This window comes from Capra hircus, chromosome 18 (genome assembly GCF_001704415.2).
Source record: "Capra hircus breed San Clemente chromosome 18, ASM170441v1, whole genome shotgun sequence".
NCBI classification, from domain to species: domain Eukaryota; kingdom Metazoa; phylum Chordata; class Mammalia; order Artiodactyla; family Bovidae; genus Capra; species Capra hircus.
In genome coordinates this window covers 55,341,497-55,558,553 of record NC_030825.1, presented here as the reverse complement: position 1 = coordinate 55,558,553, position 217,057 = coordinate 55,341,497, and the positions used below count along the sequence as shown (strand labels likewise).

At 53.1% G+C, this 217,057-nt stretch overlaps 8 protein-coding genes and 1 non-coding gene across 16 annotated transcripts; 6 read left to right on the top strand and 3 right to left on the bottom strand.

Moving 5' to 3' along the window:
* On the top strand, nucleotides 17,402-32,891 carry ZNF541 (zinc finger protein 541). The gene is made up of 15 exons (XM_018063283.1): nucleotides 17,402-17,708; nucleotides 17,794-18,037; nucleotides 19,812-21,627; nucleotides 23,823-23,881; nucleotides 24,129-24,288; nucleotides 24,441-24,614; nucleotides 25,340-25,664; nucleotides 28,462-28,525; nucleotides 29,134-29,276; nucleotides 29,661-29,764; nucleotides 29,907-29,982; nucleotides 30,475-30,563; nucleotides 32,060-32,200; nucleotides 32,405-32,586; nucleotides 32,723-32,891. Exons 1-15 carry the CDS (start codon nucleotides 17,402-17,404, stop codon nucleotides 32,889-32,891), a joined length of 4,053 nt encoding a protein of 1,350 aa, XP_017918772.1.
* Nucleotides 38,317-64,494, top strand: NAPA (NSF attachment protein alpha). Its single transcript, XM_018062678.1, has 11 exons — nucleotides 38,317-38,697; nucleotides 50,087-50,166; nucleotides 53,626-53,742; nucleotides 58,361-58,407; nucleotides 59,538-59,615; nucleotides 59,777-59,832; nucleotides 59,923-60,007; nucleotides 60,801-60,905; nucleotides 62,187-62,255; nucleotides 62,666-62,716; nucleotides 63,739-64,494. The coding sequence occupies exons 1-11, from the start codon at nucleotides 38,600-38,602 to the stop codon at nucleotides 63,838-63,840; spliced, it is 888 nt and encodes a 295-aa protein (XP_017918167.1). The 5' UTR covers nucleotides 38,317-38,599; the 3' UTR covers nucleotides 63,841-64,494.
* Nucleotides 68,196-76,973, top strand: KPTN (kaptin, actin binding protein). The gene is made up of 12 exons (XM_018062677.1): nucleotides 68,196-68,527; nucleotides 68,906-68,988; nucleotides 69,093-69,177; nucleotides 69,269-69,323; nucleotides 71,048-71,123; nucleotides 71,258-71,331; nucleotides 71,552-71,661; nucleotides 71,876-71,953; nucleotides 73,116-73,191; nucleotides 74,137-74,272; nucleotides 74,634-74,816; nucleotides 76,573-76,973. The coding sequence occupies exons 1-12, from the start codon at nucleotides 68,302-68,304 to the stop codon at nucleotides 76,699-76,701; spliced, it is 1,311 nt and encodes a 436-aa protein (XP_017918166.1). The 5' UTR covers nucleotides 68,196-68,301; the 3' UTR covers nucleotides 76,702-76,973.
* SLC8A2 (solute carrier family 8 member A2) lies at nucleotides 79,870-120,149 on the top strand. 3 transcript variants are annotated; one of them, XR_001919534.1, is made up of 11 exons: nucleotides 79,870-80,180; nucleotides 84,485-85,178; nucleotides 89,635-90,299; nucleotides 96,740-97,162; nucleotides 103,209-103,312; nucleotides 103,458-103,475; nucleotides 104,889-105,013; nucleotides 105,319-105,418; nucleotides 109,791-110,069; nucleotides 112,303-114,605; nucleotides 119,822-120,149. XR_001919534.1 is itself a non-coding variant. In XM_018062676.1 (10 exons), exons 2-10 carry the CDS (start codon nucleotides 84,501-84,503, stop codon nucleotides 112,677-112,679), a joined length of 2,769 nt encoding a protein of 922 aa, XP_017918165.1. In that variant the 5' UTR covers nucleotides 79,870-80,180; nucleotides 84,485-84,500; the 3' UTR covers nucleotides 112,680-116,102. The 3 variants fall into 3 exon arrangements, 1 of the variants encoding a protein (XP_017918165.1); XR_001919533.1 differs by having other exon boundaries at nucleotides 119,812-120,149; XM_018062676.1 differs by lacking the exon at nucleotides 119,822-120,149 and having other exon boundaries at nucleotides 112,303-116,102.
* On the top strand, nucleotides 128,739-139,739 carry MEIS3 (Meis homeobox 3; the record flags this gene model as incomplete). The annotated part of the gene is made up of 13 exons (XM_018063194.1): nucleotides 128,739-128,901; nucleotides 130,573-130,747; nucleotides 130,956-131,115; nucleotides 131,220-131,270; nucleotides 132,476-132,526; nucleotides 132,705-132,854; nucleotides 135,667-135,778; nucleotides 135,965-136,113; nucleotides 137,046-137,122; nucleotides 137,352-137,410; nucleotides 137,508-137,591; nucleotides 138,161-138,230; nucleotides 139,295-139,739. Coding segments are annotated over 12 exons (1,281 nt in total), but the record flags the coding sequence as incomplete, so codon positions are not given.
* On the bottom strand, nucleotides 150,785-181,711 carry DHX34 (DEAH-box helicase 34). Of its 4 annotated transcripts, none has more exons than XR_001919531.1 (18): nucleotides 181,636-181,711; nucleotides 177,725-178,714; nucleotides 176,471-176,782; nucleotides 174,538-174,792; nucleotides 172,030-172,132; nucleotides 170,341-170,558; nucleotides 166,537-166,711; nucleotides 165,020-165,213; nucleotides 164,259-164,360; nucleotides 161,650-161,892; nucleotides 161,281-161,454; nucleotides 160,824-160,941; nucleotides 158,607-158,713; nucleotides 157,200-157,487; nucleotides 155,956-156,132; nucleotides 155,605-155,743; nucleotides 154,712-154,950; nucleotides 150,785-150,978 (listed from the first exon to the last, which is right to left on the bottom strand). XR_001919531.1 is itself a non-coding variant. In XM_018062673.1 (17 exons), the coding sequence occupies exons 2-17, from the start codon at nucleotides 178,427-178,429 to the stop codon at nucleotides 154,817-154,819; spliced, it is 3,444 nt and encodes a 1,147-aa protein (XP_017918162.1). In that variant the 5' UTR covers nucleotides 178,430-178,714; nucleotides 181,636-181,711; the 3' UTR covers nucleotides 154,685-154,816. The 4 variants fall into 4 exon arrangements, 2 of the variants coding, with proteins under 2 accessions (XP_017918162.1, XP_017918163.1); XR_001919532.1 differs by lacking the exon at nucleotides 150,785-150,978 and adding an exon at nucleotides 153,312-154,111; XM_018062673.1 differs by lacking the exon at nucleotides 150,785-150,978 and having other exon boundaries at nucleotides 154,685-154,950.
* On the top strand, nucleotides 162,095-162,166 carry TRNAE-UUC. Its single transcript has one exon. It is a non-coding gene; the product is annotated as a tRNA-Glu (tRNA).
* C5AR2 (complement component 5a receptor 2) lies at nucleotides 184,487-190,220 on the bottom strand. Of its 3 annotated transcripts, none has more exons than XM_005692667.3 (2): nucleotides 190,046-190,220; nucleotides 184,487-186,237 (listed from the first exon to the last, which is right to left on the bottom strand). In XM_005692667.3, the coding sequence occupies exon 2, from the start codon at nucleotides 186,220-186,222 to the stop codon at nucleotides 185,209-185,211; it is 1,014 nt and encodes a 337-aa protein (XP_005692724.2). In that variant the 5' UTR covers nucleotides 186,223-186,237; nucleotides 190,046-190,220; the 3' UTR covers nucleotides 184,487-185,208. The 3 variants fall into 3 exon arrangements, with proteins under 3 accessions (XP_005692724.2, XP_005692722.2, XP_005692723.2); XM_005692665.3 differs by lacking the exon at nucleotides 190,046-190,220 and adding an exon at nucleotides 188,999-189,192; XM_005692666.3 differs by lacking the exon at nucleotides 190,046-190,220 and adding an exon at nucleotides 188,103-188,472.
* C5AR1 (complement C5a receptor 1) lies at nucleotides 197,804-211,678 on the bottom strand. Its single transcript, XM_005692663.3, has 2 exons — nucleotides 211,502-211,678; nucleotides 197,804-199,873 (listed from the first exon to the last, which is right to left on the bottom strand). The coding sequence occupies exons 1-2, from the start codon at nucleotides 211,502-211,504 to the stop codon at nucleotides 198,818-198,820; spliced, it is 1,059 nt and encodes a 352-aa protein (XP_005692720.2). The 5' UTR covers nucleotides 211,505-211,678; the 3' UTR covers nucleotides 197,804-198,817.

Below are 217,057 nucleotides of genomic sequence, written 5' to 3'. Positions count from 1 at the left end.
ACAGAAAGCCAGCTTGCCAGAGACACAGAGAGAACATCCTGCGCCCCCTTGAGGTCTGTGATTTCTCTGGTTCAGGTTAACCCTGCTGGACTGGCTGGGCAGTTTCCTCCTGCTACGTTGTTCAGCTGGCTTGGAGAAGGCAGATGCCTGGAGTTTGGCCAGGTGCGTACTTCAGAGGATGAGAGGGGCAAGGGCTTCGAGAATGCTCAAAGGAAGTGAATTCAAGGGATGAATGTGAGGACAGGAAAGTCAGGAAGGCAGGAAGGAGAGACGTGTGGCCAGGGTGGACCTCTCACACCTTCTGCAGAGCATCTTGTTTTTGTTTTTTAATATTTATTTGTTTGGGTGTGCCAGGTCTTAGTTTCGGCATGTGGGATCTTCCATCTTCCTTGCAACATGTGGGATCTTTAGTTGCAGTATCCAGTTCCCTGACTAGGGATCAAGCCCGCCGCCCCCCTCCACCCACCCCGTATTGGGAGCAAGGAATCTTAGTCACTGGACCACCAGGGCAGTCCTCGGAAAGCGTCTTTTCCCTTCACTTCACTGGGGCTTGATTTTTCATTGTTTTCCTTCCACTTCTCTGCTTCCTCTTTTTTTCAGCAACTTCACTGATCAACTTCTCCTCAAATGCCTGTACTTTCCTGAGTGCAAATCTAGGCACCCCTTCCCCACCTTGACCCTCCTTTTCTGCCCAGGCTTCCTAAGCATCTTCACACCTTCCAGAGGTTCAGTGACCAGCTAACATTTCTGCTCCCAGTATCAGAAGCACTGTTGAGAACTGTTGAAAGGATCAGGTCGGTGGTCTTCATGCAAGTCAGGCAGTGGTGGGAGGTGGAGAGGACCATGGAGGCAGCTTTATCTATCAATGGCCAAGGAAGAACGTGATGAGGACTTGACTTTTTAAAAAACATATTTATTTACTGAATATATTTGGCTGCCCTGGGTCTTAGTTGTAGCATGCAGAATCTGTAGTTGTGGCATGTCAACTTTTAGCTTCTGCATGTGGGATCTAGTTCCCTGACCGGCGACCGAACCTGGGCCCCCTGCATTGGGAACACAGAGTCTCAGCCACTGGACCACCAGGGACGTCCCAGGATTTGACTTCTGAGATGGGCAGGTTTTCCTACAGTCACAGTAGTGATTCTCAAACTTGGCTGCATACTGTGATCACCTAGGGAAGTTTTAAAACCAAACAAAGAATGGATAATGGGCTTGTCAATTAATTCATAATCTCCAGGCATGAGATACTGCACTTACCATCATGTTTGGGACTGGTTGTGTAAAATTGGGTCACACCAAGGGGAGAAACTATTGGAAGACGCTGTTTGCCACCCCTTAAAGTTTTATTCTTTGCAATTATGTGTGATCAACCTTGTTAGTCACTCAGTTGTCTGACTCTTTGCAACTCATGGACTGGAGCCCACCAGGCTCCTCTGTCCATGGAATTTTCCAGGCAAGAATACTAGAGTGGGTAGCCATTCCCTTCTCCAGGGAATCTTCCTGACCCAGGGATCGAACCTGGGTCTGCTGCATTTCAGGAAGATTTTTATCATCTGAGCCACCAGGGAAGCCCTTAGGACAACCTTAGGACAGCTCTAATTGTTACTTGGAATATTATTCATAATAATATTGCTAAGGTGAGAATTTGAAGGATGAGTGGGAAATCTGAATATGGACTATATATTAGATTAAAATTGCTAAACAAATCAATGTTTTGTGGATTTCTCCTCTAGCCAAGCCTAACCCAGAACCATATATGGAAGGGAATTCTGAGAAATGTGGCTCCAGGTTAGCTAAAGTGTCACAATATGGAGCCACTGCAGGCCCAGAGTGACATTTTTGAAAATGTCCATCCGACTGTGCCTCTCCCTGCAAATAACACTGCAGTGGATTCTAAAGATTTAACAGAATACCCAAACTTCTTCCCAGAGTCCCTCAGGCTCTGCGTGGACCTCATCTGCTTCTTTAACCTCATCAGTACCCCTGAGTTGCTTGCTGTGGCCACACTACTCCTCTCTGACAGTTTCTTTTTTGACTGCGTTTTGCAGCATATGGGATCTTAGTTCCCAGACTGGGGATGGAACCAGTGCCCTCTGCAGTGGAAGCACAAGTCGTAACCACTGGACTGCCAGGGAAGTCCTCTAGTCTTTTTTGAGCTTCTCAGACCTCTACTTGGTATCATGACCTTTGTATCTGACACTCCCTTTGCCTGGAAGTTTTGCTCTAGACCTCTCCTTGACCATCTGACTCTTAACTTTGAGGTCTCAATTCAAATGCCACCTCCTCCTAGAAGTCTTCCTGGATCATGCTAAGGCAGTGCTTCTCAAAATTCAAGGTGTACATGAATCCCATGGGAATTTTGCTATTAAATTCAAGACCTCCTGCCTTAGGAGGACTGGGATAGGGCCTGGTCTTCTGCATTTCTAACAAACTGGTGGTGCTGCTGGTCTGGGGACCGTGCTTTGAAAATCCAGCTTCTCAAGCATCCAGATCCTCTCCGTCACATCACTGTGTTCATTTCTTTCACAGCTCTCATCTCCCTTTGGAATTCACTTGTTATTTATTTCTTAATCCATCTCTTCCCTTATTTTGGTACCTCTTTCAAAGCACAGCACCCAAAAGACTGTCAAGGATTGAGAGGAAATAAAAGGAATTACTTGAATTGTTCCAGAGCCCAAAATCTTGCTTCCACAGCTGCACCCCCAAATCTAAAAAAAATGTTGAGCTACAAATGCTTAAACATTTTAATATAGTTAAAAAATCAAATATATCTATATTTTAAAGAATAAAATGAGTGGGCCCACCATAAGGGAAAAAAATCCATTTCCTCTGCACTTCCCTTATGGGCCCTTCTCCATCTCAATTCATTTCCCTCACCTCTCAGGAGTAACTACTTTGTTAAATTTTGTGTTTCTCTTTCCTTTGCTTTTAAAAAGCCCAATTCACTTTATCTGTGTCCCTAAACTGTATATTGTGTATTTTGGCCTTATGTTTGGAAACTTTATAAGTAAATGGAAGCACATCTGTATTGTAGTAATTGAAACTGTCACTGCTATAAAATATTCCATTGAATCACTATTCTATACCACAAGTTATTCAGAAGAACATTTTTTCTTTTTCCCAAACTTTCAATTTTGGAGTAATTTTAGATTGAAAAGATTTTTAGATTTGCAAAATGTTGGAAAGACATACACCTCCATAGACCCCTCACCCAGATTTTTCTGTCACCTCTGACGTTACCAGAGTACATTTGTCAGAAACATGAAATCAACCCTAATCCACTACTATTAACTGAATTTCAGTTTCTGAGATTTCACTAGCTTTTCTATTAATGTCCTTTTGCTGTTCCAGAAATCATCCAATCCAACTTGATTTTTTGTTTTTTTTGTTATTACAGACATTATTGCGTATGACTATTCTTATGTCCATCTCGAATGCATATGAACAAGAGTTTGTCTACCGTCAATCCCTGCATTGCTGGGGCATGGGACACAGCACATCTTTAACATTTTTTTGGCTGTGTTGGGTCTTCGTTACTGCATGCGGGTTTTCTGTAGTTGGGGTAAGTGGGGGCTACACTCTAGCTGCAGTGCGTGGACGTCTCATTGCAGAGCACCAGCTCTCGGTAGAAGGGCTTCAGTAGTTGCAATTCATAGGCTCAGTCGCCCTGCAGCACATGGGAGTTTCCTGGACCAAGAATCACACCTGTGTCCTCTGCATTGCAAGGAGAGATTCTTAACCACTGGAGCACAAGGGAAGCCCAATGTTTTAAATTTTATTCAGCATCTCCAACTTGTTATCCAATGTGACTACCAATTTTACCCATGACCAGTACTGTGCAAGTTCCCCTTGCTATGCCTGACAGAAAAAAATGTTTAACTTTGCCGAACTGGTGGGTGTGACCTAATATCTGTGGCTTTAATTTGCATTAAAATCTTGCAATTGTTAGGTCATTTTTCCTATTTTTTTCTCTTGTATGAAATGCCTCCACATACCTTTATTTATTGGGTTGTGACATTAATTTGCAGTCTTTTAAAATAATTTCTGAATGCTCTTTTTGGTGTTGTGTGTTGCAAGGATCTTCTCTGGCCATAAATTGCTTGGTATTTGTCAAAGGACAGAAAAAATATCACTTTCATTCAGGACCTTAAGGCTTGTTCTTAAAACTCTCATCTACTCATCGACCAGGGTACTCGTTTTCTTCCATCAGGAGGAGAGATCATACTGCTGAAACTCAGTATCTTTTAATGTTTGCTAAGTAAACAAAGAAACCCTCCTAAATTAAAGGCAGATGCTTAATGCCTGTCTTTGCATAACCTACACGGTTCTACATGACCTGCCGCGAGTTTACTCTTTGCGTACATGGTTCAAACCACCGTGGTCTCTGAAGATGGATCCCACATCTTCCTACCTCAAGGCCTTTGCACTTGCTCCTCCCCCGCAGCTAGTTTGTCTGCACCATGCAGCATCCTGGATTTTGGTTCCCGACCAGTGATTGAACCTGGGCCCCCTGCCAGGGAAGATCAGAATCTTAACCGCTGGACCGCCAGGCAAGGTGTGTACTCCGGCCTGCGCCCCCCTGCCTCCCCCGCCCCGCTCCTGTCCATATTTTTATAGCTCCCTTCCTTACCGCCTTCCAGTTTCTGCTCAGTGTTACTTTGCCAGAGAGGCTTTTACTGACCTGTATAAAATAGCATCTTCTGACACACTGTAGTGTCCTTCCTTACATTAAAAAAAAAAAAAAACCACAACCCTATAACTACATTGTATTCTAAATGTCTTTGCCTGCCCCCACTAAAGATACGCCTGCTGTTCGGTACCTAAGCCACACGTTTGGCTATATGGAACCCTTGAAACGTGGCTAGTCTTAATTGAGATGTCCCGTCAATGTAAAATATACGCCAGATTTTAAAGTCACCTCCAAGGTAAATTATCTTTTAAAACTTTTTGTACTGATTACATGTTGAAATAACATTTAGGGTTAAATTGTATTATTAATTTCCCACTTTTTTCTAACTTTGAAAACTATGGCCACTAGAAAACAGAAAGTTGTGTGGCTGGCACTTAGTGCTTGTATTATATTTCTATCAGACCGTGCTTCTCAGGAACATAAGCCAGAGCAGGGCTGTTTGACTCATACACTGCAGTATATCAGAACAGAAGCTCAATAAATATTTGCTGAATGAAGGAATCCAAAGGTGGAATGTTAGTCCTTTTCCTCTCCTCTGTTCTACCAACCCCAGGGATCACATTTTTTAAAACATAAAAACTTTACTATAATTTACATGAAAGTCACCCATGTAAAGTGTACAACACAAGGATTTTTAATAAAGTCATCACGTTGTGCAGTCACCCCCTACAACCTACTTTCAAAATACTTCCATCATCCCAAGCAGATCCTCTTAGAGTTTCGAAACTTAGTCTCCATCCCCATCCCCACCCCCCGGCAACCACGAATCTGATGTCTCTCTAGGTTTTCAGCGCACAATTTCTAAGGAATTAAATCCCTAAGTCGTTGCAGGGTTCAGAATTCTTGACCGATCATCAACCACCCCAACTCCCAAGCCACTGCTGCTGCCGGTTTCCTCCTCTTTCCCGGTCCGGAAACACAGCTCAGCTCAGAGCCCGATCTACAGACGGCTCAGGACTTGGCTTTAAAAAGGCAGAGGAGATCGTGTCCCGCTTCGTGCTTCTCCAGCCCCACGTCTTCCCAACCCCTTGGCAGGAAGAGCTCGGTGGCCCCAAGGGAGCACAGGGGCTGCCAGGAGGGCCCCACGACGCTGCGAGGGGCCCTTACTCTCACACCGACGCCCCTCAAACACACACCCTCTGAGGCTGCAGCTTAGAGCGGCCCGCGGGGAGCCAGAGTTCCCCATACTGCGTTCTAACGCCGCTCTCCATGAACAATGGCCGGAGACGCCCGACTCTCCGCCTCTCTGTGTGGGTCGTGGGGCGCCGGCCCCTCCCCCCGCGGTCTCCTTCCCTGAGCGCCTTCACACTCTCCCGCCTTCAACCGCCCTCCTCCCAAAATGGCGACCAACTGCCTCCTTTCCCGCCTGCCGCAGGTCACCTGACCGCGCCTGGCCACGCCCCCGCATGGCCCCGCCCCCTTGGCGACGGCCGAATAGCCGCCGAGACTGCGCGGCCCGGCGGCACGCGCTGGGAGCCCGGGCGGCGCGAGGCGCGCGCGAGGCCGCTCTGGGCGGCGCGAGGCGGCCCGCGGCCACGTACGCGGGGCTCTCCAGGGGCGGACCCGGCTGCGCGTGCGCGCCGGGCTTGCGGGCGGCGCGGGGGCAGACAGGGGGCCGCTGGGATGCCCGAGAGGCGCGAGGCCCGGCGCGCGAGCCCCCGGGGGCGGGTAAAACCCGGTTGCTGCTGCCCCTGCCCCCTCCCCTTCCTTCCTACCCCGCCCTTTCCCGCCCCTTCCTCATTCATCAACCCCTCCCCCTTTTAAAATCTAATTCGTTTTTATGTTTCTTTTTTAGGGGGGCCCAGCTCCCTTTCGAGAGGCGCAGCAGGCGCGGCGAGCGCCCCCCACCCCGCGTCACGCACGCACCTTCTGCACCCCAACAGCTCCGGGCCCCGCTGCATCCCCGCAGCCCCTTCCCCCTTGGAGAAGACTCTCCTCAGAGGCCCCTGGCTCGCTGCACCCCCTTTTCTTTCCTACCCCGCCCCCCAGGCCCCAACTGCCCCCTCGCAGCTCCCCAGCTCGCGCCGCGGGCCCTACCCGACCTCCGCACTTTCTGCATCTCGGCCTTGCATTTGCCCTCCGCTTTTCCAGGCCCTGGTGCTAAAAATCCGCTTTCCTCCCCAAAATCCCCACTTTAGAGGACCCAGATTTGTTTCTATTTAGGATCTTCCAGCAAAACCAAGAAAGCCCGCCTAGACGCCTTGAATTCGCCCCTCCCCCTCCTCTTAGGAACTTCCTCTAGCGCAAAAAAAATTTTTTTTTTCTCCATTGAGGATCACTTTCCAGCAAAAATTCTTTCTTCCCACCATGAGTCCCCCTGTTTGGAATATCTTTCCACTGATAACAAACCAACTCAGTCCTTCCGTTTTCTCTCTTGTCTAATATTTTTCTTCCCAACTCTTCCCCAGCCATCCCAACACAAACCCCTTTTCATCACCTGTTCCACCTCAGTTAGGCTTCTCCCAGCAAAGCTCTCCAGGTTCCTTTCCAAGGGGAGGAAAATAAGGAAAGAAAGAAAAAATAACTCCTTGAACATCAAAATCCGTTGTCTTACCTAGATCTCCCCAGTTTAGTATTGCTTTCTTCTTTTTTCCAAAAATTACCAGTCGCCCCCAGTTTCACACCTGTGCCCTTGCTTCTTTGGGGACCCAGCTTCTGACAGCCCCTTCCTTTCCACAACCTGCTTTCAGGGCAGAAGAAGTTGAATAAGGGTCCTGAATTTACTATCCAGCGTTCCAGGAAGAAATAGCCAATGATCTGACTGTCACCGGAACCCCTTTCTCTGTGGGGCCTAAACTGGGCCCCCTGTTCCCTGGGGACTGATTCACTCACTCCTCCTCCTGGTGAGTTTCCTTGCTTTGCACTTGTTGGAGAATGTCTCCGTTTTCAGATGGACTCCTTTTTCTCAGAAGGGTTTCTGATCGGTCCAAGGGTCTCTGTATCACTGGTGAAACCATTACGGAAGTTGCTGCTTTAGGAGATCAGATAAGGAAAGGGATCACTTATTGTACATTTTGACTGACCTGGAGAATTGCAGACATTTATTAGATTGATGTAGGTTTCATTATTTACTGCAAAGGAATCTCTTTCTTCTTTAGCTCAGCAGTGTAGATGCCTACCAGGGATGGGCAGGTAAAGGTCCAGAGTGTGGTGAAATAAAGATTGTGTTCCCCGTCTAGTGATGCCAGCCGGTGGAAATGGCCAAGTAGAAATGTCACAACAGTGTTACCAGAAGTTTTTGTTTTTGAGAAGAAATCATAACGCTGTCTTTATGTGAAATCTTTTGATCAGTAAATGTTGAGAACTAATTTTAACAAGTTTTTAAATACAGTGTGGGTCCCTTGCGAAACGTGTTTGCTGGCCACCAGTTTGGAATTTGGGGTTTAGGTTAGATACACACATATATATCTGTTTGGGCCATGCATATGTGCTGGACTCTTTCCCTTCAGAGCAGCAGTTCTCAAAATTTTTTGTCTTCAGAGCCCTTTAGACTTAAAAATTATTGAAGACCCCACCCAGGGTGTTTTTGTGCATGTGAACTGTGGTTGGTTTGTTGCTAAATTGTGTCCAGCGTTTTGTGACCCTATGGACTGCAGCACACCGGGCTTTTGTGTCCTATACTATCTCCTGGAGTTTGCTCAAATGCATGTCCATTGAGTCATTGATGCCATCCAACCATCTCATCCTCTGCCACCCCTTTCTTTGCCTTCAATTTTTCCAGCATCACAGTCTTTTCCAATGAGTCGGCTCTTTGCGGCAGGTGGCTGAAGAATTTATATCTGCTGATATTTGCTGTATTAGGAGTTTAATAAATTTTTAAAATATGAATTCATTTAAAAATAGCAATAGTAAACCCATTACATGTTAACCTAATTGGCATTTTTATTTCAAAAAGCAACATTTAGTGAGAAAAGTGGCATTGTTTTCCAATTTTAGAGTCATCTGGTGTCTTATATCTGCTTCTGCATGCAGCCTCTTGAGATAAATCCTCTAAAGTTTCACTGAGTGTTAGAAAAGCAGATAACATGTAAATATTATTATGAAAATAGTTTTGACCTCACAGACTCCCTGAAAGACGCTTGAGGACCCCAGGGGTCCTCTCATTGTCCTCACTGTGAAAATGTTCTAGATTTTAATGATTATCTGCATTTTCTGCTAGGATCAGCTTGTGGAGTGAGAAACTTTGATGTCTCTTTTCTTCATTTACTTAATTCTGTGTGAGAATTCACTCTGGCAAGTGCAGTCATAGCCTTCTGATTCCTCAGTGTCTTTCTCTTTTCCAAAGAGTGATCAGTGGAAATGAGTTAACTTTATAGTTAAAATTATATTGGTTACATGGCTAGAGGAAGATTTTTCCTTGATTGTTCACCTTAAGAATGTAAGTGCAAAATATAGGGCAGGAGTCCCAGCATCGAGTGTGGAATCACAGCACAGTGGAATGGTGAAGTGGGCTTTGAAGGGCTTTGGAGTCAGACATCCCGGGGTTGAATCCTAACTTTGATTTGGTACAAGTTACTTAACTTCTCCGCACTTTTATTTACCTCATCCATAATATAGGGTTAATAATATAGTTTATGCCTCTAGGGTCGCTGTGGGAATTAAGTGATATATACGTGATTGCAGTAGAGCCTGGAACATGATAAATCTTCAGTAAATGTGTGCTACTGTTATTATTATTATAACGCAGATGATTATGGGGGCCAGGCAGGAAGATAAGTGAGGACCACGGGAACTGGAACCCAGTCCAGAGATGGCCATTGCCCCTCGTGTGTGCACGCACAGTCATTCAGTCGTGTCCAGCTCTTGCCACCCCATGGACTGTAGCCCGCCAGGCTCCTCTGTGCATGGGATTCTCCAGGCAAGAATAGTGGAGTGGGTTGCCATTTCCTAGTCCAGGGGATCTTCCTGACCCAGGGATCTAACCCATGTCTCTTGTGTCTCCTGCATGGGCAGGTGGATTCTTTACCACTGAGTTACCTGGGAAGCCTCTTGTCCCTCACTCTATCCTATTGTTAACTAGCAGGGAATATCAAATCTAACCATCTTTAAGAGAAGCCAGAAATTCACATATCTAGTTGAGATATTCCAGATGAAACATTAAAAAAAATGTTGCTAATCTAATTTTTAAAAACACTGTGTAGGTCGAATAGAATAGGCCTAGAGTTTACAGCAGTGTTTGGTGTGGAAAAATAAAAAAGAATTGGTTTAGGTAGGGTAAAAGCTGGAAGTTTCTCCCATCTTTCAGCTCCCAACAACCTGATGTTACCCAGACATGCTCACTGTCTCCCTGGTGACCCTGACGCAGAGAGAGAAAGAGGAAGTGCCGCTTGGGTGGGGCAGGGGGAGAGAGGGAAAGCCGGCACACTAGCAGGTTAGGACTTTTCAAAGGAGGCAAGAGGTGGCACAATGGAATCCTGTCACTCATCAAGGAAAGGGATGCTGAGAGCTCCTTTGATCAGCGTTCTGTGCCCAGCAAGATGCTGTGAGAAGTATCGATACATGAGGCAGAGTTGGAAGTCATGCTGGAGAAACAGAGAGAATTAAACTCTAAGGTCTTTTGAGTTAAATGTTAACTGGATTGTCAGACACTTGCTTATCAGAGTTCTGATGAGGGAGAAGTAATCTCTGACTTACTTATGTTGGGAGGATTCTTCAAAGTGGAGGGGCCGTTTCGGTCTGATTTTGAAGGGTTTCATTTGGTAAAGCCGAGTGGAGAGAAAGTGGTCAAGGGAAACTGCACAAGTCAACCATTATAAACTCAAGTGTCTTGGGACACCTGACTGGTCCGCTGCCTGGTGGTCCAGTGGCTAAGACTCTGTGTTCCCAGTGCAGGGGGCCCAGGTTCAGCCCCTGGTCAGGGAACTAGATTCCACATGCCGTAACTAGGAGTTCAAAAGATCCTGCATGCTGCAGCTAAGACTCAGCACAGCCAAACATAAATATTTTTTAAAATGCAGATGTCTTGCCAGGCCCTCTTTAGAGGAGCCTGGCAGGCAGGTAAATGAGGGGTGGGAGGCTGTGAGCGACCAGGGAGTGGAGGGGACTGGCAGACTGGCGAGTGTACTGTGTCTAAAGGCAGCTGTGAGGACTTCCCTGGTGGTGCAGTGGTTAAGACCGCACTCCCCCTGCAGGGGGCGTGGGTTCGACCCCTGGTTGGGGAAACTAAAATCTCATATGCTGCACGGCACAGCGAAAAAAATAGAAAATAAATAGATAAAGAAACGCAGCTCCAGCCAGTTGTTGCTTTGTAGACTCAGCGTTGACAGAGCATCAGATTTTTCCCCCAGGTTTTTAGGTGGAAGTTGGAAACATTCTCTTAATGCAGTGTCCCGTGTGACAGCCACTAGCCACTCGCTGCTGCTGCTGCTAAGTCACTTCAGTCGTGTCCGACTCTGTGTGACCCCATAGACAGCAGCCCTCCAGGCTCCCCCGTCCCTGGGATTCTCGGGCAAGAACACTGGAGTGGGTTGCCATTTTCTTCTCCAATGCATGAAAGTGAAAAGTGAAAGTGAAGTCGCTCAGTCATGTCCAACTCTTTGTGACCCCATGGACTGCAGCCCACCAGGCTCCTCTGTCCATGGGATTTTCCAGGCAAGAGTACTGGAGTGGGGTGCCATTGCCTTCTCCAGTCACTTGCAGCTAACTTAATTAAAATTAGGTAAATCTGTCAGTTGCACCAGCTACATTTCTAGCTGCTTGTGAGCTACATGTACCCAGGGCTTGTCACTGGACAGTGCAGATTTAGAACGTTGCTACCAGCGCAGACAGTTCTTTCAGACCATGATTATCTGCCCCAAAGAGAAACCTCGGTGATGCAGAGGTAAAGAACCCGCCTGTCGATGCAGGAGACGCAAGTGACGCAGGTTCGACCCCTGGGTCAGGAAGATCCCCTGGAGAAGGAAATGGCAACCCACTCCAGTATTCTTGCCTGGTGGAAATCCCATGGACAGAGGAGCCTGGTCGGGCTACAGTCCACGGGGTCGCGGAGTCAGACAGGACTGAGCACCAGCACATTTCACATTTCATTTTCACTCTGTCCGAAAGAACGCCGACAGATTTTTCAACCTGATAACTAATTGGAAAATAATGAAATTGACTGTGGACCAAATAAAACATCTTTGTAGACAAGTAGATATTCAGATTGTTCCCTGCCTCCCTGCCAAGCAGAGCTGCTGTGGATTTTATTTACCTAGTTAGCTGTGGACTTATGGCTGCTGTCTGCAGTCTTACAGTGGGTTACTTTCCCCAGAGGTGGTCGTATTTCACAGGAGACTCCCTTTGTCATTTTACCCCCACCAGTCGTGGAATGATGGGTCTTTTTAAAAGGCAAAACTTAAAATTGCCTTGGATCCCCAGTGTTGTTTTAAATTGTTGTGTTATTTTTTTTTTAACTAATGAACAAAGCTTAAGTGATGATAAAGTGTACAAGTTCCTGAAGCTTGCAGCTCTTATGCCCCTGTAGAGCCAAAGTCAGCTTGCAAATTAAATACAAACAAAGCAACCAAACTAATGTAACTCGTATTACAAATGTTAATTTAATGAGAGGGATGCTATTTTGCCAAAACTCAACTGCTTCCTTGAGACAAAGACTTTTGCAGACTACCACACCGGGCCCTTTGGGGTTTAGCACACCCTGTGGTGTCTGAGATCCCCTATCCCTTTTCTCAGTTTCAACAGCAGCAAAACCTCCACTTGTACCATGATGTCTGTTGGCTTTAGTTGAGCCCACAAGCGTTATCATGAGCCAAATCCACCTCTGTCCTCTTCTCATTAGCCTGCAGCAATTACAGTTGTCCCATTGGGCATTACTGGTGTTGGTGCAATTATAAACCTACCCTGGGGCATTGAAACCAAATGGTAGTAGTACAGGTGATCGGGGGCTTCCGCAGTGGCGCAGTGATAAAGAAGCCGTCTGTCAGTGCAGGAGATGCAGGTTCCATCCCTGGGTTGGGAAGAGCCGCTGGAGGAGGAAATGGCAACCCACTCCAGTATTCTTGCCTGGAAAATCCCATGGACAGAGGAGCCTGGCAGGCTTCAGTCCGTGGGGTTGCAAAGAGTTGGACATGACTGAGCACACTCTTGCGCACACCTTAGGTGATAAAGTAGTAATCCAGTAATCCATGTATAAAGATGCTCTTCTTTTAGGTTGTTCTCGAAACGAAAGCGCAAAATATCAGAACTCTTGGAAAGAGTAGTTGGACGTTTGGGAATGTCTCCAAGGGACAAGACACACTGCCCTACAGGGCCTAGGAGGGAGCTCTCTGCCTAGCAGGTGCTGAAACTTGTTGAATTGAATTATCTGTTGACAGAGCAAGAGCAAGTTCACTATTGGTTGAGTGGGGGTTTGCTTTACTCTCTGGAAGAGGATGTAGGTGTCAAAGCATGGCCTCTGGACTCTGGCATGCCTGCCCAAGGTTGCACCCAGACCAGTGTATTGCATGGAGTGTACCAGTATGTTGGAAGGCAAGTGACTGGGCACTGGGGAAGTCAGATGCAGCCTGTCTCCCGCCCCGCCCACACCCTGTGCCTTTCATGTTTTCTAGTATAATTGGTGCAGTGCCGTCTAGAGTTTAGCTTACAGGGAATCAGTCTTGTGTAGCAGGTAAGAACACAAGCTCTAAAGTCCAAACATCTGGGTTTAAGATCTGGTTCAACTCCCAGTTAGGTGTGTGACTTTTGACAAACGAGTTACTTGCTCAGAATCCCTTTTCCTCTCTGTTAAATGGAGGTGGAAAAAAAAAGGAGTCGGGGGAGTAATAATAGAACCGATTTCCGGGATGTTGTGGGGAGTAAATTCGTAAACGTAGAACACTGTGATGTCTAACAAGGAGAAAACACTTAGGATTTGACTTTGTAAGATATTGCTTTCTGTTTCTTTGAAATACTGGTGTATGTTTTGTATTATTTGCTCATTTTTTATTGATGGGAGGTGAAAGCAATGGTTTTTTTTCCTCCTTGTTGTGCTGAGAATACTTTATAGCAGCCCTGCAGAAGCAACTTTGAAACTGGCAGAGAAATCCCCTTTGTCCTGGAATATAAACCTCTGTAATCCACATTCTCTTGTCTGCAATTTAGAATCCCCAAAAGCTCTGAGAACGCTGAGGTGGCTGCAGCCTCATTTGGTGGCCATACCCGAACTCACACGTTGCTCTTCACTGTCTTTGTTTCATTTACTCTGAGTGGTCAGGGAGTAGGGGTGGTAGTTTAGTCACTAAGTCAGATCTGACTCTTACGACCCCCTGGACTGTAGCCCGCCAGGCTCCTCTGTCCCTGGGATTCTCCAGGCAAGAATACTGGAGTGGGTTGCCATTTCCTTCTCCAGGGATCGAACCCAGGTCTCCTGCATTGCAGGCAGTTTCTTTACCAACTGAGCTACAAGGGAAGCCCGGTGGTCAAGGCATCGATGAGGAAAGAGTGACGTGGTCACCAGGTGCTCCCCGGGGCCCCCGGGGGTTGCTCACCCTGTGGCGTATGCATTGCTTTACCTTTCTAACCTCCCCCACCCCAGATTCTGAATTCTGAGACTCACTTGGGCCCCTGAGTTCTGGTGCAGGATTTCTGACCTGCACTGAGCCTTAATTCGAGGGCCCTCAGTAGGCTACTTACACAGACACACAGGTGGACACGCAGTGTGACACTCAGACGCTGAGGGTGCAAGCGTTCTGTTACATTGCATCATGAAAAGTTTGAAAACAGACACGGCCTAGGAAACTAGACCCAAACTCCAGTTTTTCTAGGATCCGGTCCATTTGTCATCAGTGAGTCATCAAGTGTGTATTAAATGTCTCACTATGGACAGAATTACTCTTGATAGCTCAGAAAAACCCAAATACCCACCCACAGATGAACGGATGGAGAAAATCCGGACAGTGGAATAGTGTTCATCCATAAACGGGAATAAAGTGATGATTCATGCCCCGGGGGGAGTCAAATTAAAAAATGCTCTGCTTAGTGAAAGAAGCCAGGAAGAAAAGGCTGCATGTTATTTGATGCCATTTATAGGCAATAGATGCCCTTCTCCATACTTTGTTGGCATGTGTCCTAATTTTTTTGTTGAAAAACTAGACATTTTGATCATTATAATGTATGTGGTGACTCTGGTAATCAGATCCCCCCATTCCAGGCTTTGCTGATGCCCACTGTGTGTTATAATTGTTTAGTGGCTTTTCTGGGCTATTTTTATAAGGACTGTACTTTTGGTTGTGTGTGGTCAGTGAAGTCTCTCTTCTGTTAGTTGAGAGTTGACAGAGATTCCCTTCAGTTGTCCAAAGGGAATACAACCAAACAAACCCCACCTCAGGCAGCTCGTAGCCTTTGCAGCTGGGCTCTGGGTGAGAGTTGAGACGGGCCTTTGACGTTCTGCAGGCAGTTCACAACTCTGCTCCCCACGTTAACTTCCTGCTTGCACAGAACCCAGGTCAGCCGGCAGTGACAGCTAGAGCCTTCTCAGGCCTTTGCTGAGCTCTGGCCCGCCCTGGGCATGCAGCCTTCGAGATTCCCTGGAACATGGAATGTGTGAAAGGTTTTGTTTCGTGTTTTTAAACCAGCAGAAGTGCCCGGTTTGCCCACTCCTTGTATTGTGTAGCTCTGTAGGTTCTGACTGACATGTGATGTCGTGTGTCTCCTGTTACAGTCCCCTGGAGAAGGGAATGGCAGCCCACTCCAGTACTCTTGCCTGGAGAATCCCATGGACGGAGGAGCCTGGTGCGCTACAGTCCACGGGTCCCAAAGAGTCAGACTCGACTGAGCGACTTCACTTTCATTTTCACTCTGAAAATCCCTCCCCTGCCTCATCTCTTCTTCCCTCTTTTCTGCCCCCGAACCCTGGCCACCACAGATCATTGTAACGTCTCTTTATAGTTTTGCCTTTTCCAGAATATCATGTAGTTGGAATCATAGAATGTACTGTCTTTTCAGACTGGCTTCCTTCACTTAGCGATACGCATTTAAGCTGCTTTCTTCCATGTCTTTTTGTAGCTTACTCGCTCCTGGCTTGTTATTGGTGGATGACATCCCATTATATGACTAACCACAGTGTATCCATTCCCCTATTGAGAGACATCTTGGTTACTTCCTGTTTGGGGCAGTCATGAATAAAGATGCTCTAAGTTTTTGGCTCATTGGAATGGGTATCTAGGAGTGGGATGGCTGGATCGTATGGTGAGACCATGTTTTATGTTTAGCTTTCTAAGAAACTACCGGTGCAGAAGGACTTTCCTGGTGGCTCAGCGGTAAAGAGTCCACCTGCAGCGCAGGAGCCGCAGGAGATGTGGAGTCGGGAAGATCCCCTGGAGAAGAGCATGGCAACCCTCTCCGGTATTCTTGCCTGGAGAATCCCATGGACAGAGGAGCCTGGTGGGCTACAGTCCATGGGGTCACAAAGAGTCAGACGTGACTGTGGTAACTTAGCACACACGCCAGTGCAGAAGTCTTTCGAAGCCCTTTTCCCCCAAAGCATCTCACTCTCCTTTCCTCCTGGTCTCAGTAGTGTCTGCGGTCAGTCTCGGTTGAATATCCTGTGGCCCCGGCTGCAGTGTCTGGTTCCTTGCCTTGAGTGTTGTTGACAGACGCCTTCTCTGTTTCCACTCTTCTCTGAGCGAGTTCTGAGTTAGAACCTTGCATTTCTAGAAGTTTCATTTCTTCCTTTTTAAAAGCACCCCTGCCCCTTGTGTCTTTTTCTTTTCTCTACTGGGTTTTGTTGTCTCTCATCCTGTTGTTAACTAGTTCTTGGAATGCCTCTCTAGACTTGTGCGTCGGGTTGTTTTCTTTTAATTTATTTATTTTTCCCGCGAGCGGCTTGACTCTTCCAGGGCCTCAGCTCTTCCCTGTGAACTCAAGGACCTGTTTCCCCTTCCATCTGTCTGCTACAGCCTCCAGGATAGTGCTCTCTAATAGAAATATAATATGAGCCAGATAATGTAATTCAAAGCAATCTCATAACCATGTTAGGAAACAAAAATAGGTAACTGAAATTAGTTTTAATATCATATTTAAGCCAGTAGATCCAAAATGCTTTCATCTCAATGTGTAATCAATATGAAAATGAGTTATTTTTGGTACTGAGTCTTCCAAATCCAGTATGTAAATTACACTCCCCACAGGTCTCAGTTTGCGGCCACATTTTCAAGTGCTTCATCACCACCTGTCACTCACTGGTGGACGTCATATTGGAGGATAGCTCCAGGCCCCATATAGGAGACTGACTTCACCTTGGACCCACTCGTGGGCCAACTCACACCTCTGGCTTTGGGTTTCTTCATTGTTGCTGGCACCTGGGGTCTTACCTGTCTCTTGAGCCTGGCTCCCTACTAAAAATTGTCTTGTATCTCATGAGTTTATGGTTGGAGAAAGAGATCAGTTCAGTCCACCATGTCGCCAAAACCTTTTTAATTTATTCCTTACAACAGTCTCATGATGGAGATATGCTTATGCTGAATTTAGAGATGAGGCGGCTAGGGCTCGTGGTGCTTGAGTGACTGCCCAAGGTCACATGGCTGCTGAGTGGCAGAGAACAGACTCCAGTACGCATCTGTGTGAATTCCAAGTCCACACTCTGTCCACCGTGCACGTTGGCTCCTCGTAACTGTGGTTCTTCCTCGTTCGTTCTCAGGAATTGGATACCATCAAGGCCTGCTGTCTCCTCCCTGACTCTGCACACAGCCCTGCTTGTCTGGAGAGTAGCTCTTGGCTGAGCCCTGGTGGTGGAGAGCCATGGACCAGTACAGCCTGGAGGACGAGGGTGCCCTTCCCTCCGAGATGCACCTCTCTTCGTATCCTGAGAACCAGGCGCTCACCTGCAGCGACGCCGTCAACCGGGACCTGGGGCCTGGCACACGGGACCTGCTCTACGGTGGCCTGAGAGGTCTGGAGCTGGACCCCAGCTTCCCGGCACCTGACGCACCCAGCGAGCCGCTGGAGGACAACCTGGACACCCTGTCGCTGTACTCAGGGAAGGACAGTGACTCCACGAAGCTGCTGGAGGAGTATGTAGATCCCGAGTCTCAGACTTCCTTACAAGGTGAGGTCATGCCCCCGGGGCCCGGGCCTGGTGGGCTGTGGAGGTCCCTGGAGGTCTAGAGCCGGTGCCTTCTCCCTCCATCTAGACCTGGGGCTGGGCACCCTCAAGGTGCCCAAAGAGGCGGAAGAAGGAGGTCGGGCCACGTCGGGGAGCGCGCGGAAAGGCAAGCGGCAGCACAGCTCCCCACAGAACACGCTCCTGGACTGCAGCCTCTGCGGGAAGGTGTTCAGCAGCGCCAGCTCCCTGAGCAAGCACTACCTGACGCACAGCCAGGAGAGGAAGCACGTGTGCAAGATCTGCAGCAAGGCCTTCAAGCGACAGGACCACCTGTGCGTAGGGGCCGGGTCAGGATGTCTGCTCAGGGGGCTGGGGGCGCGCCGGGCCTCAGCACCCCTCCCATCAGCCCACACCCCGCCCTGTCGAGGCCCCCAGGGGTGTGCAACCTGTGCTCAGACGCAGACTGGTCTTGAGCTGCCAGGGTTCCTGGGGCTAGACCCACACGGCCCCAGCCCCCAAATCCACTCCAGAGAGGAGAGTGCTGCTGCGCTTGGCAGACAGGACCCTTGTGGTTTAAAGACACACCCCAGGGGCAGTTTTGTCCTGGAGGGAATTGGGCTAACTCTGTGCAGAAAGATTTGGAGCAGGTGCCTGAAGAGAACAGATCTGTGCTCTGTGAGGGATATGCATCGGGATAAGAGGCTGTGAGAGGCTATGAAATGCTTGGAATGTTCACTCTCCCCCCCTTTTTTTTAAATTCTTGATTTTAAAAAGCAAGCCCAGTGTAAGAGCAGAATTACCTTTGTTCTCATACCTTTGAAATGATAAGGTTTTCTTGCTACTGAGGAAGGAAAGACAGACTTTGAAACAGAAAGACTTGTAAGTGAGAAGGATGATCCGTCACCTTTGGTAGCATGCCCAGGCTTACCAGGAGAGACAGTGGTAAAGAATCCACCTGCCAATGCAAGAGACATAGGTTCAGTCCCTGGGTCAGGAAGATCCCCTGGAGGAGGGAATGGCTACCCACTCCAGCATTCTTGCTGGGAAGATCCTATGGACAGAGGAGCCTGGCGGGCTGCAGTCCATGGGGTCACAAATGGTCGGATGCGACTGAGTGGCGGAGGAGCACAGCCTGCACAGAGTATCAGTGAATCCCACTTTCATTCTGTCCTCACTGCCTAACCCCCTGCGCCCTGCCAGGGATGGGAAGCAATTTGCTCATGTCACAGGAAGGTAACAGTTAGGGCTAGGAAGTGGGCCTCTTGACCCCTTCTCTGCTGCTTCCGTCAGATGGAAGCTAAGGGTCCACCTTTGGGGGGAGAATTTTTTTATTTATTGTGCCACATTTATTAGAACCATCCAGAGTAGGGCTGCTGGGAACCCAGAGGGTGATTTACCCATTTGCTGATTTCTATAATAAATTAATACAAGTGTGACATTAGACATTTGTATTCATTCATATTTGCAGAAATTATAGCAAATTTGGCTGTTTTCTAGAGAGTCTTTGCTGACTGGGCATCTGTAATTTTTTTCTTTCTGTTTTGCAATGGGGGTCACAGGTGGCTCTCTAGAGGCATCCTATGGGAAGGCAGAGATTCCTTTGTTCAAAGAAGGAGCACCCCCAAGTTAACACTTCCTTGCGTGCATTCTCCGAACTCTGGTTCTCAGGGATGCTAAAAGGGGCTCTTTGAAAAAAAGTGATTCTGTGGGCAAATAACTTGGAGAGACATGGAAAGTTAAGCAGGTTCGCTTTATCTACTCTATGGCTTTTCACTTTGCTACTATGAACATCCAAGAAGTAAACAGTGATTTGTCAAAACTCACTTGCCAGCTGAGCCCAAGTCCTCAGGGAGCAACCCTGGAGACTGGTGTTGCTTTGGGGAACTCTGACTTGGCTCCCATGATTTTTTCTCTGACTAGGAGTTTGCTTAAGGGTGAGGGAAAGAGCCCCCGTTCCAGGTGACTTTGACCTTAGTCGGGGGGAATCTTTCCTTGTGGGGTCTGAGCCCATTTTCTGCCCTGCTGGCCCCTGGAGACGTGCTTGGGTTCCTGTGACGGGCGACCTGCGCCAAGACCCCCCATGACCCTGTCCTTGTGTGCTTCCAGGACCGGACACATGCTCACCCACCAGAAGACCAAGCCCTTCGTGTGCATCGAGCAGGGCTGCAGCAAGAGCTACTGCGACTACCGCTCGCTGCGCCGGCACTACGAGGTCCAGCACGGCCTGTGCATCCTCAAGGAGGTGCCCCCAGAGGAGGAGGCCTGTGGGGACTCGCCCCACATGCACGAGGTGGCAGGCCAGCCCGCGCCATCCGGCCTGAGGTCGCCCGGTCCCCTCCTGCCCAACCGAGACCTTCTGCGTTGCCTCGTGAACAGCATCGTCCACCACAAGATCCCTTCCCCGGGGCCGGCTGGGCCTGCGGACAACGGCGAGGGGAGGAACGTGGCCTGCTCCTGCCCATCCTCGTCCGGGTCCTCCTGCTGCGGCCCAGCTGGTGCCCTGGGGACCCTGGGCCCTGATGTTCTCGAGGAGCCGAGGCCCCCACGGAAGGAGCCCGCCACTGACGTGTTCACGGCCATCCACTCACGGGCGGCGGAGAGCAGCAGCCCCGACCCGGCCGAGCTCGAGCCACTCCAGCTCTCGTCCTCCCTGGAGGGCTGGCCCGAGGGCGCCCCTCTGCCCTCCTGCCTGCCTCTGTTCCGTGGCCAGACAGTCCCCACCAATGGTTCCCAGCCATCAGGCCACAGTTTCCAGTGGCTCCAGAACCTGTCAGGCTGCCCCAAGAGCAAAGGGAACAGTATGTTTGTTGTCCATAAGCCACCATCCCGGGAGGGCTCTGAGCCTGGCCCTGGGCTCAGCAGCGCCTCCCCAGTGGGGGAGCCCTCGGCTGGCCTGGGGCCTGGCCCAGAGGACGTGCCGCCTTTCCCTCCCGTGCTCCTGAAGGCTCCTGGGGAGGCCTCAGGGGACCCCAGATTTGCCAGTGCCAGCGGGGATGATGACTGCTGGGCTCCCAAGAAGGGCAAGTTTGACTGCGACTCCTTCCGGTGGCCCGGGGACCCGGGCTCGCAGGACCCTGGCTCGAAGCCCAGCAGCCTCTCGTCAGACACCACGCCGCTCTTCCGGCAGCTCTTTCTGAAGTCACAGGAGTCCCTGGTGAGCCACGAGCAGATGCAGGTGTTCCAGATGATCACCAAGTCCCAGCGGATCTTCTCCCATGCCCAGGTGGCCTCCGCTTCCTCCCAGCTCCCCACTCCCGATGGCAAGCAGGGCCCCCTGAAGCCACTGCAGGGGCCATGGCCACAGCAGCCCCCGTCTCTGACGCCCGCTGTTGACTCTCTCCACGCTGGCCCCGTGAACCCTGAGCCAGAGGGCTCCCCAGCCCGCCGGAGAAAATCCACATCCACTTTCCCTAGGGAGGCCTCACCTGGCAGCATAAGCCGGGATGCAAAGGGCGGGCCAAAAGTGGCTGCTGCTCCACCAGCCCTCACAGGATCATCCCTAGACCCTCCCGGGAACCCAGACATCTGTTCTCTGGCCAAGCAGTTGAGATCCTCAAAAGGGACCTTGGACCTGGGCGATATCTTCTCTCCCGGGGGCCTGCGTCAAACCCAGTTAGGAGGGGACGAGCCATCTGGAACCCACCTCCCAGGGAAGCAGGCCCAGGCCGAGAATGGCATGGCCTCTGGGGCCACGAAAGCCGAAAAGGGCCCGGCCTGCTCCCGGGGTGGAGGCTACAGGCTCTTCTCCAGCAACTCCAGAGCGCAGCGCTTCTCAGGCTTCCGGAAGGAGAAGGTGAAAATGGACATGTGCTGTGCGGCCTCCCCGAGCCAGGTGGCCATGGCCTCCTTCTCGTCGGCCGGGCCTCCAGCAGACCCCGCCAGGGACTCCAAGTCCAAACTGACGACATTCAACAGGATCCAGGTACCAGGGCCATCTCACGGACCTAACCATACCGGAGGCAGAGTCTGGTCCTTACCCATTTCTGGATTTCTGACTTGTCCAGGCACCTTGTTTAACCTCAGCACTTCCTCAGATGCAGTTGTACAGAGAGGGGGAGGGAGGGTTCAGAGAAGAGGGGGCCCCTCCCATCATCCCCCACCCCGACCCCACCGCGCACACGTGAAGCAGGGCTTTCGAGCTGGGAGAGACACTCGGTGCCGCGTTGCTTCACTGCCCGCTTTCTGTTTGCTTCCTCCCTCCCTCTCGCTTCCTTTTGGATTTGCCTCCTTCTCGTCTTCAGAGGATGTAAAGGTAGAGCTCCTCAGCCCTTGACGTTGCTGTGTGGAATGCCCTGTCTGGTCGTGGGTCATGGGTCACGGGTCTGACTTGGCCCCCCGCTGCTGGCGGTGTGCCGGTCCGCCCTCGTGGAGCGGTCAGGTCCTCCCGCGTGGCGCCCACGAGGTCCCAGAGGAGAGGGCTCGGCCTCACCTCCTGGCGGCGTTCTGAGGTCCAGCATCCTTCCTGTCAGGCCACAGCTATCTCATCCTCTTCTTTTTTTATTATTCTTGACAGCTTTAATATTTACATGCTATCTCACCATTCTGTTTATTTTTTGAGATTAAGTTTTCAGTTGTATATTTGGTTATTTTATTTTGGCCACGAGGCATGTGGGATGTTAGCTCCCGACCAGGGGTTGCATCCATGCCCCCTGCATTGGAAGTATGCAGTCTTAACCTCTGGACCACTAGCAAGTCCCTGACTCACCATTTAAAAATGTGCCATCCATTGGCTTTTGAGCATGTTTACAAGGCTGTGCACCCTGTATTTCACTGCTCTTTGCCTAAATACTTTGCTCACCCCCAAAAGATACCCCATGCCCTTAGCTGTCTGCTGCAGTCTCTCCGTCCCTCCCAGCCCCTGGCGACCAGGAGTCCACCTTCTGTTGCCATGGATTTGCCTGTCTTGGACACTTCCTGTGGTTGGAATCATACACTGTGTGGCCTTTTGTGTCGTTTGCTTCTTCCACTTAGTACGATGTTTTCAGAGTCCATCCGTATTGTAGCGTGGATCAGAGCTTTTCCTTTGTATTGCTCAGTAATCGTCCGTTATACGCATACACCGTGTGGTGTTTGTCCATTTATCAGCTGATGGGCATCTGGGTTGTGTTCACTTCTCGGCCATTGTGATAGTGCTGCCGTTAACGTTTGTTATTGTTTAGACATATGTTTTCATTTCTCTTGGGAGGTAACACCAGAATTGCTGGATTATAGGGTAATCCTCTCTGTTTCAGAAACTGCCAGACTTTTCCAAAAGCCGTCTTACCTTCCCACTCAGAGTCTGAGGCCCCCAGCTTCTCACCAACACTTGTTATTGTCCAGCTGTTTCCTTCTAATGCAGCCAACGTAGTGGGTGGGAAGCGATAACCTGATGATGGTGTGATTTGCATTTCCCTGATGGCTAACAGTCTTGAGCACCTTTTTATGTGCTTATTGGCTATTGATACATCCTCTTTGGTTAAGTGTCTGCTCAGAGACTTTGCCCATTTTTAAGTTGGTTTGTGTTATGACTCTTGAGCTGTGAGAATTCCTTATGTATTACAGATACAAGACCCTTACCACATACATGATTTGCAACTCTTTTTCTCCCATTCTGTCTTTTCACTTAAAAAAATTTTTTTAGTTTATATTATAGTTGATATACAACACAGTGTTGGTTTCAAGTGTAGAGCAAAGCGATTCAGTCACACATGTACACATATCCATTACTTTTCAGATTATTTCCCGTGTAGGTTATTGCAGGATGCTGAGTAGAGTTCTCTGTGCTGTACAGCAGGTCCTTGTTGGTTACCTGTCTTGTATATAGTCGTGTGTTTCTGTTAATCCCAAACGCCCTCTCCCCACCTTTCCCCTTTGGTAACCATAAGTTTGTTTTTGAAGCCTGTGACTTTTCATTTCTTGATGCTATCCTGTGAAGCACAGAAGGTTTAAGTTGTTTTTTTTTTTAAAGAAGGTTTACGTTTTGCTGATTTATCCTGTGTTTGGTTTTGAGTCACCAAGAGACTGCAGCCTGCTTCAGGGTCGCTAAGAATCACACCCGTGTTTCCACTAAGCGCCTCACAGCTTTCCCTCCTGCCCCTCATTTCTGAGCTGCTGGCTCAGGTGCGCTTTCATCTCCAGGGTGGAAATATCTACCGGCTCCCCCACCGGGTGAAGGAGGAGAACGTGGCCGCTGGCTGGTAAGTGCTGGAGCCCCTCCCTGCCCGGCCTGGGGAGCTCAGCACCCCCGGGAGTCCCCTGCTGGCTTTGACCTACCGCCCAGGGGGCGAGCTGTGGGTGCTACCCTCCTGAAGGGGTGAGCACCAGGCTGTGGGGGATTGGGGCATCGTCTCCATTCCTTCAGTTCGCCTGGAGCTGTCAGGGTATCCGGGCTTGGGGATGGAGCCCCGTTCTCCCTCTCCTGCCTCCTGACACGTCTCCCCACAGTCACCAGCACAACAGGGGCCCCACAGACTGGGCAGAGCCAAGGAGCACGTACGTTTGCAAGAACTGCAGCCAGATGTTCTATACAGAGAAGGGGCTGAACAGCCACATGTGTTTTCACAGCGACCAGTGGCCGTCACCTCGAGGGAAGCAGGATCCCCAGGTGAAGGGGCGTGAGGCTGCGTTCAGCTCGCCGGAGTTGGGGAGAGGTGGGGGCCTGGCTGGGGGCTGGGAGCCAGGGCGGTGCTCCTCTGGAGGGGCCCTTGCTCCCACCCTGCTCTTTCCCTTAAAGGGCTGTCTCTTTTCTGTGTGTAGGTGTTTGGCATGGAGTTTTGCAAGCCCTCAAGACAGGTGCTGAGGCCAGAAGGGGATGGGCAGAGTCCCCTGGGAGCCAGAAAGTGCCTGGACAACCCAACCACAGCCTCTTTGGGGGTCCCTGTGCCGGTGCCTGTGGCCCCAGCAAACCGTCCCCCAGGGAGCAAGGTGGGTGCTGATCAGTCCACCTCCATCCCGCCACTTTCCACCTGCCAGTGGGAGCTGTGGGAAAAGCCCCAAACTCCTGACTCTGGAAGAGCTTAGTTTCAAATCCATTCATTCACTCACCCTCTGCTGGACTTTCTCTGTGTCTGACCCTGTGCTGGGGACACTGCAGCAACCACAGCAGCCTGTCTCCTGGGGCTCCCGGCCCAGTGGAGTGGAGAGCCCCCATCCCCAGACAGTGATACCCAGAGTGGGCTGGGCTGGGCTGGGCTGGGAGGGGAGCTGAGGGAGCTGTGGGAGCCCCAAGGGGGCACCAGAGACCAGCTTGAGCAGGCCAGGGAGGACTTCCTGGAGGAGGGGTTGTTAGAGCTGAGATCTGGAAGATGAGAAGGAGTAAGATAGGGGTGGAGAGGCAGATTGCATGAAGGTGAGAGAGCATACTGAGTTGCGCGATGAGTGAGTTTCCAAAATGGTCTGAGGGAGGGCCTTTCCTTGGGGGTGTGGATGCACGAGAAGGCTCCAGCTTCGCACACTGCCCAGCTCAGGGTCTGGGGTCTGGCGCAGGTGTGGTGGCCCTGCCCAGCCTCCTCTGCTGAGGGCTGTGGGCACGGTCAGGCCGGGCATGCGCCTCTGTGGTCACTACCTGTCCCGCTCTCCTGGCGCTCTTGAGGACTGAGCTTGGGGCAGGTGGCCTCAGGTGACCCCTCGGGGTTCTGAAGCCTCTTCTTGTCCAGGGACAGGAGAAGGGCGGGGACGAGAGAAACAGCAAGGAGAACAGCCAGCACCGAAGGCGGAAGAAGCGCCCCCAGCCCAAGGCGCTGTTTGTCCCTCCTCCGCCCCCCACGTTCGGGCAGCCAGGCCCGGGGGGGTGTCACCAGAGCCGCCTGCGCTCCCCCGTGTTCCTGGTGGACCGCCTCCTGAAGGGGCTGTTCCAGTGCTCACCCTACACGCCGCCGCCCATGCTCAGCCCCATCCGGGAGGGCTCGGGGCTCTATTTCAACACGCTCTGTTCCACATCCGCTCAGGCCAGCCCGGACAGGCTCATCAGCACCGTGCTCAGTGAGTGAGGCTGATCCCCACCCCCTCCAGCGGTCACGGCAGGCCAGACCCACCCCTCCGGTAGCATGCGGTCCAGGCCTATGGCTGCATCGGTCTGGTGGTCCCGTTGCTGTTCAGAACTATCCCAGGACCATCTGGGTCCAGCAGCCTTCTAGGTGCTTATAATTTTGTAGGCAGAAAGAAAACAGAGGCCATTTAACCTAGCCACCCTTCTTCTGCCTGGTCTTTTGAGTAATTTTTAAACAGCTTTGCTGCTGCTGCTAAGTCACTTCAGTCGTGTCCAACTCTGTGTGACCCCATAGATGGAAGCCCACCAGGCTCCCAGTCCCTGGGATTCTCCAGGCAAGAACACTGGAGTGGGTTGCCATTTCCTTCTCCAAGGCATGGAAGTGAAAAGTGAAAGGGAAGCTGCTCAGTCATGTCCGCCTCTTTACTGAGATGTAATTCCCAGATCACAGGGGACACCCGTTTAAAGTGCACAGTGTTTGTGAGAATATGCGTCGGGTTGTGCACCCGTCACACAGTCTGATCCTAAGCACGTTCATCTCCCCAGGAGATGGGCTATATCCATGAGCAGTTACACACAGGCCCCACCGCCCCCCAGCTCCTCAGCCCTGGGCACGGCTCACCTACCGGGCTACTTTCTCTCTCTGTGGGTCTGCCTTCTTTAGATGTTTCGTAGAATTGGTGTCCTGTGACGCGTGACTGTCTGTGTCTGGTTTATTCACTTGGAGTAATGTCTGCAGGGTTCACCCCTGTTGTAGTATGCATCAGGGCTCCATTCTTTTTGTGGATGAATGATACTCCATTGTCTGGACAGGTGATCTTTTATTTATCCACTCGTCAGTTGATGAGCATTTGGGCTGTTTTTGTCCCTTGGCTATTGCCAAGAGTGCTGGTTAAGAACCCTTAGGCATCAGTTTTTGTTGTACCTAAGTTCTGATTTCTCTTGGGTGTATGCTTCAGAGTGGAATTGCTGGTCCATAGGGTAACTGTTTAAGGAACCGCCAGACTGTTTCCCAAACTCATTTGACACTTTCACGAGTTCTGTATGAGAGTTCTTTGTGCTGTTGCGTACCGCTGAATTTCCTTCGTGAAGGCTGAACAGTGGCCCATTGCAGGCACACACCCGCTTCCTGCATGCGTGTAGGTGCCCGTTGGGCACTGTGGTTGTCTGTGGCTACTGTGCATAGGGCTGGAGTGGACATGGGAGTTCAGGTGTCTTTTTGAGATCTTGACTGCAATTCTTTGGGATGAATACCCAGAAGTGGGATTGCTGGGCCACATGGTAGTTCTGCTTTTTGAGATAATTCCATACTGTGTAGTTTTTTTTTTCCTCATTTTTTATTTTATATTGGAGTATTGTTTTTTTTTAATTGGAGTATATATTCAGTTCAGTTCAATTCAGTTGCTCAGTCATGTCCGACTCTTTGCGACCCCATGAATTGCAGCACGCCAGGCTTCCCTGTCCATCACCAACTCCCGGAGTTCACTCAGACTCACGTCCATCGAGGCAGTGATGCCATCCAGCCATCTCATCCTCTGTCGTCTCCTTCTCCTCCTGCCCCCAAATCCCTCCCAGCATCAGAGTCTTTTCCAATGAGTCAACTCTTCGCATGAGGTGGCCAAAGTACTGGAGTTTCAGCTTCAGCATCATTCCTTCCAAAGAAATCCCAGGGCTGATCTCCTTCAGGATGGACTGGTTGGATCTCCTTGCAGTCCAAGGGACTCTCAAGAGTCTTCTACAACACCACAGTTCAAACGCATCAATTCTTTGGCACTCAGTGTTCTTTATAGCCCAACTCTCACATCCGTACATGACTACTGGAAAAACCACAGCCTTGACTAGACGGACCTTTGTTGGCAAAATAATGTCTCTGCTTTTGAATATGCCATCTAGGTTGGTCATAACTTTCCTTCCAAGGAGTAAGTGTCTTTTAATTTCATGGCTGCAATCACCATCTGCAGTAATTTTGGTGCCTAAAAAAATAAAGTCTGACACTGTTTCCACTGTTTCCTCATCTGTTTCCCATGAAGTGATGGGACCGGATGCCATGATCTTCGTTTTCTGAATGTTGAGCTTTAAGCCAACTTTTTCACTCTCCTCTTTCACTTTCATCAAGAGGCTTTTGAGCTCCTCTTCACTTTCTGCCATTAGGGTGGTGTCATCTGCATATCTGAGGTGATTGATATATTGGAGCATAATTATTTACCATGTTGTTTTAGTTTCAGGTGTTCAGCAAAAGTGGTTTGGTTATCCACTCACCTATTCTTTTTCAGAGTCTTCTCCCATGGAGAAGCTCACTGAGTGTGGTTCTCGGCGCTGTCCAGTCGGTCCTTGGCTCCCCTTGGCTCTGTCCCGTCTGGTGGGCTGCCCTGGGCCTTCCTTGCCGTGTGCGGGCTCTCTCTAGAGGCGCGCGGGGTCTGCTCTGCCGTTGTGGTGTGCAGGCTTCTCACTGTCGTGGCTTCTCTCGTTGCGGAGCGCGGCCCCGGGGCGCGTGCACTTCAGAAGTTGCAACACGCTGGCTCAGTAGTTGTGGCACACATGGCATGTGGGATCTTCCCAGATCAGGGATTGAACCCGTGTCTGCTGCATTGCAAGGTGGATTCTTAACCACTGGGTCACCAGGGAAGTCCAGTAGGTCCTTGTTGATTGTCTATTTTATATACAGTAGTGCGTCTATACCATGAAATCTTAAAGAACCTGCTTTTAGCTGCTCCAGAAAGGCAGTCAGAAAGGGCCTCACGGGTCAGTTGTAGCCAGCCTTTTTGAGGCTCTTCTTTACGTGTTTTCCAGATCCCCTGGATGGCTCTTTCGGCATCTGTGTGGTAAAGGACGACACCAGGATCAGCATTGAACCGTGAGTTGGGACAGACTTAGAACCTGAGGGTCCTTCCCAAATGGGGACGCTCTTACCCTCTGGGCATTCCTGTGTGGCTCTGCCAGCACCTTCATCCCGGGGAAACCAGGTCTAGGAGAGAAGTGCTGGGCTTCTCCGGCTGTCCCCCCAGCATTCCATCTGTCCAGACAGACCATAGTCGGCTCCCTGAGGACAGAAGGCCCAGAACACGGGGTTCTGGGTAGAACTGCCAGTGGCACAGTGAGACCCGCGTGCAGAGCCGTGGACTGTGGCTAGATGAAGGGGGCCTTGGGTGTAGGAGCAGGCCACGTATCAGCACACACCTCCCCTGTCCTCGACCCCAGACGGCTGAGGCCAGAAACCTGGCGATGAAATCGGAGGAAGGAATTGAGCCTCCCTCAGGAGGCTTCTGGAACGCCTGTGTGTGTCTGTCGGGGTAACGGACACTCTGTGTGTCTGAAAGACTGCAGAGGGCATCCACAGAGCAGGGCCGTGGCCCAAGAGCAGGGCTCATGGAGCGTCTCTGCTTTACTTCCCACCTTGGTCACGCACTGTACGTAAGTCTTGTGTGTAAGTTTTGTACACCTGTGGGCGTGTCCTCGTTTCAGACACATCAACATAGGAAGCCGGTTTCAGGCTGAAATTCCAGAGCTCCAGGACAGCTCTTTGGCTGGGATTGATGAGCATGTTGCTTCTCTGGTCTGGAAGCCATGGGGAGATGTGATGAGCAACCCGGAAACGCAGGACAGAGGTGGCCGAGACCTTGGGGCCAGGGTCCCAAGGGCCCTCCTCTATCTCCAGAGATTCCTCCTCCCAGTTCACACCCTGACCAAGAAGCAGTGTGCAGGGGTCGGGGGTTGGAGGGTGGACAGTGGCGGCCTTCAGCACAGTACTGCTCCCGCCTGCGGTCCCTGGCCCACGTCCCCTCTCCCCCGGTAGCCGGCAGGCTGCACAAAGCAGGTGCCAGGAGCAGAGTTGAGCCCTTCCTCCAGGTCCCTCCCTTCCCTCAGCCTGCCTTTACTAGAGGGAGGGGATGACAAGGAGCCTCTCCCACCCTAATGGTGCCCTCAGGGAGGCCTCTTCCCTGGCTCGCCCTGACCTTCTGTGTCTCCGCCCCCTCCCCTCCTGGAAACAGTAACAGAGCTTTGCAACGTGGCCTGCTCCAGCGTGATGCCTGGCGGGGGCACTAACCTGGAGCTGGCGCTGCACTGCCTGCATGAAGCCCAGGGTGATGTCCAGGTGAGGCGCAGGCGCGGGTGAGCAGGTGGGCTGGCTCGGCGTGGCCCTGGGGTGGGCGTGGCTTTAGGGCAGGCTGCCCCGGGGTTTCCAAATGAATGAAGGGATGAAGGCGGGCCTCCACCTCCGGTGCCCCCTGTTCCAGGTTGCCCTGGAGACCCTCTTACTCAGAGGACCCCAGAAGCCGCGAACTCACCCTCTCGCCAGCTACCGCTACACAGGTGAGTGGAGCACGACTGCTGGCGTGGTGGGGCCTGGCTGAGCCCCCGAGGGCCAGTCAGTGTCCACGCAGAGCGGCGTTGTCTCAGGGTCTCACCTGCCTCCCCAGGAGGGCCTGTCCTCTCTCCAGGGGACTCCATGGGCGCCGTTCTCTAGCTGGTTCCTACCTGCTGTCCACTCATTTCCTCCTGGGCTCTGCCTGGCCGGGAAGGGGGTGCCAGGGAGGGCTGGGGGCAGGCACTCCAGCCCCAGAGTCCGCCTGCCCTTGGGCGAGTCACTTAACCAGTGGATGCCTCAGTTGTGGCATCTGTCAAGTGGGGATGGTAGTAGCCCCTACCTGCTAAGGTTTCGTGAGGATTGTAGGAGACCAAGCAAGAAAGGGGCTTAGCAGAGATCCTGGCATCTGATCTGTACTGGGTCACGGCAGCCTGAAGAAGGAGGGGCCGTGACTGTGGTCCCAGAGGAAGAAATGCCCCCCGGCTGTTTCTTACTAGGTTCAGACATCTGGACCCCCATGGAGAAGAGGCTCTTTAAGAAGGCATTCTGTGCCCACAAGAAGGACTTCAACTTGATACACAAGACGGTAAGTGCACGGGGCAGGCTGGCATAGAGGAGGTTCCCTCACCGAGCCGAGGGGCTGGAGCCGCAGGGCCTGTCGAGAGTGACTCTCCGCTCCTGCTGTGAGCGACTGACAACTTTAAAAAGCCATCGCTGAGAACAGCCCCAAACAGTACAGAAAAGAAGCCTGTGTTCAAAACAAAGCCCTCCAGACCCCAGCCCACTGTCCACTGACTGTAACCTGACAGGCATTTACTGGCCGTACAGTTTACACACATATGTACACTTTCTCAAAAAATGATGAGAGTGTATATTTGATATCCTGCTGATCATCTTGCTCTTTTTTAAAAAACTGGTCCACAAAACCGCACATAATCGAAGTGTAAGATTCGATGTTTTGACGTAACCATCCCTGGTGGCTCAGCAGGTAAAGAACCTGCCTGCCAGCGCAGGAGACACGGGAAAGGCAGGTTCGATTCCTGGGTCGGGAAAATCCCGTGGAGAAGGGAATGGCAGCCACTCCAGTATACTCACCTGAAAAATCCCATGGACAGAGAAGCCTGGCGGGCTACAGGCCATGGGGCCAAAAGCTCCCTCCTGCGCCTTTGTAACCTCTCCTTCCTGCCATCAACTCCCGTCTGCTTCCTGCCACTGTGAGTTAGTTTGCATTTTCTAGAGCTGTATAGAAATGGAGTGATCCCGCAGCACGTGCTCTGCTTTGGCTTCTTCCAGTCTGCATGACAGTTTTGCGCTTCATCCACGCTGCCGTGTGTGCCAGTAATTAATCAGTCTGCTGAGGAGTATTCCATTGCATGTCCCCTTCTCTTTTTCAAAACCTTCATTCCGGGCTGCACGGGGTCTTCCTTGTGTGGGCGCTTTCTCCAGGTGCAGTCTGTGGGCTTCTCAGAGGGGTTTCTCTCGTTGTAGAGCTAGGGCTCTAGGGTGCGAGGGCTTAGCTGCTCCCCAGCATGTGGAATCTTCCCAGACCAGGGATCAAACCTGTATCCCCTGCACTGGCAGGCAGATTCTTAACCACTGGATCACTGAGGAGGTGCCATCGTGTGTCCTCTTGTGGGCCTCTTCCCTCAGTACTTCCTGTAGGCCCCTGCCCGGCTGTCGCAGAAGCCGTGAGGTACCCACTGCATGAGGGTGCTCTGCTTTAATTAGTCCTGATACATAGACACACGGCTCCACATGGTGTCACAGCGAATGCGTACCTCCGTGTGCATGTCCCTGGAGGGAAGGGTTCCTGGGCCGGCCGTGTTGCTCAGAGTGTGCAGAGCTTAGCTGGTGTGGGCTCTGGTGGTTTCCTCTCTGAGCCCCTCACCCCTTGGAAGGAGTCTGTGATTCTCTGCCCCTTTAGCAAAGGGGCCCGCTAGGCCATAGCAGGAGAGAGTTCAGGAGGGCTTTCAAAAAATGGCAGCTGGCCCCCTGATGGGGAGGGGCTCTAGGGCATCGAGGCCCCACTCACTACTGCTCCTGAGGCGCTGTCCACAGCCACCTTCTGTCTTCCCCGATCAGATCCAGACAAAGACCGTAGCCCAGTGTGTCGAGTATTACTACATCTGGAAAAAAATGATCAAGTTTGACTGCGGCCGAGCCCCAGGGCCAGAAAAGAGAGTCAGGAGGGAGCCAGATGAAGTAGACAGGGCGGAAGCCAAGGTAGGGGGTCTCGGGGCAGGGGGTCTGGAGTTCAGCCCGATCCGGAGGCCTGGTGCCTATCCATGCTGGGCAGGGGTGGGGGTGCTCCCAGCAGGAGGGGCTTTCCATGGGCGATGTTCCCATGGGCTCTGGGTCCGTGCTGGTCCCTTAGCAGGGTGAGGGCGTGGCTCAGCACCCTTTTATCATCTCTGCCCACCCCTGCAGGTCACTTGCAGTCCTCGGGAGAGACCCAGCCACCGTCCAACCCCGGAACTAAAGATAAAGACCAAGAGTTACAGGAGGGAGTCCATCCTCAGCTCCAGCCCGAGCACTGGCACCAAGCGGAGCCCCGAGGCACCCGGGAGCGTGGAGGGCCAGGGCGCCTTTCCCTGCCGGGAGTGTGAGAGGTACTTGGCTCCCTGGAGGCGCCTGCACCGCCTGCCCTCAGCCCCACTCCATCCTCTCAGGGTCCCCCCGCCCGCCTCCCCCTGCTCTGATCCCCACCCCCTGCTCTGATCCCCATGTTCTCTGGTGCCTCTGCAGGGTGTTCGATAAGATCAAGAGTCGAAATGCCCACATGAAGCGGCACCGGCTGCAGGACCATGTGGAGCCCATCGTCAGGGTCAAGTGGCCGGTGAAGCCCTTCCAGCTGAAGGAGGAAGAGGAGGAGGAGGAGGAGCTGGGGGCTGACATCGGGCCCCTGCAGTGGTGATTCAGGGCGGGGTGGCAGCGGGGGCAAAGCTGCAAGTCTCCCCAAGGTGCCCCTCTGCCTCCCCAACCCGTCCCTGTTACCAGGGGCCAGCCCAGCTTGCAGACACGGCGGGCACTGGGTCACGAGCCGGGGACATACAGTCATCTGACCACCGTGAAGGCCCTGCCGCTGTATCGGAGGCTCCATTCTCTTAGGTTCATAGTCTCTCCCCTTCTGTCAGTTCGCCTCTTCCTGGAGCAGTGAGGCTTGGGGAGGGAACAGGTTAGGTCTGGGTAACTCTTCAGTCTTATCCTCCATTTCAGGCTTTGGTTACATTTATTCAGTAGGCCAAGATGTAGAGAATCAGTGGGAATTACCATCAGATCTCCACCGCACCAGGGCCCCTCGCGGAGGGTCTCTCTGCATTCTAGATTCTGCCCCTAGTCTTGACGTGACTTGTACATTGTTAGGTTTGGTTTTTCTTTTTTTGTACGTGTCGACTTGTAAGTCTTATTAAATTGGGTTCTTAAGCAGCTCTCTTCTGGCTTCCTCGCCTATTGATCCCGTGAAGGCTTGAGTCCCTGCCCCTCCAGGAACCACAGGGATGAGTAAGCTGAGTCCCTGCCAGCATTTATTAAGCACCTGCTGTTGTTAGGCCAGACAGTGCCCAGGCCATACAATGGGGACATGGTGACACGGAGGGACAGGGCCCCTCTCCTCACAGAGCTCACAGTTCAGGAGCGGAAGGTAGCAGTGATAAGTCAGCAAAGAGGCCAGTTTAGATATCGATCGCGGATGTGGCTTTGGCCATAGTAACAGAGGAGTCGGCCTAGGTTTAAGCTCTGAGAACACGTGGTAGTGGTGTGAGCAGCTCTCTTGTGAAATTCAGGCCTGCCAGCGGTGACCATCGTTGGCAAGAGCAAGGACCCCCTCCTCCTCCACCAGCACCCCAACCTTCAGAGGACACAGGGCAGACAGCACGTCCCTCCCTGCCTTGCTTCCCTTCTTTAGAGGGAGGAAAGCTTGTGGTGGGGCTTCCCAGGGACATTAGGACATTCTCAGGTGGCGCTAGTGGTAAAGAACCCACCTGCCAGTGCAGAAGACGCGGGAGAGGCGACTTTGATCCTTGAGTTGGGAAGATCCCTGGAGAAGGAAATGGCAACCCACTCCAGTATTCTTACCTGGGAAATCCATGGACAGAGGAGCCTGGCGGGTCCATGGGGTACAGTCCATGGGGTCACAAAGAGTCAGACATGACTGAAAACACACACACACACAGAAGCCCCTTGTAGCAGCGCCCAGCAGAACTCGCCTCATACCCCCTTGGCCAGGACTGTAGCCGTGTTCTTTCTAAACTGATCCCTGGCAGCAGGAAAGGAAACGGCCATTTATCCTGGACACGGGATCTGTCTCCAGGCCTGCAGAAAAAAGTGTTTGCCTCAAGTTCGTTGTCACCCAATCAAAACTGGAATCCTGTTTGCCAGGAAAAGAAGAGGAAGCAGGAATGGCTCCTGTGGAGTCAGACCTTGTGTCTACCCCAAAGTGACACAAGGGAAGGGGCCGAGTTCGAGGGAGTGGCAGGGTGTGGCGGGCGCTGGTGAGTGGATGGGGAGGTGGGGTGCACAGAGGACACCACTGAGGCTGAGACCTGGCTTCCGGGCCAGAGCGTGAAGCACAGACTGCCCCAGGAACCGGGGGAGGTGGTTCAGAGCTCCAGCTGCCATGTGGAGGTGGTGGTGGGCAAGTCGGGAAGCCAGAAGGCTCTAGGGTGAGATGATGGCCTGGGCTGGGGTAGCAGTGAAGAGAGCCAGGAACACAGGCATGAAGGATCAGGTTAGAAGCAGACTCAGACTTGGTGACGGGTCACACATCACATGGACAGCTGGTAAGGAAAAGGAGAGAACAAGGCTGGCACGACAAGTTTGGGGGTCGAGCAGCTGAGTAGACGCTGTCAACTGAGATGGGGAAGAGGGACCCTTCAGAGGATTGACGGCTTCAGGCATGACTGTGTCTGCTGCCTTCTGAGGGACTAGCTGGGGGAACAGGGTAAAGGGTAGTGTCAGGAGACTTCTTGGTGGCTCAGATGGTAAAGAATCTGCCCCCAGTTCAGGACACCCAGGTTCAGTCCCTGGATAGGGAAGATCCTCTGGAGTAGGAAACGACAACCCATTCCAGTATTCTTGCCTGAAGAGTTTCATGGACAGAGTCTGGCGGGCTACAATCCGTGGGATCACAAAGAGTCGGACATGACTGACGAACACACACACAAGGAGACTTCACAGCTCAGTAAATCTGCAAAGGAGGGGAGGGAGAGCAGAGGAGGAAGCTGAGTTTGAAGCAGTGTGGATACTGCAGTTAAGGGAAAGGACCCCGGCATCAGGTGATCCGGGATTGACAGCCTGGCTCTCTGTGCCTCTTTGCCACCTTGGGCAAATTTCACCTCCCCTGTTTGGGTCTCAGTCATCTCCTTCCGTAACTGGGAAATTCCCACCCCCAAGTATCTGAGGATGAGAAATTGGAAATCAGGTATTAGCAGGTGCCCAGTGTGACCTGAGCAGCTGCCACCCATCGAGCGCAGGTGCTGTCGCTGTCCTTGTGTGGGTCCCACCTTCTCAAGTGCGGCCCACTGACTGAAAATGAAAGTGGCTGGCTTCATGGTCTGGTGGTATGTTAGGTATCTATTGCTGCGTAACAAATTAAGCTGAAACTTAATGGCTTAAAACAAATGGAAACTTTTATAGTTGCGCTGCTTAGAGGGGCAGGTAACCCAAACTGCTTGTGGTTATCCAGATTCGGCCCCCCCCCCCCCCGCTCCAAATCTTATCTGTGGTCAGAATGCAGTGGCAACCGCAAGTGGTGGTCCCAAAGAGACTCTGAACTTCAGGAGAGAGCTGGGCAAGGTTTCCTCTGTGTTACCTCCCCTCAGCCAAACTCCACCCTCAGAAAAGAGGGTCTTCTCAACCCTGAATTATCTCCATCCTGATCATTTGGGCGTCCTGGAAAAAATGCACATTCTTATGCCCTACCACAGACTTTCATAATCTGAATCATTGGCAGTAGGGCCCTGGGACTTAAAAAATTTTTTAAGATGCTTTCTTAGTAGAGCAGTTTTTAGATTTGCATGAACATTGGGAAAATGCTACAGAGAATTATCATATACCCCACACCCAATTTCCCCTATTTAAATTTTTTATTAATTTATCTTTGGCTGTGCTGGGTCTTCATTGCTGCAACGCTTTCTTTAGTTGCAGTGCAAGGGCTTTGTTGCCTCTCAGCATGTGGAATTTTCCCAGACCAGGGATTGAACTCGGGTCCCTTCACTGGCAGGCAGGTTCTTAACCACTGGACCAGCAGAGGAGTCCTCCCTTACATTTATCTGACATTAGTGTATGGCATGTTTGTTACAGTTAATGAGCCAGTATTGCTATGTTTTTATTAACTAAAATCTATTCTTTATTCAGATTTCATTAGTTTTTACCCAAGGTCCCTCTTCTGTGCAAGGATGCTCCCTAGACACGACACCACATTTATGTTCCTCTCGGTTGTGACAGCTTCTCAGACTTGCTTTGTTTTTGATGACAGTTATGAGGAGTTGTAGTCAGGTATTTTGGAGAGTGTGCCTCAACTATAGTTAGTCTGATGTTTTTCTCCTGATCAGAGAGTGAGGGAGACAGCAGAGGTGAAGCGCCACTGTCATCACACGTTATTAAGAGTACATAGCATCAGTGTGACTTGTCACTGTTACTGTTAACCTCCGTCACCTGGTTGACGTTTGTCAGGCTTCTACACTGTAAATGTAGCGCCTCCGCCCCCAACACCGTCCTCTGCAGAAGAAAGTCTCTGTGCACAGTCTACATGAAGGAGTGGAGTCATGTTCCATCTTGAGAATGGAATACCCACATAAATTATTTGGAATTATGCACAGAATATTTGCTTATTCTCCACCATTTATTTTTCAGTCATTTATATCAGCATGAGCTCATGGAGATTTTATAGACTGGGTTATAATCAGGTGCTACTTTGTTGTTCAAATTGTTGCAGCTTTGACTATTGGGAACTCTGAGCTCATGGAGATTTTATAGACTGGGTTATAATCCAGGGCTGCTTGTTGCTCAGATTGTTCCATCTTTGACATTGGGAGCTCTTTCGGTTGGCTCTTGTCTCTTTGATATACCTCATCGTGTGTGTGAGAGAGAGAGAGAGAGAGAGAGAGGGAGGGAGGGAGGGAGAAGGAGATTCATGGTGTGTGTGGGGGTGTGGGGGTGTGTGTGGGAGGGTGGAGGCAGAGAAACAAGGAGATGGAGGCCAGGAGGCTTCCCTTCTGGAACTACAAGACGTTCCAGGCTCATCCTGTGCAATGTCCTAGAACCAGCCTTTTATCCAAGGAGCTCTCGTTCCTTTTGTTGGAGAACAAAGAGTATTAAAAACTAAGATCTGGCCGCTAGATATAATTGAACCTAAATTTTTAACAGTTTCACTAGCTTTTTTTTTTTTTAATGAAACCAGTGTTAGACAACCTCTGCTCCCCTCTGCATACCTCTAAGATATTGCAGGTTCAGTTCATAAATAAAGCCAGTCACATGACTTTCCCTTTGTTTCCCAGTGCATGTAAGTTATGTTTACACTATGTGTGTATGTGTGTCAGTCGCTCAGTTGCATGCGACTCTTTGAGACCCCATGAACTTTAGCTGGCCAGGCTCCTCTGTCCATGTAACTCACCAGGAAAGACTACTTCAGTCTATTAAGGGTGCAGCACATTATTTTAGAAATGTATAATTTAAAAATATTTTATTGCAAAAAATGCTAATCATTATCTGAGCCAGTCTTAATAATAACATCAAAGGTCACCAATCACAGGTCATCCTAACAAGAGTAACAAAAAACTTTAAAATATTGTGAGAATTATTAAACTTGGCATTGAGACACTAAATGAGCCAATGCTGTTTGGGAAACCGCACAGCTCTGAGAGAACTGCTTAATGCAGGATTGCCACAAACCTTCAATTTGTTTTTTTTTTAAGTGTATCTTGGAAGGGCAAGAAAGCAAAGCACAATAAAATGAGATATGCAGCCTTCTCTGGTCTTCCCAAACCAATTTCAGCATAGGTCGACAGAGGGCGCAACAAAACGGAGACCGCTTTCCTTCTTACCCACTGACGCCTTTCCAAGTGAAAGAGACTTTCAGGAGGTAATGAGAGGAGGCGGGGACTAAGCTCTGCGCAAAAGAGCTGTCAAACCCAGGCTTCCGGCATGGAGCTATCACGTGACGATTAGGGATCAGCTGACTAGGGTCTAAATTCCGCAGGGAAGTCAGACGGAGCCAAAGGCTGAAGTTGATTGGTGGAGCAGGAACAAGCCCAGGAGGCGGGTCCTTGGCGGTGAGGGCTACGATTGGCTTGTGCGGAATCACGTGGGTTATCAACCCCCGCACCAGGTACCCTAAGACAGATACATGCGCATGCGTTAAAAATTGGATCGCTGATTGGAGGCCGTGAATCACGGGGCGGCGTGCCTCGGCTGGAGAGGGCGTGGTCTGCGGTGCGCACGCCGCGCTACGAGGCCGTTGGTTGGCCAGCTCGAATCACGTGGTTCCTGGCCCCAGGAGGCGCGCGCCGGTGCGACGTCAACGCAGCCCACTAAGCTCCCCCGACCTGTCTCCTGCGACCCGGTCGTATCTGAGTTCTCCGAGGGCAGGGCTCCGGCGGTTTCCTGAGTACTTTTGCGGCCGCTATGGACAACTCCGGGAAGGAGGCGGAGGCGATGGCGCTGCTGGCCGAGGCGGAGCGCAAAGTGAAGAACTCGCAGTCTTTCTTCTCGGGCCTCTTTGGGTAAGAACCGCGAGCAGGGGTCGGCCGGGACCTCGGCTGAGAGGACGGAGGAGTCATGCTCTGGGGCGGCGGTAGAGGCGAAGGGCTCGAGCCTAGAGGACGCGGGGGTTTGCGGGCTTACGGACATGGTCTGAGGCAGCAGAGGGTACAAGCCATGGCCGGGACGCCGGACTGTGGCACTGACAGCATGATTCGAGGAAAGACTGTCCGAGACTGTGGCAGGGCCGTGGGCTGAGGACACCTGGGCCGAGGCGAAACCATCTGGAGGCAGGAAGGGGCCCCAGGCTGGAGACGGGCCAAAGGGCCAGGGGAATACGGCCTCAGGCCTTGAAGGGAATGTGGCCTGCGGGGACCGAGGGAGCCTGGAGGGAAGCCAGGCCAGGAAGCCTTTTGGAACTCAAGGAGAGCCTGTTTGAAAGATCCCAGACGGGAGTCTTGGGGCCTGAGACTGAGGACTTCTGCCCGAGGGCGTCCCTTTTCCGAGACCTGGGGTGATGGACTTATGTGAACTCTGGCCCGGGCGTCAGGGCTAAGATGATCCTACGATTGATGAATCCAGTCTGAGTTGCGTGAAGTGTCTCAGGTGAATATGGCCCAGGTCACAGGTGACTAGTGTAAAGAGACCTGACTGCCAAGTGAGATCTGAACAGAGGAAGCTCTGGGGTGATGGAGTGAAGGCCGAAGAGGGCTGGGAGGCTGGAGACTAAGTGGGAGTGAAGCTTGGTTTAGGAACTGGTGGGATGAAAACGAGAGATGAGGGAGGTAAGAAAACCTAAGGGGCCGGAGGCCTGCTGTGTGATCTTTGAGTAAAGATGGGGCATGCAGTGTGAGCAGGATGAGACTGGCATGCCCAGGTTAGGGCTGAAGGGGGCTGGGAAACAGAATCAACACCTAATGCTTGTGGCAGACATTTCACATGAGTTCATGTTGGCTCATAAGAGTTGTTCTGATGACTGTCGTTTGAGGAATTTTAGTGGCTGAGGAGGATCAAAAGCTCAGGTCAGAAGCCTAGGCTCTGCCATTTCTTGACCTTGGGCAAGCTGTTTAACTTCCCTTATTATGGGGGAGTGGTGTCTCAGAGAAACCTGTCTCAGGCATTTGCCACTAGTATTGAAGTAGGCCACGTGTAAAGGGTGTAGAATTGAGCCTGGGACGTGGTTATCACTCTGAAAGTGTTAGCTACCATCAGTGTCACTTCCGGGAAAGAAACAGGTATGGAGCCTGTTCGGGACTCAAGGGGGGGGTTTGATGGGCGGGACTGATGGGGATCAAGGTGAGGGTTTGATGGGAGAAGTGGGGTGGGGGCTGTCAGAGCAGGGAGAGAGGATGTGATGAGTAAGGAGTTGAAAGGGGTTGGGGAAGGAATTCGGGCCATGGGGACTTGATAGGGTTAGGGGAAGGGGCTTGAGACCTCCGGTGGAGAGAGAGCCAGGGAGGACTGAGGAACACTGTGTTGCTCTTGAAACTGGGAGGAGAGCTGCAGGGGAACAGGCGGGTGTGTAGAGAGTTAGGAGGAACTGTGAGGAGGGGCCATGGAACCTGGCAGCAGAGAGGCCAAGGCTGGGGAAGGGGTTTGTGGGGGAAGACTGGGGCTTTAGGAGAGACGGTGTTAGGAGGTAAGAAATGAGGAGGAGGGTTCTTCCCCGGAGAGGAGATGGGAACAGCTCATTGTTACAAGTGGTAGATAATGTTTACTTATCCACCGCAAGAACTTGAGTAACCTGGCTGAGACCTCTCTAGTGTGGAAAAACATCCGGGGCTGATGGACTGTATTGATTAGGTGAGGAATGTTTTCTTTCAGAGGCTGAGAGTGGGGAGAGCGTGTCTGTGTTTCTGCTTCCTTCACAAGGGGAGAAACTCAAGTGCAGTGCTTTGTGGTGGGGCCAAGAGCTCAGTTTTCAGTCAGGTCATGGTTTTACTGGGTGGCTTTTGGTGTCTGGTCCCTGGGGATTAGTGTACTGTTGGGCCATGCTTGGAAGGAGCAGCCAAGTCAGGGCCTGAAACACTTTGTCACCTGGCTGGGAAGGCAAGATGAAGACTTGCTAACACACTAGTAAAGCAGAATTGTCACATGTGATTAAGGGCTGCATTTTATCATTGGGAGGTTCCTGACCTGAGAGGAAGCTGCATGAGCTTAAGGAACTCCTTGGTGAGGAATGAGCTGGGCCCCTGGGAACCCTGGGACATGCCACAGGAGTGGGGACTGGAGAGGGTGTTCCAGGCAGTGGGAATTGTCTGAACAGAGCTCTAGGGTGAGGGGAGGTTTGTCCAGAAATGATGGGGAACTGAGATCCAGAGAGACCAGGGCTGGCTCCCTGTGGGGAGAAGCCTCCACCTGGGAGGATGAGCAGGAGTTCCGGGGGTGCTCTCTGGTGGGAGAGCACAGCTCCCAACAGAGGAGGCAGCTTGAGCAAGGCCCAGATGTGTGGAGGTCAGTGTCTGAAGGTTTACTGCAGGGGGTTCTGTGTCAGCCCGTAAAGGTAGAACAGGCAGAAGGGGATGAGACTAAACAAGAACCAGGCCCCATCCCGGAGGGCTTTTTGAGACAAGGCTTGGATGTGCGGAGGTGCTGGAGAGCACTGAGGATTTTAGTGGCCTTTTTAGGCTGTTCAGACTGCTGTAACAAAATACCATCAGCTCAGCACCTTATAACCATCGGAAACGTATTTCTCACATTTTTGGATGCAAGAAGTTCAAGGTTGTGGTGCTGACAGGTCTGGTTCCTGGCGAGGGCCTACTGCCTCCCAGACGGCTGTTGTTTCACTGTGTCCTGGTGTCTTTTGTAAAGGCACTAAACCCAGTCACGAGGGCCCCACCCTCATGACCTAGTCACCTCCCAAAGGCCCCACCCACCTTCTCATATCATCACCCTGGAGCTTAGGATTTCCACACACAAGTTTTGGCAGGGGACACAAGAATTCAGTTCACTGGAGGGCCAGTGCTGAAGACCTCCTGTGTAGAAAGGACTCCAGCAGCTAGAGTGGGGGAAGAGTGAAGGCAGTGACGGGAATAGTATCTGACAACACTTATTAAGGGCTCACTCTGACTCTGACTCAGGCCTGGGCCCGGCACTTGCTGTGCATCCTCTCGTGTGGTCCTCACAACGCCCTTCTGGAGGTGGATGTGTAGGGGTCAGAGTTGTGGATCCTTGTGCCCAGTCTTCCACTGAGTGGGCATTGGTGTTCATACCCAGGCCTGTCTCATCCCAAAGCCCTCTTGCTGCCATCCAGAGTTTTTCTTTGAGGCTCAGGCCCATTTCTGGGCACTCCGTTTAGGAGGATGCTGGCAAACTGGGCGTCTCAGGGAGTTTCTTTCCCCTGATTTCCCCGTCTTCCCCACCCGCATGGCAGTTTTCTCCAAATGTCTGAAAGAAAGAAGAGCAGGAGTGTTCACCCCAGAGCCTTCAGCTCCAAGAGCACTTACAGTGGTGCAGGGTTGCAGACGGAGACTGAGACCAGCATGCTGGAGCCTGTCTGCCCAAAAGGCCAGCCCAGGAGGACGTGCCTTGCGGGCAGGAACCGCTTCTGACACTTGGCCTCTGGAGCTGGGGTTGCTTGGCTTCCACGTTTGACAAGCCCCCTTTCCAGGAATGCAGGAGGGAGTGTCAGGGCTCAGCTCATCCCTCCAGCACCCACTTCCCCTTTCAGGAACCTCAGTGATGGCAGCATTCCAGTTTGAAAGGTCTCTGCTCAGATCAAAAGGGCCAGGCAGGGTCGCGTCTGCCTGGGATCCAGGGCAGCCTGGTTGCCTGGGATGTTAAGCCCTTTGCCCTTTGTTGTTTCAGGGCTGCCAGACACTAGCAGGCTTTGGCGCACGAGCAGCCTGGAGGGGAGGCGGTACCAGCCGGCTCTCAGATCCACGCTGCTTCTGTTCCTTCCTTCCTGCTGCCTTCCCCTCCCTTAGCTCCCAGACAGGGCTCAGGAGATGGGAGAGCAGCCCCGACTTCTGCCCTGGAAGCAGAAAGGTGGTGATTTCCCAAACACGGTGTAAGTGTGGAGAAGGAGAGAGGACAGGGAAAAAGCAAGATGCGCTTTCCCTTCCTTCCAGCTCCCGGTGCACCCAGACCTCGTTGCTCCGCCCCTTGGAGATTTCAGACAGTGCTCTGTTCCCCGGGGCTTTCCCCTCCCCCACCTCCCCCTGACTCCCGCTCCCACATCCAAAATAAAAACTTCCTTCCACTCAGACACCAGTGTGTTTAGTAAGTTTCTTCATGTGTGAAACGAAAGTCGGAGAGATACATATTCTCTCGGGTTGTTGTAAGGAGAGACTGAGGTTATGCATGTAAAGTGCTGCGATCCTGGTGGGTGCTTATTAAGTGCTTGTTGCTGTTATTAATATTAATACTAGGTATTGTGTTTAGAAGTTTAGCCTGAAGTCTTGGAGAGCTAGAGATAACAGGGTGCCATGTTGTGTGTACGGACAGCAGCCAGGAGATCATGGTGGCACGGTTCCTGCTTGAACTGTCCTTGGGCACCAGCAACCCTCAGGAGCCCTGGAGGCTGGCTTCCCTGAGACCTGCCTGACCAGAGACGGGCCAAGGTCTGGGTGGGTGTCCCCCAGGTCCTTGGTGCACCTGGGTTGGGAATGATGGCTTCCAGACCGTTCTCCACCTGTAGAGCACGCAGAACCTCTGATGCCGGTGAATTGGGCACTGACTCACCGATCCCTGCCAACTGCCAGGATCCCCGACTCAGCATTCAGCGGCTCTTGCCCAGGTTCAGAGTGGAGGCTTTCCTGAAGGGACCCAAGGTTTCCAAGGAACCCGGCCCTTATGTCTTTGCAGTCTGGGGGTTCTGCCTCTCTTGTTGGAGGTGGTCACACAGAGGTATGGATGCTCTTGTTTAGGCTGGGGCTACTAAGAGGCAAGGGCTTCCCTTGTGGCTCAGCTGGTAAAGAATCCACCTGCAGTGCAGGAGACCTGGGTTCGATCCCTCGGTTGGGAAGATCCCCTGGAGAAGGCAAAGGCTACCCACTCCAGTAGTCTTGCCTGGAGAATTCGGTGGACTGTATAGTCCATGGGGCCGCGAAGAGCTGGACATGACTGAGTGACTTTCACTTCACTAAGCGGCAAGGCTCTTTCATAAACAGTTTGTTGTTTTTTTTAAGTAAATATTAGTTCTGGTTTCTTCCTTGCTGTGTGGGGTTTTCTCTAGTTGCAGCAAGCAGGGGCTACTCGCCTGTTGTAGGGCGCGAGCTCTCAGTGGGTGTGGCTCCAGGGCTCTAGAGCACAGGCTTAATTGTCTTGGCCTGACCCATGGCCGAGTTGCTCTGCGGCATGTGGGATCTTCCTGGATCAGGGGTCAAATCCGAATCTCCTGCATTGGCAGGTGGACTCTTTACCACTGAGGCCCCAGGGAAGCCCCAGAAACATCTTTTAAGAACGAGAACCATTGGGCTCTCTGGCTGGGATGAAGGAAACCTGTTGGGGTGCAGAGGGGATCAGCGCAAGAACCGCAGGAAGGCACCTGGCCCCTGCCTTTGAGCTCATGGTCAGGAGGGCGCTGGGATGTGCTGGGGGTGGGGTAGGTGGGAGGCCCCGGGCTCTCTGGAAAGTGGGGGAGGGGTGCCCCTTGGCTAAGCTGGGGGTGGGGAGATGAAACCCATGCCAAGATGCAGTAGGAAGTGAACAGTAGGAATCTGCTCTCTCCCCCAGCCTGGTGAGGGTGACTCTCTCGTTGGCTCAGCACCTGCTGTGTCATGGGCACTCTCCTGGGTGCCTCCTGTGGGGTTCCTCGTGCCTCCAGCAGGCCTGCAGGGGTGGAGTCTTCTCCCCGCTTCCCGATGAGGAAGCAGAAGGAAGCAGGGGCTGGGGCACCACAAGCCGGCCCTGGAATCCAGGCCTGCCTGACTGCGCTCCCCAGATTTTCTACCAACCCCAAGCGACTCTAGACTTCCTGCTGCCGCCGGCAGCCCTTGGAGCATCTCTCTCCTCCTCCTTATAACAGCGTCCAGTCGTGCACATGCTCCGAGCCCCGCTCTGTGCTGTGCACCAGGTATTGCGTCTCTGTCGTCTCTGAGCCTCACAGAGACACCTCCCAGGTCGGGCTCATTGTCTTCATTTTACAGATAAAGAAACTGAGGCACAGGGCTCGCTCGCCCAAGTCACGCAGCTTGCAGAGTGCCCGGGGCTGATTTCAGCCCAGGTCTCTGGGCCCCCAAGTCCATTCTCTCTCTCCCCCTTGCCCAGCCAGGCATTTCAGAGCTGGGCAGTTAGCGTGAGACACTGGCTTTTTCCCTCCCCCTGGGGCCTATGCAGTCATGGTGGGGCCAGACCCTGCTCTGCGGGATCTTGGCACACTGCAGAGCCAGCGAGGGGCTTAGGGCGCATGGGTGGAGATGCTGAGGGATGACCGGAGAGTCCGTGGCTCAGGCTCTGGACAGCCCTGTGCAGTCAGCAGTGGGGCAAGGCTGGGACCGCCTGCTGCTCCTTGGCCGGGGGGTGCCTTCTCTGTTGTCTGATGTTTCTTCACCTGCTGCACTGCAAGGAGGGCTCCGGCTCTGGGGCGTGGGGAGGGGATTGACTTAGTGAATCCCTTCCCATTAAAAAGCAGAGATATCACTTTGCTGACAAAGGTCCATATAGTCAAAACTGTTTTTCTAGTAGTCATGTATGGATGTGAGAGTTGGACCACAAGAAGGCCGAAGAATTGATGCTTTTGAACTGTGGTGCTGGAGAAGACTCTTGAGAGTCCCTTGGACAGCAGAGAGATCAAACCAGTCAATCATAAAGGAAATCAACCCTGAATATTCATTGGAAGAACTGATGCTGAAGCCCCAATACTTTGGCCACCTGATGTGAAGAGCTGGCTCCCTGGAAAAGCCCCTGATGCTGGAAAGACTGAAGGTGGGAGGAAAAGGGGGCAGCAGGATGAGCTGGCTGGATGGCATCACCGATTCAATGGACATGAGTTTGAGCAAGCTCTAGGAGTTGGTGGTAGACAGGAAAGCCTGGCGTGCTGCCGTCTGTGGGGTTGCAAAGAGTTGAATATGACTGAGCAACTGACCAACCCCAGCCAACAGCAGCATCTACTCCTCAGGTGAGGGGGACCTGAGCAGTGCTGGCTGTTTAATCATGAGGCGAGGCCAGAGCAGGTAGGGGCCTTGCCCCCTGCTCTTTCGAAAGACTCTCAGTCATGGAAAGGAGGCCCCTGGATCGCCGAGTGAGCGGGAGGCTCGGGCCTTGGGCCAGCCCCCGAGCTTCTGTGAGCCCCTGCCGCCTCTATCTCCAGGCCCAGACCTGAGGGGTGACTGTGGGGATCACTGTGCTGTTTCAGGCAGTGCCCAGCTGGCCGCTGTACGGAGTTATGAGGATGGACAGTGGAGAAGGAGGGGAGGGCTGGCCTGATCCCCCGGGCAGCGGCTGAGAATCAAGGTGGGGACCTCCAAGCTGAGGAAAGGACCCAGGGAAGGTGGCTTGGGCACCACAAAAGGACAGGTCTTCCTTGGTGGCTGAGCTGGTAAAGATTCCTTCTGCAATGCGGGAGACCTGGGTTTGATCCCTGGGTTAGGAAGATCCCCTGGAGAAGGGAACGGCTACCCACTGTAGTATTCTGCCCTGGAGAATTCCACGGACTGTATAGGCAGTCCATGGAATCACAGAGTCGGACGTGACTGAGCGAGGACTTCAAGTGGGAGTGACTCCATCTGCATTGCCTTCTGAGGACCCCCTGAGACTGCGGGTGTGTGGGTTGTGACGTGTGACATGTTTCTGGGCTCCAGGAAGTGCCCAGGGGACCGAGGAAGGAAGGAGGGAGGCTGAGATGTTGCCCTGCGGACCCCCTGGCTCGGGTCCCACCGGGCCGTCTGTGCATTCCTGGCATGGTTCCCTCCCTTCATATGGCGGTCGCGGAGGCTGGTGGCCGTGCCTGGGAGACCTGAGACCGCTTCCTCCGCCTTGGGACGGGGGAGAAGGCAAAGCTGAGTGGGGGTAATTATAGACCGCCCTGCTCCAGGCCAGCCCAAACCGGTTCTGTCTATTCCTGGCGTGGCTCAGAGGAGCCGTGGGATGGGAGGTGCGGAGCACAGGCAGCTTGGGGGTTTGTAGGGGGAGAGACAGCCAGCTGCCACAGGCCCCGCCCCCTGGCTTGTCAGTGACGCAGGACCGGCCAGCTGCTCTGGCAGGTGGGCAGGGGTCCGAGGGAGGCCTGCTTTCCTTCCCTCAGGGAATTGGCGGGTTTTGTCGGGGAGGCCGCCCTTGGATAAGTGACGTGAAGTGGCCTGACCTGACTCTTGACAGCCTGGCTCCTCAGGAGAGGAGTCTATAGTGAGCCACACAGATTTGTCACGAGGGAAGGCAGCTTGGAAAAGCAGAGGAGCTGGGGTCTTCTGCTCCTCCTTTCCTTTCCAGAACCCTCCTTGTTACAGGGCCCGGACCCTTCTCCTGGCTGCCAGCCTGGGGTCCCCCGCCTGCCTCTTCAGCCTGTGGCCCGCCACTGCCTGCAGCCTAGGCGTCCCGGCCCCCTTCTCTTCCTTGACCTGGCTGGGGTTGTTCGTGTCTCAGGGCCTTTGTACATGCCGTGACTTCTGCCTGCCATGCCCTTCCCTCTTCACATGGGTGCTCCTGAGTCATCTTTGAGGACTAAGCTGAAAATCTCAACGGTCACCTTTCTCTGACCTGCCCATTCAAGAAGCCCTGACCCCGTCCCCTCTGGCAGGGTCTTGCTGCTGTCCTGTTTACCAAGGTCAGGGCCTTCCCCTTCGTGTGCTGCTGTCCCCGCAGTGCCTGGCACATCCTAAGCGCAGAGATGTGTGTCCCCCCGGTGAACGAACGGCCTCTCCTCCGGAGTCTGCCAGGGACCCGAGGCAAAATGACCTTTGCCTTCAGTGTCTCCACTTCCACGAGGCTGGCGCTCCAGAGAGCCTCCTGTCATCGCCTAGCCAGGGACCTGGCCAGGGCCCAAGCCCAGAGGAGGCCGGCCCGGAGGCCTGAGCAGATGTTAATCCCTCTGGCTCTCCCACCCCACAGTTAGAATGACTGACCCAGCATGGAGTCGGCCCAGCTCAGCCTGGGATCATAGAATTTCAGCCCAGCAGCCAACAGACTCTGTGTCTGAGTCTGCTCCGTCCCGCTGAGCCGCGGGGAGCCGCCTGGGGCTGACTCTGCTCATGGCTGATCATCCGGCTTCGAGCCTCGCTGGGGTGGGACGGGCCATTCCTACTCATCCGGGAGCCTGAGGTTTCTCCAAGGACAGTGGGGTCTGGACGGGACTTCACTGCACCCACTGAGAAAGGAAGGATGCCCTCGGGGATCCGTGGGAGGGGGCAGGCCCGAGAGCACGGTCAGGGAATGCACCTGGTTCTTCCAAGAGAACCTTCCAGGGACGGTCCCCCAGGAGACCCTTCTCAACTCTCTTCTGCCTAAAGCTGGTCAAAGTTCATCGCCTTTCCAAGGCCAGAAGTGGGTTCTGAGGAAGTCACTCCTCACAGGCCCCAGGCCCCCAGTGTGTTGTGCAGCTGAGGGGGGGAGACAGTGGGACCCAGCAGGGCGAGTGTGGGGGAGCACGTCCTGGGGACCGCATAGGGTGGATGCAGTGTCTGTCTAGCCCCAGAGGGCAGAGGGGAGACATTTCAGCTAAAGAAGACCCTTAGCTGGTGCAACTTGGATCCAGGAGGCCAGGATACCGGTCCCGGCCAGCCCGCGCTGGAGCTGTTGCCTTCTGACATCACCTGACGGGACAGGTCACTGGTGACTGCTTCCCAAGTGGTCAGTCTGGGTCAGCTTCTTTCTTCCCACACTCGCCTGATCGGCTGAGTCATCTGGGGTCATCCCTGCAAATCCTGAGTCCAGGCCCTAGCCCAGGCCTCCTGAGTGGAGTCTCCAGGTAGGGTGGCTCCGGCTTGATTGTTGCAGCAGACATCTGACATGAGTCCAAAGTATGGGCGGGCTGGCCCCACTGCACTCGCAATGATGCTCCCCGCACAGCACCCAGGATCACCCCAGACACCCTCGCCGTCTGTGGCTGGAGTCAGCAAGGTTCCAGGGCCAGCTGACAACAGATGAGGGGTGGGAGAGTGAAGACGATTTTGTGTCGTCTCATCAGAAAATACCCACCTGTTCTCTTCAAAACGCAACACTGCTTGATGTCAGGGAAGAGCGAATGTAAAATCCATTTGTTGGGACTCCTGAGTTACATGGGCGGTGGGCGTTGGAACACGGACACTCACACCTTGTGGGCTCAGCCTGGCTGGATTATGGAAGCTGAAACAACAGAAGGACAAGGCGGGGCCTTGCAGGTGAGGTACTAACAAAGGGCCCCCCAGTTCAGGAAGAGGTTTGTCTGTACTGCTTGGAAGTCCGAAAGCTGGGTAAAAGCTGCCCGTACAGGGAGCTTTATTTTTTTTTTCAAAAATATACCTCCCCTGAACTTTCCAGGTTACTACTGTTTCACAGTTGTTTGAAGGTTATTACTTTCCCATTTTATTTATTCACTTATGACCTCGCCACACGGCATGCAGGATCTTAGCTCCCCAACCAGGAACTGAATCCCAGCCACAGCAGCGGAGCACCGAGTCCTGGCCACTGGGCTGCCAGGGAATCCCCATGGTTTTGCCACTTTCAACAGTCTTGTTTTGAGCATCCTTGTACCTTAGTTTCTTGGGATAAATTGCTAGGAGTGTAATTCACTCCCGGACCACGGGACCCAGTGCAAACCTTAATACTTAAATACATGCACTTTTTTTTCTCAAATAGGTAAAATATGTAGATGCTTTCAAAATTCAGACAGTACTAAAAAGGAATATAAGTTTGTCCCCTACACCTGGTACCCAGTTCTACAGACCCGACCTTAGGGAAAAATATGGTAAATGTGTTCTGTGTGTGTTTTTCCAGTAATATGCTGTTTACATGTATATTTCTGGTCTCACTTTTTTGTTTTAACACAAGTGGGAATTTTCAGTGTACTTACTTAAAAACAATATTTCTTTCTGTGTGTGTATTATTACATACCTGCCAAGTCATGAATGGGCGGTGACGTGCTTTTAGGGTTGAGAGGCCTTCACTGAAAAGCTGCAGGGTGCAAGGCACAGGGTTAAGACTGAGGAAGGGGCCCAGCATCTACGGCTGGACTCCTCTCCCAGAATGCTTTGCAGTCTCATGGGGAAAAGGATTTGCAGAAAGCGCAGGAGCCCCCGAGCATCTGAGCAGAAAGTGGAGGAGACTGTCGGAGGAGGGGCTTCAGGAGGTGGTCAGGAAGGGTCCCCGCCATGAGGTCCCCCCCATGGAGGGCCTGGACAAACTGAGATGGGGTGAGGGCTGTCAGCTCTGTCTCCCTTGAGCCCACGCGGAGGCCCGACCTGCAGCTGGACTCGCAAAGCTGGCTTCACAGGGACGTGGGGGCCACCTTCCAGATAAGATCTTTTCCTTATCTTTTTTTCCTTTCCTTTTTCCCAGAGGCTCATCCAAAATAGAGGAAGCATGCGAAATCTACGCCAGAGCAGCGAACATGTTCAAAATGGCCAAAAACTGGAGTGGTACGTGATCCCTGCTAGAGCCCCTGCGTGGCTCTGTCTCCTCCTTCCCCTCGGCTCCCTATCCCAAAGGCCTGTCTGAGGGGTCAGCCTTGCAGGCCCCGTTCTCTAACACCATCACCGGCTCTACAGACCCGTTGGCCTGCCGTCTGGTCGTTTTGAGCTGGGTTATTTTATAGCTTGGGTCCCAGGGCCCGGGAGAGCGGACTTAGATGATAAGGATCAATAATAGATTATTGAATTCAGATAGACCCATGTGGATTGGTGAACTCTTGAAGAGGTTTCTCCTTAAATTCAGAATGTCAGTTTTCCAACAAGGATTGACTGGGCAGCACAGGGATCTATACTCAGGATTTCATAATCGCATATAATGGAAAAGAAGCAGAAAAGGCATACATATATAAGTGAGCCACTTTGCTGTACACCTGAAACTAAGACAGTATTATAAATCACACACACATCTACTTAAAAAATAGAAAAGAATTTCAGGTTTCCCCGGAAGCAGTTCTCTAATTCTTCCATCAGAGTCTGAATTCTGGGCTGAGGGACATTCAGGTGGTCCAGCAATAACATTAACCACGGCTTCATTTACTGAGCACTCCCCTGAGCACCAAGCAGGCGTTGTTTAATTCAGCCGTCACAGGAGCACCATGAGGGTCAGTACCATCCCCATTTCACAGACTTGAAAACTGAGGCTTGGCCCAGCCCTTTGCCCAGCACACCGACACGAGTGAGTGGCTGAAGTAATTCAGAAGCCAGAACTCCGGCTCTGGAGCCTGAACAGCTCCCTGTGGCTTCCTGACCTTTGGAGTCCTGAGTGACTGGCATTTGTGTCCCAACTCAGACTGGGGCCATGTGACCCTGGGGAAGTTACTGGACTCTCCTCGGAGGGCAGCAGGGAAGGTGACAGTCCTGACCCCGCGGGGCCATGGTGTGGGCTCAGCCGTCCCCACGCAGGGCGGCCAGCCCAGCACGGCGGCAGCTCCACTCCTCACTCGTGGCAGCAGCACCCCTCCCTCTGGAGGGGGAGGGAAGGCCCTCTGAGGACTCCGGTCAGCAGATTGGCAAACTGCAGGAGCGCTGACCGGTCCCCGGCCATCTGTGCGCTCACTCCAGCTGGAGCAGGACGCCCGCACACTCGGACAGCGTCATAAGGGCCTCTGCCCGGAAGAGGGCATCCCAGGCCCCCGCGGCTCCAGAGACTCTCAGGCCCGTGTTGGTGGGCGGAGTAGCCCTTCTGATTCGGCCAGGAAGATTGCGGTCAGACCCTGGCAAGGCTGCGGCTTGAGCCGTGTCCCCCGAGGAGAGGCGGGGAGAGGCTTCTTGAGGTCTGAGGGGCCAGAGATCTGTTTGGGAACTACCTGAGGGCCTGGAGGAGAGATTCGGAAAGCCAGTGCTTGAGCCCTTCCGGGGCTAGTGTCATAACAAGACTTCAGATGTCGGCAAGATTGTAACCAGTAAGGACCTACCGTGCAGCACAGGGAACTCTACACAGCACTCTAATGGTCTGTATGGGAAAAGGATCTAAGAAAAGTGTGTGTGTGCGTGTGTGTGTGTGTGTGTGCTTCGATACTTTTGAGTGTGTGTGTGGTGTGTGTGTGCGCGCTGAAGCTCCGATACTTTGGCCACCTGATGTGAAGAGCCAACTCATTGGAAAAGACCCTGATGCTGGGAAAGATTGTGGGCAGGAGGAGAAGGGGGAGACAGAGAATGAGATGGTTAGGTAGCATCATCAATTCAATGGATGTGAATTTGAACAGACTTCGGGAGATAGTGAAGGACAGGGAAGCTTTGCATGCTGAAGTCCACAGGGTGGCAAAGAGTCGGACACAACTGAGCGCCTGAAAAACAATATGTATACGTAATATGTATCACTGATCCACTGTTGTATACCTGAAACAAACATAACATCACAACATCGTAAGTCAACTATACTCCAATTTAAAAAGAAACAGCAAGATTGGATCAAGAAAACCAAGCAAAGACAGTGCTGAAACCCAGGGAGGAACTTCTGACTTCAGACTACAAAGGAAACCTGGGACGGGGCTACAGAGGCGGGTGTGGAGGCAGTGGGCAAAATGGACTCTCCTCCTCTGAGAGTATTTTTGGTTTCCTGAAAATCAGAAGAGTTTCTCCTGAGCTTTCAGAGCATACACTGCGCCTGGAGCCAGATTCTGTGTGTATTTTTATGCTCACCCCAAAAACAAAATACCGTTAAAAGATTTCTTTTTCAATCACGTGGATGTTGCTTTACTTCTAAAATTTGTCACCTCTCTCCCTCCCCCAAATAGTCAAACAAAAATCTTAAGCCATTTCTTCCCCCTAATGATACTACCTTTCTGGAAATTCTGTATTCAAGTTTGGAGCACTTAAAAATAGGAAAGAAATCAGACAGTGAAAACCTGGGTGGCTGAGTTTAGTTTCCTGCTCTAAAGGTAGAGTATAGGGCCGGGCCCTCTTGTCCTCCTCCAAGTCAGGAATTCCATGATTCGGGCTCACCTGGAGGAAGAGGAAGGGCAGGGGCTTCAGGACGGAGCTGGACGTGGCCATTGGAGCTCCCACTTAGCACAGGTCCCACCCCTGGAAGAGGAGGGCTCCCTCTGTCTCCCTTGAGTCACATTAGGAGATGGAGACGTGGGAACAGACCTGTGGAAGGTGACAGGGTGGCTGAGTACAGGACAGCCCGGGCTTCAGGTGTGGTCGCCGCAGCTGCCCTCCACCCGTGGGCATTGTCCCCACGCACTCAAGTTCATAGGGGCTTCCCAGGCGGCTCAGGGGTTAAGAATCCACCTGCCAGTGCAGGAGATGCAGGACACATGGGTTCGATCTCTGGGTCGGGAAGATTCTCCTGGAGAAGGACGTGGCAACCCACTCCAGCATTCTTGCCTGGAGAATCCCATGGACAGAGAAACCCGGTGGGCGACTGTCTATGGGGTGGCTAAGAGTCAGACTGAGGAGCTGAGAACCCATGTACACACTCAAGTTCACGGCGTCCACATCCCCTTTCCCTTTCTAGATGTGAACCTCCTGGGGGCCGGGACCCTGTGAGTTCTCCCCGGGGAAGACTGGAATGTGGACAGAGGAGCGAGGGAGTTAGACCAGAAGGGCTGGGAGCCGTGATGGGAGGTGAAGTCAGACTTGGAAAGGGGAGGTGGTGGGGGTGTGGTGCAGCTGGGTCTTGATTGCCCCTCTCTTCCCCAGCACCCCCACCTGGCCCCAGCCCATGTTGCAGTCTGGAATGCTGGTTCCAAGCTCCCCGGGGCTGGGCGACAGCTTCCGGGTGGAGGTGGGGGACACCGCTGGGATTAGGTGGCCTGAGGTCCAGGCCTGCGCCTCGGTTCCCCCAGGCCAGTCTCCTCTCTCAGGCTCACGAGAGCTCAGCCCCCTCCTCAGGCGTCATCTGGGTGGCTTCCAGAGCCTGGAGCCCCGCTCTGAGGCAGGGCCCACCCTCTTCTGTTCCAGCTGCCGGAAGCGCCTTCTGCCAGGCGGCCCAGCTGCACCTGCAACTGCAGAGCAAGCACGACGCAGCCACCTGCTTCGTGGACGCCGGCAACGCGTTCAAGAAGGCCGACCCCCAAGGTGAGGGCCTCTGTGGACCCCGGGCACCAGCTGAGCCCCTCCAGAGAAGGCCTCAGGTTTCCTCCGCACCACGCCGGGCAGCACTCGCACTGTGACTCGAGCGCTGGCTGCCTTCCGCCTGGCGTCCGTCGGCCTCTCTCTGGCTCCCAGCCTCCGCCTCCCCCTCCCGCTCTGTGCCTGCAGCTGGTGGCGCCCCTCCCGGAGCCCGGGAGCATGTGGGAGTGGGAGTTAGATCTCAGGCCCACCGCGTGCCCAGGAGAGAGGAAAATCTGTTCTGCTGTCAGAATTAACACGCGGAGGGGGCGGGAGGGGGTTCTGAGACCAGCCAGGTAGGAGTCTCTGCCAAAAGAGAAGCGGAAATTATCCTGACCTGGCTTCCCTTACCCCCAGGGTGGGGGGATCGGAGAGAACCAAGTGGAGATGCAGTTGCCGGAGAGTAAGTTCCTTCAGATGAGAGCGTGTTGGGGACCGAAGCCCAGTTTGGGGCTGACTCACTGTGAGAAAACCATGTTTGTCCCCCACTGGGCTCATTTAAAGTAGATGCACGGCCCAGCGGGTACCAGACTGTTGGATCTGGGGGCCTGGAATTTTAGTTTTTTCTTCTTAATTTTGGGGCCAGACATGGGTTGCCAACTTTTAATTTTAACAAGCAAAAGGCTTTTTTTTTTTTTAATGACCATCTATTGTCACTGTCCACTCACAAGAGAATGGGAAATAGGCGAATATTAATTTAAAAAAAAATAGGGAGATGCATCATCTTGGAATAAAGGCTTGTCCTTCCCAAGAGAGGGCAGTTTGCACCAGTGCCCGGGGTCTCTCCAATGATCTGTGAGCCCCAGTTCACATGCCAGCTCGGGGGACATTGGTGGCGAATTCGTCATCGCCACCGCGACGTTTTGGTTCCCAGTCGAGGGTTTGGTGTCTGTGAGGGCCAAGTACCTGTTCTCTGTCCCCAGTCTTGCTGGGCCACTCCTCGGTAGCCGGGTGTCTCTCAGATGTTGGCCTCGGTGGTCACGTGCGCTCAGCCCGGCTTGAACCGAGGGGAAACCTCACGACCAGGTGTGTCCTGCTGACTCTGCCCAAAGCTCAGCGCACCTGGCTGGTTAGCGTTGAGCTGCAGCAGGCCACGTGGTGATGTGGCGATGAGCCAGGGTTCAGGTCACACGGTGATGACTGTAGGTTTGTTTTCAGCTTGAATCACCCCCAGAAAGTCTGTGCATCCTCCTCAGAGGGTCCCACCCCTGCCCCAGTCTGCCGCCTTTCTGGGGAACTGGTCGACCTGGAAATGCTGCCCAGGTACCCGTGACAGACGTTGGGCCACCGCACCCGAGTGACTGGAAGGACAGGTTCCTGGGGTGGAAGCTGAGGCCGGGCTTTCAGCAAGTGCATAGGGCAGATTTGCTGTTTAAACAAGCCCCAGCACTCTGGTGGACAGGCCCCAGCGGGTACTAGCATGTGGCATCCTTTCCCAGCTTTTGAGCTGAGGCTTTTCAGCTAACAGCAGGCTCTGCAGCGTGTGTGGGGGGCACTAGGGCCCAGGTTGGGGTGTGACTCGTGCCTGGCCTCCAGAAGCACAGAGGATGGCTGCGGTGTCTAGTAGGCAGGCTGCAGTGGTTGCGTGTGACATGCCTGTCGTGGGGCACAGAGGGCGACTTGGTTTGTCTCAGCATCAGCCAGCCTGCTTCTCTGCCCTGGATGCTGAGGCCGGGAGGGGGCAGGTTTGGCACTAGGGGCGGCTCTCAGGGAACGGAAGGCCCCATGGCGCAGGGGAGAGCCTCATGGGCAGGGCCGGGGTCAGATGTTCTTTTCGCTGAGCAGGGGGCGATGTTGAAGGGGCTCCCAGCACCTCTGCGTCATAACTGACCACCCCCCCACTCAAGGAGGGTGGGACTCACTGGTCTCCGAGGCCCATGGGAGCCTGTTCCCCTGTGACCTGGGGCCATCAGCAACGTCTTTTGGGTCTCCACTCCCTGGTCAGGGAAAGCAGAGACCACATGTGAGCTAAAGCACAGACGGGCCGAGCCCTACACCAGCGTGAGATAAATGTCTGGAAGGGGTGGCCCCGGCCCTTGTCAGGTGGGGGTCTGGCCTGGCCGCTTGCCTTGGGAATCAGAGCCAGAGGGCCCATGTGGATCCCTGCCAGGCTTTCCCACGCAGGCAGCCAGCTCGCTGGGGCCTCGCTGGCCTCACCTGCCTCAGACACCTCCTCCTGTGTCAGTGCTTCTGCAGGGGTCCTGGAAGCCCCCCACCCGCCCCCGGACAGGCAGCTGAGCCTGTGCCTCAGGGCCGACAGCGGGATTCGGCGCCTGCCTTCGCTCTCCCTCTGGAGTCCGCCCTGAGCGTGGGCCGGGGTGGCCTGCCACCCCCGTGGTGGCTGGGGTGGGGAGGTGCCGCCGTAGCTGTCACTGGTCCCCGAGTTGCCCAGCCGGTTCCGGCGGCCACTGTGAGTAGACTCGGGCCGGGGAGGCCCCTTGGCCGCCCGCTGGTGGCCAGGCACAGGGGTGTGCACGCCACTTGCCCTCTCCTGTCTGCTCCCCTCAGCTCCCTGCCGCTCCCTGGTGTCTGCTGTGTAGCAGGCAGGTGGCATCTTCTTTCACCCATTCCACTGCTTCATGGGGTTCTGCGATTTGCCCCTCTTTTACTAAGAAGTCCCATCTCCTTAAGGCCAGTGCCTTCCCCTGTCTGGGCCTGAGCACCGCCCTCACTTCACCTGCCTCCCGGGCTCCAGGTTTCTGCAGGTGGATGGTGAGGGTCAGATTGCTGGGGTTTGCCATGCTTGTCCAGGGCTGTGTGGGGCTGTCCACGGCTGGGGTCCCAGAGACTGGAGATAAGCTGGTTGTAGCCGCGTGTCAGCAGCTTGTCCGCTAGCGCGCCAGCTGGGGTGTCAGCTGGCAGCCTGCGCTTCCAGAGACAGCTGTCCTGGAGCGAGGGGCCTCAACCCTGTGTGAAGCCACGCTGCCGGCTGTGCCTAAGCCATCCTCCCCCACGGCAGGGGCCTTTTGGCCGACAGCACTCAGGCCAGCGCCAGCGGGCCCTGGGCAGCCGCTGTGGTGGTGGCGGCGGGGCAGGGGTTCCTGTCTTGCCTGGGAGCTTCCAGCCTCTCTGCGTCCAGGGCTGTGACCTCGGCAGGGGCAGCCTTTGACCCCTCGGCCTGCGGAGACCAAGCTGTGCGCCCCAGCATTCTGGGAGTGGAGCCCCCAGTCACATCCAGCCCCCTGGGGTGGGGGGCGGGGCAGGGCGCGGTGTGCAGACCCCGTGCGCTGCAGCCCTGCCGCCTGGCTTTTAGTATCCTCACCACTGCGCTGTTAGCTCATCAGTTGCTTCGGGAAATGCTCTGTCACAGAGCGTTTGAGAGTGTGTGTGTGTGAGAGACAGTAACACTGCTTCCTCCAGCTGTATTTGTCTGCGGCGTTCTCTCCTTTTTTTCCTTCTCTCCTGCCCCTTTTTCCTCTTCCCTACTGCCCCAGGCTTCCACCTGTCAGCCTCACGACCTTCACCCTGTGGTGTACATTCTCTGAATCTTTTGGGGGTCCCCCGAGGCCTTGCACCCAGCCTCCATCCCCCAGATAGTCCCCCAGCATAGCTCTCAGACACCCCCTTTTGGCCAGTGGGTTGGGGGGTGGGACTTGCGGACTCCCTGAAGGACCAGGCACAGGTCTGAGGCTAAGAGCCCCTGCTGATGCGTCTCCCTGGGCAGTGAGAGTCTCCCTGGGCAGTGAGACCTTGAGCCCCCCTTGAAACCAGGCACCGGGCCTGGGCCTTCCTGGTGCCATCTCAGCCCGGTGGGCCCTGCTGACGTTGAAGCCCTAGCGGCAGGCCAGGAGCCTTCTCGATGCCCCTGGCTGCATGAACGCTCAGCCAGGCCCCAGCTCAGAGCCCACCCACCATGGTCTGTCCAGGCTCTCTGTCCTCCTCCCACCTCCCCCAACGCCCTGTCCTCCTGAGATGCATTAAAATGACGTTTAAAAAACATCCACCGAGAGCTCATCTCACTCTGCTAGAAGATGCCTCCCACTCATGCTTCTCTCTCCTCCAAATAACTTGTCAAAAAAAGCACCTTTCTCAAAGTTCCAAATTAACGCCGCGTGAGAGGGTATGACAGAGGCGCCCCGGCGCTTCCTCCCGAGCGCCACCCACTGTGTGTGTTGTCGGCGACACCTGTGGTCTGAGGAGCTGGCAGGCAGCGGTGCTGGGTATACGGCGGAGACCCCATGGCGGGGGCCTCAGGGCACGGCACCCTGCCGCCTCCTGCCACGGTGGAGGCCAGGCAGGGACAGGGTACATGGCTGCTTCAGGGTCCCACCATGGAAGGGTGACGGAAGGACCTTGGCTGCGGCTACCCTCTGTCCCACGGTCACTGGGAAGGTGGTGACATTGTGGTAACCCTGGGGCAGAGGGCAGCCGTATGGACAGGGCTCCCCTGAAAGCACGTGCCCAGCAGGTCACAGCCAGCAGCATGAATGAGTCAGGCCAAGTTTCCCAGGGCTCGGGGGCCCCCTGCCTGCCGTGCGCACTGAGCCCTCCATGGCGGCCCCACGCCTCGCTTCTCTCCTCGGCCTCTGCTGAAACGACTTCACCTTCTCGTTCCTCCTCCTCACTGCCCTTGTTCTCTCTCCAGAGGCCATCAACTGCTTGATGCGAGCGATTGAGATCTACACAGACATGGTAAGGGCCGCCGCGTGTCCTGGCTCCCTCCCCTTACCCCCTTCAAGCCTGCCTATTGCCTGCCCCCCTTCCCTCGCATCTCCTGGCCCCAGAGCAGGCGAGAGATAAGAGACGGGAGGGGAGGCAGAGGGGGGCAGGGGACTGTCACCGGTGCCGGGCTGGGCTGGCTGGGTCCTCACACAGCTCCGTGCCAGCCTGGCTCCTGGTGGCAGCTCCCAGCACATGAGAGGGGTGGAGGTCCTGTCTCCAGCCTCCCATAGGCCATCATTGTCCTCACTTGAAGGCATTACCGCTGTTGGGGCCCTCACGTGTCCATGGAGTTTCCCCTTCCCCAGCCTCCCCCGGGGAGCGTCCTCTTCGACAGATGAGGCCTGGCTGCTGGTCCAAGCCTGGAGAGCCAGCCTGAGGCGCCAAGCCAGGCCCCATCCACGTCACGTCCACGAGGGCCGATCGCCCGTCCTGCCCCGGCGGGTCCTGCGATGCTGTGAGCGTGTCGCCATCCCCGCCGGGTGCTGCAGGAGACACTGCGCTGGGCGGTTCGGTCTCCAGAGCGGCAGGCACGCTGACTGCCGCTGGGTGGAGGCGGGCAGGAGGTGCTCAGCCCCTCTGGGAGCCGGCCGCCTTGGGGAAGGCCCTGGGCGCCTGCGGGGGAAGCTGTTGTGCGGGTGGGGAGAAGGGCCATCTGACCACACGGGAGGGGAGGTCGGGAGGCAGGCTGTCTCTGGGGCAGCAGCGACTCTTGGCGTTTGGCCCAGAGTCCAGGGCTGTTCCTCCCGCCTCTCTGGACCAGTCACATGTGCCGCCAGGCCAGGGCCTCTGGCCAGTCCCGGTGCACGTATTTCCCATGTCACCCCATCTGCTGTGCCCCCATGGAGGCTGGGTGTGGGGGGGCATGCCCGCGGCCACCCAGTCGGGGCAGCACTCAGACCCAGGCCTGTCAGGCAAGAGCCTCCCTCGCAAGCCTCGTGCCTCTTGGGACCCTCCTTGGTGGACCCCCCTCCCATGAGTAGCCGAGGGCTGAGAATGCAGTTTCAGGGGGCCGGGGGCCGAGGTGGGGGGCATGTGGTTGAGCTGGGCAGGGCGCTCGGGACCCCCTCATCGCTGACGGCCCCTTCTCCTGTCTCCCCCAGGGCCGCTTCACCATCGCGGCCAAGCACCACATCTCCATCGCCGAGATCTATGAGACCGAGCTGGTGGACATTGAGAAGGTGGGCGGCAGGGGGCCCAGCCTGGCCAGTGGCGGGGAGGGCTGCTGCTGCCAGTCCTCTGGGACCAGTCTGGGGGCCTGGGGCGTGGCAGAGCTGCCGGGCCCTCAGGCGACGAAGGCCGCCTGAGCCCCTCGCCCTCTCCTCCACCCCTTGTGCCCCAGGCCATCGCCCACTACGAGCAGTCTGCAGACTACTACAAAGGCGAGGAGTCCAACAGGTACCCGGGCGCCCCCTGCCCGCTCCCGTCCCTGGCGAGGGCCCCGGGCCCCGCCACCACTGACCCCCCGCCCCTCTCTGCCCCTCTCAGCTCAGCCAACAAGTGTCTGCTGAAGGTGGCCGGCTATGCGGCGCAGCTGGAGCAGTACCAGAAGGCCATCGACATCTACGAGCAGGTGGGGACAGCAGGGCCTGATCCCCACTCTCTGGGTCGGGCACTGCACCCCACCCTGCTGGCCGGCGCCCCTTCTCCCCACCTCCCACCCTCCCCCGACTTCTGTGCAGCACGCTCGGTCATCCCCACACCCTCAGCTTGGACTCGGCCTGGCTGAGCACCCTCCACGCATGACCCCGTGTGGCGTCATCGCGCTCTCCCTAGACGAGTCCTTCCCACACTGCTCACCAGGGCCTCCCGGGCAGAGCGAGGCCGACTCCCAAATGGGGAGAGAGCGGAAAGAATCCCGAGGCCCGGGATGGCTGGTAGCAGCTGAGGAGCCTGCAGAGAGGGCAGGAGGGGGCGTCCCCTGGGAATGCATGCTCCCTCCTGGGCGGGGCCCGGCCCCCTGGTGGGCTCAGTCTGGCCGGGAGACAGGCAGGCAGGTGGCCTCGGAGGAGTGCGGGGCGGGCGCCGCCTCTCATGTTCTGCAGCCTGCCGCCCCTCTGCCCACTGGCGTGCCAGCCTCCTGTCAGCCTGACAGCGGGGCCGCCGCCCCCATCACCCGGTCGGGTGCCTCTGGGAGCCCACGGACAGCTGGCCTCGGCCCTGGGGCCACACGCCCACCCCCGGCACGCCCCAGTCCTGGGTCTCTCAGACCAGACGCAGACTTTCCCGGGGCTGGTCTCTGGCTTCCTTGCCCTCAAGGTCCTGGGTTCACAGGGCGTCACTGGGCATGGACCTAGTTCCCAGCTGTCCCCCAAGTGCCTGGCAGTGATCCAGCCCTCTGGCTGCCCACCGCCTTGTGCCTGCAGGTGGGGACCAACGCCATGGACAGCCCACTCCTCAAGTATAGCGCCAAGGACTACTTTTTCAAGGCTGCTCTCTGCCACTTCTGCATTGACATGCTGAACGCCAAGGTGAGCCCGGGCCCCCAGAGTTACATACACACAGGGTGAACGGCAGGCCCCGGGGGCCCCCAGAGTTATCCCCACATGGGGTAAAACGCCAAGGTGAGCCCAGGTCCTCGGACCCCCCAAGTTATCCCCACACGGGGTGAAACACCAAGGTGAGCCCAGGCCCCGGGCCCCCCCAGAGTTATCCCCACACGGGGTGAAACGCCAAGGTGAGCCCAGCCCCTGGGGCCCCCCAGAGTTACCCACATACACACAGGGTGAACAGCAGGCCCCGGGCCCCCCAGAGTTGCCCACACGGGATGACCACCCCTGGAGCATCGTGTCTGTCACTACGCCAAGTCACCTCTCTGCCTCTCGGGGGGCAGGTCCCTTGCTCCCCTCTGGCCCTGGCAGCGCCTTCGGGCAGGAAATGCTTGTTCTCACCGCGTTTCTATCCTTTGCGTTTCCAACTCCCGGCTTGCTTGGTGCCAGCCATTTTCTTTTGTGGGAGCATTTTTGGAGTCCTAACTGTAACCCACAAGGTTGGCACCATGGTCATCCCACTTCACAGAGGAAGATACTGAGGCTGAGACAGAGAGTCTCTCGTTCAAGGCCACGTGGCTAGTAAATTGCCCCAGGAGTCCAGACCTTTCTGACTGCTGATGTTTGAACCAGAGCCTGCCTCCCTGCCCCACCCGTCCTCAGGGCCTCTCAGCACGAGCCAGGTCAGGGTTTCCTGGGGTCTCCAGCTGCCTGCCCTCACCTACATGGTGTGCCTGAGCCCCACCCTCACTCTGCCGGCCCCTGCTGGGGCAGGTGATAGCTTGGGCTTTGGAGTCAGGCCGGTTCAGATCCCCAACACGTGTCCTGAGCCCTGTGCAGGTCACTGCCATCTCTGGGTCTGTTTCCCACTTGCAGAATGGAGTCACCGTCGTTTGACCCTCCTTGGGTCCTCATGAGGGTTAGACATGAGGCGTCAGGCATGGCATGAAGTGTGTGCACCTACCCTAGTGGGGGCTGGGTGCAGGGGCAGGCCCTGAGCACCGGCCTGGGGAAGCCGCCTCCCTCCCCGGGCCCCTGTCCGCTGCCTGCCACCCTCCACCATAGCTGTCTGCAGCCAGGCTGGCGCTGATCTCAGCTCTGGGGAGCCTCTCCACCAGGCACAGAGCCCCGTGTCTCTGGAGGCTGGGGTGGGCATGCAGACAGCTGACTTAGGGCTGGAGCAGCCCCAGGTCCCTGCCGCTGCCGGGGGATCTTCATCAGCTTGTTCCCTTTTTCCTTCCCTGCGTCCTCGCTGACCCTCAGCTCGCCGTTCAGAAGTACGAGGAGCTGTTCCCCGCATTCTCTGACTCTCGGGAGTGCAAGCTGATGAAAGTGAGTGTGTGTTGCGGGGGCCTTGAGCCACTCCTCTCCCATGTCGGGGGCTTCGGCTCCAGTTAGCACAGTCATAGATCTGTACAGTGTTTCTCAGGGGGCTTATCCCCCCCCCCAATCTCATCTGCCATCTGGGTCCCCATTTTCTGGATGAGACGAGACTCAAGCGTTGATGGAGCCGGGGCAGAGTGGGGAGGCTGTGGGTTCTCACGCGCGCACGGGCACTCATGCGTGGGTGCTGCTCCATGTCAGTGACCTTCCAAGCTGAGGGCAGGTTGGAGCACAGCCCCTTCCTCCCGCTCAGCCTGGGCACCCCTGCCTCTCACCCACGCAGATACTGTGTATGGAGCTCCTCTGGGTCAGGCCGAGGCCTGCCTGGCTCCTGAGCCCAACCCCCTGTTGTTTCGCAGAAGCTGTTAGAAGCCCACGAGGAGCAGAACGTGGACAGCTACACCGAGGCGGTGAGTGGCCGCGGGGCTGACGGCCCTCGTCAGGCGTGGTCCTGTGAATTTCCTCCTTTTTGTCTCTGGCCCTAGACCCTGGCTGTGGATTCTTTCCTCCTGTCACCCCAGAATCCTCCCAAGTAGCCCCAAGAGGTGCAGGGAGTGGTCTCCCCATCTTAGAGATGAGCTGGGGTTCAAACCCGCGTCTGTCTGTTCCTGAAGGCCAAGGTCTCTGCACCCCTCAGAGTCCCCTGGATGAGCATTGCAGGGAGTCTCACATCGGGTACGCTGGGTGACTCTGGGAGTGCAGGGAGGGAGTCAAGTTGCTCCCCTTCCCTCGCCTCCCAGAAAGCTGGAGGCAGGTGGCCCTGGGGTGCGGGAGAGGTGGCCATGGGAGGCCGCCTTCCAGCGGCTTCTCTGATAACAGTCTCCCCACAGAGATGCTCTCCCTGTCCTTACCTTGTTGCGAGGCATTCTGGAATTGGTAACGCAGCCCGGGTGGATCTGGATCTGTCCAGTGTGACTCTCCCTGGGCGCCCCTCACGAACCATGGACCCCTGAATGATGCCAGGGACCAAGCTCGGCCGGTCCATCTCTCCCCAGACAGCTGGCCGGGGGCGGATGGCAGGAAGCGCCGCAGCAGAGCACAGAGGATGGGAGAGGAGGGAGCCCGCCAGGCGGGGGTTCTCTCTGCCCAACCCCCTCCCACCCGCCTGCAGCGCTCAGAACAGGCCTGTGCCACGTTTCCAGGCCTCAGTTTCCCATCCTTAAAACAAGAAAGCTAGACCTTCTGTTTTTCCAGCTCTAAAATCCTTCCCCGCCGCGGGAGCCCTCATGTGTGAGCCAGTAAAGATGGAAGGGAGAGGCTCTGGCCAGGGTCAGGGCTACGCATCCCCTCGCCCCTGTTCAGGGAGGGGGCGCTGACAGGGCCGTCCAGAGGATCCTGAGCAGAGCCCGTTGGGCTGGGAGCGGGCACAGGGTGGGAGGCGAGGCGGGGCTCAGGGCGGCCGCTCACCCCCAGCCCGTCGCCCGGCGCGCAGGTGAAGGAGTACGACTCCATCTCCCGGCTGGACCAGTGGCTCACCACCATGCTGCTGCGCATCAAGAAGACCATCCAGGGTGACGAGGAGGACCTGCGCTAAGCCCCGCGGCCCCGGCGCCCGTCTCCCCGCCCCGCCCGCTCTCCCCCGGCCAGGCCCTCCAGCGAGGCTCGCCGTGTGAGCCCAGAGCCGGGGGGAGGGGGGGCCCCGAGACCCTGGCTGCGAGACCTTCCCTCCCACCGAGGACTCTGCAGCATCCCCGCGGGCTCAGCACTGCTTCGGGGGCCCGCTGGCCAGACGGTCACCCTCTGTTCTCGCTGCATCCCTCGCCCCCTGCCCTTTATTTAAGCCCCCAGAGCTGCCCTTCTCCACCCGACACACAGGCTCTCTGGCGCAGGCCTGTTCGCTGTGGGTGCTGCTGGGGTTGGAGTCGGCATCCGGCACCCCTCTCCCAGCCAGCTGAATCGTGGAGCCAGTGTCTCGTGTCTCGTCTCCACCTTCTTCCCTGGCTGAGCTCTGGGCCCACTTAGCCACCGTGATTCGCTTTCACCGCTGGGGAGGGGGTGGCTCCTTTCCCCGGCCCCGCACCGGGAGCCCCCTGCCTCCTGCAGCCCCGGCCTCTCAGGATGGACCCAGCCCTGGAGCTGCGAGGGTCGTCCCCACGCCCACCCCTCCGTCTCCTCCCCGCGCTTCCAGGTGTTGGTGGGAAGCCGCAGCTGCCCGAGGAAGGAAATAAAAGACAACACTTGTGCTCGAGTTTCCTCCTCCTCACCTTTCTCCCCCTCGCCCTCAGTCCTGTGTCCCGTCTTTCTGGCCCTCCTGACCACCCCCTCGTCAGCCCTCTTGGGCTCTGGGCACCCTTTGCAGGCAACAAGAGGGCAGGCTTGCCTGGCAGGATGTGCTGGGTCAGAGCCTCCCAGAGGGGAGGCCCAGCATGGTGGGTCTGGGGAGGGGCCATGGGCTTGTGGTCTTGAGGCCCGGGCCCTCTGGACCCTGGCTTCTTCAGCTGGGGTGATGGATGGCAGTGCCCCCTCCAACCCAGAGCTGGCAGGAGGATGTGTGCAACATACAGAGGGGTGGAGGGACTTCCACCCATCGTGGTCCAGTGGTTAGAATCCACTTTTCAATGCAGGGGCCACTGGTTCAATCCCTGATCGGCGAACAGAGATCACACAGGCTGTGAGGCAGCTAAGCCCAGGAGCTGTAGCAAAGATCACGCGTGGCATGACTAAGACCTGATCCAGCCATGTGTTCTTTGAAAACAAGGAGTGGAGGGGTCTTCCCAGGTGGTCCGTTGGTTAAGAATTCATGCTTTCATTGCAGAGAACATGGGTTCAGTCCCTGGTTGGGGAACTAAGATCCTGTAGTCTATGAGGCATGTAGGTGTGTATGTGAGTCACTCAGTCGCTACCGGGGCCTCTCTGCGACCCCATGGGCTGTAGCCCCCCAGGCTCCTCTGTCCATGGGATTTCCCAGGCAAAAATACTGGAGTGGGCTGCCATTTCCTTCTCCAGGGGATCTTCCCAACCCAGGGATTGAACCCCAGTCTCCCGTATTGCAGACAGATTCTTTACCACCTGAGCCACCAGGGAAGCCAAGGCCAAAAAATAAATGGTGGAGGAGGCACACCAAGTCTCCCTGCCTCACGGCCCACGTCCACGCTTCCCTGGAGGGAAGGCCAGAAGCCCCAGAGGCACTGTTCCATCTGTCAGAGGGAGGGGAGGGAGCGGCCTTGGCAGGCGGAGCACAAGGACAGGTGGGTGTGGGGAGGGGGAGCGCAAACAGCAGGAACCCTTTGCCCAGGAAAGGAGGGCAGGGCCCAGCCACCTCCTCCTCCTGATCCAGCACGTGGACCTCTCTGTCAGTGGGCGGTCTGGTGTGCGTGTGCTTCCAGCCGGCCCTGGGCCAGGCCGGTCCTCACTGGGGGTGGGAGGACAGCCGGAGGAGGGCCAGTGCCAGAAGGCGGACTCAGTGTCACTGGCATGACATCAGGATGTGAACCGGGGCTGCCTGGGAAACCAGGGCAGGCTCCCCGGAGCTGCTCCAGCTTCGAGCCTGGAAGGAGCTCGGGAAAGGTTCAGGCTCACCCTGTGTCGAGAGTGGCCTCTGTGTGACACTCTGCCCTGCTCCTCTGTCCCCCTCCGCTTCTCCCACTGCTGCTGCTGCTAAGTCGCTGCAGTCGTGTCCGACTCTTTGCGACCCCATAGATGGCAGCCCACCAGGCTCCCCCGTCCCTGGGATTCTCCAGGCAAGAACACTGGAATGTGTTGCCATTTCCTTCTCCAATGCATGAAAGGGAAATGTGAAAGTGAAGTCGCCCAGTCGTGTCCAACTCTTAGCAACCCCATGGACTGTAGCCTACCAGGCTCCTCCGTCCATGGGATTTTCCAGGCAAGAGTACTGGAGTGGGGTGCCATTGCCTTCTCCGGCTTCTCCCACAGCGCTAATCAATTGATGATGGCTGCCTCGAGCTCAGTTAAGACTCCTGAGACCTCAGATTGATTACCAATGTCTGCCATGGCACTTGCAGAAGGCTAAGTAGTGTAGTGATTTTCAACCCTGGGTGTGCTTTAAAATCATATTAAAAGTGCTCAAGGGACTTCCTTGGTGCAGTGGTTAACAGTCTGCCTTCCAAGGCAGGAGACACAGCTTAGAACCCTGGTGGGGGAACTAGATCCCACATGCTGCAATTAAGACCTGGCACAGCCAAATAAATTAATTTTTTAAAGCCTGAAGAACACATTCTTTAGAAGTGGAAGAACACACCCCTCCTTCCATCTAATCCCTGGGTATCTGTTAAGCACCTACTGTGTGCCATGCCCTGGTGCAGTCCCCGGGGTTACAGCATTAACCAACATAGCTAGACCTGTGTTTGACACAAACTCCTTTCTTTTCATCACCTTCCAGATCGAATCTGCCTTGGAGAACTCTTCTCATGCTTCTTAGGCAGCAGTGTCCCAGGTGCTTGGCAAAGGGTCTGGTACATAGCTTGGGGATCTTAACATATTTACTAAATGCTCACTTCATGAAAAACCTTGTGGTCCAGGTATTGGCGATTTGACTGTGAACAAAGGAGATCCAGTCACTGCCTTCATGAGTTTTGCAGTCTGCACGTGCATGTGTGTATGTCCTCTTTCTGCCTGGAAGCAGGTGACAGAATATTATTCAAGGTGGTCAGGACAGCTGGCCAATTCATGTCTTCTGGAAATACCATACAGAGTCCCCACACCCTTGATGCTCTTCTAAGGACAAATATGTATATACATGAATCCCAGAAGACATCATCCTTTCTCCAGCACTTACTATCACATCAGTCAAGGAATTTATTCTCCCCCAGCCTCCGTTTTGTTTTCTATAAATTGGGGTAATAAACTTCTTTCCAGGGTTGTTGCAAGAGTTTATTGAGATAAATTCATAAAGGATATCTTGGCACAGAGTAAGTGCTCAATACATGTTGAATAAATGAAGGCAGGGAAACAAGAATAGGGTAGCTGTGAGGATTCAATGAGATCATCGGCCAACATGACTGGCATAAAGTCAGCTTTCAGTAAAGAAAGAAAAAGTGAAATGTTAGTCACTCAGTCCTGTCTGATTCTCTGGGACCCAATGGACTGTAGCCCGCCAGGTTCCTCTGTCCATGGAATTCTCCAGGCAAGAATACTGGAGTGGGTAGCCATTCCTTTCTCCAGGGGATCTTCTTGACCAAGAGGTCAAACCCGGGTCTCTGGCATTGTAGACAAATTCTTTACCATCTGAGCCACCAAGCCTTTTTCAGTAGATAAGGTGAAGGTTATTTGCCAGGACAGATAGCTAGAACTGTTTCCTTGGGGTAAGCAGAATGCATTTCACCACTTTAAAGGTGATGGGAGAGAATCCCCTGGTGGTCCAGTGGTTAGGACTAGCACTTTCACTGCCTAGGGTCTGGTTTAATGCCTGATGGGGGAACTAAGATCCCATAAGCAGCACTATGAGGCAAAAAAAAAAAAAAGTTTTAAGTGATGTGATTAAAATAATAAACTATGGCTCTATCTTGTTTGGGTTCCAACACTGCGGCTTCTAACTGATCTTAGACAAATTACTTTGTGCCTCAATTTCTTGATTGGTCAAACATACTATGTACCTCTGTCTGTTGCTGTTGCTGCTAAGTCACTTCAGTCGTGTCCGACTCTGTGTGACCCCACAGACGGCAGCCCACCAGGCTCCCCCGTCCCTGGGATTCTCCAGGCAAGAACACTGGAGTGGGTTGCCATTTCCGTCTCTAATGCATGAAAGTGAAAAGTGAAAGGGAAGTCGCTCAGTCGTGTCCGACTCTTCGCGACCCCATGGACCGCTTAATTTGCAAATCGCAGTCGCCTCGGCCCTGAAAAGGACCAAGCAGGAGCGCGCAGGCGCGTTGAAGCAAAGTATGGAGGGCAGCCCGGCTGGCGGCCATCTTTGTAAAGGGCAGCTTCTTTGTAAACCGCAGCTTCTTCACGTAATCGGTCTGCGCGCCCCGCGGACGCCCGGCGATCCACGGGTAGAGCGGGCCGCTGTGGGGGCTCTGGGAATGAGTGGTTGAGGGACATGATGGGGGAGGCGGCCATGGCCGCAGGGCCTTGCCCGCTGCGCGAGGACAGCTTCACACGCTTCTCGTCGCAGAGCAATGTGTATGGGCTAGCAGGCGGCGCGGGCGGGCGCGGGGAGCTGCTGGCCGCCACCCTTAAAGGCAAGGTGCTAGGCTTCCGCTACCAAGACCTCCGACAGAAAATCCGGCCCGTGGCGAAGGAGCTGCAGTTCAATTACATTCCCGGTGCGTGGCGCCGTCGGGCTGGGGGCTCGGAACGTAGTGTTGAGAAGGTTTCTGAGGCTCTGTCTTGGGCCAGGTCACCATGATGGGCGAACGGGATCAGGGTGATGGTGATTGAAGGGGGTCAAAGCTGGTAATCTGGAGGCACTGGGGTCAGAAGACAGGGATAAATAGGGGCCTGAAGTAGTTCGGGTTCAGGATGACTCAGAAACCAGGATTACTCCTACCCTGGTGATGGTGAACAGGACCCACTGGGACCCAACAGTCATAATTTGTAGTGGTGAGAGATGACTGAGCTGTAGAGGTCAAGGGTCACCGTGGTTGGAAATATTGGGGTCACGGGCCTGCCTGAAATGTGAACTTTGAACTCTCCTCTCCCAGTGGATGCAGAGATTGTCTCCATTGACACCTTCAACAAGTCACCCCCAAAGCGGGGTCTGGTTGTGGGGATCACGTTCATTAAGGTACCCAGAGCCCATCCATCTATCCATTTTCTCCTCCTTACTGAGTCTTCCCCAAATCCCTCTTGCTGCTTCTGCCTTCCCCTGAGGCCAGTCTCCTCTCCCAGGATTCTGGGGACAAGGGCAGCCCCTTCCTTAACATTTACTGTGACTACGAGCCTGGCTCTGAGTACAACCTCGACTCCATTGCTCGTAAGTGTGGCCTGGAGGGAAAGAGGGATGAGGAAAGGGTGGGGGATGCAGTCCCATCCCCGGTACCTAACTGCCTCCGCTCCCCCTGCAGAGAGCTGCCTGAACCTGGAGCTCCAGTTCACTCCTTTCCAACTATGCCACGCAGAGTAAGTAAATCACAGGCTTGATACATTAGGGAGTATATGTGTGCACGTGTGTGTGTGTGTGTGTGTGTGTGTGTGTATGTTGAGAGAGCAGAGGCTGTAGCATACTGAAGACCACAAACCCACCTATAAACAATCAGACTCGTTTGTTTTTTAGAGCATAATGCATTTAAGGTAGCCATGGACCATACTCAGCTAATGGGCTACCATTTTGCAATCCCTGAACTAGATGGTGTTAGTCACTAAGTCGTGTCCAACTCTTTGTGACCCCATGGACTGTAGCCCTCTGGGCTCCTCTGTTCGTGGAATTCTCCAGACAAGAATACTGGAGTAGGTAGCCATTCTCTTCTCCAGGGGACCTTCCTGACTCAGGGATCGAACCTGCATCTCCTGCATTGCAAGCAGATTCTTTACTGTCTGAGCCACCAGGGAACCCCCTGAACTAGATAATTTGAGAGTTAATTGAGTGCTTCATTTCCAGACCTGTAGAACTCTCAAGTTTTGATATTCTAGATTAGGGCATTCCAAGATCCAGAAGTGCTTTTTTTTTTTCCTTGAGTTATTAGCTCTGAGATTCCAAGATCTGAAAGATCTACAGTTTGATGATTCTGAGATACTGTAATATTAAGGTCCTGGATTGGGGGCAGGAGGAGAAGGGGACGACAGAGGTTGAGATGGCTGGATGGCATCACGGACTCGACGGACGTGAGTCTGAGTGAACTCCGGGAGACGGACAGGGAGGCCTGGCGTGCTGCGATTCATGGGGTCGCAAAGAGTCGGACACGACTGAGCGACTGAACTGAACTGAACTGAACATTATCATATCTCAAGGAGACAGAATACAGACCATGAAGAGTACTGATGTGCTAGGATCCCAAAGTATAAGAATTCCATTCTGGAACACCAGTGTTCTAGCACAGGAGTTGCCAAACATTTTCTATTTAGTCTGTCTCACAGCCGCTTAGGTTGGCCACTGTAACAAGAAGGCAGCCATGGACACTGTATGAATGAATATCTGTGGCTGTGTTCCAATAAAACTTTATTTACAAAAACAGGGGAGGGACTCCCCTGGTTGTCCCTTGGTTCAGATTGCACTCCCACAGCCGGGGGCATGGGTTCGATCCCTGGTCAGGGAGCTAAGACCGTGCATGTGGCATGGCCAAACAAAACAGTGAGTGAGATTTAGCCTGCAGGTCATAATTGGCCAACCTCAGGTCTATCAGATGAGAGTTTGAGAAACTGAAGTTTCTAACCCACTAATATTCTGGGTTCTATGATCTGGATAGTCTACCAATTCTGAGTCTGAATACCATGATGGCAATTTCCAAAAGTTCTAGTGTCTTGAAGGAGACAGAAAACAGAACTTCTAGAACACTGGGGTTCTAGGGTAAAGAGATACTAATGTTCTGAGGTTCTGCAGCCCATTCTCAGAGCTCCACGTTCATTCCTGAACCCACATCCAGAATGAAGATTCTAGCAGGTGAGGGCTCTAGAAACAGAAGGTTCTAACATGCTGAGTTTCTGAGATTGGAAAGCTGTACAATCCTGTGATTCTTCAAGAGTCAGTTTCTACAGTTCTGCATCTTCACTGTGGATCCAGTGTCTGAAGCCTAGAATGACAGGGTTCTTGCAAGCAAGAGTTTTTTCAAGAGGAGAGTTTTAAAACTGACGAACTCTACCACACTCAAGGTGCACCATACTGGTGTTCTAGAGTTTTTTGCTTTCAGGGTCCAGGTCGGGGATCAACTGGAGACCGTGTTTCTGCTGAGTGGGAATGACCCAGCCATTCATCTGTACAAGGAGGTGAGGCGGAGGAGGCGTGGTGAGCAGAGCCCTGCTGGGGCCACCGTGGACTGGGGTCGGAGGGTCGGGGGTGGAGGGCGGTATGTGAAACCAGCCACTGACTCCAAGCGGGTGGCGGGTCTCGGTTCCCCCAGAACGAGGGACTGCATCAGTTTGAAGAACAGCCTGTGGAAAACCTCTTCCCAGAGCTCACAAACCTGACCAGTAGGTAGGCGAGCCCCCGACAGGCCAGCAGGGACCGGGGCAGGCGGGCTCCGAGAAATCTGGGTGGTGGGAATTGAGCCCTAGGGAAATCAAGCCCAGAGGAGGCCCAAGGCTCTTCTAGGGGGAGGGGTGGGGTGGATGCTTGTAGGGAGGCGGAGATAGAGGGTGGGGGCTGGGACCTGGTGACGGCCCGAGGGCCCCTCTGTCCACCTGTCCACCCCCAGCGTCCTGTGGCTTGACGTGCACAACCTGCCCGGCACATCCCGGCGACTCACAGCTCTGGGCTGTCAGAGCGGTTACGTTCGCGTCGCCCACGTGGACCAGCAGAGTCGAGGTGATGACGGGGCGGGGCTCGGACACGGTTAGGGGCGGGGCCTTGGGCGGGCTTGGGGGCGGGGCGGGCGCTCCGGGCTTGGGGCGGGGCTGGCAGTGCAGGCTGGGGGCGGGCTTGGGCGGGGCCCGGGGCGCTCAGGGCTGGGGGTGGGTCCCGGGACGGGGGCTCACACTCAGTGCTGAAGGCGGACCCTGAGTCCTCGCCCTCCACACAGAGGTCCTGCAGACGTGGACCATCCTTCAGGACGGCCCCATTTCCCGAGTGATCGTGTTCAGCCTTTCGGCCCCCGAGGGTGAGTTCCGGGCGTGGGCTCGGCTCCCCCCACCCACGTTTGTACCCCTCTCCCTAAACGTCCTGCTCCCATCATTCCTTCCTCCCGTCCTGCTGGGTGCCCCACTCCGGCCCAGGACTTACCCTGCCCCATCTCTCCCCCCCACGCTCCTGAATTTCACTCCCAGCTACTTGGCCCGGTGGTGGTCTAACCTTTAACCTGACCTTTTACCCTGGAGTTGAACTTCCGCCTTCCCCTTGGTGTCTCTAACCTTCACCCCTCACTGTGCCACTTACCCTGACCCCCGTCTCGGGCCTCAGGACTTGTCATTCTGTGTCTTGCTGCCATTCAGACCCAAATTCTTCTCATGGACTCAGCACTGGCCCCGGACTCGCGGTCTCTCCTTTCCCCCAACGTGTTGATCTGTTCCTCTTATTCTGGTCTGTCCTTCTCTCGTGTTTTTCTTTTTCTTTCTTTATTTGGCTGCGTTGGGTCCTAGTTGTGGCATGCGGGATCTTTCCTTGCTACGCACAAACCCTCTAGTTGCGGCGCTCGGACTTGACTGCTCTGTGGCATGTGGGATCTCAGTTCCCCAACTTGCGTCTCTTTTATTGCAAGTCAGATCCTTAACCGCAGGGCCACCAGAGAAGTCCTTGGTGTTCTCTTGGTCTGACCTCTGTGGTCTGTCTTCCATCCCTCCTCCTGTGGTTTACCCCTGATACCCCTACAGTGATCTGAGGACTTTCATATTCTCATCTAACCATGTTCTCATCTAACCTGGTGGTCTAACCTTGAATTTTGTCTTGACTTTGTGCCTCATGGCATGTGGGATCTTAGTTCTTAGTTCCCCAATCAGGGATCAAACCTGCATCCGCTGCACTGGAAGCACAGTCTTAATTCCTGGGCCACCAGGGAAGTCCCCTAACCTTGGGCTTTTTAAACTGTTATCCAACACCTATTCCTCCTCCTGACCTCTGACCTCCATCCTCCTCTCGTGGTCTAACCTCTAACCCTCCACCTGTAACCAACCCGTCGTCAAGCTTTTCTGCTGCTGCTGCTAAGTCGCTTCGGTCGTGTCCGACTCTAGGAGTCTAACCTGTGTTCCTCTCAGGTATGGAGGGGTGGGGAGGAGGGACCTGGGACCTGTCCGCTCACACCTTCCCCACCTCTGTTCCTTCTCCAGAGATGGAGGACAGGCCACAGCGGGAGGAGTACAGCGTGCTGGTGGCCAGCATGTTGGAGCCGGCGGTGGTGTACCGGTGAGGGGCACGTGGAGGCGGGCGGGCCCTGTGCCTTTGCACCACGGCCTAACCTGTTCATTCTCCACAGAAAGTAAAGTTTTGGGTGTGGTGGTTCAGGGCTGGGTAGGTAAAGGTGTCCATGTCCCAGGGAGAGAAGCACCAAGTGTTTTAATCTAGAACTTGTAGGAGATGTGCTGAGACCTCGGGGTGGGAACTGAGACGTCCAGCGCCGCTGGGATGGGTGTGTGCTAGGTTATTCAGTCCGACTCTTTGCGATCCCCATGGACCGCAGCCTGCCAGGCTCCTCTGTCCATGGGATTCTCCAGGCAACAGAATTGGATGGGTTGCCATGCCCTCCTTCAGGGGATCTTACCACCCCAGGGGTCGAACCTGCATTGGCAGGTGGGTTCTTTTGCCTCTGCCACCACCTGGAAAGCTCCTTGGGGTGCAGAACATGTTGCAGGTATTTAACCACCGGCTCTGTGTGGGAGAAAGCCCTGGTTTGTAACGTCTGCCCACGTCAGTGCTCTCACCACGGTGGGATTTCGAGTCACTGACACAATGTCAGCACGCTCTCAGGGTTTCTGAAAATGTCCTAGTCAGCCTGTGAGCCAGTGCAAGCCAGCTGTGCACACCTGGTGGGCCGTGAAGGTGTCCAGTATTGGGTCCAGGCTCCAGAGGACTACGCATGTGTCCAGATTGGAGGCGACAGGGTCCCCAGAAGGAATGGTGTGGGTTTCCACATGGGACTGAGATGATCCCACCTTCAGGTGACCGTGTGAGTGTCCGGATCGGAGATGCCTTGAGCACCTCTGGGTGGATAGGAGGGTGGCCGGCTTGGAGACGAGGGTGTCCAAGCTTCAGCAGGAACAGAGCCTCCAGACCTGACACGTGAGGATCTGGTGCTCGGGGTGGCGGGCACTGCACTTGACCCCAGTCTTCCTGCTGTGTTCTGACCCTCAGCGACCTGCTGAGCCGGGGGCTCGAAGACCAGCTTCTCCTGCCGGGCAGTGACCAGTTTGACAGTGTCCTCTGTGGCCTGGTCACCGACATCGATCTGGACGGGCGGCCGGAAGTACTGGTGGCCACCTATGGACAGGTGGGACCAAGGGGTGGGACTGTCACAGCCCATGCCCTGTGCCGCTTGCCTTCCCCCGTGGGACCCCAACCCCCTCATGTGACCCCAACCCCTCCATGTGACCTTGAGCCCTATGTGACCCTGACCCCCCTGTGTGACCTTGACCCCATGTGACCCCATCCCCCTGTGTGACCGTGATCCCCTTATGACCCCGATGCCCACCGTGTGACCCTGACCACCCCATGTGACCTCAATCCCGTGTGACTCTGATCCCCCTTGTGACTCCGATCCCCCCATGTGACTCCAGTCCCCCTGTGTGACCCTGGTTCCCACCCCCATGACCCCACGCCCACCGTGTGACCCTGACCCCCCACCCCTGCAGGAGCTGCTCTGTTACAAGTACTGCGGCCCCGGGCGTGGGCTCCCCGGGGCCCAGTGTGGCTTCCGCTTGCTGTGGCGGCGGGGCTTCTCCAGCCCCCTGCTGGCCATGGCACATGTGGACCTGACCGGGGACGGGCTGTGCGAGCTGGCCGTGGTCTCCCTGAAGGGCGTGCACATCCTGCAGGTAGCCAGGGGCCCTGAGGCGGGACGTCTCACCCGCCTCAGTGAGGGCGTGTCCTCAGGGGAGAGGGAGCTCTGGGGCCTGAGCCCACCTTCAGGCAAGGGGGGCAGTCTTGGCTGCAGGCCTCCTCCTGGGTGTGGAGGGTGGGGTGTGACTCCTGTTGGCCCAGGAGAAGGGGGCTTGGCTGCGCCATCTGTCACCCCCGTCCCCCTGGCCTCCCTCAGCCCCCCGTACTTCTGACCTTCCATCCCCCTGCTCTGTCTGACTGGACAGATCCGTCTGTGAGCTATTTGCACCCTCCCACTGCCCCCTGACTGACCTCGGCCCTCCCCCTGCAGCCACCCCCTCCTCCTCATGTGTGACCCGCTTCACCCTGCCCGGGGATCTCACTTCCAGCCTGTCTCCGGCTTTCTGCCACAGTCTAACCTTGAGCCCTTCCACTCTGGTCTAACCTCTGAACTTTCCACTGTGGTCATGCCCTTGACCTGCTGTCAAACGGCCAGCCTTCTCCTGAACTTTGACCTCTCACCCTCCCACATCAGCTTCACTGCCCTTATGGTTTAACATCCAACCCATTCCCGAGGTCCAAGGTCCAGCCTACAACCATCCCTTTCTACTTAACCTCCAACGAACATAGACGAGATTTCCCCAGTGGCTCAGCAGGTAAAGAATTCGTCTGCAGCTCAGGAGACCCAGGCTTGATCCCTGGCCTGGGAAGATCCCCTGGAGGAGGAAATGGCTACCCACTCCAGTATCCTTGCCTAAAAATCCCATCGACAGAGGAGCCTGGCAGGCTACAGTCCAGGGGGTTGCAAAAAGTTGGACACAACTGAGCTACTAAGCACAGTGTAGTATAACCTCTGACCTTCTCCCTGTGGCCTGACACCCACCCTTCAGCTATGAGGTATCTCTGTCTCCTTAATCTGCTGTTTGCCTTCCCCCTGCCTCTGGCCTGACTCCAGGCTCCTTCCCCACGTGGTCTCACCTGAGCGCTTAAACTGCCTCCTGTGAAGGTTCTGCTGGGGCCTCTTCCTTCAGCCTAGCCATTAGGGGAATGGTCCAGATTAGACCACATAGAGATAGAGGCTGGGCCCCAGGGAAAAGGCGTGAGGTTGAATCACGGTGCATGGGATGAAGGGTGGGCCCCTGGGTAGACCAGGATGAGGAGGGGTCTGAGGCTGGGCCAGAGTGGGAGGGGCTTCCCCTCCACCTCGCTCTCACGCACTAGCATCTCTTGCCGTGCTCTGTCAAGCCGTTGCACAGTGACCTCCCCACTCTGACCCTCCAGCCCGGGTCTGGCTCCGTCCCTTGTGTGGTGACATATTCCTCTCTTGGCCGCTGTGGTCTGCTCCTTCTCGGGCCTGTGGGCCTAACCTTTTCTGCCAGGGTCTCACCTCTGTCCCCGTCTGCCGTGCTCTAACCTCAGCCTCTGTTCAGTGGTCAGTCCTTGCTCCCGTGCACCTCGAGCTCCCCTTCGTCTTGATTCTTCCCCTTCCCCTCCGTCCCAAGTTCTAACCTCAGACCCGCACATCTGGGGCTGGGCTTTGTTCCTCCCGCTAGAAATTCACAGAAGGCCATGGCCCTGAGTCTGAGCTTCACCGCATCACAGAGACCCGTTCCCTCCGCCCACATGGTGGTCCTCTCTCCAACCTCCGGTCGTGGCTAAGCTTCCAGCTTTGAGGGGGGCGGTGTAATCCTCACCCCTCCAGCTGCATCCCAGCTCTGCCCGCCTCCTTCCTCCTCCTCTCGTTCCCCACAGCACAGCCTGATCCAGGCCTCGGAGCTAGTGCTGACCCGGCTTCGGCGTCAAGTGGAGCAGAGGAGACGTCAGCTACAGAAGCTGGGGGACAGGGTGGGTTCTGGGCCTGCTGAGACCCTGGCTTCCTGAGCACCCACTCGCTGCCCACCCCAGGTCTGCGGTAGTGCCTTAGGGCGCTCACCTTCATGGTGGGGGAGACATCCTGAAGGAGGGGCTGGTCCGCCGAGACCCACCCTCGGGGTGATGGAGCCGTGGATCCTGCTCTGACCCTGCCTCCGAGTGCCCGTGACCTGCACTCCCCTCTCTGTGCCTCAGTGTCCCCATCTGAAAATGGGATGATCTCACCCTCCATGAGAATCGGTCAGTGGCGATGATTTCTATATCCAAAGGAACCAAACTCACACTTGTCTCCATCTTTTGTTCGGCAAGCGTTTGACAAGGGCTCACGATGTGCCAGGCTGAATGTCGGGAGCCGAATTTCCCCGGAAGAACTGAGGGAGGGGACTCTGGGGACTGGGGATCCAAAGTCAGACCCAGGAGTGGGACTGAAGTGGAATAGCAGTATAGATTTCAGAGAAAAGAAAGGAAGTTAGGCCCTCCGAGGAAGATGGAAGTTCATCCTCCAAGGGAAGACTTTGGGGTTAGATGTTTGCACGTAAGCTCAGGGTAGACCCCAGTGGGAAACTCTGGACCTTGGGTGAGGGCTCAGTGGGATGATAAGGAAATTGAGCCTCAGAGGAAAGGAGGTGGCTGGAAAGGACTGTCGTGGGAGACTTCCCTGGTGGTCCAGTGGCTTAGACTCCATGCTTCTGATGCAGGGGGAAAGTGAAAGTGAAGTCGCTCAGTCGTGTCCGACTCTTTGGGACCCCGTGGACTGTAGCCTACCAGGCTTCTCCATCCATGGGATTTCCCGGGCAAGAATACTGGAGTGGGATGCCAGTTCCTTCTCCAGGGGATCTTCCCCACCCAGGGATTGAAACCGGGTCTCCCGCATTGTAGGCAGACGCTTTACTGTCTGAGCCACCAGGGAACCCATGTTCAGTCCCTGGTCAGGGAACTAGATCTGGCATTCTGTAACTAAAAAGATCTTGTATGCTGCAACTAAGACAGCCCAGCCAAATGAATAAATATTTAAAAAAAGAAAAGACTCATGGGGAAGCCACAAGTTGTAACAGAGGGCCTGCGGTCAGACGCCCTGTGAATAATGCTGGAATTGGACACTAGCAATTTACTATGGTTAGACCTCACACCTTCCCTGGTGGCTCAGACAGTAGGAATCTGCCTGCAATGCAGGAGATACAGGTTCGATCCCTGGGTCAGGAAGATTCCCCTGGAGAAGGGAATGGTTGCCCACTCCAGTATTCTTGCCTGGAGAATCCCATGGGCAGAGAAGCCTGGTGTTACAGTCCATAGGGTCACGAGAGTTAGACACGACTGAGTGACTAACACTTTCACTACTTTCGTACCTTACACCAGGGGTCAAAGTTAACACCCTACAGAAAGTGATTGAATTTAGGTCCCCACAGGGGAGTGCTGAGACGAGCCCCAGGAAGACAGGACTCAGGCTATACTGTGCTGGAAAGGACTAAAGGTAGTCCTAATTGAAAGGCCTGAGAATAGGAGGGGGCACCTCGCCTGGTGGCCCAGTGGTTAAGAATCTGCCTGCCAGGGGACATGGGTTCGATCCCTGGTCCAGGGACTAAGATGCCACAACTACGCCCACGTGCCACAAGCCACGACTACTGAGCTTATGTACTCGAGCCCATGCTTGGCAACGAGAGTTTGTGCACCGCAATGAAGACTCAGCATAGCCAAAAACATATAACAAAGAAAAGCCCTGGGGATTACGGGACCCCGTGGCTGTAGGAATTGTCCTTTCTGTGGCCACTTCCATGGCACCAGAGAAGGAATCCAGGCCTCCATCACAGGGACCAGAGGAGGGCAGGGGTGACAGGAGAAATATTGCCAGGAATAGAACCCTGTCCAGAGGGTTGGGGACCCATTCCCAAGCAGGGGAGGGGAGAGGGGGTTCCAGGTTGGTTGGGGATGGGGCACTGCTTCCTCCCTGGCAGTTGGGGAGGGGAGGGGAGACTCTTCCTGGTGGGGAGGGGCAGGCACTACGGTCATTCTGGCCATCTGTCCACCTCCTGCCGTGGAAGTCCACACGTCAGTCTGACCATCTGCACCACCAGTGAAGACCAGGCTGTCTACCAGTGCCCCGCAGTGGGTCTGCAGGAGGCTGGAGCCCACCGATTCTTGGCTGCCCCAGACCTCCTCACCTCCCGGAGCCCAAGCCCAAGCATGGGAAATTGCACGCAGCTGGAGCTGGGTCGTCTCTCTCCCTCCTGGCAGTGAGCCTGAGGGTGTCCAGCCAGGACGGGTGGCGGTGGGCATGGGCCACTGGCCAGAGCAGGGTCTTCCTCCTGCTGCCTGTCTGCAGAGGAGAAATCCTCTATCACCTCCTGTCCTGGGTGGGAGTGGACCCTAAGATGGGATTGGGGGCTTTTACCTAGTGATGTTGTGGCTTCGTGAAGCCTGTGCATGGGTGTGCACGTGTGCATGTGTGTGTGTCTGTTCTCCATTTCAGGATTTGTGAGTTTGGGTTCCCGGTGCTGCAACTGTGTTCCCGATCCTTTGCAACTCACTTCCTGACTTCTTGCCAGCCCCTGAGTCTGGGACGACGTGTGGTGTAGCAGTGAAGGGTAGAAACTGAAGGAGCACTTTACCATTTTGTGCCTCAGTTTCCCTATCTGTAGAATAGGACGAGTAGCATTTCCTTCACAGGGTCTTCAGGCGGGTCCGTTATGTCAACACGTGTCAAGCACTTACTAAACATGTTGTAACAATGTCTGGCACGCGATAAGGGCTGCACTGTTATTATTATTAATGGCTGCCTTTGTGGTTGTTTCTGGCTGGCTCTGTGAGGCTCTGTCTGCAGGCCCGGCATGTGAATTTGGATCTTGACTCTGGCTAAAAACATTTTTGCCCTCCCCCTCCAGTTCTGGGAGCCTGGAACTATTTGTAGCTCTTTCGCCTCTTTGGTCCTTGTATGGATCAGAGACTGTGTTGGTGGGGGGGCGGGGGCATCGTGGACGATGCTGCTGAATGACCCCCAGAACCCCGCCCCCCCAGACACACACACACACACACACACACACACACACACGCCCTACACGCCCTCCGCCGCTGTCCATTGCCTGTGGTGCTGAACGCAGAGGGTGGGTGGGAGGCTTGGGCTGCCTCATCCCCCCCCTTCCCCACCCCTCCTCTCTGTAGGCCCCTCCCCTGCCTCCCGCGCCGGCCTCCCTCTCCCCGCCTCCTCCTCCTCCCCTCTCTCCCCGGCTCCGCCTCCGCCCTCCCGGCTCTCCCCCGGCCCCCCTCCTCCCTCTCCAGCCGACTCCCCCTCCCCCGTGTCCCTCCCCCCTCCTCCTCGCCTCTCCTCCTTCTATCCCCTCTCCCTCCCCTCCTCCCTAGCTCTCCCTCTCAGTCTCCAGCTCTTCTCCCTCTTCCTCTCACTCTCTCTCCCTCTGTCTCTCTCTCTATCGGGCGGAGTCGCCCACCACTGCCAATCCAGTGCTGGGGGAACCTGCTCTAGGCTGTAGCCGCAGGTAAGAGACCCCCAGTGAGAGGAGGGAGGGCTGGGGGGAAGGATGAGCTACCCCAGGTGGGTGGAGGGGGGCGTTTGAGGAGCCGCTTTTTCCTGGGCTCCGTTATGGAGAGTAGGGGGCTGCATATCCTGGATTGCCGGTACCAGGGCCCGAACGCGGAGTCGGGGGGCCACCACCAGCAGCCAACATCCTCAGCCCCTCCTGCGCTTCGGGGAGCGTGGCGGGCCGGGGAGGGGTGCCTCCTGGGCACTGAGGGGGTGCGAACACCCCCGCCCCGTCTGGGGCAGCCCCCCTCCTCGCGTTCTCCGCCTCCGCCCCCGCCCTCCTGTGTCTGGGTCTCGCCTTTCTGTGCCTCCACACCTCTCAGGGTTCTCGGTCCTGCCGAGTCTGCCTGTCTCTCTGAGTCCCTGACTCCCTCCGTCTCACTCTCTCCATGCCTGGGTCTGGTCCAGCTTTCTGTGTCAGTCCTGGGTCTCTCTCCCTGCCTTCCTCTTTCGCCATCTCTGTGTGTTTCCCTGGGTCTCTGGTCTCTACGCTCTCAGCCTTCCTCTCTGTCTCTCTCCATCTCCGCATGGGTCTTCCTGTCGCTCCCCTTCCTCTCTCATCTCCATCTCTGTCTCCAGGCACCTGCTCCCTGTTCCTCTCTCTTTCCTCCCCTCTTCCTCTCCCTGGTTAACTCTGCCTCCTACACACCTTTGTCTCCGCCCCTGGCCAGGGGAGACCTGGAGGAAGAAGATCCCCCACCTCCCCCCCACCACCGCCTCAGAGTGGGCTCGCCCGGGAGGCACGGAGTCCCCCAAACTCCGCTCCCTTCCTCCGCCGAGCTCCCCCACCCCATCCTCCCAGTTGGCACCCGCCCATCCCTCCCCTGAGCTCAGAGCTCCTCTGCTCGCCCCTGCCTGATTTCTGGCATCCCAGGCATTCTCGCAGTCTAACTGTGCCCTCTGTAGTGGAGACCGAACTGGTCCTGTCTTCAGTCTGCCCTCCCATTCCTCTTCCTATTGACGGGACCCCGTCCCTCTTGCCGTCTCACTCCTGTACGTCTTTAGCCGTCTGTCCATTTCGTGACTCATTCATTCTTTGGACAATTACTGAGCCCCTTTCACTGCTCCAGGCAGAGCAATAATAGGTCCTGGGTCGGGCCAGGCCAGTCCTTCCTGCAGTCTTGCCTCCATCCCTCTCCTAGTGTGCCAGCCCCAGACCTGTCTTCCAGAGGGAGTGGAGCTCAGAAGCTTCTCCGCTGCCCCTTGAGGGCTCTGGAAAGGGCCCTTCTGAGTCTTGAGGTCCCTCTTCTTTCCTGTTGGGAAGGGGGGCCCCAGAGGAGGTGGGCGAGATGAGAGGTGTGGGGCTGAGCCTGTAACCCACACTGATGGGGTGAGGCCCTCTAGTGAGTGCCCAGGAGGGGCTCTGGGTGGGTTAAATCGAGCACAGGTTAGGAGCCCCGGGCCTCTGTCCTGCCCATGACTTGAAGCTTCTCGACTTGACCAAGCCCTTTGCCCCTCCCGGTGTCAGTTTACCGATGGATGTATCACAGCCTGAACACCAAGACTGCGTGTGTCTGTGTGGGATCCCCCGGCGGGGACACCATGTGCAGGGCTGGGGGCAGGGGGACCTGGCTCACTCAGGGGCAGGAAGTGGGCGTGTTTAGAAGGCTGTGTCCCCACCGAGGGGCAGGCAGCAGGCACCCCCTGCCCCTGCCCTGAGCGCTGCTTACCGACAAGAGGGGGTCCTACCTGGCCTGCCAGCCTGACCTCCCCACCCTGCTCAAGCTTGCAGTCCCCATCCTACAGATGAGGCGTCTGAGGCCCCCAGATGGGGGCGAGGCAGAACTAGGGCACTCCCCACTGACCCAGCTGGCCACCGGCCCAGGAGGGTGGGGAGAGACAGCCCCAGGGACAGATGATGCCCGCCATCTGCCCTCCGGAGTCCCACCCTGGCCTCCACCTGATCCTTTTGCCCCTGGATACCCAGCTTAGGTTTCAGGGCAGCTGGGGAAACAAGAAAGGCAGAGGCAGGAGTCTCAAGCAGAAGCAGCCCAGCTGTCCCCAGTGACAGGGCTCCGACCTCTTGGTGGCTCATCACACAAGTGTTTATCCAGTGCTTTCTCTCCCTGACTGCTCTTCTTCTAAGGCTGCAGGGAGAGGAAACCAGGTGTTGCAGGAGAAAAAGCCATTGAACCAGGCTGCTTTGCCCAGCTTCGGGGCAAGGAGGGCGGGTGTCAGAACACCCACTGGCTGACCCTGGTTTCCCCTGAGGACCGAGGCGGAAAGGACAGGTGGTTGGATGCGAGGCAGAACTTCCCAGGCCGAGGCCCTTCCCTGAGTGAGGGGGTGAGAGGCTATGGATGAATTCTTGACTCCCAGGTGGCCCTGGGTTCTCCTGAAAGCTAGGGGCTGATGAGGAGGGAGGGAGGAGAGAGAGTGAGTCTTTGCTTTGGATCCTGGTGGGTCTGTAATTATGCCTAAGTCGTTGCTAATTAAGGGGCTGCTAATTAGACGTATCATTAGGGGCCTTGCTGAGGGGGTAATTGTGCGGTGGCCCTTTAAGAATCACCCCTCTACCCCGCCTACACACACACACACACACACACACACACACACACACACTCACTCCTTCTCAGGGAAGTTCTGCCAACATTCTGCCTCCCTCCCCCAGCTCTCAGTCGTGAGGACACCAGTGTGCGTTGGGGGCAGGCTGTGGGCTAGACTCTGAGAAGAACTTTCTCAGACAGAAATGGATGTTATGGGAGAAATGAGGCTGGTGGCCAGGAGAGGGGTCAGGGAGCAGGTGGCCCTGAGGACCCCTCCCTTCCTTTCTGAGGCCTGTTTTATAGGCTACTGGGTTACCACAGCAACACAAGTTTGGGGCGGGGGAGTTGGAAGTCAGGACCCCTCTTGGAGAGAGACACTGGGAGCCACAGAATGGCTGCTGGGGGTCACTGGACAAGTTACTAAGCCTATCTGAGCCTTGGTCAGCTCATCTGTGAGATGGCTGGGGACTCCCCAAAGTTGGGAGGGTGTCATTCCAAACAGTGTGGTCAGGGAAGGTGACCTCTTAGTGGAGAGCTGAAGGAGGAGAGGGAGAGGATATGCTGGGAAGAGTGTCCCAGGAAGGAGGAACAGCAGGTGCAAAGGCCCTGAGGCAAGAACTTGTCCAAAGAGCAGGGAAGAGGCAGTGTGGCTGAGGCCAAGTGAGGGAGGGAGAGAGGGAGAGAAATGAGACCGGAAAGAGAACGAGGGGACCAGATTGTGAGAGACCTTGGACTTCAGTATTTGGAGAGAGACCGGAGCCATGGGGGGCGTGTGGCGGTCGTGGTTCTGATCGGATAGAAAGATGTGAAATGATTTTGCATTTTTAAAGGACACCTGGACACACAGACATAGCCACTCAAGCCCAGGACCAGAGGCAGGAAGATAAGGACTGACCCCACACCTACACATGGGGCAAAAAAACCAACCTGGGGGTCACAATGTCACGGCTTCTAAGGAATCTCCCACTTCCCAGAGGCGCAGGTATACTGGAGAGGGACACGTGCTAGCATTGCGGGGCAGAATGTGAGTGAGAGGCCCGCCAGCAGCCCCTCCCCAGCCCTACCTGAGACAGGAAGAACAAAGAAGCACCTATACAGCCCAAATCCCAAGCAGGAGCCCTCCGAGCACCAAATTGGGAAGCATAGGAATCACCGAATGAGTTGAGGGCCCCCCCCCAGCGCCTTGCCTCACCCACAGACTTATTCATTCTGCGTCCTTCTGTGCCTAGCTTCCCCCTTCCGTGATATGTCTGTGAGATGCATCTGCGATGTTGGCTGTATCAGTTGTGCACCCCCTTTTCGGTGCTGTATAACATTCCACCGTGTGCCTCTTCTGCCCTGTACCTCTCTGTGTTCTTACCAATAGGCATCCAGCTTGTTTCAAGCTTTATTATCAATGAAGCTGCTGTAAACACTTGTGTATGGGTCTTTCGTTGAACCCTTGACTTATTTCCCTGGGTACATTCCTGGGAGTGGAATTGCTGAGTCCTGGGATACGTGATGTCAACTGTAGTTTCTCATAGAGGCTACATGTCCATCAGCAGCGCATGGTGCCTTTATCTTTCTATGTCTTTCTCGGCCTCTGCCTAGCACAGAGTGTCTCTTTGTGTCCCTGTCTCTGAATCTCTGTCGCTCTGTCTCTCCTGGTCTCTCTCCTCCCTCTGTTAGTCCCCAGCTTCTCCCCCATTCTCCGCCTGCAACAAGCCCTGACTCCTGAGCAAGCGGGAGGAGGGGTTTGCTCCCCTCACCCAGACTTCCTCCTCCTCCCCCACAGGACCCTGCCCCCCTCCATGGCTCCCCTGGCCTTGGTGGGGTTTGCACTCCTCCTGGGGACTCCGCCATGCTCAGGGGCGGCCACCCCGACCCCCTCCCTGCCACCTCCCCCAGCCAATGACAGCGATGCCAGCAGTACAGGGGGCTGCCAGGGCTCCAACCGCTGCCAGCCAGGGGTCCTGCTGCCCGTCTGGGAGCCCGATGACCCGTCGCTGGGGGATAAGGCAGCCCGGGCCGTGGTCTACTTTGTGGCCATGGTCTACATGTTCCTGGGTGTGTCCATCATCGCCGACCGCTTCATGGCCTCCATCGAGGTCATCACGTCCAAGGAGAAGGAGATCACCATCACCAAGGCCAACGGCGAGACCAGCGTGGGCACCGTCCGCATCTGGAACGAGACAGTGTCCAACCTCACCCTCATGGCCCTCGGCTCCTCAGCCCCAGAGATCCTGCTGTCCGTCATTGAGGTCTGCGGCCACAACTTCCAGGCGGGCGAGCTGGGCCCGGGCACCATCGTGGGCAGCGCTGCCTTCAACATGTTTGTGGTCATCGCTGTGTGCATCTATGTCATCCCAGCCGGCGAGAGCCGCAAGATCAAGCACCTGAGGGTCTTCTTTGTCACCGCCTCTTGGAGCATCTTTGCTTACGTCTGGCTTTATCTCATCCTGGCTGTCTTCTCCCCAGGTGTGGTCCAGGTGAGCAAGGATGCACGGACATCTCCTGGGTGCATGTGTGTCTGCACAGTCCAGAGGGGTGGCCTCCTGGGCTTGGAGAGTCAATGCCTGTGTTTGCAGAAACGCATGCTCACATCACCCACTCCAGTGTTCTTGCCTGGAGAATCCCAGGGATGGGGGAGCCTGGTGGGCTTCTGTCTGTGGGGTCGCACAGAGTCGGACACGACTGAAGTGACTTAGCATAGCATATGCTCACATCTGAGAGGGCCACCGGGTACAGTTGTCCAGGTCGTGCATTGCACAAAGGCATTGGGCCAGAGAGGGCAAATTGGGGCTGGAGTCTGGTGGGTATTCCCCAAGCCAGGTCTGGATGGCATTGCAAACTCTGGAAAGAGCTCATCCACGCAGAACCAGATGCCATTTCGTAATATGCCCATCTGGAAATGGCATCTTTGAACTCTCTCAAGGGTGCCATGTGTGCTAACAGAGTCCTAGTGATCCGTGTAAGGCATGTGACAGTCTAGTCAGGTATTTGCCAGGTATGGTCACGTGTTTTCCTATACTCCCTGCCTTTCGCATAATTTATTTCCACTTTTGCAATTAGACATCCCCCATTTGCATAATTCATTTTACAGTTGCAGAATCCAGCCCTGTGTTTTCTGACAGTGCTAATTGATTTGAGTAACTTGGTGCAATTCGCATAGTTTGCCCATGGACTTGTATCTGCATAATCTAGCTTTGTATTTGCCAGATAAGCAGTCGTGGTTTGCATAGTTCATTCATTATTAATAATTGATTGCTGACGTTGAGATAATTTATACCACTTCACTGTAATTCATACCCATATCGAGTCTAACCTAGGCATAAACCCAGCCCACTGAAAAGACCACTTTGCATAATTTATTCCAATAGTGGGAAAAAAATTTAGAACCACAGCTGTGTAATTCACACCCACATTCACATAATCACTTGCCTCTCATTTATCCAGTGTCTTAACGGGCCTATTGCTTAGTCTCCTTTAAAACGTTCGCCTAATTTATTTCCCACAGCCCCACGATTGCCACCTATATTTGCATAATTTATTCATGGGCCTGGCTTAATTGTCTCACACACATGCATAATTTATTTGAGGCTACCCAGGATTCCTTTATCCAAGTGTATAATCTACTCAGACATATCTGTCAAGTTTTGCCAGCTATAGTTTCTTTCCAGGAAAGATCTAAAGTTAGAGGTATAAATATTCTTTGCAGATGTTATCTAGGCAGGAGGAAGGAAGAAACCACAGTGAGGAAAAGAGGGAGGTGGAGCACCAGAAGACAGGGATGAGGGAGGAAGGGAGACGGTTACTGTGACTGACTCCTGACTGTGGTGCTGAGTTTCCTGGCTGCCAAGGTGAAAAGTACAGACGATGCTTCCCACGGTCTCAGGCACTATTTTAAAAAAGGATGCTATCCTGACTCGGGTTGTCCCAAGTGATCCGTGACAAGGATTTACACCAAAACTGTGAAATGGATTTTAGACACTGTGGGGACGAGGTGGGATCGGGAGGGAGGAGGTTTCTCCTGAGAAGGAGCTGGCTCCATCACAGGGAAGACAGTGTGAAATGCCGCAGGTCTGGGTGCAGAAGTGGTTCTGGAGGATCCCTTCTGGAGTAACACGGAGACCAGACTTCTGGAATGCTTTCACGAAATAACCGAAAGAATGGGCATGAGATCAAGATGATGCCAGTCCCTCCTAGATGCTCTGAACGGGGGCAAGGAGGAGATGGGTCTGGCTCAGGGTTTTCTCCGGAAATGCTGTGTGACCTCAGGCAAAGCCCATACCCTCTGGGCCTCTGTTTACACATCTGAACCATAGAAGGGGTTGGACTAGACCGTTGGTTCTTCTTCTTTTAAACAGTTTTATGTGTTGGCTGCACTGGGCCTCCTTTGCTGCGAGGGCTTTTCTTTAACTGCACAGAAATGGGGGCTCCTCTCTAGTTGGGCTTCTTAATGCAGTGGCCCCTCTTGTTGCAGAGCACAGCCTCCAGAGCACAGATTCAACAGCTGTGGTGCATGGGCCTAGTCGCTGCGAGGCGTGTGGGGTCTTCCCGGACCAGGGATCGAACCCATGTCTCCTGCATTGGCAGGCAGATTCTTTACCACAGAGCCATCAGGGAAGCCCTTCTTTACATGAGGTCCTCTTTTTTCATTTCTGATTTTAGCGAGGCTCTCTTTTTCTTCAATCCATTAATTTGACTGCAGCACTCGGGATCTTTAGTCGCAGCATGCGAATGCTTAGTTGTGGTATATGGGCTCTAGTTCCTTGAACTGGAATTGAACCCAGACCCCTCTGCATTGGGAGTGCAGTCTTAGCCCCTGGACCACCAGTGGGTGCCCTCACAGGCAGATATGAATCTATTAGAATCACCTTTTGTTTACCTGCAGGGAAGAAAGCAGATCTCAGGTGTTGGAGATCTCGCTTCTGATTAAGAGAGAATCGCCCACAGCGTAGACACTGGCCAGTTCAATGAGCGCAAGGCAAGAGCTCATTTTACAGCTTGCGTGGAAAATTCAGTTTCTTTTCACAAACCTGCCGGTGGCTTTGTGTGGTTGTACTATTTCCAAGTCCAATTTTTTTCTGAACCAGTAAACACAGCAACAAGGGGCTGTGCAATGAGAGCTTAAAGATATTTTCCCTACCAGGCTCATTTTAAAGATACCTCTGGGGCCATCCGATTTGTAAATGCTCTCTAATCTTCTCTTCCTTATCTTTGATGAGAAAGGTGACATATGCATCTTTACATGAATATTTCAAGGAGAACTGTCAGGTATCGGGGGATGTTTCCTGTGTGCCTTCTGCCAGACCATGGGCAGCCTGAGCCGCAGAGTGCAAAGAGCTCAAGATAATAGTAATATAGTGACGGTACTATAAAAGTAGAGATAGTGCATGCGGGCTTAGCCGTGTCTGAGTCTTTGTGGCCCTATGGCTTGTAGCCGGCCAGGCTCCTCTGTCCATGGGACTCTCCAGGCAAGAATACTGGGGTGGGTTGCCATGGCCTCCTCCAGGGGATCTTCCTGAGCTAGGGATCGAACCCGGGTCTCCTGCATTGGCAGGCGGATTCTTTACCACCGAGTCACCTGGGAAGCCCACTAGTAATAACGATCACATTAATTTCACATTTTGTCTATCTTCCATGTATCAGTAACTGACAAGGCTGAGTGCTAGGAGTGCGTGAGCTCATTCAGTCTTGGAACGTCCTCATTTTACACATAAGAGCCTGGGCCAGGCATCCCTCTTCTAGAACCGGGGTCTAAACTCAGCCTTGCCCTGTCTCTCTGGGGAGGTAGCATGTAAACATGAGAACTTGCTTTATGAGGCTGTCAGACGATGAGCCAAACTTGTGCCTCTTTTAGAGTCAGAGTCCAATCCCTAAGGGCCAAACAAATCCTACAGAAGGAGAATCTGGCAAGGGCTGTATTCACTGCGGTGGGGGTGAGGGGGGAAGTTGGAGGAAAGGAAGAGGGCAGACCCTGGGTGATGGGTGGAGTTTGGAGAAGTGGAGGCATCTCGGGTGAGGAGGGGCGGAGGGGCAATGAGGTGGGAGAAAAAGATGGAGAGAGAGACCAGCACTGCCCCTGGACAGGGGCTGGGACCACAGGGTGGGGCGTGTCCCTGACTTGGTGGTGGCTGAGGATGTCTGTGTTCTTTGCACTTGAGCAGCGTGACAAACGGTGGATGGATGGATGGATGGGACCAAGGGAGAGACAAAAAGGGTGAGGGCAGGAGAGACATAAAGACATAAAGAGAGAAGCCGGGGGTACAGGGAAGAATCTCATAGGAGAGAGAGGTAGGTATCTAAAAAAGATATAAAAGACAACGGAGACAAGGAGACAGGGGCCACCAGAAAGGAAGAAACAGAGGAGGAAAGATAGACAACCAACTGACATAAGGACTTCTCCGGCGGTCCAGTGGCTAAGACGCGGAGCGCTGCGGTGCAGGTGGCCTGGGTTTGACCCCTGTCAGGGAACTAGATCCCGCATGCTGCGACTAAGACCCGGTGCAGCCAAATAAAGAAATAAACATTAGTTATGAATAAATAAATACCTTTACAGCTTAAACAAACAAACAACAAGCCAGCTGACATAGAGAATGAGAGGCAGGGAGAAATAGAGGCAGGGAGAAAAAGAGATAAGGACCAACCTAGCCAGAAAGATGGGGAAAGGCAGGGAGAAGCAGAGACGAGAGCCAGAGAGAGGAAGAGACACAGATAGAGGGAGAGACAGAGACACAGAGAAACGGGGAGAGGCTGAGATGAAGAGAGACAGGAGCGAGACAGAGGGAGGAGGCAGAGACAGCAAGAAGGCCGGATGCGGAGAGATTCAGAAGAGGAGCTCGGGTGAGGGCAGGGACCCGGCGCTGGGGAGGTCGGCGGCGGGCGGGCCGCGAGCGCGCCCCCTGCCGGCGCGGCGATCCTGACCCGCGCGGCCGCCCGCAGGTGTGGGAGGCGCTGCTGACCCTCGTCTTCTTCCCGGTGTGCGTGGTGTTCGCCTGGATGGCCGACAAGCGGCTGCTCTTCTACAAGTACGTGTACAAGCGCTACCGCACCGACCCGCGCAGCGGCATCATCATCGGCGCCGAGGGCGACCCCCCCAAGAGCATCGAGCTGGACGGCACGTTCGTGGGCGCCGAGGCGCCGGGCGAGGTGGGCGGCCTGGGCCCGGGCCCCGCCGAGGCCCGCGAGCTGGACGCTAGCCGCCGCGAGGTCATCCAGATCCTCAAGGACCTGAAGCAGAAGCACCCGGACAAGGAGCTGGAGCAGCTGGTGGGCATTGCCAACTACTACGCGCTGCTCCACCAGCAGAAGAGCCGCGCCTTCTACCGCATCCAGGCCACGCGGCTGATGACCGGCGCGGGCAACGTGCTGCGGCGACACGCGGTGGACGCCTCGCGCAGGGCCACCCCGGCCGACGGCCCCGGCGAGGACGAGGACGACGGCGCCAGCCGCATCTTCTTCGAGCCCAGCCTCTACCACTGCCTGGAGAACTGCGGCTCCGTGCTGCTGTCGGTCACCTGCCAGGGCGGCGAGGGCAACAGCACCTTCTACGTGGACTACCGCACGGAGGACGGCTCCGCCAAGGCCGGCTCGGACTACGAGTACAGGTGGGTCGCCTGGGGGCGGGTGGGCAGGGAGGGCTGGCGGTCCGCGGGTCACAGGCTCCGCCGTCCGGCAGCCTCCAGGCTCCTCCCTCTCCTGGCTGCGTCTGGCGCCCATCCTTACTTCGCGATGGGCCGACTTGCTGGATCCATTCATTCATTCATTGCTGAGAGTCTACTTTGAACCAGGTACTATTCTAGACATTTGGCACAGGCTGCTGGACAAGACGGACAGCGTGGCTGTCCACTGACCACCGTGGGCTGCTGCTCCCAGGTCCATGATACATCTGTGCCGTCCTGTGCTTGACGCTGCTCTGCGTTCCTTATTATAGCTCCATACCACACCACTATTTAAGTAAAAAAATATTTTTTAATGAGGTTTTTTTTTTTTTGGCTGCACTTGGCCTGTGTTGCTTTTGCAGCCACTTTCTCTAGTTGCGGCTCGCAGGAGCTACTCCTGGATGTGGTGTGCGGGCTTCTCCTTGCGGTGGCTCCTCTTCTTGTGGAGCACAGGCTCTAGGCGCTAAGGGTTCAGTAGTTGCAGCTCGAAGGCTCAGTGGTTGCGGCACATAGGCTTGGTTGCTCTGGGGCGTGTGGAATCTTCTTGGAGGGATGAAACTCATGTCCCCGGCCTTGGCAGGTGCATTCTTACCCACTGCGCCACCAGGGAAGTCCTAAAAAAGTTTATCGATCACCTACTACATGTGCCAGGGGTATACCTCTGTGAACAAGATGGCTAAGGTCCCTACCTTCAAGTTGCAATAAAGTTATTAACTATGAAACATACAAAACCATCAGGTGATGGCAAGTGCTGTGGGGGAAAACGAAGTGGGGTCAAGAGGAGAGACGGTGTCCGCACTGCCTCTGGGTCTTTGGTTCCACCATAAACCCACCCGCCTTCTGAGCCCTCCTGTGTCTCCCTGCCAGGACCTCTCCTCACCCCTCTTTGAGCAGAACTGTGACCTTAACCAGCTATTCCTGCGGTGCACCTACTAGGTGCCAGAAGTTTTTTAAAATTTTTGGTTGAAATGTAGACTTACAATATTGTGTTCATTTCCACTGTATAGCAAAGTGACTCAGTTATCCATATATATATTCTTTTTTCATATGCTTTCCATTATGGTTATCACAGGACATTGAATATAGTTCCCTATGCTATACAGTAGGACCTTGTTTTTTATTCATCTGCCATTCAGATTTTTTTAAGGGTTCAACATAGACAAGTAAACAAGGTAATAATTTCTGTGTCCTCATGGGACCACAAAATTCTTTATGTATTTGTGCAATAGATCTGTCTATACCACACTCTTTCAAGAATTATAGGTTTACAGTATGTTTTGTTAACTGATGTGCAAGTCTCCCATGCAGTTCAGTTCAGTTCAGTCACTCAGTCACGTCCAACTCTTTGAGACCCCATGGACTGGAGCACTCCAGGCCTCCCTGTCCATCACCAACCCCCGGAGTTTACTCAAACTCATGTCCATTGAGTCAGTGATGCCATCCAACCATCTCATCCTCTGTTGCCCCCTTCTCCTTCTGCCCTCGATCTTCCCCAGCATCAGGGCCTTTTCAAATAAGTCAGTTCTTCCCATCAGGTGGCCAAAGTATTAGAGCTTCAGCTTCAGCATCAGTCCTTCCAATGAATATTCAGGGTTGATTTCCTTTAGGACTGACTGGTTTGATCTCCTTGCAGTCAAGGGATTCTCAAGAGTCTTCTCCAACACCACAGTTCAAAAGCATCAGTTCTTTGGTGCTCAGATTTCTTTATAGTCCAGCTCTCTCACATCCATACATGACTACTGGAAAAACAATACCTTTGACTAGACAGACCTTTGTTGGCAAAGTAATTTCTCTGCTTTTTAATATGCTGTCTAGGTTGGCCATAACTTTTCTTCCAAGGAGCAAGCGTCTTTTAATTTCATGGCTGCAGTCACCATCTGCAGTGATTTTGGAGCCCCCCAAAATAAAGTTTCTCACTGTTTCCACTGTTTCCCCATCTGTTTGCCATAAAGTGATGGGACCAGATGCCATGATCTTAGTTTTCTGAATGTTGAGCTTTAAGCCAACTTTTTCACTCCCCTCTTCCACTTTCATCAAGAGGCTCTTTAGTTCTTCTTCACTTTCTGCCATAAGGGTGGTGTCATCTGCATATCTGAGGTTATTGATATTTCTCCCGGCAATCTTGATTCCAGCTTGTGCTTCATCCAGCCCAGCTCCTGTGGTTTCCTATAATAATAACATGTACCATGTGTCTTTTCTGTGCCAGAAACGAACCTGGGCAATGGAGACCAGCAATAAATGAAAGACGTAGAAATCCCTGCCTGTTCTAACACAGCTGACACTCTCTTAGGAAAGACAGGTCATTAGAAAGTGCACCTTCAGTGTATTAAAATATCCGTGGTGTGAAGAGTAAAGAAAAATACAGCAGGATACAGGAGAGAGTGCTGATGGCTGATCGTCTCATAAGTTTCACTTACTAAGTTGAAACTGAACTGTTCACATCTTTGTTCTGTCATCCCCTAGCATGGGACCCCTTTGGCCACCCATGACCTCCTCCCTTCATCCTTTCCCCTCATCCCACATCTCTAGCCTCCTTCGGCTGAAGAGAAGGCGTTCACCATGTGAGGGCCTGCCGTCAGCCCGCCTCTTCATCCTTCCACTCCAACCCACACCTCTGGTCCGCACTGCCCTCGTCAAAACCCCAAGCCTTTGCAAAAGGAAGTGAGTACAGGTATCACTTGCTGGGATCAGAGGCTGCCTTCTCACCTGCAAATGACCTCGGGAAGGAGATGTTTGAAGTGAAGGAGTAAATGCTGCTCAGTGGTGGAGCCAGAGCTAGGAAGAGTTGACACCTTTCCCTATGTCTCTGCTCTCCCAACCCAGCTGATAGTCACAGGCCTGGCATCACTTATCAAGGCAGCTTAGGTCTAGGGCTGGGAGGGAGGACACGTAAGTTCCAGCCCCAGCTTAGCCCTGCCCCCTGTTCCTGGGGTAAGTTCCTGCCTCAGTCTGGGCAGGTAAGGCTGTCACGTACAGTTGTTGAGGTTGTGCACTGCAAAAGAGCAACATGTCTAAGGAAGTGCTATTCACATAGTGGACATTGTAGAGTTCTGTGTCTATGGCGACAGTTCCAGATTCATGGAAAGAGTGTCTTGAAGAAGGGATACCTTTTTCTAACTTGCCCGCAGGCATCACTAGGCTAGGGTGGTTCTGTGGGGTTTTAGTTTCTCCAAATTAGTAATGACCTCTATGACCCCCAAATGGCACAGCTCTTCCAAGATTCTGAGATTTAAGCCTCTATAATCCTAACACACTAAGGGTCAAAGGTTTTAAGATTTCAGGATTCCAAGGTTTTAGTATTCTAACCTGTACCCCAGCCTATCTCTGATCTGATGGTTCTAAGATTTTTCATCTTCTCAGATTTTGTGCATCCACAAATTGAGTCCTGGGAACCTAGCCTTCTATGATTCTGATACCTGGTTTCTAAAATCCCCATGTTCTTTTTCTCCCCAGCTTTTTATTTTGAAAAATTTCACACCAGCAGAAGGGCTGCAAATATATAGCCTGGCAAACCCTTATACAACCTCCACACAGATATTCACCAATTGTGCCTATTTTGTCCTGTGGGCATTCACGCTTTTCAATATATAATAATAGATTTTTGAGGTGCTGCTTTACTTTTTTAATTTTTTTGAGTATAGTTGATTTACAGTGTTGTGTTAGTTGTGGCTGTACAGCAAAGTGATTCAGTTATACATATGCATATATCCATTCTCTTTCAGATTCTTTTCCCATGTAAGTGATTACAGAATATTGAGTTCCCTGGGCTATACAGTAGGTCCTTGTTGATTATCTCTTTTATATATAGTAGTGTGTCTACATTGATCCCAAATTCCTAATTTATCCCTCTACCCACCCCCCACCTTTCTCCTTTGGTAACCATAAATTTGTTTTTGAAAAAAAAAAATGGTGGCACTTTATTAGGGTGAGGCGCAGACAGCATGACGATTCACCCATCAACAGAAGCATGCGTCTCCTAAGAATAATGACATACTCCCACATCATCCCAACACAGTGATCACACACAGGACGTTTAAGATTGAGTCCGTATTATGACCCAGTCTACAGTCCACGCTTGCATGTCCCCAGTTGCCCTTGTCTAACCCTTTATAGCTGTGTTTTCACTCCCTCCCTCTCTTCCCATCTGATCCAGAAACCACTTGGCATATTTGGTTGTCATGTCTCTCTCGCCTTCTTCAATCTGGATCACTCCCTCGGTCTTTCCGTGACTTTGGTGACGCCAACACTTTGGTCTGAATTTTTCTTTAGGCTGTGCCACATGGCATGTGGGATCTTAGTTCCCCAACCAGGGATCGAACCCACGCCCCCTGAACTGGAAGCATCGAGTCTTAACTATTGGACCGCCAGGGAAGTCCCACTCTGATACTTTGGCAAACGATAGGCCACTTACTCGAACAATCTTCAGTGTGGCTTTGTCTGATATTTCCTCATGATTAGATTCAGGTGATGCACGTTGGCAGGAATCCAAATGTCCTCAGGGCATCATGCCAGAAGGCACATGATACCCGTGTGCCCCTTTACAGATAATGTCCAGTTCCCCTGTACTAACTCAATCCTTATAACACTACCACGAGGAAGACAGGGTTACTAACTCCATTTTACAGATGAGGAAACCGAGGCTCAGAGGGCTGCTGAGTCCTAACTGCCCAAGACCACACAGCTGGCTCAGGCAGCTCGGAGCAGGTTGGCCTGCCTTAGCTACCATGGACAGCGCCCGCTGAGCTGAGGGCTGCAGCCACGGGAAGCTCTTATTGCCTCCATCCAGGTCTTGCCATACAGTTCTACCCCTGCCAGAACCCTGGGGTCTCTCTACCTCTCCCACAGAGGAAGGGAGGGGTAAATGACAGATTTTTGACATTCGTTAACACCCCAGAGTCATTACTGTCCCGCCCAAGTTTCACCCTGATGAATGTCTTGGGCTCATTCCCTCCTCCAGCCCATTATAGAGCATCTCGCTTGTGCTTTAGCAGCTTACAAAGCCAACACTCTTTTAAACCTAAGCCAGTTGATGTCCTTCCTCTCCTCGGAGGCCTCCATGGCTCTCCTCTCACTGGAGTAAAAGCCAAAGTCTTCACCATGGCTCACCAAGACCCCATGACATCTCGCCCTGGTCCCTCAGTCACCCCATCTCCCACCCTCTCCCTCTCTGCTCCCTTGGATGCGGCCACACTGGCATTCCTGATCTTCCTCAAGCACTCCTGCCCACTGCTGCCTCAGGACATTTGCACTGGCTGTTCCCTTTACAGGAACAGTCTTCCCCAGACCTCCTCCACATGGCTCCCTCCCTCAGGCCTCTGCTCAGATGGCACCCCCGCCCCCAGTCAAGCTTTCCCTGACCACTTTCACACAGCTCCTTCTTTGCACTCTGCACCCTTGTTCCTTTATTTTCTCCACATAGCATCATCGCCACCTGACTTTATATGTTTTATTACTCGTCTCCCGCCCTGGAACAGAAGCTCCACCAGGGCAGAGATTCTTCCCTGATCTGGTTTTGCTGCTGTTTCCCCAACACTACGAACAGTGCCTGGCACACAGCAGATGCTCACTACCTGTCTCTTGAGTGAATGGACTGTAATTAAGCCCTGAGATGTATAAGTGCCACTGTGATGTGGCTGTGCCATGGGGCTCTTCCAGTGTTCCCAGCACCGCTGTTCCCATGTTCCCACACTGAAAGCATGTGTCGAATGACTGAATGATGTCAGGTTAAAGACCGTGGATTTTCTCCTGGGGATATCTGGGAGCACAGAATGGTTTTTATGGGAAGTATGACAATGTCAGTTGTGGGCCCTATGTCCCTGTTACTCCAAGTATGGTCCATGTTGCAGAATCATTAGGGTCCTTTGGGCGCTAAGTAGAAATACACAGCCTTGAAACCCCGGAGCTACTGAACCACAGTCTGCATTTTCACAAGATGCCCCAGGGAATTCCTGTGGACACTGAGAGCCAAGAAGCATAGCTGTGAAACACTCCAACCTCCTCACCACCCTAAGATTTTGCATGTGCTGTTCCCTCTGCCGGGAGGTCTCCTGCCCACTAAATCTTCTCCCATGAAGCCTGCCTTGATCTCACCTTCATCACCTGTTTAATGCCCCTCCCCTGCCACTACTCCTGATGAGTTCCTTGGTGGGAGGGAACCCCTCCATGGTTCTTGTTCTCCCTCTGCATCTCCTGCTCGGGAAAAGCCCACCTTCATTCACCCTCGGTATTGTTTGTTTCACGTCTGTCCACCATCATACTTGTAAGGTCTTCGGGTGGTGCGGCCCCCTCCTCCAGGAAGCCCACCCTGAACCCTCCCCCCACCACCTTCCCGGCCCACAGCCCTGAGAGCGACTTCACCCCTTTCTCTCCCCGCTCCTCCACCGCAGCGAGGGCACGCTGGTGTTCAAGCCGGGCGAGACGCAGAAGGAGCTGCGGATCGGCATCATCGACGACGACATCTTCGAGGAGGACGAGCACTTCTTCGTGCGGCTGCTGAACCTGCGCGTGGGCGACGCGCAGGGCATGTTCGAGCCCGACGGCGGCGGGCGGCCCAAGGGGCGGCTGGTGTCGCCGCTGCTGGCCACCGTCACCATCCTGGACGACGACCACGCGGGCATCTTCTCCTTCCAGGACCGCCTGCTGCACGTGAGCGAGTGCATGGGCACCGTGGACGTGCGCGTCGTGCGCAGCTCGGGCGCGCGCGGCACGGTGCGCCTCCCCTACCGCACGGTGGACGGCACGGCGCGCGGCGGCGGCGTGCACTACGAGGACGCGTGCGGCGAGCTCGAGTTCGGCGACGACGAGACCATGTGAGCGCGCGAGCCCGCCGGCCCCTCGCGGGGGAGACAAGGCGCCCGCGAGCGGGGCGGGGCCAGGCCGGGACGCGGTCCGAACGGGGGCGGGGCCTGGAAGTGGGCGCGGTCGAGAGTTGGCGTGGCCCCGAACGCGGGGGAGGCCTCCGAGTGGGAGGATCTCGGAGAGGCGTAGTTTTGGAAAGGGCTTCCCTGGTGGCTCAGATGGTAAAGAATCTGCCCGCAATGCGGGATACCGGGGTTCGATCTCTGAGTCGGGAAGATGCCCTGGAGAAGGGAATGGCAACCCACTCCAGCATTCTTGCCTGGAGAATCCCATGGCGAGAGGAGCCTGGAGGGCTAGAGTTCATGGGGTCGCAAAGAGTCGGACACGACTGAGCGACTAACTCACACTCAGTCTTGGAACGGGGTGGAGATTTGATGGAGCCCTGGAAATGGGGAGGCCTGGGGAGGCGGTAGAGTCCAGAAAAGGGGTGGGACGAAGGAGAGAAGGGAGGTGACAGGAGTGAGGAGTGGGGTCAAGATGTTGGCGGGTCCTGCGCGAACTGTGCTGGTTTGGGGAGAAGAGAGTGGGACACCGGGAAGAATGGCCAAATGAGGAGAGAGGAGAGGAATTAGGGTGGGGCCTGGGTAGAGGGATATGGCGAGCTTAACCGGTAGAATGGAGGAGTGTGCCCTGAGGTCCCTTTCGATTCTGTGGAACAGAGAAGGGGCAGGGCCCAAGGACCTAGGTGGGGTCTGAGTGGTGGTTGTTCAGTCGCTCAGTCGTGTCCGACTCTGCGACCCCATGGACTGCAGCTTGCCAGGCTTCCTGTCCTTCACTGTCTCCCGGAGTTTGCTCGAAGTCGTGTCCATTGAGTCAATGATGCCATCAAGCCATCTCATCCTCTGTCACCCTCTTCTCCTCCTGCCCTCAATCTTTCCCAGCATCAGGATCTTTTCCAATAAGTTGACCCTTCGCATCAGGTGGCCAGAGTATTGGAGCTTCAGCATCAGCCCTTCCAATGAATATTCAGGACCGATTTCCTTTAGGATTGACTGGTTGGATCTCTTTGCAGTGCAGGAGATTCTCAAGAGTCTTCTCCAACGCCACAGTTCAAAAGCATCAGTTCTTCAGCGCTCAACCGCCTTTATGGTCCAAATCTCACATCCTGTACATGACTATTGGAAAAACCATAGCTTTGACTATACAGACATTTGTCAGCCAAAGTAATGTCTCTGATTTTTAATATGCTGTCTAGCTTTGTCATAGCTTTTCTTCTGAGTAGCAAGCGTCTTTTAATTTCATGGCTAGGACGCAAGACAAAGGCTGAGGACAACGGAAGAGGGCGTGCGCTAAAGGAGGTGGGCAGGGGGAAGGAGTGGAGCTCTTGGGTAGGGGGAATGTGGGCGAGGCTTTGGGGAAAGCCGGAGTAGGATTATGGGGGCCTAGGAAGAGACACGGGAAAGGAGGGCTGCGATGCGGGAGACCGAGTCTCCGGAGAGGAGCTGGCTAAGTGCGTATGTAGACAGACAGACAGACCCAACAGGCGCAGCGGGCACGTGCAGACACGCAAAGTCACGGACACAGAGTCAGGACTGTTCTCAAGCCCAGACACCCGGCCACCCCCTTGCGCAGATGCCCGAGTCCCCCGGTGCGTGTGCCGGCAGCCTCACATCCCGGCTCCCGCCCGCTCCCTGCCGCCCCCGCATGCCCGTCTGTCTCCCTCCTCCCGCCGCCCACGCTCACCCCACCGAGCAGAGTCCCCACCGCGCCCCCTCCCTCTCCCCATCCCAGCCTCTGTGGCTCGGCCTCCCGGCGCAGCTGCTCAGTGCTCACCCTGCCTCTTCTCGCTGTGCGTCTCTGCGTCTCTCGCTCTCGGGAGAGTTTGCGTCCATCTCTGGATTTCTGTCCGCAGGATGCAGCTCTCTGACGCGGGTTATATTTCACTCACAGACTCTCCACACCTTTCCATCTCTCTCTGTTCTGACTTGGGTTGAGGGCCCAGAGCACCATTCCAGGCCCCATCGCTCACACCCAAGAGGCAGAGGGCGTGGAGGGAGTTGTCTTTCTGCTCGTCCCAGTCCTGCCAGTAGTCTTATCAACTTTTCGCCTGCGGCCTCGGGCTCCCACAGGGCTTCTCCTCCCCCCGCCCCCACGGCTTCCCCAGGCTGGGACACCCTCTGCCCTCCGCCCCCGCCCAGGCTTCCAGCTGTGCTTTCAGGAGACAGAGAGCAGGAGGCTAATTAGCGTTCAGGGAAACACATCCTTTCTCTGATGGGCAAGCGCTAATTAGAGAGGCTTCGAGAAACAGCCAGGCTGGAGGGCTGACCCCAGGCAGGATCAACACGGAGATGGAAGAGAGACGCCCAGAGATATGGGGTAGAAGGGAGAGATGCGAGAGAGAGAGAGAGGCAACCAGATGGGTGAAAGACAGGGAGACGGGAGAGACCCAGTGAAAGACAGCCAGCGTCGTGGAGAGTGAGAAAGAGAGAGGGCAGGAGCGAGACAGAAAGACGCAGACCTAGAGACAGGTGCCACGAGAGATGTAAGCTGAGAGGCGGAAAGAGGGATTTCCCCGGTGGTCCAGTGGCTAAGACTCTGCCCTCCCAATGCAGGGGCCACAGGTTCAATCGCTGATGGGGGAACTAAGATCCCTCCTGTCACCTGGTGAGGCCAGAACAAAGAGGGAAATAGGGATTGGAGACTGCGATGGAAGAAGACTGAAAGGAATAGAAGTGCGGGGAGGTAAAGAGAGACATTCTTCTCTCTGAGAGGAACCCAGGCGGACTCAGGGGAGGAAAAGTCCTGCTGATGCTACAGAGAGAGGAGTTCAGGTCAGCACGAGAGAATGGGAGATAGGATGAGAAAGAGACTGGGTGTGAAATCAGAGCCTGTGAGGGGTGGGAAAGTGGAGTTTCCAGTGAACAAGGAGGGCGTGAGGATGGCAGAATGTCAGGCTGGGGAGGAAGGCTGTTTCCTTTTTTAAAAATGATCAATTTTAACTGAACTATAGTTGATTTACAATATTGTGATCATTTCAGATGTACAGCTAAGTGGTTCAGCCATATATATATGTATCGGAGGAGGCAATGGCAACCCACTCCAGTACTCTTGCCTGGAAAATCCCATGGACGGAGGAGCCTGCTAGGCTGCAGTCCATGGGGTTGTGAAGAGTCAGACACGACTGAGCGACTTCACTTTCACTTTTCACTTTCATACATTGGAGAAGGAAATGGCAACCTACTCCAGTGTTCTTGCCTGGAGAACCCCAGGGACGGGGGAGCTTGGTGGGCTACCGTCTATGGGGTTGCACAGAGTTGGACACGACTGAAGCGACTTAGCAGCAGCAGCGGCATATATATATATTCTTTTCCAGATTCTTTTCCATTATAGGCTATTACGAGATATTGAATATAGTTCCCTGTGCCATACAGTAAATCCTTGTTGCTTATCTATTTTCTATATAATGGTGTGTATCTGTTAATTCCGTACTCCTAAAGCTGCTTCCTTTGACCTCAGGAAGCCCTACCCTCATCTAGCTCCAGTTCCTCTTGCTGTCTCCTGCCGGTTGGGATTCTCCTCCTTTTGGGTCCCGTGAGGACACACTTGTCAGAGGGCCAACTGGTGTGCGTTGTCACTGGGTGTCAGGGGACCACGGCATGTCTGCAAGCAAATGAGTGTCAGAGGTGTGTGTATCACCGTGTCAGTGTGTCAGCAGCTGTCTACGTGTGTCAGAGTCTGTGAGGAGCATGTGTCAGGAGACGACTCCACCTGGCTGCAGTGTTTCAGCACCATGGACAGCTCCCAACCCACTCCTAAGTTGGGGGCGGGGGCCTGCCATTCTTTCAACCAACAGAAACTTTTAAATGTCTTGAAACCGAGAGTGGGTGAAGGTGGAGGTGCGCGTATGCCCCCTCATGACTGTCTTGTGTGTCCATCTTTGGGTGTCACTGTGTCCTGGGCGTTCATGTGTTTAGATATGTCTGCATGGTTGAGACCCTTTTGCTTAGATTGTGTCGAGTTTGGCTGTTCCATTCAGGCTCTCCGACACTGAGAGGTGGAGATGGGGAGGGGAGAACACAGAGAGAAAGGCAGAGAGCTGGGGAGAGACTGAATAAACAGAGACGCCAGGAGGCATAAAGAGTGAGGTATAAGGAAGGAGACTCTACATGGAATCACAGCAGGGGTCCTACAGGTTGGCATTGTTGCCCAGGCTGTGGTGGGGGTGTTGCGCTAATTGGCATCTGGTTCCGTGAGATTCTGCCGCCGCATGGGGAATGGCTGCGGGGTATGATGGTGTGTGGGTGTGGGCGGTGTGATTGGCTGTACTTCCTCTGCTAGGTGACTGTGTGGGCTGGGTGTTTGTGTTTCTGGGTTCTGGGGCCAAGCCTTGTGGTTCCTACAGCTGAGATAGCTGCTAGTGGCAGAGCTGTGGGTTACTGTGGGGTTGTGGGTCTTCATACTTGCGGCGGGGGGGGGCTTGGTGTACCTGAAGGGGATGGATAACTTCTGGCCGTTTCTCCCCTCCCATTCCCTGGTTACTATGGCAGCCAGGATGCTGAGAAAATCAGTTAGTGCTCAGTCACCCCTGCAAATGAAGACAAGGGGCAGGAAGTTGAGGGTCTTCCAGGCTGAAGAATTTGAGTTAACAGCTGTCTATGGAGGTCACACTATATGCCAGGCACTATTCTGGGCATTGGGGATACAGCAAAGAACATAAATGAACAAAGATTGCTGCCTTGGAGGAACGTGCGTCTTAATCTGAAGAGGCAAATGGCAAACATCAAACAAGATAAACCCATCTGGTGGTGCGGTAGAGGATGATTTGAAACAACAAAGACATGGAGCATGGGAACGGGGCCAGGGCTGCTGGGGTAGGTCCAGGCGTGAATTTCAGTATTAAAGAAGGTGGAGGGAGTGGGTCTCACTGAGAAAGAAGGTAAAGTTTGAACAGGGAACTGGAGGAATTGGGGGAATGAGCATGGGGGAACAGTGTTCTCAGTGGAAGGAACAGCCAGTGCAAAGACCCTGAGGCATGAGCAGGCTTGTTATTACATTCTCAGAACACTGAGGAGGCCAATGTTGCTGTGTGATAAGTGTGTGAGGGGAGAGGGATGAGAGGCCAGGAAGGGAATGAGGGCCAGATTTCAGGGGACCTTGTGAGCCATTCTCGGGACTTCAGCTTTTACTCTCTGTGAGATGGGAACCATGTGAATGTTGTTTTCTTTTAGGGGGGTTTTCTTGTTGTTGGTTTTTTTTTGTTTGTTTTTTTGGTGGTGCCGGGTCATCGTTGTTGCACAAAGGCTCAGTTCCCCGTGGCATGTGGAATCATCCCAGGTCAGGGGTCGAGCCCATGTTCCCTGCATTGGCAGGCAGACTCTTAACCACTGGACCACCAGGGAAGTCTGTGTGAATGTTTTGAGCAGAGGAAGCACCCAGTCTAACTTTGGTTTTATCAGGATCCCTCAGGTTGATACTTATTTTGAGTTTTTTAATTTGCTCTTTTTGTTTTGGCCACACCACACCACGTGTGGGATCTGAGTTCCCAACTAGGGATTGAACCCATGCCCCTGCATTGGAAGTGCAGAATCTCAACCACTGGACCACGAGGGAGGTCCTCAGGTCAATATCCAATACAAACTCGGCAAAGATATGACTCACTGGAAAAGACCCTTTTGCTGGAAAGATTGAGGACAAGAGAAGGGGGCGACAGAGGGTGAGATGATTGGATGGCATCATTGACTCGATGGACATGAGTTTGAGCAAACTCTGGGAGATGGTGAAGGACAGGGAAGCTGGCATGCTGCAGTCCGTGGGTCGCAGAGTCGGACTCAACTGAGCAACTGGACAATAATAGCAGCTTCTTCAGATGTTTCTGAGCTTGTCTCTGTCAAATAGGGATAAGCAGAGAACCTTCCCCCCAGGGTGGCTGTGAGGATGAAATGAGATTACAGAGCCTGAGATGGAGCGAGTGCCCGAGAAACCAATTGGCTAATGGGAGAGTTATTGGTGAGTCATGGGGAGGGGGCCTTATGCTGGGGATTCTGCCTCTCCCTTCAGGAAAACTCTTCAGGTGAAGATAGTTGATGACGAGGAATATGAGAAAAAGGATAATTTCTTCATCGAGCTGGGCCAGCCACAGTGGCTTAAACGAGGGATTTCAGGTGAGGGGTGATGGGTGGGCTATGGGAGAGGTAAGGGGTCCAGGGTTGGGGGACCTTTGGAGATTCAGTTGTGGCCCCTTCAAGTTCATGGATCTGAGCTTCCCAGAGAAGATCTCACCTTCTCCCTGTCTCTGTCTCTCCCCAGCTCTGCTACTCAACCAAGGTGAGTGGAGTTACTTCTGGGCTTTGGGAGGGGGGTCACTGGAGGGAGGGTCTTGGGGGTGGGTCAGGCCTCAAGCTCCCCTCCAGATCAGGTTTGAGGCAGATTGCAGGTGCGATCAATTTGGTGGGACCAGGGTGAAATTGGGGTGACAGAGGCTTAAAGGCCAAGATCATGTTTTGTTTGTAGTTAAGATGGGGAAGAAAGTCCGTCATAGAATCTGATGTGGGTTTGTGGTGGCATCAGAAGGAATCAGGTTTGGGGTCGAATAGAACCGGGTTGGGGTTGGGGTCTGGGGTCAGTATTAGGACTGGGTCAAATCCCAGGGACGGGGGAGCCTGGTGGGCTGCCGTCTATGGGGTCGCACAGAGTCAGACAAGACTTAAGCGACTTAGCAGCAGCAGCAAAGCTAAAATTAAAACGGATATTGGCTTCTGAGTTTGTGATGGGATCTGATTAGAACTGGGGCCAGACTGAGGTCGAAGCTAAGTATGGAATTTGAGGTGAGTTTGAAGGATTTGAGGGTAGAGCTGAGGCCAAGGTCAGAAATTTGGGGTGAGAATTGGGACTAGGGTCAGGGGCTTGGAGATAGTGACTGAGTAGTTTTGGAGTTGAGATCAGAATTGACGTTGGGGGTTAAGATTAGAGATAGGCTGAAGATTGTATTAGTTAGGGTAAGTAATACAAGCTGCTGTAAGAAGTAAGCCCACAAATCCCAATAGCTTAACACAATCAAAGTCACTTCTCACTCAAGCATAGTTTTGAGAATGTTCTTGGTTGGTGGGTGGCTTTCTTTTGAGACCTAGGATTGGGTCGGTGCTGCGCTTGGAGCAAAGGGTCAGTATAATATATATATATATACATATATATATATGCTATTTAATCTATGTAATAAATATAAATCTATTTTACATATCAATATAAATTTATATAGATAGATAATATATTTTCTATTATATATAATTATATAAAACCTCTTCCACAGGGTGGTAATGGTGATGGCAGTGATCATAATAAACTAACATTTTTTAATTATTGTGTGCCAGGCATTGTTCTAAGCCCTTCACATGAATTAACTTCTTTAACTCTCATAACCACCTTATGAGATTGGTAGTTATTGTACCCATTTTGTAGATATGAACACTGAGGCACAGTGAGACTAAGGCACTGCCCATGGTCACACAGCCCCTCTACTATATGAACCTCAGAGTCCACCAGCCGAACTTCATGGACCAGCGTGTGGGAGCTGGGCCTCTGGTTGGGGAAAGTGGTGGTCAGATGGGAGGTAGGGACAGGCTGAGGAAGCCTTACCAAAGAGGCATCCCAGAGAAGAGCGGTGTTTTCTTTATGGATGGGAAGAGGTAGTGAAGGCATCGCAGGTGCCCTGGAGTCTAACTCCTGCCCCTCATGCTGCAGGGGACGGGGACAGGAAACTGACGGCTGAGGAGGAAGAGGCTCGCAGGATAGCAGAAATGGGCAAGCCAGTTCTCGGGGAAAACTGTCGACTGGAAGTCATCATTGAGGAGTCATATGATTTTAAGGTGATTTTCCGGGGGCCCACTTTTCTGGAGTCTTGCCTGGATCATTTCTTTGGGGATAGTCCAAGAGGGGATCAACTATGAGGGTCACAGGGAGGGGCACCCAAGGTCTGAGGGCACCCTCCACGTCCCTCTGTTAGCACCATGGACAGCACACGCCTCCCTTGTCCCTTCTTGCTAGTAGAACCCAGCTATGGAAAGTTGGGGACCCCTGAGCATGGGGTGTGAGCCTCCATCCCCAGGACCCCTCATGGAGCTGCCCTAAGGTGGTCATGGACCATGGTCTCTCCCTACCCTCTCATCCCCAGAATACGGTGGATAAACTCATCAAGAAAACGAACTTGGCTTTGGTGATTGGGACTCATTCGTGGAGAGAGCAGTTTTTAGAGGCAATTACGGTGAGCGCAGGTAAGTGGGGAGGGAGGAGAGAGGAAGAAGAGAGGGATGAAGAGACAGAGAGAGACATAAAAAGGGGAAGGGAAGAGGGACCAGGAGAAAAGATCAGAGAGAAGACAAGAGAGACACAGGGAAATGCAAAGAGAAGACCAAGACACAGAGAGACAAAGGAGAAGGCAGGGAACGAATGCAAATAGGACAGACAGACAAATAGGACAGACAGACACACAGAAAAGCACACAGAATCCAGAGGAAGGACAGAGATGCAGAGACATCTTTCAGATACATGAAAGATGTAGAGAATGAGGAGGCAGAAGGCAGAGAGAGGCAGAAAGTTGGTGGACACAGGATCAGAGGTGGAGCGCTGTGGGAAGGAGGGGTCCCAGCCTGGGCTTTCTCCTGGCATTCAGGCAATTGGAGGGTGGAAACAGGCTAAATGATGCCGCCTTCCGTACTGGGCCTGGGCTCCTCTGTTACCATGGAGACAGTCACCAGGGCACTCAACTCTCCCACCCCAGTGGTTCTCACCCCTTAGACCTCAGAAGGCCCACACTGCCCCCCTGTGGCCAGATGTATGATGACATGGATTCACAGGCTATCTTGGAGACCCTTTTTGATAGAGATTGGGGAAACTGAGGCCCAGAGACATAGGAGGGACTGGCCTGAAGTCCCACAGGGAATCGAGAAAGGGCCATGGTGGAACTCAGTACTTCTGTCCCTTGCAAGCATCAGGTTTTCTTCAGGGAGGCCAACCCTGGTGGAAAATAAACACACACAAGGAACTGTGGTTAGAAAGAAACTGGTTGATGGGATCAGAAGAAGCCAGGTATCAGGGATGGAAAAGTACCAGGTAGTGGGCCCAGAGACACCAGATTGGAAGCCTAATAGAAGGGAAGGGGCATCCCCTCTGGAGCCACATTCTTCTTTCAACATCTATTTCTTTTATATATATGTATCATCCATGCGTTTATTTTATTGTACATTTATTTGCATTAGAATCAATCAGCTCTGAGTACCTAAATAGTACACTTGTTTTTGTCATTGCTGTTCAGTTGCTAAGTCGTGTCCGGCTCTTTGAAACCCCATGGACTGTAGCCCGCCAGGCTCCTCTGTCCATGGGGTTTTCCAGGCAAGAATACTGGAGTGGGTTGCCATTTCCTTCTCCAGGGGATCTTCCCAACTCAGGGACTGAACCCATGTCTCTTAGGTCTCCTGCATCGGCAGGCAGGTTTTTTACTAGCACCACCTGTGAAGGGATTCTCTGACCCCAGTCTGATGTAGGGACATTGCTGGAGACAAAGAAATGCTCATGACAGCTTGGGCCCTGTTCTCACAGAGCTCACTGTCCAGTAGGGGACACAGACCTGTCACAAGAGAATGATGAGCCAGAGTGCGCAGGCCTGGGTTCGGGGAGCCCAGACCAGGTGTCTGACCCAGCTTGAAGGTCAAGGAGGGCTTCCTGGAGGAGGAGGCATCTGATCTGAGTTTTCAGATAGGAATAGGAGTTGGCCAGGAAGAGAGTGCCAGGTGGAGGGAAGTGATGCGTATGGAAATGTCGGAGATTATGGCACATTTGGGGACGGTGATTGGTTTCAGGCATGAAGAAGAGAACTGGGGTGAGGTTGGAGGTAGCAGGGTCCAGACCCCAAAGGCCTTAGAGGCCACAGGAGGGGGCTGGGGTGTCATTTTAGATGCAGTGGGGAGCCATGGAATGTTTTAAATGAGGGAAGCTTCTGGAGAGAGAGAGCCTATAGAAGGAAGTGGGAGAGGGTGGGAGGGGTTATGAGCTGAGGCTGTCAAAACTGGCAGGAGAGACTTCCCTGGCGGTCCAGTGGTTAAGACTCCGGGCTCCCAATGCAGGGGGCACGGGTTCCATCCCTGGTTGGGGAACTAAGATTCCATATGCCACACGATCAAATAAATAAGTAAATAAAAAACTGGCAGGAGGTGGGTCAGGCAAGGTTTCAGAGGATGTGGCAAGCAATTTGAGCTTCAAGAACAGTGGGAAGCCAGGACAATGTCTGTAGGGACGTAGTGAACCTAAGAAGGTTCATAAAACTGAAACTGTGGCCATGAGATGGTGATCATGGAGGCCACAGGTCTATAGAAAGCAGGTGATTAGAGGAAATAGTGATAATAATAACAGTAACAGTAATCACTATGATGATGATAATGGTGAAGATGGGTTGAGTGTCAGGCAGCTTTGAAGTCCATTTCCTGTGGGGACTCATTTAATGAGCGTCCCCAGAGTATCCGGGTTGGGGATTGAGCCTTCTGTGCTTTGTTCTGCAGATGGCTTTTGGTTCCCCCTGTGAACACAAAGCGTTCTGGTTCTCGCTTCCTTAGGGGATGAATCGCGTCCCACCTTGCTCGTAGAGGAGCTTTGGTATTTCCTTTACCTCCCATTCTCGGTGGAATGTTCTTTGCAGGCTGGACTTGGTTTTGAGCATCTCTGAATCCCCCCAGGCACTGGAAAAGGCCTTCAACAGCAATGGCCAGAACAATAGCAATCGCAGTGGAGGTGTGCCAGGTCCCAGGGAGACCGCATCACAGGGCCTGACTCATGCAATCATCACAGCCTTCTCGAGGCAGGTCCAATTATTGCTTCCATTTCTCAAATAGCTATTTGGAGGCTCAGGGAGGTTAAGACACTGATTCAAGATCACGCAGCAGATCCAGCATTTGATACCAAAACGTCAGATCCAGAACCACAGCATACTCATAAAGCTCCCTCTAGATGAGAGGTGCTGGAGAAGTAAGCAGAGGCCAGAGCCTGTGGGTACTGGAGGTGTGGGACTGTGGGCCTGGGTCTGAGAGCAATGGAGAGCTAAGGCAGGATTTGGAACAGGGAAGAGGGAAGCCCCAAGAGATGCAATGATAGCAGCCCCCTCCTTCCTAAGAGTGTGTCCTTCCTGCTCCAGCCTGAGCCATGTGGTCAGTTAGGGATTCATTCAGTGACAGACAACAGAAAATTTGACCATAAGTGGCTTAAGCACACTAGTTTATCTCTCACATGGAACAAAAAAAAAATCTGTAAGGGGCAATAAAAAGTTAGCAGCAGCCTAGCAATGTTCATTCAAGGCTCAGGCTTCTCTTTATTTCTCGTTCCCATTCTCAGCTGTTGCCCTCATGATTGCAAGATGGCTGCTGTACCTCCAGGTCACAAGTCCATATTCCAGACAGGGAAAGAAAAAAAAAAAAAAAGCAAGGAAGCAGAAAGGAGCAGAGTGCCTGTTGCATTTGCGTTTGCAGTTTTAATTCCCAATTCCATTTTACTTATTTTATTTAAGCCAAGTGGCTATGTGAGCTGGAAAAGTAGGAAAGGGATGTATGAGGCAAATCCACCAGTCTCTCTCTGTCTCCATGGCCACCAGCTGTCCTCTGCTCCTTGACAGTCCAAGGAGCCAGTGGGTGAGACCATGGCAAGTGGCTTCATCATTTGGTGGCTGGTCTTTTATTCCCTTGCTCTGAGCTGCTGGTCAGGGGTTACAGTGTTTCTTATCAGTACCCCTCCAGATGTAATTCTTGGCACACTCAAGTGTGTTCATTGCTTCTCATTCATTGCTTTCTGCTTATCTGTTTCGGGTGAGGGTTGGAAAACATTTCATTTGCACTTTCCCATTACACAAATCACTGCAGGTCAAAAGTGGGTTAAATTCGGTCACCATAGGTGACACAAACAACTCTAAGGATGACGCATCCTTTACAAAACTCAGAAAACACACCCATGATATCAGTACCCCTATCGGGAAAGCTAGAGCTTTCCAAAACCCTCTGTTTATGTCTCTTGGCCAGACTGGGTCACATGGCCCCTGCTGCAAGGGATTCTGGGAAGCAAGTGTTTAGCTGAGGACATGACTGCTGCTGGCTGCATGGAATTCTGGGAACGTGAATATTTATAGCCGAGGACAGCACTGTTGATAGCCTCAAGGGATTCTGGGGCAGTGACTAATGTTAGCTGGGTACGGGGTTCTCTCTAGGTGCAGAGGATTCTGGGAAAGTGAACATGTTTAGCTGAGCATGTGGCTATCATCAGCTGCGATGAATCAGAGGAAGTGAACATTTCCAGGTGCAGACATGACTACCAGTGACCATAAAAGCTTCTGGGAAAAGCCATATCTTTAGCTAGGGATCTGGCCACCCCTAGCAGAAGGGATCCTGGGAAACTGGATATTTTTAGCTGGACACGCGGCCTCCTCTAGCTTCAGATGATTCTGGGAAAGTGAATATTTTTACCTGGGCCCAGACAGTCTCCTAACTGAAAGGGATTCTGGGAAAGTAATTCGTCTGGGAGTGAGACTGTCTGGAAGTTGAACAGAAGGGGGGCTCTGTAGTCGAGGAAGGAGGCACGGGCGTGTGCCCCAGCTGGGTTGTGTGCCCACAGGGGACGAGGAGGAGGAGGAGGACGGGTCCCGGGAGGAGCGGCTGCCGTCGTGCTTTGACTACGTCATGCACTTCCTGACGGTGTTCTGGAAGGTTCTGTTTGCCTGCGTGCCCCCCACCGAGTACTGCCATGGCTGGGCCTGCTTCGGTGTCTGCATCCTGGTCATCGGGCTGCTCACCGCCCTCATCGGGGACCTCGCTTCCCACTTCGGCTGCACCGTTGGCCTCAAGGACTCTGTCAATGCTGTTGTCTTCGTGGCCCTGGGCACCTCCATCCCCGGTAACCTCTTGGGAGACCACTTGTTGGGGGAGGGTCTCAGAGAAGCTAGGCAGGTGGAGGAGCCTCGGAGAAAGGCCCTGCAGAAATAAGGTGGTAGAATCACACAGAACCAAGTCTGGTGGGTCCCTTAGAAATAGGAAGCTGGGTACAATGGAATCTAGGCAGGGGGAGCTCATGGATTCAATTTGTTGTTGTTATTTAGGCACTAAGTTGAGTCTCACTTTTTGTGAACCCATGGACTGTAGCCCACCAGGCTCCTCTGTCTATGGGATTTCCCAGGCAAGAATACTGGAGTGGGTTGCCATTACCTTCTCCAAGGGATCTTCCTGGCCCATTGAATCCACATCTCATGCACTGGCAGGTGGATTTTTTTTTTTTAACCCCTGAGCCATGTGACGTGAATTCTCCCTGAAAGCAACCAGGTGGAATGTCCCATAGAAGTAGGGTGATAGGAAATGGTAGAAACCAGATGATGGATTTTATCAGAAGAAAGTGGCAGGACACTGAAGAGACGGTGTTGGAAGGGGAGGGGCATAGCAAGAAGGTGGGGACTTCGTAGAAACCATGCAGTGAGTTCCACAGAAACAAGATATTAATATTCACCTCCCCTCCCCCTGCCAAGGAACCAGATCTGAACCAGGCCACCAGGCTTTAACCCCACCAGTTAAAGCCATCAAAGCTTCAACTAAGATAAGGGGCAGAGCAGAAACCAGATATGGGAGGAAATGCCATAGAAAGAAGACTCAGAGATGGCAGCATATATTCTACTGAATCACCATGGCCAGGAATCTCTTCTTTTCCCCAAGTCTGAGGCAGGGTCCCTGAGAAACCAGGCGGCGCAGACAGAAATTCTTACAGGAGAGAGAAGACAAAGCTCGGAGCCTGACGCCTTTCTTTTCCTCCTCATCAAAGGCATTCACCAGCCAGGTGGTGGCGCTGTAGGCCCAGAAAGCAGGTGATGGGGCCTGCAGAAAGCCACCAAGGTGAACAGTTCTGAGGCCTGCCCTCCACTCTAGAGACCTGCGAACTTAGCAAGATACCTAGAAATGGATGGAAGCCAGAGCAGCGAAGCTGTAGGCTCGACAGAAGCCAAGCAGGGAACTGATGGGCAAGAGGTGCCGTGTGGGTGGGGCCTGACATTTGTCCAGGCAGGGGGCAATGGGGTGACCGGGCCTGTGGAAACAGGCAGGAGGAGGTTCATGGGAAACAGGTAGTGATTCCCATCGAAAGCAGGCAGCAAGCCCCATATAGAGCGAGCAGCAGAGCCCATAGAAATGGAGACTGTGGTGGGGAATAATAGAAAGTAGGCAGGGGACCCCACGGATTCAATGTGTCAACGGAATCCTCGCCCCAAGGCAAATAGTGAGATGTCCCATAGAGGTGGTGGGAAATGGTAAAAACCAGATGATAGATTCCATACAAAGAACGTGGCTGGCCATTGAAGAGACAGGTGATGGGAGAGGGTTTCATAGACTAAGGTGAGGACTTGACAGAAATCACACAGCAGGTCCCATAGAAGCGCTGAGTTCCAGACAGTGGGTAGTGGATCCAGACATTGCATGCAGACCAGTCCCTTAGAAAGCAGGCAGTGGGTCCCCTAGAGACAGGTGATGAGTTCCAGAGAGCAGGTAGTGTATTCCATCGGATGTAGACACCTTCCATAACAAAGCAGGCAGCCGGGCCTGTGGCCAGCAGGCACAGGTCTAGCAACTGACTTTAGCTTTCCCTGGTGGCTCAGATGGTAAACAATCTGCCCTCAGTGCGGGAGACCCACGTTCAATCCCTGGGTGGAGAAGATCCCCTGGAGAAGGAAATGGCAATCTACTCCAGTTTTCTTACCTGGAGAATCCCACGGGCAAGAGGAGCCTGGCGGGCTACAGTCCATGGGGGTTGCAAAGAGGCAGTCCCACACGACTGAGTGACTAACACTTTCACTTTGCCCCCTGGGTGGGATCAAGGGCCCAGACCTCCAGAAGGGGAAATCGTCTGGTTTCTACCATTTCCCACCGCGTTAGTTCTATGGGACATCCCATTGGTGGCTTTGGGGGCAAGGATTCAGTTGACATATTGAATCCATGGGGCGCTCTGCTGGAGCTCTGACCACGCTGGATCCTCGGGGTCAGCAGGGTGCTGGTGGGCCTATCTGGGAACCAGGTGACTGACCGATGCTTGCGATGGGGGGAGGGTGTCCCCCGCTGAGCCCCCTCTGACCCTCGGTGTCCCCGCTCCGCAGACACGTTCGCCAGCAAGGTGGCGGCGCTGCAGGACCAGTGCGCCGACGCGTCCATCGGCAACGTGACGGGCTCCAACGCGGTGAACGTGTTCCTGGGCCTGGGCGTGGCCTGGTCGGTGGCCGCCGTGTACTGGGCGGTGCAGGGCCGCCCCTTCGAGGTGCGCACTGGCACGCTGGCCTTCTCCGTCACGCTCTTCACCGTCTTCGCCTTCGTGGGCATCGCCGTGCTGCTCTACCGCCGCCGGCCGCACATCGGCGGCGAGCTGGGCGGCCCGCGGGGCCCCAAGCTCGCCACCACCGCGCTCTTCCTGGGCCTCTGGTTCCTCTACATCCTCTTCGCCAGCCTCGAGGCTTACTGCCACATCCGGGGCTTCTAGGGGCCTCCGCAGGGACTCGGCCTCCAGCCTCGAGACCGCTGCATCCGTGCTGGGCTGCATCTCCCTGGTCCTCCGGAGACGCAACCTCCTCTCCGGGGACTCGGCCCCCCGTCCCCCAGGGACGCGATCGCCGCCCCCCGCCCGCCACTGCCCGCACCCCGTCCTCCGTCCCCACTAACAGCCTTCACTCTTCCCCTGCGGAGCCTCCCCAGGTCCTCCTGCAAAGAACAGCTCCTCCAGTTACCTGCAGCTCCTGCCCATCCCTGTTAGTTACTGGCTATGTTCCTGGAGGCCCCTCCCCCGAGAACCCTCCCCCATCTGTGACCCTCTCCATCTCTCCCTTGAGACTGCCAGCCTTGCTCTATCCCATAAGTCCCCGAGCCTCAAGAGGAACACCCCCACCTCCTTCCAGGAACCTGTGCCCCAGGACCTCAGAACTTAGCCCTCCCTGAGGGGCCCTTGACGGAGGCCTAGCCATCCTAGGATGTCACGGATCTCAGGCCTTCCCCCAACCCTCAGGGAGCTTCGTCGGCCTGGGGGGTAGGGGGACAGGTGGGTGCGTGCATGGGGGAGGGGACACACCTCCCTCCTCCCCCACCTCCGATTTCTCCACTCAGGCCCTTGGGAGGACGCTAATTCTCTAATTCTCGAGGCTTGGAGAAGGGAGGGAAGGGGAGACGTTTGGGGTTTCAGAGCTGGAGGAGGCGCACTTTGGACCTGTCACTTCTCACATTCCAGAGCCCCCACTTGCCTCCACTACCTCTGAGAGCCCAGCCATGCCTTGGAGGGGAGGGGGCCTGTGTGTGTATATAGTGTGTTTGGGGGAGGGGGGATGCGGGAGGGTGCATGACTTGGGGAAAGTGGGGGATGACAGACTTTTCTTTTGAGAGGGCAGCAGACACCCCCAGCCGTGAGAAGCGGCTTTGGGGAGGAGGCCGGGGATCCACGGGAGTATAGCCAATCTCCCCCGACAATCTAGAAGGCTCAATTTGCCCTCAGTGCCAGCCAATTCGGGCAGGACCCTCGAAGAGGAGACCGAGGGTCCCAGAGGACCAATGCTACAAGCCAGCAAATGCTGCCACATCTCTGCCTGATGGGGAGCGGGGGTGGGTGGGAGGGCGGGGCGGGGGGCGGGGTCTGCGCGGGCGCTTTTAGCCTTGGAGGCCGCCTATCTGTTGGCTGGCCATGTACATTTCCTTACTGTTGATGCTTCCTGCCCAAAGGACATACTTGGGGTCTGAGGAGTGCTGCCTACTGCTTGGGACCCTGAGGATGACCCTGCAACCCCCATAACACCCTGCTTCCCACCGGTGTTTAGCGTCCTATCCTCCTGTTGTGCATCACCCCCAACATTCCAGACCTGTTGCCTACTCCCTTCTCTACACCCAGCTCATCAGCACTAGTCGCTGTCTCTGTGATTTCTGTAAAAGTTGCCATAAAACTGAAATTTTGCCTGGAAAAACGGCCTCCCCGTGGGAGGTTGGAATTCACGACGAGAGAGCTAATGAAGTCTTTAAGATTTGGGCAACTGGAAAATACACGAAGTAACCTGGGTTTTTCCATGTTCCCAGCATCCTCTGCAGGACACGCCCGCTTGCACCAGCCACTCTGAAGGTCCGCCCAGAGCTTCCCTTCGCCACGCCCCCACTTATTACCCGGGAGCTTCACTAGCCACGCCCCCATCCGTCACCTAAGAGCTTCCCTGGCCACGCCCCCTCCACAAGGAGCCTCCCTGGCCACGCCCCCACCCATCACCCAAGCGCTTCCCTGGCCACGGCCCCACGCCACCCAGAAACTTTCCCTAGCCACGCCCCCATTCCCTCCGCCGCAAACTTCTATGTCATCGGGTATCCTGGGAACACAAAAGAGGATCCTGCGTTGCCTGAGGAAGAGAGCTGGGGTTGATGGGTTTCCTAAAGAAATCAGGTAACTTTCTCAGAGAATTTGTGTGTGTGTGTGTGTGTGTGTGTGTGTGTGTGTCCTGATCAAGGGCACGGCCTGTTTAAAAGTGTCCAGCCTCGTGAGTTAATGACTGGTTGTCTTGCAAGTGGTTGAATCCTACAGGCAAGAATGGAGTGTCGACACGTGGGGAGTGGATCTGGGAGGGAGGGACTGGACAGTGTGAAGAATTTCCAGCCCGGAGAGTGAGGGCTTGGAGAGCCAAGTGGGGATAAGTACAAAGGACAGGCTTAGAGGATTCAGGTGAGTTCATGCCGAACGTGAGATGCCTGTGAGACATCTAGAGTGTGAAGAGACGTGGGGGAGGGTGCGGGGGGACACCTTGAGCTCAGCCCAGGGAGCTGCACCTGAGAGAGATTCAGGATTTGTTGGCAAGGAGGTGTCACCAAGCCACCGGAGGGGGTGGGGCTGCCCTGGGGCCTGGGTAGCAGGAGAAGAAAGCAGTGGCCTTGAGGACCCCTAACATCTAAGGGCCACATGGAAGGTGGGAGACCTGTCGAGGAGAAGAAGACAGAGAAGTTGATGGGAAACCAAGTTCCTGGGTGGCGTGGGGCCATGGCCAGGGAAGCGCTTGGGTGATGCCAAGAGCAGTTTCTAGAATGAGGGCATGGTCAGCAGGACCCAAGGCCGTGAAGAAGTGGAGGAAGATGAGAGCTTAGAGGCTTCCCTTGGGTTTAGAGCTTGATGTAAGCAGTTGAGGGGAGAATGTGGGAGCAGAAGTCAGACTGAAGTAGAGTGAGGAGTGGGTAGAAGGTGGGGAAGCTGACTCAGAGCATGTAGATCAGAGTTGGGAGAATCTTGAGAGAGAGTTTCTAGAGGGAGTTATGGGCCTGAGAGGGCTTTTCCTACAAGGTGGGAAGAGGAGTGGGGCAAGAGGGCACAGAAGGCAAGGGGTCTGAAGCTGGTGAGAACAGTGCCAACAGCGGCGGGCACTAAGGAGGGCCATGATGCTGGCACTGTGCTGGGCTCAGCCTTACGTGGTCTGCCATCAGTCCTGAGTCAGTTCCTTCTACTGAGGCAACTGAGGCTCAGAGAGAGGAAGCAACTTGCCCACAGTCCCACAGCGAGGACGGGCAGAGATGACGTCCAGGGTGCAGAGCGGGAGCAGGACACCTCTAATTCTACCAGACGTGAACCAGGACAGTGGGGACAGAGGCAGGGAAAGGTGTGAGCCTGGGGACAGGAAAAGGAGTGAGGTCTCTGCTTCAAACAGGGGCGTTTCCGGGGCTTGGGATGTGACAAAAGAGCATCACAGATGCCAGTTCACCCCACCAGCAACGCCATGTTCCTCGCCTGGATACAAGGGGTTCCCAGGGGCAGCTTGGGAGCGGTTTGAATTCTTTGTCATAGGAAATGAGAGAGCATAATGCTTTACTGTCTCAGTTCCTTCATCTGGAAAATGGGGATAATAGAATAATAAGATGGGGCTTCCCTGGTGGCTCAGATGGTAAAGAATCTGCACGCAATGGGGCCGACTTGGATTCAGTCCCTGGGTCAGGAAGATCTCCTGAAGAAGGGAATGGCTACCCACTCTGGTATTCTCGCCTGGGAAATCCCATGGACAGAGGAGCCTGGCGGGCTACAGTCCATGGGGTCACAGAGTTGGAGATAACTGAGCGACTTTAACAGTTTCACTTTCAATAATAATAGGAACTAATAGTGCCTAATAATAATAAGAACTAATAATAAGAAGTCCCTGTTTCACAGGATTATTGTATTGTATTTAATTGTATGATTATTGTATTAAATATACATATATATATTTTTAGACTAATACCTAACAACAGTAAGAGCTTAGGCAAGAAGGTCAGGGGGCTACAGAAGGTGAGATGGTTGGATGGCATCACTGACTCAATGGACATCAAGTTTGAGCAAACTCTGGGAGATAGTAAAAGACAGGGAAGCCTGGTGTGCTGCAGTTCATGGGGTCCCAGAGACTCGGATACGACTTAGTGAGTGAACAACAAAGCAAGAGCTTAGGAGGTGGGAATAGTTCTACTTTCCAGTTTATTTGCTCATTTACACACATACACCCCATCCAGGAACAACTAGCCTCAAAAGGACAGAGAAATGCAAGACTTCCCGTGACCTGCTTTGTCACCTGAGTCCCAGTTGTTCAATCGTCAAGCCCAGGGGACAAGAAATAGACAGGGGGAGTATGCCTTCCTCTCCCTGCAGACCCTGGGATTCTTTCATCCTCTTGTCCATTGGGTGCCTGCCTGTGTCTGGCACTGTGCATGGGACACTGCAGGGACCAAAATGTCGCTGGGCCCTGTTCTTCCCAGGCTGACAGTGTGGTGGAGGGGACAGATGCCCAACAGGGTGCCAGAGGGACTTGCCAGGGTGCCACAAGAGGGCAAGGACTCTGTAGTAAGACACCGCAGGACGCCCATGTCACCGAACTGGGTGACTTAGGCAAAGGTTAAAAAGGAGATATTAACAAGGCTGTGCACAGTATAGGGAAACAGACAAGGGATGGTGGGCAGTCTGGGGCTAGAAGATAAGATGTTCCCACTCCTATCCTGCCGGGCTGGTTTCTGGAATCTGGAGAGGTGCTCTATGTAAGCCCTCTTAAGTGTAAAACGTTAGTCGCTCAGTCGTGTCCAACTCTGCGACCCCATGGACTATAGCCCGCCATGTTCCTCTGTCCATGGAATCCTCCAGGCAAGAATACTGGAATGAGTTCCCATTTCCTTCTCCAGGGGATCTTCCCAACCCAGGGATCAAACCTAGGTCTCCCGCATTTGCAGGCAGATTCTTTACCCTTTGAGCCACCAGGGGAGCCCCGTAAGAGCTCCCTTATTCATATTTTTATTAATAGCAATTAGGTATGAGTTTAGATGTGACTAGCAGGGATCCAAAATAGTAGTGGTTTAAGTAAAATTAGAATTTACTTCTCTCTTGTGTAACAGTTACAGCTGGGTCTGCAGCTCTATTTCAGGAAAGTGAACGTGTTAGTCGCTCAGTCCTGTCCGACTCTTTGCAACCCCAGGGACTGTAGCTCTTCTGTCCATGGGATTTCCCAGGCAAGAATACTGGAGTGGGTTGCCATTCCCTTTTTCAGGGGATCTTCCTGACCCAGGGATCGAACCCAGGTCTCCTGCACTGCAGGCGGAGTCTTTCCTGTCTGAGCTGCCAGGGAAGCAGCAAAGCAGCTGCTCTACTAGTCACTCTGACAGAGCTGGTCTATGACCCTCAGCTATGTGGTCCAAGATGGCGCACCTCCGTGACGTCATCGTGCCGCCGGAAGGAGGGAGAGGGGAGGAGAGGTCCCGGATCGACCATCCTCTGCAAGGCTTTGACCCAGGAGTTCCACGTATCGCTTCCTTCGACATCTTAGTGTCCAGGTCTGAACCATCTGGCTTCACTGAGCTGGAAGAGGAGCTAGGGAAAATATCGTTTTAGTTCTGAGTCATCGTGCTGAAAGTCATAGAGGATTTTTAAAGAAAGATGAGAGATTGGATGTTGAGGAGCAATGGACAGTCTCTTCTGCAGAAAGCTTTGCAGAAACTCATAGAGTTGATGCTCTGAAAAGCAATCAGATTCTAGGTATGAAATCACCACTGAAATTAATGCCAAAGAGCCCCAGATTCTTTGTATCGCCCGCTCTTTAAACCTTCTCATTTTGTATTGGGGTATGGCCGATTAACAATGTTGTGATAGTTTCAGGTGAACAGCGAAGGAACTCAGCCATACATATACGTGTATCCGTTCTCCCCCAAACTCCCCTCCCATCCAGGCTGCCACACAACACTGAGCTGAGTTCCACATGCTGTACAGTAGGTCCTTGTTGGTTATGCATTGTAAACACAGCCATGTGTACATGCCCATCCCAAACTCTCTAACTACCCTTTCCCCGATCCTTCCCCCGCTCTGGCACCCATCAGCTTGTTGTCTAAGTCTGTGCATCACCTGTTCTGAGATTAAGGTCTTCATCTGGATCCAGTCCTGATCCTCTAACGTTCCCAGACTCTGAAATGCACATTTCCTCTGCTTCATCTGTCTTAACAGTTCCCTGAGTCCTTAGTCTATTTCATCCAAATAAATCTTCAGCCTAAAACCTCCCCTTAATCCCTCAATTTCCTCACCCACCTTTCTGTGACACTCCAAGCATCTCATCCTGGGTACGTGTTGTTACCTAACAACCACCCCAAACTTAGCGACTTAAAAATGACAAGTTGTTATCTCTTGTGGTCTTGTGGTTGGCCCCAGTTCACTTAGCCTCTCTGGGTGGACTTGGGTTCTCTCACAATTGTGATCAGCTGTCAGATGAGACTACAGGTATGAAGGCAAAACCCACTAACTCCTAAGATAACTTCCTCGCATGGCTGACAGTTGATGCTGACTGTCAGCTGAAAGCTGAGCTGGGGCTGTTGACCGGAGCCCGTGTCTTTCTTGACAATTTCTGTTTCCCTTTCTTTTGTATCTTGTCTGTGCACTGCTGTCTCCCTCCCCACCACCCTGTCTGTCTCTTTCCAGAGGTCTCTGTCTCTCTTTGATGCTGTCTCCTCCATTTCCTTAATTTCCCCTCTGTGTGTCTCTGCTTTGCTTTCTCGATTGTGTCTTCATGCCTTCCCTCTTTCTCTCTCTCTTTCCAAGTGTCAGTTTCCCCCCGCCCCCCACCTCCCCCGTGTCTGTGTCTCTCTGTGTGTAACAGTTATCTATGACTGAGCAGCAAACCATCCTGAAACTTGGTGGCTTAAAACAATGATCCTCACAATTCTGTGTGTTGCTGCTGCTGGTGGCTGAGGTCACCGTGTGGCTGCGTTCATCTTGGAGCTTGGCTGGGGTTCGAACGTGCAAGGTGCCTTCATCTGTGGCTGGCAGTGGGTACTGTCCGTGGGCTGGGCCACTTCAGCTCTCCCTGGAGCCCCCTTGGCTAAGTGAACTCTTTAGGGCATGGTGTCTGGATTCCAAGAGAGCTGCTTTGAAAGCTGTAAGCCCATGTCTGCCATATCCCCTGGGTCAAAGCAAGTCACAGGATTCAAGGGGCGGGGTAATAGACACCGCCTCTCAGTGGGTGGAGAGGGTGCCTGGAAGAAGGGGAGGAGTTGTTGGAGACCATCTGTGGTAGGCTGAATGATAGACGCCACCCCCCCCCAACCCTGCAAGAAGACATCCACGTCCTGATTTCTGGAGACTGTGAAATGTGTTCACTCGTATGACAAAACAGGATTTTTCAGGTGTGATTACGTTAAGGATCTTGAGATGGGAAGATGATCCGGGATCAGCCTGGATCAGCGTGGATCCTCAGAAGGGGGAGACAGACAGGAGACAGTGCCACGCACAGAGGAGGAGGCCGTGTGGAGATGGGGCAGAGATTTGAAGATGCTGGCCTTGAAGATTGGAGCAGCGTGGCCACAAGCCAGGGAATGCTGCAGCCCCCAGAAGCTGGAAGAGGCAAGGAACTGATTGTCCCCTGGAACCTCCAGAGGGGTTGTAGCCCTGCTTGATTTTGGCCCATGGGGACTGATTTTGGACTTTCAGCTTCTGGAACTGTGAGAGAATAAAGCTGTGCTGTTATAAGCCATTGATGTTGGGCTGATTTGTTACAGCAGCAACTACGCCGTGTCTGGAGTTAATTCACCACTGCCACTTGTCTGTGAGTTTCTATAGATCTCTATATCTTGAACTCTTTTTAAAAAAATTATGATGAAATACACTTCACATGCTTATAATTGAGGCTTCCCTGGTGGCTCAGGTGGTAAAGAATCTGCCAGCAATGCAGGAGACCTGGGTTGGGAAGATCCCCTGGAGGAGGAAATGGCAACCCACTCCAGTATTCTTGCCTGGAGAATCCCACAGACAGAGGAGCCTGGTGGGCTCTCATCCATGGGTTTACAAACAGCTGGAACACGACTCAGTGACTAAATGACAAGAACACTTCACATAAAATGTACTGTTCTAGCCGTTTTCAAGGGCACGTTGTGGAGCCGCCATCACTGTCTAGTTCCAGGTCTTTCTCATCACACCCCACCCTCGAGCAAACCCCCATACCCAGCCACTCCCGATTCGCCCCTCCACCCCTGCCCCAGGCAGCCACTAATCTTCCTCCTGTCTCTGTGGATTTGCCTATTCTGGATATTTCATGTAAATGGCATCCTGCGATATGTGGGGTTTTGTTTCAGTGTTTGCATTTTCTTCGTGGATGCATCTTTGCCTGTGCTGGGTCTTCGTCGCTGCAAGCGGTGGCTACGCTCTAGCTGGGGTGCACGGTCTTCTCACGGCGGTGACTTCTCCTGTCGCAGGACACAGGCTTCAGTAGTTGTGGCACCTGGGCTTATTTGCTCCACGGGTCGTGGGATCTTCCCACACCGGGGATCGAACCTGCGTCCCCTGCATTAGCAGGCGGACTCTCAGCCACTGAACCACCAGGGAAGTCCAATACGTGGTCTTTTGCGACTGACTTCTTTCACTCAGCATGAGTAACGTTTTCAAGGTCCATCCACGTGGTAGCATGAGAAACTGAACCAATAGGATGCATGGATAAACAGGTAATAAAAGATTTATTTTAAATAATTGGCTAATGTGATTGTAAAGGCTGAAAAGTCCAAAATCAGTGGAACTCGGGGAAGCACCGAGGTTGCAGCTCAAATCTGAAGACAGTCTGGAAGCAGAATTCCCCTTTGCTTGGGGAACCTCAGTCTGTTTTTCTTTAAGGCATTCAACGGATTGGGTGAGGCCCACCCACATTATGGAGGGTAATCTCCTTAACTCTGGGCACGATAGCTTAGTCGAATGAACGTATACAATTAACCATCACAGCCGAGGGTGGGGATTCCCTTCTCCTTTTACCCCCTTTCTGCTCATCCACCATGTCCCTGGCTGGCCACTGTCCCAGGCTTGTTTGTAAGGTGATCCCAGGAAATACTGGAGGAGAGACAGGGAAGGAAGGCATTAAAGGGTGTGTTGATGAACGGGTCACCCACTTCCTATGGGCAGTGAGGTCCACTGGGGATTCTAGAACCCTCTTTGGGAGCCCAACCTGGAGTAAAGAAGTTGGGGTCTTTATTAACTCCCGGCTGATGAAAGGGAGGGCTGCTTCATTCAGTGGGGAGTCACAGGTGCCAGCGCTGGGGGCTGCTGTTGGGTCAGAGGGGTGTGAATGGGCCTTCCCTCTTCCCCCAGGAAAATGCATGTTAGTTGCTCAGATGTGTCTGACTCTCTGATCCTATGGACTGTCACCGGCCAGGTTCCTCCATCCATGGGAGTCTCCAGGCAGGAAAACTGGAGTGGGTTGCCATTCCCTTCTCCAGGGGATCTTCCCAACCCAGGGATCGAACCCGTGTCTCCCACGCTGCAGGCAGATATTTTACCATCTGAGCCACCATGGAAGTTCCTTAGGCACCAAGGAATGAGGGGGGCACAATTGTGCCCAGGTCTCCTCCCTCCCCTGGCCCCACACCCCAGCTCCCTTCTCAGCACTCAGCTTCTGCAATCCCAGCAACAGGGATGGGCTTGCTCCCAGCATCTCCTCTGTGTCCTCCCATCCCCCTGAGGACTGAAGTCAGACTCTCAGGAGGACTTCCAGACAACTCAAGACTAGGGGGCCGGAGTGGGGGGGGGGCGGGGAGAAGGCCTCCAGGGGCTCCCAGGGCCCCTGCCGACTAGCTCCTCCCCGCTTGCCCTCTCCCTGCAATTTTCTCTCCCTAAGGGGGAGGGAAGGAAATGTCAAGGATGATGGATGGAAAGGGGGCAGCTGGGGTCAGGAGAGGAGGGACCGCAGGGTGGAGGGGAAGGGGAACACACAAGAGGCAGGGGGGAGGGAGCAGGGAAGGGAGAGGGCCCAGAACAAAACATCATCGGGCGTGGGGAGGGTAACAGAGAAAGACGAGGAGACAGAGAACGAGGACGAGGAGAGGGAAGCCAGAGCCCTAACACGCAGCGCTGAGGACGATGGGAGAGGCTGAGAGAGTCCGGCAGAGACGGCCCAGGTTGAATGTAATCCTCCGGCCTCTTACCCAGCACACAAAGCCAAAGAGAGGCCACCACTTGGAGATGCGCAGGAGAAAACCAGAGATTGAGAGACGGAGAGACCGGACCTGAGCAGGGCAAGGCGGGGAAAGGGAGAAACGGAGAGATACAGACAGAGGGAGTTAGAGAGAAACGGAGGCAGAGAGTTACAGAGAGACCCAGGGGCAGAGACAGACAGAGACAAACAGTCCCCAGGGACCCAGGGTTGGGGCATAGAGGTGGAGACAGGGAGAGAGAAAGAGATGGAGAGACAGAGGTCCCCAGAGACAGAGACGGGGCTGGGGGTGGGGGAGGGGAGACAGAAAAAGAGATGGAAAGTGAAAGAGAGAATGTGTGAGAGAAATGGAGATAGAGACACGCACACAGAGAAAAAGATGCAGAGACAGATGGACAGACGGACAGACAGACACACAGCCAAGCACACAGTGAAAGAGGAAGGGAAGAGGAGGGGGACAAGGATAAAGGAGTGAAGCGGGAGACTCAGAAAGGAGACAGGAGGCAGATTCAGAGAAAAAGGCCAGAGAGATGGGAAGGGGGCTGGGGCGGGGGGAGTCGCGGCCTGTGCCCCTCCCCCGCCCGGGTCAGGCCCGGTCCGCCCCGTGGCCTCTGCCGAGCCATGGCTAATGGTATGATTGCTTGGCGGGGCGGCAGGCAGCGGGTGACAAATGAGCCGCCGGAGTCACCAGCTCTGGTGATGGATGGCCTGGCGGCGGGCAGGAGGGGCGGGCGTGGGCTGGGGCGGGGGGCGCCCATCAAGATAAATGTTTCCTTCTCCTGGAGCCGGGCCAGGCACAGGGGGAGGAACTGGCGAGGAGTCTACGAGAGGCCTGGGCAGCGAGGTGCAGGAAGGCAGAAACTCAGAGAAAGGGGTGGGGGCGCAGAGAGGTGCAGAGACAAAGGCCAGAGACACGGGTCCCCAGAGACGACGGAGTGGGGGCAGCGGCGGGAGAGAAAGAGACAAGGAGAGATTGGGAGCAGGAGAGAGAGATGGAGACACGGAGAGATTGTCCAGAGAAAGAGAGACAGAGAGAGAAAGAAAAGTAGAGCGAGAGAGACGTGAGGCAGGTGGCTGGAAAGACAGACACCCAAGACAGACACAGCCACAGGGGGCCCCTGACTCAGGACCCTGTCTTCCCCTACCTCTGAGATACAGACCCTCAGAGAGAGACCAGGAGTGGGGGAGGGGGCAAAGGGGGACACAGCTGATGACAAAAGGGGGAAACTGAGGTAGGGAGCGGGCAGGCTCAAGAGAGAAGATGCGGGAGTGCTGAGCGGCTCCTGGCAGGGTTCCTCCCCACCACCCACTGACAGCTTGGATGCCACGCTGGAGGAACCGAGGAACCGGGGTTGGGGAGACCTGGGAGGTCCCCCAGATCAACAGGGGGGGTCTAAGGCCTGGGATGAGGTTAGGGGTTGAGATCCCTCCTAAGGCTGGTGTTCACGTGGGAGTCTGTGCCTCTGCTGAGATGCACTCACACGCACACACATACAGATGAAGAAACACATCCAGACACACACATCCAGAGAGTGTGTTAGTCGCTTAGTCGTATCCGACTCTTTGAGGCCCCATGGACTGTAGCCCACCAGCCTCCTCTGTCCATGGGGATTCATCAGGCAAGAATACTAGAGTGGGTTGCCATGCCCTCCTCCAAGGGTTCTTCCCCACCCAGGGATTGAACCCAGGTCTCCCTTATTGCAGGCAGATTCTTTTACCATTTGGGCCACGAGGGAAGCCCAAACGCACATCCAGAGAGAAAGGCATGAGAGCAGGTAAGAGGCTTCCAGATACCTGCACACCGGGGCCCACACAGCACCTCACGGATGCGGACAGCCAGCAGACACTGGCACCCTCCCCTGCCTGGGACTAAGGGTCCAAGGGTCCAGCCAAGAACCATTGAAGGGAGACAGCTCTGCAGAGAGTTGGGCTGGTGTGTGTGTGTGTGTGTGTGTGTGTGTGTGTGTGTGTGTGTGTGTCCGGGTGAGACAGACTGGGGCAGAGGGAGTGAGAGAGCCAGCCTCCCTTCTCGTCCCCTCTCCAGCCTCTGGCCTTTCCCATCAGTTTCTCTCCCAGACAGTCCTATTTTCCCCTGCTCTTCTCTTTAATTAAAAAGATTTATGCTCCAGAGTCCGAGCCCCTCCTCCTTGTTTGGGGGCTGAGCTCAGAGTGACGAGAGGAATAACTCTGGTCTCTGTCTCTCTGTGTGTCCCTCCCTTCCTCTCTCTCCTCGGTCTCTCCCCCTCCTCTCTCCTGTCTCCGCATTGCTCTGGGACTTGGGCTGACCCCCTTTCCTTCTTTCTCTCTTTCCGCTGCTCTGTTTTCACCTCTCCTCGAGCCACTGAGCCCCCCAAATGGGCCTCACCCAGACCCCCACCCAGTTAAGACACAACTGCTTCCTTCCTTCCATCCACTCCCCCCACCCCCGACCCCCATCACAATCAGATGGGCCATCCTTCTTGTCCTCAGGACCAGCTTGGGCCTGGGGACCTCAGCACGCCCCTCCAGATCCAAAGCAAAGCTGGGGGCCTAGATCCCAGACTCCCCCACCCTAAGCCTCGACTGAGGGCTGTAGGGGGAGGGGAGAGGGGGGCGCACCCAGAAGAGCTTTGCATCTTTAATTAAAAAGTGATTTAAATTAATTTTCTGCTCCAAAACCCCTATCTGGGGGGCGGGGTGCGTGTGGCAGTGATTAAAGGCTCTTCTCTACCCCTCTGCCTTCCTTAAAGGGCCAGTGTCACCGAGGAACAAGGCCTGGGAGAGTTTCAGGGGGAGCATCCATTGGGATGAGGACCCCAGACTCAGTCAAGGTGGCTGGAGTCTGGATGTCCCGGCACCTTCCAGTTTAACCATGTAGCCATCACTCACTCCCTCGGGCCCCTGTCTCAGTCAGCTGACAGGGAAATTGAGGCTTAGAAAAGAAAGAGCTGATCTGAGGTAGGTGTGGACCCCAGATCCTTGGAGATGGCCAGGGAAGAAGGCTGATGGTGTGCCGAGGCGGGGGGGGGGGGTGTCAGAGGACAAGAGTCAGGGACACAGAGAAAGACAGGGACAGTCCTCCTGGATGAGATAGAGGCAAGGGGGTGGGTCGTGTGGATGTGAAGCTGAGCCCTGGGTGGATGAGAGGGGCCTTCCTGGGAGGCTGGGGGGCCGGGCCATCACCCTCGCCCTTCCGCTCTGGGAAGTGCTGCTGCTGTCCTGACCTCAGTCCTTCTTGCTGTAACTCCAGCGGTCTCACCCTCTTCCCCGGGGCCTGGGTGGTTTTCTTTAATTTCCACAAGACAGGATGAGGAGGGAGCAGCAGGGTGTGGCAGAGATGGAGCTGTTTATGAGGGTCATAAAAATATCCTTAGAGAGCCCAGCAGGGGTGGGGGTATGGTCTCCAGCCAGCCCTCTCAGCCCCCTTCTCTCTCTCAGACTCCGTCTGCCCACCTCTGCCCCTCCTTTCCCTGGGTCTTCATCTCCTCCAACTTCTGTCCCCTTCTGTCTGGATCTCTGCCTCATTTCTTTTTTAGAGTTCTTCCTCTGGGGTGATGGTTTCTAGCTGTTGGGGTCAAACATCCTTTTTGGCCATAGGATGAAAACTATGGGCCATCTCCCTGTAAAATCACGTAGGCACCAGGTCCATACTTTGCCAGGAAGACTTGAGGGAGTTCACAGGCCTCCTGATGCCCACTTACACATCCCCTTGAGAATCTGAGGTCACCAGAAGATAAAGACCCTCCTGAAGGGCTTCCCTAGTGGTCCAGGGGTTAAGAATCCGCCTTGCAATGCAGGGGATGCTGGTTCGATCCCTGGTCCGGGAAGATCCCACATGGCAAGGAGCAGCTAAGTCCATGCACCACAGCTCGTGGGCCTGTGCTCTAGAGCCCGTACTCCGCAACCAGAGAGGTCACTGCAGCCAGAAGCCCATGGCCCGCAACTGGAGACTCAGCCCTGCTCGCCGCAACTAGAGAAAGCCTGCATGCAGCAGTGAAGATGCAGCACAGCCAGAAATAAAGTGAAAAAAAATCAAGGAAAAACACATGTAAGGACTTCCCCGGTGGCCTAGTGGCAAAGAATCTGCCTCCCAGCGCAGTTCAGTCCCTGGTCCAGGAAGACTCCACGTGTTGCGGAGCACCTAAGCCACTGAGCCGGCGTGCTGTAAGTACTGGACCCGCATTCCACAAGAGCAGCCTGCACACTGCAGTGAAGACCCAGCACAAGCAAAAATAAATAAAATTTTAAAATCAACAAACAAAATACATGCCGTCTTTTTTTTTTTTTTCCAAAGACCCTACTGTAGAAAAAGCCAGTGAGAGAATGAATCCCAAGTCTTGCTCTCCCTCCCCATGCCCCCTCCTGCCCTTGCTGGCCTGGAAAACATTCCTGCCCCAGGCCCTTTGCACCTGCCATCCCTCTGCCTGGCATGATAGGCAGACACCTGCAGAGCTCCCTCCATCCCCTTCTCCAGGTTTCCCCTCAGATGACACCTCCCCTGAGGGCTTGCCTGTCCAGCTTTTGTCATCTCCCTGTCTTTATTCTGCTTCATCTCAGAGCACTTATCACCTCCAAGTGTGATTTTATACTTATGCATTTATTTACCTGACTCTCCTCTCTCCCCCACACCATCCCCAGGAGCATGTGAGGGCCAGGAGGCCAGGAAAGGTTGTTCTTCGCTCCCTGTGACATCTCCAGAACATCACCCAGCACACGGTAGGTGCTCAATAAATTTCTGTTGCAGATACCTTCTTTATTTCACTAGAACACCAGTTTCAAAGGCTGCCTGGGCCCCAGGCTCCTCCGAGAATCCTTTGATCTCCAGCAGATGTGTAACCAGCCACATCTTAACCTTCAGTTTCAGAGATTCCATCACAAACTCCTGAGAACCGCTGAGGGGGATACAGGCTAAGAAACTTGCAAAAGGCAGAGGTCAAAAGTGGGCAGAGGGACAGAGTGAGGTTTCTAGGCATACACACTTAAACACCCCAAACTCACCATATTCATACACAGAAACAACACACCCGTAACAGGCATGAACCAACCATCAGGCACAAAGACACACACACACCACACAGATGGCTTCAGGGAAGCACATAAGTGTCCCTCTCCCAGAGGTGGGAAGTTGCGGGGTGGGGAGGGGTGGTCTGGAGCAAGAAGAGAAAGTAGAAAAAGGGGTTTGGTGACTTCCAGCCTCTGGTTCTCCTCTGATCTGTCTCACAGTCAGAGACAGACAGACAGACAGACAGGGAGAAAGAGAGAGCAAGGAAAAGGTGAGGCGGGAAGGGGGCTGTGGGGAGTCTGGGGGGTCTGGAGAGAGGCATAGATGTTTGGCGAGGGGGCAGAGATGAGAGAGAGAAAAGGAGAGACACAGCGAGAGACAGAGACACAAAGAGAGAGACAGGAAGACAGACTTGAAGATCTAGAGGAAAAGAGTGAAGCAGGGAGATGGAGAGAGAGAGACGGGGAAGGGTGGAAAAGGGGGAGAGAGAGACAGACAGACAGACAAGGACCCGGGGCGGCCGGGAGGGGGAGAAGGCGGAGAAGACCCGAGCGCGGTGGCGGGAGAGGGGGCGCCGCGGAGAGAGGGAGGCCGGAGGGGTGGGGACCCGGGCGCACCAGACGCGCGGAGGCTCCGGTACAAAAAGCCGCCCCGAAAGCGGCCGCGGCCCCGGGGAGCGCGGAGGGGGAGGGGGGCAGGCCCCGGACGCCCCCGCCCCGCCCCGCCCGGCCCGCGGCCGAGCCGCCGGCGGACAGCGGGTTAAGCATCTCCGCTGTGGAACTTCCGGATGTGACCACAGAGAGAGGCAGAGACCGGGAGAGGGGGAGAGAGCGAGACGGAGCCGCCAGCATCCCTCCGGCCCGCCAACGCCGGGACCCCGCACCGCGCTGGGAGCCGCCGCGCGCCCCCCGCCGCCCCCGCCGCCCGGGCCCGGGCCCCCCGCGCGCCTCTGTCCCCCGCCTCGCGGTCCCCGGGTCTCGGGCTGGTTCCCTCCTCCCAGGACCCGGGGGAGGGGCTGGGGGCCCCGGGGAGGGGGCCTCGGGCCGCCCTCCCTCGCCGGCTCGCCCCTTCCCTCGCCGTGACCCCCGCGGGGGCAGGAGGCTGGGGGTCCATGCTCGGAGCCTCCGCACTGCCGGGCGCCTGCCGCTGACAGCGGTGGGGGTGGGGGGGCCGGGCACCCAGCCTCCTGCCCCACCCCCTGGCGTCGGCACCGCGGGCCATCTGGGGCCGCTGCCCCCGGCTGCGCCCTCCCCGCCGGCCAGGCCCTGGAGGGACCCGGGAGCTGCCGCCGGCATCAGCCCATGGCCCGGAGGGTAGGTGTGAAGGCGGGCGATCTTGCGCCCCGGTCGGTCGTCGCACCCCCACCCCCCTTCGCATCCTTCCATCGCCTCCCTGGGGAGCTGTGGCCCCCTTCAGCCCCGCGCGCTCGCTCCCTTTCTCCCGTCCCCTCTCCCTGCCCCTCAGTCTCCCCTTCTCTGCCCCGGCCTCCCCCTCCATCCCAGGCCCTTTATCCCACCCCCTTTCTCTTCCTGCCCTCCCCCATCCTTCTCCCACGTCTACTTTTGTTCCAAGTCCTCTCGGAGGGTTAGGGGTGGGGACAGGGCTGAGGAGGTGGGTCTGGCCAGGCAGAGCCAAGGGATTCTCTCTCTCCTGGTCCTGGGGGATGAGAGGTCAGCGAAGAGGTGAGCATGCATCTTTGGAAGTGGAGGTGGGGGGTGGAGGGGACAGGAACACCACAGGATTCCAGGCCGTCCTAAGATGTGCCGCGATGAGCGGTGGGGGGCGGTTGGATTCAACTTCAGGACTCAGGAGAAGTTAGGAGAAGAGGGCAGAGACACACACTCAGAGCCCTCCGCGATGGCAGGAACGCTGAAACCACCCCCCCCTCCGTTCACTCTCTCTGCCTCTTCGAACCTCAGTTTCTCCCTCAAAGGAAAGGGTGGGACCCGGGTGCCTTCAGATTTCCCTGGCTTCCCCGGTGCGTTTGCCTCTGTGATGATAGGAGAGAGAAATCTCAAGCTTGGCTTCTCTTTGGGGCGGTCGGCACAAGTGGGTTTGTGTGGTTGTGCTGGGTTATACTTGGTTTCAACAGGTGTGAACTGAATATGTGCCAGGCAGGGTGCTGAATGTCTGATGCCTTCCTCCCTCCCTTCCTTCATTCCTGAGCCTGGCTTTTGGCTCTGTGTGTGTGTGTGTGTGTGTGTGTGTGTGTGTGTGTGTGTGTGGGTTCACTTGGGGAGTGGAGTGTGACAAGTTGTTAAGACGCACTCAGATGTGCATACTGGTCTGTGAAATGAAATTGAAGTCAGGGAGATGGTATGCGTACATTTGTGTACAAACAGTGCACTGCTTTGAGAGGCAGTGTCCACGAGTAAAAATCAATCTCTCGCTCCTGCTCCCCTCTCTCCCCTCCTCTGCCTCTCGGTCTCCATCCCCCTCTGCCTGTTCCTCCTGCATCTTCTCTCTGTGTCCCTCTCCCTCTCTGCTCCTCCCTCTGTTTCCGCATCTCTCCTTATCTCTTGTCTCCTTCTCTCTTTGCCTGATTTTTTTACCCTCTCCCAACATTTCTGTCTCTGTCTCTCTCCCTCCCTCTAAGCTTTCTCTCTCTCTCTCATTTCCCTCCCAGTCTCTCTCTTCTCTCCCCTTCTCTCTGAATATCTCTCCCCTCCTCACCCTGGGAGAAGCTGACAGTTACCAGCTAGCCAATCCCTGATGCCCCGACCCTCAGATCTGAGACCTGGGTCAGTCTCTCTCCCTTGGACCCTCCTGCCCATACATCGGGAATCTCTGATGGGACATTTTTCACAGTCCTTGGGTCCGAGTGAAAGCTTGAGGATGGAGCCTTCAGTCCCACCCAGACAGCTCTATGCAGACAGGAGGGCAGGTGGCTGGGCAGGGCGGGGGCATCTCCTGGGTGAGAGGGTAGGGAGGTTTCTTGTTGTGTCGACACCTCCCTGGGGCTACCCCTCTCACCTCCCCCCCAGTAGATGAGCTGCCCCACTACCCCGGCATCGTGGACAGCACCGCAGCCCTGGCTGGCTTCTCGGAGGCAGTGTCCTCGGCACCGAGAGCCCCCGGGCCCTATGGCCCCCACCGGCCTCCCCAGCCCCCAGGCTTGGACAGTGACGGCCTGAGAAGGGAGAAAGATGAGATCTATGGGTGAGTGGGACAAGGCTGAGGGCTCTCGGGATGCGCCCCCCGCCACCCCGTTTCTTTGTCTCTCTGGATATGTTTCTCTCCTTCTGCGTCTGTCTCTCCACCTCTTTCCTCTGGGTCTCCTGTCCACCTCCCGGTTGCACCATACCTCCCAGCCCCACCCCACCCCCGCCCACCCCTCATGAACCCTCTCTCCTCCTGCTTCCCCCAGCCACCCACTCTTCCCGCTGCTAGCCCTGGTCTTTGAGAAATGTGAATTGGCCACGTGTTCTCCCCGTGATGGGGCTGGGACTGGGCTGGGCACACCCCCGGGCGGTGACGTCTGCTCCTCTGATTCCTTCAACGAAGACATTGCAGCCTTTGCCAAGCAGGTGGGCACGCACCATCCGCGGTGTCCCAGGAGAGCCAGTGAAGTGGCGGGGGGGCGTGGGCAGGAGATGGGATGTGCCCTCCCCTGCCTCTCTCTTTCCCCCAGGTCCGCTCCGAGAGGCCCCTCTTCTCCTCCAACCCAGAGCTGGACAATCTGGTGAGACCTGGGCCCTCCCCAACACCCCCTCCTCCAAGAGGGTCTCCTGTTCCACCCTCCGTAGCCCTGGGGTTGACTGTGGGAGCAGAGAGGAGACCACCTGACCCACATCCTCAAATAGTGATAATTTTTGCCATGTGCAGTGCAGTGTAGCTTAGCGTTTGTGAACAGGGATTCGATGGCCTCAGTTCAAATCTCAACTACACTTACTAGTTCTAAGATCCAGGGCAAGCAGGTCTACCTCCTTGGGCCCTTTTTCCTCATCTGTAAAGTGTAGCTAGTAATAATTTCTATCATGTAAGGCTATTGTGAGTATGTGCGTGCTAAGTCGCTTCAGTCGTGTCCAACTCTTTGCGATCCTATGGACTGGAGTCTGCCAGGCTCCTCTCTGTCCATGGGATTCTCCAGGCAAGAATACTGGAGTGGGTAGGATTTCCTCCTCCAGGGGATCTTCCTGACCCAGAGATCGAACCCACCTCTCTTTTCATCTCCTGCATTGGCAGGAGGGTTCTTTACCACTAGCGCCACCTGGGAAGCCCCATTCTGGGTATATGCTGAGTCAATGCCTGGCATAGATTGGGGACTCATTAAGTTAGCTAGTTCTATCAGTCAGCAGAACAGAGTCCACACCTAAATAAATGAAACCACTTGGCTGCAAAGGAGAGAGGAGAGGAGAGAGAAGGGAGGGAAAGAGAAGAGAGGAGAGGAGAAGCAGAGAGGGATAAATACCCCAGCTTGTACCTTCCTTTCCTGGTCCAGCTCCCACCGGGGCTTTCTATTGGCTGAACCCTTTGGCAAAGGACTCTGGGAAATGTAGTTTTCAGGTGAAGGGTGGGACCTAGATCAGAGGCCACGCAGGCAAAGGATGGGGTGTTTCTATTAGAGCTGACCTTAGCTCACGCCTCTTGTGATGAGTCCTCTTCTGCCTCTGGCACCTCTTGCTTCATTTCTTTATTTCTGATCTCAACCGCACACTGCCTTTTCCTTACTCCTGGGCCTCCGTCTCTGTTGTCAATTTCTCTCTGCCTCTGTCGACTGGTTTTTGCTCTTTGTACTCTCTCTCTGTCATCCAATGCACTTTTTCTGTCTCTCTGTCTCTGTTCCTCCTCCTCCTCCTCGCCTTTTTTTCACCTCCGCCTCTTCCTCCTTCTCTCTGTCTCCCTCCCTTCTTCCCTCCCTCTCCCCCCTCCTCTGTCTGTTTTCAGATGATACAGGCCATTCAAGTGCTCCGCTTCCACCTGCTGGAGCTGGAGAAGGTAAGAGCTTCTCACTTCCCCGCACAGCCTCCCCTGCCCCCCGTCCCTCCCCTCCTTGCCCCCTCCGCCCCTCCTTCAGGCTCTCTCCCTACCAGAGTTGGAGCAGGTGGCCACCCCCACCCCCGCACCCCAGCCCTGGCCCCCGGGTGGCCCCCCCAGTACCCCGGTGCCCCCTCAGGTCCACGACCTGTGCGACAACTTCTGTCACCGCTACATCACCTGCCTCAAGGGGAAGATGCCCATCGACCTGGTCATCGAGGATCGGGACAGCAGCTGCAGAGAGGACCTCGACGACTACCCGGCCTCCTGCCCCAGCCTCCCAGACCAGGTGGGCTCGGCATGGGGCCGCAGGCACTGCCCTGCCACCAAAGGCAGGCCCAGAGAGCCGGGGGTGGGTCATGCGCACCGTGACACAGCCTCAGGCAGGCACAGCCAGGCACAGCCCGACCGACGGTGCCACAGCTGTGCAGACTGCGGTACAGCTGGACGGGAGCACGCACGTACACCCCAACAGCTGCAGGTACCCCCTGTGAACTGGGCGACACCCACACAGGTTCACACACAGCCACATCTCACAGCCAGTTGATAACACGCATGCACTTTTAAGCACACACAGCCCAGCGGCGTAACAGGGCCGTAGACCTCACAGCCTGCCCGAGACGCTGCCGTCCTAGAGTGTGTGTGTGTGCGTGCGCGCGGTGCACAGACCCCAGGCACAAAATAGCCACGCACACAGCCCCAGCTCCTGCCATGCAAACTCAGCTGCAGTCACACTTAGACCCAGAGCAACCACGGTGCCTGCCCACAGGCACACACATGTCACCCCAGCCCCCTAACAGTCGGACTTCCGCTGGCGTGGGCACACACCTTGCCAGTCCGTGACCACGTGGCTCCAGATCCATTCAGTCTCGGATGCCATCAGACAGCAGTTTCATAGACTTGAGCACCCAGGTAATAGTCACACAACAGCCATACAGATCCCAAGGAGGCCCACGCCCACAAGGCAGTCACGCTATCAACACACTCCACAATTCTACAACACGACACCCGCCCCCAGATACAGGCGCATAGCTGCACCACAACTGCGTAGACTTGAGCATGCGCAGACTGAAGTCACAGGTGAGCCTCTGCCCACGCGTGCGCGTTCTAAGTCGCTTCAGTCGTGTCCGACTCTTTGCGACCCTGTGGACTGTAGCCCACCAGGCTCCTCTGTCCATGGGATTCTCCAGGCAAGAATACTGGAGTGTGTAGCCTTTCCCTTCTCCAGGGGCTCTTCTCGACCCAGGGATCAAGCCCACGTCTCTTGTATGTCTCCTGCATTGCCGCTGGAGTCTTTACCAGCTGAGCCACGAGGGAAGCTCAACAACCCATAATACGCACCCTCTCAGTGGCACACCCTGTGCGCGTGCTGACCCGTTGCAGCTCCCTCGGAGGCACAGTCACATTCCATATCTTCACTCAGCCACCAGCACACTCCCGTGGCCATGACACCTCCCTCCACACACACAGAATCATGGAGTCGCCGGGCAGCTCATGCAGGAATCAGGGTAACCACACACACTCCCGGCCCTTCTAACTAAAGCCACCAGCTTAGAAAACTAAACGTAGCCTTGCCCTCATCAGATACAGCCACTTGGCCAGTTCCAAGAGTGACGCAACCATGCTCAAACACCGCTGTGTGTCTCAGCTCTGCCCAGGTGACGACCACGTCACAGACGCCTCCTCTCCAGGGTCGCCCTTGCCGTGATGGGCAGGGACGTAAGCACGTTTACACTTACAATGCCTCATGGCAGACTCGGGACAGCATCGGGCGCACTGATGTGCTGGTGGTAAAGAACCCGCCTGCCCATGCAGGAGATATAAGAGACACGGGTTCGATTCCTGGGTCGGGCATGGCAACCCACACCAGCGTTCTTGCCTGGAGAATCCCACGGACAGACGAGCCTGGTGGACTGCAGTCCATAGAGTCACAAAGAGTCAGACACGACTGAAGCGCCTTTACACGCATGCACCCACAGCATCCGAATGGATCCAGAGCCAGAAGGGGAGGGTGACAGTTGGAACGATGCTCAAAAGCCTCCTGACCTGATGATCCTACCGTCTGCACACAACCCATCCCTAAGGCCCACACACTAAATTCCGCACAGATGTTCTGAGCGCAGAGGAAACTTCTCTAAGCCACCAAGTGTTTCAGGCTGAGCCCTGGCAGATGATACATCCACTCTGGGTTATTTGCAGGGCTGGGGGACTGATTACAACGCAGTGAGCAGGGTCTAGGACATTCAGCAGGGGAAGGGCTCACCCTGGGGCTCAACAACTGCCTGTGGCTGTTTCCACCCCCATTTTCGCCCAAGCTGCCTCCCAACAGTTGAACGATAGTCTTGATGCTTTTGATGTATCTATCCAGGTCGGTAGGCCGCCTGGGACACAAAGCTGGGACAGAGGTGAATTCAATGCATCGTCAAATTCCTCAAAACCTGTAGGAGTTTGGATAAAGAAAATATGGCTCTGGACTCTCTGATTTGTAATTTGGAGCCCCCCAAATCTCTGAAAACTGAAAGTTGGTGGGGTTTTTTTTCCCCGTTTAAGTTTAGTGCAAACTCATTTGGCAGCAAAATCTGACCTGAACTAATGAGAGGCTATTTATAGCCTTTATTTATTCCACTTAGTTAAGTATTCATCCATTTTGCTGCAGAAATGTTAATGAGTTTGATGACGAGGTTATGCCCCATTCCCTGCTGTGGGTGTTAGGAAATACACGGCATGGGCATGGGCACTGGTTTTACTGCTGAAAGATGTGGAAAGTTTAGAATTTTGCAACAGTGCTGGTTTCCAAGGATTTCAGATAAGGTTCGGGAGATCTGTACAAGCTCATCTTTACTGAACAGTTGCTATGTGCCTTTATGTAAATTAACTCATTGAATACCACTCTGGGAGGGGGTAGGTTGGACGGTTATTGTTTTCCATTTTTCCAGTTGAGGCACAGAGAGGTGCAGTGACTTGCCCAAGGTCACACAGCCAGCAAAGAGACAGAGACAGGCTTCACACTCAAGAGTCCTAGCTCCAGAGCCTGTGGTCTTAGTCACTGTTGTATATTGCATCCCGAGCTTTGACACTGACTTCCAACTCCTACTTTCCAGAATACTACATGGATTAGAGACCATGAAGACAGCGGGTCTGTACATTTGGGGACCCCAGGTCCATCCAGCGGGGGCCTGGCCTCTCAGAGTGGGGACAACTCCAGTGACCAAGGTAAGAAACTTGAGAAGCAGAGGGGAAAGGCAGGGGTCAGGCTGCGGATTGCAGTTAGGCAGCAGGTAGGACTTCCAGAGGGGCAAGGGTCACTGGGGTGTGGTGTGGTGCCTCAGAGGAGGGTTCTGGGTCCCTCTGGCCCCCCACTTCCCTGTCCACAAGCACAGCATCCCTCTCCCCACTCAGGAGACGGACTGGACACCAGTGTGGCCTCTCCCAGCTCTGGGGGAGAGGATGAGGAGCTGGACCAGGAGCGGCGGCGGAACAAGAAGAGAGGGATCTTCCCCAAGGTGGCCACCAACATCATGAGAGCCTGGTTGTTCCAGCACCTCTCGGTGAGAGTGCTGGGGCCCTGGGCAGGGGATGGGCAAAGAGAGAGACAGGGCAGGATGACTGCCTAGAGACTATGACCTGGAGATGGGAGGCTGAGGCAGGGGGAAATTGAGAGAAACTCTCAAGCAGATGGGAACTGACAAGAGCAAACATCCGTGGATGCCACCTGTGTGCCGGGTGCCACCAAGGACTCCTGACTCGTTCAGTCCTCCCCTCCAACCCACCCACCCATTCACCCACCTGTCAATCATCCACCATCCAGCCAAACATATCCTTCTGAGGGCAGGGATGTTATTAGCTCCATTTTGCAGATGAGGAGATCGAGGTCTCACGCCCGAAGTGGGTTCAAATGCCGGCAGTTCGGCCTTAATCACTGCACCCCTCTGCCTCTCAGACAGGGATGGTAAAATACAGACAGGAAGATAGACAAGGGGAGGCTGAAATGAAGATGGGGAAATTTAGGGAGCACTGAATCAGAGCAAGAGAGACACAAGGGGAGATTGAGTCACAGAGGGGGAGAGCCAGCCAGCCAGCCAGACACAAGGAAGGATAGAGACTGGGACAGGGAGAGACATACACAAGGACCTAATGGACTCAGCAAGGGCCGGTGCTGGGCTTTGCCTCCCTTCCCCGGGGTGGTGGAGTCCCACCCAACCCCAGCTCCACCTCCCTAATGAGAGTTGGCCAATTAGCCTCTAATTGCTGGAAGAGGTTGTGGGGTGGGGTGGGGGGAGGTGATGCAAGGGTAATTGCCCAAAGCTTGGCTCTGCCTCCCTCCGATGGGCTCCGGGGAGCATAGAAGCTTAGACATGAAGGCTCTCCCAGCCCTGCCCCCACCTGGGCTAGCCAATCCCCCTGGGGAACCTGGGCAGGCCAGGCCTTGGGGATCAAAGGGCAGCCAGGCAAGCCAGGTAACTCTCGCTGGTGGCTACAGCACCCGTACCCCTCAGAGGAGCAGAAGAAACAGCTGGCGCAGGACACGGGGCTCACCATCCTGCAAGTCAACAACTGGTGAGTGACACAGGAGGCTTGGGCGGTCCGTGGACCTGCCCGGGGTGGGAGGCCGGGCGCTGTCCGCGGTGCTGAAGGAGGCCCCGCAGCCCCTCAGAGCCTCTCTTCTTCCGGCGGCCCCTGTTATCTGTCCTCTCTAGCCCACTCGCTCTCTTCCTCTCAGTGTTCATTTCGGCCTCTCTTCTACTCACTCTTTGCACCCTCCTCCGTTTCCATGACCCCCTCCCAGGTTCATTAACGCCCGGCGTCGCATCGTGCAACCGATGATCGATCAATCCAACCGTACAGGTACAGAGAGAAGGTGGGGACAGGGGGCCTCGTGTTTCTAGGGGAGTGCCGAAGCCTGGACCAGGCATCCTGGGGCTCAGCCTGCATCCCTCAACAGGGCAGGGTGCGGCCTTCAGCCCAGAGGGCCCGCCCATGGCGGGCTACACCGAAACTCAGTCACACGTGACCAGCAGGCCTCCAGGTAAGGCCCCGCCCCCTTAACTAAGCCGCACCCCAGGGCACCAGGCCCCGCCTCTGAACAAGATGATGCCTCTCCCTCGGGGATTACGGTGTTGAAATGCTTCATTTGCATAAGAGGGGAGTTGGAGATGCAAACACAGGTTTCCTGCTCCGTGTTTTCCTCCCAGAGTTTGCTTCTTCCAGACTTCACCCATCCAGCGGAAAGTTCCATATTCGCTTAAAGGGCCAGCACCCTCTTGAACAGGCTTTCCTGGTGGCTCAGCAGTAAAGAATCCACCTGCCAAAGCAGGAGACACGGGTTCGATCTCTGTGTCGGGAAGATCCCCTGGAGAAGGAAATGGCAACCCACTCCAGTATTCTTGCCTGGGAAATCCCACAGACAGAGAAGCTTGGCAGGCTACAGTTCACAGGGTCGCAAGAGTCAGATACAACTTAGCAACTAAACCACCACCAACCTCTCAAATGATGACTCAGCTTGTCCTGATAGAGGATTCTCTTCAGGAAAGAAGCGGGAGGGGCATATGGAGGTGTCTGGTGAACACCCACTAATATCCTACTTTTGTCTTCCAGGATCAATGGGGATGAGTTTGAACTTAGAAGGAGAGTGGCATTATCTGTAGAGGCTGAAGTCAGGAGAAATGTGAGTGTCCTAGGTCTAGGGACATTGGGTTGGGGGTTATGCTACTCCCAACCCTTTGTAAGACCTTCAGACTCCCATAGTGAGCCCACCCACAGCAGGGTGCCCAGCCCTGTGCTGGGGACACAGCAGTGACTATGCCACCTCAGCTCTGCCCATGTGCAACTCACAGTCCAGACAGGCCTGCCCCTAGACGGTAATGACCTACAGTAAGCAGGGCTGGAAGGAGGGAACCCAGGAACTGGAAGAGCCCAGAGTGGGCACTGGACCCAGGCTGGGAAGTTCAGGGAGGGCTTCCTGGAGGAGGGGACTTTGGAGCTGAGACCAGGAGAATAAGAGGAGTGAAACAGGAAAGGAAGGAACAGTATATGCAAAGGCTATGAGACAGTCCCTTGGGCCACACCCCTCTTCCCCCAACAACCCCACATAACAAAGGGCTGGGCCGGCCTGAGGTTGGTAAGTCAAATGGGTAAGTAATAAACTCAAGGCCTGTAGAAAGGCTGGGAGATGAGAGTGGAGACCCGCGAGGGCTGACATATGGAGGACTCTGGAAGCTTGAGCCTGGGAAGAGAGATGGACAGGTTTGTTCAGGGCGGGTCCATGGGCATCACAGCTCTGCCCTGACCAACCATGGACAGGCGGGCCCTGGTCCCAGGGGACCTCTGGGACAGCAGTGGTGGAGGGAGCATCTCCTCCTGCTGCCCCAGGAAGCTGCCTTTTCTCCTCTATCTCCACTCTTTTCTCTCTCTCCCCAACCCTTGCCTTTTCCTTTGTCTTTCTGTTTCTCTCACTCTTTCTCTTTCCACATCTGCAGCTCTGATTATCTCTGTGTCTCTTCTCTGTCCTGCTCTGTCCATCCCTCTCGCCTGTCTCTATCGCTTTATCTTGACTGCCTCCCTGTCTTTTTATTTTTCCTCTCTGTCTCTCTCCCTCTCCCATATCTGCCCCGATTCTCTGCCTCTGTCTCTCTGTATCCCTCTCCCTCTGGGGTTGATGGCACAGAAGGCCTGATCGAGGTCCAGACCCCTCGCTGCCTCCTGACTTGGCTTCTCCTCTCCTCCTCACAGACCCCACCCTCTGGACTGTGACCGCTTCAGGCTCTTACCTGCTTCCGGTTACCACCTGGCCCACTTCCTACGCACCCCCCCCCCCAACTCAATGCCTACCTCCCTGGGACCCTGCTGTGACATGAGGGGCCTGAGCGCCCACTCGAGGGTCTCTCACGGACAAAGACAAGGCCTCCCAGCCCTGCACCCCACTGTGCCATCACCTCTGCTCAAAACCCAAGCTGAGATCTCAGGCCTGGGTCTTCAGAAGATGCCGGCTGGGGACACCCAGGACAGAGAAGGGATTGGGGGTGGGCTGGGGCCATCAGGGAAGGAAGGTCACCTGGATCTGACATTTGGGGAGGTTCCCTTCATCCTCCCAGCCCGCCACCCTCTTTCCCCTCTCCCCCTACCTCCCTCTTCTGTTGTCTTCTCTTTTTTTTAATGATAAAGTCTTAAAAAGCCACCAATCTGAGTTCGTGGGTCTCTTCCAGGATTCAAATTCTCATAGTGTGAAGCTCATGAGTTGCTAATTATAACAATAATTGATAGTCTGTCCCCTGCTCTCTCCCCAGGCCCTCCACGTGTATCAGTCAGCTCTCACCATGTAACCGACCACACCAAAGCTTCATGATTCAAAAGGCCAATTAACTTTTAGCTCATTTTTCTATGGGTTAGTGTCCTAGGCTCCGCGGGGCAGTTCTGGTGGCTTCAACAGGGCTCTCTTGTGTATATGTGCCCAGTCACGGGTCAGCAAGGAGGCTCTGCTGGTAGGCAGTGGGGACAACAGGAGTGACTGGGCTGCACGGTGACAGACCAGCAGGCTGTTTGGTTTGTTCAGTTAGAATACAGGCTTGGTTGGACCCTAAGAGAGAGCAGAGGGGCCCGTGGCCTCTTGAGGCCCTGGCTCAGATCTGGTCCATCTCCACTATCTTCTCTTGACCCCCAGAAATATGAAGAGCCAGCCCAGATTCAAAGGAAGAAAAATACAGTCCACCCTTTACGGGGGGTATGTGGGGAGCTGCAAGCTCAAATCGAAAGAGATGTGGATAGAGGGAGGGAAGAAGGACTATTGTATCCACCTCCTACATGGTGGCTCACAGATGGCTTTCTCCACCTGCCCCTTGGGAGACGAACAGCCTGGGAGGTGAGGAGCCTTGCCCATTGAGAGCAGTGCTGACCAGTGTGGGTTCAGATCCCGCCTCTGCGACATAATGGCTCTGGTGCATTGAGCAAGTGGCTTCACCTTGCTGGGTCTCGGTGTCCATATCTGGAGAGTGGGTGTGCAGTTATCTACCTGATAGGATGGCTGTGCTGGTTCATGGAGGTTTCCCGAGGAAAGTGCTCAGAAGGGCACCTGGCAGGTCATCTATGCTCACCAAAGGCAGAAGCTGTTATTTGTCACTGAAGAGACTCAGTCTGCCCGCTGATGGGCAGACTGACCCAGCTGGGGCTCTCGGCTTACCAGAGCTGCCTCCCCAGAGAAGACAGACGAGGCGGGCGCCACGCTAGCTCTGTTCCTCCCACTCTGTTTCGCTCTCTCTCCATCTTTTTCAGTTTCTGTCTCCCCACCTCAAGCCCTTGCTCTGAACTCTCTGCCTCCTTTCTTTCTGGGTTTTGATGACCTGTCTCCCTAGGAGGAGGGGCATCTGCCTGCTCACCCACCCCCTGGGGGGTCGAGTACATTCGGAAACATGCAGAGAGATGTGGAAACACACACACACGTGTGCTGGGGAACTCGAGGAACAGCCACAGATCAGCCACCTACATATGGGTTTTTGCACACACACACCACAATGCTCCCACTCACACACACGCAAGTTCATTCACACTTGTGCTCACACACGCCAGTGTTCACACTCTCCCAGACTCCCAGCATGTCACACCCGTGTGAAGGGTGCCCATAGGACTGTGGCAGAGGCTGACACACACACAGTCAAGCAGGTGACTTTGCTGGTGACCCAGGCAAAGTTCCAGAAACAGAGTTGCCCAGAACTCTCCTCGGAAACAGCCAGACAGCAGGGAGGTCACGAATCCAGACTCCAGCCCACCATTTCTGGGTTCACATCCCCACTCGGATACTTACCAGCCATGCAACACACACTCGGAGGTCTCAGACATGCTTGGAGACATATGGAGACCCTCACAGCCTCCTTCAAGCACCACCCCCCCTCCCCACACACACACACATCTCCTAACAAGCTGCACTATGCAAACAAGGAAACTGAGGCTTGGGGCCCCAGGTCTTCTCTGTCCAAGGCTGCGTTAGGCCTGAGATGACTGGTGTGAAGGGGCCATGACTCAGGAGACCCAAATCCTAAGACTGTAAAAGGAGATTTTGTTCATTCATTCATTCATTCGCTCAGCAGATGTGGGCTGCCCACTCACTGCCCAGCTCCAGGGAGAGCCACTCGGCCCTGGATGAGGTGGTCATGGGTCAAATGTGCCTCATCCAAACCTGCTTCAGTCGTGTCCAACTCTTTTGCGATGCTATAGACTGTAGCCCTCCAGGCTCCCTGTCCATGGGATTCTCCAGGCAAGAATACTGGGGTGGGTTGCCATGCCCTGCTCCAGGGGATCTTCCTGACCCAGGGATCGAACCTGCATCTCTTATACCTCCTGCATTGGCAGGCGGGTTCTCCCGCTAGCGCCACCTGGGAGCCCCACTCATCTGACGATCGGTTGCTATTGACTCTGGGGTCTGATGGTCCTGCGTTTGTTCCCAAGACACCAGTGTAGATTCTAAGATGCTTAGGTCTGGACCTTGTTTGTGGTAAATGACCAACTCTGTGCCCCTTCGGGGCATCTGTCCTAGCTCTTCCCTATGCCTGGGACAGCCTCCTGGCTCACAGGTCACCTCTGTGAAGACACAGGAACAGCCAAAGCAAAAGACCCCCTTCCATTCACTGCTCTCTCACCACCTCCTTCCCTGCCCGCTGTCAGCCCCTCCCTGGAACTCTCCATCACCTATTTGCCCATCTCCTTGGGGGCTTCCCTGGTGGCTCAGGTGGTAAAGAATCTGCTTGCAATGCAGGAGACCTGGGTTCAATCCCTGGGTCAGGAAGATCCCCTGGAGAAGGGGATGGCAACCCACCCCAGTATTCTTGCCTGGAGAATCCCATGGACAGAAGAACCTGGCCAGCTACCGTCTATGGTGTTGCAAAAAGTCGGACACGACTGCGTGACTAACACTTATTGGCTGGAATCTCAGCCCTTCCGGAAGGCAGGAACTTGTTTTTCTCTGTCACTGCAGTGACCAGGGGCATCAGACAGCACCTTACACCCAGCAGGTGCCTGGGAAACAGGTGGAGAGCAGAGAAAGCAATTCTGTAGTTCTGAGACTCAGCTGCTTTTCCTCATCATTCATTCCTCCTTGGCTGCAGGCATATCCTGGGCACTCACCCTCTGCTCATCAGTGAACAAGACAGAGACCGACCATACCCTGGGGCGGGATCGACATCCTAGTGGGGAAGACCATGATGAACACGTCATTTAGTCTGTTAGAAGTTGATGGTGTCTTAAGAAGCAGAGCAGGGTAGGGATGTGGAGTGCCAATGCTTCTTTCATACATTCATTTACCTGAAACTCCTTGCAAAGCAGGAGATGCGGGTTTGATCCCTGGGTTGGGAAGACCCCTTGGAGAAGGAAATGGCAACCCACTCCAGTATTCTTGCCTGGGAAATCCCATGGATAGAGGACCTGGTGGGCTACAGTTCATGGGGTCACAAAGAATCGGACATGACTGAGCGACTAAAACAACCAAAGACTGTTCTAGAAGCTTTATATCTACCAACCCAGTAAACTCTTACACTAAACCCCAGGAGGAGGTGTGATCACTGACCCAATTTCCCAGATGAGGAAACTGAGGCCCAGAGAGGTGAAATCGTTCACTCGGGGTCACAGAGCTGGAGAGTGGAGGTTGCCATTCTAACCTGCGTAGTCTGGCAGCTCAGAAGCCTGTGCACTAACCACTTGCTTCACAGCCTCTCATTAAAAAAAAAAATACTAATTCTACCACAAACTGCTTTCTGAGTCAGATATTGTTCTAGTGACTGTGATTAGAGTTTGTCTCTCCCCAAACTTTCGGGGACTGAAATGGGATGGATGAGAGCTAGACAGCAAGGACTTCCAGCGGCTTCCCTGGTGGCTCAGATAGTAAAGACTCTGCCTGCAATGCAGGAGACTTGGGTTTGATCTCTGGGTCGGGAAGATCCCCTGGAGAAGGGAATGGCTACACACTCCAGTAGTATTGCCTGAAGAATCTCATGGACAGAGGAGCCTGGCCCGTAGGATGGCCAAGAGTCTGAGAAGTCGTGTCTGAACACACACACATACACAGGGGAGGATTAGAGGGAGGGGACAGGGCTGGGCCAAGACCTGAGAGCAACTCCGAGAGGAAGCTCTCACATTGGTTGACCTGGCCTGGCTGGCGAGGGGGCAGCTTGGGAGGTTGGAGAGTGGGGGAGGGGAAGCTCCTCTCTCCCCCTCCCCCACCTTCTCCAGCGCCGACTGGAAATACCTTTCATTTAATCCTTTCTAATTAAACCAATTGAATGTGCCATGGGGGAGAAGAGAAATTGGACGGAAGGTTAATTGTAACTAAAAATACCTCCCCCACTTCCTGAGGTGAGGAACCAGCTGAACCCTACTTTCTGGGGCAGCCTGTGCAGCGGGTGGGTGTTGCTGAGTGGGGCGGGCCCAGGGAGGTGGGGACTCTAACGGGTCTGCGGCGTGGCCTGCATGCTGGGTGGTAGTGGGTCCGGGTGGTGTGTGTGTGTGTGTCTGTGTGTGTGTGTGCATGCGTGGCTGCTGGTGTAGTGGCCGCCACCAGGACTGAGTCCGCCGCCGAGCCTGTTCCTGAAAGGGATGTATGTCATTGGCGAAGGGCTGCGTGGTGGCTGTGGCTGTCACGCTGTCCCTCGATATAGGTTGTATGCCTCCGTGTGAGCGTGTGTCCATGACTACGAGCCTCTGGGTGGGACTGTGGGGCACGGTGGGTCTTTGTAACTGGGGACCACCTTGCGTGTGTCCATAGCCTTGGCTGTGTCCCCACCGCAGCTCTTCTCTGCAGACCAGACCTCATGGTGGCCGCCCCTGAACTGGGCAACTTAAACGCAGTGGAGAATCATCGGATCCGGACGGCTGGGACCAAGACGTGGCACCGAGCAGCCAAAGGCCAGGTGGGCGTGACCACCACGCGATGGGCGTGACCACCGCGTGTGGGCGTGGCCACCACGAGGGACAGCCCGGTAAACGGCGATCAGAAGAGGCCCTGGTAGTTGACTCCTAAGGGGGAAATAGATACCCTGTCCACTAAGTTCTTACTTGGTCTGTATGTGTGGGAGAGTTCTGGGTCTAGTGAAACAAAGTCAAACCCGAATCCTAACACCGGATAATCACGGCTCCTCCATCAATCCCCAGGTCACAGATCCAGGACTCCTCGAATGAGGGGAGACCAGGACCCCTCAATTAAGGACCCCAGTACTCTGACCCAAATTCATACTGTTCATCGTTTTACCAGTTTTCCCCAAAGGGACTTACAGACCAGGGTCACTGTGCACTGGGGGAAAAGAAATAATCAGACTTTCAGGGACTTCCAGACACTTCTATCTGAGCTAACGCTGATTTCTGAAGACCACAAATGTCACCGTGGCCATCAGTCAGAGGGACCTCGTGGATTTCAGGTGATTAGTTTTTATTCTGCTCAGACGCGTCTCACCGTGGCCCAGGGCATCCCCGAATCCATCGTGTGATAACTTGCCCGATTCTGGAATGCACAATTGAGGTACACATTCTCAACAGCTGGCAGAATGCCCACCTTGGTGTCTGACTGGGATGGTGGACGAGGCCACGGGGCTACCTGGTATGGCCCATAGCTGTGTCTGGGGATGTGTCTGGGTGGGATCCTGTGGCCAAGCGAGTCTTTATAACTGGGGACCTCCTTGTACACAGCAGTCTCTCCGTGTGCGTGGCTTTGTAGCCTCTTGTGAGTTCCGTGTCCACAGCAGTGTGGGGTCGTCGTGCGCGGACGCGCTAGAACGTAGGACCAGGCAATGAGCCCGGGCTTCCTCCAGAGGGCGCTGGGGCGCCAGAAAGATAGCAGGCTTGTGCCTGCTAGGTCGCTTCAGTCGTGTCCAACTCTTTGCGACGCTATGGACTGTAAGCCCACCAGGCTCCTCTGTCCATGGGATTCTCCAGGGAAGAATACCAGGGTGGATTGCCATGCCCTTTTCCAGGGGATATCTACGACCCAGGGCTCGAACCCACGTTTCTTATGTCTCCTGCATTGGCAGGCGTGTTCGTTACCACTAGCGCCACCTGGGTGGCTTTATTGGGATATAATTCACATACTATAAAATTCACCGATTGAAAGTGTATAGTTCAGTGCCTTCGGTGTGTTCACAGAGTTGTGCTTCCCTCACCACAGTCGATTCTAGAACATTTTCATCACTCCCTAAATAAACTCTCAACCCCTTAGCACTCGCTATGGATTCCCCATCCCAAGGCCCAGTCCCAGTCAACCACCCATCCCTTCTCTGACTCTATGGATTTGCCTGTTCTGGACATTTCTTATTAAGCAAAATATAATAAATGTGAATCTTTTGATTATACATGAAATCATTCTACATGAAGTCTTTTGTGTCTGCCTTCTTTCACTCAGCATAGTATTTTCAAGGTTCCTCCGGCTCGTGGCTGATAATATTCCATTGTCTTGGGAGAATGTAGAGCAGAGAAAGGACAGAATTGGGTTTGCGCTTTGCCCCTCAGGCTGCCACGTGGAAAGTGGACTGGGGGGGTGTTATGAGTGGAATTCTGTCCCCCAAAGAGATATACTGAAATCTTCACCTGTGAACGTGACCTCGTTTAGAAAGAGAGTCTTAGCAGATGGTCAAGTTCAGATGAGGTCATGGGGGGTGGGCCTTAATCCAACATGACTGTTAATATGTTCCTTATAAAAATGTTGCTTATTAAAAGGGAACATTTGGACACAGACAGACACTCCAGAAGGAAAAGACAGTCACATGAAGACGGAGGACTGGGGTGGTGTAGATACAAGCCAAGGAATGCCAAAGATCGCCAGCAAATCACCAGAAGCTGGGCGAGACAGGGAATGCTTCTCCTGTGGGTTTCGGGACGGGGGAGCCTGGTGGGCTGCCACCTATGGGGTCGCACAGAGTCGGACACGACTGAAGCGACTCAGCAGCAGCAGCAGCAGCAGGCCAGGGCAGGGACGTGGGGAAATAGGGCCAGTCTGTCTTTGCGGTGCACAGCCGGCTCTAGTTGCAGCGTGTGCGATCCAGCTCCCCAATCAGGGACTGAGCCCAGGCCCCCTGTGCTGGGAGTGTGGCATGCTCACCACTGCACCACCAGGGAAGTCCCCGGGCCAGACTTTTTAGAAGTGAGAGCGCCACCCAATTTCTACATGGCACCTGAAGATAAAGTGCTGAACCCTTGGCTCGTGGCAGGTGGGGAAATGGCAGAACGCACTTGCTCCCAGAGAAGATGGTTGCTTTGGCATTGGGAGTGGGAAAAGGAGGTTGCTGCTGCTGCTGCTGCTAAGTCGCTTCAGTCGTGTCTGACTCTGTGCGATCCCATAGACGGCAGCCCACCAGGCTCCCCCATCCTTGGGATTCTCCAGGCAAGAACACTGGAGTGTGTTGCCATTTCCTTCTCCAATGCATGAAAATGAAAAGTGAAAGGGAAGTCGCTCAGTCGTGTCCGACTCTTCGCGACTCCATGGACTGGAGCCTACCAGGCTCCTCCGTCCATGGGATTTTCCAGGCAAGAGTACTGGAGTGGGGTGCCACTGCCTTCTCCGAAAAGGAGGTTAGTCCTGGGAAAAAAGGAGTGAGCCATTGGCTGCTGATTATTATTAAGATGAGGACGACCTAGATGAACACCAAAGACTAACCACTGAGGCCACCACTGACCTTGACCAAAGCAGTTGTGAGTGTGTGTGTGTGTGTGTGCACGCGCGCGTGTGTATGTAGGGGGAACCCTGGGAGAAGAGGACATGTCGTGAGTCTTCTATATGAGCCCAAGGGTTTTACTGGGTGTCATCGTGTGTCCTCTTCATTTAATTCTTCTCTGTAGCTAATCATGAGTATTTCTCCAGGTCATTCTAAATTCTTTCTAAATTAAATTTGCTGGAAGCTGTGCAATATCGCTTTGTTTGGTGTGCCATTCTAATGATTGTAAAAAACCTATTTCCCATTCCACTTCTAGGCTGTTTCTGGTCTTTTTTTCTTCCAAGAGCATAATAGCAAACACCTTTGCATATTCTTTTTTTGCGGAAATTCTTTTTTTTTAAAGTTTTCTCCATTATATACAATTTAGAAAAGCTGGAAAAAGTAATAAGGGGGAAAAAAGTCCTCTGGAATGCCACACCCAAGAGGCTTTGAGCATGAGGTTAGTTCGATGAATCCCATTGTGAATGGAGGCAGAGCCCATATGCTTTCTGCACAAAGCATCCAAACACAGACACACTCCGGTTATTACAGGTGCGTCTGACCCCTGGGTTAGTGGACACAGAGGCCTCCCTCCCCCACGACCATGATGATGATTCCTTCTGTCCTATACAGCGTTCTGATGGACCCGCCTTACACTGCCTCTTCCTTATACTTTTCCCCAAACTCTTGGCCATTTCCTTAGGATACATTCCCAAGATCTTGTACAAGCACTGGGTCAAAAGTTAAGAGCATTTGTCAGAAGTCTTGAGCACCGATTGCAGAATTTCCTCTCCTTTGAAGCATCTGTGCCCAAGCATGCATGCTAAGTCGTTTCAGTCATGTCCAAATCTTTGTGACCCCATGGACTGTAGCCCTCCAGGCTCCTCTGTCCATGGGATTCTCCAGGCAAGAACGCTGGAGTGGGTGGCCATGCCCTCCTCCAGAGATCTTCCCAACCCAGGGATCAAGTCAGTGTCTCTTACATCTCCTGCACTGGCAGGTGGGTTCTTCACCACTGGTGACACCTGGGAAGCTCTTTGAACCATCTCTACTTCTCTCCAATTTCCAAGTGAAGTTGCACGCAATTTGGTGTAATTGCAAATACCCAAATCATGCTTACTATGTGCCAGGCCCTGTTCTAAGCATTTTATATAACATATACGGATTCACTTAATCTTTTCAGATGAACTTAATCTTTGAAACAATCCAGCAAGAAAGATATTCTCATTACCCTCCATTTTGCAGATGGAGCAGGTGATGCCCAGAGAGTTTGGGTAACCTGTCCAAGGTTGCACAGCAAGTATGTAGCAAGGCTAGGATTTGAATCTAGATCGTCTGGCTCCTGAGTCCATTTTCTTTTTTTAATATTTATTTTTATTTATTTACTTTGGCTGCACCAAGTATTAGTTGTGGCACGTGGGATCTTTAGTTGTGGTATGCAAACTCATAGTTGTTTGTGACACGTGGGACCTAGTTCCCTGACCAGGGATCGAACCCAGGGCCCCTGCATTGGGAGCTCTGAGTCTTAGCACTGGACTCACTAGGTGAGTCCCCTAGTCCATGCTGAGTCCATGATTCTACCCTGAGTGGAGACTTTGCTTTTTCTACAACCAAGGAGAGCTCCAGGGCCAAATTTACTCAGCCATTACTCAACTGATGAGAGTCTTTCTGGCTTCGAATTTTCTGTTATAATGAGGTAGATCCAGGTTTTATGGGGCCTGAGGTTCATACGATTTGGGGTGCCCTATTTTGGAAAAATATAGAACTACCAAAGCATAAGGTGCAGGATCTTGAAAAAGGTCCGAACAAGTAAGGGTCCTGAGGCCTCGGATGGCACCAGCATCACAGTAAATTCCCCTCTAGAGAAACAGCCGAAGCAAGTAGAAGCACAGAAGCACGTCACACGGTCTGCACGTGTGTGCAAGTGTTTGCGGTGGAAAGCTTCCTAAAAGCAGAGTTTAGACTTCCCGTCCAGATTCCTAGAGCAGTTGCTGCTGCTGCTGCTAAGTAGCTTCAGTCGTGTCCGACTCTGTGCGACCCCATAGACGGCAGCTAACCAGGCTCCTCCATCCCTGGGATTCTCCAGGCAAGAACACACAGGAGTGGGTTGCCATGTCCCTCTCCAATACATGCATACATGCTAAGTCACTTCAGTCCTGTCCGACTCTGTGCTACCCCATGGACAGCAGCCCACCAGGCTCCCCTGTCCACGGGGTTCTCCAGGCAAGAACACTGGAGCGGGTTGCCATTTCCTTCTGCAGCCTGGGATATAATACATGCTCAATAAACAGTTGTGGGATCTATTTATCAGGACACAGAAAAACTAACTGTACAGGAAGATTGGAAAACTGAAGTATGTTAAGACTAACAACTTCTGCTCTTCAACAGACATCGTTAAAATAGAAAGGCAAACCACAAATAAAAAGACATTGGTAGTACCGACATTCAACACGTATTTGTATCCAGACTATCTAAAGAACCTCTGCAAACAAGTGGGGAAAAAAGACAACCCAACAGAAAATAGATCTAACACATAAATGGGTGCTGCACAAAAGAGACAATCCAAATATCCAATAAGCACATGAAAAGATGCCCCACGTTATCATTTGTCATCAGGGAACAGAGAAACGCAAATTAAAAACCACGAAGTGGATCTACTGGAACACGCGTACCATGAGAGGGAAGGTAAATGGATGAACCTCTTTGAAAACTGTTCAGCAGCTTCTTTTAAACAGAAACATACACTCACCTTAAGTGTAGCAATTACCTAAGGCAGCGATTCCGGTCATTAAGTGTTTACCCAAGAGAAATGAAAACAGGTCCACATGAAGCCTTACATATGAACATTCATAGCAACTTTATTTCATAAATACTACCTCCCCACTGGGAATAACCCAAACATTTAGAGAATGAAGAGGCTGTGGCATATTCAGACAATGGGAATACCACAAAAAGGACATGCTGTATGACTCCATTTATGTGAAATTCTAGAAAAGAGACGGAGAAGGCGATGGCACCCCACTCCAGTACTCTTGCCTGGAAAATCCCATGGACAGAGGAGCCTGGTAGGCTGCGGTCCATGGGGTCTCGAAGAGTCGGACACGACTGAGCAACTTCCCTTTCACTTTCACTTTCATGCATTGGAGAAGGAAATGGCAACCCACTCCAGTGTTCTTGCCTGGAGAATTCCAGGGATGGGGGAGCCTGGTGGGCTGCCATCTATGGGGTCACACAGAGTTGGACACGACTGAAGTGAGTTAGCAGCAGCAGTAGCAGCTAGAAAAGAGAAATCTAATAAATGGTGACAGAAAAAAGATCAGCCTGGGGCTGAGGCTGCCGTGAGACACTGACCATAAGAGGCAGGAACCATGGAACTTTCTGGAGTTTAGAAAATGTTCTGTCTTGATTGGAATGGTGGTTACACAGCTGTGTTTGCCAAAATGCACGGACGTTTTATTGTATGTAAACTGGACCTCAATACAGTTAAAAAGAAAATCTCTCTTTCCTGCCTCCCCTCCCCTCCTCTCCCTCCCTCCCCTCCTCTCCCTCCCTCCCCTTTGCAGAGACGACCATTAGTTAAGTTTGCGGTGAATCTGTTTCAGCTGGTGTGTAATGCTATTCAGGTACCTGAGTATATGCAAAGGGCATCCACGTATGCAGAGGGCGTCCCGGGTGGGTGGCTCAGGGTAAAGAATCTGCCTTCCAGTGTAGGAGACAAAATAAATGTGGGTCCGATGCCTGGGTTGAGAAGATCCCCTGGAGGAAGAAATGGCAACCTGCTCCAGTATTCTTGTTTGGAGAATCCCATGAACAGCAGAGCCTGGCAGGCCATGTCACAAACAGTTGGACATGACTAAGCACGCACGCATGCACGCACACAAAATGTTTCCATTTTTCAAAAAATGGGATCATCTGACACATGGTTCTGTAACTTGCTCCCTTTCACTTAGTATAATTTGGAGATATTTTTTTGTGTCAGTACAAAGCCTGCTTTTGTTTGGCATGTCTGCATAGTGGTTCATTATATTGGGTGGGGCTTATTAATATTTAAGCAGTTTCATATGGAGAGACATTTAAGCTGTTTCCCATCTTTTGCTCCTACAAATAAAGCCGGCATGAATATCCTTGACCATATGTCATTTTCAGACATATGTGTATCTATAGGATAACTTCCTGGAGGTGGAATCACTAGTCCAAGGGAAGGGGCATTTTTACCAGGTCATTTGATAGATTCTCTCGAATGTCCTACCAAACAGGCTGTACTGAATTAATCATTCTTATTTCCCCTAATTGCAAGTGAATCTTAGCATCTTTGTAGACTGTTCTGGGCCATTTCTATTTCCTCTTCTGTGTGGACTCAAATCTTTTGACTCTGTCCTTCCTAGGCTCTTTGTCATTTTCTTATTGGTTTGTAGCAGCTCTTTATATATTCTAGACCTTAAGCTTCATCATAGATGTTACAAACACCTCTCCCAGTCTGCTGCTTGTCTTTTGGCTTTGTTTATGATGACTTTACCCCCTCAAAAAATTTCTTGTATTGTCTCTATCCCTTTTCTGAAAATGACTTCCCAACTCAAGGTATTGAAACTAGAGAAATAGGGATTTCCCTGGTGGCACAGCGGGTAAGAATCTGCCTGCCAATGCAGGAGACATGTGTTGATCCCTGGTCTGGGAAGATTCCACATGCTGTGGAGAAACTAAACCTGTGGGTCACAACTACTGAGCCTGAGCTCTAGAGTCCGTTCTCTGCAATAAGAGAAGCCGTGGCAATGAGAAGCAGGTGCACTGTGATGAAGAGTAGGCCCTGCTCCTACTAGAGAGAGACTGCACACAGCAAGGAAGACCCGGTTCAACCAAAAATTAAGATAAAATAAATTTTACAAGATTTTAAAATATGTGAAAGAAGGGAGGAAACTCTAAATGCCCAGAGATGGCCGGAAGAGCATCTATCAGAATTGGGTCCCAGCTCCTCAACGGTGATTTCTATGGCCTTCCTTAACAGTTCCAGAAGCTCTTACTATCCATTAGTTCCCCAGAGAAACATGTCTATTCTGATAGGTGGCCCAGACTGACCCGGATTAAGTGCTGGTGAGGCTCTTGGGGAAATGGGTGCTTTCATCTTCTTTGAGGGGACTTTGTACCACTTCAGTGTAGCAGGATCTCTCAAAATGCAAAGTTGATAGGCATTCATTCACCAACCTTTAAAAATTCGCTCTTGAAGCATGATATACAGAAAAGTGCATGCATCTTTGGCTTGGTGAATTTTCCCAGAAAATGAAACCTACCTGCGCCACCAGCATCCAGATCAAGAAACAAACCGTGAGCGCCCCCTCCAGCAACCTGGTTGGTGCTGCCGCGACCTCCACTAGGTTGCATGGAGCTGTGGTTTAGGCCCTTCTGTTATAAGAATTGATCACGATCTACTTAACTATTCTTTTGTCGATAGGCATTTGGTGGGGTTCTAGTTACAAATAATGTTATTGCCAACACACAACACACTTGTGCATTTCTGCAGAGTGTGCGTTTACAAGTGGAACTGCCAGCTCATAGAGGACGCGCCCAGACTCAATTTTAGGAGATTCTTGAATTTTTTCCCCAGTCATTTTACCAATTAACACTCCCACCAGCAACGTATGGGAACTCTGCTTGTGCCACATACTGACTTAGCATTGGGTTTTTTATGTTAGCCGTTCTAATGAGCATTATTGTGATATTTATCGCAGTTTCAATAGCATTTCCCTGACAGCTAATGATGACAAGTATTTTTTCATGGGCTTATTAACCATGTTTTTTTACTTTGGGGGTTTATATTCAGTATTTGCCACTTATAAAGCAAGTTCAAACCTTATTGATTTGAATTTTTTGTATAGCATAGTTTCTATATTTATGTAATGTGTACAGTTAATTATATGACATATTTGCCATATATATATTTTCTCCAAGTCTACACTTGCCTTTGCATTTTTTGTTATTTTTCTTAGTATCTTTTGTAGGGCAGTTTTCTAATTTGGTTTAGTTCAATTATCATTTTATTACTTGTACTTTTGTTTTTATTATTGATTCTGATTGTTTATTAATTTCATTTTTATATTTATTTATTAAACTTAAGTCCAGGACTTCTGTATCAAAATGAACCTTCTGAGAAAAATAGTTCAGCTGCATTCACTTGTCAAGAGATAAAAAACGCTGGAGCAGAGAAGTTAAGGGGCTTTATCCAAGGCCACAAGGTATTGAAATCTGTCAAATGCCTTTTCTGTTTTTAATAGGGTGAATCACATTAATTGACTTTCAAATGTTGAATCGACTTTGTTTCACTAGAGTAAATGCCACCTGGCCACGATGTACTACTGTTCTTTATCTGAGGCTGACTGTGAATTGTAACCTTGAGGAAGGGGTTCTGGGTCTGATTCTGGCATCAGGGCAGTGCTGGCCCAGAGGCGTCCTCTTCCACACCGTGAATGAGCCGCTGTTGAGTGTCATGCCTTCAGTCCCTGTCTGCTGGAGGTCACCAGTGAACCCATCCAAGCCTGTCCTCTGCGTCTCTAACTACGAATTAAATTGCCTTAGTATTAAGTTGGCCAAAAAGTTCATTCGAGTTTTTCCGTAGGCTGCTATGAAAAACCCAAATGAATTTCTTTGCCAACCCAACAGATACACAGCAGTGTGCCGTTTATCTGTTTCTTCTTGGGCTCAGGTAGTTTGTGTCTCTGTTTCCTTCTCGCTGGGTCTCGTTCTTTCCTCTACCCCATGATGGTCTCTGTCTTGACCACATCCATCCTGCCTCACCCAGATTTCAAACCGGAGTTGCAGAATTCACTTCCACCGTTGTTTACAGCATTCCCCCTGTCGGGGAGACATGGTCGAGGAGTCCCGAGGGGACGGCTGAGACCTGCCCACGGAGAGCACAGCAGAATGGCCCCCGTGACCAGGCAGCCCGTGGGCCACAGAGCACTGACCCCACCCCACCCAGCTCCTAAAGCCACACACGTGAATGGGCCAGGCCGGGGTCTCTGAGTTCGAGGGAAAGCAGAGGCCGTGAGACAGACTGAGAGAGAGCAGTCGCCAGGGGCCATCAGACCCTGGACCTGGAGTCTGAGGTCCCTGTTCAGCCTCAACTCCCGGGATCTACCCCAGGACACATCAGGTGGCCGCTGCAACAGGAGGGGTAAGAGTCAGGCCACGGGGAGGACCAGCAGAGACGGTTGTGATTTCTGGATGTGTGTACACACGTGCTCAGTCACGTCTATGCGACCCCACGGACCACAGCCTGGCAGCCTCCTCTGTCCATGGGGATTCTCCAGCAAATATACTGGAGTGGGTTGCCATTTCCTTCTCCAGGGGATCTTCCTGACCCAGGGATCCAACCCGCCTCTCCTGCGTCTCTTGCACTGGCAGGCGGGTTCTTTACCACTGCGCCACCTGGGAAGCGCACTTTATGGATGGGCAGGCTTACAGACCCGAGTCCATCTGTGAGAGTTTATTCACGTACTTATGCTCCCTCCACCTCGGGGCTGGGCTCAGACCACAGTTCCGAGCCTAGGCTGGGAGCGAGGGCGGCAGTCTGGCCTTGGCCCTGGTCCGGGATGGGCTGGGTTCACACGTGCTGCCTCCGGTGCCGCAGGATTTCCGTGGGCGTGAACAGAAAGTCCTTCTGGCAGGCCTCGCAGTGGTAGGGCTTCTGCAGGGCAGATGCCTTCTGGGGAGGTTCGGGGGCAGCTTCCTCAGCCCCTAGGGGAGAGGAGAAGGGGGTTGAGGGGGGTGCTCCACCGCGTGCTCTCACCCCCACCCAAATACCAGGAACCTCTGTGGCTCAGGCTCTCCTGGCCTCTGGGGAACTCCAGCTCTGCCTCCTCCAGGAAGCCTTCCTTGATTAATACACACAAGGGCAAGTCTGTGTCCCCATGGGGTGAGAGAGACAGAGAAAAAACACAAGTGGAGACACAGACACTGAATGAGACAGAGAGCGCCCTGGGGTGGGACCACATGGCCCCGCAGCCATCTCCCCGTGAGCGCCAGTGTGTGGCGTGGGACGCACCACAGGAGACTCTGCCCAGGTCTGCCCACTGCAGTGGGTGTGGCCGCGGCAGAGACGGCTCGCGGACAAAAGAGAAAAAGAGAGACAGAAGAGCAGAGGCAGAGATCAGAGAGATGGCGGCAGATTCCAGAGAGAGGCAGGCAGAGGCGCGGGAATGAGGTGGCTCCAGGCCCCCGTGTCCCGGGCTCTGGGTCTCAGGGACAAAGCCCATCGTGGCACCAGCCAGGCAGAGGGTTGAGGTCGTGGATCCCCGGAGTGTGGCATGAACCCCCAGGTGCACGGAAAGAACCCCAGGCTGAACAGACAGCGGGGCGGACACAGGCGTCTGGGCCCCGCCCCAGCCTCACCTGGGGGGCCGTCCTGCGGGGCCTCGGGGCAGGTGTTCTCATGGGCGATGCGCTCCAGGGGCGTCAGGGGCATGTGCAGGCCGCAGTGCGGGCAGGTCCAGAAAGTGCGGAGACAGTCGCTGTACAGGTCCGCGTCGCTCTGTGACAGCAGGCTGTGTCAGGGCTTGGCTCCCTGCCCCGCTCCCCACCGCCAGCCTGGGACCTTCCCAGAAGCCCTCGGGGCTGCAGGCCCTTTCTGAAACTGCATCCCTGGAGTAAGCTGAAATATGTTTGGGGGTGCTGGGGGGAATCTCTAAAATCCCACTCTCAGGGGCAGGAGGATGAGGGGCCAAGGTGCGCATCCGTGCTCACCGTGAGGCAGTTGTAGGTAAGGAAGTCAGTGACTGCGTAGCCCCCTTTGGTGGGGTGGGGGGACGGGACAGAGTTGCCAAAGAGGCCAGGGAGACTGGGGGCAGCCGTGATGGTCTGGGGCCCCACATAGAGGTTCTGGGCTTCCAGCCCTGTGAGCCGCCGGAGGCTGTAGGAAACCTGAGCAAAGAGAGACAGGAGACAGAGCAGACAGACTCTATCAGCAGACAGGAGATGGGCAGACATAATGGGAGGACCTGGATCCAGCTGTGCCTGAAGTCCACCCCTGGACTTTTCAGTTAAGGGGGCCAATTTCTTAAGCCACTCACAGCCTGGTTTCAGATACTCACGACCAAAGGCTTGTCTAGAACGCTCCCTTACCTGCTCTCCCCAGGCCCCTTCCCTCCTCATCCCTTGTGGGAACACATTCAGACCTCAAGTCTGACCCTCAAGTGTGGCCACCTTGCCCCTTCTCTGGCATGTCAGCCCATTCCCCCTTCTCCAGTCCTCCGGGTCCCAGTACATCCACGTGTAGTAGAATCAGAAACAATTCTCAACCCGCGTACCACATAAAGAAGTGGGGGTTCGGTTTCAAGCATGCTCTGTCCAATTCTTCCCATCTGTCTTCCATGAACAACTGTCTTCCATGCACCTCACAGCTTCTCTATCATATCTCACACGCCCTTAACTGCTACTAAGGGGTAACCTGTACCCCAGATGCAGAGAAAGCAATGGCACCCCACTCCAGTACTCTTGCCTGGGAAATCCCATGGACGGAGGAGCCTGCTAGGCTGTAGTCCATGGGGTCGCAAAGAGTCGGACACGACTGAGCGACTTCACTTTCACTTTTCACTTTCATGCACTGGAGAAGGAAATGGCAACCCACTCCAGTGTTCTTGCCTAGAGAATCCCAGGGACAGGGGAGCCTGGTGGGCTTCCGTCTGGGGTTGCACAGAGTTGGACACAACTGAAGTGACTTAGCAGCAGCAGCAGCACCCCAGATGCAGCAGGTATTAATACACACCTGTTGAATGAGGGCTACAGGGGTTAAGGCGGTGGCTCCTGGAGTAAATCTTGGGTTCACCCTTACCAGCTGTGTAACCCTGAGCCTGTCATCAACCTCTCTGGTTTGAAAACCCCCAAATGTGGGCATCTTGATGAGCTGGAAGCCAGGGCCCTCCAGAGCCTTCATCCCTGTGGCTGACGGCCCCTCCAGCCAAGGGCGCAGGTGCCCAGGAGGCAGGTACCTTGGATGCCGTGAACTGCAGCAGCTCCCTGCTCAGGGCCGCCACCTCCTTGTGGTTGACAGGGGCTTCCTCCTCTTCCTCCTCCCCTTCATCCTCCAGCCGCCGCCGGGCCTGGTGGGCCAGCTGCCGGTCCAGGGCGCTTTCCCAATGGGCCCGGAGCCGCAGGGAAGCCGCCAGGAGCCGGACAGCACTTTCAGTGTCTGCGAGCTGGAGCTCCAGCCAGCCATCGGCCACCAGGCGGGAGCAGTCACCATTGGTGTCCAGGGACCGGCTGAACAGCAGAAGGGACTGGAAGAGAGGGGCAGCAGACAGGAAGCAGTGGATAGGCATCTCAGAGCGGCGCCCGCCTGACTGGGCTCCTGCCCGCCCCCCATTCTCCCAGCCCCATCCTCGGTCCCCGCCACCATCCGCTCCTGTCCTGTGATTGCAGTCGCCTCCTCACTGGGCTTGCGGACTCTGCCCCGTGTCAGTCCCTGATCCAGCTCTGCTCAGAACCCTCTGGTGGTGGGGAGGAGGAGATCTGGTCTCACCTGCCTCCTGACCTCACCTCAGCCACTCTCCCCGACCCTGGCTCTGCTCCAGCTGTTCCCTGTTCACACCCTGCCTGTGGTGCCCCAAGGCCTTTGCACTTGCTCTTCCCTCTGCCTAGGTCGCTCTTCCCCCAGAGATCCCCACAGCCCTCCCACCTTCAGGCCTTTGCTGACTGCACCTTCTCAGTGAGGCCCACCCAGATGGCCTCATTCCATGCTAGGGCCCCTCCCCTCCCCTCCCCACGCCAGTCCCTTGGCCCGGTCCTTTCCGCTCCCTGCTCCGTCAGTCAGAGCTTCACTGTGTCCCCCTCGTCCCTCTGCCCCGTCCTTTCTGCTCCCTGCTGTGAGTCAGAGCCTCACTGTGTGCCCCTCGTCCCTTTGCCCCGTCCTTTCTGCTCCCTGCTGTGAGTCAGAGCTTCACTGTGTCCCCCTCGTCCCTCTGCCCCGTCCTTTCTGCTCCCTGCTGTGAGTCAGAGCCTCACTGTGTGCCCCCCGGTCCCTTTGCCCCGTGCGCTGCACCGTGTGGCCCCCCACCATCCCTTTGCCCTTTGCCCTTTGCCCCATCCTTTCCGCTCTCTGCTCCTTCAGTCAGAGCTGCACTGTGTCTGTTGCTCCTGCCCGCCCTTCCCAGCTAGATGTGAGCTCCGGGGGGCAGGGACCAGGTCCCGCCTCGCCTCGTGTGTCTTCCCCAAGCGCTGGCACCGGGCAGGCGCTCGGCCAGTAATGAATGGATACCAGGAGGAGGAGCCGGCAGCCAGCCTGAGGGAAGATGCTCCTCCAGGCCCCCCCGCCACGCCCCCAGGGCTCTTGCCCCGAGGAACATAGCCATGGCAGCCAGCAGTTGGGAGGGAGGCGGGGAGGCTGGCGCGGGACCCACCTGTAGAGCGGGGATGCGGACACAGTTCACCAGGTACGGTTTGTTGGTCTCCAGGAGGGAGACGAAGGTGACAAGCTGGTGCTTGCTGCTCATCTTGTCCCTGTCGTCTGAGAGGGTCAAGGGGACAGCTCAGCATCCTCTCCCCCACTACACACACCCGTCATTCCCCCCAGGGGCGGTCTGTCCCGCCCCCACTATTCAAGTGAAGTGTTAGTCACTACAGTTCTGTCTGACTCTTTGCGACCCCATGGACTGTTGCCCGCCAGGCTCCTCTGTCTGTGGGATTTCCCAGGCAAGAATACTGGAGTGGGTAGCCATGCCCTTCTCCAGGGGATCGTCCCGACCCAGGGATCAAACCCAGGTCTCCTGCACTGCAGGCAGATTCTTTACCGTCTGAGCCACCAGGGAAGCCCCATTCAAACACCCACACAAAGAACATGCATAAGGATAAAATGTCTGTGGCATGTTCTTAAACACTCTGCCAAGCTGAATGTGATTTCGGCTATTCAGTGATATTAAGAATTGTTGCTAATTTTGTTAGGGCTGATGGATGACAGCACTGTGGTGATACAAAATAACAGTCCTTATGAATGGGATTTTTATTATTATTACTAACTGGGAAGATGTCTGGGACCTGCTTTAACATGCTCCAGCAAAGACAGGGGAAAAAAATCAAGGGGACAGAATAAACAAGGATGGAAAATGCTGACAGCTGCAGCTGGGTAAGGTCACAGAGGGTTCATCACAGTCTCTCTACTTAAGAGATGCCCGGAACTTTCCAAATGTTTTCAAAAAGGAGAAAAACGGGATTTTCTGGTGGCTCAGAAGTAAACAATCCACCTGCCGAGGCAGGAGACATGGGTTTAATCTCTGATCCACTAAGACCCCACATGTCCGCAGAGCTGCTAAGCCCATGCACCGCAACTACTGAGCCTGTGCTCTGGAGGCTGGGAGCCGCAACGAGAAGCCTGCGCACCACTAGAGAAAAGCCCGCGCAGCAACAAAGACCCAGCACAGCCAAAATAAAATAAGCAAATAAAACCAGCTTTTAAAAAGGAGAAAGACAATGTACAGTAAGCCCTCTACATACAAACCTCCAGGCTGCAAACTTTCAAAGATGCAAACATATTACAAACCTATTATAGTATTGCATAACTGACTGTTAGATGGGTCCTAGCTGTGTTAAGACCTATAAACAAATAGGACTTATGAACATGTTCTTGGAACGGAACTTGTTCCTATGCAGGGGACTTACTGTAATAGGAAGAGGATAAATTGACTAGGAATTTACGCAACTTAAAGATTAGAGGGACTTCCCTGGTGGTCCAGTGGCTAAAAGTCTGAGCTCCCAATGCAGGGGGCCTGGGTTCAATCCCTGGTCAGGGAAATGGATCCCACTCGGCCCAACTAAGAGTTCAAATGCCTCAACTAAGACCCAGTGCAGTCAAACAAATAAATATTAAAAAAAAATGTCGTGTTGATGTATGGCAGAAACTAACACGACACTGTAAAGCAATTCTCCTTCATAAAGAATAAATAAATTTTTTTACAAAGAAAAAGATGAGTGAGAAAATTTCAAATTCTATCTTTGGTGTTTAAAATCATAAACTTCATCTTGTGGGGTTAGTATTTGCCATTTTAATGCGGTGTGTTACTCTCTTTACAAACAAGAGAAGGATGAGTTGTGTTTCAGTGCTCAAAGCACACAACACGGAAGGCGTGAAGCCCCCACCTGACTGCAGGGCCTGCACCTGGGCAAGGGCGCCCCCTGCAGACCAGCCTGGCCTGAGCGCAGCCTCAGCAGAGGCCACCTCTCCGCCTGGATCCCACTAGAAGGGAGACGGAACGCAACTGCCTGAACGCAGGCTGGGGGACCACTCGCCCTGAGAAGGACCAAGCCCTGAGCTTCACGGAGCTCCCTTGAGCTCCTCAGGCGCTGCTCTAATGGCGCAAACCTCAGGCCTTGGGACGGGCGCTGGGCAGCCAGCACTGCATGGAGAGGGCGAGGCTCGGCAGAGAGAGGGGTGGACCCCCCAAGGCCACCCAGCCAGGTGTGGCTCCAGGGACCTGCAAGTCCCAGGTCAGCAGCCCCAGGGAAGGCTGAGTGTGGGAGGTGTGAGGGGGTAACCCCCGACGGCAAGCGGCACCCCAAGATCACTGTGCCCCCTCACACCCCCAACAGAAGGCTTCCTCCACCCCCGCTGGGGCTCCCGGTACCTCGGCTCCCATCGCTGCCCTTGGCCGCTTGCTCCTGCGTGTGCAGTACCTCGGGGCTGTTGGCGAAGACGCAGGTGGGGTGCAGCACGACGCCCTGCTTGGTCTGGGTGTGGAAGATCTGGAGGAGTGGAAGGCGGATGCCAGGGGACAGAGGCTCAGACCTGCTCTTTCCATTGCCAAGTTCCCTCCTCCTCATCTCAACTCAAAACTCCCTCCTCCAGGAAGCTCTCCCTGATTCCCTCCCATGCTGATCAGGTGCCCCTGTTCCCTCAGCCCCTGGGTCCCCATCCCACTCTGGGTCACTGTCTGGGCATGAGTCTCTCCCCTGCCCCCATCATTAGGCTGCACCCCACAAGGACAGGGCCAGGGCTGCCTCGGTCACTGCTGTAACCCCAGCACAGAGCAGGCACTGGGAAGGGATGACAGATGACAAGACACAGATGGGAAGGAGACACACCTGGTCTGAGTCCTTGCGGCCGCTGTTGAACGGGTCGGGGACGGCGAGCTGCGGGTAGAGGCCCCGGCCGAGCACTAGCTTGAGCAGGGCCATCTGGTCCCGAGTCAGGGCCTGGGCCGAGCTAGCAGCTGCCTGCAGCTGCTCCAGATTGTGCCGGAGCTTAAACTTCACATCCTGGGTGGAACACAGGGGAAGGTGAGTTCCTGAGGCCCTCCCCACCGCCCAAGGGGTTGCTACTGGAGTCTGGGGATCCCAGGGGTCCGGTAGACACCTGTCCACGGAAACCTACCTCCTGAGATGAGGAGTCCCCCGCTCTGATAAACGCCATCCCCACCGCCCCAGGCCCCAGACCACCCCATGGTGCCCCACCTGGATGTCCACGCTGTCGCTGGCCCCCTGGGAGGCTGAGCCACCCCGGTCCTCGTCGCTGGACCAGCCATCCTGGTTGTCCTGGACTCGCAGCACTTTGCGCTTGCGCCCCGCGCCCTCCTCGTGCCGGCGCTTCAGCTGGTAGAGCGCCTGGCGCTCCCACCGCTGCTGCAGCCGACTATAGCTGTCCCCCGGCTGCGGGGCCCGGGCCCCGGCCAGCAGCCCGTGGTCCTCCAACAGCTCCTGGGGCAGGATGGAGCCCGAGTGAGGGACACAGTCAGGTGCACTCTGGGCCCAGACGCACTTTCCAGTTGGGGGCCTGCAGCTGGCTGGCACGTGACCTCACCCTTAGAACCACCCTTGTGCCCAAATGACAAACGGGGACCCTCCTGGGAACTCCCAGCTGGGACTGAAAGGGGCTATATGAGAACCACTCTCTGGGAATTCCCTGGTGGTCCAGTGGTTAGGACTTGGCACTTTCACTGCCAGGGCCCAAGTTCCATCCCTGGTCAGGGAACTAAAGACAACAACTCTTTACATGGTGCTGGGCATGTGACTGTTCTAGAAAAGAGAACTGTCTTCATCGCTGGCCAACGGAGCACCCAGGCCGGGGGACAGGAGGGAGGAGGCTGGGCGATCGTTACCATTCAGGGTCCTCTCTGGGGGCTCAGGTCACACGCCCTCTCCATCCAGCTGTCCCCGGGCTCTGGTTACACGCCCACCTGCCCCTCCAGGCCTGCACCAGCCCCATGAGGTTCCTACACTAAAATGCTTCTCGGAGCGTGGTGCTTTGGCCAGTCGCGGCAGCAGCATCTGGGATCATCTGGAAAGTTGTCACAAATACCGGGGCCTCCCTGGTGGCTCAGTGGTAAAGAACCCGCCTGCCAATGCAGGAGACTCAGGTTCGATCCCCGGTCCGGGAAGGTCCCACATGCCTCGGAGCAACTAAGCCTCTGCACCACAACTGCTGAGCCTGCGCTCTAGAGCCCGGGAGCCGCAGTTACTGAGCCCACACACCCTAGAACCCGTGCTCTGCAGCAAGAGAGGCCACTGCAACGAGAAGGCTGCGTGCCGCAACCAGAGCAAAGCCCACGCAGCAGCGAAGACCCTGCACAGTCAAAAGCAAATAAATAAACAAACGCCAAGACCTGCGCCCCACCCAGAACAGCTGAATCACAACCTCCGGGGCCGGGGGGCGGGCAGTGGGGTGTGGGATCTAGACATCATGGACCCTCCCCGTGATTCCAACACCCCTGAGAGGCCTCCTGCCCACGCCTCCAGAAAGGGCGTCCCAGGGACCCTACTGGATTGACCCTGTTTCTCATCGAGCCCCAACCAGTGAGAAGAGACAGGTTATCTGATGGGACACAGAGAGTGAGAGAAGGAAAAGCACCCCCACTTTCCTTCTGTTTCTCAGCATCTGGGCCCAACGAAGGCTGAACCACCACTCTTTAGAAAGTCAGAGACATTGAGAGATGATGTCAAGCACAACGGGGATGTCTGAACGTGGGGACCCACGAACGCATGGGAGGCCTTGGTGGTAACTGCACACTCCGAGGTCTGCAGCCAAGGGGAATGGCTACCTCAGAGGCTGTTTTATTTTCATTCCGTGGCATGCCACACAACCCGGGGCTAGAATTCCCCAGCACCAGAGCTTTTTTGTGCTCGAAGGGAAAGATGCCTGTGGAATATTAAGGACACAAACCACCTGTAGAACCACATCTTAATAATAACAATAAAAATTGCAGGGCTTCCCTGGTGGTCCAGTGGTTACAAATCCACCATGCGATGCAGGGAACGTCAGTTTGCTCCCGGTCTGGGAAGATCCCACATGCTGCAGAGTAACTAGGCCCAGAGCCACAACTCCTGAGGCCCACCGCCCTAGCGCCTGCGCTCCACAACAAGGGAAGCCGGGGCAGTGAGAGGCCCGGGCACTGCAACCAGAGAGTGGCCCCACTCGCAGCAGCTAGAGAAAGCCTGCACTCAGCAGTGAAGACCTAGCACAGCCCAAACGAACGAATAAAGCAGATATAAAAAAACTGCAATGTATAACTCATTCAGTCCTCACGGGAATGCTGGAGGCAGGGCTATTTTTTGCTTCCCCATTTGCTGAGGAAGAAGCGGAGGCCCTGAGAGGCCCAGTAACTTGCCCGCGGTTGAACTGCCAGCAAGTGGCAGAGCTCAGACTCACGGCTGAGGTGTTCCACTCCTGATGGTTTCTCCACCCACCACTACGGAAGCCCACCTGCCCTAGAGCCCGTGCTCCACACCTCCCAGCACGCAGCCTGTGCGGCCACCTCAGCACCCCAGCTCGAGAACGAGGCTCTCTGCGAGGATGTGACTCGTGATGGCAGACCTTGTCCACCCCTCCAGGAAGCCCTCCTGGATTTTCACCCCTGTGCCCTGACCCCACCCCACACCTAGCCATGTGATGGTGGGGGAGGTGGGTGTGGGGAGGGGCTCTGATGATGCTGTCAGAGAAGAAGCGATGCCACGCTATGGAGGGTGTTCACGCATACTCTCCCTCTCCTCCCACACCCATGCCCCAGGTTTGCTCCTGGCTGCCTTCCGCAGGGGGGCCGGCCCCCACCCCTCCTCCCAGGCCTCACCTTGAACTGGCGCCGCAGGTTGGCCATCTCGTACAGCCGGTGCTCCTCGATGCCCCGGTGGCGGCACCACTTGCGTGAGTTTCTGCCCCGCTCAGATTTCACCTGAGTGGAGGTCCAGACCCCAGGAGGTCAGGGCCTGACCAGCTGAGGAAAGGGGTGCGGGTGCTAACCCAGCACCCAGACAAGCCACAACACCAGCCGCTGGGAAGATGTGAGGCTGGCGGGAGCCCTCCCTCAGCAACACCTGCCCTCCTTCTTTCAGGTCTCAGCCCCAATGCCTCCTCCTACAGGAAGTCCTCCCAGACTACACAGGGTCAGACAGCCCTCTGGGGCTCTCTGAGCCCCCTGGACTCCCCACTGCAGCCCATTCTGGGTGGTCACTGTCCAGGAACGGTCTGCCTCTCTGTGCTGGACTGGGAGTTGCAAGAGGGCAGGGCCAGGTAAGTTTAGTCACCACCAGGTCCCTAGCACAGCTCAGGACAGGACCAGGCCTGGTTAGGGAACATGTGTTCAACACACAGACACCCCCTAAGGCATCTGAAAAGCCAGACAGCACTGGCTTTAGTCAGTGCTTAGAGACTCCAGGCTCCCCTCAGCACATGCTCGTCCCGTGAAAAGTGGATTTGGGGTTCTCCCCAGACAAGCCCGGTCTGCAGGGGCCTCAGGGGTCCTCCCTGGGGTGGAGGAGGGGCACAAAGCCCCGACTCCGTGAGAATGACAGCCAGGCAGCTGGGGCGGGGGAAGGGTGCTGCCAAGCTCACCTGCACCCAGGTGTTGAAGACGTTGAAGAGCGTGAAGGGGTCGCCCTGGTCACTCTCCAGGGGCCGCCGCGCCGCCGCACACTCGGGGTTGCTCTGGGCACTGCGGGTGAAGGGCGTCTGGACGCTGAGGGCGGCGGCGATGGTGAGCACGGGCTCAGCCAGGTGGAACATGGAGCCCAGGATCAGCATCTTTCCTGAGGGTGGACCAGCGCTGAGCCTCCTGGGCGCCCGACGGCATTCCTCACTCCTTGGGGACCCCTGACCCACCCTCCACCTCACCCCCAGAGGGCCTCGGGAGCCAGGGGGACAGAATCACACCCAGAATCAGCTTCCAGCGTGATAAAAGACTGTTTCCACCTGCCCAGAGGTCAGTGACCGGACTCATCCTCACTGTTCCCCTGCCCACCTTTCCAAAAAGTTCCTGTTACACAGCTAGCCTCGTAAGATAAAGATGGGCAGAAAAACAAGTCTGTCCAGCTTAGCTCTGTCACCTCGGGCAAGTCCCTCCACCTCTCGGTGCCTCTGTTTCTCCATCTGTGAAACGGGCTAACAGCAGCGTCTACGTGCTGTGAGCATGAACTGTTTCACCTGGGAAGCACTGGGAGCTTACTGGCACGGAGGAAGACCGATGATGAGCCACCTGGGCCCAGCATCGCGTCATCTGTGCCTCCCTTCCCGCAGAGCCCGGGGACCGACGGTGCCAGCCTGGCTGGGGCGTGCCTCCCTGGCGAGCTAGTGATGCGCTTTCTCTGAGCCTTGTTTTCCTCATCTGTACAGCAAGGACGCCTGGAGGGCCTACCCTCACCAGATGAAGATGAAATATGGGCCACGGAGTCTCCCACACTGGCATACAGCAAGGGCTCACAGAACATTCTCTTTCCTCTCAGATCCGACTCTCGCACTAGCCCTGTCCTCTTCTAACACAAACAGAAATAACCACTTCCATGGCTGCGGGTGGCCCTCGGGGTGGGCGGTACCCAGCCTGACGCCCATATTGCTGGTCTAGCGTGTCACAAGGATGGGGACTTTAACGCTGACAGGGGCAGCAAGCTCCCTTGAGCACCATACTTGGGAAATTATGCCCCAGGTGGCAAAGCTCAGCTGGGACTATTCTCTGGGCCGTGGATAGTTAACTGGTAGGTGCAGAATGTCCTGAGTCAGGAAAATTGGGCAAGAGGAAGATGAATATGCCTCGGTTAGCAAGCTCCTTGGGAGGGGCTGGGATGACTCAGGGATGAGTAAGAGGAAGAGGCTGGCAGTTCTGACATCCTTATAACCACAGGAAAGCGGGTACCAGGGTGACGCTGGGGCTGGGCTGGGCACAGGAAAGAAGCATCTGTTTTGCTTACTGCTGTAACCCTGGTGCTAGAACTGTGTGTGGCACAGAGGACTTGTGAATAAATGGACGGGGCCCAGAGACAGGACACCCTGCCTCCAGGTCACTCAGAGAGTGAGTGTCGTCCCACACCCACTTTCAGGACCCTCAGTGATCACCCCCGGGGGGCGGTGGTCCTTACCAATCACGACGTCCACTGGCAGCTGCGCGAGCAGGGACCCGATGGGGGTGAGGGCCTCTGAGCTGTCCAGCGCCCCCTGGTCCCGGAGGTAGAGGATGGCCGTCTCCAAGCTGGTTGGTGGGGGGGGCTCGATGAACGGGAAGGTTCGGGGGTCCCCCACACTCATGCTCTTCATCTGGAATGACAGTCACACCCCCTCAGGAATGGGCCACACAGGAGCCACTGGGGACACTGGGGGACTCAGGGATCACAAACCTGTGACTCTTCAAAATGCCAGAGGGAGGGAACATGCGTGTACCTATGACTGATTCATGTCGGCATATGGCAGAAACCAACACAATATTTTGAAGCAATTATCCTCCAATTAAAAACAAATAAATAAATTTTTAAAATACATCCAATGCCAAGGCTCACTGTACAGAAGTGGACAAGGCGGGCCATTATCTGTCTGTCCACCAAGCAGCTCTTCTCCCAGACCCTGGCCACAGGGCAAGCACACGATCTAAGCTGGACCATCTGAGGTTTCTCAGCCCCTGGTCACAGCAACTGAGAAAGGGATGAGCATGTGACCTGAGCTGGGCCAATCAGAATCCTTCCCTGGGACTTTGCAACCTGGAGCTGAGAGAGAGAGGAGCTCCTGCACCCACTCTGGTTCTGAGGGGCCAGGGTGGAAGCCTAGAGCAGCTAAGGTTATTTTCCCCACTGCCTGGGTATCAGCCAATCCACAGCCGATGGAGAAATCCTTTATTTTTCCTAAGCCCGACCTCCCCCAACATGGACTCACAAATCCATAAAACCCCCTTTTCTGAATACAACAGCTTGAGTCAGGTTTCTTTCGCTTTCAACAAGAGCATCCTGATTAGTTCAGTGGCACAGAGGGACTCGTGGGGAGGAAGAGGTGAAGTGTGTACCCATCACCAGACCTGGCACGGCTCAGGGGAAACAGCACCCCTCTGGAGAGGGGATGAAGGTAAGGCTGGCGTGGCGGCTCACATGACTCTGAGAAAGGACAAAGCTCAGAGCCGGGGGCTCAGCCAAGGTTTCTGGGTGAAGTGACTTCTCCCCTGGCCCTGATCTGGAGGCCACCAGAAGTTCTAGGCCATCCAGCCCTCAAGCCATCCCACCATCCTCCCTGGTTACCAAGCCCTGGTGCTGTCTGGCAGACCGCTAACACTTGTTAAACGACCTTCAAATTAGGAATTCTGGGTGGGAGGATAAAGCATGGATGATTTTGACTTTTTAGGCACTCCAATGATTCCAACATGTAACTGGGACTGCGAATCTTGCTCTGATCCAGTCAGGCAATGCCCTCCCTTCCTCCTGGACAATTACAGGTCAATAACAGGTCACAGAGTGGACACGTGACCCAGTTCCACCAGCAAGACAGGATGGGAGACTGGCCAGGGTTCTGGAAAAGTTCCCATGGCCTTAAGAAAAACAAGACCCACAGGGGCCTCCCTGGTGGCTCAGAGGTAAAGAACCTGCCTGCCAATGCAGGAGACACTGGCTCGATCCCTGGTGCGGGAAGATCCCACCTGCCCCAGAGCAACTAAGCCACGACTACCGAGCCTGCGCTGTAGAGCCGGGGAGCCACAGCTACGGACGCCGAGAGCCCTGCAGCCCTTGCTCTGCAACAAGAGAGGCCACCGCAAGAAGCCCCAGCGCCACGAGAGACAAGCCCATGGTGCAACAAAGACCCAGCGCAGCCAAAACTAGAAACAAAATTACTTAAAAAAAATGAGACCCACAAAGAAGGGCAGTTCATCGCTTCTGCTGCCGAACAGGTAAAGGAGGAGGAGGTGCTGCCTGTGGCGACCGAAGTGAAGTGGCATGCACGAGGCAGGCTCTGGAGCCTGAGAGCCTCCGAGGAGTCCAGGCTCGGCCCCTGGCCAGCAGTGCCACATGGATCAAGGTATTTTACCTCTCTGTGCATCTTTTCTCTCATCCACAAATTGGAAGAAGCTCACTTACTGCACAGAGGTTGTGTGAGGATCAAAACAGTTATATATGTAACTTAGAACAGAGCCCAGCACGTGAGAAATACTAGGTAAAATTATTTTCTATCACCGTCATCATCATCATTACTGTTATTAGGAGAGCTGCTGCTAAGCTGAGGTTGGAAAGCTAGAAAAAAACCCTGGCGGTTCAGTGGTTAAGACTCTGAGCTTCCACTGCAGGGGCTGTGCTGGGCTTGGTCGCTCAGCCGTGTCCGACTTTCTGTGAACCCATGGACTGCAGCCCGCCAGGCTCCTCTGTCTGTGGGGATTCTCCAGGCAAGAATACTGGAGTGGGTTGCCATGCCCTCCTCCAGGGGATCTTCCCAACCCAGGGATCAAACTCAGGTGTCCCACATTGCAGGTGGATTCCTTACTGTCTCAACCACCAGGGAAGCCCAAAAATACTGGAGTGAGTATCCCTTCTCCAGGGGATCTTCCTGGCCCAGGAATCGAACCAGGGTCTCCTCCGTTGCAAGTGGGTTCTTTACCAGCTGAGCCACCAGGGAAGCCTCCACGGCAGGGGGTACAAGTCCACTCCCTGGTCGGGGAGCTAAGATTCCACATGCCGTGAGGCACAGCCCCAAAATAAAAATTATGAATACATACATAAATTTTAAAAAAAAAACTGGTCCTGTATGACATCACCAATCTATTTAAACAACCAAGGCTGTAACCTCCTTATCTCAAGGCTTCTCATTATGTGAAATTTTGTTCAAGCCAATATTTTTCAAACAGCAGGCTATACGAGTCAGGAACTCCAAGAAGTGGGTCAGAACTGGCACTCTTTCCAAAGGAAATCAAACAAATACAGACTATCGGTGGGCACCACCCTCAGGAAGGGGGCTGGTTCCAGCCACTCCCCGGCCTGGGCACGCAGCCACTCCCTGGCCGGGGCACGTGCGAGCCCGGGGCACGTGCTGCCCACTGTCCTTCTCTGCTTCTTCCTGAGCAGGGACCACACTTCCCAGCCTCCCCTGCAGCGAGACATGGCCGTGAGCTCTCACCGGGGTGAGCGCAAGGGAGGCACATCACTTGGGCACCCACCCTCCCCCTCCCCAACCCAAGTCCCACGCTCTGTCCCCCTCACGGGCTGACACAAATGATGAAGGCCCTGGGGAGATGGAGTCACGAGAGGGAAAAGGCCTGCGTTTCTGAATAAGGGTTTCCCCAGTGGCTCAGCTGTAAAGCATCCACCTGCCAATGCAGGAGACGCGGGTTCAATCCCTGGGTTGGGAAGATCCCCTGGAGAAGGAAATGGGAGCCCTCTCCAGTAGTCTTGCCTCAAGAATCCCACGGACAGAGGAGCCGGGCGGGCTACAGTCCATAGGGCAGCAGAAGAGTCAGACGTGACTTAGTGACTAAACACCTGAATAAAGGGAACTACCCACCAATCCAAGGACTAGCATTCTGCTGTGTTGGCGGTTATGTAAGTGGGTCTGTTCATCACAGCAGCCTAATCTAAGCAAAACTAAGTACTGAGATACAAGCCATGACATAAAGCACATTGAGAAACCCCCATTTTAAAAGTCACTTCCTAAAAAAAAGGAAAAAGCCACTTCCTGATGGGTTTTCTGTTTCAGCTGAAAACACTCTGCTTGAGTCACCAGTTTCTTCCCACGACCCTGTGGACTGGGGGGAACAGTTCCCACCCCAATGCGGGATCTGACATTTGGAAGGAGTGAGTTCTCCTCTGTGGCTGGGCCCACCCTCCCCTTCCTGGCCCTGAAGCCCTGTCTGAATATCTCCTGGATCCCTCTCTGGCACCAGCGCTCAGGATCCAGTCTCCTCTCCGCACCCCCTGCCTTACCTGAAGCACCAATGCATCCAGGGCGACCCTCCGAATCTCTGGGACAGGGTAGGGGGCGAAGGCATCATAGTCCGATTCAGCATAGAGGCGGAAGCAGACGCCGGGGCCCGTGCGGCCCGCCCGGCCCTTACGCTGCTCAGCACTGGCCTGACTGATCCAGAACTCCTGCAGCCGCTGCAGTTTGGCCTGTGGGTCGTAGCTCATCTCCTTCACCTTCCCTGGGCGGGCAGCAGGGGAGCAGGAAGGGCAGGGAAGGTGTGTGCAGGACCCACGTGGGCCCTCCACGTGCCTGGCCCTCCACCTCACTTACGACTGTTCCAGTAACACTATCCCAAGCTTAGTTTGGGCCCCACTCTCCCATCCTGTTAATGTATTCTTCAGTGTCTTCATTCTTGCGTCTTTTCATGTACTTCTCCAAGCCCTTCTTTATTCAGAGATTCAGTCATCCAACAAAGTTTATTAGCACCTACTAGGTGCCAGGCTTCCCTGATGGCTCAGATGGTAAAGAATCCACCTGCAATGCAGGAGACCTGGGCAGGGAAGATCCCCTGGAGGAGGGCATGGCAACCCACTCCAGTATTCTTGCCTGGAGAATCCCCATGGACAGAGGAGCCTGGCGGGCTACAGTCCATGGGGCTGCAAAGGGTCGGACACGACTGAGCGACTAACACACACGCACAGGTGCCGGGCACTGTACCGTGAACTAGGGACACGGCTGTGGGCAAAACAAAGTCCCTTCACTCACGGGCTGAACAGAACATCAGATTTCATCAACTCAAGACCACGCTTTTTTCACACTTTTTGTCTCTCAAAATGGAATGCACCTTAAAATTAGTGACATGTCATTGATGAACAGACAGCATTTTCTAACAGTACATAAGATTGTGTCTGTGTTAGTTGCTCACTCAAGCCCAGTTCTTTGCAACGCCATGGACTGAAGCCCACCAGGGTCCTCTGTCTGTGGCATTTTCCAGGCAAGGATACTAGAGTGGTTTGCCATTTCCTTGTCTTTTCTCATCGATGGTACCAGATTCAAACAGTAAGGTAACTGCTAACATGTACTGAGCATTTGTTCACCCTGTGCCAGGTGCTGGCCTCAGCCCCCAAGTACATTAACTCTTCTAATCCTCACAACCTGAAGGAGGTGTTATTACTTTATTATTTATTATTATTATTTACAAATGAACAAAATGACCCACTGAGAGTGTCAGACCTTGGTCACACAGCCAGCAAGGTACCTGGCCAGGCTGGTTCCAGTGTCTCCTCACCACTAAGCTATGCTGACTTTTCAGAAAAGAGTCTAGCTGGGATATAAAATATACTGTCCCACACTATGAAGAAAAATAAAGCCTCCTGAGGGAGGTGGCAGCGAAAGGAGATCACTGGGATAACGTGGACAAGGGGGGCTTCTCTACTGGGGAGACATGTGCACAGGTCCTGAAACGAGGTGAGGGAGTGAGCCGTGTGGCTATCTGGGGGAAAGACAGCTCTCAGCAGAGACAACAGTAAGTGCAAAGGCCTGAGGCAGGGGCAAGCCTGGCCGGCCTGGACGAGACTGAGACGCCACCACTCTCCACAGCCCTAAACGCTACCACCCCCCTGCCTCTGAATGGAGCTCCCTCACCACAAGTGCACATCTCCAAGCCCACACCCCGCCAGGTCCTGGGGGAAGCCAGAGGGCGCCCTTACCAGAATCCACCACGAAGCGGATCCCATCAATGGTGACCGAGGTCTCAGCGATGTTGGTGGAGAGGATGCATTTCCGGACTCCAGGGGGGGCCACGTCGAATACCTGGGGGATGGCCAAGAGGTGGCCTTGGGGCCTTGTCTTTGTCCTACCCCACCCAGGCTCTTTGCACAACTAACATGGCACTCACTGACCCCCGTGTCCAGGGGCCTCCTGGATGCCTCCTGGACCTCCCATGGGACCTCACAGTCGTACATCTCAAACAGCCTAAGCACCTTCTACCAAACCCTTTCCTCCCTGGGCCCCCATCTCATGTACTGCATCACTGGGGCCAGAACCTGGGCCATCTTGGGTGTTCATCTCTCCTCACCCATCCAGCCACAGCCGATCCCCTTGAATATCCCCAAACCCACAGCCCCTGCCCTGGTCCATGCCTATCCTTTCCCAGCCAGATCCTGCTCCAGCTTCCTCCCTGGTCCCTGGTCTCACCCCTGCCATCCAGCCTTCACATCCAACCAAGGGATCTGCTAAAGCAAACAGAACTGCCCGCCACCTTGCTCAGAACCCTCCCAAGATCCCCCCGTGCCCTCAGGACAAAGTCCAGGCCTACACGGGTCTTCCAGGCCCCTGGTGGTCTACCCTGTCCACCTCCCTGGTCCCAGAACTCCCCCCTCACAATCTGGACCCAGCCACTCTGCGCGTAGTTTCCCAGCTGCCCTGTCTTTCTCTCACCCCAGGCCCTTTGCACAAGCCCTTCTCATGGACCCAAGAGACAGTCAGGCACAGAGGTTAAGAGTGGCAGTCAGCAACTACAGCCTGTGCGCCAAATCCACCCTGTGACCTGTTTCTGTGGATCAGATTTAATGGAGCACAGCCTCACCTGGTGAGTCTACAGCTGCTTTCCAGCTGTAACAGCAGGGTAGCTGCGACAAAGACCATATGGCCATGAAACCTGAAGGTTCCGCCCTCTCCACAGAAAGTCTGCCAACAGCTGGTTCAGAGTGTGGGCTCTGATACCAGATTACCGAGTTCCACAGCCTGGCCCTGCCAATCATGTGACTGCCTGAGTGCCTACGCCTCAGTTTCTGCAGCTGTCGAATGGGGACACAGGACCCGGCAGACAGGGTGGCTCAGACACCACCCAGCACAAAACAAGTGCTCTGCACACTTTAGTTGGAACATGCGTTTCCCTGGCCCCCGTCCCAGAATGGGGCTTTCTCAGGTCTCCATCTGCAAAGTCCCTTCTCCCAGGAAGCCTTTCCTGAATCCACCAAGACTCTGCTGTCAGAGTATCCAAGGCTTTCCTCTACTACTTGTAGAATCGTTGATTACATGCCCATCCAGCCCCCAGCAGACCAGCAGCTTGAGGGGAAGCCCCCACTGTGTCCCCAAGGGGCCCCCTGGTGCAAGAGAAGCACTAGGAGGTGCTCAAACGTCGTTTCTTCCCTTTCTTTCTTCTTTTTTTTTTTACTTTTTGGATGTGTTTTGATTTGTTTTTTAACTTTATGGCTGCACCCCACAGCATGTGAGCTCTTAGTTCCCCAGCCAGGGGTGGAACCTGGGTCCCCTGCAGTGGAAGCATGGAGCCTTAACCATAGGACCCGACCACCAGGGAGGTCCCTCAAAGGTTATTTCTTTAATCACTAAATGACATGTGACCTGCAGGGACTCTCCTGGAGGTGATTATGGCAGTCAGCCTCCAGGATGGCCGGGGCAGTCTCACCTCATGGGATTCACAGCCTCACCTGGTACTGTTCCTCTGAACAGGGCAGAGGTGATGGTTTGTGATTTCCACAGCTATGTCATAAAAGATGCTGTGGCTTCTACTTTGGTCTCTTGGGAAGAGCTGGCCACCACACTGTGAGAACTCCCAAGTAGCCCCCTAGAAAGGTCCCCAACCAACAGTCAGCCATGTGAGTGAGTGCTCCATCTCAGAAGAGAATCCTCCAGCCCCAGTCAAGCCTTCAGATGACAGCAGCCCCAGCTGACACCTGACCACGACCTCCTGAGAGACCCTGAGCCAGAACCATCCAGCTAAGCTCCTCCCAGATTCCTGACCGACAGAAACCATGTGAGGCAATGAATGCTACAGGGACCATGCTGCCAGGTCTTGGGGTACTTTGTTAGACCGACAGTGACCCAGAGGCCCGTCCCCCAGCACCCTTCCATTCTAAGCAGGCAGTCTCTTCACCCTTCCCCGCACCTGACTCCCAGATTCCCCCATGCAGGCCTTTGCTCAAGCTAATTCCCCCAACCTGGACTGCCCTCCTTCCTCTTCTACTCAAAATTCTCCTGTCTGCCAAAGCCCAGCTCCAGTGCCCCCCACCTCATCAGGAAGCTCGCCTGACGCATCCTCCCCCAGCTAAACGACGTGAGCGGCCCCTCTCTGCAGCCCACAGCCCGGGGTCGCGGGGTGGCCTCAGTCCTGTCAGCTGCCCCAGCCCAGCCCCTCCTCCTGGGCTACACAGCGAGACGCCCCCTGCCCAACTCCGCCCGGCTGCACTCCACACCTTGTCCTGGTCGGCCACAGAGAGGGCGCTGTGCAGCGGCAGCACCACCCAGCGCTGGGTGTGGCTGGCATAGGTCTGGGCGGGCTCGAGCACAGCGCTGATCTCCGCCATGCCGCTGAGGAACACCAGGAGGTCGCCCCGCTCCTCGGGTGGGTACTTATTGTCGATGGCCTCCAGCACCCTGAGGAAGGGCCTCGGGTCCAGCTTCTCGGACTTGGACGCGGTCGGCTCGGCCTCCTGCGGCTGGTACACGACCTGCGAGGAGACGGCCCCAGGCAGGAGCAGACCTGGTCACTCCAGGGGACAAGGGGGCGGGAGGGCTACAGGCTGATGGAGAGGACGCAGACCAGCCAGGCAGCAGACAGAGGACAGACTGTCTCAAATACTCAGCTTGAAGAGGATGTGAGAAAAGGACAAAGTATCAAGGTAACTAGGAGGTTTCCAGGGTGCTGGTAATGTTTCATGCCTTTTAACCTAGATACTGGCTCCATTCAAGTACTTAAAAAAAATTTTTCTTGTTATTAAAAACTAAACTTTTTTTAAATTTATTTGGCTGTGCCAGGTCTTAGTTGCAGTATGTGAGATCTAGTTCCCTGACCAGGGATCAAACACGTCTCCCCAGCATTGGGAGCTCGGAGTCTTAGCCACTGGGCCGCCAGGAACGTCCCTGTTGAGATATTTAAATTGTGAAAATTAACTGAGCTATACACTTGTGATACACATAAATCTTTTGTAGTTCGAGTATAACTCCAACAATAACAAAATTTTAAGGGGTGGAGTCAGAATTAAAACCCTCACAATCACTTCTCTGAAAGCACCCTCGCTGTTTTTAATGACTACTTAGAAGAAGATTGATGGGCACTGAGATCCAGCAACCACAAGGAACACTGCATTTCCTGCCGCTAGGAGCCTCAGAGCTGTTATCAAGCCTTGGCCCCAAAGAACAAGAGGAAGGAGCGGTTATGAAACCATAAAGGAGAGGACTGCGCGGAGAGGCGTCCTGGGAGGGGGTGTGAGGCCCAGCCCACTGCAGACCTCGAGGGAGGGGGCGGCCTCTCCTTTCCCACTGGCCAAGGAGAAGCCGGGGGAAGCGGGGTCTGTTAGTGCCTGCCGGGGCAGACAGGAAGGTAGGGAAGGGCACAGGAGATCTGGAAGGGCAAACAGAAGCTACCCGGCTCGGTGCCACGTCCATCTGTGAGCAGGATTTGAGTCCTGGCCCTGCCAGTTCCAAGGGATGCTGATAAACACCCTGTAGGGCACAACCAAGAATTATCCAGCCCAAAATATCAACTGTGCTGAGTCCGAGAAACCCTGCCCCGTGAGATGGTAAAGCGATGAGAAAGGAGGAGCTTGGGTCCCTGAATGACCATGTGCAACAGAATTGCCCATCAACCTGGACCAGCCTGGACCAGCTGGTTCTATTCTGTTAGATAAGAAAAATGTCTGTGTTACTTGTGCCTTTAAATTTTGGGCTCTCCTCTAATAAGAACTTAGCACTCTCCCCAGGACACTGCAAACGCCCAGAAAATAGCAGCTTTAAAAAAGAGAGAGAGAGGACTTCCCTGGTGGCACAGTGGATAAAATCTGCCTGCCAATGCAGGGGACATGGGTTCAGTCCCTGGTCTGGGATGATCCCGCGTGCCACGGAGCCACTAAGTCCACGCGCCGAGCTACTGAGTCCGAGCTGCAGAGCCTGTGCTCCGCAACAAGAGAAGCCCCGCAACGAGAAGCTCATGCAATCCTGCAACAGTGCAACAGCCAAACAATAAACACAGAAAAACTTCAAAGAGAGAGAGAGAAGGTCATTAATTAAAGAGACAGGGAACAGAGGAGAGAAGAGAAGCGACAAGTCCAGGCTGGCCAGGGACCAGGTGGGGAGTCTGGGGGTTGGGGGGTGGGGTGGGGGGCGGCGGGAGGCGTGGGCTGCACTGACCGTGATGGGGAAGAGCCGGCCCGGCACCTGCACCACGGGGGCGTTGCCGAAGTAGCTGGAGAAGAGCGAGATGTTGATGGTGGCCGACATGAGGACGACCTTGAGGTCGGGCCGCTGGGGCAGCAGGCGCCGGAGGACCCCCAGGAGGAAGTCGTTGTGGAGGTGCCGCTCGTGCACCTCGTCCACGATCAGCACCTGGTACTGCGGCAGGCTGGGCTCCCGCTGCATCTGCCGGAGGAGCAGCCCCACCGTCAGGAACACGATCTTCGTGGCCGCCGAGCGCGTGCTCTCGAAACGGATCTGGTAGCCGACCTGGAGGTGGGGGGTGGGAGGGGGTGGTCAGAGAGGACCCTGGGCCTGTCCCGTAGCCCCTGACCCTCCCCATATCGAAAACCTGAATAAGTGTCCCACGTTAGAGCCTGGAGACCAACAGGCTTGGGTTCGAATGTCACCTCTGCCACTTAGTGCTGCCGACTTTGGGCAATTCCATCCCGGAGACATATTTTTTCCTTCTAGATGCCCTGAGAATTACATGCGCTAATGCACATAAAGTACTTGGCACGGAGCCTGACGTATGATACTAATTAATTACAATAGTAATGATTAACCTTTCTCCGAGTCCCTTCTATGGACCAGGAACTACTTTAAATCTTTATGTATATCAACTCATTTCATCCTCACAACTACCACACAACGTAAGCACTATTATTACCCTCATCTCACAGCCAGTCATCCAAAGTAAACAGGCTAAAAAATGTTATGGAGAGGAAACATATCTTAACCCCTGCCTTACATCGTACACACATCGATTTCAGATGTGTTTCTCTCGTCAGGGCACTTAGGCTTAGCTGCCCCATAGCATGTGGGATCTTAGTTCCCCAACCAGGGATAGAACCCAAGTCCCCTGTGTTGGAATGTGGATTCTGAACCACTGGACTGCCAGGGAAGTCTCAATAACAATTTTTAAGTGGTTGAGCCAGGATTAGAACCCTAGACATCATTAGTAAGAAACATCCCCATTCTCTTTTTTCTGACTGCCGAAAGACTAAACATTTAGGCATTTCCGATTTTTTTTACAGTACTAAAGTGGCTACTGTTAGCGCCTTTGTCATCTGGACCACATCCAGGCCAATCTACAAAGACATTTCTAGAAGTATTGCTAGGTAAAAGGGCAGTGTTTTCTTAACTTATTGATACTAACTTATCCCACAAGGTTATGCGAGAAAACCTGGAAGTCTGTTCTGCCCCACTTACCTGTGAGCCGTACTGACTGAGGCTCTCGAAGCCAACGCGCTTGGCCAGCGAGACGCAGGCGATTCGCCGGGGCTGGGTGCAGGCCACGTGGCTGCAGCCGGCGGCCAGCAGGTACTGGGGCACCTGGGTGGACTTGCCGCAGCCCGTGTCCCCCGCCACCACCACCACCTGGTGCTCCTTCAGCGTCTGCAGGATGCGGTGCCCGTACTGGGCAATGGGCAGCGCCGCCCGCTCCCGCTGCAGTTTGGCCAGTCGCCCAAACGCCTGCTTCTGGCAGAAGTCCAGGTAGTGCAACAGGGCTCGGCGGAACTCGGACAGTCTCTCCGGGGGCAGGCGCCTGCCGGGCCCCCGAGAGTCCCGAGCGTCTGGGCTGATGAAGGAGAGGTTGATGCGGTCTTGAGGGTCGTAGGTGCGAGGCAGGTCGGCCAGTGCTGGGTGGCTGTGCTTGGGTTGCCTGGCATCTTTCTCCTCCTTCCTGGTGGTCTTGAGATTCTGGAACCTCTGCAAGCGTTCAAAGAACGTCCAAAACTTCTGACACTCCTCAGAACCCTGCTGGATATAATCCTCATCGCCAAAGAAGGCATCCTCGAAGAGGCGCCGTGTCTCGGGACGGTTCCAGTCCCATTTCTCCGGGGCCGCTTCAGGACTGGGAGCCCGGGGTCGGTCCCAGGGACCCCTGCCCTCCCTTGTTCTGGGAGGCGGCATGCCGTGGCCAATCCCAGGGCTGTCACAAAACTGGCCTCAGTTCTGAGCCCCTGGACCAAATATTCGCGGACATTCCCCACTTCCTGCAGTGAGAGGCCCGTGCCTGCAAGGCAGCACTTTCTTCTATAAGAGCTGATCTCCTCTTCAGTGGTGCTACAGGGTCGACACAGGTGTTGGCAGAGCAAATGGCCTGCAGCATCGGTCAGGCTGGTGACGCACAGGGCACCTCACGACTCCTGTGGTGACCTCTGGGATGGGCACAAGTTCATCCTGGGGCTGCAGGCCCTGGATGTTTGCGGGAAAAAAACCAGAAGACAGTCATTTATTAGACACATTTACTGACAGCCTGCTGTTTTGCAAGCACTGGACTAGGGGAAGGGACAGCAATGGGTAAGACCACACTGAGTGCCCACAGGGGGTCCTGCCACCAGACTCTGACAATCCAGAGATGGGGGCAGCAAGAAAGGAAGGCTGGGGGCTGCTTGGGAGTCAGGGAAGGATCCCCAGGAAGGGGATTTTGGACCTGAAGAAATGTAGGTCACATGGCCAGTCAACAGCAGAACTTGGTCATGAGACACCATAACACGAGAGAGGTGTGGTCTGCTGAGTTTCAGGATCCCCGGAAACCCTCTGGAATTCAGTGCCTGATTTTGCGAGTGTTGCCTGGTTTGTTCTTGCCTGCCTGGCACTGCCCGCTTTTTTTCTTTTTGAAAAACAAATGCACCTTCCTTGGGAGAGTAGCCCTTCTTGGAAATCCACATGGTTTCCACTGCCTATAAGTCTGAGAGCTTCTATTGGTTGGGCAAGTGACAAAGGCCTGGCCAATCATGGTACCCTACTCCCCCTTTAACCAGTGACTGGTCTGAGGAGTAGACACACGACCCAAGGAGAGACAGTCAGGGCCTTTCCCGGGAATTTACACTAGGCTGCTAGGACAGAAAAGCTTATCTACTGTTGGCAAAGCAAGGATGATATAAGCAGGAAGCTGTTTGTAGCAGGTCTTAGTCTTTTCCTAGAAATCTTTCCTACAGAAAAGACTGCATGTAGGCACAAGGAGGCACACACAAGGATGGTCACCAAGCAGCCACAAGGAGAGAAGTGGAAGAGGGACAGGGGAGAAGCTTGGCAACACCATTCAGTGCTTGAGTTCCTTCCAAAAGTCCATTTCACCGTTACACAAGAAAATGTCTTTTTGCTTAAGGCCTGGTTTCTCTTAGCTGCCTAACTCCTAACTAATGAAGCACATCCCCTTGTATATGCTATTTTCTGGAGCGAAGCCCACCATTCAGATTCTTAAAGGAGTTTATGATCTTCAAAGGGTCCTAAGGGACTTTCCTGGCAGTCAAGTGGTTGAGCCTCCATGCTTCCAATGCAGGGAGCACAGGTCCAATTCCTGACCCAGAACTAAAAATCCCACATGCTGTGTAGCATGGCCAAAACAGAAAAAAATTTTAATGAAAAAAAAAAAAATTTGACAAAAGGGTCCGAGCCTTCCATGGTAAAAGACTTCAGTCAGGTAGATCTGAATTTCAGCCTCAGCTTTATCATTTACCAGATATGTGTCCACGTGCAAGTTAACTCCTTTGAGGGTTTCTTCATCTGTAAAATGGGAACAATCCTCATCTCAAAACACTGCAATGTTTATTACCTAGCCTGACACCGAGAAGCTAAGCAGCAACTGACATACAAGCCCAGTGCTCTCTCTCCACGATGACTGACAGAGAAAACAGTGAGAGGAACCGCAGGCATACAACCTGGAAAGAATTTTACACTCAAAAGGCCACAGTTCGCCTTGGTTTATTAGCAATGCTTTCTCCTACCCAGCCGTCAGTCTCTAAGGGGCACCACTGAACAGAGTTCAGAGGTTCTATCTCTGTAGTCTCAGAGGGACCCAGACCAACCCAGGGACTTATCAGAGCCAAGTAAGAGCCAGTTGAAGAACCTGTGGACCGGCAGAGCTGTACCCATAAAAGAGTAGCCTTGTGGGGAGTGCCTACCACTTCCTGGTAAACACGTGGGCTGGGCGATGCCATAGCACCTTCAGAGGGAATTCCTGTCTAGGAGGGAACAAAAAGGAAAAGGCCTTGAAAATCTGTTGCCATGCTGGGCCGGTGAGTCTCAGGAAAAAACAGGGACAATGAAATGGAGGGGAGCATTCCTCCCAGGCTGCTAACTGCCTTACCTATGTATGTGGGCCAGAATGGGGGCATCCTTACAGCTCTCAAGGAGTCTAGTCATAGGCTATCTTTTGGACTTCCTGGCTTGACTAAGTTTCTCTCTTACTGTGCCTCTGACCATCTCTTGGCCTGTATTTCCTAGGCTCAAGGCTTTTAGAGATTTTTCTCTACTTCCCTCTCTCTCCTCTCTGGCTCTCCATCTTCAGGTCTCTTGTTTTTTTTTCTGGTCCATCTTGCTCGCCACCCTTAGCTCTCTTCCCTCTCCTTGACTGGTCCCAACTGTTTTCATTGCTCTGATACTCTCCCACCCTGATTCTTTTTTCACTCTGATTTTCTCTCCAACTGTCTTTCTCCATTTGATTCCACTCCTCCTCTTCAGTTTTTCATTTCTCATTTTGTTTGAATTTTTTTTTTTGGTGACTCTCTGTTTTCTTCTCTCTCCATCACTGACTCTTCATTTCTCCATCTAAAATCTGTCACCTAGTTTGAAGCCCTAATAATAGCCAACATTTACCTAGGGCTGACACATATCAGGCACTACTCTACATCACTCATATATATTTATATGCATACGTATACACCATACACACACATATGTACACTTTTCTCAAAACCCTAGTTTCCACCCTCATCGTTCTACTTTCTTTACATCTCCCAAGTTCACGGTGCGATCACACTTCTCTCATGGACCCTGCGAGCCTCTCTCCATCGGATCCATTAGTCTCTCGCCCTCGATCTCTCCAGTTTTCAGCTTCTCTCCTCTCTCAACCTCCCTGTCTCTCAGTCCCTCAGTTTCTCGAAACTCCTTTTTGTGCCTCCATTTCTTTCAACCTCTCTGACCCTCAGTTCTCTTAGCAACGCTCAAGCTTCATCTCCATCTGCTTCTCCCGGCTGCTCGGCTTCCTCCAACACCTTGCCTCATCTCGGGGTCTCCCCGTTCCCGTCAGCCCGCTCCCAAGCTGTCCCCGATCCCGATCGGACTCCAGTCGCCGCCACCACCGCCCCACGCAGCCGCCCCACCCCCCTCACCTCGGTAACCGCCGAGATCTCCTCAACTTCCGGTCCCCAGGACCGCTCACGCGCCCGAAGCCTGTTCTGCGCCTGCGCTCGCCATTCCCACGGCCCCGCCCCGCCCCCACGGCGGACAGAGGAACCAATGAGCAGCTGCGAGCGCCCAAGGCTCACTATGCGCCTGCGTACAGAATGAACAGGCCCCGCCTCGCTTTGGGCGGAGCTTCGGGAGACGCTGCGCCCTCTGGGGGCCAGTGGAGGCGTGACGGTGGAGAATTGGTCTATCCTGCCTCTGAACAGCTAGTTGTATCTGTGGGTCGCTCGGACGCCGGGATTTACCCAAAATAAGACGCTGGCCTGAGCCCAGACACTATCAAAACACCCCCCCCCGTGATTTAGTTATTATAATTCATATTATTAATGTATTAATTACTAATACATTGATGTGTTCAGTTCCATTCACTCGCTCAGTCGTGTCCTACTCTTTGCGACCCATGCACTGCAGCACGCCAGTCTTCCCTGTCCATCACCAACTCCCGGAGCTTGCTCAAACTCATGTCCATCGAGTCAGTGATGCCAGCCAACCATCTCGTCCTCTGTCGTCCCCTTCTCCTGCCTTCAATCTTTCCCAGCATCAGGGTCTTTACATTGATGTATTATAATTCACAATCATTAATGTAACCTGTTCATGTATAATTCACCCTATTACTCATTAATGAATAATACAATTCAACTTCCAAGCTTTCTGTCTTGAAGGTCCTAGGTTCTCCAGAGACAAACACAGGGATTAGATAGTCGGTGAATGTTGAATGAATGACTACTTGCAGGAGAAAAGTGACTCCTCTTTAGTCCTAGATGGGTCAGTCATTGCAGCACTGAGCCTCAGTTTCCCTATTTATCAAACGAAGATAATGCCTACTTTTCAAGATTGTTGAGAAAAACAAATGCAAAAGTATACATACATAAAGTAGCTAAACTTTTTTCACTATTATACATATAGGCGCTTGATAAATGTTTGTTAAGTAGCCCAGTCGTGTCCAACTCTTTGCCACCCGTGAATTGTAGCCTACCAGGCTCCTCCCTCCATGGGATTCTCCAGGCAAGAATACTGGAGTGGGTTGCCATTTCCTTCTCCAGGGGATCTTCCCAACCAAATCTTTCATTTTTTATATCCTTCCCATCATTCTCCTTTTTCCTTTGGATAGCGTCTTGGTTAAGAAGGTACAGCTTTCATTTCTAGAATCAGTTATAGGTACTGAGGATACAGAAATGAACATAACAAAGGAGTTTATGTTTTGGTGAGGGAGACACACATAGATTAAAATAAATATATAGAATGTCAAGCAGAACTGCATTTTCTATGGAGTAAAACAAAGCAGGGAAGGGACAAGGAGTGCTGCTATTTGGTCCAGTGATAGTCAAGAGAAGACATCTCCCAGAAAGTAACATTTAGGCAAAGAGCTAAAAACAGTGTTGCAAGCCATGGGGATCCCTTGGCCAGAGCATTCAAGGCAGATGAATAAACAGAGGCAAAGACTGAAATGACCACATAACTTGGAGGGTTCAAGGGTCAGCAAGCAGGCTTGTGTAGTCGGATGAAGGTTGGAAAACAGTAGGGAATGAGGTGGGAGAGAGGAGGAGGATAGAAGTGTGGACTTTGGCTTCCAATCTGAGTGAGGTGGAATCCATGGGCAGAGTTCCATGTGACTTAGATTTTAACAGAGTCCTCTGGCTCCCATGTGGGGAACAGCCTACAGGGATTCAAGATAGAAGAGGGGCCCAAGGGAGAGGCTGCCACAATAGATGGCTGGACCAGGATGATGGTAGAGAAGATTGATGCTTTAAGATAGAATCTGTAAGGATTGGCTGATAAATTGGTCGTGGACTGTGAATATGAGAGAAACGGAGGTGGCCCAAGGTTCTTGGCCGGAGTGCCTGGAAATAGAGTTGCCATCAACTGGGATGGAAAAGACACAGGAGAACGGCTGAAAGAGAAAATCCATACTTCTGTTTTGAGCATATTAAGTTATTTATTCTACAATGAGTTGGGATGTCAAGGGGTAAGATGTATGTAACTATTGAATCCTTAGGAAGCAATTAGAACATCGAGGGGCCAATTCTTACGTCATTATCAAAAAAAGAAGGGGAAGAAATTGACTAACATCTGCTTAAAATGTACAAAAGAGAACTACAGTTTTTTTTTAATGAAAATGGGAGAAAACAAACAACAAATATGAAGTTAGGAAGAAAATAACCAACTACCAATGCTAAGGATTGAGTAGAAAACGTGAAACTAGTTCTTGGGAAACCTTCTAATTGGAACCCTAAAGAACTTGATACATTCATGCTAAAAATAAACAAAAACCAAAGAACAAACTTGAGAGCAAAAGGAGGAAGTTACAACAAACCAAAAGCAAGGTATTTTTCATGATCAAAGGACTTCTATGGACAGTTGCTCAGAAAGACTCTAAAAGGTTTCATGAAATTGATTCTTTTTAACAAGAAGTAACACTGATCCCACCAAGAAAGGAAAACAAATCTCAAAAAAATACAAAAGACTATTTACAAATGTACAAAGGACTCTCCTAAATGGCACCTGGCCCCAATGGATTACCAGCAAGATTTCTTCCAACTTTTTGTCCCAGGACAGGATTCACTTGATAAGGCAATTTTGGATCATGCATGAGAATTCTGGTGGTTTAGTCTCTTAAATTATGTCCAACTCTTGTGACCCCATGAACTGTAGCCTGCCAGGCTCCTCTGTCCTCTGTCCATGGGATTTCCCAGGTAAGAATACTGGAGTAGGTTGCCATTCCCTTCTCCATGAGAATGCTGAATAAAATATCAAAAAATAAAATATGTCTTGTTGACCTAAGATGTGTCCCTGTATCAGATTTTTTTTTTTTAAGCAACAAAAAGATCTCCATCATTGGGGTAGCTCACAATCTAGTTGGAAGAAAACTCTGTACACAAACATAGTTTGGCTCTTTTTAAAGTTTGGGAAGGGTGGAGGCGAGACAGAAGTTAAACTAGCCCAGATGTTGTCCTTGGAAATTTTACAGGTTAGCTGCGAACGTTTGTTCCAGAAACTTGGAGAACAGAATGTTCTGTTCCCCAGGGAGGGGACTGAATCAGGGAGACCTCCCTGGAGGGAGTACTATTTGAAGAAGGCATTGAAGGAAATTTTCAGTGATCAAGAGCATGGCTACTAGAGTCAGGTAAACATGGGATCCAATCTCAGCTCTGTAATTTCCTTGTGTGTGTGATCTTGGGCAAATGACCTCTGGGTTGTTGTAAGAATTACCTTAAAGGAGAAACTGTGTGTAAAGTGCTGTCCTGGAGTTAAGAAGGTATCACTACAATGTGATTTCAAAGATCTGAACAAGTGATATTCTAGAGCAACCTTGTCCAATAGAACTTCCTGCAATGATGGAAATGTTTTATATCTGCACGGCACATGGCAGGGGCATAACAAATGTTTGTTGAATGAATAAAAACAAATGACAATATCATTAAGCTCTTCGATCCAGCTACGCCTGAAGCCTGTCTTGCAAAATGGGATAGGAGGATAGAAACCGATTTCCCCCTAGCCTACACTTCCATCTCTGAGACCAGGTCGTGGCTAGTCGATTTCTTGCTGACCATACTTTCATCCTCACTCTGTGGCTCCTTCAGGGCCCAGCGACATGCAGCTGGCAGAGACTGGCGGAGTTGAGGCTGCCCAAAATAGAGGAAAAGCATGGGATTGAGGCAGCTGTGAGCAAGGGCCAGGCCCACCACCAAGGGTTCAGCCCGCAGGGCCTGGGCCAGGAGGGTGGAGTGTGGGGCCGCCAAGGTGAGTATCAATCCCAGCGCGTGGTAGGGGGCCCAGCAGACAAAAAACCCCACCACGACGGCCAGGCCCAGTGGCCAGCGGCGTCGGGTAGCACGACACAGGAGGGCACCGTGGCAGGCGACCACGACCACCAGCGGCGCCAGGAAGCCAAAAATAAACCGGGCGGCCGTCACTGAGTTTTCAGCCACGGTCGAGCCACCGTAGTCCACCACACACTCCAGCCGGTGTGGGAAATGCTCCTGATGCAGCCGGCGGTGGATGGCTGAGGGCACAGTGAACAGCAAGGCCAGCCCCCAGCATGTCCCACAGACTGCCCGCACCCTGCACGCCCGCCCGGCTGCCCCCCACCAGGTGGGCCTGAGGGCCAGCAAGCAGAGGTCCATGCTGAGAGTGGCCAGCAGGAGGACGCTGGCATACATGGAGAGCAGGATGACAGAGGGCAGGGTCCGGCAGCCCACTGCCCCGTACAGCCAATGGCCCTTGTGGGCGACCGACACCGCCAGGATGGGGAGAGACAAACAGCAGAGCAGGTCTGCTACGGCCAGTTGGAGGAACCAGATGGCACTGACCCTCTGGCGGGCCTCTTTCCAGGTCACCCAGGCCATCATGGCATTGCCCGGCACCCCGACCAGGAAGACGGCGGCATACAGCAGGAGTGGGGTCGCGTGGAGGAGGTCAATGGAGATGCAGGCGCCGTCAGCGCAGTCCACCGGGAGATCCGGAAGGTCGCCGTAATCCCCATACTCGTTGCCAAGAGAAGTGTTCTCCATCCAGGCTGCAGACACCTGGGAAGGCGAGCAATGGTGTGAAAACTCAGAGACGAAAACTGTCAGGCCCTCGGAATCCTAGTGGATAGGAACCTCAGCCCATTAGCATCTCGGAAACCAGGACAGGACGTTAGAATTCCAGTGCAGGGCCTCCCTGGTGGCCCAGTGGTAACGAATCCACCTGCCAATGCAGGAGACACGGGTTCGATCCCTGGTCCGGGAAGATCTCACATGCCACTAATCCCGTGCTCCACAACTACTGAGCCTGTCTGTGCTCTAAAGCCCAGAAGCCACAATTACTGAGCCCGTGATCCGCAACAAGAGAAGCCACTGCAATGAGAAGCTGGGGCTCCGGAACGGAAAAGTAGTCCCTGCTCACAGCAACTAGAGAAAAACCTGCAGAGCAACAAAGACTGAACACAGTCAAAATGAATAAAGCTATAAGAAAAAAAGAACTCCGGCACATTAGAATCTTGGAATTCTAAAATGTTACAGTGTAAGAGCCCCAGCTTATTAACGTCTTGGAATTCTAGAATATTACCATGTTAGAATTCTAACATGCTAAAAATCTTAGAATTCCAAAATACTAAATTCTTAGAATTTAGTAGCTAGCTAGCCATTTATTGCTTGGCATTCTAGACCAGCCCCGTCCAATCGAACTTTCAATGTTGATGGAAATAGTCCATATCTGTGGTCCAATACAGTAACCGCCAGCCACATGTGGCTACCGAGTATTTGAAATGGGAGCCAGGGTAACTGAGAAACTAAACTTTCTATCTTATTTCATTTTCATTGATTTAAATAGCTACACGTGAATGGTGGCTCTAATGAAGCTCCAGAGCATTGACCACTAGCCAGTTAGCAAACTGGAACTCTAGAATCTAAACTATTGGAACTTGAATATTCATTGAGATGAATGTGAAAGTGTTAATCATTCAGTCGTGTCCGACTCAGTGTGATCCCATGGATGGCATGTAGCCCGCCAGGCTCCTCTGTCCATGGAATTCTGCAGGCAAGAATACTGGAGTGGGCTGCCCTTCCCTTCTCCAGGGGATCTTCTCAACCCAGGGATCGAACCCAGGTCTCCTGCATTACAAGGAATTTTTAATTCCTTATAGTGGAACTTTAAATGAGGGGTCAAGGAAGGCCTCTCTGAAAAGGTGACATTTGAGCAAAACCAGAAAGGGGGGGATGGAGGGCAGGAGGAGAAGGGGGGGTGGGGGAACAGAGGATGAAATGGTTGGATGACATCATCGACTCAATGGACATGAGTTTGAACAGACTCTGGGAGATAGTGAAGGACAAGAAAGCCTGGTGGGCTGCAGTCCGTGGGGTTGAAAATAGTCAAACAGGGACTGGACAACAAGAAAGGAGGTGGGGAGGGAGCTGTGCCGTGATCTGGGAGAAGTGAATCCCAGGCAGAGGAAAGAGCCAGTGCAGGTGCCCTAAGGCGGGGACAGGATGGTACACGTTAGAACTCCATCTCCTGTGGAATAGATGGGAGGTAAAAACAGAGGTATCAGTGCCTATGTAGGTACTGTAAGCTCCTCATCTTTTATTCTGCATGGGACGGGAGCCATGGGAAGGTGCTGAGCAGAGAAATGACATTGTCTACCATAGAATGCGAATCATAACTACTACTACAACCCAGGTCTCCCGTGTTGCAGGCAGACTCTTTACCATCTGAGCCATCAGGAAATCCCCTTTCATTATTATCATTATTAAGCACCATCTAATGAGTACTTTGTGTTCTGTGCCAGGCATTGCTCCAAGCCCCTTTACATATTATATCATTTAGTCCTTACAACAACCCTCCAGTTTTCACATCATTGTTAGACCCATTCTGCAGACAAGAAAACTGAGGCCATAGAGAAGGAACTTACCGAAGGCGGCGCAGCTAAGCAAGTAACAGAGCTGAATTTCAAACTGTGTTAGTTAGTCCCGCTCTGAAACTCCAGGCCCTAGAACATCATCATCCAAAAGTCTTAGGTTCAGGAGAGTTGGAAGGCCGGACAGCCAGTGACCCTGAGCAGACCCGGCCTCTGTGACTCTGAGTGCACAGTTTCGGCCGGCTCTCTCTCTGGGTTTCCTCATCTGAGAAGCTAGTCACGGAGATGAGCCTACCTCACCAGTTTGGGGAGGCTTTGAAGAGTCAATATCTGTAAAGCTTGTGACATGGATCAAGGGCTCAGGTAGAAAATAAACTCGTCCGCATGATGTCATAATAACCTGACCCTGCGGCTCTCTGCTGACTCTTTTGGGCTGACTGGCCCTACGAAGGGCATCAGCTGGAGTTGACACAACAGGAAGGGCAGAAGGGAAGTTGGGGCACTCCCCTTCCCCCCTTCCATGCCAAGTAGCTACTAAAAGGGCAAGCCATTGTGTGTGTGTGTGTGTGTGTGTGTGTGTGTGTGTGAAGTTTAGCACCTCGCTTTCATATTATTTTCATCTCTAACATGAAGCTATGTGCAGGCTTTAAAAATTCAAACCCTCAGGACTTCCCTGTGTGGTCCAGTGGTTAAGATTCCACACTGCTTCAGCAGGGGGCAAGAGTTCAATCCCTGGTTGGGGAACTAAGATCCCACACATGCTATACAGCGCGGCCCCAAAAAAGAAGTAGTATAGAATCTCAGGCCCATCCCCAGACCTACCAAATCGGAATCTGCATTTCAACAGAATAAAAATTCAAGCCCTCACCAGCTGTGTGGCTTCGGGCAAACCACCAAACCTCTCTTTGTTGCAGCTTCCTCGTCTTCAAAAATGAGAACAATAGACTCACCTTAGAGGGTGTTAGGAGAGTTCATCAACTTAATAGGCATGGAGAGCTGAGCGCATCCACCATGAGCGTTGGAAGTGTGTTGGCCGCTTAGCCCCAGATCCACGTGCACCCTCTCCCGACACCCTGAGACTCCACCCTTCCCAGGTCTTCCTGGTTCAAATCTGAGTTTTGCCTGTGTAAGCAACTCAGTCAATGCTATTTCCCTTTTAACACATTAAACAGAAATCCAAACACTCCCTGTGCCATTGCTTAATCTTTTCCATTTAATGTGTCTCAGATTTACTTTCCCTATCTGGACACAAATCAACTCATTTCTTCATAATAAGGTCAAAATCAATCCCCAGTCTGGGCGTGTCATGCTTATTAACCAGCCACAGACTAAAGGACATTTAAGGAGTATCGTGGATGGTATTATTATCTTTTGATTTTATACACCAAAAAAATTGTATTTCTATATTTATACCTATGTGTGTGCTTAGTCACTCAGTCACGTCCATTTCTTTGCGACCCCATGGACTGCAGCTGCCAGCATCCTCTGTTCATGGCGATTCTCCAGACAAGAATACTGGAGTGGGTTGCCAAGCCCTCCTCCAAGAGATCTTCCCAATCGAGGGATTGAACCCAGGTCTCCTGCATGGCAGGCAGATTCTTTACCCACTGAGCCACCAGGGAAGCCCAAGAACACTGGAGTGGGTAGCCGAACTCTTCTCCAGGGGATCCTCCCAGCCCAGAAATCGAACTGGGGTCTCCTGCATTGCAGGAGGATTTTTTTTACCAAATGAGCTACCTGAGTATGACAATGTTCCTGAGCTCAGGAAGCTCACCTGAGTGTGATAATATTAATATATGGGGATCCTTCAACAGAAGCTTTCTGTGGACCTGCTCGAGTAAATTCCAAGAGTCTGGGATTCTGATGCGAATTCCACTGCGATGGTATTAAGACTCCACTTCTGAAATTCTAGTTCTGATTCCCAGATGCTGAAAATAATGAGTCTATATAACCAGGACTGGGGAAATGCCCCCCTCCCTTCTTCCCTCCATCCTTACCGTCTCTTGAGGAATGGTCCCCAGTTGGGCCAGATGCCACGGCAGGGGGCAAGATCCAGGCTGACGGCCAAGACCTTCTGAAGTCTCTCCCCGCCGCGTCTGGCAGCTAATGAATTCCTGCGAGCTGGTTCCCAGAGCTCCTAGGGGACTCCGCCGGGCACTGTCACCTCACAGGTCCCAGCCAACGCTCTTAAGCAGGGAAAAACAGGATTGGCCTTTTCCTACTGCCGCTAGCATCTGTCCCGGATTCTTCCCATGACTCACACATCCCAAAATTACCGGGCAGCGGGCAAAGGTGGGTGGGAGCTGACCCTGTGTCCCCAGCACCAATCTCCATGTCACCAGCTTCCTGGAAGCCAGATCTACATGTGGCTTGACCTTTGGGGTCTGGGGGTCTTGGCCTAGACTCGCTGTCCCAGCAGGGCCCTCTGAGGTCTTCCCCACCAAGTCCCTACAGCCCACTACCCCCACCCACTCTCAGACTCCAACTCAGCCCCTCCCCTCCCCTCTGCCCTTTGCAGAGCCTTGAAGACCAGTATACCTCCCGCCTCCCACGTTCTGAGGGAGACAGCTCAAGGTCACAGCCTCCAGTAAAAGGCCAAGGGTGCTCAGCACAGGGCCCGAGGAGTCAGAGGCAGACAAAACACAAACAAGTCCTATCTGCTCTGTGGGCCTTGGTTTTCCCTCTTTAAAATGGGAAGATTTGGGGGATGTCCCTGGTGGTTCAATGGTTAGAAGACTGTGCTTTCGCTTCCGAGGCTCGAGGTTCGATCCTGGGTCAGGAGTCTATGATCCTGCAAGCTGCACAACTTGGCCAAAAGCTTAACAAAAAATAATAATAAGTAAAATGGGAAGATTTTGAGCATAGTGGTTCCTAACCTCTCTCCCAGCCTAGCACAGAGTCTGAGAACATGGATTTGAGAGCCAGAGCAATAGGATACATATTCTAGGTTCCCCATTGACAAGCTGCTTGGGCCTCAACCCTTCTGAGCCTCAACTTCCTCATCTGTGACATGGACATTTTAGCTATGAACATTAAATGGATGAAGAGATTTAAAATATACATGCACAATAGCGCCTGGCACACAGGAGATGCTGTGTACACATTTGTTAAATTAGGAACAATAAAAAGCATATGTTATCAATTCTTAAAAGCTACATTTTAGGGAGAAAGGCTTAGCAAGAGGAAATGACCCTTATTCCAGACTCAGAATCCTTTATTCAGTGGTTTTGGTGTTTGCGCCACTGTGTGCGTGCTTCAGAGGTTGAAGGGATATATTTATACATTTCTTTTGTTGTTGTTTGGAGAAGAAACTCTCGTTGGTAGCGGAAGTTGTTTTGGGGTCAAGAGACAGTAACTCTCAGTGTGAGCAGGGGTGTCTCTGGGCGACTTAGTCTTGGCTGAGCCTGACCTAGACCACTCCCTCTCACCACCTTCGTCCCCCACATCCCACCAGCCCTAAGCTCCCCGTGGGAAAAGTAACATGGGAGAAGTCCCAGAGGGTGGGGGCAGGTATGGGAGAGGACACTGTCCTTTATGAGCTCAAACCTCCTCTGATCTTGCGGTTACAGAATGTATTTCTCAGATCACTTAAACTGCTTGATCACCGAGTCCCAGGCAACTGTTTCTCGGATTCTAGGAAGCTAAGGTTTGCCACTGTCTCTGGAGCTGGAGGTTCTTATCTGGGGAGCGGGGGGATGCTGTGAATGGAGACAGGGACACAGATGTTATGAAAAGTTGGGGGGTCGTTTAGGGAGTGGGGTTCCTTTTATAGATGCCCTATGAGATGCTGAGTATCGGCCCCTCAACACTGGATACAATGAGGACATCTTAGAAGTCCGATTATTTGGGGCCCCATGGACTGTAGCTTGCCAGGCTCGTCTGCCCATGGAATGTTCCAGGCGCGAATACTGCAGTGGGTTGCCATGCCCTCCTCCAAGGGGATCTTCCTGACCCAAGGTTGGAACCCTCATCTCTTATGTCCCCTGAGTTGTACGGCAGATTCTTTACCATTAGCACCACCTGGGAAGCCGTCTAGAAGTTTGCTCAATTCACCCATATGAAATTTGTCATTTTTTGTGAGTCATAATAGGTTGAAGTCTGGCAAATCTGTGGCAACGGAAAGCAGATTAGTGATGACCATAACCTGAGGGGAAGTGGGGGATGTGAATGGAAAGTTACTGCTTAATGGGTTCTTCCTTTGGGGGTGATGAAAATGTTCTACACAGACTTCCCTGGTGGTCCAGAGATTTAGACTCCATGCTCCCCATGCAGGGGTCGCGAGTTCAATCCCTGGTTAGGGAACAAGATCCCACATGTTGCACAGTATGGCATATATATACATATATATATATATAAAATATTAAATTTTCAAAATAAAATGTGTTTTTTTTTTAAAAGAAAGTGTTCTGGAACTAGTTACATACAATAGTCTGTTATAAATAGTACTAGTTAGAAATAGTCAGAGTTGCACAACATGGCGGAAATAATAAGCTGTTATACCCCCTCACCCCAAAACAGGATGAAGTCTGGTAATTTCATAAAGTTCAGCCTAATGGGACTTCTCTAGTGGTTCAGTTGGTAAAGAATCCACCTGTAAAATGCAGGAGGCCAGGGTTCAATCCCCAGGCCCGTTAGATCCCCTGGAGAAGGAAATGGAAACCCACTGCAGTATTCTTGCCTGGAGAATCCCAGGGACAGAAGAGCCCGGTGGGCTACAGTCCATAGAGTCACAAGAATCAGACATAACTTGGCGACTAAACCACCACACCAGGGCCTAATAGAATTCCAGAAGCCCAAGAGGGTGAGTGGCCCAGACGGGGAAACCAGTCTCTTTTGAATAATATATATTATTACAAGATATCTGATGCATGAAAAAGAGTGTCTGTAACGTGCGAAGTGAAAAGTACCACAAAACAAGCAGCTGTAAAAATCACCACCCAGCTTAGAATCTGAATTTCTAGCTCAAGAGCAAATTTTTGGTGAGGGAACTGAGAGTAAGTATGCTAGCTTTTGCTGGTCAAGAGGCCATTCATATTCTCTGGCAGAATGAAGGTGGCCACAGACTGAATGGCATGGCTGTGTTCCAATAAAACTTTATTCACAAAAACAAGCAACAGGCAGGATTTGGTGATGGCTGACTAGGTCAAAGACTCTGAAGCCTAAATTGTTGAAATCACAGACTCTCAGAACATTGGAATCACAGGCTTCTTGACCCAAGGGATCCTACAATGTTAGCCACACACTATTTGAATCACAGGATTCTAGAATGTCACACCAGAATCTTCGCATGTTAGAAGTACGAACTCCAGCAATTAGATGTTAAATTTTTGTGGATGATCTGAACATTAATCAAGGAATTATATAGCCCTGAGCTGTCCAATACAGTAGCCACTGGCTGCATGAGGCTACTGAGCATTTTAAATGAGGTGGATTCTAAATGAGAGCTGCTGTGAGTGAAAGCTACATACCAGATTTCAAAGACTTGGTGTGAAGAAAAATCAAGAATGTGAACTCTCTCAATAACTTTTTGTACTGATCATATTTTGAAATGACAGTACTTGAAATATATTCGGTTCAGTAAAATATAACATTCAATTATTTTACCTGATTCGTTTTGCTTCTCTTTGCTTGCTGCTGAAAAAAATCTAAAATTATGTGTGTGGTTCACATCATATTCCTTTCAGACAACACGAATCTGAAGTAATACCATCCTGGAGGTTGGAGATGGGGTAATTGAGAAGGTCATATGGCCCAGATGCAGAGGATTTGGGAGCTCTGCCCTCCCAGCTTGGCCAAACCCATCATCCACTTCCTTTCCCCACCACTTCCTCTTTGGTACTTGTTGACCCAGCAGATTCCTTGGGCTCCCGATTTCGCAATCGCCTAGCCCATCAATCCACTTCCCTCCTGGGCAGCGCTGATCAACACCAGGCCTTAGAAAAGCCACTTGGATCCCACATGTTGGTATCCAAGTTTTTCTAGAAGACCACTGTGAGGCCCAGGTTCTGGGAAGCAACTCCTCTCCAAATCAGGGTGAAGGAAAGGACCCCACTGCCTACAGCTTATTCCCCCAACCTAGGAAAGCCTGAGGGTGGCCAGGAACAGGGATGGAGTACAGGGATGGGGAGATGGGAGGAAGAAGTCAGGGAGGGCTTCCTGGAGGAGGCTGCACCCTGAAGGAAGGTAGAACAGCAACAGGGGTGGTCTTTTAAAAACAGACCAGGCAGCGAGAGACCAGGCAGCAGAAAAGGCAAGGACCCAAGTGGGAGAGGATGGAGGGCTTGAACCAGGAAAGATGTGGAATGGGAAGAGGGTGGCTTCCAGAGTGGGTCCCAACTGAGGCTTAGGTGACTATATGGACCGTGGGGGCAAGCCCTTGAGTAGGGTATGAGAAGGGAAGGGGAAGTTTGGGAGAAGACACTGAGATCATTTTGAGTGAGGTAGGTGTAGAGGCCAGACCCTAAAGAGAGTGAGAGAGCTGGGAAGGTACTGGATGACATCACAAAAGTAAGACACACGTTCAAGAGAACTCTAGAAAGCCAACATTTAAGGGCAGAAGAAGAAAGTCTGTAGAAGAGGCTGAGAAAGATCATGCTGAAAGTGAGAGATTAACCAGCCCACCTGGAACAAGCCAGGGAGGGGCCCAAGTGGCTGGGAGGAAGGCGGAAGGAGGCAAGTGGGCTGTCCAGGTAGAAGGGACCTCTAAGGTCACAAGCATCTTTATGGGGGTATCAGAGCAGAAGGTAGCTGGGGCTCAGTTCTTCCCTCAATGACCTTGCTGCCAGAGGGTCTGTATGGGTACCAACATTTACTATCAAAACGCACGCACAACCTTTTCTGGAAGTCCTGCCAAGCACCTGGCACTCTAGGTGCTCACACAGCATCTTCTAATAAAATCGTCCCCAGGGCAGACACGACAACATGGTAATAGCAGGATTCAGCTGCAGTTCTCATCAGAGTCAGATAACATCCACGCCCAGTGCCCCATGCTGAGGCTGCTCCCTAGACTCAGCCAGCTCTTGCAAAGAGAAAGAAGGAGCTGATATCTACGTGACTGTCGTATTCAGGGGCCACCACCTCTGTGTGGCTCCCTGGGCACTTGAAATATGCCAGTCTGAATGGAGATGTACTGTGAGTGTAACTCACACCCAGGATTTTGAAGACTTAGTACCCACCCTACCCCCCCCCAAAAAAAGTAAATTGGTACAGCCACTATGAAGAACAGTATGGAGGTTCCTTAAAAAAAAAAAAGAAACCTAAAAGTAGAATTGCCATATGACCCAGCAATCCTGCTTCCAGGCATATGTCTGGAGAAATCTCTAATTTGAAAAGACACACGCACCCTAATGTTCATAACAGAAGTGTTCACAGAAGTCAAGTCATGGAAGTTACCTAAAGGTCCACTGACAGATGAAAGGATGAAGAATATGTGGTATATAAATACATACACTGGGATATTACTCAATCATAAACTAAAACGAAATGAAGCCATCTGCAGCAACATGGATGGGCCTAGAGATGACCCTACTAAGTGGAGTAAATCAGGGAGAGAAATACAAGTATCATATGACGGCAGTTGCGGGTGGAACCAACAAAAGTCACACGAATGAGCTTATTTACAAAGCAAAAGTAGACTCGCAGCCATAGAAAACAGATTTATGGTTACCAGGAAGGAGAGCAGGGCGCAGAGGAGAGAGATAAATTAGGAGTCTGGGATTAACACATACACGTGAGTGCATGCGTAGTCGTGTCCAACTCTTTGCCACCCCACGGACTATAGCTCACCAGGCTCTTCCGTCCATGGAGTTTTCCGGGCAGGAATATTGAAGCAGCTTGCCATTTTCCTACTCCAAGGGATCTTTCCAACCCAGGGATCAAACCCACATCTGTGTCTCCTGAATTGACAGGTAGATTCTTTACCACTGCGCCACGTGGGAAGCTCTTAACATATGAGCCATTGCCTTCTCCAATATGCACGCTGCTGCTGCTACTGCTGCTGCTGCTAAGTCACTTCAGTCGTGTCCGATTCTGTGCGACCCCATAGACGGCAGCCTGCCAGGCTCCCCCCGTCCCTACTACACATAAACTAGGTAAACATCGAGGGCCTACTGTATAACACAGGAAATGACACTCATCACCGTGTAATAACCTATAATGGAAAAGAACCTGAAAAAGAATATGTGTATATATATATATATATATGTATAACTGAATCACTTTGCTGTTCACTTTAAACTAACATAACATTGTAAATTAGCTATACTTCAGTGTAAAAAAGAATGCAAAATGTAAAAGATCTTAGTAATAATTTTTCACACTGATTACATGCTGAAATAAAAATACTGAGTTAAACAAAATATATTATTAACTATATTATTATTTATATTATATATATTTTTATATAGCAACATAAATTATTATTACTATATATTTATTATTGTTACTATGATGTATTCATACATATATACATTAATATAGTATTATATGGTTTATGTTATATAATTATATATCATGTAGTTGTAAACATGATTATATAATACATTTACACAGTATGTTTATATTCATATATCATGTGATATGTAATAAATTATTATAATATAATTAATATAGCATTCATATCCTTGTTGTTAGTATTACATAATTGCTTTACATCATTGGAGAGCAAGGAGATTAAGCCAGTCGATCCTAAAGGAAATCAACTCGGAATAGTCATTGGAAGGACTGATGCTGAAGTGGAAGCTCCAATACTTTGGCCACCTGACGTAAAGAGCCAACTCATCGGAATAGACCCAGGAGGAGAAGGGGGCGACAGAGGATGAGATGGTTGGATGGCATCATCGACTCAATGGACGTGAGTTTGAGTAACCTCCGGGAGTTGGTGATGGACAGGGAGGCCTGGGGTGCTGCAGTTCATGTGGTTGCAAAGAGTCAGACATGACTTAGCTACTGAACAACAACATTAAATATATTGCTATTGTCTTTTATTTTTATTTATTTTATTATTTTTAAACATTTCCATGTATCTACTGGAAAATTTTATACTTCTGTGGCTCATGTCGCATTTCTGTTGGACAGTGCTGTCTGCTGTCTGTACACTATTCCTAGTCAATGCAGACACACACACACACAAAACCACTAAGTAGGAATATTTCCAGGTCAATTATAAACAACACATTTCTACACTTATTCTTTATTTTCATTTTTCAGCTGGTGCATACCAGCGATCTAAAAGTCCACAGGTTACATGCTATATGAGTCCATCGATACAATATTCTCAAAAGTACCAAATGACAGAGATGGAGAGCAGATTCGTGGTTGCCAGGGCCTGGGGACAAAGCTGGGGAGGGTAGAGGGCAGTGGAGGTGGCTAGAAAAGGATGTCACAAGGGATTTGGCAGCTACAAAAACATCCGGCACCTTGGCCATATCCATGTCAACATCTCGGTTGTGATACTGTAATACCATTTTGAAAGACGTTCCTGTTACAGGAAACAGGTCAAAGACAAGCAGAATCACTTTCATATTATCACTTACAACCCAACCTCATGAGACGCTAAACGAGGTCAAAATGAAACGGTTAGTTTTCTTTTTCAGGGCAGACAAAACATCAATTGACAGCCCCAAAGAGCAAATTCCCCTGGGACTCCACCCCCTGGAGGGACCCAATCAGTGTTTCCCAACCCTAGGTACCTTCCGCACTGGTTGCTTTTCTCCATAACCACATCACATCTTTTTACTTAATACTCTCTCTCTCTCTTTTTTTTTAACCTAGTGAAGTAATGTACTAACTTACTGCTTCTCTCTCTCTCTTTTTTTTTTTTTTTTTGCCACATCACACAGCATGTGGGATGTTAGTTCCCTGACCCCGATGGAACCCACACCCCCTGCAGTGAAAACATGGAGTCTTAACCACAAGACCATCAGGGAAGGCCCTTACTGTTTCTCTTTAAACCAACTCACGCTCCAAAGCTGAGATTGGTCCATGAATTAAAAAAAATTTTATTTATTTATTTATTTTGTTATTTATGGCTGTGCTGGGTCTTCCCTGCTGCGTGGACTTTCTCCAGGTGCGGCGAGCAGGGGCTACTCTCTATTTATGGTGTGGAGGCTTCTCTTGTTGTGGAGCACGGGCTCTCCGGCTCAACAGTTGTGGCACGTGGGCTTAGATGTCCCAAGGCTCGTGGGATCTCCCCGCCCCCCCGCCCCCGACCAGGAATCAAACTCCTGTCCTCTGCACTGGTAGGCAGATTCTTTACCACTGAGCCACCAGTGAGGCCCAGTCCATGGATTTTTGCTTTGTCCTAAACAAGAACAACTTTTGAGATTCCAGTTTTATATACATAGATTTTTTTTTTTTTTTGTCAACTCTCCGTAAAATAAATACAGAACTCTTTTTTCGTTGTTGTTCAAAGTTGGAGTGTTTCTGTTTGTTCTGCTATCTGATATCTTCACACGCTCTGCACAGGAACGTCTTATTCTATGGGAGGGTTCCAGGTATGTTGGTTGCTGTTTGTTTTCCAAAGTCCTTGAATGGAAAGGTTGGGGCGGGGAAGGGTCCTGGAAGAACTTATCAACCTTGGAAAATGAAGAACGGTAAGATGGGTTCGCCTAGAAGAAGCAGGACTAGTCCAGGAAAAATGGAAGGAAAAGGTGGCGAATTCGTTCAACCAACACCGCCCACTTTGTCCCGGGCTGAGTTTCAAAAAGCAAAGTGAATGGACCAGAAGTTTGGCGGAGCCCCGGAAAGCTGGCGCTCAGAGAGGCCTCCCCTTACACCGCCTGGCTCTTCAGGGCCGGGGTGTCCACCGTGGAGAGCGTCTGGGACTTGCTCTCCCTGCGTACCGACTCTTCAGTCAACACGCCGCGGACCCTGGCGGGGAGGGTCTTCAGGAACCGGGCGTGAAAGCCCTGGGCGGCGAACACATAAATGATGGGGTTAATGCAACAGTTGATATAAGCTAGGGAGACACACAGGGCATCTAGACTGGACACGAGTTTGAAGCTGTCCCATTGCGGCTGGAAAAAGGCCAGCATCATCCCCGTCACCTGGTAGGGCAGCCAGAAGACAAAGAAGCTGGTCACCACGGCCACCACCACCTTGAGCGTCTTGGCGGAGCGCGTGGCAGTGCGGCTCCATGCCCGAAGCAGGAGGAAGGTGTAACAGATTGCAAGCGTGACCAGCGGCCCCAGGAAGCCCACAGCCAGCCGGACGATGGCCACGGCCTTCTCCGCATATTCATGGCCCCTACCGTATGCGACGACACACATCGTCTTGGGCGGGTAGTGCTCTACGTAGACCTGACGGAACACAAAGGAAGGTATGGTCAGCAGCAGAGCCAAGCTCCAGGCCACGGTGCAGGCCAGCCAGGCCACACGGGCCCCTCGGTAGTTCTGGCACCAGACGGGATTGAACACCAGCAGGAAGCGGTCGGCGCTGATGGTGGCCAGGAGTAAGATGCTGGCGTACATGTTGAGAAGGATGAGAGATGGCAGGATTCGACAGGCAGCGTCACCAAAGGACCAGTGGTTCTGCTGGATAATGGATGTAAACAAGATGGGCAGTGCCAGGCAGGAGAGGAAGTCGGCCACCGCTAGGTTGAGAAACCAGATGGCGTTGACGGTCCGCTTGACCTCGGACCCTGTCACCCAGACCACCATGGCATTGCCAGGCACCCCGATCAGGAAGACGGCCGCGAAGATCACCAGGGCAATCACATCTGGGGCTCGCAGTCTGTGGCTGTAGGAAGAGTCATCCACCCGGTCGTCGGGGTTCGAGGTCCATTTGTCATAATCAGAGTAATCAGGAGTGCTGAGAGCCATGGAGTCCTGGGTGGAATCAGAGAGGCAGGGAAAGTGTGAGTGGCAGGTAGCAAGGAGCTTGCCCATCAGAGCCACTGAAAGCCCATCATGCCATTTCTTTAAGCCTCAGGTGTCTCCCGGGGAAACAGGGATGCTGAGGGCTGACAGCCAGCTGGGGTGTGTCACACCCCTGATTCAAATGTTGACCACCGGACTTCCCTGGTGGTCCCGTGGTGAAGAATCCGCCTGCCAGTGCAGAGGACGTGGGTTCGATCCCTGGTCCAGGAAGATCTCACGTGCCACGGAGCAGCTTAGCCCGAGAACCACAGCTACTGAAGCTTGTGTGCTCTAGAGCCCCCGCTCCGCAGTAAGAGAAGCCACGGCAGTGAGAAGCCCGCCCACCGCAATTAAGAGAGTAGCCCCTGCTCGCCCCAGTTAGAGAAAACCCATAGGCAGCAGTGAAGACCCAGCACCGCCAAAAATAAATAAGTAATTTTAAACATACTTTGAGGAGAGTGAACTAATAATCACATGCAGGTAATTCCAAAATTGATAGCCCAAATCTTGAACTATTACTTAAATTTTTTTTTTTTTTAATTTTTACTGGCTCAGAGGTTAAAGCATCTGCCTGGAATGCAGGAGACCCGGGTTTGATCCCTGGGTGAGGAAGATCCCCTGGAGAAGGAAATGGCAACCCACTCCAGTACTCTTGCCTGGAGAATCCCATGGAGGGAGGAGCCTGCTAGGCTACAGTCCATGGGATCACAAAGAGTCGGACACGACTGAGTGACTTCACTTTCACTTTATAGTTGATTTACCATGTGTTAATTTCAGGTGTACAGCAGTGAAGATACATAATATCTTAAGGCAATATTTTAAAGAATCAAAATTAATGCCTCTCCAAAAAAATTCCACGGTGGAAAAAAATAAAGGCAATCAGCTGCAGCCGTTTGTTTGGTTTATGACCCTGCCTTGTTACGCAAGAGGGGTCTTCAGATGGGCACACAGTTTTCAGTCCCAGTTGGGGGTGGTTTGCAGGTTGACACTGTCATGCAAACATATCAAGCAATGCAGGATTTTAAGTATAGTCAAGAACTGGACCATAGGAAAGGCTGAATGCCGAAGAACTGATGCTTTCAAACTACGGTGCTGGAGTAGATTCTTGAGAGTCCTTGGACAGCAAGGAGATCAAACCAGTCAAGCCTAAAGGAAATCAACCCTGAATGTTCATTGGAAGAACCGATGCTGAAGCTGAAGCTCTATACTTTGGCCACCTGTTGTGAAGAGCTGGCTCATTGGAAAAGACCCTGATGCTGGGAAGGATTGTGGGCAGAAGGAGAAGGGGGCAACAGAGGATGAGATGGTTGGATGGCATCACCGACTCAATGGACATGAGTTTGAGCAACTCCAGGAGATAGTGAAGGAGAGGGAAGCCTGGCATGCTCCAGTCCATGGGGTCAGACAGGACTTGGCAACTGAACAACCACAAGTCAGAAGAACTGGGGCTCCTTGGAGAAAAGTTGGTTCCTGTCCTGGGACAGAAAATATCCAAGATGAGGCCAGAACATCTCACACTAGAAAGTAAGAAAAAGTTTAAGTGACAATAGGGACATATCAAAAGCACTTCCCCGATGGTCCAGTGGTTGAGATTCGACCTTCCAATGCAGTTGGTGCAGGGCCGATCCCTGCTCAGGGAATTAAGATCCCACAAGTCACATGGTGTGGCAAAAAAAAAAAGAGAGAGAGCCTGAAAGAGCCCACACTAGCCAGAAAGTGAAAGTGAAAGTCACTCAGTCATGTCCGACTCCATAGAGTCCATGGAATTCTCCAGGCCAGAATACTGGAGTAGGTAGCCTTTCCCTTCTCCAGGGGATCTTCCCAATCCAGGGATCGAACCCAGGTCTCCCGCATTGCAGGCGGATTCTTTACCAACTGAGCTATGAGGTAGCAAGGAGCTTGCCGGTCAGAGCCACTCAAAGCCACACTAGCCAGAAGACGGGACAATTTGAGTATTTAATAATAATGATAATAACTGATGGAATAAAATATATATCAATAATAAAGATCTATGAGTTCATAATGATAATAAAATCAAGTAAGTCAGTGGTCACATTTTTATTCTGAAAAGGGAGTGAATCAAGCACTTATCCTGCCATTGCTGTACAGAGTATTATTACAGAGAAATAGAGAGTCATTGTGGGAGGTCCTTCTTTAGAGAAGACTCTAAAAATAACTCCTGCAGAAGGAATGATAGACTGAAGGAAATATGGATCTGGATGATGAACAAAAACATCTCATAAAACCAGCATGTAAAAAACAGGCAGGAACCTTGCAATGACTTGGTGCTGGCACCGCAGACCCTCCCATCAACCTCAGCACTCGGAGAAGAGAGACGAGTGGATATCTGTTCGGATGTGCCGCGGTGAAACGACGAGACAACACCAGGGCTTCCCTCACAGTTCATTCAGTAAAGAATCTGCCTGCTATATGGCAGACCCGGGTTCGATCCCTGGGTCAGGAAGATCCCATGGAGAAGGAAATGGCAATGCACTCCAGTATTCTTGCCTGGAGAATCCCATGGACAGAGGAGCCTGGTGGGCTATAGCCCATGGTGTTGCAAGAGTCAGACACGACTTAGCAACTAAACCACCACCATCCATGGAGTAATTTTTGCAAAAAAAAAACACAACAATGTGACTCTAATCAAGGTCTTAGATCTAAAACTACCAGTTTACAGGAAAAGCAGTTGAGAGAAGAATATGATAAATAACACCATAGGGACAAAACCAGCCCAATCAGAGCTCAGGAAACTCTGCAAGACAAATGGTGTTGTTTCTCTCACAAATAAATGGCATTTTTAAAATAGGAAGAGGAAAAAAAATGGAATTGAAAGTGGATTAGAAGAGATTTATAGATAACTAATAAGGACCTACTGTCGAGCACAGGGAACGCTTCTCAATATTCTGTAATGACCTATTTGGGAAAAGAATCTAAAAAGGAGTGAAATATATGAGCATATAACTGATATACTTTGCCATACAGCAGAAACTAACACAGCATTGTAAATCAACTATTTATTGTTGTTTGGTTGCTAAGTCGTATTGGGCTCCTTTGCAACCCCATGGACTGTAGCCCGCCAGGTTCCTCTGTCCCTGGAGTTCTTCAGGCAAGATTACTGGCGTGGTAAGGTGATAATTCCAGCTGGGGACAAAGCCGATGTGAGGGTTAAGAGTGTCTCATTTAGTAGCGACATCAGCATCTCCTTGTGAAGTTGCAGCCTGTGTAATGCACGTTAAAAGGGTGCATTAGTCAGTGTTGAAGAAGGGTCCTGTAAAGTCATCCAGACTTGCTATGAACGCCGTTTGAAGCCACTGGGTAGACAGTGGCTCCGCCCTAAACCACTTTTTAGCAATTGTATTTTTTTCCTGATTATATTTTTAATGTCCTTCGCTGTTTATGTTGATGAGTTTTTTAATGTACTTTTGGTGATGTTTCAGTTTTATGTACTCTTGTGACATCAGAAAAGTACCGCTGGTTGTTTGCAGCCTTATTGTGTAATCAGCCTACCACAGGCTTCCATATATAACAAAGTAATTAATATTGTGCAAGCGTAAAACACTTTTGTTGTGAAAGCAGTGTTTGGAAAATGAGAAATTATTTTAAACGGTTACAAAATAGTGGTCAGTTCCATAATCCCCACTTTCCGCCCTTAAAGGTTGGCTTTACCAGAGAAAGGGTCTCTTATTTGTCATTGCAAGATTCTTAGAAAATGTGTTTAATCCTCTTAAATACAATCAGTACTAAAAAGTCTGTATTATTTTGGTCTGTTGGGTACAGAGTTCAAGTTGCAATCACAGGATGGAGAGGACATTTCCCACTGTCTCTCTTAAGCTGTACAATTTTTTTTTCTCCAGTGTTTTGTTTTATATAGGTTTTGAATTCCTTTAACTTTTGTCAGAGAAGGCAATGGCACCACACTCCAGTACTCTGGCCTGGAAAATCCCATGGATGGAGGAGCCTGGTGGGCTACAGTCCATGGGGTCTCGAAGAGTTGGACACGACTGATTGACTTCACTTTCACTTTTCACTTTCTTGCATTGGAGAAGGAAATGGCAACCCACTCCAGTGTTCTTGCCTGGAGAATCCCAGGGGTGGGGGAGCCTGGTGGGCTGCCGTCTCTGGGGTCGCGCAGAGTCGGACACGACTGAAGCGACTCAGCAGCAGCAGCAGCAGCTTTTATTGTGTGTACTGAACACTGCACGTGTGCTGTTCTGATTGTTTGCTCCAGTTGACTACCAATAAAAGACCTGTTAATCACATACAGAAAAAGAGAACACTGGAGTGGGTTGCCATTTCCTCCTTCTGGGGATCTTCCCGACCCAGCAATCGAACCCACATCTCTTGTGTCTCCTGCTTTGGCCTGTGGATTCTTTACCACTGGGCCACCTGGGAAGCCCACTACACTGTAGGAAAAATGTTAAAAGGAGAGAGAGATTTAGGACATAGATATACCAAAGATAATACGGAGACCAAGGCTGGATCCTGATTGGAATAGTCGTATGGAAAATAAGATATTTTGGAGACATCTGGGAGATTTTAAAATAGACTGGATATCCAACAATAGTAAGGAGCCATTGCTTATTCTATTGAGGGTGATAGGATATTGTATTTATGTCTTCAAAAAGTGGTAGAAGACAGTTTCTGATAGAGATTTCACATAGCAGGTGAAATAGGATGTTTTGGGTTTGCTTTAAAAATTCCAGAAAAAAAAAAAAAAAGGAAGAGGAGGGAAGGAGGGAGGACCAAGGATGACTAAGAATGACAAAGTGTTGGTAACTGTGGGAGCTGGGTCACGAGTACATTGGACATTCACAACTTCGTTCTCTCTGCTTTCGTGTGTTTGATATTTTCCATAATAAAATAAAGAACTTTCTTGCCAGGAAGTGTCATATCCCCCTCCAAAGAGAGAAAGAGCAGCAGGTGAATGAGAAACAGCCTTGGACACAAAACAATAACCCGGAGGCACTAGACACAGGCAGAAGAAAAATCCCCATGCAGGACGGGGAGCGATGGCGCTAAGGCAGCCAGTGTTTACCGAGCATCTACTATGTTTAAGTACAGCATCAGCTCTTTCAGTCCTGACCACAACCCTACAAGTAGGTCCTATGAATAGGCCCATTTTATTGACAAGGAGACAGAGGCACCAGAAGATGAAGTAGCCTGTTCCAGTCATGGAGATGGGAATTCAGCTTTCTTTAGATTGGTATGTAAACCCAGAGAGGGTGCCGTTGGGCAGTTCCAGAGGTTGGAAGGGGGCCTCCAAGGACACCCAGCGGGCAAACTCTGTGGCCCCTGGAGCCCATCCCTGAAGGTGATTTTGTCACCAGCCCAGGGAAAGGAAGCAGAGAAAAACACAGATCATTGTTACAGAAATATTCAGAGCTGGATTTTTAGGGTACTTGAATCTGCAGGCTGAGGTTTTGACCCACTAAACACCCAGCTCATAGATTAAATAAGATGAAAAATGTTCAAGAACCTGGCAAAGTGCCCGGTACACAGTAGGGAGATAAGAAATGGCAATGCTCTTGTTTCCCACTGATCTTACAATTATTGGAGAGCTCAGATCTTTCTCTGAACCACTTTTTAATTTCTAGTTCCTTTATGTTTCCTTAAGGTCAACCAGGTCAGCCAGGCTGATGCTCCAGCAGATGTGCTGGCATGGCCATAGCGGAGATCAAATTATCCAAAGGGGAAAGGTCAGTTCATCCGAAGAGTGGATGAACTGGGCATGGTATATCCATGTAGCGGAATATTATTCAGCCATAAGAAGGGGTGAAATATTGACATAAGCTACAGTGTGGATGAAGCCTGTAAACATTGTGCTGAGTGAAAGGAGTCAGATCATGCTATATGATTCCGTTTATATAAAATGTCTGAAATAGGCAAATCCATAGAGATGGGAGATGTGCTTGTGACAGCCTGGAGCTAGGGGAGCAGGAGCAGGGAGGGACTGCTTAGTGGGTACAGGGTTTCTTTTGAGGGTGATGAATAGTTTCTGGAAATAGATGAAGTGTTGGAGACAGAGCTTCCCCGGTGGCTCCGTGGTAAAGAATCTTCCTGCAAGGCAGCAGACTTGAGTTCAACCCCTGGGTCAGGAAGATCCCCGAGAGGAGGGCATAGCAACCCACTCCCGTATTCCTGCCTGGAGAATGCTGCGCTCAGAGGAGCCTGGTGGGCTATGGTCCATAGGGTCACAAAGAGTTGGACACGACTGAAGCAACTTAGCACGCACGTGGTGATGGGGCAACACGGAACGTACTTAGTGCCGCTGAATGGTGCGCTTCAAAACGGTGAAGTCTAAATTTTGTGGCATTTTGGTCGATTAAAATTAAAATGCCAGTGTCCTAAAGATAAGGAAGGGCCAAAGGACTGTTCCAGATGAGTCGGGACTAAAAGACCAGGACACCCACATGCGATGTGACATCCTGGACCGCAGCCTGGAGCAGGAAAGACAAATTCACTCGGAAGGCCGTTATTCGGACCACGGGGCAACTTTTAACCTGATCTATGGACTAGATCACAATATCACATCAAATGCTAACTTCCCTGATGGTGATCACTGTACTCGTGTAAATGAATGTCTTTGTGTTTGAGAAGGAGACCCTGAGATATGTAGGAGCAAAAGATGCCTGCAACTTCCTCTCAACTGGTTCAGAAAAAAAAGAAAAGGTGGTAGATGATAGATTAATCAATAGAAGGGACGGATAGATAGAGCAAACCTGGAGAATCTGTGTCAAGAGAGTATGGAAGTTCCCTGTATTATTCTTGTAATTTTTTCTGTAAGTGTGAAGACGTTTCCAAAAAGTTAAAATGGTTGCTTTATTTCCACTGATAAAGAGACTCTGCCCTGAGTCACCCCCAGCACCCTGACCTCCCTTTTTCTACTCTGGGACCCCCAAGCTCAGATCACTAAAGGGTCAAAGCTGGGCATGGCAAGAAGCCCCAGATCCTGCCCAGGGGGACCCTGCACTGTAGCAGGTGGTTAAATGGTTTAAGTGTCCACCTCGGACATGATAACATGCAGCTAACTTCGATCTCTGCTCGTTTCACAAGCTCTGGACTATGCTGCAGAATAATCCAGGCCCCAGAAGGGGGTCGCCTCCCCACCCCCTGCTCCCACGCTCGCCGTTACCCCTCACATCAGATGACAAAGATCCTCGCCCAGGATGAGCTCATGCATCCCTTCCCTCTCACTGACTTCACAAGGGCAGGAAAAAGATGCTGATTCTAACGCTCTGCGGTTTTTAGGATCCTCCTGATGTAAATGGCTTGTAAAGTTTAGTCACGGCTGTATCTCTGTAAAGAAGGGAAACAGCTGAAGCGTCCAGGCAAGAGGCGACTGGCTCAATAATGATGACACTTTCAGGCAAAACAATTCTATGCAACCAGCAAAAGAATGAGGAAGTTTACCTAAGGGTGGGTGTGGAAAGAACTCCAAGATCTAGGGTGAAACAGGACAAGTAAGAACAGTGCATGAAGCAACACTACCTGCCAAAGAGAGTCATTCTTCCTCCCTGTTTCCCTCTCTCCTCCCAACCCCCTCTCCCCTCCTCACCACTTCCCCTCTGTCGATTTCTCTCTCCTAAGTGTCTGCACAGACTAGCTCCAGAAGCAGGCAGAGGAAATCTGGAAGAGTGGTTGCCCCAGGGGAAGGGAAGTAGGAGGTTGGTATACTTTCTGGGGGGAGAGGGGGTGGGGTTGGTCCCTGCTAAGAGGCCTGTGGGATCCTAGTTCCCCGACCAGGCATCGAACCTGCATCCGCTGCTTTGGAAGCCCAGAATCTTAACCACTGAACTGCCAGGGAAGCCCCTCACCATATATGCTTTTCTTCTTCTGGTATGTAAGCCACATCAGTGAATATACCACCCATTCCCCTCTCCCCAGAAATGGATATTATACAGCCTCTACTAAAGAATTTGTGGTTCTACCATTCTAGAAGGGGCTTCCCAGGTGGCTCAGCAGTAAAGAATCCACCTGCCAAGCTGGAGTTGCACGTTTGCTCCGAGGGTCAGAAAGATCCCCTGGAGAAGGAAATGGCAACCCACTCCAGTATTCTTGCCTGGAGAATCCCACGGACTAGAGGAGCCTGGGGGGCTACAGTCCACAGGGTCTCAAAGAGTGGGACACGACTTGGCACCCGAGCACCCGCAAGTGCCATTCTAGGAGTCTAGGAAAGAGTCTAAGCATATTTCTTCATCTCATAAATGTTACCAGGCTAGAGATCGGCTCCTGACATACCTGGCACCTGTCCTTGGAGAGGTTATGGTCTCCCGCGAGAGGGAAATTAATCACCAGGGATGGGAACAAAGTGTGTTCTACAGAGAATCCAGCCTGCTGGGGGATCAGGAGAAGGGTGTTGGAAAAATCAAGCCACAACCCCGCGCGATCCACTCCAGTATCCTTGCCTGGGAAATCCTATGGACTGAGGAGCCTGGAGGGCTACAGTCCATGGGGTCGCAAAAAAAGTCAGACATGACTTAGCCACTAAGCAACAACAAAGAACTAAGTAGAAATGAAAAAAACAAAAACAAAAACAAAACAAAACACTGCAACATGGTCCAAATGAAATTTCTGCACTGATGGGAATATCCCAGAGGTGTGCCATCCAGGATGGTAGCCGCCAGTCACCTGTGGCCGTGGAGTTTGTGACATGCGGCAGGCGTGTCTGGGAGCTGAACTTGTACTTTGCTGTCATTTTAATTAAGTTGAACCAGCCCCATGTGGCTGGTGGCTGCGTCTCAGACGCCAGCGGTCTGGGGCTCCTAAGCGATTCCTAAGTGCTTCCTAGGTGTTAGTTTGTTAATTCTCTAACCACAGTGTTTACGCTACAACAAGCCCAAAAGCGGGTACTCTTTTTTTCCTAAGATCAAAGGCTCATTTTTAAGAGCCCTTGCCTACTGTGTGGAGAAAGGGCCAGATCAGAAGCTGAGAAGGAGAGGTGATTGGAATTGTCCAGCTGTGGTGAGGGATGATGGTGGTTTGCATTAGGGTGGTGAGTGTGAGGACTCATGAATGGATCAGAGGAGGTGAGGGCTAAGGAGAAGATGCTTAGGAGAAAAGCAATCAGAATCACCAAGTTCTAAGTCCTTTTCATGTATCAGCTCTTCTTCTTTTGCCATTGCAACACCCACTTTGCAGATGAGAAAACTGAGGCTACAGACAGCTTAAGAGACCTTTCCAGGTCCTCACTGTTGGCAAGTGACAGAGGTAGGAGAGACCTTCAGAGAGTCCAACCCTAGAACCTTCTCTGAGAGGTTACCAGGCCTCAGGCGTGGTGGGAGTGAGGGGACCCCATGCCTTCAAGGCAAAGGGTCACACGGTAACAGAGAGGATGTCACACACCAGAAGGTGAAAGAACACCAGCGAGGCTGGCAGGTAGCCAGGATGAGGTTGGAGGAGCCACAGATGTCATGTTAAAGGAGATGTGTTTTATCCTGGGGTCATGGGGAGCCACAGATGGTCTTTGAGTCACAGAGGGACTAGATGAGAGTTCTTGTTCAGAAAGGTTCCTCTGGCTGCTGTGCGGAGGTGAGATTAGAGGCAAGAGGACCAGAGAGGAGGCTGGGGCTGGGACTCAGGCCAGCAAAGATGGGAGCAATCCCCAGAGGAGGAAGAAAAGTAGGAGCGTTAAGAGGGGCCACACGCCCCTTCCCTCCCTCGCAGGGCTTCCGTCTTGCCATCTTCAGGGCAGGGAACGTCCTGCCAACTGTCCCCTTCTTTATGGCGGAAATAATAGACTCAGAGACGCTGTCAGGCCTAGGAAATACACAGAAGGCACAGGCTGCTTTTTTTTTTCCGGAACATCCCTCTCCCCATTTCTACGTGGACACAATCTTTAAACAGTCCACCCACAGAACCACGTAAAACCACTAAGGCATCCTCGGAAACTGGGATACAAGGGTGGGGGTGAGCATCTCGACTCATCCTCTTGAATCTGCACAGTCTTTGAGACTCAACATCCCTGAGCACGAAGAAACACAGGCATTTGCATTTTAAAAACGGTGTGAAAAAGACAAACCTCCGGATCCTTTCAGGATGCGATGAACTACCTTTCAGGCTGGCAAAAAGCAAAAATAGTTCCATCTGAACATGCAGATGGGTGTCTAGACAAGTAAATACTCTCCTGCTCTGAAGATGAGGAATATAAATTGGTACAGGTTTTGGCAATATCTGTTAAAATAAAAATTGTCTGTGTCTTAGATTCAGCATTTGCAGTTCTGAAAACCCAGACATGAATCCAAAGATATAATTCTGGTGTTTCAGGGTTTGCATTTTTTTTTTTTTTTTTTGGCTGCCCAGCCTGTGGGATCTTATCTCCCTGACCAGCGATCGGACCCAGACCCCTGACAGTGAAAGTGCTGAATCTTAATCACTGGACCACCAGGGAATTTTCTAATTACAAACAGCTAAATTTCCACTGATAAGCAATGGAAACTCTCACTGGCATATCACACAGCTGATGAAAAGATAAAGGGAATTTCCCTGAAACACACCAGGATATAACAGTATGTTTCTCACAGATTAAGCTGAAGTTTGTAAACATCAAGTGCCTAGCACAGTGCCTGGCATGCAGGTGGAGGTTGTCAATAATAAGTTATTCACGTAAGAAAAAAAGCAAGATGTAGGATATCGTGTAAAAAAGACTTCTCTTTGTAGGGTAGAAAGGATGGACACATCACAAGCATTGAGTGCCAGCTGTATGTCAGCCACAGCTGAAAGCGTTTCCCATGTATTATCTCACTGAACTCTCTCCATGACCCTGTGATACAGATTGCGCTTTGTAGGGTGACCATCCCCATCTTAGTGACAAGGAGAAGGAGGCTCAGACAGACGAGTCTCTTCAGCTCCTACACAAGATAGGCAGGATTTGAACCTAGTTTCGGTATGATCTCCGTGTCAAAATACTCCTTACTCCCTACACTGTCATGGACTGTTTCCAGAAGTGTTAGCCACAAACTGTTGCCCTGATTCCACCCCCCTACGTTTCTGGTTACAAGAAACCAGAGCTACGAGGAATCTGAGTCTCTGGGCAGGGACGGTCCTTTCACTGAATACCCTTTAAGGATTTGGGACTTTTTTTTTTTTTAATTATTAGTATTCAGAAAGAAAAAGCTCTAGTCCATCTTTTAATTAAAAAAAAAATTTCTGACATTACAGAACTAAAGTGAAATGTATTACTATTCCACTCCTACATTTCCATGACAAAAAAAAAAAATCTCATGAGCCAAAAAAACACAGGGATTAGCTTATAAAACTAAATATGGATCTCAGCATCAACTGAGCAGAGAAAGGAATTAAAATATTTCAATTTTAAAAAATCATGAGTGAATAATAAAATGTGTAGAAACCAAATTTTCAAACTATTTGGGGATTATTTAACAGAGAGGAAAAGTCAAAGCTAATCACGGGCCCTATAACCCCTTGACAGTCTTACTTCTTAGCTGCTTCCCAGCCCCGGAGGGGGAGAGGAAGGTGAGGAGAGAAGGGGAGAGGTCAAGGACTGGGAGGAGGAGGAAGGAAAAAGGGAGCAGATGGCGCCAAGAAGAGAGAGCACACACACAGGGGGTGTCTGCCCCCGTTCCCCTCTAGACTCACCATCTTCAGGTCTCTCCCAGATTCTCCTCTGATCAAAGGCTCCCAAGGGCTGTGGCTTGCAAGCCCCAAGGGAGGGTGCAGATAACCAGAGAGGAAATGACCCGTCTTACCCCTCTGGGGTTCTCATTGGTCTGGGGCTCGGGGTTTCTTCCGCAAGGCACACACCCAGTGAACCCTGAACACCTCCTCCAGCCGCTCCATGGAAGGGGCCAGGAGGAAGTTCCAGGTCCCAGGAGGAAGGAAGCCAGACGTTAGAGACTCCCACCTTGTCGAGACCTGGCCCCTCTCCCTGCCTTGAGCTCCCCATTTGAGAGGCTGTCTCTTTCCTTCTGGAGAAGGAAATGGCAATCCACTCCAGTACTATTGCTTGGAGAATCCCATGGACAGAGGAGCGTGGTGGGCTGCTGTCCATGGGGTTGCAAAGAGTCAGACACGACTGAGCGACTTCACACACACACACACACACACACACACACACACACACACACACACACTCTTTCCTTCTATGGCCCCAGGTAGCCCTGAAAAAGCTCAGGGGTTCAGTTGGCTTCAACCTGGGAACTGGGAATTAATTGTGAGCCCCAGCCTCCCAACTGGGTTCCATTGAGACCCAGAGAGGAAAAGCAAGTCTGTGAAGATGGCCCAGTACTTGAGGACTATTCAGTCTTCCCGTCTGCTGCTGCTGCTGCTAAGTCGCTTCAGTCGTGCCCGACTCTGTGTGACTCCATAGATGGCAGCCCACCAGGCTCCGCCATCCCTGGGATTCTCCAGGCAAGAACATTGGAGTGGGTTGCCATTTCCTTCTCCAATGCATGAAAGTGAAAAGTGAAAGTGAAGTCACTGAGTCGTGTCCAACTCTCAGCGACCCCAGGGACTGCAGCCCACCAGGCTCCTCCATCCATGGGATTTTCTAGGCAAGAGCCATCACCATCTTTTCCAGTCCCTTTCTGGGTTCTTGCTGAAACATGCTGGAATCTGGGGTGGGGAAGAAACTATGTTATTAGTTTCTTATTGCTGCTGGAATAAATGGCCATAAACTGAGTGACTTAAAACAATAGAAATGTATCCTCTTACAGTCCTAGAGGCCAGAAGTCAACAGGGCTATATTCCCTCTGTAGGTTCCAGAGGACAGTGTGTTCCTGCCTCTTCCGTTTCCACTGACTGGCAGCACTCCTTGACTTGTGGCCACATCGTTCCAATACCTGCCTCTAAGGACAGAGACATTGCCTTCCCTCCAACTGCGCGTCACAAGTCTCCCTCCGCCTCCCTGGTATAAGCACCCTTGTGATTACATTTAAGAACCCTCTAGGGGACTTCCTTGGAGGTGCAGTGGATAAGAATCTGCCTGCCAATGCAGGGGGCACGGGTTTGATCCCCGGCCGGGGAAGACTACATGCTGTGGAGTGACTAGGTCTGAGAGCCGCAACTCCTGAACCTGCATGGTGCAATGACTGAAGTCCAGGCGCCTACAGCCTGCGCTCCGCAACAAGAGAAGCCGCTACAATGAGAAACCTGAGTCCCACAACGAAGAGTAGCCTCCCCTTACTGCAACTAGAGAAAGCCCACACAAAGCAACGGAGACTCGTGTGTGCAGCTCAGTCACTCAGCTGTGTCCCACTCTTTACGACTCTTTACGACTCTTTACGACTGTAGCCCGCCAGGCTCCTCTGCCCACGAGATTCACCAAGCAAGAATACTGGAGTAGGTTGCCATTTCCTCCTCCAGAGGATCTTCCCGACCCAGGGATCAAACTTGAGTCTCCTGCATCATCTCCTGCACTGGCAGGTGGATTCTTTACCACTGAGCCACCTGCAAAGACCCAGTGCAGCCCCCCAAAAAGAACCCCCTAAATAATCCAGGATAACCTTCCATGTCAAGATCATTAGTTTACCTGCCACGTCCCTTTTCCCACATGAAGTCACCCTGCAGGTTTCAGTCATTAGGAGGCGAACATCCCTGGGCATGATTTTTCGGCCTATAGCAGTGGAGCGTGACTGGAGCGTGAGTGTAGAAACAGGTTCATTTTTCCCACGCTCATCTGCAACGCTCCAATAGATTACCCACATCCTTCCTCCCCAAATAGTATTCTTCTGCAGCAAACTTCAATTTGTGCAGATCTAGCTTTCTTTTCATAGCAGAGATGATCCATGTAAACATTTGACCAATCCAGAAATGTACTCCCCCCCTTCCCCCCTCCCCACAATAAAGTGTTGAAAAATCCCCTTACCTTCACCCTTCTGAAACTCCTTTAGCAATTTGGAATGTACTCTCCTAGACTTTTACAAATGTGATGCTTGTGTTTGGGAATGGACGTGTGAGTGCACGATGTTTGGCAAAGTTTGGTTCCACTAGATGAAGCCATGTGTTGTGGACCTGACTCAGCAAGGATTTTAAGGTCTTTGCAGAGGGGATTCTTTGCTGATAGGAATGCATGGTTGTTATACCAACTCTGACCTTAAAAGGGCGCGTGAGCGGGAGGAGAGTCAGAAGGCCAGGCCATACCCTCTTGATATATTAAGATTTTTGGACCACAGTTGGGCATTGCTAAAGGAAATCAGTCCTGAATATTGAATATTCATTGGAAGGACTGATGCTGAAGCGGAAGTTCCAGTACTTTGGCCACCTGATGCGAAGAACTGACTCATTGGAAAAGACCTTGATGCTGGGAAAGATTGAAGGCAGGAGGAGAAGGGGAGGACAGAGGATGAGATGGTTGGAAGACATCACTGACTCCACGGACATGAGTCTGAGCAAGCTCTGGGAGTTGGTGATAGACAGGGAAGCCTGGCGTGCTGCAATCCATAGGGTCGCAAAGAGTCTGACACAACTGAGGAACTGAACTGAACTGGACTGGGCATTGCCTTAAAATCACAGGTTCTTAACATTTTCTATGTCCTGGACCCTTGGAGAAGTTATTAACTGCTTCTCAGAATAATTCTTACAACTTTTTGAAAGTGAAAGTGTTAGTCACTCAGTCGTGTCAAACTCTTTGTGACCCCATGGACTGTAAACAGCCAGGCTCCTCTGTCCATGGAATTCTCCAAGCAAGAAGACTGGAGTGGGTTGCCATTCCCTTCTCCAGCGGCTCTTCCCAACCCAGGGATCAAACCCAGGTGCACTGCAGGCAGATTCTTTACCGTCTGAGCCACTTTGTGGTGGTGCGAATTCAAATGTAACAAGAAGCGGCCAGGATAGTATAAAAGCAATAAGGAAATGTGTAATAGGTCACCTGATGTAAGCCGCCGTCCTTGTTCCCATTTCATCAACTGTTCCGATAACGTGCTTTGATCACTTTTTTCAGAACGATGTTTTTGTGAATGCGCTGAAGCACCTCATGTTGTTTTAATAGCGCCGTAAGTCCATTGTTAGTTTGAAGCTTCCCTGTTGGTGGAACTTCAGGTGATTTCCAATCTTTTTGTCCATATCACAGGGAGCACCCTAGCACATGCATTCTGGTGTCTGTGTAGGAGGATTTATTGCAGACAACTCTCTAAAAATGGAATCGCAGGGCAGAGAGGGCACGCTTCGCTGTCAGCCCGTGCAACCTTGATGCTGGTGTCCCCTCGTTCTGCTCCTCAAGACCCAGACCCAGGCTGTTCAACACAGCAGCCACCAGCCGTATTCAACTACTGAGTTATAGAAACGTGGTGAGTCCAAATTGAGATGTGCTCTGAGTATAAAACACACCAAGACTTATTGAAAAAAAAAAAAGATTGTAGAATACCTCAACAATTTTTTATTGTATTATATGTTCAAATAATAATCATGGAAAAATTGGAAAAATCGTGTTAAGCGAAATGCACTATTCTTTATTTATTTCTTTGGCTGCTCCAGGTCTTAGTTGCAGTACGTGAGATCTTTTGTTGCAGCATACGGGATCTAGTTCCCCAACCAGGAATCGAACCCAGGCCCCCCGCTGCCTTGGGAGTACAGAGTCTTACTCCCTACCACCAGGGATGTCCTGCAAAGTGTATTGTTAATTACAGTTGATGCCTGAACAAAGCAGGGGTGATGGGGCCCTGGCCTGACTGAAAATCCTAGTACTGCTCCCTCTGCCTCAGAAACAAAGGAATCGATGAATGACTCACTCAAGGGCAGGAAGCAGAAACAGTTTGGATAGAATCAGGACTCAAACCTTAGTTCTTTGGATTCCATAGATTGTGATCTCTAACTGAGCACAAACTTTTCCCCCACACTTAATTTACAAATCTGTAAAATGAAAATATAGGTACTATATTGAAAAGAAACTATTTCAGTAAAAAAAAATTTTTAAGTAGGTGCTGTGTGCTTAGTCGTTCAGTCATCTCCGACTCTTTGTGACCCCAGGGACTGCAGCCCGCCAGGCTCCTCTGGCCGTGGGGTTTCTCAAGGCAAGAATACTGGAGTGGATTGCCAGGCCCTCCTCCAGGGGATCTTCCCAACACAGGGTTCAAACCCAGGTCTCCTGCATTGCAGGTGGAGCCTTTACCGTCTCAACTACAAATTGGCACTTGCCGAGAGCATTTGCCATCTGCCTCTGCGGAGACGGAACCCTGTGCTGCTGAGCTGTTGACCCTCCACACGCCCTGAGGGGAATTCAGGGTGGAGAGTGAGGCACTCTGCCCTCCAGGGAAACTGGTGGAACAGGTCCTTAGATAGTTAGATATTTTCAGGAACTGATTTCATGACCCCAACCCCTGCAACTCCTCATCTCTAGAAAAGCACTAAATCCCTTCATCATGACATCAGCTCCTCGTGACTTGCAGAAAACCTCTTGTAGAGTAAGTGCTTGATTGCACTGAACTCTCCCTTCACCAAAATCTTGTATATTGACCTTTCCCCACTGCCTCTTTGGAGCAGTCTCTTAGAGCTATCTGAGGTGCTATCTCCCAGGCTGCAGCCCTCATGCATGCGTGCTAAGTCACTTCAGTCGTGTCTGACTCTTTTCGACCCCATGGAGTTTAGCCCACCAGGCTCCTCTGTCCATGCGAGTTCTCCAGGCAAGAATACTGGAGTGGGTTGCCATGCCCTCCTCCAGGAGATCTTCATGACCCAGGGATCAAACTCACATCTCTAATGTCTCCTGCATTGCCAGGCAGATTCGTTACCACTAGCGCCACCTGGGAAGCCCTCATTTTGCCCCCAAATAAAAGTTAACTCGCAACTCTCACATTGTGCGTTGAGAGGATTAAAATCTACACAATGGAAAGACAAGAGCAGAAAAAAGGTTATGACCAAGTGGCATACAGACTCATAGGGTTTTGTGACCTCAAGTCTCTGGAGCCGTGCAGAGCTGATCCCATCTGTAGGGGCAGGGCTGAGCAGATGGCCGAAGCCACCACACCCCAAGGGCAGCCGTGGCCAGCCACCAGCCTGCCAGGGGCCACAGGAAGCCCAGAGCTGGTCAGATGTCAGCAATCTACGCAGAGGCTCTCAACTGCGGGCACCGTGGCTTCCAAGGCAGGATGTGGTGGACCTATTGTTTGCAGCCACGCTTTCCAGGAAACAAACTCACTCAGAAGGACAATGCAAATGAGGGAGTGCAGTTGATTACACTGGCAGGCCCAAGGCAGAGTC

Bases quoted from the DNA above. Each gene is read 5' to 3' on its own strand.
- SLC8A2 (XM_018062676.1), top strand. From the start codon at position 84,501: ATGGCTCCCCTGGCCTTGGTGGGGTTTGCACTCCTCCTGGGGACTCCG. The intron at 85,179-89,634 runs GTGAGCAAGGAT...GGCCGCCCGCAG, and splicing joins TCTCCCCAGGTGTGGTCCAG to GTGTGGGAGGCGCTGCTGAC. The intron at 105,014-105,318 runs GTGATTTTCCGG...TCTCATCCCCAG, and splicing joins AGGAGTCATATGATTTTAAG to AATACGGTGGATAAACTCAT.
- ZNF541 (XM_018063283.1), top strand. From the start codon at position 17,402: ATGGACCAGTACAGCCTGGAGGACGAGGGTGCCCTTCCCTCCGAGATG. The intron at 29,277-29,660 runs GTGGCCGAGACC...TCCTGGAAACAG, and splicing joins CCCGGAAACGCAGGACAGAG to TAACAGAGCTTTGCAACGTG. The intron at 29,765-29,906 runs GTGAGGCGCAGG...CCCCTGTTCCAG, and splicing joins AAGCCCAGGGTGATGTCCAG to GTTGCCCTGGAGACCCTCTT.
- DHX34 (XM_018062673.1), bottom strand. From the start codon at position 178,429: ATGCCGCCTCCCAGAACAAGGGAGGGCAGGGGTCCCTGGGACCGACCC. The intron at 158,714-160,823 runs GTACCGGGAGCC...TGACCCTCTCAG, and splicing joins GGGCAGCGATGGGAGCCGAG to ACGACAGGGACAAGATGAGC. The intron at 157,488-158,606 runs GTGGGTCCCGCG...CCTCTCTTCCAG, and splicing joins TCCGCATCCCCGCTCTACAG to TCCCTTCTGCTGTTCAGCCG.
- C5AR2 (XM_005692667.3), bottom strand. From the start codon at position 186,222: ATGGAGAACACTTCTCTTGGCAACGAGTATGGGGATTACGGCGACCTT.
- KPTN (XM_018062677.1), top strand. From the start codon at position 68,302: ATGATGGGGGAGGCGGCCATGGCCGCAGGGCCTTGCCCGCTGCGCGAG. The intron at 69,324-71,047 runs GTAAGTAAATCA...TTTTGCTTTCAG, and splicing joins TTCCAACTATGCCACGCAGA to GGTCCAGGTCGGGGATCAAC. The intron at 71,332-71,551 runs GTAGGCGAGCCC...GTCCACCCCCAG, and splicing joins CTCACAAACCTGACCAGTAG to CGTCCTGTGGCTTGACGTGC.
- NAPA (XM_018062678.1), top strand. From the start codon at position 38,600: ATGGACAACTCCGGGAAGGAGGCGGAGGCGATGGCGCTGCTGGCCGAG. The intron at 38,698-50,086 runs GTAAGAACCGCG...CCTTTTTCCCAG, and splicing joins TTCTTCTCGGGCCTCTTTGG to AGGCTCATCCAAAATAGAGG. The intron at 60,008-60,800 runs GTGGGGACAGCA...TTGTGCCTGCAG, and splicing joins CCATCGACATCTACGAGCAG to GTGGGGACCAACGCCATGGA.